Raw genomic sequence first — 288,358 nt, forward strand, 5'->3', positions numbered from 1 at the left:
AGTAAAACTAATGATTACGTGGATACATCAGTTTCAGGTTTGTTTCTCCCCATTTGGAAAAGAAAAAGTTACAGAAGAATTCAACTTCCCCTCTCAAAGCTACCACCAGGCAAAGACCCGTTGAATAGAAGGTTCCTTCTTACCTCTGCTGACCTCTAGTGGTGTCAGCAGGAGCGCTTAAAGGAGCCAACAGAAGGGGAAATGCAAGGGGGGAAAAAGTACATGGTGTTTGTGGAACGCATGGAATGTCTAATAGCCCAAACATGTTTTCCTTAGACATGCAGTGGAAACCACCCAAATGAAAACTCATCCACTGGTGATTGTTAAACATGTTTCCTTCCAAACAAAAAAAGTTGCTACAGGTACAACATAACCACCATATAATTACCACATTTTGCTTGGAAGCACCTTGAGGCAAGGATCTCATGCTAAATTTGCAACCCAGGAATTGCTCCAGTCAGAGCTGAATTCATGGCAGACCAGTGACGGACGTCATGGGAGGATGGCACCTGTCTGCGTCGTCGTGCTGTTCACATCCAGTTCTCTGGAGTTGATACCGGACAAGGGTACAGACTCAAGGACAACTGGGCCTCGCCTGCCTGAGTTTGGATGAGAGCCTGCCAGGGACCTGGTTATCAAGAGATAACTAAAGGCAGCCAAGGACGTTGGATAAGCAGATGTGTTCTGTCCTGGGCACTCTCTGGCAAGGAGACAGGCTCAGAGACAAAAGTTGCTGAGTCAAGGTTGCCAAAGTCTGTGCCTTGATGCCAAGTGTGCTATTTTTACCACCTGTGTCTCACCCACCATGGGAGGAAGAAATCATACCATGATCTGGGGCTTGAAACATGAACCAAAGCTGCCACCACTGGAAGCAAGTAAGGGTCTGAAACCTGAAGCAGGCAGAGGTGAAGGTGGGAGGGGGTCAGGGCAACCCAGGACTTTGACACCTGAGTAGGGCTGCCAGTAAAATCCAGGACATATGCAACATTTGGGACATACTGGTACCAAAAAACTCTCCATTGCTTCTCTGAAACGCAAATGTAACTGGGCGTCTTGTATTTTTACTTGCTAAATTAGCAACCCTACATCTGAATGCCTTTTGTATCTGGTTTGTTTGAATTGGAGGCAAGGGCCTTGAAGTTATTCTTATTAAGTAAATGTCTGATGGCTCCTGTGGTGTAGACAACAAGTAGGGGATGAAAGGCAATAGAACATTCTCACACCTGGGGAGGATAGCATTCTTCGTGGGGAGCCAAGAGTGTGTTTGTTTGGAAAGACAAGTAATAATACAAGGCCACGTCAAAAACTTCGGTGGGCACCCAGATCACCTGGGATCTGGTTAAAATGCAGAGTCTCATTCAGTGGGTCTGGGGGAGGGCCTGAGACTTTGCATTTCTAACACGCTTCCAGGTGCTGTCCATACTGCTGGTCTGGGGCCACACTCTGAGTGTGTATGTGTAAACCATGTAAGCTGAATGGGTAGTTCAGACACAAGTGCCCTCTACAGATGGAGCCTTCCACCCTGGGATGGGGGACAGAGGCACCGGGGGACAGCCACTGAGGTGCCAGGATTCTGTGCTTCAGATAACCACAGTCTTGGGCATGGCTGTTATTTTTCTGCTGCTGTCCCAGTCCAACTGTGGGTCTTGATTGTTTACTTTTAGCAAGAGACATACAAACACTATTGGTCTGGGGGTGCTATCTCTTTCCTGCCAGTGGCCAGATTTCTGCATTTCTACAGCAGTTGGGCTGGCCATGGAAGCATTTACTACCTGCAGACATTTGCGTTCAAAGATGAGGATGATCTCATCTCATCTTTCCATCTCCAGATCAAAGGAACGCCTTCCCCACAATCTCACTTTTCAGAGCTTGATTGTTTTTGAATTACAGGGGGCAGGATCGAATTGTGGGGCCAGACCCAGAGAGGCTCGTAAGAAGCCGGCTGCACCGGGCCTGAGCCAGCCTTGGGGAGCAGAGAGGTTTCCCTGCCCCAGATCAGCAATGTGGATGCTACAGAATGAAACTGTTCTAGATATCAAGGCCTGGCACCTCATATTTGGCAAACTTGAAGGCAGATAGTGGCTTCAGGGTCATCAGCAAAAATCTCTACTTCTCTTCTCTAGGGTTGGAAAGAAAGAGGACAACTGCAATGTATCTAGGGTCTGCTATGTGCCAGGCATTGTGCCTAAATCCGTCATTGGATTCACACACACACACACAGACACACACACACACATCCATGTTGAAGAGGAAGAAAGCAGCTGGTTTTTAATTTTTGTTCAATGCAATTGTGAGAATAAATGTCTATCTTTAGAGTACTGATAGACACACACACTTCAAATCTTTTTGCTTTTGTTGATACGGATGCCCTGATTAAACAGAAAATTTGATTTTGGAAATTGTTCAGATAGGGTATAATCTTACCCAAGAAAAAGCCTTTGTAATTCCGTTCCCTAGAAGAGATTGGGACTGCCCCGCCCGTTCAGTGGACGTGTCTCTGGAGGTATCATCTGATTCAATTAACTCTGGCATCTCTTCCGATCCCAAGATTCCTTTGTCTGCTTGTTTTGCACTTGACCGGATGCTTTATCACTACATAAAGCTATTCTCTTTGATGCCTTCTGGGAATAATAAAGGCAACTAAGTTATAGCTTTTCATTCGGCCACAAAGTCCGGAAAGGAAAAATAACCAAATTAAGTGGATTATTGAACTCTTTTGCAAATGTCAAGGGACAACAGAGGCCTTCAGACTACGGGGAAATACTGGTTCCTTGCAGGTACGCACTCCAGCCCTGTGAAGAGGTGATCCAGCTTAAAGTAGACCTTGAGACTTCTCCACACCCTCCTCTCCCCTGTATTGGTGTCATTGGTCTGCGCAGTCTAATAACATTGCAGGCCCTTCCCGCCCCTGACCCTCCTCCGGAGCGAGATTCACAACAGGCACTCCTGGGCCAGGCAGAGGAAACTCCGTTCAATCACTTAACTTACTCCATTAACTTCTCAGAGACCTACCTCACAGTCATAGGTAAAACCTGCCTAGCACAAAGCTAGACACAAGGAAGGCACTCAAAGACAGTAGCAAGAGGCTATGCAAAGAGAATTCAAAAGCACCGAGGAGTGCTAATAGAAAGTGGGGATGAGAGAGGTAAGTCAGTTGCCTCTGGGAATGGTTGCTATCTCACATGGTTAGAAATCTAGCCAGGAAGCCAACCTCAGTCTGCCAGGCAGGTCTTGGGGGATGCCGCCAGGGAGAATGGGGCCACATAGACTTACCAACCAGGATGCCCATAGTGATCTACCACCACTACCTCTTATGAGAGGCTCATAAGAAGCCGGCTGCACCGGAAAGCAAAAGAGAATTGCCTCTCTGGCCCCTTCTGGGGCCACTGGCGTGGTGGACCTGGCTTATTAGAACGGTCTTACCTGGAGCCTGGGCTGAGCAAGGATGTCTCCACAGGACTGGACTTCTTAATGCTATCAGAGGCCATGCCGGGAAACAAGATGGAATAATCTCTCCCCAACAAGTGTCTGGATCTTTTTAAAGCCTTGTATTTTACAGTTATTTGCTCTTAACTCTGGAAAAGGAAGGCACCTTGGGCCTGGCATGAGTAGCCCTGGCTTTTCCCCCTCGTCCTGGTTCTATCTCTGGGAATCTTCGTCCTCTGGGTTCTCAGGGCCTCGAGTTCCTCTGTACCATCTCAAATGATGGTATGGCTCTTGGAACATTATTGAAAGGATTAAATATTATAATGGGTGTACAGCACCTGGAAGAGAGCCTGGTCCATAGAAAATTTCCAATAAACATTACTTTTCACTCACGACGTATGTCTGAAGCAATCTCTATGTTGTATAGTTTCAGCATGAAGAACCTTTGGTCCCTGATATATCCATACCTATCTTCTGATATCTGAGATTCCTCTTAGAAGGGACAAAGGTTTTTACAATTAAATATGAGGTAGAACGTACAAATTGTGCAGAGAGGTTACATAAATCTGAGAACTAACTGTGGAGGGGAAGAGTGTTGTGAACAGAGAAGCCAGAAGGAACAGGACCCCAGCTGGCTTCTCAGACAAAGATGGTGGTGTCTTGAAGGGTCAACAGCCCCGCATCTGTGTGTCAGCTCTGCAGGTCTTAAGATACAATAGAGTAAGTGCCTTCAGAGGTAACACAACAGGAGAAAACTTCCTTTCATAAAAAATACAGGAGACAGCTTTAAGAAGAAGGAAATTCTGACACATGCTACAACATGGGTGAGCCTTGAAACCAAACACAAAAGGACAAATATTGTATGAGTTCACTTATATGAGGTACCTAGAGTGAGAAAATTCATGGAGACAGAAAATAGAACAGTATTTACTAGGGGCTGGGGGAGAATAGGAAGTTATTATTTATTGGGTATACAGTTTTAGTTTGGGATGATGAAAAATTTCTACAGATGGAGAATGGCGGTGGTCACACGACAATGTAAACACACCTGAAATGTACACTTAAAAATGGTTAAAATGGTAAATTTTACATTATGCATATTTTACCACGATAAAACACAAAGAGGGGGGGCACCTGGGGGGGCGCAGTTGGTTAAGCGCTGGACTCTTGATTTTGGCTCCGGTCATGATCTCAGGGTTGTGAGATTGAGTCCCACGTTGGGCTCCACGCTCAGCACAGAGTCTGCTGGAGATTCTCTCTCTCCCTCTCCCCACACTCATGCTTGCACTCTTTCTCTCTCAAATAAATAAATAAATCTTTAAAAAAATAAGAAATAAAACACACAGAGGAGACACATATACAAACCAGAGACACCTGTTACTTTTCAAGAAGAAAATAATTGCCTGGAGCATCAGAATGTTCCTGGTAGCTGGCCAACACACCCACAATCCTGGACATAAAAAAAAAAAAAAAAGTCTGGGGGCGCCTGGGTGGCTCAGTCGTTAAGCGTCTGCCTTCAGCTCAGGTCATGATCTCAGGGCCCTGGGATCAAGCCCCTCATTGGGCTCTCTGCTCAGTGGGGAGCCTGCTTCTCCCTCTCCCACTCCGCCTGCTTGTGTTCCCTCTCTCACTGTCTCTCTCTGTCAAATAAATAAATAAAATCTTTAAAAAAAAAAAAAAGTCTGTACGAGAAGCCGTGATGAACGCAGAATCCAAGGTAAGGAAGTGGGGTGATGTTAAGAGCTGGCTCGACTCATGAAGTTATAAACTCAGGGTCCACCATCAGCACTTCCCAGGGCAACTTCACAAACTAGTAGAGAGAAGAAATGGTCATATTTGGGGGCGCCTGGGTGGCTCAGTTGGTTAAGCGACTGCCTTCGGCTCAGGTCATGATCCTGGAGTCCCTGGATCGAGTCCCGCATCGGGCTCCCTGCTCGGCAAGGAGTCTGCTTCTCCCTCTGACCCTCCTCCCTCTCATGCTCTCTGTCTCTCATTCTCTCTGTCTCAAATAAATAAATAAAATCTTAAAAAAAAAAAAAAGAAATGGTCATATTTGTAAGCCCTGGAGGTAAATCACGACACTGCTCTAACTGCCTCAAGGGGTTGGCTGAATAATTCCTGGCTTCTGCAACCCATCCAGGACACACAGATTGGGAAGCTCTGTGTCAGGGGGCCCAGAATACTCATGTTCAAGTGCTGAACAGTCTCCAAATTCCCGTCCTTTGCACCCTGTCTTATAAAACTGCTAAGTGAATTCTAACTCCCTTTTGCATTAAATCCTATTTTCTTGAGGTTAGACCTCAACATCCTTAACAGACTTAGGAGCTTCTGAGGTTTCCTCACAGAACCTTGACATTCTTTCTTTGCTTAGCGGAGTCTGTAATACCTTATTTCATTCACTGTTGAGAGAATGAGCTACCAGCTCAGGTAGGACACCCTCTCACCTACGAGGGCAAGTCTTACTGGACCTTTCCGCAGGAAGCAAAAGCCGTAGGAAGATGACCCAGGGTTATTACCTTGGCATTGTGGGTTCATGCTAGTTTTATCTTGGAGAAGTGAATGGTCTGTGACAGAAAGCAGATCAGAGATGGCCTGGGGCTGGGGGTGGGAGCAGCCTTTGACTGGGACAAAGAAGCTTTTGTGGAATGGGAGCATTCTAAAACTAAAGAAGAATTTATAATTCTATTTTCTAATTTAACCAACTGAACCATCTGGTTAAGCATCCGACTCTGGATTTCCACTCAGGTCATGATCTCAGGGTTGTGGGATCGAGCCCAGCAACAGGCTCCACACACAGTGGGGAGTCTGCTGGTCCCTCTCCCTCTACCACCCGCCCCACCTCTCCCTCTCTCTTGCTCTCTCTCTCTCAAATAAATATATCTTTAAAAAAAAAAAAAAAGAAATGTGACATTTGTAAGAACAGAAACAGAAAACATTGAGCTGCAAATGTAAGATTTGCCCCCTTTACTGAGTGTTTGCTTTACTTAGTTAAAAAGCTTTATCAAAAAAAAAAAAGGCATAAAGTTCCGATAGTATTACAATCTGAAAGAAAGAAGTGTTAGTCTTGCAAGGTTTGGGGGAGGATACAATAGATATTGGATGGAAAGGGCCATGGGAAAAAAATAAAAACCAAAAAGTACAATATGCTTGCTGCAGAGGGCAGGGCATGGAAATACGCAATCCAAATCTGCCTATTCTTAAGCAACCAGGAAAGACTATCTCCCAGCTATCTTCAGTCTCGCAAACTGAACACCAGGCTACTGCCAAATCTATTTAAAAGACCATGGATCCTGACTGCTGGGTCTGGGTTCAGTTCAGCCACTCATTAGCTTAGACCAATTTGCCTCCCCTCCGTGGGTCTAGTTTTTCCCATCCCTAAAGCCAGAATATAATTCCTGCTGGCAGCACACAGGATGGGAGCTTGGTGTATGGGGTAACAGACTTGCCGAGCCTCACTTTCCCTATCTGTAAACTGGGGAGATAGTAAACCTTTGTGGCCAGCATGTCTCCCCTCTCCTCCTGGCGATGCCAGCCCACTCCTTTGAGGAACCTCAACTCCCAGTGGCTGCAGCGTTACCTCAGTGTTAGCCCCTGGGTCACCTGGGATGAGGGTGAGCCAACCACAGAACCTTGGAAGAACCTGAGGCCAACACAGAATGAAATCTGGGCAATCCTGATGGGTCGGAAAGGTCTCTGGATTCATGCTTGTTCTTTCAAACGTATGAGCTAATAAACCTCCTTCTTTGCTTAAAAGCAACAACCAACACCGTGCCCCAAATCAAAAATCAAAAACAAAAACAAATCCTTTTCTCCCAATTTTGCTCAAGGCTGGCAATCCGGCGGGGGGGGGGGGGGGGGGGGGCGGGGGCGGGGGCGGGTCGCGGGGCTTTGTCTTTTGTCTTGAGTTTTTCACTCTAGCCCTGTGCAGAGAAACTCACGCAGCAATCCCACATTTTAAAATCCAAGCTGGAGTCCAAAAGGAGGATTAATTATCAACACCAAGTTAGGAAAGGTCATCATGGGGCCACTGCACAGGTTTTAATTCTTTGTATGCTGAGGTTTCAACAAACAAAAGAAATGGGCTTTAACTGAAATGGGAGATTCACAGTTGCCAAGAAAAGACATTCTCACCTTCTAGAGTGCTAAACTCTTGAAATGGGAGAACAAAGCTGGTAACAGGATCTCGATCCCAGTATCTTCTGGAAGAGAGGACCAAGGACCAACAAGGCCCCCACTCTCTGTTCCTACAGGTATATTGAGCTGACCGTCTTCACTTGTCCTTCTTCTTTCGATCCAAAGCTATGACTCTCTGGTGGTGGGGGAGAAGTTGAATGTTGCTGGGTGCTCTTGGGCTCTGTGAGGCTCACTTCCTTGGGTACCCAGAGTTACCTCTACTAGTTTGGGTAACTAGGCAATGGGCCCAAAGAGAACCCTGTAGGGAAGAATGAAGGTGTAAAAACTATTACAATAAAGACAGCAAGTTGTACATATGGGGTTATTGGATGATGAACCATGCTTTGACCCTGGCTGGCCGTCCCTCTGTCAGGTGCTTTTAGGGTGTACTCGGAAGATGTGCCAGGTTGGGGTCAGACCTAGGGCTTGTTTTCAAAAGCCAGGAAGTAGAGCCCTAGGCAAAACAGGCTTAGAGCTTTGGGAACTCAACCACGCTGTGCTTGGATTCTCAAGGGAGGCACCGGAGCAACGAGGGAGGACCCAGGAAGCGCTTGTGTTTAAGAACAATCCAGGGAGGGGAGGATTTTATTCTTTCACTGTGAAAGTCTTCTAAACCACTGAATTATTTACCAAGACCATGTGATTATAACAAATAGAGACTGGCTTGCGATTATGAATCATAAAAAATAAGTTCTTTTCCTTTTCTCACCTAATTTCTGCCAGGTCAGACTCTTAGCTTTGGTGGAGGTCAGAGGAAAAAGTCATCTCACACAGAGAGGGGCAGAGTTTTCCTGTGAGAAGCCTTTTCTCCTCCTTTGTCTTACGCATCATCTGGTAGTTGGCCGTGGCCTTGCCAGAGTGGCGAATGAGATCAGGCGATGGATTGGGATTTGACCACGGTGGGAGTGAGAGCTCAGGCCCTACACAGGCTGGGCTGGGGGACGCTGAATGGCCCAGGTGGTCCTAACTCTGTTGATCAACCTGTCACCTGAGTTGGGGAGGAAAAATGGATGGGACCGGATATCATGTAGGAATGGTCCTGGCCTGTGGTGGTCCTGAGGAAAGGGCATGACGTCTGGTGAGCCATTAGGTCATTTCACAAGTAAGGACATGCACGTGGGTACTCACTCAGAAGCTGAGCAAGTGTGTGGTCCGGGCAGGATGGCCCAGCAGCAGTTGAGAGCTGGTAGAGTTGTATACCTCTAAGGACTGGCAGGAGCCCTGCTCCGGACCACAGACCCCTCCACTGGAAACCACAGCTGTGCCTGTAACATCACCTGCACGACTCCTCCATCCCCCACCACACAGGACCCTGATGTGGGGCTGAGTTCCAGATTACCCAACTTGGGAACACCAGAGTTACTCTTAAAGGACAGGGAATCTTTGGGTCAATTCGTATAAATATTGGTTATATCTTAATCTCAGTGTTACTTGTTTCAGCAAAGCCAAACCCAGTCTCAGGTGGCTCTCTTAGGTGGAAGAGAGTTGTCTAGTTGTCCAAGTTTTTTTTTCATGGTCTCAGAATGATGTTCTGTGGAAATCCTCTGTTTCCCTATCCTTTCTCACAGGATTTTCTGGCATCAGCCATCATCTTACTCCTGATTTGTCATTTGTCACTTTTTTTTCCTATGCCAAGTACTCAGGGTCATTGTGGGTGTTGGGGAGATCCTGGGCCCCCAATCTCTGCTCCTTCTTCCAACAGTGGTCCTGATCTCGGTACAGACAGTAAGAACAGTGCCTTACGTGGGCCCCCCCTTGCCCTAAATAAATCAGCCTCTGATTTATTGACACAGAACACTGATTTCATCAAAGTTGGAACTATCACCCACAACCGACAAGTTTACAAAAATTTCACACACCAGAATGGCTTTGTATTGCATTTAATTGGTGTCTGCCGTTTTCCTGGCTGTATGGTTTTGTTCTGTTCAGACACTTGGCTCCCAGAATGTACAATTCGCTTCGCTGGGTGGCCCGTACCGATGCTGTGACCAGACCATCACTGTTTGCCACGGTAAGGCCTGCTGCCATTAGAAGTGCAGGATGCTTCTGACCACCTTCACGTAGTGGCTATCCGGGGGGGCTTCCTCTGACTCCCAGGCTGCAGGAACCTTTTAATTGTAGGGATGTTACTGACTCTTGTTTTATTTATTTATTTATTTTTTAAAAGATTTTATTTATTTATTTGAGAGAGAATGAGAGAGAGCACATGAGAGAGGGGAGGGTCAGAGGGAGAAGGAGACCCCCCGCCGAGCAGGAAGCCCGATGCGGGACTCGATCCAGGGACTCCAGGATCATGACCTGAGCCGAAGGCAGTCGCTTAACCAACTGAGCCACCCAGGCGCCCTGACTCTTGTTTTAAATGCCTGAGATGAGAACCAGTCAAGTCAGAGCCTCGATAGCAGTCGTGACCTTTAACAGAACTTTGCCACGGGAGGAGGGTGCTTAGACTGTCAGCTTAGGGAGTCCAGTGGGTTGAACCTGAGTTAACCCCTCAACACCTGTTTGCTGGGGGTTCCTGAAAAGCTAATACAATGGCTAGTGTGTTTAGTGTGAATGAAATTATCTTCTTAAAAACTCATTGTCCCAAGTAGATGGCACATATTAAAAACTCTAAAAAATTCATATTCGGGCGCCTGGGTGGCTCAGTCGGTTAAGCGACTGCCTTCGGCTCAGGTCATGATCCCAGGGTCCTGGGATCGAGTCCCACATCGGGCTCCCTGCTCTGCGTGGAGCCTGCTTCTCCCTCTCCCACTCCCCCTGCTTGTGTTCCCTCTCTCGCTGTGTCTCTGTCAAATAAATAAATACAATCTTTTAAATAAATAAATAAATAAATAAAAAATTAAAAATTCATATTCTTTGACCTATCGATTCCTGTTCTAGGAATTTATTATAAGGGTGAGCAAAGAAATCGCGTAAGGCGCGAGCAAAGAAATCATGTTAAGAATGTTAGCAGGGTGGGGGTGCCTGGGTGGCTCAGTCAGTTAAGTGTCTGCCTTCGGCTCACGTTATGATCCCAGGGTCCTGGAATCGAGCCCCACGTCGGGCTCCCTGCTCAGCGGAACCCTGCTTCTCCCTCTCCCTCTGCTGATCCTCCTACTTGTGGGCTCTCTCTCTGTCTGTCAAATAAATAAATAAAATCTTAAAAAAAAAAAAGAATGTTAGTAGGGTGAAAATGTGGAAATAACCTATGTTTCCAAGAAAAGAAAACTGGTCATATAAACTATGGTATGTCCTTACAAGGTATATAAGCCAGTAATTTAAAATGACTTATATATAAAAAGAAAGAGGAAGGTCCCTGTATTGACAGGGAAAGAGCTCTAGAATGCACGGTTTAGTTTAAAGAAAGGGAAAAGAAAAAAAAAAAAAGTCCAGGGCAGAACAGAATATATTTGCTGTTTTGTGTAAGAAAGCCAGGGATGGGGATGAGAGAGAAATAGCTATTCATATTTGCTTGTATCTGCATAAATAGGAACACTGGGAAGTTACACAGGAAACCAATAAAAGTGATTATAGGAGCAGAAAGGTGGGAGGGCGGTGGTGGGAAATAAGCTTTCTCAGTTTATGTCCTTTTTATATAGTTCTGATTATTCAAAAAGATGTGACTCTATTGCCTAATGAAAATAAAATGATATTGTAGAAGAATATTTGCTGACCTGTCAAAACATTCATGATAATTTTTTTAAATGTTAAAAGGGGGCCACAAAACAATATTTAGTATGATCTTATTTTGAGGAAAAATGTAAAATAATAGATCAGAGTCTAATCCAGTAGTAGCATTTGGCTAGTTAGGTCTTTTCTTCTTTTGTTTCATACAAATGCCTAACGTAAAGACCTGAACTTTCATTTCTTTGGTAGTAAGAAAAAAATACTATTCTTAAACCACAAAACCTATGGTCACCTCTTAGATAAAATGTTTCTAAGGAATTGGAAGAGAGGCCAGCTCTGGTCTGGCAGTGGCAAGATTGAGAGAGGGAGGTCTAAGGACCAGCAACAGCAGGAGACAGGCAGGGACACCCAGGCAGAATCTCTGAGCAATGGAGGGAAATGGTGGGGTGTCCTCGGCATCAGGGTCACTAAAGGGGGGCAGAGTTGTCCAGTAGGCACTGGGGAGGGAAACGACAAAGACAGACTTGTCAGTGTTGCTTCATCAGGAAAAAAACGCTTAAAGCACTAAAAAAAAAAAAAAAAAAAAAAGAAAAGCACTAAATGTTTATGTTAGAAACCAAAATAACCTATCTCTCTCCCATCATAAGGGTTTATTTCCTAATGATCCTGTAGTATGGAGCAGGAGAAAATTGCCAAGATGCATGAAATGATTTTTTAACAAGTCTTCTTTTAAGATTGACCTGGAGATACATTTCATTTTAGTCTTTGTTTCTATTCACTTTGTGTGGATGTGAATACTCTACCTTTAGCAAAGGGAAGTCAGAAAGAACAGAAGCATCGAGTTCTTCCACCATTAAAATCGCTTCTAACAGTTGTATGTCTGCCCAACTGAATTTGTTGCCAACGAGCAAATCCTCTCCATGGTCTTTCAAAATCTACAGAACGAGAAATGACAAAGAATATCAAATAAAAGTAAAGACTATTTTGCCTGGCTAAACACTTATAAAAGCAGGGAGTCTTCTGTCCAGATCAAATTTACTAAAGAATCTTTTTCTTGGGGCGCCTGGGTGGCTCAGTTGGTTAAGCGACTGCCTTCGGCTCAGGTCATGATCCTGGAGTCCCTGGATCGAGTCCCGCATCGGGCTCCCTGCTCGGCAGGGAGTCTGCTTCTCCCTCTCCCACTCCCCCTGCTTGTGTTCCCTCTCTCGCTGTGTCTTTCTCTGTCAAATAAATAAATAAAATCTTTAAAAAAAAATAAAAAAGAATCTTTTTCTTGATTATCTCCTAGACTGCTGGAAAGGATCAGATGAAACCAACTCTTACGCACTCTTAAACATTTCTATAAATTGGCACAGTCTTGTTGGAAGTTTGTCAGTGATTATCAAGACATTTTGGGTAGTGAAGGGCTGGAACGGAGCTCTCTCTTATAAGCCTACAGCTGATTAAGTAAAACTATACCCACCAGTATAGGGAGACACGAAGGTCATGATTAGTTAGAATCGGGCTACTATACCACAAGTAGAAAATAGTATCAGAAAGCCCATTTAACATTACAACTCAAATAATCATACAAGTTTTTTTAAATGGAAGGCATTTCAACAACACTGTACATTGCTCCCAAACAAAGAGGAACTGGATCGTCTAGGACCTGAGGTACTGGCAAGACTCTTCATTATAGCTTAATCAGTAGTAAATCATTCTTTCCCGAGGCTAAGACTGAGGAGAAATCCCACAGAATTCTTCTGTCTGGCAAGCCTTTATTTATGGAGCCCTCTGCTAACAAGTCTTTCTTACCATGTCCCATGCTGTCCTCTATGTTTGGAAACTTACCAGATGTACTTCAAGGACATTCGTAATTAGTATTCACTCCAAAATGACTTCGGGAAAGTTGTAAATTTAAAAGACCTTGTTCTTTTGATTGAGGCATGATTAGCCTCCAGTATTAAAGAAACATCTGACACGGTGAATTTAAGGTGCCGATGCCCTGGGCTGCTGATGGCTTATTTTAAAAATCAGAACAGAAAGGCTGTATCCTTTCGTTGCATTTGGTTTATTGCCATTCTGTTTTGTTAGAGGTTCCACATAATTCCGTCATGTCATTTGTTTGGGAACCCTTATTAAAGTTTTGGTCCGAGGGCAAGAAAGCACTACCATAGCTGATATTCAGCTTTTCAGATATTCACTCGGGAACTATTCTTCTCAGCAACAGGAAATCAGTCCTGGATCCCCGCATCCCGGGAAGCGTCAGTGCGAACTTGCTGCGCGCGAAACCCGCCTCTCAGTTCTCGCCCCTCTCTGGAATGGGAGGGGGAACTGGGGGCCGCTCGAGGACGTCACAGCCCCGCCCCCTGCTTGCCCCGCCCCCTGCTTGCCCCGCCCCCTCGCGGGATCTGCGCGCGCAGCGGTCGCCGACCCAGACCCAGGCTCTCGCGAGAGCACGCAGACGCCCCTCCCCGGCGCGGGGTGAGATCTTGCCGCCGCGAGGCAAACTGGGTTCCCGCCGCCTGTTTTCAAAGGCGGGGAAGTAACGAGTTTTCGCTCTCTTCCCGGCTAAAGCAAGATCCTCCTCTTTTTCCGCGGAGGGTTTGAACGCAGCCAGCGCGATCGTTATCATGAGGTCCAGGGTGCCATCAGTGTACGTGTTGATCCTGACGAAAGAGCGCGTGACTCGCGTTCCCACGGTAACCTTTGAGTATGGGGGTGTCCTACTTCGCCACCGCGATGGCGTAGATGGATATTGGGCCAGATGACGTTTCACACCCTTTCCCTTAGGAGTCCATGCTCAGGAATGAGTTCTGGAACCAGAGCCCTCCAAGGGACCCGAGGATACTAGGGTCTCTGGAGATGTTCATTGGATGAAGGGATGTGTGAAAAAATTAAGAGCCTCCAAGTTGAAATCTGCCATAAATAAATAATTATTATGGCTTTAAAAACCCAACCGAATGAAGTTTACCAGAAGTGCAAAACTGTTAGTACCAGAACCTTTTCACTTCTTTAGGGAAGATACATAATTTAGCAGGTCTTCCCCTGACCTGGCAACTGAGAAAGAAAAGTTTGCTTTCCTAGTCAGGTCAGACAGATACCTGGATTTCATTCTCTAAAATTTTCCTTTCATTGACGTACACAAAAAGCTAAAAACAACAACAACAATAACCAAGAATGGTAGATCTGTTATCATTGATTATTTGCCTGTTGGTGCAGTTATGCTGTGCAAGTTATCTCTACGACCAGTGCGCAAACCTTAGGGGTTGTGTGTCTGTGTATCCCCCACTATATGCTAATTGCTCATAAATTTGGTTCAATGGTCATCTTTGTGTTTTGCATTTTAACATATATAAAAGCATAATTTACATTATTGTCCTATCTGAATTACAAATCATTTTTCTTACAGGTTAGATTGTTACCTAGCTGGTCACCTTTAATTGTAAAAAAACAACACATGCATCAAAACTATGACAAACAGATTGCTTTTGCATACTACTACTTGTTTACATTATTATAAAAGGATTCTTTTCACACAGTTTGAAATTGCTTCTCTTGCCATATACCTTTGGGACTGCAAGTTAGGATGACTAAGTTCATTTTAAAGTTGGAGCAGTGGAAAAGTTGGGGCATGCTGCTTCTTGTTATGGACTTTGCTCATTCCTGTGACATACTCTCTCTCTCCTTCTTCTGAACAATTGAATTTGGATCTTTCTCCCACCATGTCTTCTATATATATGTACGGACCATCCCATAGTGTCATGCTTATGGGGATGAGATTTCAAGGACCATTAAAATGGCCCTTTGACCCCAAATCCAGATAAAACTTTAATAGTTGTAAGTCTTTGCTTTGTCTTTAGTTTACTTGTCTTCTATAACTCTGAACCATTCCTGGGAGTAATAATCCAGCCATCCTCAGTCAGGCCTAGCATAGTGTCCAGCACATAGTAGATGCTTGTATATATGTGCAAAACCATGGACACCAATTTTCACCCCTGAGTAATTGTGATAAAACTCAACAGCTCCTTCCATCAATAGATGGGGTCTCTTTTCTGGGTTGATCTCATGACTTGCTTTGACTAATGGAGTGAAGTGGAATTGACCAGTTCTGAGCCTAGAACTTAAGAGGCCTTGTGTGCTTTCAGTCTCTCTCTTAGAACCCTCCCTAGCTACCCCAAGAACAAGCTCGGCATGAGAGGATGAGAGACACATGGCTCATTTGCCCCTCGGTTGATACTCAACACCCAAAACCAGAGCCTCCTGGCTGACTGTTGGTTGACCACAGACCATATGAGTGAGTCCAGCCAAGAGGAGTCAAGCCTGGCCCAGATAATGCCAAAGCCCACATGACCCAGTAATAAATGCATGCTGACTTAAGTCGCTGTGTTTCAAGGTGATAAGTTACACAGCATTATTTGTGGTAATAGATTATTGATATAATGCTCAATGTTTGTTTGCTGAGTCAGTCATTGTAGAATAGTTTACCAGGTCATTTTATGAGAACGTATTTTGTTAGGAGTGGAGAGAGAATATGAGAATGTTGAATGCCCACCACTATGAGTAGTAAAAGGGAAGAACTGGAGTATTTATACAGTTATGCATCAAAATGATGAGAAATAGATTGCTTTTGCATATGGGCGTAGCAAGAGCATCTCCCCTTTGTTCCCCCTTGCCTTCTCCCCCCAGTCTAGGCAGAAAGGCTACACCTTAACTGGGTCCCAGCAGGTGCAGGACTACAGAGCTTAGATAAGAATCAAGTACAGATGTGAACACTATGCTACCTGACTGTCTCCTTCATGTCCTTCCCATACAAGTCGTACTTGGCAGCAAGGTAGCTGAGGATGGCTCTAGTCTGCGTGAGCACCATTCCATCAATTTCAATCATAGACACTTGGCCGAAAAGCAAGTGTCCATCTGTGGGTTGAGCAAAGTGAGGTTAGGATACTGTCCTTCCATGGTCCAGGTAAGCCTGTAGGAGGGTCTCTTCTAATTTTGTTGAGTGATTTTGTTTTCATCCAGAGTAGTGAGTTAAAGACCCCAGTTGTTGAGGAAATGCCTACCATTTGCTTTATGGAAAATCTGAGATTTGTTTGATGGTTTCACACATTTTTGTGTCTTGGTTAATCATGATTGTTTAAGACGCTATACATTTACTATGACTGTGTTGTAGTATAAGTGCTTCTGGTTCTCAAAGTTCATCTCAGGGTGGTGGGTTGTTAAAAATACTCACCCCACTCCCCAGATTCTCTGATTCAGGGGTGGAGGCTGGGAGCCTGAATTCTTTGAAAAGCACAGCAGGTATCACTCCAGGTCTGTGTGGCAGCAGGACGGATGTACAGCAAGAACCCCGGCAGACGAGGTCCAAACGCCAGCTTTAGCCCTCCCCAGCCATGTGACTTTAAGCAAATCTGAGCTTTAGCTTCCTTTGCTCTAAAACAATAATAATATCTATCTAGCAGGATTTTTGAAAAGATGAAATGAGATAAATAAAACACTGAATACTGTCAATAACTAGTGTTTAGTAAAGTTAAATTTTCTTCTTTGTGAGTGACTGCCTATATAAGTAATGCATTTAAAGATGTACTATTAATAGTGCTCTTTTCATAGGGTCTTGAAGAAATAAATGGCCTTTAAATTTCTTTTACCACCTGTACATTGCTGAGAATCAGGAACTTTTTATCCAGAATAGGAACCAGATTTCACTAGTGTATTGGCAAAGGCCAGAATTAATTTCCCCAACTTCCAATACTGTTGCTACTTGACTTAATGAGAGGCAGTAGAGGATGGTGGAGAGGAAACCACCATAGGAACTTTCCAGGGAGCCAGTGTCCCTGTCTAGTTGATGATGTCAGGCTTCCCTGAGCCTATTTTCTGATCTGCCCATTGTAGAATTTCCTTGAGCAGGGATAAGATCACCTTGTGACCATGCTTTGGAAATTTTAGTACTATTATTAATGGAGAGACTGCAAAATCTCCATTTCCTAAAAGCAGTTATACATTTGTCCAAAACTGAATGAGCATCTAAACTGGGCTCTGTGCTACTGCTTGTTAGTGATGCAGAAGATACTAGATTATTAGATATGATCCTTGCTTCTAGGAGCTGATGATCTTCTTCAGAAGGATTTTTAAAACTCTCAGATCAAGAGTATAGGAAAGGATCTTGGAGATCATTTAGCTCACTCATATCATAGACTATGGCACTGTGAAGGCCAACGGGGCAAACATGACTTGCTCGAACTCACAACAGAAGTGGGCCTCCTGACTCTTCAGCCCACAGCCCTCTCTGCTGCCCCTCTCTGTCTCCTATTTACAAATAATGGTAATGCCCAGGAGAGTGTCTCAAGCACAAGAGTAGCATCACAGACTCAGGGAGGGCTGGAGGATTTCATAGGGTATTAGGGAGGAGTTCTTGCCGGAATGATCATGGAAAAGTTTCTGGAGATGCATTTCATTTACTTATTCAATACATATGTACTTAATCCCTACCACGTACCAGTGACTGGCCTCATTTGGGGTGGAGTAGGGCAGAAACAAAGAGAATGGGGAGCTTCAGGGATATTCCAGACAATAAAGTTCCTGGACAAGAATTGGGTAAGGGGCTAGCCAACCTTCCCCATTTAGTGAGATCTACTGGTATACTGCATCTGTGACCACAGAGATTATTTTTATTTTACGGTAAAGAGATAAGATGCAGAGAAGTTAAAGGCCTTCTGCAAAGTCATACGGTTTGTAAACGGCAGGTCTGCTGATTACTAGTTGAACGGCAGGTCTGATTACTAGTTGAAGGTTTCTCAAAAAAATAATATGTGTCAATTTCATGACTGTTTATCAGCAATGGTGGGGACATCCATGTTTCCTTAGGTAAGGAAAGTAATGTGGCTATTAGAAGGTTAAGAAGTGCTATGAAAGCACTAGTCTTTTCTCTTGGTTTGAGAAACTTTTCTAGGAAATTGTAAGGGTGAAAGACTTCCGAATTTAATCAAATTTCGGTCTTTTCGATAGTCTTGGTTCTACAATTGTGACCTGATAAAATGGTGTCTGTTAATCTGTTGAAACCACTAAGAAGAACGGATATGAGCCATGAGAACTAGAGAATATTTTAGCCCAAATTCCCCTTCCCTTCCAGCCCACTGGATCATTATTTAAGAATTCTTCAAGCATTCTTTTTTTTTTTTTATGTAGTGTTCCATGGTTCATTGTTTGCGTATAACACCCAGTGCTCCATTCAGTGGGATGGGGAGTATTGAACCAATTAGCTGAGTCAAACCCAGGCTACCATCTCTCACTGAGGTCCGGGCCAGAGTCTACTTGATAAGCTTTTATGACGGCTAAAGACACAATGCAAATGATAAATTTAGCCCCGTGACAGGGACATAGTGGGCACTCAATCAATGTGAGCAGTCCTTTTTCTAATAGTTGTCACTCCAGAGTTCTGTGTTCTATATTGAAATGAATATTTCCAGAAACAAATGTTTACTTTTTCCAGTAAGAAAACATTGAATAAATCTCAGGCTCACCCTTCAGCAACTTCTCATATTGTTCTGTTGTTTCAATAAATTCTTCATCAAACTAGATAAAGGATAGAAACTTTGTTATAACTTTAATGTCCTCAGAGGAGGAGGGGGGAGAGAGAGAGAGATTCACAGTATAAAATGCCCAATAGCTTTCAGAATGAAAATTTTAAAAGGAACCACAAAGTTGTCAGTTTCCACACAGCTGAAAAGTCTGCCAATGTGTGTGTAGATTAGCTTCTACAGTCATGGGACTGGCACCCCTTTGGGGCTTTTGCCTACTTATAGGATATCCTCAGCCCCATTCATATTTTCCCTTTTCTTCACCTTAGCTCTTTTTTCTCTCCCAAGTTCTTGTCCTTTTCACCAACTTCCCCCAGTGATTTCCCTTTTTCCATTCCTGTCTTTCCTTTCTTGAGGTTTTCTGAAGGGCAAAATAAGAAAAATAAGAAAAGCAAGAGAACAATGATCACAGAAGCAGGATGGTGGTTACCTCCAGTGAGGAGAACGAGGGTTGTGATAGGGGAGGGATATGGGGAAGGAGACTGGAGTGCTATTAATAGTCTGTTTCTTAAACAGAATTAATAATCAGTCTTTATAACTAGTCTTTAAACTGCAGGTAAATGCACTCTCCTGTATGTGTGCTCTCTCACAATTTAAGAAAAAAAAAAAAAAAAAGAACAAACGATACATATCAAGGTATCAAGGTATTCCATAGATTTGAGAGATTGTCTCTGGTATTTTGAGACAAGAACCCAGAGTTAATATGATGGTTTCATGAATGACCTTGCAAAAGAAAATATTATCTAACAGTGTCAAGGAGTTGGGCTGGTTTGGACTGAAATGATCCGTGGGAGTTGGGCATGCATTCGTTTCTGTCACAAGACTTTTCTGAGTGCTGGGAGAGGCACAGACAAAGGCAGGCCTAGTCAGGACCAGGATTCTAGTCTTGACCCAGCCACCAGGGAGCCAAGCAAACCTAGGCCCAGTTCAGTACCTCTGTCTGCCTGCATGTCTTTGTCTGCAACTGGGAAGGAGAAGGATGTCCCTGGGTGACCCACAACCTTTTAAAGAAGAGGAGAGAGCTAATGTGAGTGCACCTGATCGCACTTTCCACCTCACCGTGGCAAGGGCCACAGTGGTCATTATGTTAGTGACCCCTGCCTGTCTCACAGGATTACCGAATGTGCTCTGAGAATACTAAAAGCTCTACACCAACTTAGAGGACTGCTGGGTCTCCTTTTCTCAAATTTGCTGCTCCAACCCCATAGGCAACAATGCATGCTTCAAGGAAACGGCAAAAAAGCCAAGCTTCTGGTGCAGGCGGTGCACATGGGTGCTGTGGCTGGGAGGGTGCTCAGGTGCACCCGCGGGGTGACACATGGCTCTCGGAGAGGCTGACCTCAGCTTCCCAACGCAGCACTCACCATGGTCCTTCACCCACTAAGCCCCAAACTGCCAAGTATCCTGTCCTAGCTGGGATTCCACTTGAGGATGCTGCCTGTGCTAACAAAATTCACAAGAAAGTTAAAAATCAGAAGATCAGTAGTTCGGCTGATGATGAAAACTTTGACTGTGAATACCCACAATCATATGACAACGAAGTCACTCAGGTTCACAAAATCTTACAGGTGTTTTGAAGCAATGTTGCCCACAACCACCCTATTTTCTTTTCTTTTTTTTTTTTTTTTTTTTGAAGATTTTATTTATTTATCTGACAGAGAGATAGCAAGAGCAGGAACACAAGCAGGGGGAGTGGGAGAGGGAGAAGCAGGCCTCCCGCTGAGCAGAGAGCCCAATGTGGGGCTCAATCCCAGGACCCTGGGATCATGACCTGAGCCGAAGGCAGATGCCCATCCAGGCGCCCCAACCCTATTTTCTTATATGTTGGATTTACAGTTTAACTCTTGGAAAAGTTGAATTCCTTTCCTCCTCTGTTTTTTTTCATATGGAACGCGTCACAAATGTGTGCGTCATCCTTGCATGGAGCCATGCTAATCTCTGTATTGTTCCAACTGTAGTGTATGTGCGGCCAAAGCCACACTAATTCCTTTCTTGCTGTGGTCTTGTCATGCCCTGGGCACTGCCTCTGTTGGGTTGCTGTCAAGATTCATTCCTTTTAAGTTGCCTCTTTAGCTACTGAGTGTTGAAAGTTTCTGGAGCTTCCTAAAACCCCACTACTTTATTGTCTTAGAAGACACAATGATTAAAAAGGAACCCAAATTCCCTGATTAGAGAAATATGTTTGAGTGTAGTAACTCACTACCCACACACCTTAGAATGAACCTTACAATAAAATCAGTGTGGAGAAAATATGACAAGAGGGAGAAGAGAAATGGTGGCTTCGTGTTAACCTTTCCCCAGTGAGAAAACTCCTAAATTTTCTGGTCGCCTACAGGGTCCCAAGTAGGATGTTTAAGGAGCAAATGTAAGCACTATTAGAAGTCAGAAGGAGGAAGCATAGCAGTTCCCCAACATGCCAACGCACAGCAGGATGCGCATGCCCAGTGGGTCCCAGTGCTAGAGAAACTCACATCCACGTGGGCCATATTCCAGGTACTGACCAAGTGTCACCAAGGCTGCAAGGCAAACAGACAACTACACACATCCAACAGCAGCAAACTCTGGGCGACCGACAAATGATTCAAGCCCTCACTCCGAGAACCCCTTCTGGGTCTCTGTCCGTCCTGCTGCCTTCAGACAAAAATAAAGCAATACTGGTGAAGTTAAGTATCACCGTCCATCTTGAGGAGCTCCATCTCTCCACTCTCTGCTTAGCACACAGAGCTCCAGTTTGACCCCTCTCCACTTGCTCTGAGGGACGGGGATGAGGCTGTGAATCTGGCTGGGGCTGGTCTCAGGTTAATTCCTGTCGTTCTGTGTCCCTGAAACCTTCAACCAGTCCAAATTCTGTTTGAAATAAATCTTATGGTGAAAGAATGTGGGACATAGAAACACCTGTGAACACCCTTTTTATAGTAATTCTATCCTGCTCCCCCAGTTAGCCAGAGCTGAACGTTATCCTTTGGTTTAGACCATGAATCCAGAAAAGGTCATGTCTGGTAGCCTCCAGAAAGCTGTTTCTAAGCAACCAATGGTCACTTAAAATGCAGGCTGAATGGTCTTTCTTCTGACTATTCTCTTAGTTATTTGAAACCTATGAGATTAAAATCCTAGCCCCAGATTGCCCACGAGAGACAGATACCTAACACGACTACTGAGTGTCATAATGTGGAGGCTCCAGACATCGTATTTGTTCCAGAGACCCAGTGAAAGGAGAGACATGTAGTCCTAAAATGATCAGGAGAGGGCAAGCTTCTTGCCGGCATGGCAGAAGCAACACTCAGAGGGATGCAGAGATAGGAGCTCTTGGAGGTGCTGGAATAAAACAATGGGGAGCTGGCAACATCAGGTAGACGGGAGTCTGAGTGCCAGGGATGGAAGGTGGTGTGTTCCATTGGGAGGGGCGTTGTCACCGGGTGAGAAGGGAAAGCTGTGTGCTCCTTAAGGTCTATAACCAAGAATGTGGATCAACACCCCCCCCACCCCCCCGGCTTCCCTGAGAGAATGAACACTGAGAAAACTGAGGGCACGGATGTGGATCTGGTCCCATTCATTTACAGCCCCTCTGCCAGGCACGATACCCAACCATGTCCGGTCCTCAAATGGAAATAAACACTTATTATGTTACTATCCCCATCTTTTAAAGGCAGGGGGCTCCGGGCTTTAGAGTCATGAGTCCTCACTAATGTGCAACCTTTTTCCACCTCTGTAAGCCGCAGTTTCCTAATCCTTAGAATGGGTGTGATGGTGACACTGCTGACCTCAGGGGGCTATTGTGAGGACTAAGGACTGAGTAAAGTAATGGATAAAGTACATCCCGCAATGGAAATTTTCATTCCTTTCGTGAGAAATAAAGGGAACAAAGGAGAGTGTTTTCTGGATTTCACCCAAAATGCAGACACTCTGCGAACACAGCTGCTGGAAGATCCAGAACCCGAGGTGTTGCGCTCACCAGAAACAAGTCTGTTTTTTGTGCTGCTAATGTTGACCAATAGATATGTCCTGAATTAAACCTGGTTCACCAACTAGGCTTCCCACACAGGGCTTATTACATTGGGAATCGAAAGCCACCTCTTGGGACTCGTAAACATCCCCCCTGTGCAGCTTCACCTGAGGTGAGCCATGGGATGCACCCTACCCCCCAACCGAGAGCCCCGGGGACCCATGCCTAAGGCAGGGGCAGCAGAAAGCAGTGCCAATGTCATCACAACCTTTGGATAGTCAGAGTGTGGGCCTTGGTAAAAAACATGCCCAAAATCTTTTAGAAAATGTGGGGGGTGCCTGGGTGGCTCAGTCGGTTAAGCAATCCACTCTTGGTTTTGGCTCAGGTCATGATCTCAGGGTCGTGAGACCAGAGCCTCTGTCGGGCTCCATGCTCAGCGTGGAGTCTACCTGAGGATTCTCTCCTCTGCCCTCCCCCACTAAAATAAATAACATAAAAAAAAAAAAAAGAAAAGAAAATGTGGAAGAACTCAGATATATCTGAGTTTGCCCCGGGTACCAATAAAAGCAAAGAACTAAGTTGAAATTTTAGCTCTATTTCTCACTTGAGCAAGTTTTTTAAACTCTGAGCCTCAGTTTCCTCATTTGTGCAATAAGACTAATAGTTCCTAATTCATGTGGGTAGTTATGAGGTGGAAATAAGATAATGTGTGCAAATCACTAAACACAGTAAGGACTCAAATAATGACACACACCCATGAACACACGCACGCCTGCATGCACACATAGGCACACACACATCCACATCTCCAGATTGCAGCAACATTCACGTGCGACAGAGAAGAAATGAAACTTGCTTCTGAAAGGAAGGGGAGGCATTCTCTAGGAGTGTGATTTTGGACCATTAGCATTGGCTTCACCTGGAGGCTTGTTAGAAATGCAGACTCTTAAGTCCCTGGGTCAGAGCGACTGAATCAGAGCCTACATTTTTCACAAGACCCCAGATGATTCACTTGTATATTAAAATGAAGTTTAAGAAGCCAGGTCTGGAGTGAAAACCCAACAAAACTGTATCTGGGGCTTGGTGTGTGGCCCTAGGTCATTCTTCTCAGGGACTGTTGTGCAGGTGTAAATTGCAGAAAATGATGCTTGAAAAACAGGGTGAGCAAATGGTGAAGTGCCGGAGTTGTGTGTGGCTAAGAAGACAATGAGGGGCAGAGAGGAAATTGGGGGTAAGTATAAGTGAATTTCCCATGGTAAATCATTTTTGTTGACCCCCTTTGAGGAGATGTAAGGCTTTCTTCAATCCCCAAGTTTAACCAAGTAGCAGGTGTGTAGCTTCCTTCCACTCCTGGGGCAGGTCTGGAAGAAATGTCAGGTGCCTGAACTATAAAAATGCAAGTTGGTTCAGAATTTGGTAATTTCCTTCATTTCTTCCAGTTTTAACAGTCTTTCTGATCTAATGTCTCTTCCCTTGTCTTCATTCTTTGCCCTATGCTCCTAAATGCGGAACACACACATCGGGAGAGTTCTGCCCTCAATCTTTTTGGGGTGAAAATTGAATATTGAATTTTCTGGATAATGAAAAATTTTTAAGGGGTTAATTTAAGAGGCTGTCAGTTTTAGCAGATGTTTTGGGCCAGAATATAAGATGTCAATTTTAAATCTATTATTAATAGAAATAGCTATAACATTTACTTTAGCTTCTCCAGTGGATCAGAATGGCCTATCTTCATTACAACCAGCAGATCAAAATGTGTCACTGAGCAAAAAAAAAAAAAAGGAACCTCTCCCAGATAACCCTGTATTCCCCACAGAACTTAAAGTTGCTAGACTGGGGGTGCCTGGGTGGCTCAGGCAGTTAAGTGTCTGCCTTGGGCTCAGGTCGTGATCCCAGGGTCCTGGGATCGAGCCCCGCATCAGGCTCTCTACTCAGCAAGAAGCCTGCTTCTCCCTCTCCCTCTGTGCTCCCCCTGCTCGTGCTCTCTCTCTGTCAAATAAATAAATAAGTAAAATCTTAAAAAAAAAAAAAATTTGCTAGACTAGACAGATGTAGCATCAATTTAGTCCTAAGTACATAATGTTTCAGACAAAGAATATGTTCCAAGTTGGAAAATAGCAATATTAACAGCATAACCAAGACTTTCAGTAGAGCTTCAAAGTCTGGCTAAATATAGCCTTAAAGTTACATTCCATTTATAACTGACTAGGTATTATTTTTCTTCTATTTTCCTAACCTGACCTATTAGCAAAATATTTAATTAGTTGATTTGATATGTTGATTAGTTGAATTGGACATGTTATGAAAAGGTAAGCCTCCTACATGGAACTAGTTCTTCCGAAAAACAGCTCAAGTACTTATCTGGCATTTTTAATACACAGACAGCCAAAGGATACTCCTGGGTGGGGTGAGGGTGTGAGTCACTTCTGTACAAGCTGGGTAGGGAGGTAGCTCTAGTCCGGCCTCACATGCCAAGCAGTTTCTCCAAAAAGCCCACTATTTCAGTTTTAGAAACTATATTTCCTTTCCATTAGGGTCTAATGGATTGAGTCACGTTTCCAAAACTAACGAGAGGTCGACTTCTACACCCAGGCTTATAAACTGAAATGAAAAATGTACCTGAGCCATGAAAAGAGATGCTCACCTGCCCAGGTGATTGAGGCTGCTGGGAGCATAAACAGAGTGGACCATCACCTGCCCCACTACTGTTTAATGATCAGGACAAGTCCTAGAAAAGTTGTTTCAGGGCTTGACTAGAGACTCCTCTGTTTTTCAACTTAGCACAAACCCCCCCCTCCCCCAGGGATGCAGGACCTCAGAAGAAGACCCCCATGTCAGATAATTTGGATTATATCCTCCAAGCATATGTAGACACCTAGAGAAGGAGATTTAGCCTCTCTGTTAGGCACCATGACCTAGAGTGGGCACTGCCTATGTTCTTCCCTTCAACTGCATACAAAAATATGAGATTTGGGGGTGCCTGGGTGGCTCAGGCGGTTAAGTGTCTGCCTTCAGCTCAGGTCATGATCCTGGGGTCCTGGGATCGAGCCCAGCATCGGGCTCCCTGCTCAGTGGAGAGCCGGCTCCTCCCTTTCCCTCTGCCCCTTCGCCCCGATTCTTCTCTCTCTCTCTCATATATTAAAAAAAATATATGAGATTTGCCTGAGGAAGAAAAAATGTAAGGGCTCAAAAGCTTCAATTCTGCTAAGTGTGTTATTTCCACCAATCCACTGAAACACCACTTGACTCTTACACATTTTTTAAATTACATTTCATGTGTGGTATGGGGGTAGGAGGGCATTTTAATGTCTAATATGTGTCATGCATAGGCAATGAAAGCCTTTAAAAGGCCTTGTCTAAATGTACATTTGCTATCTTGTTTTCATGTACACATCTACTCCGTATAAAAATATGTTCCTTTTATTTGATATAGACAAGTTTAAAATAGGCATTAAATTAGCCACAAAGTTAAAACAATGGCTGACTGCAAGGTGCAAAATTGGCCACAAAATATAACTGTCCCCCCACACCCAAGAACAGTGTGTAAGAAATTCACCACTAACCATCTTTCTTCCTGGCTTTCCTCTTGGGGTGCTGTGGGGAGGTCCAATGAGGGTTTATAACTCTTTCCTTTCCCATTGAACACTCCACCCAACTCAAGGGATTAGCCAACCAATGAGCATTCCTTTGCAGCTTCACTTTACATCTGTTGTTTGTGTATTTGAGAGCATATCAAGTTGCCCAAGTAAGAAGAAGGATTTCGGGCGCCTGGGTGGCTCAGTTGGTTAAGCAACTGCCTTTGGCTCAGGTCATGATCCCGGAGTCCTGGGATTGAGTCCCACATCGGGTTCCCGGCTCAGTGGGGAGCCTGCTTCTCCCTCTGACCCTCTCCCCTCTCATGCTGTTTCTCTGTCTTTCTCTCAAATAAATAAATAAATAAAATCTTTAAAAAAGAAAAAAGAAGAAGGATTTCACCAGCTCCTTGAACAAATTATTTACTGAGTACCACTCCATACCAGGCACTATTTTATTTTAGGCCCTGGGTCTAAAACGGCGGGCATACAGCCCCAATTCCTGCACCTGTGGTGCTTACATTCTAGTTGGGGAAGACAGGCAGTGTCAATATATGAACAAATCAATGTAATGTGTTAAAAATAAGAGTAGCAACAGATGATTATAGCTGATGGATATGACATCTATAACAGAAATGTTATAAGGGACCAGGAGGAATCGGAATACTCTAAGATACCTGCACTACCCATCTTATTCGAAAGTGGTCTTAGCATAGTTGTAAATCTGTACGGCAAACTTTCTGAATGGCTGGTGCTAGGTCCCAGACTCATTGAGTGCTGCCCATCCCCCTCTGTCCGGACCACAGCCCCCTGACACGTTGTTCTGCACTTTTACCCCTTGGTTTACCTGTTGGGTCTTTAGTCGGTGAGCCTCCTGGTTCCTGTGCTTGGGTTCAGCCCTGAACCCTCTGGCGCACTGTTGTTTTTGAGGATCAATGATTTCTTGTGCCTGTCCTCTTACTCTATGACCAGAGAGTCTCGTGGCTCAGGAGAATGGGGGTGGTGTGCCGAGGGCTGAGACTAAAGGGTAGGACTCTGGACCAAAAGGGGACTGGGACAAAACTGGGGTAATGCTACTCAAGGCAAGATGGGGGAGGACGGAGACTTGTTTTCAGTATGGGAATGGCACTGCACCATTTAAGGTCATGTACCTATAGGCAGGAAAGACAGGGGCACCTGTCTTCTTTTGAGACAGCGTGGCCTCTTGGATTTATTGCCTCTAATCCTCTAACTCAGTGCAGAAGCCAGCCTTTCTCTCTGGTTGTTTCCTCAGAGCCAGCCCCCTGGTGTTTAAGAGAAGTACAACCCAATGATTACAAAAAGGCTTAGCGTCCACATATTACCAGGCAATGGCACTGCATAGTAAAATCACGCCAAAATCATAGTATAAAATAGCGCAAATTTGCTGCCATCCCACACAACTGCATAATACAGACCCCTGGGTGTTATCAAGTCAATGTCTGGTTCCTATGCATAAATTAATCGACACATAAATATGAAACGTTTCTATTCCCTGAGAGGTTAGAAGGAGCGGTCCAAAAGACCACCCTCACTTCTGACACCAGCTCCAAGTTGAGGAGTGCCTAAACACCAGCCTTAGGTTCCACAATCCACTAGAACTCCCAGAACATGTTGAAAGCTGTTCTATTCACAGCTATGGTTTACTACAGGGAGAGGATACAGATGAAAATCAGCCAAGGTGGGACACCTGGGTGGCTCAGTCGGTTGAGCGTCTGCCTTCGGCTCAGGTCATGATCTCAGGGTCCTGGGATCGAGCCCCGCATTGGGCTCCCTGCTCAGCGGGAAGCCTGCTTCTCTCTCTCCCACTCCCCCTGCTTGTGTTCCCTCTCTTGCTGTCTCTGTCAAATAAATAAATAAAATCTTAAAAAAAAAAAAAAGAAAATCAGCCAAGGGGAGAGAGGCCCAGGGCAGAATCCAGGAGAGTTGCACACATGGAGCTTCCAGATGTGCTCTCTCCCGTGTAGTTGTGGACAGCTTTCACTCATCCTGGCAACCCTGTGTGACAATCAATGCAAGTACCTCAGTGTTCGATTAGAGGAAAACCAAGTGCAGGTGTCCAGGTGGTTATTTGTGTTCCCACGTCCACCATGTGGGCCTCTGTCGTCACCACGATACTTAGAATTACCGGACCGTGGTTTGGTGGCGGGTGCAGTGCCAGGCAAGCCTGAGGAGCAGTGATGGCCCAGGCTGCTGCCTCTGAGGGAGAGGCCCAGGATCCCGCCAGGCCCCGAGAGTACAAGCCAATAAGAAGAAAATGGGGGCGTGTATCGTACAGTACTACCTTGCCCAAAGACAGGTCTGGCCATTGCTTCTGGGAGTTGATCTCTAAGCCCTTGGACTGTCGTGTCTGATGGGAACACCTCTTTGCCTGGAGACCCTGAGTCAGCCAGGTAATAACTGGATGATTTAGGGCGAGAACTTTGAGCCACACCAACACTGCAGGGTAGGGTGGGCGCTTTGGGTCACGTGCTGTCAGCTCCACTCTGGAGGGCTGGAGACAGACCAGCCAGATGGGCCGTCAGTCATGCCCACATGATGGAGTGCCCCCCAAAGTCTGGACTCAAGGCTCCAGTGAGCTTCCCTGGTTGACAATACTCCATTGCTTTTCCTCAGTTTTTTAACTCCCGAAATATCAGATACGCTAAAGGCAGCAATTCTTCCTTTTCCAAAATAACTTCAGCTGTTTACACATCTCTCCCCTACTATGTGCTGAATTGTTCTAGAGCAGGGGCTCTGTTCTAGGGTTCCGCCTCCTGGCACCCTGCCTGGCACATAATAAGTGCTCAATTAATATTTGAGACCCAAATCAACACAGGTTAAAAGCCGTATTAATAAACCATACTTTCAGTTCTGAAATGCAAAAAATTAGCAGCTGACAAATAACAGAGTTGGGTAGTAAGAAGATAAAAGTAATATATATATTACTTTTTTTATTATATATATAATTTTCTTATACATGCATCAAATACAACTGGAGGGATATATAATTTTAGTATATGTGCTGCCGAAGTGAGCACCTGGAGGGATATACAAATGATAACTACGTTTGCCTGTGGAAACCGAGTAGCTGGGGGCCAAAGCCGAAAAGACCACTTCCAACTCTACACCCTCTTACGCTCTTTTGATTTCTGAACCATGGGAATATGTTATAGATACCAAGAAATGTAATCCAAAAGAATTCTGGCAACAGGGCAATGATTTGTAAATTCTTTATTTTGGCTAATATTGACTGCCTTCATTACCACCACAGATTTATTATAGCTGAGAGGAATTATTCACTAGATATTCTGTTGTTATTAAACACCAAAAATTAGGAAGAGACCAGAGGGCTTTTAGAAAGGGATAACGAGAGGGGGGGAAGAAGCTCAAGGGAGAACACAAGGTCCTGCCTAGCCTGGTTGTCAGGAAATGAGTCACCACATCAGATCTAACTGAAATGCCAGTCTCTCTGAAAGGGCTTTCAGGAAAAAGTTGCATTAACAATTATTCACTGGACAAACCAAAAGGTCAATGAATGTTTCTAGAAAAGATCTTGGCATGAAAGACCCACCTAAGGAACAGTTCTACATAGCACCATGACAGAGCTGGGATCAGGGCATCAATTAAGATGGACTGTGGACACAGCAAGCTCTAGAGGCTAACTCTCACTCACAGATGGATGTGATGCTTTATGGCATAAAGATGTTGTAGACGGTTCTCACGTAGATGTCATCCGGAGGAGGCTTCTTCTTGCTGCCAGGTTCCAGGAATTTCTTAATTGTTGGGATATTACTTATTTTCACTGTGAACTCCTGCAAAAGGAAAACACAACAGTCTGAGGTTAACAGCAAAGGTAATGGTAACTACGAAAATACGGTTGTGTAAAATGGCCCATGAAAATTTGTTCAAGAAGTATTTGTTACAGGAACCCAGCCAGAAATGTAATCCAGCATCTGCTTGGGGTCTGATCTCTTGGTGTGACTATTTATGATCTCTGTCCACAATGGCTGGGATCTAGACCAGGGTTTTTTTTTTTTTTTTCATGTTTTTTTTTTTATTCTTATGTTAATCCCCATACATTACATCGTTAGTTTTAGATGAAGTGTTCCATGATTCATTGTTTGTGCATAACACCCAGTGCTCCATGCAGAATGTGCCCTCCTCAATACCCACCTCCAGGCTAACCCATCCTCCCACCCCCCCTCCCCTCTAGAACCCTGTTTGTTTTTTTTTTTTTAAGATTTTATTATTTATTTATTTATTTATTTGAGAGAGAGAATGAGATAGAGAGAGCATGAGAGGGGGGAGGGTCAGAGGGAGAAGCAGACTCCCTGCTGAGCAGGGAGCCCGATGCGGGACTCGATCCCGGGACTCCAGGATCATGACCTGAGCCGAAGGCAGTCGCTTAACCAACTGAGCCACCCAGGCGCCCAGAACCCTGTTTGTTTTTCAGAGTCCATCGTCTCTCATGGTTCTAGACCAGGTTTTATGCACACAAACCTCATGATTCAGACCAACATGTGAATTTTTTTCAGAGATAGAAAAATAAAAAATATGCTTAGATTAGGATTATGATGCTTAAGAGAAAAAAGGAAGGAAAGATCAGTACCTTAAATATACTTATCTACTCAGAGAAAATGCATGAGCCATTTAAATAAAAGTACTTTAAAAGGTCATCATATGGTACAATTTCCTTTTTAAAATTCAGCTTCCTTGGACTTTTTTACTCCTATTAGCAAATGAATCCTCTTTCTGGCTATGTGTGGGAGATGGCCAGTTATATTTTTTAATGGCCTAGGGCTCAGACACCAGATACCAGATATTTATGTAAACCATATTTATGGAAATCATATTTTCCATTCACAGAGTCAAATCTTACATTTCTCAGTAATTGAGAAGAAAAGTCTATTTGAGCTAGTAAAAAATTTCAACCATATGAAGAAGTGTATATCCATCAAATATAGTTGTTCTAATAAAATTTTTCAAAGAGGTCATTTATTAAAAAAACTACTATTAAATGTCTATAATGTACAAAGACCAGCCTTAAGCATGCACACAAAGATACACAAACATACATACATGTACCATTAATACTGACAAAAGCTAATAGTTATGTCAAAGCTATGTAAGTGACAAGTTTCTCTTTTTATCACTTATTCAAACTCTTTGTATCATCTAATTTCAAATACTATACCAATATTTAGAAGCTATTTCTATTGGATTTATTATTTCAAGATTTACCTGAGGTGATGTATAATAAAACTTTTGTGACTTCTGACTTGTTTTTTATACTCTTTAATCAGTGTAGGAATGACCCTTTAATTCAACTCAGATCTGGTGTTAGATTCTGAAGTCCTGGGGCGCCTGAAGGCTCAGTTGGTTACGCAACTGCCTTCAGTTCAGGTCATGATCCTGGAGTCCCTGGATTGAGTCCCGCATCGGGCTCCCTGCTCAGCGGGGAGTCTGCTTCTCCCTCTGACTCTCCCCTCTCTCATGCTCTCTCTTTCTTTCTCTCTCTCATTCTCAAATAAATAAATAAAATCTTAAAAAAAAAAAAGATTCTGGAGTCCTTTAATTAAAATTGTATTTAGGTGCAGCCACTATGGAAAACAGTATGGAAGTTCCTCAAAAAATTAAAAATAGAAATACCATACAATCCAGTAATCCCACCACTGGGTATTTACCCCCCCAAAATGAAAACACTAATTTGAAAAGACATATGCACCTCTATGTTTACTGTAGTCTAATTTACAATAGCCAAATTATGGAAGCAACCTAGGCGTCCAACCACAGATGAATGGATAAGGAAGATGTGGTATATATATAAGGGAACATTACTCAGCCATAAAAAAGAATGAAATTTTGCCATTTGTGACAACATGGATGCACCTAGAGGCTATTATACTCAGTGAAATAAGTCAGAGAAAGACAAGTATATGATTTTACTTATATATGGAATCTAAAAAGCAAACAGAAACAGACAGACACATAAATACAGAGAACTGATGGTTGTCAGAGGGGAGGAGAGTGGGGGGGATGGGCAAAAAGGGTGGAGTGGGAGGTACAGGCTTCTAGTTGTGGAATGAGTAACTCACAGGAATAAAAGGTACAGCATAGGGAATATAGTCAATTACATTGGAACAGTGTTGAATGGTGACAAGTAGTAGCTATACTTGTGGGCACAGCATGATGTGTGGAGCTGTTGGGTCACTGTGTTGAAACTGGCATGGTGGGGCACCTGGGTGGCTCAGTCGTTAAGCATCTGCCTTCGGCTCAGGTCATGATCCCAGGGTCTTGGGATCGAGCCCCGCATCGGGCGCCCTGCTCAGCAGAGAGTCTGCTTCTCCCTCTCCCACTCCCCCTGCTTGTGTTCCCTCTCTCGCGGTGTCTGTCAAATAAATAAATAAAATCTTAAAAAAAAAAAAGAAACTGGTATGGGGTGTTGTGTGTCAACTATACTTCAATAGGAAAAAAAAAACTGCACCCATGTTAAAAAAAAAAAAATATATATATATATTTACACAGATGTGCCTGGGGTATAAGCTTTTTTTTTTAAATTTTTTTTATTTATTTGACAGAGAGAGAGGGCACAAGCAGGGGGAGCTGCTGCAGAGGGAGAGGGAGAAGTAGGCTCTCCACTGAGCAGGCAGCCCGACAAGGGGCTCGATCCCAGGACTCTGAGATCACAACCTGAGCCGAAGGCAGATGTTTAACCAACTGAGCTACCCAGGCACCCCTATGTCTGGGGTATAAAAACAAGTTGTTAGCATCATGGATAGAAAACACCAACAGGTCCCTGGGCTATTTCAGGGGCCTACTGGTATTAAAGTCAAATTAAAGAACGTGTGCTTTGTCTGCAAGAGGAAATGAACAGATAGCTAAACAACATAATGATGGCTATTGCCTTGTTGAAGACGTCGATTCTTATTTCTGGAGGCATGTATTTAAATAGTGGTGGTTGTCCTCATTAGTGTATCAAAATGTATTTGCTAGACTTGGAAAAATTATTTTTTTCTAAAAAAAGCATATGTACTTGGAGACTTTGGAGATCTGATATATTTCTCTTTGATAACTTAGTCATTTGAGCTATATAGGGGATTGGTAACCTTTTCCTATAAAGGACCAGTGAGTAAATATTTTAGGTTTTGCAAGTCGTATGGTCCCTATCAGAACTACTCAATTCAGCTGTGGCAGCACAGAAGCAGCCATAGACAATGCACACATGAATGAGCATGGCTTTGTGAAATTCAAACTTCATAGAATTTCATGTGTCATGAAGTTATTATTCTTTTGATATTTTTTTCAAACACTTAAAAATGTAAAAACCATTCTTAGCTCAAGAGCTGTACACAAACAGGTGGCGGGCCCGATCTGACCCTGGAGGCTGTAGTTTCCCAATCCCCCATATAGGAGAAAGCCCACTGGCCTGGGAGAAAGGCTATGGTTCTAGACAGAACTGAGGCCCCCACTAACTAGGCCATCTCAGCTGCTGACTTCTTTACCCTCAGCTCTATTTCCTCATATCTACACTGAAGGAGCTGGATGAGATTGGTTGTTTAAAGCCCCTTTCTGGGACACCTGGCCAGTCAGTTAAGCGTCTGCCTTTGGCTCAAGTCATGATCCCAGGGTCCTGGGATGGAGTCCCAAATCGGGCTCCCTGCTCAGCAGGGAGTCTGCTTCCCCCTCTGCCTGCCGCTCCCCCTGCTTGTGTGTGTACATGCTCACTATCTCTCTCTCTCTGACAAATAAATAAAATCTCTAAAAACATAAAAAAAAATAAAGCCCTTTTCTGCTTTGAAGTTCTATGATCAATTTTGGCAGAATAATACCGAGGAATAAGTGGCCACACGCAAGTCTCTCCTTGGAATTTCTGGGAAAGGGAATGGTGGGAACTCTTTGGGTGCCACTTATTAGCTCTCAGAACTCAGGCTGGGATGTTTCCAATTTGAGAGCACGTTATTTCTAAGACTGGGACTTGCTAGTCCTTACTGGCAAACTGTATGGAGTTTGTTTCAAGAGCATAGTTACAGAACAAAACTAAGCTAAAACTCCTTGCACAGGTACATGATCTTTCAGCTCTAAAGATTTGGGGACCAGAAAAACCTTTTTTTAAAAAATATTTTATTTGACAAGAAAGAGACAAAGCGAGAGAGGGAACACAAGCAGGGGGAGGGGCAGAGGGGGAAGCAGGCTTCCTGCTGAGCAGGGAGCCCGATGCAGGGCTCGATCCCAGGACCCTGGGATCATGACCTGAGCCAAAGGCAGACACTTAACTGACTGAGCCACCCTGGCGCCACTCAGAAAAATCATTTCAAGTCTGCACCTTCATTTCATGAACTAGAATCTAAAAATGTACATACACACCCCCCCAGCCAACCAATCAACAGACACTGAAGGAAGGTGTAGGAGTTCTGGGCCAATGTTCTAAAATGTGGTTTTATTTACCTGGAGATGAGGAAATGCAGACAGGATATTGGGGATTTTCTCTTCTAGAGCCAAAATGGTTTGGAGTAGAATCACGTCCGCAAGGCTCAGCTGGTTACCAACGAGAAACCTTTGCCCATGATCCCTTAAAACCTACAGGATACAAATGTTTTGCATTGCTTACAATAATTTATATGGAAAGACTGATGAAACTGTTGAATCAGTGCAGTATCTGAGTATTTTAAAAATAATACCAAGTAAGAGGAGATTCCCTGTATCAGAGAGAGAACGCACAAAGGGTGTAGAAATGGAACTACCGTAAAATATCTGCTTTATATCAGAATGAAACACTGAAAAGGGGAAGAAAATATTAATTCTGGATTTAGCATCCAGTGCTTTAAAAGGATACTCCCATTCCATAAATGTATCTATAGAAATGAGTTAGGGGCAACAAATTCAGGAGGCTGGGGGATGTGATGTAAGTAAGCAACAGGTCCCCTTCAAGGAATCTCATCTCATTTGCCAGCTCTGTGTTTCTACAAACATCAAGACTTGTAGTCATTAACTAGACATGACTATTAAAAAAGTAGGCTTCCTTTCATATCTTCCAAGACAGAGAAAACTAAAAGCATCAGGGCTCATCTTGAACCCCATTTTGAGAGCATGTAGGTTCAGAGATTCATAGGGATAGATAATGATGGGGAGGAGGCAAGGAACAGTGGAAGAAGCGGGGGGCGGGGGGGAGACTCCTTTGCAGCGAACTCTTGGATGCCCACAAGCGAGTGTGTGTGTGTGTGTGTGTGTCTGTGTGTGCGTGTGGTGTCTGACAGGGGATCTACATACAACATCAAATAGCTACTGAAGCCGGAGCAGGAGAGCACAATGAATCCAGAATTGTAGTCAGAGGCCTGTCTAATCCTGGCTCCCCACCTTAGGCGTGTCACTCAATCTGTCTATGATTCCATTCCATTATGTGTCCAAGGGATACCAGTTCGTAGCTGATGTGTTGGGAGGAGCCCTGACTTAGTCTGGGCCACAGGAACATAGGGACCGGCAGTGACCCTTCACTAAGGCACCTGTTTCTCCCTCATCACACCCACATTTCTACACTATCATATTTTACATTCACCAAGTGCCTGTGGGCAAGAGACTGTGACATCAAGTGACAGAAAAGCCCAGAAAATACCTCTCCTTCTTAAATCTCATTCCACAAAGATGGCCAGAGGAGATCTGCCAATTCCCTATTTTTACACTCTCTTCTTTTTTTAACTGAAACATTTAAAACCATTCCTCTCAGCTAAGAAAAAGAGTTTGAAGCTCAGAAAGGCAGATATATTAAGATGAGGAAAATAACAAAACAGGAAACAAAAAGAGCAAAGGGAAGAGAAATAAAACAACAATGGTCTTCTCATCATATCAAACTATCAGGTAGGATGTCTGATACACAACGGCCATTCCACAAATGTTTGTGGGATGAAAGAAGGAAGGAATTAGGTAGTTTCTGCCTTGCTGTATCTCACACAGGGTGGGCTCGTGGTGAATGTAAGGACAGTAACACGCCCATGTGGTACACCCATTATTTTTTCCAGCCTTCTGAATAACATGGCCCAAGGAGCATCTGAGGAACTTCAAGACATCCTGGCTTTGTGCTGACAGCTACCATCAGCGCTCAGGAATCCAGCAAGGTTAGTCCAATGGCGCTCGGTGTTACATTGCCCTGAGCAGAGAGGGGCATTAGGGGCAGCTCCCTTGTAGTCCGGTTAGGCTATGCTCATGGGCTTCTCTGCCACCTACCTTTTCAAACACAGGAAAGTATCTAATTATAGCCTTCTGGGCCATGTTAACCACTTCCTTTTGTTGATCATCTGGTTTTAGAAAAGGATGCATGATAATCAGTTCCAGCAGATCTAGCGTCCCCTCCACGTACATGTCAATCCTTAAAACAAAAAAAGAAGTTTCCTCAGTTTCCCCGAACTCATCGGCTTCCACAACTAAGAATTCAGAGTGCTTTTCTCTTAAGGCTCTGGCTACCGAAGTGCCCAGAAGCATTTATCTATACCTGTCTCCAAGAGCAAAGATGCAAAGTCAATTCTAATTGTAATTCAGAAAAATCCGTCACAGATCAGAAAGCACAAGAGTCATGACGTCCCCCTCTCCCGGGCCCCTAATCCTCTACCCTTACTCCAGTACCCACGCTTGGTGTGGGTGGATTTCACATTTATAAAAAGAGCGGAGATCATTTATGGAATGCTTGGTGTGTACGAGGGCCATGGTGCTAAAAAGCTCTACACCCAATATTTCATTGACTCCAATGACACTATCAGGTATGTGCTCTCCATATACTGTACAGGACCCTCAGTGGGACTGTGGAACCCAGCACCTCGCCCTATATCATGCATTTTAGGAGGTACAAGGACCAGGCTTTGAGTTCAAAAATATAATTGAATTTATAATCAAGGCACAGTATCCCTGACCTTGACTGGTGTAGCAGCTTCCTGTTCTTCATACTTCATGATAATAAATTTGCGAGAAAGGTAAAAAGCAGTATCAAAGCATTTAAAGATGCTGAAACCTGAAACAATCACGCCCCAGAGAGAAGATCCAGCATCTGAACTCAATTATTCTCTATCCTCTTACCAAGACTCTGTACGGATTATTCCCTGTTTACACTAAGGATACGAGACACAAAGGAGACGGGGCGTGCTGTGGAGACTGCTAATCAGCTAAGGTATCAGTGAGTGACAAGCGAGAACACTTGAAAGGGCCACAGTACAGGGTTCTCTCCTTGAGGTCCTTGCCAAAGAGGTGGTGCTTATCCGCTATGTAGTGGAGGATGCTTCGGGTCTGCACCAACTTCATTCCATCAATTTCAACCATTGGCACTTGTTGGAACAGCAGGTGATTTCCTGAGAATGAAGGCCCAGAGTTAGAACTGATCTCTTCCCTGTCCCCGTGCCCCTAAACATGCCCAATCGAATGAAAAGGGACCGTGGGGTCAGAGCCTTGGGAACACTGCGATGCTCCCTGATGACAGATACCCTCAACTTCATTCAGGGGAGCAGACTGAACCATCAAAGAAGCCTGAAAACCAGCACTGTTCTAAACCTTCCTTTTTCATTTTCACCCCAGGGGGAAATACCTACCCACCATGGCAAGGGGCGGGAGAGAATGCAGTGAAGATATTTCTGCAGGGCTGCCCTAGCCAACATAGCAATCAGCTGCTGCATGTAACTAGTGAAACCTAAATTTAATCAAAATTCTGAAAAATGTAGAATTCCATTCTTTAAGCACGCTCGACACATTTCAAGTGCTAAGTAGGCACACGTGGCTAGCAGCTATGACATCGGGCTGAGAACAGAAGGTTTCCACCACTGTAGAATGTTCTACAGATTGCACTGCTTTAGAAAATCTGAGCATAAAACCCAAGTCACCAACTGACACTCGTGTATGCACTGGCCCTTCCACAGCCACAGACCACATACGACCAAGTTCAAGGTCAGTGATCGAAAAGTAACCCACTGCTTTCTTCAACAAAGATAAGTATTGAGGTTTGTTGTTTATACATGCAGAGATGCAAATATAGGCTCGCCCAGGCCTCAAGGGACTCAAGGATGGGGGTTACCTGAGGTCCTGGGGGAGATGAGTACTCCGCACAAGCCTAGTGACATCAGGCCAGTGTCATGCATGAAGGCTGACACTGCAGCTGGTCCCTCTCTGGGGAGCCTTCAGTTGGGCCGAGAGACGCTGCTGATGGGTGGGAGGGAGGCTACTTAGAGTCGCTGGGTAAGGGAGCCTGGGAATGGAGGGAGAGGGGCTGACCAGGAGTTAAAGGGGGGGCCTTTCACTGAATTCATTTCTGTCTGGTGTTCACCCCAGTGTAAATGGGGACCTCTGTCTGCATACTTCAAGCAGACACCGGTGGGTGCCTCAGACAATTTGGAAGGAGCGAGGTGGGGAAGATGAAGAAGAGGGAAGGGATGAAGGAGAGGACAAAAGAAGGGAGGGAGAAGTCAGAGTCGGGCAGGAGGAGGAGAAAGGGATGGAGAAGGGCTGTTCACCTGAGGGTTCACTCCCTTTAGCTCTCAGGAAATTACTGACTAAAAGTGATTTCCTTGCAATTTCAGTCATTTCTCCCCCTGGGTTTTAGGATACTGTCCTGAATGTTCAGTGTCAGCATCTTTGCCCTTCCACATAAAGACCAATTCTTAAACAAAATCATTCTTGGGGCGCCTGGGGGGGCTCAGTCGGTTGGGCGTCCGACTCTGGATTTTGGCTCAGATCCTGATCTCAGGGTCGTGAGGTAAAGCCCTGCATTGGGCTCTGTCCTTAGAGGGGAGTCTGCTTGAGATTCTCTCTCTCCCTCTGCCCCTCCCTTCTGCTTTGCTGTATCTCACAAAGCGTGCTGTATCTCACTTGCACGCACACACACGCTCTCTAAAAATAAAAATAAATCTTTAAAAAACAAAACCTGGGGAAACAATCAATATTACCAACAGTTATTTCATTTCCATACTCACCATCCTGCAACTTCTGTAACTGTTCTTTTGTTTCTAAGAATTCTTCATCAAACTAAATTAAAAGAAAAAAAGATACCCCCCCCCCCAAGAAGGCATAAGTCATTATAGGATCAGGACTGAAAATACCAAGTCAAACTGTCTCAGAAACAGAGAGAAAGACCAACACTTAGCACCCACATCTTGGTTTCCCACTATAAGAAACCAGGGCTGGGGCACCTGGGTGGCTCAGTTGGTTAAGCGTCTGCCTTCGGCTCAGGTCATGATCTCAGGGTCCTGGGATGGAGCCCCGTATCAGGCTCCCTGCTCAGCAGGAAGCCTGCTTCTCCCTCTGCCCCTCCCCCTGCTTGTGCTCTCTCTAGCACGTGCATTCTCTCTCTCTCTCAAATAAATAAATAAAATTAAAAAAAGAAAGAAGTTTAAAAAGAAACCAGGGCTCCTGGGAGAAAAGGTTGATGGTAGTAGATTCGAAAGCAAAGAAGAGCTCAAAGACCAATGAGATATGGCCAAGGCAAAGGCATGGAGGACCCTACTTGAGGCGAGTCCCTAGCCAAATTTGGGACAATTCAAGCATCAAAGAGTAATGTCACTTACGGATCATCACACACACCAACAAAAAAAAAATCCCTGTGTCCTTAAGTGATGATACTCAAAAAGGTAGAAGAAAAAGTTCTTTTTTACAGAAGAATTAGTGCTAACTAATGATAAAATTAGGATATTACCATTTTGTAACCTATAAGTGATTCTGATAAGGATCAAAATGGATGCTGAAATCACTGAGTTATAAGGCACAGAATATTCAAACAACCTTGAAGTCTCAGCCCACAAGTTAATTATGACAAAGGAAAAATATAGCTTTGTGGTGAAAAGGTCTGGAGATCTCACCATCTATCTAACCAAGTGATCAAACTTAGCTCCCCACTGGGGGACATGGAGATGTCGTGTGCTTCCTGCTGTGACCAATAAGAAGGGCACAGTAACACTGTAACCCAGATCCAACTGCAAGGTGAAAATCAGGCATAGCCAGAATGTGGGGCACTCTGCAACAGAGATGGCCGGGACTCTCTCAAACCTACAGAAAACTTGTTTTGGGAGCACCTGGGTGGCTCAGTCGGTTAAGCGCCTGCCTTCGGCTCAGGTCATGATCTCAGGGTCCTGGGATCGAGTCCCACATCGGGCTCCCTGCTCAGCGGGGAGTCTGCTTCTCCCTCTTCCTCTGCCTCTCCCTCTGAGTCTCCCCTCTTCTCGTGCTCTCTCTCAAATAAATAAATAAAATCTTTAAAAAACAATTTGTTTTGTTTGTGTTTAAGCTTCTTCCGGGTGTGCAAGGTTTGAGAACAGGTTTGAGGGATTTGCCTCTGGCATTCCCACTCTACGCTCTTCACCACTTATCTGGCTCTCCTTTTCTAGACCTCCATTCACTTCCCACCTGAAAACTTGAGGCCCATTGTCCAAGGACAAATCTTTATTTAAAAGAGATTTGACTTTAGCCAGGTAGCCCTCCTCTGATGATTCTTCTTTATGGAATTTGGTTTCCAAGTTCATGCAAAAGAGTCAGTTTCTCCTTTCCACATTTCTTTTCAGTTAAGTCAAGGAAGGGCATGGGAGGGAAAAAGGAATAAAAAGCAGGTACTATTCTAGATGAAAACAGACTAAAGAGACAAAATAACCAAACACCTGAATCCTGATTAGATCCTGGATATTGGGGGCAGGGGAGGGGGGGGTGGGCAGTTATAATTGCTAAATAGGTAACAGGTATATAGACATTTGGGGGACAGTATGGAACTTTTGAATATGGATCATATATTGCTATTGTAAAATTAGTATCAATTTATTAGTTGTGACAATGATACTACAGTTATTAGAACAATTACTTTTTCTTTCATAGGAGGAAAATACATGTTGATGTCTGCAACTTCCTTTCAAATGGTTGACCAAAAAAAAAAAAAAAAAAGTAGAGAGAGGAGGGGAGAAAGCAAATGTAGCAAAATGTTAACAATTAGTGAATTTAGTTGAAAGGTGTCCATTATCCTAGCTTTTCTGTAGGTTTGAAAGTTTTCAAATTAAAAAGTTGGGGTGGGGGAGAAACAGTGGAAGCACGTTCCTCTTCTTGCACATTAAAAAAAATGTGTTCTAATGCACTAACGTGATTCATGTCAAGAAGGGGAGACCTCCTCTCACCAAGTCCCCCGATGACTCCCCACCCATGTCTGTCCCTGTGCTGCTTCCCCAAATCGTCTGAGGGAGCGGCAGAGCTGACCAGCACAGAAATCAGCAATCCTCCCCTCTTCTGGCTCCACTACCTGACTTGGGGGTTGAATCAAAATAATGGGGTGTAGGTACAGCTTCTGCTACTTGCCAGGATCCTCACGGAGCAAGAGGGGTCTGGCAGGAACTCCATCTGGTGCCTGCTAAGCAGCAACCTCAGGGCAAGAATGTTCAGGGCAGGGCACCTGGGGAGCTCAGTTGGTTAAGCGTCTGCCTTCAGTTCAGGTCATGATCCCAGGGTCCTGGGATTGAGCCCTTCATCAGGCTCCTGGCTCAGCGAGGAGTCTGCTCCTCCCTCTCCCTCTCCCTTTCTCTCTCAAATAAATAAATAAAATCTTAAAAAAAGAAAGAAAGAAAGAAAGAGAAAATTTCGTTCAGGGCATTTGTCCAAACAAACAGATGTAGTGCAGATGGTGCTCCCTCCGTACTACGGCTCGCAAACTTTTATAACCATGATCATTTAGAGCAAATAGTAAGGTGTGTGTGTGTGTGTGTGTGTGTGTGTGTGTGTGTGAATCCAGGCCCACTCTTCAGAGATTCACATTCAGTAGTTGAGAGAGACTAGAAATGTACATTTTTAAAAGCAAATCTTTCTGGGGCGCCTGGGTGGCTCAGTCGTTAAGTGTCTGCCTTCGGCTCTGGTCACGATCCCAGGGTCCTGGGATCGAGCCCCACATCGGGCTCCCTGCTCTGCGGGGAGCCTGCTTCTCCCTCTCCCACTCCCCCTGCTTGTGTTCCCTCTCTCACTGTGTCTCTCTCTGTCAAATAAAAAAAAAAAAAAAAAAAAAATCTTTAAAAGCAAATCTTTCTAAAGGGTTCTGATTCTGGCTTTTGACTTCCTGGGAACATTATGCAAGATGTGTGTGATCTCTCACCAGGGACACTCTTGTGTCCAGCTTTACAAAATGTGGTCAGTAAGAAGCACCTGGCACGGGAACTGCAGATGAGAAGGTGGGAGAGGAAAGAAAAAAATCCCAAGGCAGAGCTTGGAGGGAGCTTGGTGTTGTGCAAGGCTGCAAGGACAGACACAGTGCGTCGACCTTTGCTCCCTAACCAGGGCCCTGTTCCCAGTGGGATACGCTGGAGACCTGCCCTCTTGCTCACCACACCTCTCCCTTTTCAGCACTCTGTCAAGTTTATGGGAATTGCCCAGAAACCCTGAGTTAGGAGTTTGTGGGACTGGAGTCTTCTTCTACATGTGTTACTCTCCCTCTTAACACAGGGGATCGGACCAGGCTTCTGGGGGGTCTTCAGGCAAATAAAGCCCCAAGCAGCAACGAAGCAACACTTGGCAAACAGCAACAGCAATGCCTACGGACCCAAACCAAGTGACTGAGAGCGAGGATGCTGACTCTCCGAATCAGGCAGGCTGCCTTTCAGCAGGTTTTGGTTACCGAGTGACTCACATGTGTGTGCTTTACACATCAGGCTCAACCCAGCACTGTGACACTGGGAATCATGGACTTGCCCAGTGGGCTGCCAGCCCCTCCTCCACAACTGTTTCTGTGCTTAACTAAACATGTGCTTTGGAAAAGAGAAGTGGAGGCCCCCTCACCAATACTACCTTTGGGGAATGGCTCCTATAAACCATGTGGCTGGCCCCAAGTAAGGGAGGCTAATCTAGGACCCTCCACACGGGTCGGAAGGGTGGGCTTGGGACCCGCTGGGCCAATAGTCTGCCTCACCTGTGTGTCTACTGGGACTGGTCTAGGGGAGGTGGGTCATGTGACCCATGTTCTTTTTTTGTTTAACTTACTTAGGGTTGGTTTTTCTACTGCTGTCACCAAGAATCTTGACTCATACACAGGGGAGCAGGAGGAATAGGGGAGAATGAAGGTTGGAAAGAAAGGATTTGACAAAGGATTGTATTAAATGCACAAGTAAGACACCCATTGCAAACCTATTAAATAAGCCACATCTGCAAACTCAGAAGCACACAGACAAAAGACAGGTGACATGAATAAGCCAAGCAGGTTCAGGTCACGGGACCAAAAATTTTTTCACTCAAGGGGCGCCTGGGTGGCTTAGTCATTAAGTGTCTGCCTTTGGCTCAGGTCATGATCCCGGGGTCCTGGGATGGAGCCCTGCATTGGGCTCCCGCTCGGCGGGAAGCCTGCTTCTCCCTCTCCCACTCCCCCTGCTTGTGTTCCCTCTCTCGCTGTCTCTCTCTGTCAAATAAATAAATAAAAAGTCTTAAAAAAAATTTTTTTTTTCACTCTCAACACAATTAGAAAAATCTATCCTGAGACAACAGGGAATGATGGGGAGTGTAATGAGCTAGAAAGGTCCATCTATAGTGGCAGTCCTTCCTTACTCAGATTTAGCAATTACAGCCCTCTGAAAATGAGGACCTAGTATCATCAGATCTTCAAATATATCAAGAGAAGTCAGAAATCAGAATTTGTATATAAAAATGATATCAACTGATTTAGCTAATTTTAAAACACTGTACAGTGAGTTAGAATGATATGCAAAGAAATCATAACCAAAACCAACCAAACAAAACACAAAGCCTCAAACCCAACAACCCTCATTTGCCATCTTTGGAGGTTGCTAGGGTAACGACCGAGTAGTCTAAAAATTGATAAAGAGACTATATCAAGCATTTACCTGACCGTTCCCAAATGCACTGTACTTCAAGGGAATTAAATAGTTAAGTTAAAAATTACTCTTTATAAGAGAAACACAGTTAATAAATTCAGATGCAATGACAGAAAGAAACAGAAAAATCACCATTTTATAATCCCTAACGATGGTGATGATAAATAGATGCTAAAATGGCTAGTTGAGAAGGTAACGGAGGAAATTTTGTAATGCATGGATCAGGCCAACATCACCAGAACATGCTGATCAAGCCCAGCATTGCTGAAAAGGAGACAGTCAGACATCATGCATCCTTTGATGTCGTATAATAAAAACATGTTCACAGTATCCCTATGATGGAGTCTGGCAGGCAAAAAAAAAAAAAAAAAGTTTAGAGATAGAAAAAAATGAGCCTGGATTTGATCACAGCTCTCGGTCCAACTAGCAGTTCACAGGAAATATAGGAATAGAAGAATATGTTAAAATGAGGGTAAAGCAGCCAAATCTGTAATGGGGTAAATTCTACAGGGCAGTTTCTTCTACAAATAAATGGCACTAAAAACAAATACAGACACTTAGCACTCAGCTCTTGGTTGCTAAAACCATTTGGTGGTAAAAGGGACCATGATTCCTTGGAGAAATACCAGACTCTAGGGCGAGGGCAAGGAAAATACAAGATGAGCCTGGAGCATCTTGAAGTGTCAGAAAGTAAGAGAGAGCTGAAGGGAAAGAAAAGAAAAGGGAGTGTGGAGCCATGTACACAGGTGTGATGCAGGAGCCAATGACCAAAGTGGGACAATTTGGGCAAGAAAACATTATTATTGGATTATAACACAAAGCATAAAATAAATACTATAAACTTACGTCCATACTGATATAAAGAAATGCTTGAATAGATAAATGGCGGAGGAAAAAAAACCCCAAATCTCTCTTACGTAAGAATTCTAAATGCAGATACCTCCCCCTCCAGCAGGTGTGGTTTACTTCCCACCCTTTTGAGTGCGGGCTGAGCTTAATGACTAGTTTTGAAATAATAAAGAGGAAAATAATCCCTTTACAAGGAAGAAACCTGGCAGACACCACCTTAGCCAAGTGACCAAAGTTAACAGCACCAGGGATAACTCATGTTAATATCACCCCTAGTATGATGCAAGGAGAAGGGCACTTGACCTCTGTGCTGGTCTTCCCCCAAACCCCAAACCCTACTCCAATCAACATCAAACAAACCCAAACTAGGGAGTTCTACAAAAATTCTGATCAACAGTTTTCAAAACTGTCAACATCATGAAATAAAAGAAAGACTGAGGAACTGTGACAGATTGAGAGAGACTTAAGGAAACACAGTGACTAAGTATAAGGTTGGATCCAACAACAGTAAAGGACCTGATTGGCAAAACTCATTAAATTTGAATAGTCTGCGGTTTAGTTGTGCACCAATGTTAATTTCTTAGTTTTGACACGATTACGTAAGATGATATCATTAGGGGAGACTGAGTGGTCTTTATATGGACTGTCTTTACAACTTCGCTATAAATTTAAAATTATTCCCAAATATAAAGTTAATTTATATTATGCAGAGGAAACTGTTACAGATTTTAAAAACACTGAAAGAAACATAACCAAATGCAATGTGTGGGCGTGATTTAGATCCAGACTGGAATAAACTTACTATAAAAAGACCTGTTTGAGACAATCAGGCTGTTCAGATATTAATAAGGAATTGTTCATTTTGTCAGGTGCAATTGTGGTACTGTGGTTATGTTTTAAAATCCTCATCTTTTAGAAATAAAAACTGAAATACTCATCACAGATGAAAGGATATGATGCTTGGATTATTGCTTTAAAATATTCCCACAAAAGAAATGGAGGAGATGGATGAGACAAGAGCAGCATTTTAAAGCAAGTGACTTTTGAAACTGGGTGAGGGGAAATGCATGGCCATGTTTTCTCAGTCTCTGTATCAACTCAACATTTCCATAAATAAGAAGCTAAGAGAACAAAAAGAAAGATAAAAACACTGTGATCAAAGCCTACACTATACTAGACAGACAAGAAGGCTCCAGGTTAGAAGCCACTGAAGTGAAGTGGAAATTTACCTACAGATTGTGTTAATTCACAAAAGTCGTCCCTGGCAAATTTCAGGTCCATGCCTTTTCTCCTTATTAATAAATACTTACTGGTGGCAGATCAGAAGCTAATGATTAAGTAAAAAGTCTAAAGTAAAATAGAATTCCATCAACCACATTTCATTTATAAAGAAAAAAACCCTGGCAAAGAAGGCATCTTCTGACTCAACCAAGCCTGTCTGTGTTAGGGGGGAGAAAGCTAGAACAGGACTCCGCCATTGATGTTTTCCTCAAACGCCTCAAAGTTGTACGACAAATCTGTGAAGAAACAGCATATAGGGTACCTCGACTCCAGCGGCAGCTAAAACCCATCTTACGGATTCCATCCGGCCTCTTCCGTTAGGATAGTGGAGTTTGGGCTTCGCTGCCATGATGGCCTTTCAGGCTTTCTGGAGAAAAAAAAAAAAAACCACACACACACACACACAAAAACCAAGTGCGCAGCTCCTCGTAGACGAGCAGTCTTACTTCGTGTCTTCAATTCTGTGCTCACGGCCTAAATGAATATTCAGGATTTTGGCACAGGAAATCGGTTTTGTTGTTTGTTTGTTTGTTTGCTTTTTTTTTTTTTTTTTATGACTGCGTTTTCCCTCACTCAATAAAAACCTAACACCATTTCCAAATATTAAAAGAAACAACCACCTTGGTTTTCACACCGTTTCTACTTATGACTTCTTATTCTGAATCGGGAAGCTGTCATATACTTTGACCTTGAAAATTTTAAATTTTCCAAATTCGGCCTGGAGAGGCAAGACGCGGAGGGCCGTGGGGAATTATGCACCCTTTGGAACCCTTGCTCTCACAAGCATCATTATCGGTTATCACAGCAACTGGGAGGTGGACGGGCCGAGCAACACTATTGTCTGCAAAATGTGCGTCCGTCGTCCTGCCTGCGGTAGCTTCCCCCTGGGCCCCGCGCGTCCCCCACCCCAACTGGGAGTTGAGCCTCCCACCTTCGGAATGCGCCCAGGCCACGGACTCGGCCACCCGAGACTAGACTCCTGGGCTACCCGGGTCCCCGCTCAGCCCCCGCTACACCGGGGCTTTGGGAGGATCCGAGCTAGTCTCGCACTGAAACCGGCGGATTCAGATCCGCAGAGCGGGTTAATAAAAATACGCACACGCAGCCAAGAATGACCCCAGCCCAGCAAAGGAGCCCACGTCTGCCCAGATGGGGGCGGAGGCGCCAAAAGGACCGGAGGGAGGGAGACGAGAAGGGCTGAATGGGGGCTGGGGAGAGTTGCGACTGACGATGGAGTAAGAGGCTTGGGGCCGAGGAGTGGAGGGAAGGAGAAACGCGGCGAGGGGAGAGGGCGGGTGGGGGCGGCAGGAGGGAGACAGACCTGCAGTCCGCTCGGAGCTCCCGGAGCCGTACAAAGCGCTCGGCGAGCTGTCTTCAGCGAGGCGGGGCCAGCTGGCCGCCAGAAGGCGCTCCGGTGGGCGAGGCTCCGCGAAGTTTCACCAATAGAGACGGCAATGTTTAGCATGCCCCACCCATGTGCAAGGCATTCTGGATACTATGAAAATAGCCCAAATTCAAGGCAATTTCAACAAAAATTTTAGTCTTGTGCGAAAGAAATGGCCATTCTTAGGTTGGTTAGATTACAACTTTAGTTAAAAGAGACGTGGTAGAGATCCGGTATGGTTAAGGCAACTCGACCTATGCGAAAAGAAAAATTCTTTTTAGGGTTTATATATCTCGTGCGCAGCACTGTTTCTCGGATGTGAGGGCGATCTGGCTGCGACATCTGTCACCCCATTGATCGCCAGGGTTGATTCGGCTGATCTGGCTGGCTAGGCGGGTGTCCCCTTCCTCCCTCACCGCTCCATGTGCGTCCCTCCCGAAGCTGCGCGCTCGGTCGAAGAGGACGACCTTCCCCGATAGAGGAGGACCGTTCTTCGGTCAAGGGTATACGAGTAGCTGCGCTCCCCTGCTAGAACCTCCAAACAAGCTCTCTCAAGGTCCATTTGTAGGAGAACGTAGGGTAGTCAAGCTTCCAAGACTCCAGACACATCCAAATGAGGCGCTGCACGTGGCAGTCTGCCTTTCTTTTCCCAATAAAATCTTAAATATTTTTTAAAAAGCACAAACACCACCACAACACTTTGCAAATTCACAACAGCTATAACTAATTCGTACAGCTATAACTAATTCTGAAGCCTCTTAAAGCAGGTAAAGTACCTACAAGAGGACAAAGTACTTCTATAACATACTATTAAACAGAACCCATATATTTATTATTAAACAGAACTTAAATTGTCTCATTCTGTATATAGATCATACACATATTTTTTTTTCCCGTTTCTTTCTTGACCCCATGATCATCTTGAGCTTTCCCTTCATTTCATACACTTTAAAGACAACCACTCCAAGTCACAGGCTAAACAGAGCACCTTCCTGGAGGGGAGGAAGGGGGGCATTGGGGTGGAGGTATCAGTGGGGCTAAAAAAGTAATTTGGTTGGTAAATAAGTTAAAACTTTAAAAAATAAAGTAAAGCCATCAAGGCTATATTACAGAGTAGAAGGCAGAATTCACATGGATCTCAAAGTTTAAAACATATGCCTTCAAAAGGACTGAGAAACTATTTCTTGTTATTAGAGGCAGCTTCTGCTATTTCTCAAACTATAGATGTTGATTACTGTTTCCTCCATGAGGGGCTCTTGAGAGTACCTGCCTTGAGAAACCTGCAGCGCTGAACAATGGCAGCAAAGAACAAGAGATTTTAATTTCAGTAGATTCCTGTAGCAGGAGTGTGGAGAATGAATTGGGGCGGTGGGAAGGGGAGAGAGAGACCTATTAAATACCCGTGTGTATTAAAGTAGCACCATGAATTTGAAGATGATGGCTATGAAAAGGTAAGATATTAAGGAGGTGGAAGGTAACAGATTTACTAATCATATCACAGGGAGCAGAGGAAAGGAAGAGAAAAAGTCTCCCCCCAAACACATACATTTCCTTTTCCACCCTCCTTCTGTATTTTTCATAACATTTATTGTCATCAAACATATCAGGTATTTTATTTACATATTTTGTTATCTGTTGGGAGATTTAATAGAATGCAAATACCACGAAGTTAGGAATTTTCATAGTTTTTAAAAATATGATTTTTGTATACCCTGCTCCTAGAATAATGCTTAGCCCAGAGTAGGTATTCAGAGAATATGTGTTGGAAAAATGATTACATGAATGAACATTGGTTGGGTGGAGGAGGACAAGGTTTGGGGAAAATAATGAGTTTATTTCTTTCATTCTTACAAGCCATTCATCTGGAAATGTCCACTAGACAGTTAAATAAATGCCAGTGAGGACTCAGAAAACATGACTGAGATGGATCCAACTGGCAGCAAAAGGATGAGCTTATCCAGAAAAGTATGTAAAGTAAGAGAAGCAAGTCAAGAACAGCGGGGCACCACAAGAATCAGAGAAGTCACTTACAAATAAGACTAACAGTATATGTTCAATTTCACCTTTCTAATTCTGACTTAACACAGACAATACTCAGTTTAATGTGGGTAGGCAGTCATATTTTCCAAACCTGCTGAAAGTGATTATTCTTTATTTTTTCTAACCCATCTTTCTGCAAGAATCCACTTTAAGCAAACTAGATAGGACAAGTATTATTCAATTTTGTTTATGAACCAAATATTTATCTCCATTTCCTTATTTCTAATGAGTTGAACCATATCAAATTGCTGATATTTTACTGTATTTCTCCAACCTATAAAAATGTCAACTTCATAAGTCCAACCTAATTAATACAATAGTGGTAATATTATCCCTAGCAGTCTTGTTTACCTGAATGAGAAACTAAAGCAGTATCATAAGACTCTATGATTACATAGGCTTGTGGAGAAATAAATTTCTGTGCCATTTTATAACAGGTACATTTAGGTCATTTTATTCCTTGTAAGGAAAGAGGGAAGCAATTGGCTTACTTTCAGCCTTGGCTATAAATGACTGGTATCAGAGACCGTATTCTTTTTTTTTTTTTTTAGATTTTATTTATCTGACAAAGAGAGAGACAGCTAGAGAGGGAACACAAGCAGGGGGAATGGGAGAGGGAGAAGCAGGCTTCCCGCGGAGCAGGGAGCCCGATGCGGGGCTCGATTCCAGGACCCTGAGATCATGACCTGAGCCCAAGGCAGACGCTTAACGACTGAGCCACCCAGGCACCCGAGACTGTATTCTAACAGCAAGTAGTTTGTCAATTTTGGGGAGCTAAGTTTGATCACATTGTTCTATTCTTGGAGACCCTTGCGGTCACTCTCAATCTGGGATAGTCTTAATCATAGTGGATAGTATGGTAGTAGATAGTAGATAGATTCTACCTACTTGATTTGTTTTCAGTGCCCAGGTAAGTCCTTTCTTTGACTTTTGACAATTTAATTATAATAAAGCATATTATAATTTAATTATAATATAATAGCATGTCACAGCCCTATTTGGGTTCAACCTATTTGGAGTCTTTTGGGCCCCATTCATGGATCTGGATGCCCATTTCCCTCCCCAGGTCTGGGAAGTTTCCAGCCATTGTTGCTTTAATATACTTTCTGTCCGTTTCTCTTTCTCTTCTCTTTCTGGAATTCTTATGATATGAATATTGTTTCATATTGTGTCCCATAATTCATTGTGTTCCATAATTCCCATAGGCTTTTTTCACTCTTTTTCATTCTTTTTTCTTTTTCTCCTCTGATGGGGTAATTTCCAGTGTCTCATTCAGGTTGCTGATTCTTCGGCATGGTTGAGTCTCCTTTTGAAACTCTCTATTGAATTCTTCAGTTCACTTATTGTATTTTTCAACCCTAGAATTTCTAGGGTTTGATGGGGTTTTGGGTGGGTTTCTGTTTTGTTTGTTTGTTTGTTTTTGATGGTTGCTATTTCCTTGTTAAACTTGTCATTTTTTTCGTTGTTTTCCTAATTTCATTTAGTTGTCTGTTTTCTTGCAGTTCACTAAGCTTTTTCTTAAGAGGATTGTTCTGAATTCTTCATCTGACAGTTCATTGATTTCCATTTCTTTAGGGTAAGTTCTTAAAGCTTTATTAGTTTCCTTTGGTGGTGTCATATTTACTTGATTTTTTGTGATCCTTGATTCTTTACATTGGAATCTGTGTATTTGAGTAATGGGGCTCCTCTTTCAGACTTTACAGATTTACTTTGGGAAAGACAGTTCTTCACCAGTCAGCTCAGTTGGGGTTTTTGGGTGGGTCTGCTGGTAATGTCTTTGAATAGAAGAGGCCTACTATTATGGTCTATTTTTGGGTGAGGCAACTGTTCAAGCTCTGAGGATGGGGATGGGAGAGTGTGTCACTGGGTGAGAACAGCTGGACGGGATTGCTGGCATGGTTCTCTATACAAGTGAGGCTGTTGGAGGGCCCCACAGTACCTGGTGAGGCTTGCTAGATGGTCAGGACTGGGGACTATCTTCAGTAATGGATGGGGCTATGAATTAACTTCCTTGCCTTAGCAGAGTAGCAGGACAGAACCCAAGTCTTATATAGCTCATTGTTTGGGGACCCAAATCAGGCCAGAGTGTGCACTGAATTTTGTGCTCAGGTGAAGCCATTGTTTTTGCTCTGTAGATGGGAAAGCCATGGCTGTGCTCTGCTCCAATGTCACTGAACGGGCTACACAGCTTCCCGTGTGCTCTGGTTAGGTTCCCTGGCTAGATAAGCTGAAGTCTGTATCCAGCGATGAGCAGGGCTATGAATCAGATTCCCTGCCTGGATGCAGCAGGAGAAGCAGCTCTAAAGCTGGTACAGCTCTTCATTTATTTTCTTAATTCAAGCTCACCCACACCCCAGTTCCCTGTCCAAACAGGGCCACTGGCTTTGCTCTGCAAACTGTAGACTCTGCCTGCTTCTAGGCTTGAGTCCTGCTGGGTTACATGGCTTCCAGGTGTTTTAGCCAGCCCTTCTGATCAGATGGGGCCAGAAGACACTCTACAGCAAGTAGGGCCCTGTCTCAGCTCCCTTGCCTGGTGGGAAGGGGATGGGCTGCTCCAGGCTACTCTCAATTTCCCAAACAGGCTCTCAGGTTGGGAGAAGCCAGAAGCTACCTTCAGCCTTGGCTGTGAATCAATTCCCCTGCCTATGCACAGCATGGGAACATTCTGCACCCCATACCGGCTTTGCTCTGCGGGTGGTCAGCTCTGCTCAGCCACCTCTTAGCTTGAGTGCTGCTGGGCCACACAGCTTCCAGGAGTTGTCACCAGCCCTTCTGGTCAGATGGGGCTGGGAGACACTCCACAGCAGATAGGGTTGTGATTCAGCTGCTTGCCCGGGCATGGACAAACTGAGTTCTAGGGCCAATAAAACTCTGTCTTTGAGGATCTGACTCAGGTGGATTTGCACCCCACCAAGTTCCCTGGTCAGAGTGCACTCCCGCCTTGGTTCTGCAGATGAGCAAAACTGCTGGTTGGGATTACTACTTGGGCACTGCAAGTATGAATTCGGTCTTCTGAGATCTGTGTGCTGGTTGTTGCAAGTTTCTCCCCCCTTTTCCATCACAGATTCCCAGTAGCTGCAGATTCCCCTGATGTGAGATCAGGGAGGGGCTCCTCCAAAATGGCCCACGATGGTGGGGGGAGACCAGTTGTCCCCCTAGGATTCTCTTTTCCCACTGGAGGAAGGAGAGGCTCAGGGGAGACCTGTCTGTGTGGCACTAGGCTGTCTTGGGGGAGGGGCAATGCAGTCAACATGTAATCACTTCTTACCCTTCTAAAGCAGACGCTCTTGGTCTCCTTGGGGCAGGGGGCGCTTCAGCCTCAACTGCATTTTCTAGGATTCTCAGTGGTGTCTTGTTTTTGAATAGTTGCTGGTTGTTCTGGTGGGAGGTCATAATGTCAGGAACAACCTATGCTGCCATCTTGGTGATGTCACTCCCCAACATCAGGGTTTTATTTTTGTCGATTTGTTTTTGGCTGAACCAACTGAGGCTTGGTTTATTTATTTGTTTGTTTGTTTAGATTTTAAGTAATCTCTACACCCACCGTGGGGCTCCAATTTACAACCCTGAGATCAAGAGTTGCATGCTGTACTTGATGTAGGAAAGACGTTAGGGTTTGAAGCCGATGGCCAAGAAAGAATTCTTGAGATGGATGTCTTTGGTGCGGAAAGGTGATTTTATTAAAGCACGAGGACAGGACCCGTGGGCTGGAAGAGCTACACTGGGGTCATGAGGAGTGGCCCATTATATACTTTCAAGTTGGGAGGGGGTTAGGGATAGCGTAAGTCTCTAAGGAATTTTGGAAGCAAGGTTTCTAGGACCTTGAGGGGGCTAGCTATTGTTGGGAAAAGGTCATTTATTACCGTCTAATAAAACCTCCAGTCATGAGACCCTTCAGATGTGTATCGGTGGACCATATGCTTGGGGGATGATTGCCAACATGTATCTTGGGGGGTTTAGAGATAAAGGAAGTTTCCAAAGGAATTTTTATACATTAAAGTAGATTTACAGCATCCTGGTGTGTGTGGGGGGGGGGGGGGGTGTTCAGGCTAGGATTGCCTTTTGCCCTTAACAAAGTATTAACATTGAGGCAGTTGAGTCCCTAGAGGAATGTCACTCTGCCTATTTCAAGGACTTGTCAGTGGGCTCTAGGTAGTAAGGAAATTTAATAATTTTTCTTCTGCCTTTGTTTCCCACATCATACTAACTTGAACCAACTGAAGCATTTTATTTTATTTTATTTTTTATTTTATTTTGATTTTATCTTTAAGTAATCTCTACACCCAACCTGGGGCTCCAACTTACAACCCAGAAGTCAAGAGTCAAACTCTCTGCTGACTTGAGCTAGCCAGTGCCCTGAGGCTTTTTTTTTTTTTTAGAAAAGACACTTTAATGGGCTTTTAGTTGGAAGCATGGGCAAGAGGGGGTACCCAGGGCGGTAGACTCCCCCCAAGGGTAAGCTGAGAACTGGGGCTGAGTCTTAGGTGGGTCTCCTGTTCCCAGTGCTCCCCTGCACAGCTCATTCCCCCAAAGGCTCTATGGCAGGCACAGGATGGGGGAGACTGGGAGGGACCACAGAGGCTGCTTGCTTGGACAGGACATCCGATGACTCGGACACCAGCCTCTCATGACGGGTCTTGACCTTCTTCACCAAGCATGGCCTTGGAGGAATTGGCACTGCCGAAGGAGCTGGAGCGCCCACCAGAGCCAAAGCTGGACTAGAAGGAGCTCAGTCGGTAGCAGAGGCCAAGGCCCCTGAAGCCCCTGGAGGCAAGCTCGGCCCACCTGAGTAGCTGCTGGTGGGCTTGGTATGAACATTCACCTTCTGCATCCCACACTCCAGCCGGCTCTCGCCGTCCTCCAGCAGCGTGCGCGGGTGGCGATCTCGGGGACCAGGGCCAGCCTGACGTCCCTGAGCCCTCTGTTCTCGGGCAGCTGCTGCACCAGCTCCTGCTCAGCTAGCTGCGGGGCGTTGGCGTCTTTAATGGTCCCCTCCCCCGCGCCGCTCAGCATCAGCTCTGGTGGCCTCCAGGGAAGCCCTCTGGCCTTGGAGGCCCTCGATCTCAGTCTGGAGTCGGCTGATACTGCGGTTCATCTCGGAAATCTCCGTCTTCGCGCTTTGGGGGGCATCAGTGTGATTCCCAGCCAGTGTCTGCAGCCCCTTGTACTGGATCAGGTACGCGTTCTCAGTCTCGGCCTGGCTGTAGCTGCAGCTGCCGCTGGCGATCCCCTGGTGCGGGCTGGGCCTTGACCTTGGCGGTGATGCCGTCCTGTCCAGGGAGCTCCTGTCGTCCACCGAGGGGACCGCAGAGGTGTCGGAGATCAGCGGCCTGAGGAAGCCCATCTCTCAGGCTGAACCCTCCAGGCGGGACTCCAGCTCTGCCTTATTCATGTAAACTTCATCCAGAGCTTTCCTGCTGAGAGCAGATGCATTCTCCATCTCTGCACGCTCTCTGATCTCTTCCTCCTGCTTATTCCTGTAGTCCTCCGCCAGCCCCTGCATGTCACCACGCTCCACCTCCAGCTTCAGCTTCTCCCCGGGCTACTGTGTCCAGCAGCGGCCCAAGGTTGCCGACGAAGCACTCCGCGTGTTGTCCATGTCACTCTGAACCATCTCCTGCTGCTGCAGGACGCTCCACTTGGTCTCCAGGGTCTTGTTCTGCTGCCCCAGTTTCTGCACCTTGTCCATAAAGGAGGCAAACCTGTTGGGGAGGGTTTTGATGATCTTCTCCTGAGTGCCCACGGCCTGGGTGTTGGGGTTCACCTCCAGCTTAAGAGGGCTCATCAGGCTCTCGTTTGGGGACAGCTGTGGTGCCCTCCATAGCCGCGCTGTAGCCTCCAACCACACTCATGCTGGTGCCCAGGCCACCTCGGAACCTGCTGCCCACCCAGGAGAAGAGCCAGGAATCTGCTTCTACGTGGGAGACCCCAACAGCAGATTTTATTTTATTTTAATTTTTTATTTGACAGAGAGACACAGCGAGAGAGGGAACACGAGCAGGGGGAGTGGGAGAGGGAGAAGCAGGCCTCCCGCAGAGCAGGGAGCCCGATGCGGGGCTCGATTCCAGGACCCTGGGACCATGACCTGAGCCGAAGGCAGACGCTTAACGACTGAGCCACCCAGGCGCCCCAACAGCAGATTTTATTAGCAGGAAGGATGGCGGGAGCTCAGATCTGTAGGGCCTCTGAAGGGGCAGGGTGGGCAGATGATTCCAGGAAGTTAGACAAATGCTGTCGAGTTCATAGTCAGGGCAGCTGTGTTCTGATGGGAGGGCACACTTAGGGATTCAGCAGTACCCCTTGGGTAAATTGTGTTCCTAAAAAATTCTTTCGAGGATCCAAAGAATGTTTGGGAAGTGACTTTCCTGTGGAATCCTGTATGTAATTCATGACGTGATGAGTTTCGTTTGAAGGTTTATATTGTGCATGAGTATGCTGTGAAGAGGTGAAAACATACAAGGTAGGTATTAATTATGAAGCAAGATGAAATCGGCAACAAGAAATCGTCTCCACCTACTTTTTTCTTTTTCTTTTTCTTTTTTTAAAGATTTTATTTATTTATTTGAGAGAGAGAGAATGAGAGAGAGCACATGAGAGGGGGGAGGGTCAGAGGGAGAAGCAGGCTCCCTGCCGAGCAGGGAGCCCGATGTGGGACTCGATCCAGGGACTCGATCCAGGACTCCAGGATCATGACCTGAGCCGAAGGCAGTCGCTTAACCAACTGAGCCACCCAGGCGCCCCTCCACCTACTTTTTTCTTTTTTTAAATATTCCTAGTCACCTAACTTGCTAAATGCTAAATTTAAAAAAAGCCTCAGGGCGCCTGGGTGGCGAGTCCCGTGTCGGGCTCCCTGCTCGGCGGGGAGTCTGCTTCTCCCTCTCCCACTCCCCGTTTGTGTTCCCTCTCTCGCTGTGTCTTTCTCTGTCAAATAAATAAATAAAATCTTTAAAAAAACAAAAAAAGCCTCAAAAATAAAATAAAATAAAATAAAGTCTCCAGATTACAGGATAACTCTTTACATTGCTGCTCTAAGCTCATTCTTCTAATTTCATGGCAGTAACACTGTATGAACTAAGCATTAAGAAGTTATAAAATACCAAATTCCCACATTAGGAAATACGAATGTTATCTTGTTGTTTAAAGATTTTATTTTTAAGTAATCTCTACATCCAGCACAGGGCTTGAACTCACAACCCTGAGATCAGGAGTTGCATGCTCTACCAACTGAGCCAGCCAGGAGCCCCACTGTTATCTTTTGATGGAAGAACACTGAAAATAAAAAGGGAACACTCCAATCATTTTTCTTTCTTTAACTGTTAACTTTATTTGGAGCAGAATTTTCCTTACATAAAGTTAATGTTTTTAAACACCTTCGGACAAACTATTCAAAACACAGTGTTTTATTTCAGAAGGGGCTTGTGTCAGTGGTTTTCTGTCCTCCTCTATTCTCATCATTATGAATATTTGCTTTTTAAATAAATATATTCTCAGCTATTTCCTTGGATTCAAATCCGGTGACTAAACTGCTATCAGTACTAAGACATCTGAGATCAGAAGACTGTTTGGGTCATTTCAAATTCACATTAGCACAGTGTCTCTAAGAAACTGATAATACAGATTGATGTGATGCTTGCCTCCAGTTTGTCTTCTTAATAGTTTCCATGAGAGGGTCCTCACAATAAGTTATATAAAATACAGTACTTTGGTTGGAACTTGTAAAAATAATTCTAAAAATTAAGCACATATATTGAACAAACGAGTTGCTATAGTATGCTTTAAATGATATAAAATAATTAGCATGTCAAACATTTTCTTATAAACGTATTGCTTTTGGTCATACACTGAGCTGGAACATACAGCCTGTGTTCCTTTTCTCCTAAATGGCACAAGACGATGGCTCGATGGCAGGGAAACACCACTTCACGAGAAAAGGTGGTGCCCATGAGCCCCAGCAGTACTGGTATTTGTACTTAGGCGTTACCTTGATTGTATTCGATTTTTGATAACGTCAGAAGATGACACAATGTCAATTAGTTATATGTATACAGTCCTTTAGGCTATCTAAGAGAGGTGTCCAAAAAAAACTGTTTGAAAATCCATTTTCTTCCTACTTAAACCCTATCATGCACGAGCTGGGTGAGTGCTTAGTAATTAATGGAATTTTATTGTAAGATGAACAATCACACCAAGAGTAGCTCTTCTGCCCACGCAGCTTGCCTTGCAGTTCACACATGTACCCCCGGCACAGCACTATCACTGGACCTTTGGGTGTGCAGTGAGAGCCATCCCTGTGCCATTTCCCGACGTCCCAAAAAGCTCTCTGACCGGAAATGAGGTATAGTCATGGATAAGGTACAGTGAAACGCTTTCATTCCTCTTGGTGTCTTATGGTACATCGTATAATTCTCTACTAACTAAAAGATATACACTCCAGGTAGCATTTGATTTTCACTTAACAAAAAATGGTCACGATTCCCTTCTATAGTAAACAGCATGTATACACATTCGTCCTTTACCCATTACGGGGGGCAAAAAAAAAAAAAGAGAACTTTCTAGGATTTTGCTGGTTCTTTAGAATTTACATTGTTTTTTCAGTCTTCTGGTTTTCTCAACTGCACATCAGCTTCTCGACTTTCACATGGATAAGCATGTTTGGCTTTCTAAGAGAAGTTGTTTACTCATAAATAAAGGAAAAAGTAAGAGGACGAAAACGGAAATATTTTCTGAATTTGGGCCCACAAAAGTATTACAAAAACAATTTTATAATGTGTAATAACCAGGTGACTAGGTTTTTTCAATTTAAAAAATGTCATGACCTTAACATAAGCTAGAGTGCCAAGAATATGGTATTCACAATCCATTCGCTTCTCTAAGAGGTATTTACAATTTAAAACCAGCTTTCCAGCAAGCTGGGTAAGGTTACAGATTAACTTACTTTTTATATATAATACAGAAAGGGAAAATAAATATTAATTGCAGTAAAGGACTCATCTCTGAAAACACATTTTCTGTTGCTTTAGATAATGAGTTGAGAATATAATACAGAAGTGAACTCAGCTTCAAGTTGTGCTTACATATACATATTTGTTTTCTGAAGCTTTGCTGCCAGTTTGTTAACAGAAAATATTACCTATCAAATCCACATCCATTATGTGCTTTTCTCATGCCCCTAGGGATCATAGTGCTTGGTCAAGTACATTGTTGTGCCAGATTCTCCAAAGCAGAAATTACTCCCTGATTTAGATTAGGGCCCCTTGGGAGCCATGGCAATTTGTTCAGGCTGCAACTTACTACCAATACATCAAAGCAATAATTTACCCACATATTGGGTTGAATCATACCAAAGTGCCAATATTCACTTTAATCTATCATTTTACCCTACAGAAATGACAGACAATTTCATATGGCTCAACCTGCTAGATCCTGGAACCTGGAACCAAATGAGAGTAGCTTGGGGCCAGGGAGAATGTGAGTCAACACACTGTTGAGTTCGTATCGTGTTCCCTGGCGGAGACCTTCCCTCCTGCCTTTCAGGTAACCACTGCTGGAGGCAGACGTACCCTACAGAGATGGACGAAGAGCGGACCTTTTGTCTTTTTCTGTCTCCAAACTAGCTTTGTCATTTTCAAAATTGCTGTAAACATTCCTCTCAATGGAACAGCCTCTGTCCAACAAATAGAGTTCCCACTGTGTGAAGAAACTACACAAGGGTTAAGAGTTCAAATGTGGCACGCTACCGACATGACCCTCGTGGTAGCCGGGACTTCCCAGGTCAGTGGAACCTCTCCCATAAATCTTTCCTGCTCCCCAAAGTGCCCTGAGAATGTGGTTAGGACAGAAGGTTCTTTGTCGTCTGTTCCTAGCCAGGCCTGGAGAACTGAGCTGTATGCAAAAGTTGATCAGTTATTATAATAACAAAATCTTCTGCTGCTTTGAAACTTAGCTTTTTGGTCGTGCATCTTGATAGGGATACAAGTTTAACGGACTGTGTTGACCTTTATGTTAAAGACCTGTTGGCTTCAAAGGCTTCCCTTTTGGGGGTACTTATACAACTGGATTTCAAAAATGGAGGAAACATAAAAAAAGCGGGAGAAAATAGAATGTGATGGTCCAGCGTAATAAAACCTGGTTCATATCTCCAACCACCTTGCATATCTCCAACCACCAAAAAGGGTTGTTGTAAAAATTTCAAAAACTATTTAGAGTTCTTCCAGCTGGGAAATTCATTGCATAATAGTATTTTTAGAACAGCACAGTGGTGTCACAAAATCAAACCAATAACCTGATATCGAGAAAAGCAGAAGATCATTTATCTAGCGCTGAGGTTGGTCCAAGAAAGCCTGAAGTACCAGCGTGCCACATTTAAAATTTAACCGCTTCACAAATATCTGCCCGCGTTGAGTAAATAACCCTCTATCGGGTGGCCTTCAATTGCACCCCTGCTGCAATACTGCATCAGTATTATTACATTTTTAAAAATCTGTATAAAATATTATCTGGAACCCCAAAGGAAAATCAATTAATTCTTAAAAAGTTCATTACAAAGTTGACTGTATAAAATGCTAAAACATAATCCATATATACAAAATGCGCTGTTTAAGAAAATAATGGGACCCAGTTTTAGAATAAAATAATTTTGTACAAAAAAAGGGTATTGCATTCAAATCAATATTTAAAAAAAATCTTAAAAAGAATATTGAAATGTCTTAGTTCAGAAGAGTAACTATAAAGTGTTTGCTTTCACACCATCTGCCGGTTTCTTGCCGGCAGAACACCAGTTGGCCGAGGGACCGTGTCTTGCTTTCCCCTGAGCCCAGAAGCTTCATGCTGGTCATCGCCGAGACGCGTACTTAGAAACCCAGTCGGTCCGGCCATGCACTGGCTGGGCAGCTGGAGGTCGGGGCATCAGCCCGGGAGTGCTTCTAGGCTGGGTGTGGAAGAAAGGTCGTCCGGGATGAGGTCTCACAGCCTTCAGGGAAGAATAGCCTGCAATTAAAGAGGAAGGTGGGTCGGACTGATATGGGACTCCCGCAAACAAAGGAAATAAATGCAGCTTGGCGACAAAAATATCAGAAAATGGGAGTTCAAGAGAAGCACTGGTGGGCGACTCACAGTCTTCCCTCTCTCGCTGAAGGATAACTCTATTCTAGTGTTGTCCGGCCAAGAATAGTGGTGTCATTCCTGACCCCTCTTTTTTCACAGCCCACGTGTCATGGGTCAGCAAATGCCACTGGCTCTCCCTTCCAGATACACTCAGAACCCGGCCCAGCTCAGCTCTCAGCAGCCTGGCCCATCACTCCCTGCCTGGATAATTCTGGCAGCCAGTTGGTTTCCCTGCTTCCAACCTTGTTCCCGGCCCCCAGCCTAATGACAACCTGCATGTGAGTGAGGCTGCAAGATGCAAGTCAGATGGCCTCTCGCCTCTTCTCCAGACCCTCCGCTGGCTCCCATGTCCCACGCAGTCAGTGACAGCAAGCTTACGGTGGCCTGCAGGGCCTCATACCACCCCACCTTCGGTTACCCCTCTCTCCTGCTTCCAGGCCCATGCACTAGGAACCCAGTGCTGGGGGCAGTCTCACCCACACCGCAGGGCTACCCGCTCACCTCCTTCACACCTTCACTCAACAGTTCCTTTGCGGTGCGGTCTTCTTTGGCCACGCTCTTTATTTTATTTATTTTTAATTATTATTATTATTTTTTAACATATAATGTATTATTTGTTTCAGGGGTACCGGTCTGTGATTGATCAGTCTTACACAATTCACAATTACACAAAAACAGCTCACCATAGTACATACCCTCCCCAATGTCCATCACCCAGCCACCCCATCCCTCTCACCCCGCACCACTCCAGCAACCCTCAGTTTGTTTCCTGAGATTAAGATTCTCTTATGGTTTGGCCTCCCTCTTTAAAAACGCACACTCCAACTTCCACCTTCCTTATATCCCGCCTACTTCATTTTTCTCCTCAGCACTGGTGAGCATCTGCTTCGGTTTACTTATTGTGTGTGGGGTGTAAGTTCGTGGGACAGGGAGTCTTGTCGGTCTCCTTCGTTGGTGGGTCCTCGGCCTACAACATGCCTGGCACAAAGCCATTATTCGAGGACCGTTTGATGAGCCGCTTCATGAATAGCCCAAAACAGAACTCACCAGGAGAAGGGTCTGGAATAGGTGCCAAGTGTACCCTCTGCACAGCAGAACCAACTTCTTTTTTCAGAAAGGATGGGATATAGTTTCCAGTCAGTCCACTAGAACTTGTTGAACTGGAACCAACTGATTCACAAAAGCAAAAGCTCATTACTACAAAGACCCCACGTGCACATAACACCAACAGGGTTACACGGGTGCGGAACAATAAAGAATTGGGCATTTACTTTTAGGGGGAAATACGATAAAAACAGTGAACTGCGAGCAGAGCATTCCTCCACACCACACTGTCGGAAAGACGGGGAAGGGGGGCAGCAAAGACAGGGCCACTCCTATACCCTGCGCCTGAACGGAGCCTGGATGCTTGGTTCGTTCAAGAAAAAGGACATGTGCGGGGCGCCTGGGTGGCTCAGTCGTTAAGCGCCTGCCTTCAGCTCAGGTCATGATCCCAGGGTTCTGGGATCGAGCCCCACATCGGGCTCCCTGCTCCATGGGAAGCCTGCTTCTCCCTCTCCCACTCCCCCTGCTTGTGTTCCCTCTCTCGCTGTGTCTCTCTCTGTCAAATAAATAAATAGAAAATCTTTAAAAGAAAAGAAAAGGGACATATGCATTTTTCTTTCTTTTTTGGAATAACGGGTTTAGCCTGTTCCAAAATTTGCTTTTTCCACGCTGTAACAGAGAATAGTTATCCTTCCATGTCAGTATATACAAATTCTAGAATCTGGCTAAACCATAATTCAGCGAACTGTTCTCTTACTGAGCAGTACACAGGTGATCTTAATTATTTAGCTATGGGGGCACTTGGGTGGCTCAGTCGGTTAAGCGTCTGCCTTCGGCTTAGGTCATGATCCCAGGGTCCTGGGATCGAGTCCCGCATCGGGCTCCCTGCTCCGTGGGAAGCCTGCTTCTCCCTCTCCCACTCCCCCTGCTTGTGTTCCCTCTCTTGCTGTGTCTCTCTCTGTCAAATATAAATCAAATCTTTAAAAACATTATTTAGTTATGACAAATAATTCTACGCTAAATACTCTGGCCTGTAATCAGAAAAAGTAATGATTTATATTAAATATATTCATTTTTTATGACATTTTCATAATGAGAGTGTTTTAAGGGCTGGAACTGTATGCGACTCATCTTACTATTCCAGGAGGTTAATGAGATGCCTTATATGTAGCAGTAATCAATACATATTGGATGGATGAACAGAGATCGATAAGCCTCATTAAGACTTCAGGTACACACAGAATGAGGAACAACGTTATTACAGGCCGTTATACAAATGGAAGTTATATCGGGGGGAAAAGAGAGAATGTGTGGCAGAGTGGCAATGCCTGGGTAAGGGGCTGTGTTGTGCTAGGGCACATTCTGCATTTTTGGTGAAGAGATACGAAAAAAAAAATGGGAAGAGAATTTGAACAGGTTAAGTCACAAACGGGGAAAAACGTATAGTCCGTGAACACACGAGAAGATGCTCCACCTCATTAGTACACAGGACATGCAAGTTGAAGTCACAACAAGATGACGTCTCACACCCATCAGACCAGCACACAGTTTGCAATCTCGACAGTACCAAGTGCCATCAAGGATGCAGCACCACTCCCAGACCCTGCCGGAGAGCAATTTGGCAACATCTGTAAAGTCAAAGATGAGCACACCCTTTAACCTGTTTACATTATCCCCAGAGAAACCTTCACGCAGGTGCGCGGCAAGAGGGTACACCGAGGTTCATTTCCACACTCCTCCTCACAGCAAAGATGGTTCCCAACTTACACGCTCATCAAGAAGAGAAGGATAAATACATTATGGTCCAGTAAAAGTAATAAATTATGGGATGATACAGTGATATATGTTATATATGTTTTATAATATATACTATGATATGTCTTACATGTATGTGTAATTGCTATATCATAATTACTAAAAGGAGTGGAGATCCAGAATTATGTTTGTACTAATTTTTGAACATGTAAGAACATACTGTGTGGTTCATGAATCTTTTAAAAATGCATAGAAATAATAAACACTCAAATCAGGTGGGGGTCGGAGGAAGGAGAGGGGGAAGGAGGGAAAGGGTAGGAAGGCCTAGACGGTGGGCTTCATGAGTATTCGCAAAGTTTGACTCCTTGAGCTGGTGGTGGTGGGTACATGGCTGTTGATACCTCATTTCCTTCTTTTTTGTATTTCTCAAAATAAATGAACGTGTAATGGATAAAGCCGGGAGAAGGGACGCCCAGATGTTTTTCCCTGGCAGTGTGGAAAGAGAAGCAATGCATGGCAGGGGCTGCCTGTGTGAGGGAAAATGAGGCGGGAAAGGGGCCTGCTGGGAATGGGGTTAGCCCGTCTGGAAGGCTTATGAAACTCATTTCTCATTTTAAAAAAAGGTGGGGATGAGAAAAAAAAAAAAGTGGGGATGGCCCTCTGAGCTGTCCACCTTCCAACCAGAAGAGGTTTTTCGATGCTCTGGACTAAGGCTGGGTCATCAGAGGGAGGGGATGAGATGTACAAGGCAGATGGAGCTAAGTTGGATGGCCAGCAGCACAGGGCCTCGGAAGCCAGAGGTGCCTGGCTCCCCAGCTACGCTGAGGGCAGACCCCGCGGCAGCTGGCTGGGTCCCCAGAGCCTGCTGCCAAGAAAGAGACAGGAGCATGGCCTTGAAAAAGGGGCCCTGGGTTTCCACCCCAGAAAATCCTCTCATTTCCGTTAGCTTGTCTCTCCGGACCCACCCTGCCGCATCCAGAGAATTTGCCTCTTGTCATTTAGGAGTTAATAATCACTACTCACCGGAATTTATTTTGCTGATTACTGATACTGTTCCTGAAGATTTTCCAGACAAACCAGAACTAGACCACGGATTAGATGGAATAAAATCCTTGCCTGGATTTGGAAGTATGCCGTTTCTCATATTTATTCCTAATAGGGAAGAAATGATTTTCAAATGCAAAATACATTATTTCGTCTTGCACCAGATTTCAGTGGCAAACTCATCCCAGAATTCACTTTGTCTAAACTTCCTATGGTTCAATCGTCAGAGCAAAAACTGACCATGAGGTTGTCCGATAGAACGCAGAGGAAAGGAGGAAAGATGGCGACCTGGGGTTTAGTACGCCCAGAGGATGGGCAGCCTGAGAGAGGTCTCCTAAACTTCTCCCAACAGATCTGTCTCACGTCTTCTCTCTTGGCCCCTCTGGTGCTATCCTGGGCGTCAGTGCTTCTGGTCTTTCCCACAGGTACCCCTGCATGGGCCACTGCCTGTCTGTCACCTTCCCAAGTTCCTCTCTGCCCCCCTTCCGCCCGGCCACCTCTGCAGCCCTCTGCTCTCCTCTTTCTGCATTCTGTCCCCCAGACCCCTCTTCATACCTGACCTGGACCATGAGCACCATCAAGTGCTGGTGACCCTCACGGACTCCCTCACGCCCAAGGCTGCCTTGACCTTAATCAATCATCTCAACCTCAAGCCAACCCACCCACTAGACCGCCCACTTGCCCATTTATGTCAAGCACTGCAGCTATTTTTCAGAACTGAAAAGACTGAATTCATCTTTTATCCTCCTTCCTCTCCTAGAGCCAAAAAGAAATAACTAATTCCCTCCCAGCTGGCTCCCTTTGGCCTGTGGCCCCTGGAGTTGGGGGTTTCTGCCCCTGACACCTGGACCACTGTTGTACCCTGTTACCTGCTCTCTCTTCTTCCAGGTCATCCTGGGAGGCCAACCAAGGGTGAGGAGCCAATCCACCAGTGGGGCCTTCTTCCCACCTCATGTCCCGTGGGTCCTGCAGCCCCAGCCTGAGCCACCACTCCCCTCACCTGCACGAGAGCTATAGCCTGCCCTCATCCACTCAGCACGAAGATGGGCATGAACCCAGCATGCTCTCCAATTAAAACCCTTCAACAGCTTCCTGCTGCTTGTGAAATAAATCTCAAATGTCTTACAAGACTCCCAAAGATGCCTCGTGCTACGTATATCTCCTCTTACCACGCTCGGGCCACGCCGGCCCCTCTGCCCTTCCCCTCACAAGCCAAGCCCTTTCCTGCCTCCCAGGCTCCCCACTTGCTGCTTCCCCTGCCTGCTTTGTTCTGCCCATTTGTCCCTCCCCATTCTGTGGGGGCCCAGCCAGGAGTCACGTGCTCAGACAGGCCCTTCCTGAGCATTCTGTCTACAGCGGTGCTTCCTCCCTGCCTCCAATCACCGCCGGAACTACTGGTTGTCTATTTGTTTAGGGTCTGGCTCCCACCACTAGAATATAAGCTGCACGGGGGCGAGAGTATTGTCTACAGGGCTGTGGTACAAAGTCACCGCATAGACGGTGGTCCCACTTGGCCACTGTGCTCACCATGATTTCCCCAGTGCCTCGGACACATTCGATGCTCAGTACGTATGTACTGATTGAATGAATCTGTGAATGAATGGTTGGCTGGTGCTGTAAGCTTGGAATCGGGAGAATCTGGAGAGAGGCTTGTGCACCCATCAAACTAGAGCATGTACACTTACCCCCTGTAATACTGCCAGGTGGTGTGACTGAGCACCTACCCCGGTCTCCTGAGAGTACATAGGACTGGTCATTGTTCCTAACCCTGGTCTGGTGCAGGGGCCTCAGGAGTGCCCCTTGGCTCTCACCATCAGTTCCTCCCTCCTGGGCGGCCAGACCCAGTTTCCACTACAACATTTCTTCTTACGCAACTATATATATATATAAAATGTGAGGCCTGGGCTTCAGCAAATATTTTTGTAATGTTCCTGCCAGTTCTGAAGATCTAGAAGGCCCTGGGCACTTGCCTTTCAAAACAGAATCTCTGTGAATACGTGATTCCGGGGAAATGGTTTCTGAGGATGAAAGTAAAGGCAAGCATTTCTATTACCAGGCAAGTATCGTGAGTGCTTCAGGTAGTGTTGCTTGGCCGCAGACCTCAGGGTTGGTGTGTCTCGCCTCTGATAGGAGGTCTGGGTGGGGGCGCTGCTGCCTGTACTGATGGGCTCAGAGGGCTTCAGGTCCAGAACACTCTCAAATCTGAAGCAAGGGAACATGGCTTAGATCAGCATGAGACGGAAAGCATCATGAGAGAGGTACAGATCATTTCACAAACCCCAGACTCGATCTGTGTACAGAGCCCAGGTGCACACTTGCCTGCAAAGAGTCTCCTCACTCTGTCTATTCTTGTTTTTCAGGTCAATCTTGGTGAGGGACGGACTGAAATCCAAGTCATCCAAGTCAGCCCAGTCATCGGAATCCTTTGTCGACCGGGACACAAGCCCCCACCTTCTCCGACTCTTGGGCTTGATCTCCCCATTTTTGTGTTCCAGGCCAGCTAGCATTTTCTGTGCATCCAAGGAGTGGGGGATAAAGTCATACTTGGTATTAATGGAGCTCACCCATGAGTAATCCCCATTCCAAATTTCCTCAGTGATGAAAAGGAGGATCCGGGGACATATCATTCTCAACATGCAACCATGGGAAGTACGTTCCTGGGCCTCTGTCTCTCACCTCTCCTGCACACATCACACCCATTGGCAGCCTATAGGGACACTCAGGTGTACAAGATAAGGATTTTTAAAAAGAAATTTTTTAAAAAATAGATTTATTTTTGAGAGAGAGAGTGAAAGAGAGAGAGGGAAGGGACAGAGAGCATTAGAAGACTCCACGCTGAGCGCAAATATGCAGTGCTCAATCTCACGACCACAAGATCATGACCTGAGCCAAAATCAAGAGTCCGGCACTTAACCACTGACTGCATCACCCAGGTGCCCCTAAAAAGAAATTTAAGGTGCTTCTCACACATGGGGAGGATATCTAGGTTGTCATCTGGGCCTCATCCCTGAAAGCATTGACATGCTTTATTCTGTCATAAACAGAGATGCAGGAGAATACAGCTCAGATATCAGTCATCCTGCCATTCACTGAAAACACTGCAGATATGCTTTCTTTGCCTTCTTAGTAGATCTGGATACTATTTAATTACAGAATTAGCTACAATAGGAAATTTCCAAATACACATTGTTTCCAAAGTTGTGGGCTGGGGTACAGCGAACAGTCTAAAGATACCACTCTGGTAACCTCATGCGGTATCTCAGTGTTGGTTGGGAGCTGGGACTCAGTGAATGAATACGAGTTGACAGAAAAAATACTGCCTTTGCATAAAGCTGTCAGAAAAATCAGACAGACAGTATTACAAAGCTACTGGTAACTAGATACCCTCTTCAGGTTATTATTGAATCTAACACTCATTCTTTTTTCTTGAGCACCAGTCCAAGAGAAGGAGAAAGATCTGGGCTCAATTAACAGCCTAGCATTAACAGCATTCATAGGAATAACAATCTATAAATTTTATTATGGCACTTTGTGATTTTTCAAAACATCTTCACAATTAGCGGGACCTTTTATTGTCATGCACAGCCTGGTCTGGGGGGCAAGACAGGCATTAGGATCTTCCTTTTACAGATGAGGAAACTCATTAATCCACAGGGATTAATAATAACAATGACTAACATTTATCAAGTTCTGATGAAGTGTCAGCTACTATTTTAAATTCTTTCAAGTATTAACTCATTTAGTCCCCCAAAAGAACTGTTATTAGGTAGATACAATTATTACCCCGATCTTAGAGATGAGGAAGGAGGAGCAGGGAGGCCAGGGAACTTGCCCAGGGGCATGAAGCCAGGAAGTGGCAGAGCTGAGACTGGAGAGCCTGGCCCCGTGAGCGCTCCAGGCAGCTCTCAACCACCATACTGCAGGTGCCTGCCACCAGCACTGATATGAACAGACACAGCCAGAACCTGAATTTAGACCTTCAACTCCAAGGCCAAAGCGCTTTTCACTATTCCACGATATTGCAAAGATACATTTACTGTAATTAACGGTCACTGTAATTAGACTTTATATGCTGAAAAAAGAAAATCTTGCACACAATCAGTGGGGTCAGAAGAGGAACAGGCCAGACAAGTCTCGCTAGCAAATCTTCACTGCTTACCGACGGAGGATTCTTGGTATGGAGGGATGGGAAGAGCAACGGGCTTGGCTTGTCCTCCGGGAGATGGTTCAGGTGATCTGTCCTGGAAGCCTCTGCTTTGAAGGGGTACATGAGATGCTGAGGGGGCTGGCTGGCTTGATGTTGTCTCGAAGAAATCCGCGGGTGTGGCTTGGTTGGGGGCTGGGTGGGGGGGACCGGCTTGATGTGAGGAGGTGGGCCAGCCTTTTCCAGGACATCCTTCTGTGCTTTTCCTGAATCTTGAAGGCTCTGTGTGGTGCTGCCCAGTGGATGCCCAATCTGGAAGTAAGGATATCGAAGAGCCTGGAATAATACATAGGGCTGCTTTAGGAGAAAAGTCTATCCAGGAAGGTTAATAGCATCAGGCTCACTGAGCTACACTTCACGGGACCAGTTTACTGTAGCTTCTTAGCCTAAACCAACTAGAAAACAGCATTGAATGTGTGATACTCTGTATGAGCTTCCTTATCTAAAATGTAAAATGTATACATTTAAAATTATTTGGATAAAGCAGCCAGTAATAGTACTATTACCTTTGCTACTTCTGAAAAGTATCTGGCTCAACAGATGCTGGCTTTTTTCTTTTTTTTTTTTCTTTGAAACTTCCATTTAATATAAGTAGACCTCATTAAAAGATTTAAAGGATATTTAAATAATTTCCATATGCATTGTATCATGGAGCCATAGAAATACTGGTCTGTGCTGGCAAATCCTAATTTTTGGTATATAGTTTGTTTGTTTGTTTGTTTAAATTTAATTAATTAACATATAATGTATTATTGGTTTCAGAGGTACAGGTCTGTGATTCATCAGTCTTACACAATACCCAGTCAGATGCTGGCTTTGTAATTTACTTGCTATATATCTTTTTTTTTTTTTAGAGAGGGAGAGAGAGGGGGGTGGGCAGAGGGAGAGGGAGAGAGAGGGAATCTCAAGCAGACTCCCTGCTGAGCGTGAGCCAATGTGGGGCTTGAGCTCACAACCCTGAGATCACGACCTGAGCTGAAATCAAGAGTTGGACACTTAACTGACTGAGCCACCCAGGTGCCCCTGCTATATGTCTTAAATGTAATATATTTCACCTTTCTGAGCCAATTTCCTCAGCCCGTAAAAAGAAAAAAAAATAATATAAAACTGAGAAAAAAAAAAAATGAGAGCCAAACACAATAATCTTGGAAGACTCTGAAGAATTAAGTGTAAAATGAGCCAGTATTTTACCCCAGGAATGCCAAGAATGTAATACGTGATAAAGTTAAACCCTGGCTATCAACAACAACTAACAAACCTTGTTGGTTGTTCTGAACAATCCAGTTTTCCGGATAGTCAGGGGATAAATCTTAAAGGGCTGGGTTCACAATTCTTTCTGAAATATTCCCTGTATTCCCTAGTCTTTTTGAATGGAAATCACCAAACAGAACATAACCTTTCTTAATAACTCTGGGTTATAAACATCTGTAATAATTATATGTAAGTGTAGACACAGAGGGCGATACCATGGAGAGTCTGGTAGCGGTTCTGGACCCTGGCATCTAACTTGAAAAGTCTCTGTAGTTCCAGGCATTTTTGCAAACTGATCTGGGGCTGTTTTTAGCTTTTCTGATGCTATTCTTAAAAGTACACATTGTTCTCTTGGTTCCTTGCTACAGATTTTTTTCTTTTCATCTCTTGGGTACAACCTTTAAAAAACTGGGTTCGTCAGAAAGCTTCTCTCCTGCCTTCAGGATATTTGTGAATTTCATCCCCCGGAGTGCACTTCTGAGAGTTTTCCAACCCCGGCCACCCAGAGTCTCATGGTACCAAATTATGGCTCTTTCTTCTCTGAGCCTTTGGAGCTGCTTTTCCATAATTCCTTAACCCCCAACTATTGTCTCTCTGGTTCTCGCAAATTCTAACATCACATCAGCCCTATCTTCAAACATCCCCGTCACTTTTGTTTAGCCAAATCATGTCTCTGATTAGAACTGGTCACCTTTGTCATTCTGAGCCATGTAACCGCCAACCGGGGCCACAGAGAAGGAGCCAGACATGCTAATGCAGAGGGAGGCTTGCAAGAGGCATGGGAGTGGCTGAGGCCATAGCTCTACCACGTCTCTGGGTGCATTTTATCATCCAGGTCAAAGTGACCTAGGGGAAGGCAGGTTGAGAAAACAGGAGGTATGAAGCAGGAGACCCACCATCTGTGTCATCGAACTGCAGCCTGGTTGCACTGTCTGTACTAGTTGCTGGATGAATGATTAGGAGAAATCGCTTCAGCTTTCCGAGATTCAGTTTTCTCACTTACAGAGTGAAAATAGTACCACTGATTTCACAGAATCTTCATAGGTTCAAATCACGTAAAAACATACTAAAGCATCTACAAACTATTAAGTGCTATAAAGTATTAACGATACTTATCATCCTAGCTCTATCTCGTCTGTCGCTCTCTGTGTCAGCTGTGAAACAAGGGAGCTGGATTTCACAAGATATTTTCAAATTCCCTTTTGGCAACCAGTATTGCCTTACAAGCAAACTGCTCCGTAATCTTAACTTAGAGAATATCTTTGAAAACACTCTCCAAAGATGGGTAGATATATCTGCTTATTTTCATTTCCTCCTCTGTGGCGATGGGAAACTGTATGCCAATTTTCAAAGAAACTGTATTGTTTAAACCTTTAACTATATACAGTAAGTTTCAAACTATTTTATGTTTTTATATATAATATTACCATTAGTGGCATTTCATACTATTTTTCACCCATCATACCAAATGAAATACTTCCTATGAAACTTATAGGAATTATTCAGAGTCAGATATGAACTTCCTAAGAAATGCATCGAACAGAAGGAAATGGAAGACAACCTGACTAGCTGTTGGCCGTTTCTTGGGATCCCACTGGAGCATGTCTCTCAGGAGCTGAATGGCTTCGCTGCTCGCATTGGGAATCAGGGTCTTTAAGTTATTGGGTACACACTGGGGCCAGCGGAAATTCATCGCACTAGAGAGTTGGTAGCCTTCAGGCCAGTCGGTCTGAAAGAAGGAAGACACAGAAGATCTTGCTTAGCCGACTTGTGATAGTTTCTATTGTGGCCCATGTACCCCTAACGGAAAAGCAATCATGTCATTACCGTGCTCATACTCACAGCGGCACTGTGTGCGATGAAACACAGAGGATGCTAATGGAGGAACTACAAAGAACATGAAGTCAGAGGAACAGTGGGAAACACACTGAATTTGCCACCAACTGGTTTTATAACTCCCTTTTTTTTTTTAAAGATTTATTTATTTATTTATTTGACAGAGAGAGACACAGCAAGAGAGGGAACACAAGCAGGGGGAGCGGGAGAGGGAGAAGCAGGCTTCCCGTGGAGCAGGGAGCCCGATGCGGGGCTCGATCCCAGGACCCTGGGATCATGACCTGAGCTGAAGGCAGACGCTTAACGACTGAACCACCCAGGTGCAGGACAATATCCCCATCTTGATCATTCAAAATAACCATGTGGAGAAGTCCTGCAGTAAAGAAAGCTGTTCCACTCAGTCTCAAGCTCTCCACTGTTCCATGCATTATTCCCACTAAATTCTGGAGGTAATACAGAAAAAGATGAGCAAATAATCTTTAAGGCCCCTTCTAGTTCCAACACTACTATTTTACAAAACACATTCTGGTATAATTGCTTTTATCTTTTTTTAAGGTCAAGTGGCACTACGTATCGCTAATGTCATTTATTCAGTTAGATGGTTATTGAGTGCTTACTATATGTTTAGTGTTGTTGGGTATCCGAAAATAATCCAGTATAGATCCTGCCCTTAAGGATGTTACTGTCCAAAAAGAGAAAATAAGACATTTATTTAAAAACACAATAATACAGAGGAAAAAAAGTGATGAGGGTCACAAGAGAGGTACAGGCATCCAGAGGAGGTAAAGATTCCAGCAAAAGACTCTGGAAATCTTGAAAAGGTGGCACTCATGATTTATTCAAATGATCTAAAATGTTTTGAGGGTCTAGTCTGTACGAGCAATGGTGCTAGGACCTGGAAAATTAATACCAATAAACACAAGCCTATGGTCCAGGGCACAGAGATGTATAGGGATAAAGATATTAGTAACGCAGAACACAGCTGAAATGGAGATGAGAGCAGAGCAGCAGAGAGGAGGTAAATTACTGAGCGGCCTTGGAAAAAGGGTGGACTTCGGTCACATGGGACATTCACGCAGGGGTGCAAAGCGCACATGGGCAGAGCAGGGACGCAGGGCGCCACCAGGGCTGCGCCAGCAGGGTGCGGGGACCACATGAGAGATTCGTTGCGAGAGTGAAGAAGGCTGGGGCGTGGGGCCTCAACGGGTATTTTCAGCAGGGAGGGCCGTACCAGGGCTGCTGTTTGGCTGGGGGGATCTGGTTGCAGAGCGAAAGATAAGCGGGGGGCAGGACTTGAGGGCAGGCGGACTGGGAAGACGCCCCGACACAGCCGGAGGCTCACCGCTGGCCTGCGCTGGCGGCAGCGGGGCTCCCGGGCCAGAGCCGTGCAGCCAAGGTCAACAGGATTTGTGGCCGGGGAAGGAGGGTACGGGAGAGAGAGGGTGACACTGAAACCCAGCCTCAAGGCTGGGGCGCTGGGATTCTGGGTGAGAGCGCGGCCAGGAACGGGGAACGGGGCAAGGAGGCTAGCTGGGGGTCAGCCAAACACAATCTGTGTCAGATGTTGAGTCCACGGTGACGGTGAGGGTGTCGGGAGGAAATCTCACAGGTAGTCTAGGTATGTGACTGCAGTTCCAAGGAGGGATTTCACTTAGGAGACTTCCGAATGGATGCAGGAGTCGTAGCCATGAGGATAGCGAAGCCCGGCAAGGGAGGTGAGGTGGCCGAGAGAAGAGCAGAGGGAGCTATAACACGTGTACTTAAGATTAAGAGCAGGAGGGCCAGAGGCAGCCACGACTGCGGAAAGGGCAGGGAAGGACCACTGAGGTCGAGAGAAAGACTGCAGGTCCGGCAGGTGATCCAAAGGGGCAAGGCTCACGGGGTGCAGGAGAGGAGGGGGGGTTGGGGGGAGTAGGGTGGTGGGGGAGGGAAGGGAAGCTGATGGCTTCAGCCCCCAGGCTTTTGTTGCGGATCATTACCTTTTTGGGTGTCCCCAGCAGCTGGCAAATTTTGAAGATGGTGTCAATTTCACTAGCCCCGGGGAAGAGTGGCCTGAGGGTGTACACTTCGGCCATGATGCAGCCCACCGCCCAGATGTCAATGGGGGAGCTGTAGTTGGTAGACCTCAGGAGCACTTCTGGAGCCCGGTACCTGGAGGGGCAGAGATGAACTGCCGGTTAGTGCTGCTACAGGTCAGAAGTTAAATGAAATACTATCATCAATTCTCAGGGAGAGACCTGTATTTCTAATTTCTATCTAGTTCCGTGTGATAGGTGGACTCAGGATGGCTTGGCATGCCGTCATAAAGTAGTGCTTCTCTATTTCATGGTATTTTCTATTGAGCATTTCTCTGCAGCACTCTGCTGTACAGCATCGTTGAGAAACACAGAGCGAGAGTGAGGAGAAAGAAGAGAGAACAGGAGAAAGAGAGAACATAAAACTTGTCTGCAGGCTACTTCTTGGTCATGGCCAACTGCTTAAATGCTTCGGGTCTGAAAGTTTCGGCATAGTCGTTAGCTGGTTTTTTTAGGCAGGTCTTTGGAGAATCTTCTACACAACTCTTTTAGGAAACGGTCTTCAGTTAGGGCTGAATATAAAATATTATTTATATCATGGAAAAGCACCACGGGCCTCCTTTTAAAAGGATGTACAGCCCAAGCTTTTAAACCTTTAGTGAAAAGTTACTTATATGTGACATTAATGTTATCCTCAGTATGATGGTATATTTTAAAAGGTGCAATTAAATAATTTTAAGGAAAGAGGATTTACCATCTGGTAGATACATAGTCTGTGTATGGGGGTCTTGATCGGATTTCTCGGGCCAACCCGAAGTCTGCAATTTTCACAAGTTCCGGGCCCATGCAGAGGAGGTTCTCAGGCTTTAAGTCCCGGTGGAAGAAGCCTGTAGAGAGCGTGGAGAAGGAATTCCAGTTCATATTTGCTTCTGCATTACTCTTTGCAGCTATATTTCTCTTTCCATAAATATCTATAACTTGAAAGGTAGCCTGGAATGACACTGAAGGCTCTGCCCAGGACTTCTTTCATTTCCCACTGATGAATTCAAAATGTAAAACAATTCAGAAACTGATCTTCGTAATTTTTTTCCAAGATAGCAAACAGCCTTTAAAATATCAAAACTCAGTTATGGGCTGAGATAACTTTGCAAAAAGAAACTGTCACCCAAGGGGGTGGAAATTATATATATATATATATATAATGCCTACACTGCCCAAGGCAGCTAGAAAGAGTCTGAGATTAAAACCATTTCAAAAGACAAAAGTCTTAGGAGTTGAGAGTCTTTATCACAAGAAAAACACAATTATAATTTTTGTTTAAGGAACAAGGGATTTAAGAATATGACCTACTCGTATCTGAGATTCTGGTTGTTGCAACAAATATTTTATATGTTAAATGCTTATTACTTCGCCTAATGAAGAAGTAGAGGTATACCTGCAGCACGCATTGTGGAAGGCAAGACAACTCACCAAATGGGAAGCCTGTCTCAGCTACAGCAGAGCTCGGGGGGTGGGGGGGTGGGGTGCAGGATGTTCAACACGCGAACTTTCCAGGTGCGCTCAGACACCCACTGATCAGTGATAAATGCCTCTGAAAACCTAAAACCTTCCACTTGTAGAGAGCATCACTGATATAGACATCATTCTGCATGACTCTAAATCGCAATGGAACACCGAAATTGGAAATACAACTCTGAATGCCACTGACGGTGTTGTTATATGTTGTCTTTATCAATGTTGTGACAGTTGGATCCCAACCAGCACATCATGGGGGGAATGAATAGCCATTACAGGAGAGCTACACTATTCCTTGACAACCTCTATGCTGAAGATGCTCAGATCTACATCTCTGACACACCTTTCCCACCCTTCTCTGGACCCGCGTCTCCAATGGGGTAGCAGATGGATATCACTGTCTCTCCCCATCAACCTGTCCCAAACCACTCTTCTCCTCTCCCAAATCATCTCTCCTTCCCAAACCTTTGATAAGGTATCCCGGTTCCTTGTAGTTATATTGGATCCTTCCCAAACAGTCATGGAATTATGTTCTATTTCTCACCCAAATATCTCCTATCTGATCCTTCCTGCCCCCTTTCACTCCTCCTTCCCAAATCTTTGTTCTCCTCACCTATCCCTCCACTGCCCCTTGCTGTCAGGCCTTCTTCAATCAGCTTCTCTGGATTTCCACACTTCCCGATAATTTAAACACTGTCTTTCCCTTGTCACTGTCACGCACACGCACACGCGCGCACACACACACACACAGCCTTCCATGGCTCCTTTAAAGTTATTTAAAAGTTCGAACTCCTTTCAGTCTACCTAAAGGGATAGACTTATTTTCTAATATCACCAGGATATATAAAGTATGTTCCAGTCAGGTAAAATTCCTCATTTCCTACAGGTTCATTGTATCTATTCCCATTACCAATGTTGCACCCTTGTTCCTTTTTATCTATGTCAATCCCAATTTTTGTCATCCTTCAAGACCTACATCGAGTTTCCCCTCCTCCAGGAAGCCATTTTAATCATCCTAGCCTTCTTCCCTCACTCACCCTATCAGTAAATGTTCACTGAGGGCCCACTCCAGGCCAGGCACTGGGCGAGGCTCCGTGGATTCAGAAGCAACCCAAATGGACACAGTTCTTTCCCTGGTAGACATGATAGGCTCTTCCCTCTGAACTTGAGCAGAGCTCTGCCATTTTCAGGTATATTGACCATCTCTCTATGATTAGATGGAGCATTTTAAGGGTAGAAGCCACAATTCTACTTTTTCTAAATGCCTAGCACCATGGCAGGAGCATGGTGGTCTCATAACATGAGTCTTACTGACTGAACAAAGGACTTGAATAGGTTTGTAGGGAACATGAAAGAGCTCAATGGCGACAAATTTACTTTGGCCAAGTAGGCAGGGGCAACCGAGAGAAGACCAGGAGGCAGGAAGGCTCACCAGACAGCAACTGAGAAGTGAGAAGAGCAGTGACCCTGAAGTAGTGGGGGAGGCACTGAGGGCTCAGGGCAGGAAGTCCTCAGCACGGGGGGAGTTCCAGGACTAAATACCCCAAACCCTCTCTGCTCTAGAGGAAGGGGCAGGTGACTGTGATGTGGCTGTACCTGAACATGCAGTGGATGTCATGTATCATGGAAAGCAACAGTGTTTTAAAAGAAAAGACACTCCCTTCTGTTCACTGCCAGAGCTTGGTACTAGGTCACACTCCAAATGGATAGTTTTATGGCATAATGATGGGTCTGCAGGCAAATGGCTGGCTAAGATGCACAAAATAAATATAATTACAGAGCACATAGAAGGGGCCGAAGGCGCAGTCTGTTGGGTGTCCGACTCTTGGTTTCGGCTCAGATTGGGATCTCAGGGTTGTGAGATCGAGGCCTGTGTTGGGCTCTGTGCTGAGTGTGGAGTCTGCTTAAGACTCTCCCTCTCCCTGTGCCCCTCCCACTCGTGCTCTCTTTAAGATAAATAAACACATCTTAAAAAAAATAAAAATTAAAAAATAATTTTAAAAAAAGAAGGGGCTGAAGGTACAGAAGGGATCATACATATTCAAGGGGGCCGCAAATGAGAAGAGGAAGTACTTCCTTCCCACCAAAGGCTGCTTCTGTTTTCCATAATCCAAGGCATTGAGAAGATCAAAGGAGTCCTGCCTGGGTTAGACCAGAGACGGGTAGAGAGTTTGCTATTGGTACATCATATGAATGTGTGTGTGCGTATAGCCTTTGTATCTCATTTGTATGGAAATGTATATGGAAAGAAAAAAAAATATATATATATCTATATTCCATTGCTTCATTCTTTAGTCTGCCATCATACCAATATATACCCTATGGTCTTCTTCTTACCACTTCCTTAAGTATCCTAACCAAATTAATAATAAATTAAACCTAAATTATAGTAAGCACCAAACTTGAGGCTGTCAGCAAATTCAAATGGTAATTCAGTATTAGTCAAGGATGGCCTTTAAAACAAAAGAATTTTCTGGGGCACCTGGGTGGCTCAGTCGGTTAAGTGTCTGCCTTCGGCTCAGGTCATGATCCCAGGGTCCTGGGATCGAGTCCCCCATCGGGCTCCTTGCTCAACAGGGAGCCTGCTTCTCCCTCTGCCTGCCACTCCCCCTGCTTGTGCTCTCTCTCTCAAATAAATAAATAAAATCTTTAAAAAAAATAAAAAAATAAAAGACTTTTCTGATGTGGACAAGTTTGGATGGCTTATTATCAGATGAATTAAATAAAGATGATCAATGCACACCAGAGTGGGTGGTTTCTAAGACTCAGTATAACTGAGTCATCATGTTTGGACCCTCCGTTCTTCAGAGCACCCTCCAGCTCCCAGAAGGCCTGGTTGTACGTGCCCATCTTGGAATTGGCTTATGAATGTGCAAAGACAGAAGCAGTTACCAGAGAGTGACCTTTTGTCAGTGCATGCAGGAAAACTCCTGTGACCCTGAAAAGCCATGAACTGTGGGACCATGGGCTCTCTTCCGAAAAACTCAGGACATTAAAAACACACCAGTGAAAAAAAGAAATGGCAAACACCATTTTCCAACTGAACAGATGGAAAAAGTGAGTCATTGGTTGGTGATGGTGGGGGGTGGTTAATTATTCACAATCCTACCAGAAATGTGCTAGAGCCATTGTACTTTTGGGCTTGACTCTGTCCCTCTCAATCCGCATAGTTAAATCTTGATTTGTGGTTCTAGTCCTCTCAAGCACACATTGACGCTGTTTCTCCTCTTAGACACCTTTTCTCCTCTACTTGGGCTAAATAATGATTTCCAAACTCATGTGGCCTTTCCCTTATCGTGAGTCATTTGTCCTCCAGCGTCCAAGCCATGGCGAGCTCCCTCTGCCACCATCTGTAACACCCACCTCGACGAACTTGCACCTTATCCTTGCTCAGTTCATCCCATCACACTGACTTATACTATGATACAAGAATCACTCTTACACCCCGGACTTTGCACCTTGCTTCCACCATAGGTTATGCTCCCATGGGCACTGACCACCTCCTCACATTAGTCAAGCTCTATCCTTTCCCTCGCTGCTAGTTCCTCTTTAATCCTACCAGAACAGATGCACTCATAAAATGAGGAGAATGAGGATTCTGGTCCCCCATGTGTCTGTGTAAGCAGTTTCACATTCTACAGATCATATTTCAGGCCCAAAACAATCAGGAACAATGGCTAGGAAAAAACTTGATTGCAAACAGACCCTCACAAATGACTAATGAAAACTATTTGTCAGGTGACATATGCTGTTTGTTATACTGTATTTGAGTATAAGCCTTTATAACTAGGAAGCATTCATGAACATGTCTGTAGAAGATCTAGCCCTCTGTTCTTTTCATTACCACGTTAGCTACTATTAGTCTTACACCCATGAGTTCTATTCCTTGGTAATTAAAACTGTAAGACCCTCACGTCGTGTACATGTATTTTTCATCTCTATTTTAACAAAATATTGTAACTTCCACACGAGAGGCAATGCAGCGTAGTGGTTAGGTGTGCAGACCAATCAGGTGGCCCACTTTCAAATCTCACTTCTGTTCCCTGTCTGGAAAATCACTTAACCTCTCTGTGCCTCACTTTCCTAACCTGGAAAATGGGAAGAAAACCTTGAGGGCTTGTTTTGCAGGATGCAATGTGTTAATTTTGTAAAGGTTTGAGAGCCCTGCTTGGCACCCTGGCCCCTTGCGAGACCTTGTCATTAGTAGTAGTATGAATCCTCTTACCCTCCCAGTAAGGGGGCAGGCATACACAGCTCCATTTTTTGCATGTGAGAATTAAGGCAATGAAGCTAGTCATGCGCTTCACCTGTGAGGAGGTGGTACTAAGCTTTGATCCAGTTCTTAGCTAGGTACGTGTTCTGCTGATGTGTGTGCTGAGCTTGTAACAGTGAGCCCACTTCTTCCTCTCAGCTTCTGATTCACAATGGGAACCTATACAGACGGGTCATTCAGACATCACGCAACAGCAAAGTGCGGTCAAGATAAGAATCTTTCTGTTCAAACTGTTTGGCTTCCAGAAGACCAGAACAGACCTTCAATTAAATTTCAGGGTACCCCACTGAGGGATTTTCTCTTTCATCCTGGCAGAAACTGTGCGGTGCTTACTTTTCATTAATAACCCTTGGGCGAGGAAAACATCAAGCCACAAAGAAGGCTTCCTCCCCTCTGCCACATTCTGTTAATGATGAACCTGATATGAATATATGGAAATAACCAGGGAATACCGAAACACGAGGAATTTACGTGCTATGCTATGCTTCCATAGCTTCCTGCTATGGAAGTTGTTAGTTCCACAGATATTACTGAATTTAAACCTACAGTGTTTTTATGATCAAGAAGACCACCAGGACAGCAATGCATAGAAAGGCCAAGGGCTGACTCAAGGTCAGGCACGCACTGCAAGACAGAGGTGAAACACAGAAGCAGAGAACCACTTCTTGGGGCAAAACATTGTCCTCCAAGCCACCTAAGGCATTTCTGATTGGGTAACAGTGAGTAAGTGTGAGCTGGACATTTCTAAGGGCAGGTCAAGGACGAAACGCGGTTTGCATTGATTATTTAATTCCAGCAAAGTACATATGCTTTGGCATTGCTCACTCAGCACCAGGTGGAGTCATGTTTTCATTCCCTGAGCGGGGAAAGTACTCAGTGACATGAACTATGACCATAGCAACTACCCCTGCAGTGCTGTTCTCCCCTCTCGAAGGAGTCTACTCCCCGGGGGCAGAATGCACCTTCTCACAGTGAGAACAAGCTAACAAGACAAATCTGTGAAGTGCTTGAGATGATTTTTTTTTTTCTATTACCGGAGGAAAGGGATAGTTTGGAGTTACATGTGCACTTCAACAAAGGCAAGTCAATCACCATATAAAAACCTACCGTTATAGTTTCCGAAAATCACTTAGCAATGACAATGAGATGGGGCCTGTAAAATTAATATCCCTCCCACCTACAATTATTACCACTATTTGGTTCACCTCTGATTCTCTGGTTCTCTTTGAAAAAACACAGGTTTTTCTAGTAAAGCATGGCAAATAGGCACAGAGCCCCGAGCTAATCTCCACCCTACTTTGCTGCAGTGGGGGCTCTGGCAGGTCTTTCAACCTCTCTGAACGTCAGTTTCTTCTTCTTTGGAAGGAACAGATACCATCTGTCCTTGCTCACTGAGAAAGTGGCCAGGAAATAAGTCGGGTGACAGATGAAATGTTATGAAGCTCAAACTAGAACTGGGCACCTTAACAGCTGGGGAAAAGCGTCCACAGGAATCTTTGGTAATAGCAATGGCCCTGGGGTTGTAAAAACAGAGGCGGTCTGACTTCCTCCATGACCTGAGCCTTCCCTTGCACTGTCTTCCCTTGGATCTGAGCATCCAAGGGGTGTGAGGGAAACTGACAGTGCAGAGTTTCCAAGAGCTGTGGTGTCACAACAGTATCTGGATGCTACATTACTGGATACAAATATGCACTGTGTGCGCATACACGTGCATTTGTGGGTGTGGGTGTGTGCAGGTGTTGGGGGAGCAGTGTACATGCAGGTATGTGGGCTTGTGTATGTGTGGATGCATATGCACATGCATGAGGCACATGGGTGAGTGTGTGTGTTCATTTGATGGGATTAGGTAGAGACCCAGGTAAAAAGACTACAAGTCCTTTCTGGCAACAGATACCTGAGTCTCATGAAATGCAACCAAAGGAAAAGAAGAGAAAGCCAATGAATATTCACTTTCTTTTAGGTCCACTACTCAGTTTCCAGGACTGAGTAAACAGCCCGAGTAACTGAGACATTATGTGACTGTCCCTGTGTGAAAACATTCTGGTCGATCTTTCTCTTTTGAGAATCTCTTTGATTTCTCATCACTTCCTTTTGCTATGCTCTTAAATCTAGTAAGTTACCCTTCTCCCCCTATTTGTCCCTAAGACACCATACCAGTTTTTCATGTTTTGCAAATTCCATCCCTTGTGAATCCTGGTGACTGAAGGCTCTATCGATGCCAACAGAATTGGGCTGACTTTTTACTGAAAACTTTTTACTGGAATTGGTTCACAAGTGGACTCAGTCTTGCACATTACCCACTGATTATTCAGCATGTGCCTGAGGCCGACATGGATTTGCACAGATAGCCTCTGTCTATCTGTGCTTCATTTAGCCTCTAACTGAAGAGCTACCCAGAGGTTAAAGAGCAGACTGGAAAGATCCCAGGATGAACCGTGCCACTGGCTGAGGCGCGGTGTCTTTTCTACTCACTGCTGATTTGTGTCAAATCTGCGCCGACCGTATTATCAAAGGGCTTCCGCCCAGGTTCCTTATTGGGTAATGAAACTCATCTGTTGGTGCAATATTTGCAGGGCAACAACATCTTTAGGCTGGGGGGTGAATGGCTTTCTGCCTGTGCAAGATCAACTGCTTCGTCCATCTGTCTTTAAAGTTAAAGTGACTTCTTGGGGCGCCTGGGTGGCTCAGTCGTTAAGCGTCTGCCTTCGGTTCAGGTCATGATCCCAGGGTACTGGGATCGAGCCCCGCATCGGGCTCTCTGCTCAGCGGCAAGCCTGCTTCTCCCTCTCCCACTCCCCCTGCTTGTGTTCCCTCCTTCGCTGTGTCTCTCTCTGTCAAATAAATAAAATCTTTAAAAAAAAAAAAAAAAGTTAAAGTGACTTCAAATGACCCCCTATGGGACTCTTGGCTCCACTGGTGGACATGTCCATCCCATGGCTCTAGGTTCACAAGAAGATGGGTCTGCGTCTAGTTAGTAGCAGAGACTTCGTAACATCCCAGGTGTTTGCTGGAAAATACAGCCTCGGTCATTGCTACTCAACACCTTTCAAAACTCAGCTAAGGACAACAGTATTGGAGGATTTCCCGAAGGGTATGTGGCCATCCATTCCTCTAGATATTCTAAATCTCTCCTTGGACTACTGAGACCAGCCCTACGGTGAATCATACTGGGCCCCAGTAGGACTGTTTTCTCTGATCAAGTGATATAACTGGCCTAAAATGAGGGATATGACATGAAACTGCCCTGTGCAATCTGTTACTGTTTACCGTGAAGTCACGTTACATACTGTCCCCTCTAGAAGGATCCATAAGAGAAACCTCTTTGGTCTTAGTTCCAAGAATAGTTCTGCTTCTCTTGGGCAACTGGACTATTTTTATTGGGGTGGGGGAACCATGTTGGATGCAGTTGGTCATGTTTCACATTTTGCATCATCAGAAAGCAAGTTCAGGGGGCGCCTGGGTGGCTCAGTCTTTAAGCATCTGCCTTCGGCTCAGGTCATGATCCCAGGGTCCTGGGATTGAGCCCCACATCGGGCTCCCTGCTCGGTGGGAAGCCTGCTTCTCCCTCTCCCACACCCCCTGCTTGTGTTCCCTCTCTCGCTGTGTCTCTCTCTGTCAAATAAATAAATAAAATCTTAAAAAAAAAAAAAGTAAGTTCAGAAAAAAATCTGTAGCCTATTTCTTTTACTTAAGTAGAACTTGCGGACATGCCTTTTGCAGATTAACTTCCCCCTCTAGCTATATCCATATCTTGTTTTGTCTTTGTCTTTCTCTTTCTTTGTTAATTTTTAACTGATTTTATTTTCCTGTGTTGAATAAATTTTGTTAGGCCATTTTTGAACGCTTTTGGACTGAAATATAATGCATCAGGAAAATGAGAGGCCACAGTGAAGCAGTAGTAGTAGATTAAACATAATACGTGAAATGTCTCTGAATTCTAATCTTAGGCATCTTATTAATACACCAGGTAATGGGCAGGAATAACTTTTAGACCTATAACCAACGAGCTTAATGTTAAAGCCTAAAGAATTAGAACACACGGACATGATAAATAATGAGAAAAATTCAGAAATCAAGTGACAAAAGAGAACATATCCCAAACCCCACTGTCAGCCTCCCAACCTGTCAACCTCTTCTGGGAGGCAGTCACCAAAGACCCTGATGCTTCCTGTACCTTCTACCTGATGACAACATTTCACTGTTGTTAAAAAGCTCAAGACTCCAAACCACCTACCGTGTTTGTGAATAAATGCAAGTCCTTGTAATATCTGGTACATTATATTCCTTATAGCAGATTCAGGAAACAACTTATTTCTGGATGGGAGAGAGGAGGACAAAGGTTATAAATCTAGATTTACACATGAAAACAAATACTCTGTTCCTGTTCTTTTGGTTATACAGTAAGAATGTAAGAAAACATTTGCTCACACACTTATGTGACCAGATCCTTGATAATAAAGACCAAAGAAAAACAACCATTTGTCCGTACAAGACAGCTACCTTGTAAACACTGGTGTATTGGTATATTGGCAATTGGTATGTTCAGTTATGTTACAAAGAAGAAAAGATTAAACTTTATAGTAACCACCCCCCCGCAAACCCTCCGATCTATCCTATAAAGATCTTCTCTCTCCAGAATATGAAACTTAGAAAAATTGTAATGGGGAAAATCCGAGGTCTTCCAGATGAAGTCCTCATGAAATGTAGTGGATAGTAGGGGATAGTGTTGTATTCCCCCCGGGAGGGCAAACCATACAGCTTCTCTGTTGTCAGTGACAATGAAGACCCTATTTGTTGACTGAATTCACTCAGAGAGAAGCTGGGAATGAAGCGCTCACTTGCCACTGAGAAAATATGCCCTAGAACTTCCACGTGGTTCACTTTCAAAGTTCAAAATTCCCATAGCAGGTAAGTTTGTTATTAGTTTCCTCTTCCCAGCACACAAGCCCCTGAGCACTGTACAAGAAAGCGAGGGCAAGAAACCTCCAAGTTCTCCATGGAGGTCTCAGAAAGAACGAAGCCGTTACACCTTGACCTGTAATCGCTCTGCCCGTATGTCCTTGTGGGAATGGAGAGCTGTGGAGTATCTGTTCAACCTCTGAGCTTCTCTGGGGGAATAACCCATTAAAACCGGAAAACGGCTACACTGAACGTGGCTTCTATGAAGGCCTCGGGAGGCCTCCAGAGTAGGAGTGTGGCCTGGGCCCCGCATCTACTGGGCAGCTTTCAACAGGGCAGCCTAAGCAGCGTTAACTGCGAAAGACAAAAGCAAAAAAAGAAAACACATCCTCTTTGCGAGATTTACTTCTAAGGTCACGATGATCAAACTGTACCTTTCTTTAATGAGCTGGTAAAGATTTTCCTTCATGTACTCGAAGATAAAATAAAGATGATCATTTTCCCTGATAACTTCTTTTAATTTTACCACATTGGCATGGTTGAGCTTCTTTAAAGACTGAAAGGCGAGGGGGAGAAACAGAAAAAAATGAGAGAAAATCTGTTGTTGGAAAAGAAAAGCAACTGCACATATACTTCGGAAGAAACATCTAATTCTAGAACCACAGAAGTGCCACAATCCCTATTTTATTGACAATACATGGTATTTCGCTGAAGTCAATAATCACTTTAACGTAGAAAAACCATTTCGATTAGCTGACTAGCAAGTAAGTACTTGACCATTACGGTATTTCTGGCTGCTGGCTGCACCAGCCAATGGGCCAGGGCTATTTTAGGTGCACTCCTTCCAGATGATGGGATTCAATCCATGAAAACGGCCAGAAGGGAACCAATGGGGAGCTGAAGCTTTGTTTGTTCTAGTATTGGAAAAGGTAGCTGCTCTGGGCCGAGATGACCAGCTAACAGTCTGTAGACCCTGTGAACAGGAAGTTGTTCACATAGACAGAGGCTGATAGCCCGAGGCTCTCAATTTCCGTCGGACTCATGTGCGTCCACAAGGCCCACACCAGTCCTCACGATGGGAGTTTTATTTTTTTTTAATATTTTATTTAATTCAAGTTAGTTAACATATGGTGTAGTATTGGGTTTCAGGAGAGGTATTTAGTGATTCATCACTCACATACAACACCCAGTGCTCCACCCAAGTGCCCTCTTTAATCCCCATCCCCCCCCAAGACCCCCCACTGATGTGAGTTTTAAAGGAGAAAGGATGAAGAGGAGAAATCTCACTGCAAAGCCCTCCTGGCCCCCCCACCCCACCCCCGACCCAAGGTGAGATGGGAGAAAGAGCTCTGATTCCAAGAACAGCAAAGGCAAAAAAGTCAGGCGGGTGATGAGAAACTGTAACAGAGTGGCTCAGAAAATGGGGCGTGACCTGATTCCTCATCCTTGCACACGTGCAGTTTTCCTGTTCCTGCCACAACCCCGTGAGCAGAGCCACATGTCAACTTTTTTCTGTTTGCATCATTAGTTCTGTTCACGGTGAGCGAGTACACTTTTGTATTTGTAAGCAGCGATGCTGTTCATATACGACAGCCAGAGAAACTGTGGCTTTGCTCACCAGATGGTCAGAATTTTATTAACAGTCTCCTGCAAGGGAGCCTCAAAGGACCACCGGCCAGTGGGATGAGCCCTTTAATTCCAAAAGCCTTTTCCTCACAGAGAAGTGACTCTGATAATAATACATTGTCAAGCCCTCCTTATCTTTGAATTTCCTTAAAAAGAACACTCCTTTTATAAACTAAACACAGTGGCAGAAGACAAAAAGGTGAACACGAATATCCAAATCTAGGACACCCAGTAATAATGCCTCCACGGAATCAGAGCTTGGGAATGCTGTAATATGATCGAGTTATTTCAAGCGGCTGGGAAGAGGGAGGAAATATGGCCAGTGAATGAGAACAAAATAAAACTCTTCTGGAGCCTCTTTCCTGAAAGAAAAACTCCTGCCAAGGAGCCTCTCTGGCAGGAAATCCTCAACCTAAGGCCGGATCCTTCTAGAATGACCCAACCAGGCTGATCAGTTGTTTTAGTTAGGTTGGTTTCCAGGTTCTCCATGAGTAACAAACACAAACATTGCTTAACTCGTAAGTTTTCACCTCTGCAGCCTTCTTTTCTATTCGCTTAAAATGCATCACAGCAATGGCTGACATGTCCAGTGGATGAGCTGCAGGATGAACGCGGCAAATTCAGTCAGAGGAAAAATGAAGTAGGTTTTTTAAGCTTTTCAAGAGGAACATCCTAGGCAAGGAACAGAGTACCTTCCACGCTTGGCCTGACATTTGTTTTGTGCATGAATTACTGGTTCAAATCTAAGGGCTCACAGTTCCTGTTCCTGAGTGAGTCTCATGGACAAGTAAAAACTATATTAGTTTAATATAAAAGGGATGAATTTTGTGTGGGAGATTTCATGTGACTCATTTTACAGAGAGAGGGCATCTTATTTAGGCTCAGGAAAGGTTTACAAGGAGAGGAAGAGGCAGGACACTTAGAGCCGAGAAGCACAAATAGCAAATTAAAACCAGGTCAGCGGTCCAAATGGAGACTGTTTATCCCCATTTGGATGAAGGTTCTTAACAATTTAACAAAACTACAACATACTGCTCCTCAAGGGTACCCAGGGGCATGAGACAATGTCCTTGCCTGTAAGAGGCAAATGGCCTAATTACGAAGAGAGGGCATGAATACAAAATCCACAGAACAGAATGAGGGAGATTTTATTAGGGTCAAGAGAATGACAGAGACAAGGAACGTCAGAAATGTTTCAAGAAGGAGTAATCAGCAAAACCCAATGGTCAATGAGTGTACCATCCAGTGTGACTTGAAGGAAGAATAGCACCTAGACAAGTCAGTGGGAGGGAAAGGGTGTGTCAGGAGAGAAGCCCTTCTTAGGTATGGGTGTGGGAGTGGAATGGTGTGGTCTACGCCTGAGGGGTGAGAACTGCCCCAGTCTGGTTCTGAAGGAAGCTCATCCAGAAGACTCTGACAGGGGAAGTGGGCAAGGGAATACACTGGTTGGATGCTAGATGCATATGCTATCGAAGCCTGACAAACGTGGGTCTGAAACCAAGCTTTGTGGCTTAGACTTGCATTTACCTCGAGCAAGTGACTGAGTCTCTGAGAACCCTGTTCTCAGCAGCAAACCCAAGGTACTAGCACTTTCCTCACGATGTAGTTGTGAGGATGAAGCAAGACAATGCAGATGCTGTCTGGCTTATAGTAGTGTATCAGGAAACGGTAGGTAGTGTGTGATCGGCTGAATGTCCCCGAGATCATTCTGGGGACAGCACATGGGGTGCATGAGATGTGGAGGAAGAGAGGTCACACAGACCACCTGCAGTGAGCTGCAGTTTCTGGGTGAATGGGTAAATGATCGTTAACAGAGGAGGGAGAAAATAGGAGCACTGGGGGAGGCAGACATTCTAGAAAATTCAGGTGCTGATATCCACGAAGCAGTTGGATATGTGGGCCTGAAGCAGACATCAGCAAACTCTTCTTAAAGGGACAGAGGATAAATATTTTAGGCTTTCTAGGTCATACGGTCCCTGCCCCAACTACTCAACTTTGCCATCAAAATGTGAAATCTGCCAATAGAAAATATGTAATCAAGTGGGCAAGTGTTCCAATAAAATTGCATTTAAACAGGACATGGCCGTTCATCAACCCCTGGTCTAGTGCTTACAAAGGATAAAAGATTTGATGAGACCACTGAAGTGAGGGAAGTAAATGAAATTACACGGGAGGAGATTCAGAGCAAAGAAAATTGCTAAGGACGGAATGTGAGAAATCATCGCTATTTAAAGGGTGAACTACAGAGCACTTGAAGAAAGGCAAGAAAGAGGTAGGACAGCGAGGCCAAAACAGAGTCACACAGCCCTGGGAGAGGACAGTACCCAACACCGCAGGCAAGAAAATGCCTGAGAAAACGAACTGGAGGGGCGCCTGGGTGACTCAATCGGTTAAGCGTCTGCCTTCGGCTCAGGTCATGATCCCAGGGTCCTGGGATCGAGCCCCACATCAGGCTCCCTGATCAGCTGATCAGGGAGGATGGAGGGTACATATATTTATTTAGAGATGGAAGAGAAGGAGCCAGTGGAAAGGAAGAGCTTAAAGAAATGGGAAGGTTCACAAAAGCCAAAAGGTGGGAGCAGCCCAAGTGTCCGTCAACGGGTGAACGGATCAACAAAATGTGGCATCTACCTAAAACTGAATAGGATTTCGCCTTAAAAAGAAGGAAACTCTGACGCAGGCTATGATATGAACCTTGAAGACACGATGCCAAGTGAAATAAGCCAGGCACAAAAAAGAAATACTGCATGATTCCACTTATCTGAGGCACCTGGAGTAGTCAAATTCACAGAGACAGAAATTAAAAGGGTGTTTGCCAAGGGCTGGGGGCAGAGGGGTCACGGGCATTGTTGTTTAACAGGTTCAGAGTTTCAAGTGTGCAAGATGAAGAGTTCTGGAGGTGGATGGAGGTTCTGACCATACAACAATACCACTTAATACCACTGAACGGTGCTCTTACAAATTCGTAATATGGTAAATTTCATGTATGTCTATTTCATCACACTTGGGAAGGGAAAGGACATTAGTGGGAAATGTGCGAGATTGGAATAAATCTGTGGTTTAGTTAATAGTACTATACCAAAGTTTAAAGAAGTATTATTTACTAATATAATAGCAATCTTCTACCTTGAGCTCTTAGCTGTATAATGTTGTCATTTGCCCCCTTTTGTTAGCATCAGTGGAACAATTCAAACAGAATGACTAACTCTATCAACCATAAATCTAAGCAAGTATAAAGCTATTTTAATCAACCATACATAAATTTTTCCCTGGTATATTAATAAATACCTTAACCTCCCGAAGGTTCATGCATTCCTCCCAGGAATAAAACTTTCTTTTCATTCTAAAAGAGAACAAAGAAACAAATAGCATGCTTATTCACAGTAACAGGCTAAACTTTCTTGTTTAAAAATGTTCTCATTCTGGGCGGGTTGTGGGGGGGGAGGTGGAAAAACAAAAAACCCAAAACACTAAAAAACCCAAAAACCCCAAACCCAAAACAAACAAAAAAATATGTTTCATTCTGAATCTAATGAACAGTGCTGAAAGCTGGTTTCAATTTCTACCAAATATTATACTATCCAAAACATTCATTTTAAAATCTGGCAGTGCGATCAATCCTACATCACAAAATTTCCCAGCAGAGACGGTGCAAGGCAGTGCAAGGAGACTTCTCCAGCTGTCTTGCTCCATCTCTAATTGGCTAACCTTGTCCTGCAGGCTAATCCCTCAGGCTTATTTGATCTAGACTAGAGCTCTCCAACAGAATTTTCTGTATTGATGGGAACGCTCCGTGCTGTCCAGTATGGTAGCCATAAGACTACACAAATCTGGGTAGTGAATACTTGGAATATGGCTAGCATAACATAGGAACTCAATTTTTAAGAAAATTCACATTTAAATGCCCTACGGTTACTTGCCACTCTGTTCGACAACACAGTTCTAGACCCTCTGGTGCAGGGGTTGGCAAACTATGGCCCACGGGCCAACTCTACCCCACCATCTCTTTCTGCGCAGCCCATAAGCTAAGAACGACATTTGTATTTTTAAATAGTTGGGGAAAACACATCAAAAGAAGCGTGAGATCTCATGACGTGTAATAATTTTATGAAACTCAAATTTCAGTTCCTGTAAAGAGTTTTATTGGAATACAACCACACTCATTCATTTATACATGGCCTATAGCTGCCTTTACACAATCGCAGAACTGCGTTGGGGCAGGACCATGTGGCCTGCACAGCCTGAAATATTTACTGTGTGGCTCTGTACAGAAGAAGTTTGCCAACCCTGGCCTACAGCCTGAGGGGAGAGAAAGACAACCCTATGGGCTAACCAGAGACCAAGTTTCAAGATTCTATCTTACATCACACTGCAATCACATGGTCTCATTGGGCTCTTCCAGTGGCCCCGGGTTAATAGATGGGACAAGGGAGGAAATGAAGACACAGAGAAGTCATGTGATTTCCCCCAAGGTCTCCCTGCTGGCTAATAAGAGGCCAGCTTCCATCTCTCCACCTCACTCTCACACTCTGTTGCCAATGTCACACTGTCTGCTGGTGGAGTTCATGCCCCAAATATTCTTTAGCCCCTCCTGTGTGTGGCAGGGGCTTTGTCAGGCACTAGGGATACAACGGTGAGAGGGGCACCCCTCGTGGACCTGACATCGCAGCAGGAAGGCAGGCAATTCATCATCACTTTTTGTGCTGAGTGCTGGGAAGGAAAGGCACAGGACACGGTGAGAGCAGACCCCAAAGTGACCTAATTTAGTCTGGGGTATCAGGAAGCACTTCTGGAATGAGGTGATAGTTCAATTAAGACTAAGGTAGGAGGGGAGCCTGGGTGGCTCAGTTGGTTAAGCGACTGCCTTCGGCTCAGGTCAGGATCCTGGAGTCCCTGGATCGAGTCCCTGGATCGAGTCCCGCATCGGGCTCCCTGCTCGGCAGGGAGTCTGCTTCTCCCTCTGACCCTCCCCCCTCTCATGTGCTCTCTCTCATTCTCAAATAAATAAATAAAATCTTAAAAAAAAAAAAAAAAGACTAAGGTAGGAGGTAGGAGGCAGGGAATATCAATGTGAAGACTAGGGGCAGAAAGGGATTTAGTGAGTTCAAGAAGCTGAAAGGCCAGAGTGGCGGGAATGACGTCGGCAGGGGGGTAGTGGCAGGAGATCAGACTGAAGAAAACAGGGAGCGGCCAAGTGATGCAGCAAGTTGTAGGTCACATTAATAATTGGAGGCTTGATCCTAAAACTGATAGGACGATATTACAAAATGCTATAGTTTGGGTTCCTCTGAAAGCAGAGCCTGAGGCAAGGACCCAGGTGCAGGCAGTTTATTTGGGAGGTGATTCCAGGAAGCCAGGGCAAGGAGCAGGGAAAATGGGAAGAGAGACATGGGAAACCCATTAAAGTGTATGTTACTGAGCTGATACCCAGGTGTGCAACTGGGGCTCAGTCCTGCTGGGGGCCTTCTATTGGCCCGTGTGGAGAGTGCCCTGGTTGAGAGTCTCCCATGTGCTTTTTTTTGGGGGGGGCGTGCTGGTAGTGGGCATAGAACTATACACCACAGCACACTGAAGTCAGGTGGGACAAGGTGATGAGATAGGGCAGCAGGGACACAGTGTTTGGTGCAAATGATTTTAGACAATTAGATTCATGTGTTTAAAGTAATCCCTTCATACTGGAATGGAGAGGGGTAGAATGGAAGCCAGGAACCCTACAGAGGAGATTATTCTAGTGGTAAAGGTGGTAAATGATAATGGGTTGAATGGGAGGTTAGCAGGGAGAATCCAGAGAAGTAGGTGGATCAGATAAATATACAAGTTGGAATCTATGGGTCTAGGTGGCCAATGCTGGGCATACAGAGGGAGGTCAGGAGGATGTGCAGGTTTTGAAGGGATGGTAGTGTCATTCATAAGATAGGGAACACTGAAGGAAAAACAGGTTTGGGGCAAGAGAGGGAAAATGTTGGATAAAAGCTCAGTTTGGGATATAATGAGTCTGAAGTGTCTACAAGCATCCAAATAGAGATGTTGAGAAAGTGACTGGATATAGATGGGTATAGCAGGCAGGCCCTAAAATGGTCCCTGAAGACTCCCACCTCCTGGTATTCAGAGCCTGGGATAACACCTCTCCTTCAATGACTTGCTTCTAAGCAATGGAATACAGCAGTGTGAAAGGAGGTCACTTCTGGGATTAGTTTACAAAAGCAAAAAGATGTGACTTCCACCTTGGTAGAAGACTCTCTCATGGCCTTCATGGTCCCCACATCTTGAAGCAAGGTGCCATGTTGTGAGCTGCTCTTTGGAGAGGCCCACATGGCAAAGGACTGAGGACAGCTTCTAGCCAACAGCCAGGAGGGACCTGAGGCCCTCAGTGCAACCACGAGGGAGGTATGGAATGCTGCCCGCAATCACGTGAGTAAGCCTGGAAGTGGATCCTTTCCCAGTCCAGCCTTGAGCGAAGACCCCAGCACTGGCCAACACCTTGACTGCAGCCTCATGAGAGACCCTAAAGTAAAGAATTCACCTAAACCATGCCCAGACTCCTGACTCACAGAGATAATAAGAGATAATAAATGTGTGTAGTTTTAAACCACAAATTCTTGGGGTAAATGGTTACACAGCAACAGATAACTAACATAGTGGACTCAGACTGCAAAGGGCAAGTGGAGTGGGGCGATGAAGATAGTGGTCCCCAGACCACCACATGTGTAAATGATCCAAATTAAGTCACTTAACTTCTCAGAGTTTCAGTTTCCTTTCCAATAAAATGTTTCTAAACCTGCTCGTTACTATGTCACAATAGGATAAGACACCTTGAAAAGGTACTAGTGCAATAAACAAATCTAAAGTAGAAATGTGTTTAAGACCTCTGCCATGAACATTCCAGAGCCAACAGTCACCTAGCCCACAGAAATCATTGTCTAAGTCTTTCCTCCATGCCTCCCATCCACCCCCCTTTAGAAATTTTTCAATGACGAGACATGCAGAGGGTAGAGTTAAAACAATGTTGACAATGTGTTGTTGAGGATGAACTGATGTGAGTGAAGAATAAAACTTACTTTTTAATGGCAATCAGTTCCCCAGATTCAATGCTTCGTCCCAGTAGGACGGAACCATAGGTTCCATCCCCGAGTTGCTTGATCGTTGTGTATCTATTCATGGTGTGCCCGCTCAGGCCGGACACTCATCTCAGGGCCGAGGCGGTGCAGTCCTGCAGAGGCGGCAGGCCTCCCCGGAGTGTAACCAGATTTTTCGATGGCAGCACCAGCACAAGGTATTCAATAGAACGTGACTATCTCCCAAATACATATTTTCAAAGATCAGTCTTCTGCCTGTAGAGAAAAATGACAGACAAGGGTAACTGCTAATGTGCATTTTAAGTTTGTGTATTTTTATTGTCTAAATCAGGGGTCAGCAAACGAAAACCAACCTCCCCCCTCCCACCCGCCACCTGTTGTTATAAATAAAGTTTTATTGGAACACGGTCATGGCCACTCATTTGCATATTGTCTACAGATGTTTTCACACACAAGAGCAGAATTCAGTAGTTTTGACAGACTATATGGCTTATAAAATGTAAAATATTTATGATCTGGGTCTTTATGGAAGAAGTTTGCCAACCTCTGGCCTAAATAATGCTCTTTTAAATTTTTATAAGATGAGAGATACCATTCTTGGAAAGTGAATTTGTCACTGACTCAGAAATGAATCAGTTGCAATCCAATGCTTTCTGCTGACCAGCCACTGAGGGCAAACATTGCATGAAAACTAAGGTCGACAAAACTGCTGAGCTACAAAAATCTGTACTAAATATACTGTGTTCTGTGTAATTCTGCTACGATTTACAATGTAACAAAACCAAGAAATGTTAAAATTAAAGTTCTCCTGATACAGAATTTACATGTGCCAAACGAACTATTTGTGGGTAGGCATCAACAGTATTATTTTTACTACTAGACATACAGAAGCTAAACAAAGAACAACTAATTTCTTTTTTTACTTACTTTTTATTTATTTTTTAAGATTTTATTTATTTTTCGACAGAGAGACACAGCGAGAGAGGGAACACAAGCAGGGGGAGTGGGGGAGGGAGAAGCAGGCTTCCTGCTGGGCAGGGAGCCTGACGCAGGGCTCAATCCCAGGACCCTGGGATCATGACCTGAGCTGAAGGCAGATGCTTAACAACTGAGCCACCCAGGTGCCCAGAACAACTAATTTCTTAAGGTCTGTATGTAGGGTGTGCCCTTTTAAAAGTCATTCAGTTGTGTTTTCTTTAATAACAAATCATTGGGTTTGTAATTTATAAAATTAAGTCATTCAATCTACCTATAATAAAGAAAATGTAGTAATAACTTAAGTGATTGCAATGCTTTTATGTAAACATTAATAAAATATAAATGCTAAATTAAAAATAAAAGTTGTTTGTTTGTTTTAAATGTAAGCTCTACGCCCAACATGGAGCTTGAACTCACGACCCTGACACCAAGAGTTCTCACATGCTCTACCAAATGAGCCAGCCAGGCACCCTGAGGGAAATATGGCTGTCAAACTAATTATGTGAAAAATCAAAAGACCAGAAAATACTGATTAGAAGTATGTGACATTCTGCAACTAAATCCAGTCCACACAGCTTCTCCTTCCAAAAGAATTCCAATCAATAAATGTAGAAGGAAAGAGGGAAATAAAAAATTCACTGTTAGACAAATACCACAGTAAGATTTGTTGCAGACAATAGTCACTGATGGATGCACATATGAGTGGATGAAAGGTTGAGGAGAAACAGGATATTTACATAGTTTCAAAGTATCTCTGAGATGGATGTGAGGGCAATCTGGCTGCGACATCTATCACCCCATTGATCACCAGGGTTGATTCGGCTGATCTGGCTGGCTAGGCGGGTGTCCCCTTCCTCCCTCACCGCTCTATGTGCGTCCCTCCCGAAGCTGCGCGCTCGGTCGAAGAGGACGACCTTCCCCGATAGAGGAGGACCGTTCTTCGGTCAAGGGTATACGAGTAGCTGCGCTCCCCTGCTAGAACCTCCAAACAAGCTCTCAAAGTATCTCTAAGATACTTATTAACTTCAAAGGGAAAGATGGTAACTCCATAGGGAAAAATCCAGCAGAAACTTCCTTACCCAAGTGATCAAATTCAATGTCACCATTAATAAAACTTACGACATCATGAACTTGGATATGATGCTCTGAGAAGGGCACATCCCTTCCGTGGTATTATCAAAAATGCAGATTTTTGATTAATCATAAGAAAACCTCAGACTAACCCAAAATGAGGGACATTCTACAAACAACAAATAGTCTCCAATAGTGTCAAGATCATAATAGGCAAGGACAGGCTTAGGAACTGTCACCGATTGGAGGCAATTAAAGACACAGCTAAGTGCAATGTGGGATCCTGAATAGGACCCTGGAACAGAAAAAAGACATTAGTGGAAAAGTTGGTGAAATCTGAATCAGGTCTATAGTTTAGTTAATAGCACTGTACCAATGCAAATTTCCCAGTTTTGATCATTGTTCTATGGTTATAGAATTTGTTAATATTAGGGGAAGCTGGGTGAAGGATTTCTAGGAATTCTCTGTATGGTTTTCTGTAACTCTTCTGGAAGTCTAAAATTAGTTTGGAATTAAAAAATAAATCCAGGGGCACCTGGCTGGCTTACTCAATAGAGCATGTGACTTTTTTTTTTTTAAGATTTATTTATTTATTTGACAGAGAGAGCACAAGCAGAGGGAACAGCAGAGGGAGAGGGAGAAGCAGGCTGAGCAGGGAGCCTGATGTGGGGCTCGATCCCAAGACCCTGGGATCATGACCTGAGCCGAAGGCAGCCGCTTAACCAACTGAGCCACCCAGGTGCCCCGAACATGTGACTCTTGATCTCAGAGTTCTAAGTTCGAGCCCTACCTTGGGGTAGAGATTACTTAAAAATTTTTTTTTAAATAAAATCTTAAAAAAATAAATCCAGTCATAATCTACTAAATGGGAGAAGATATTTGCAAATGATGTATCTGATAAGGGGTTACTATCCAATACATATATGAACTTATACAACTCAATACTAAAGAAACTAAAAATGGGCAGAGGACCTGAATAGACATTCTTCCAAAGAAGACATACAGATGGCCAACAGACACATGAAAAGATGCTCAACATCTCTCATCATCAGGGAAATGCAAATCAAAACCACCACCAAGATATCACCTCACACCTTTCAGAATGGCTAACATAAAAAACGCAAGAAACAACAAGTGTTGGTGAAGATTTGGAGAAAAAGGAATACTCATGCACTGTTGGTGGGAATGCAAACTGGTGCAGCCACTGTGGAAAACAGCATGGAGATTCCTCAAAAAATTAAAAATAGAATTACTATCTGATTCAGTAATTGAACTACTGGGTATTTCTCCAAAGAAAACAAAAACACGAATTCAAAAACATATGCACCCTTATGTTTATTGCAGCATTATTTAAAATAGCCAATATATGGAAGCAGCCAAGGGTCTGTTGATAGAAGGATGGATAAAGACGTGCTATATATACACAATGGAATATTACTCAGCCATCAAAAAGAATGAAATCTTGCCATTTGCAACAACATGGATGGACCCAGAGAGTATAGTGCTAAGTGAAAGAAGTCAGTCAGAGAAAGACAAATACCATATGATTTCACTCATATGTGGAATTTAAGAAACAAAACAAAACAAAAAGAGACCAAAAACCAGACTCTTAAATATAAAGAACTGTGGTTGCCAGAGGGGAGGTGGGTGGGGGGATGGGTGAAAAAAATCCAGTCTATGTTCTTGCGAAGGTTGTGTGGGTCTTTGGGAAACTTTAAATGTAAAGGTTATGTCTGCTTTCATCACACTCTATCATATAACTGGAGAGCTTTCAGAGATCAAATTTCCCCCGCCCCAAACTCATTCCCCTCCCCCAGAGCTATTTTAAGGCCTCTGATTAAAGGAGCATTTTCCTTCCTCTTGAAGGATGACAGGATCAAACATCCGGCAACTTCCTACAGCAGCTCTTTACAGTGATATATCCCACTGCTGGTTAATAAATACTTAAAAAGCAACTCCTATGCAACAGACCCTATGTTCAACCCTGGGGATACAAAGAATATAAAATATTGTTCCTTTTTTCAGAGATCTTAGGGTCTCATGGCAGGGGGATGAGGGTGGTGGGTGGACCCAGATATGTACTCATGAACATGCACTAAGATATATCAAGTATGCTTAGGTTTCAGGTACAGGACATGGGAGAGGTTAAAGAGAAAGCCCCCTGGCTTCCAGCTGGGTCAACTCCATCTGGGCTAAGGATGGGCATAAGCAAAGTCTTCACAAAAGATGGAGCTTGAGAGAACAAGAAAAGTAGGTGTTTTGTAAGGGAAGATGTTCTAGCAGTCCAAGGAGCAGAAACAAAGGCACAGGGGCTTCAACATGGGAGGGAGGAAAGGTGGGGAGCTTGGAACTGGAGAGAGAGAACCCCAGAGTTCTGTTTGTGGAGGGCCTCACAAGGATTTTGAAAAACGTAGGCTTCGACTGAATCCTGTACCAAAGGAGACAAAAGTGCTGCAAAGGACATCACTGGGCCAACGGAAAGGATTGGAATATAGATGGTAGATTAGGTAAGAGTATCGCATCTGTATTACATTTACTGAAGCTGGTATCTGTCTTGTGGTCTATAAGAGCACAGTCTTATTTTTAGAAAATACACCCTGAAGGATTTATAAGAAAAGGACCATGATGCATGCAATTTATTCTCAACTGGGTAGAACAAAAATATTGTGTGTGTGTGTGTGCACGCGGTGGGGGGGGAATGGTGTGAGTGTAGACAGAGAGGGAACAAATGGGGTAAAATATTAACAATAGGTAAATTTGGATAAAGGTATATGGGTGTTCTTTGTACTATTCTTGCAAGTTTTCTGTATGTTTGAAATTATTCTACATTAGAAGTTTAAGAAGTTCTCCCCCAAAATGGTAGAGGAAGGGAACCTTTAAAAAGATACATGTCGCAAACATTTTATTTCAGCTTAAGACATACAAGTGTAGGTTTATTCAATAAAACCTAATATTAGAACATTATCATATATCATGGCTGTGTCTCAATATGACACAGAAAGAGTACTTGAACCACAGCATAAGCAATTTTTGACTCTGTGTTTGTGTTCCCTTTTTTCTTCTTTTTCCTATTTACCTCCATCTATTTTTTTATTTTAAAAGATTTTATTTATTTATTTGACAGAGAGAGAGAGCACAAGCAGGGGGAGGGACAGAGGATGAGGGAGAAGCAAGCTTCCTACTGAGCAGGGAGCCCGACATAGGGCTCAATCCCAGGACCTCAAGACCTCAGGATCCCAGGACCCCAGGACCACAACCTGAGCAAAAGGCAGATCCTTAACCAACTGAACCACCCTGGTGTCCCAAGGTTTTTTTTTTAACTTAAGAATAACATGATCAGATTTGCATTTTGTAATCCAGTTAATCAGAATATTTTTCTTAATATCCAACTAAAACTTGCCTGTTCTAATTTAAGCTAATTTCTTCATGCTTTGTTTTGATGCAAATATAAACTATCCCACAAAAATGTGTGTACATGAAATTAGTAATCAAAAGTGTGTCTCTCAGCCTTCTGCTTTAGTTACACAACCTTTCCTCATAGGAGGAAAGGATTTTTGTGGTGGCCCAAATATGATGACTTTTTCCACTCCTTTAATTATCTTTGGCATTCATCTATGAATCCTCACACATTTCTCCATCCTCTTGATGAGCTGTGGTGACCAACCTTAATAATGATGTACATTTCAGTAGCATGTGGGCTCTCCCCCACTTTTTTTTTTTTGCAACAGCATTATACTCCTGATTCATATCTATAAATTATTAATCGTAGAAGCCTTTCTTTGGTAGTTAATGTCCCACTACTTCCTCATCCAATTAAATTGTATAATTGGGACAATGCTTCTAGATTATCATCAAGAAAGCCATTTGTGAAAGAATTAAGAACTTCAGTGAAGTCAAGATAGAGTGAGTCATTCATTTAACACACAGTCGCCCTCACAACTTCTCCTTGTTACAGTTTGTCATACTATCATAGAACAAAATTCCATTACTCTAGCAACATCTGACTCTTACCATGCCATGATAGCTGCTTTTTAATCTTAACGTTATTTCAGGTAATTTCATAGTGATTGTACAATGGATCAAACTAGTGTCTCTTTGGGCACTGATGTCAGGTTGACAGTGTACAATTTTACTGAACCTTTGCTAAGATGCTAAGCATTATGCAAGTCTTTGGGGGCACACTATGAGTAAGGTAAGGATCCTTCCTTAAATAACTCACAACTGACACGATCATGAAAAATATAGAAAGTACTATGAGAACATGGTAGAGAGAACAACCAACTCTTGGGTGGAGGCAGGGATCTGACAACCCTTCAGAGAAGAGGCAGTACTGAGGTTCTGAAGAATGAGCAAGGTTTTATTGTACAGAAAAGGGAGAGAAAGGAATTATAGATGGAGGAAATTATGTGCCAAAGGTTGGTGGTACAGGACCCTGGCACATGCCCAGTGGTTCCATCCCTGGCTGAACATTAGAATCACCTTTTAACAAATACTGATGCCCAGGCCCCACCTCTAAGGGTCAGGTCAGGGGTAGGGAATGAGTTTCAGTAGTTAAGAAAGCTCTTCAGGGGGTACGTGCACCCCGATGTTTATAGCAGCAATGTCCACAATAGCCAAACTGTGGAAAGAGCCAAGATGTCCATCGACAGATGAATGGATAAAGAAGATGTGGTATACACACACACACACACACACACACACACACACACTGGAATATTATGCAGCCATCAAAAGGAATGAGATCTTGCCATTTGCAACGACGTGGATGGAACTGGAGGGTATTATGTTGAGTGAAATAAGTCAAACAGAGAAAGATATGTATCATATGATCTCACTGATATGAGGAATTCTTAGTCGCAGGAAACAAACTGAGTGTTGTTGGAGTGGGGGGTGGGGTGGGAGGGATGGGGTGACTGGGTGATAGACACTGGGGAGGGTATGTGCTCTGGTAAGCGCTGTGAATTGTGCAAGACTGTTGAATCTCAGATCTGTACCTCTGAAACAAATAATGCAATATATGTTAAGAAAAAAAAAAAGAAGAAGAAGAAGGTAGCGGGAGGGGAAGAATGAAGCAGGGGAAATCGGAGGGGTAGACGAACCATGAGAGACGATGGACTCTGAAAAACAAACAGGGTTCTAGAGGGGAGGGGGGTGGGAGGATGGGTTAGCCTGGTGGTGGGTATTGAGGAGGGCACATTCTGCATGGAGCACTGGGTGTTATGCACAAACAATGAATCATGGAACACTTCATCTAAAACTAATGATGTAATGTATGGGGATTAACATAAGAATAAAAAAAAAAAAGAAAGTTAAAAAAAAAAGAAAGCTCTTCCGGTGACTCTAATTGCAAACCACGCTGTGAAGAAGGGGACTAAGGCATAAAGACCACTAGGGCAGTAAGGAAATGGCAGGAAATGCCTAGAAAGTCAGGATGGGGCCCAGCTGTGAAGGGGTTCTATTTGTCATGGAGGAGTTTGGTCTTACCGTACAGAGAGGAGCTCTCCAGGGCTTTTAAGCAGGGAAATGTCACAAGGAAGGTCCCTTTGGAGACCACCCAAATGTTAGGATAGAGAGACTAGAGGCAGAGAGACTAGTTTGGAGGGTTTGCAGTAGTCCACGTGATACATGTTGAAGGCCTGAACAAAGGGCCTGGACTGCATGACTCTCAGATACGGGAGACACAGATTTGGAATATGGAATGTGTGTGCCTATGTTACTTGGACAAGGTGTGGAGATGATGGGTTCTGTTTTCAAAGGTGTAGGATTTGAGGTATGTACAAAACCCCTCATTGGAGATGCTCAGATGCTCAGTAGACAGCTACGAGTAGTTCTAAGGTTGTTTATTTTATTTTTTCCAAAGATAATGCCTGATTGGAGCTCTTATTAGGAACACAGCATTCAGACAAGGTTGATACATTGCACGACTCTGGTCATTTCAACTTTGGGTGACAAATTTCAAGAGAGACACTAGAGAACATAACGAAGGGCCTAAATAAAAGCACAAGAACAGTAGTTGAAGAAAGAATACTTGAAGTAAAAGAGACTTGGGGAGCCACGATCTTTGTTTCAAGTGTACAAAGGGGCGTAAGAGAGAAGTAGTTGCACTATGTCTAGATCCAGAGAACAGGACCGTGACCACTGTCTGAGCTTGCTAGTCTGTACTCTAGTGAATTATTTCCCATACTAAAAAATGCAGTGGTATTATTCAAATTAGCATTACACAAGAAGCATCAGTCCACCCACAGTCAGTTCTGAGTACATCCCAGCAGGAAGTGGTTAAATACATTTGAGTTCAGTATTTTCAGTTGTTCACCATTTTTGCGGTGGCCCAAATATGATGACTCATGTCATAATCTGAAACTGAACAAAACCTCACTGCTGCTCTGGGAAAACAACAGGGCAATGGACAATGCACTAGAAAAAAGAAGGGTGAGGCAGCGGATGCCTTTGCTGATCTACCCAATAGCAGTGCTGCCCTTCCTGCTTAATTTTCAAAACCCTGATTTTATTCAGGATCCAACATAATCAGGGAAGGCAGCCACCTACCACAGCCCCAGGGCATGAACTCTGGTCAGTCTAAGCCAAGCAAAGCATTTCCACTTGCCACTGAAATTTGTGTAGGAATGGGACTATGGCTCTCACTCATAAGATGGAAAGGAAAGTGAGCTGGTAAGGGAAAGAGAAAGGCTTCTGAGAAGAAATCTCCTCCCTGATAAAGACAGCTGACAAAGAGGTTGCCCTATGTTTCTGCCTTAAACATGGTTGCCTAAAACTGTAATATTTAGGGCTGAGACAGCCTTCTAGTGACTATGAGAAATCAACTCGAAACATCAGAAGCCTGTCTGCTGAGAATGGATAAAAAGAAAGAAAGAGGCTGAGTCTGTGATGACAGCATTGCACTTGCTGCATGATCTCTGAAAATATCAGCTGTAGATTTCTCGTTATATGACCTAAATAAAGGTCTTTGTTGCTGAAGCCAGTGTTAGATATTCCATTGAGTACAGCTGAAAGCTTCTGATGGCCGTTGGCATTCCTTGGCCCTGGCCACATGGCTCCAGTCTCCGCCTCTGTGGTCCCATGGTCTTCTCTTCTGGGTGGTCTCAAATCTCCCTCTGCTTCTCTCTTGTAAGAACCTGTATTTGCATTTAGGGCCCACCCAGATAATCGAGGGGACCCTCCTCACCTCAAATCCCTTAATTTAATCACATCTGCAGTCTATTTTGCCATACAAGGTAACATTCACAGGTTCTGGGGACCTGCTATCTTTGGGGGATATTATGTAGCCTACTACTCTCCTACGTAAGTCCCAAAGCCTTTCAGACAATCATCTGAATCATGGAGCAATGCTTTTCATTCACTCAGTTGAGTGTTTTAGGAATGGAATCAGAAGTCTGTGCTTACATACCCAATGAACAAGGGCATTCCTCTCTGAAATACAGAGAGGATTTCTCTCTAATTTTGCACAGTGGACAAGACTTCACAATTCTGGCTGAAATCCCTGAATATATGACATTAGCATATGGAGATTCCACATGGTGTGGACCAGGGGTTGCAAACCAGCAGCCTGAGAACTGAATTCAGAGGTATGCTTTCGGTCTATATTTAAAAATAGGAACTCTCCTATAAAAATGACATTTGGGGCTTCTCTGGAAAAACTGAAGAGCTAATAACAAGAGCTCCTTAGCCTTCCACGGTAATAAAAAGCCAGAGAAACGTCACCATCTTTTAAGACTGGGCAAGGGTCCCCAGGCTCATCACAGTCCCCATCCTGCCTGTTGTCCCTAAAATGGATACCACGTGGGTTGCCAATATTTTTAGTTGTCATTTATTTTTGTACCTTCACACCACTTGTTTTACTGGAAGAAAAATATTTCTCGGGGCGCCCGGGTGGCTCAGTCGTTGGACGTCTGCCTTCGGCTCAAGGTCATGATCCCAGGGTCCTGAGATCGAGCCCCACATCAGGCTCCCTGCTCAGTGAGTCTGCTTCAACCTCTCCCTCTGCCTGCCGCTCCCCTTGCTTGTGTTCTCTCTCTCATTCTCTCTCTGTATCAAATAAATACATAAAATCTTAAAAAAAAAAAAAAAAGAATGAAAAAGAAAAATATTTCTCTGTTCCTGGACCTCCATCAAAAGTGACAAAGTAAAAGACAGCCTGAAAAACTCCTCCTGTTTGGAGAAAAACTGAAGAAAAAGGGTGCTTTTTAAAAAAAAGAGAGAGAGAAGAGCAATTCCTTTGCTGTTTCACAAGCACATACCCAGCTTCTCTGAATCTTCTACATTTCTTCCTCTGCCTTTGATAGCACTTGAATTCGCAGCTCATGGTACAGACTGCCTGAGAAGGGAATGGGATGCAGCAGCCCATCCCTTCTTGGGAATTAGCTAACCAGCCAATGGGCAGTACTCTAAATACCGCTCTGACTCCAAGAATTAACTTGGATAAAGCACTCACCAGAATTAATCCACACTTAGCCTCCTAATACATCAAATAAGCCAAAAGGGTAGTAATGATAATAATTTAAATACTTGGTATGTGTACAGTATACTACTACAAGTGCTTTGCATATATTAACCCGTTCAATTCTCAACACTCCACCTGGAGGCACTATTTTTATTATCCCTATTTTACAGATAAGGAAACGGAGGCACAAGCAACTTGTCCACAGTACTGTGATCACCAACCCGCCTCCCCCCAATTTTCTAGATAAGGAAACTGAGACACAAGTGACTTGCCCAAGGTTATATAACTAATAGGTGATAGAACTGAGATAGAAACCCAGGCTGACTGCACCAAACTCAAAAGAAAGGTTGCAAAAGATCCAAAGATCATGAAATCTTTTGAGGATTTGAGAATGAGAGGAACTGGAAGTACTTTGTAGCTCAAAGTCCAAATATGGAAACCAGTGAGGTGGCCATGCTCTAGCTGGCCCCATTCTGCAATCAAACATCAGGGAACCCAGCAGGGACCTCCCCAGCACTGACTGTCTACAATGGAGGCAAACTGAATACAGACAAAGAGGGACTGGGTTCCAGTTTGAACTCAAATGCATCGTCACATAGACTGAACTCACAGGCTTGTTGACTGCTTTTAAATAGCAAATGATGTAGTGATGTTTGAATGCCTTCACCTGTCCTGCAGAATGATCACCAGCTCCTTGATTTTTGGTGGGTTTTTTTTCCAAAGGTAAAGTTTTTATATTATTATTTTTTTGAACTTATTTTTTTTTTTAAGTAATTTGTACACTAAACCTGGGACTTGAACTCAAGACCCCAAGATCAAGAGTTAGATGCTCCACTAACTGAGCCAGCCAGGCGCCCCCTCATTGGGTTTTTAACACTGGGTATGGGGAGTCGGCCTTTGCTTTTATCATGGGACCCACCCAGGATGGAAACCCTGACCACCCACGCCCCCACCACTCTTGGGCAAAGACTGTTGTTGGGATCACTTAGTGCTCTTTTTAAAGATGCTCTTTTTAACTCAAACAGAATATTTTTCTGTGACTCTGTCACATATTGTAGATTGCCCCAAACCATTATTCTGGCAAAAACTGAGATGCTCTTGACACACCCATTTTTTGCAACACATCCAGTCTTTTGATGAACACTAAACAGAAGTTTTTTTTTCCCATAATGCTACTTGATGCGGACCCAATATGTTCTGGGTCCAATTTCTTGGCTTTCCTTTACAGAATACATAGCAGAGTATATAGAGAGAATGGGATATAAAATATACATCATTTGTAAAACAGCAGTTTGATCACTTCAATCAGTCCTCTCAGGATTTGCTTGCTCTCATCCAGATCACATGGGTAGGGCCACAGGCACCGACCCCTGTGACTCGGAGTACCTCTTGGTCCTTGGGTTTACTTTCTGTGCCGTCGGGACATTGGGCTTGATGAAGTGAGGTGGTTTCCCACTCTAGTGGTCCCTGATTCTGTGACTATGTGTCAGGAATCAAGTTAGTTTTATCTAAGAAAAAAAATGGACCAGGGTTTCCACTTTTCCCGTCACACGCACAAAAGCTAGCAAAGGGAAGGTAGTGGCCCAGAGCGACCCTGTACGCTACATGACATCTCTCTGTTAGAGGGGGGGACAGTGCCCCACTGACTCAGCCAGGCCCCCAGGTCAGGATCAACTCCTGCCCTTCCCTTAGTCCAGCTCAAACATCACCTCGAGAGCCTCTCGTCCCACAAGAGGCGCAGCTAACAGCTCTCTCCCTGAGCCACCACAACACCCTGTCCCCACCTCACTGCCAGCCCTTCTCTGGGGTCAGGGACACGCAGGCCTGCCCTCGGCATTGGCGGGGACACTCACCGCGCTTCCTTCATCTCTGTGCCCTCACACCTTACATTCCACTTGCAAATAGTAGGTACTCCTTGTTCGAATGGTCAAAATTTGAACTTTAGTCTTTTGCTATTTACATCCTGTACCACCCTTGGTAAGTATCTCCCAACACAGTGCTATTTCCTCGCGTGCGAAGTAATGATCATCAAATTGTTTGACCTGACCAGAAATGCTCTGAAATTCTAAAATGGAAGAATAGTAAATCCCATAGAAAGGCTGATGCAGGCAGGCCGCCGGGGCCCTCCTACCCCAACACTAGAATTACTGTGTCTCAGGGAATCAGAGAAAGGCACCCTCAATGTCATCAGCTCAGGACTTTGGACTTTGGACAAGGCTCTACTCAACCAACAAAGACATACAGCTTTCTTTCGCTTGCAGAGTTCCGGCAAATCTTTGAAACAAATGTCATGGTTTCTCCGGCTACGTGGCATTGGGGAAACCTTCCTACGATCCGCCCCAATTCCCTCCCTTCGGCTTCAATCCTCAGCGGAGGCAAAGAACATCTGCTCCTGGCCGGCAGCTCATACCAGCTACCCTGCTCATTCACAGCCTGCAAAACAGGCTGGGAACCATAGTCCATTCTTCAGTCTGAAACTTGGACCGTCATTGAATAAATGTGACAATTACTAATTTTTTAAAGAGAGAACACAAAACTGTACACAAACTTGGTCTTGTCTGGGAATTGCGGTTCACTGGCCCTGCTAAAATCGGACCCTTCTGAGCAGCTTTTCTCCTTCAGCCTTAATCGTGTTATACTGAAACTTATCTGTCCTCCTAAGAAAGCTGAATTATGTGCAAAATCATTAAATGGCCCTTCTCATGGCACTTCAGAGTTCCATTTTACTTTATCCTGCAGGTAACTACGCGTCATATTCTGGGTCCAAATGTGTCATAACTTTACAAGAGTTAATACTGTTAATTTACTTTAAAAGGGTACTAAAAATAGTACCATCTCTGTTTATATTTTCCTCTCTGGGGCCTAATCTTTCTGCCCATATTCATTTCAGCAAAAATGTCTTCTAAGTATTTTACCTCTTGGATTAGCGCTTTTTTCTGCATTGGGGACGGCAGCTCGAAGCTAGAAGGCCAAAGGAACCTTCTTTATGTGGAATCTGCTTTGCTTTTACCTCGGCAAAGGCACGCATTAAAGATGCTTTTGGCTATTGCATCAGCTGGAGTGAGGGGAGAAGAAAATTAGCTAGCTGTTCCCCAGAACGTGTTCCACGCCTCTCTCTCTCCCTCTCCTCCTTCAACCCCACTTCTGAGCAAAGAACTCCTCGTGCACCAGGGTCCTTAATACCACGACTTCCCACTGCTTCTCCTACAGTACCGAAGGGCGCTCCGGCCCTGAACCAAAAAAATCTTAAGTCACTTGTAGATTATTTCTAAACGAGGGCATGTCACTATAGGTGGCTCCCAGGGACTGTGAGGAGCTGAAGTTAGTGTGAAAGGCTGAAGAGCGAGAGGAAGAATAACTTACCCTGACTTGTGTGAAACCGTGGATGAGCTCAGGGACAGTCCGTCCCCAAGCTTCACAAAGAAGGCTGTCGAGGATGGCAAGTCAGGCCCAGCGGCCTGCCTGAGTACCACCTCATGACTGAAGGGTGGGCAGGGCGGGGTGAGGTGAAGATGAGGGGAGTGAATGAGAACATACCATCTATCTCAAGGGCTGTGCAAATCTTGTAACTCTGGAGCTGATCTCACTCAATGGAAGGTGTTTCACTATCATACACAACGAACAAGTCAATAAAACATATCAAAGAGGGAAAGGCTTAATATAAAAATGAAATAGGGCAGGGGTCAGCAAGCATCTTCTGTGAAGAGCTAGTAAATATTTTCGGCTTTGAGGGCTATGCCTCCTATCACAACTACTCAATTCCACCAACGCAGCACCAAACCACTCATAGACAGTAGGTAAACGAATGGGCTGTGTTCCTATACAGTCTATTTAAAAAAACAGGCAGCAGGCAGAATATGCCTACAAAGCACAACTTGTCTACGCCTGAAACAGAGGAAATCTGCACAGAAATAAACATTTTAGCCCTCTCCATATAAGCCTTGTGTACCGTGGGGTTATAGAGGTTATGGGATTATACAAACTAGGTTTCTCCTGAGAATATAAATGCCTTGAGGGCAGAATTTTTATTAAGTTCATAACTCTATTCCCAGCACCTAGACGTGGATGTGGCATGCAGTTGGCACAAAATAGCTGCTCACAATAAACATTCGTTGAATGAATAAATTAATGAATGAGCACATTATGGGTCTGTAAAGGGTAATTTTCACTACTGGTGACTTTCCTGTACCACCAACCGCATTCCCACTGCCATCCCATCCCCTTGTGCCTCCCTTCTTTGCAAGACTGAATGATTATATGGGGGCCAGAACACAAAAATTATGAAGCCTTCTACGAATTTTTACACAAATGTACAAAAACATTTGTGTGGTTTTTAAAAATTTTTTTTAAAGATTTTATTTATTTATTCATGAGAGACAGAGAGAGAGGCAGAGGGAGAAGCAGGCTCCCCAAGGAGCAGGGAGTCCGATATGGGGCTTGATCCCAGGACCCCCGGGATCATGACCTGAGCTGAAGGCAGATGCTTAACCATCTGAGTCACGCAGGCGCCCCAAACATTTGTTTTTTTAACAGCTAAGATAACATGAAGGAACACGTAACTTTTTTCTCACTCAGTTTTGCCCAAGTTAAATCACTCTTTAATAAATTTACTTTCAGAGCAAAGGCAACATCCAAGAGGCCAAAACCATTGTTATCTTCTGACAACTACAAGTTCATGCAGATAGTACTTTCGTGATATTGTCCAATATGTGGTTGGACATTACACCATAATACTTTACCTTTGGCTCTGGGACATTATCTTCCATAGTAACTACGAGGGCAGTCACTTGTTATCAGCACTTTATCACAGGTCATATTACACCTACAGGAAGGTAAAATACGACTCACATTGATCTTTCTTTCCTCACAAATATGGGGCTCCCACAAGTTCTTGGCCGTCACTGTCCATTTATCAAGTGGCTACAGCCCTGGGCAAGGTAGAAAAAGTACCAAAGGAAATGTGAGGCACTACTGTGGCCCTTCCATTTTATTTATTTATTTTATTTTTTTAAAGATTTTATTTATTTACTTGACAGAGAGAGACAGCGAGAGCAGGAACACAAGCAGAGGGAGTGGGAGAGGGAGAAGCAGGCTTCCCGCGGAGCAGGGAGACCAAAGCGGGGCTCGATCCCAGGACCCTGGGATCGTGACCTGAGCCGAAGGCAGATGCTTAATGGCTGAGCCATCCAGGTGCCCCGTGGCCCTTCCATTTTAAAAAATTGAGTTAAGATGACAAACTTAAAATTCCAGAAAAATTTAAAGTAATATAGAGCGCAATATTAATCAGTATAGATTGAATGCTAACTAAGTTCAATGGGACCTAAATTCAACATACAGCATATACAGCAGATGTAGCATAAGGCTGAGGAAACTTTAGACTACAGAATTAGATTTTGTTTTTCCTATAAGGGACTTTAATGATGATCTGATACCTTCACTTTACGGATGAGACCAGAGACCCAGTTAATATGAATAGAATCTTTGTTATCTTCAGAGTAGCATATTTCTTTTTAAAGATTTTATTTATTTATTTGACAGACAGAGACACTGCGAGAGAGGGGACACAAGCAGGGGGAGAGGGAGAAGCAGGCTGCTGAGCAGGGAGCCCGATGCGGAGCTCGATCCCAGGACCCTGGGATCATGACCTGAGGGCAGATGCTTAACGACTGAGCCACGCAGGCGCCCCAGGAATGGAAGCTCTCCACTTGGATTAAGTATTTCCCTAGGACCGGCTGAATAGTAGTATGTTCCAAACATCACACAGCCCCTCACTAGGAGCAGACGGTGAGTGTGAATGTCCACATCAACTTTCCTTACCATCTTGGGAAGACCTGTGCTGCTTCTTTTACTTCTTTGGCTGCGAGTAAAGACATCTCTGATTTCTTCCTGCCATAACACTCAGCACTGTAATGCAATTTGCCCCACAAAATGACTTGCTTTACCAAGTTGCTTTTATGAGGTAATTTTCCAGAACACATGTGTATGGATAACAACATCAGAGCTGTTTTGGGGTAAGCAAAGTCACAACCTAGGATATGGTTGCATCCTAACCCCCAAAGAACATGTGTGTATGTGTGTAAATCATCAAGCATATACCTCTGCGCATTCTCCCAGCCACACGCACTGAGGTCGGCAGAGAGGAGATTTCTAGTCCTCCAGTTGTACACCCCCCTCAGGACGTTGTGGTTTGGCAAAGACTGCCAATGAGAGAATGAGTTAAGTGGGACGCTCCTCACAGGCTGACCGATCAGCATACACAGAAAGGTCACTGTACCCAGAATTTTTCCAAGAAAGCACCAGGCAAGGAGTCCTGCCATAAATACAGACACTCACACATACCCCACAAGTAGAAAAACAGAAGGGCTAGGTACAACTCCAACTCAGCAAGATCCTGCAAAACAAAAAGGAGGAACTTTCTGCAAGTTTCACACACACCCCACACACAACTAGAAGGCAGTAGCATTCCTGGCAAGGTTCAGATGGAAAAACAGCAACAGATCCCAGAAGCAGAGCTGTAGCCAGGAATAACCTCAGCTCAATTCATGTTAAGTAAGGGCAGGATAACACTCACGGAGGATTCGCTGCACGGTTGCCCTGTCCTCTGGGCCTCCAGGCTGAGCCATGACTTGTAGTAGACTACCAGTCAGTCAACAAATACCTACCAAATATGTCCTAAATGTTCAGGCCTCTGAGTCACTGAGTCACTGCGGAGGGATGAGCAGATTTTAGTCAGGCGTACGTCAGGCCCTGTGGAGGCACTGTCGACCACCTTCACACCACCACCTGCTGGGGGAGGCATTTCCCCTCTTTCCAAATGCTAGGGGAAGGCCACAGGAGTAATAAGTGGAGTCAGGCCCTGACCACAATTCTGCCTGACTCCAAAGCCCAAGACACCACATTACCAGCCTAAACTATGGCTTCTGCCCTGAAGAGGCTTAAAATAACCTAAACCAATTAGAGATCAATACAGCCAATATAATGAAGGATTAACAAACAAGTACCTTAAGACTTTAAAGACAGAGAGGGCGCCTGGGTGGCTCAGTTGGTTAAGCGACTGCCTTCGGCTCAGGTCATGATCCTGGAGTCCCGGGATCGAGTCCCGCATCGGGCTCCCTGCTCGGCAGGGAGTCTGCTTCTCCCTCTGACCCTCCCCCTCTCATGCTCTCTCTCAAATAAATAAATAAAATCTTAAAAAAAAAAATAAAGAGAAGAGAGGGGCACCTGGCTGGCTCAGTCTGGAGTGTGGGAATCTTGATCTCAGGGTCATGAAAAAAGATACCACCTTTGGCGTAGAGATAACTCTAAAAAAAAAGAGCTTAAAAAAATAAAGAAAGAGAAGAGAAATGAGTAGCTAGAGAAGACATTAGGGAAGAAGGAGCGTGTGGGCTCCTTCTCAAGAGGATGGGTAAGATCTGCCCGGGAGAGTGGGGAGAAGGAGGGAGTTTCTAGGGGAGCAATGCGGGCAGTGACACTGCAGTGGGAATGAGCCTGGCCCCTTAGCAGGACAGCAAGACCAAACCGCATAGAGCACGGGGATGTACGCTGAGCTGAAAATAGGATTTAGATAGGAGGGGTGAGGCCTGATTATGAACGCCTTGAAAAACCAGGCAAATTATTTTAGACCTGAGATAGCGAATGGAGAGGAACCAGGTTGAAAGGCAAGGAGAGAGTCGAGGAAGTGATAGTTTAGAAAAATTAGATGGACAACAAATGCTGAAGAGAACAGAAAGGGGAGCGTCTCGTTCATTCATCCATTCATTCATTCAGCAAACAGATACTGAGGACTTAATTAAGAGCCAGGCTTGCACCTCCAGTCTGCAGGAGAGGCAGGGTGAGGTTCTGGATTAGAATATGGAGGGAGGGATCTGGATAAATCACATTTCAAAGGTCTTGGTGACTCACTGATACAGAGGATGAAGGAAATGAAGGAAAAGATGTTTAAAGATAATTCCAAAGGTTCAAGATTCACATGACTTTCCACCTTTATTGGGAACCTCAAAAGGCACTGAGAAGAAAACAATGAAAGTATAAAAAGAGCTTTGATGGTGTTGCACAGTCAACAAAACCCCCAAAGACCTGTTCTTTATCCTGGAGCTCATTTACATGTAGTCTGTAGGTAAGAAACTTCAGTAAGAAAAACCACTTCTGTGTGGCTAAATGCTGAGTTCCCTTGGCAAGGAGCACAGACCTCTGTCTACTCAGACAGGCTCCATCAATCCTCCAACACATCCTTCCATCATCTAAAACTAAACCGATCTCACTAAGAAACGGGGCTGCCCACTCCTGCCCAGCCAACAGCTTTGACTTTGGAGAAGGGGCAAGGCAAAGTGGACAGGGGGGAAACAGAAAGTAGGCAGGGTCACATAGGGGGCTGGACCTTAGGGAGGGGGCAGTGGTACAGGATATCATTTTAAATAGAGGATTCCAGCACTGCTCTCATTTCTACACCCACTTCCTAGTGTATTACAATTACTGGTCCTCAGATAGATAGGAAGGCCTTAAAGAGTCTTTACCAAAAAAAAAAAAAAAAAAAGGATTCTTTACCAAATTGCAGCGCTTTGTCCAGAAACGATTTCAAATGTGCATATCTATGCATACATTAACTTCCAGTACAGCTAGCATAGGGCTGAGACACAAGTTTTTCTTAATAATTTATATGTTGACTACACAAATTTTAAGCTCGTTTTAATTTTACATTCAGCAACAGTACAATTCACTATTGGGGCACATCCTGAAAGCCTACTCACTGGAAAAATGCAAGAAATGAAGAGTGTAGCTATCAAACTTCTATTGCTACAAAGAGTGCTCTGGGCCAAAAAAAACCACACAAGTCCCAATACCTTCGGGAAATCTAGACTTGCATGCAAAATTCAAGGCAGTATTCTCTCAGCATAGCCCAGCTTTAGCAAAAGCAGATCTTTACTTAATTATAAGTAGAAATGAATACTCTTTTCTGCAGAATGATGCCTTCAACTACTTTTATATTTAAAAGTAAAAGTAAAAGCCCTCAATGTCAGTGTCCAAGTCAGACTTGAAAAGGCACATTACGAAAGAAACGGCTGCTCTGGAAAAATCCTTCAACATCCCTCTCATAACATCTACTCAGATTAGTAAGAAGAAATCAGAGCAGAAAGAAACCCAGTGAAAAATGGTTGCACATAAATGTGGGAGGATTCCTGCTAAGACCCCATGTGGGACAGCCACAGGCCTAGTCAGGAAAATTCCAAGAACAAGTCCTCCACATCCTACTAAAGGGGCTTCAAACCCGGCAAGGGTCTTTCCCCTCTCTAACACCGAAAGGTAAACACCCATTAAAATCTTCCAGACTCGGAGCAACCCGGAGTTTCCATGCCAAGAGGGAGAGAGAGCCCCATGACCGTGGAGAGAAACTACAGCCCATTAGCCTCTCCCTCTCCTTGCAGCCCCTCGCGGGGGCCCCGGGAGGGATCCCTCCGCAGCTCCAGTCCTTCACCCCCCGTGACAGGTCGCTCAGCAGAAGCCCCTAAATCCCTGGCCCCACTTACTGGCGTCGCGAACCCAGGCGGGGGCCCGCCCCTGCGGTGAGCGCAGCTCCTCGGCGACTGGGGCGCAGCGGCCCGCAGGGGAACTGGGGATGGGGGCGATCCCTGCTAGGACAGACCGAGCGGTCCGTGCAGGGACGCCCGGGAGGTCCGGCGAGTCGCACGGGCCGCGCGGCGCATGGTGGAGCAGCAGGAACCCGGCCGCTCTCCAGCCTCCGGCAGAAAAACAAACAAAAGGCAGGGAGGCTTCTAGCGGGGACGACCGGCCGCTTTCCCTGGGAAAAGTTACCCTGCAGCTCCCCTCGCTGGCCCAGCGCGTCCCTGCACCGCGTCCAGGCCGCCCGGGGGCGCCGAGCCGCGGCGCTGCGCTCCCCGCCGGGGCGGACCGAGCCCAGGGATCCCTGCGGCCCGCTGACCGCCCGTGCGCCCCCCAGCTCCACACGCGCGTCTTTTTTGCAGGTCGGCTGCATCAGGTATCAAGATTTAGAAATGGAGGCGGTGCACCCACGTTCTGAGTGTATTTCATTTCAGGTAATCGTGGTGAAAACCTTTTCCCGGCTTTAAAAAGACGTAACCGGGGATGCACGACATTGTGAATGAAGTCAATGCCACTGAAATGTACACTCCAACATGGTTAAGATGGCAGATTCTGTTTTACCGCAATAATATTTTAAAATAAAAACGCAACGGATTGCCCGATAGCATTCATTTGAACTTGAAGAGTTCTATGGTTAGCAACTTTAGCTGTTAGACTGGATTGTTATCCAGGTGGGAAACGGACTAGATACGATCTAGGCAACAATTGTCCTCTGTGTGTAACTAGTTATATGTAATCTAACACTTACACTTGCATGTTAAACACTCGTGTCATAAATTATATTGTAGACATTACCTTAAATCATCCACATAAGGACTGGTTATGAAGTGACTTGAAAAAAGAAACTGCTTCAAGGCCCCCGATTTAACTTACAGAGGGGCACCTGGGTGGCTTAGTCGGTTAAGCATCTGCCTTCGGCTCAGGTCATGATCCCAGCGTCCTGGTATCGAGCCCCGCATCCAGCTCCCTGTTCCGCGGTGGGCCTGCTTCTCTCTCTCCCATCCCCTCTGCTGTGTTCCCTCTCTCTCTGTCAAAATAAAAATAAATAAATAAAATACTTAAATTTACATAATTGCCCCAGGACTTTATATTTTTCAGAACTAGTTTAATGCCCATAGCAGAGGGGGCAACTTTAGTTGGAGGCATCAGAATCATCTGAGGGCTTGGGAAAACAGATTGCTGGTCCTGATTCCCAGAATTCTGGTGCTGATACTTCTGGTCCAGGGAACCACACTGCCCGAAGCAACACAATTTTAATCCATAAAGGAATAGTCCATTTACACACTGTGGATCTTTCTCTGAGTTTAAATTCTCCAGCTCATCACGATATCGATTTTCTCTCCTTTTATTTTTGAATTCTAAGAACTCAAGGCATTGTTTTTTCCTAATAGAATCTATGACAAAGACCTGAATCCCTCTCTCTTCTTGCTCCTATAGAAGAAACCCACAAGATACATGTCCCAGATGGGAAAGGATCATCTGGCCCCTTGGCAGTCTTTGTGTTCATCCATATTAACACCCCCCAAACCATATGGCAAATGAAAATTGAAAGTCTTTATCAATGAAAAGATAGGGAGACAAGAGGGGTAACCTAACAAATTATATAACTACTCCCATGAAAAGTGATTTTTAAAGTATTCTAAAATTACCAGTTTTAGTCAAATCCAGTTGTCCAACCAAGTCTACCCAGCAAATACAGGGACTCTTTTGGTCTACCTTTAACAAGGGTCCACCGAGCTAGTAAGTGATTTAGGTCAGGAAAATTACAATCCTGTAAACATAATATGACAGGATAATACAAACCTGAAGTCTAGTGGATACAGCAGATACTTGCCTAAATTAGAACATTAGTAACTGAAACAAAACAGCATTTTATTTATCTATTTATTTATTTATGATTCATTAATTTCACAGAGACAGAGAGAAAGAGCACAAGCAGGGGGAGCAGCAGAGGGAGAGGGAGAAGCAGGCTCTCCATTGAGCAGGGAGCCCGATGAGGGATAGATCTCAGGACCCCAGGATCATGACCTGAGCTGAAGGCAGATGCTTCACTGACTGAGTCACCTAGGTGCCCCCATAATGGCATTTTAATAAAATAGGTGCTTAATTTATCATTATGAATGCTAATTATTATTTTATTAAGCTTTATTATTAGCAAGAATAGAAATCATCTGTATTAATTAACCAAGCTATCTTAAATTAGCATTGAACACGTTTAATGAAATTGAGTAGTTCTGAAAACATTTCAATACCTCATTGTTCATTTGCGAAACTGATTTTGTGTTGAGTTACATATATCATTTTCTTCAATTATAAAACCTAACATCTGACCTTCCCCCCCCCATTTAACTTGAAAAATCCAATTTTAAATAGGTCATTGGGAGGAAAGTCATCTTTAAAAGGCTTTTTAAGTTTCCTTTAAAAATTAAAAACTTAAATTTTTTGGCCTTCGTTAAACATGAAGTTACTTTTTCTAGGTAGCTGATTTAGGGAGCAAATAAAAACACCTATCCGAAGGGTGGATCCTAATATTAAAAGAAAGCAGCTCACCATTTTGCCACCCCCCCTTTATTACTCTATTTTTCTGCCGAAGATGTATTGCATTTCTAATATCTCCAGAATAAAATAATGGATAAGAGACTTAAATTCTGTGGGCTCGATGAACTAGAGTCTTGGAAACCTGATCACTGCTATAGTACCTGACGCCTGGTAGAAATCAAAGAAACTCAGTAAATGTTCGCCGAAAGAAGGTAAGAAGCTGTAAGACTGTAGGTTTTCACAGAGCATGCAAACTTCCGTAATGAAAATAATGTAAAGTGTGGAAAAATAATAAATTGCCTGATAAATAAGAGGGTCTTCTTAAGAAACAAAGTCAGGTGTTGGACTTTAACAGGCGGGGCTAGTATCGCGGGTAAGTTCCGGCACTTTATGAGAAACAGCGGACTACAAATCCCAGAGTACATCTCGAGCGCCGTCTCCGCAGGACTCGGGTTTCAGGGCCTTAGGAGTCGCCTCAACGTCTTTCTCCCGTTGCATGATGGGATCTGTAGTAAGACATGCCTTGCGGTGGCTCTATTTTCCTCTTGCTTCTCTCTTAAGCCTATATTTTCCTCGGCCTCCAGATCCGTGCTTTCAAAAAGTTTAGTCATTGTAACAGCCTGTGACTATAGTGGAGTTTCACTATTTCCCTGCATTCCTGGCGTGGGACTCTAGACAACCCCCGAAAAGCGTGTAGCGACCCCTCGGAGCACCAAGTTCAGTGCTCTTTAAGGAATGTTTGCCTTAGGGTCTCAACCCTAAATTTGAGTTATACACATTATTTAGATAATGGTGGTTCAAATTTGCATAAGGAGTCACTGAGACAAATACGTGGGTTGAATTTGGGGTCAGCAAATTGGTGACCTGACTGCCAATTCGGCCTCGCGCACACAGTAGGCCCGCACCACCGACCCCTCCACTAGGCAGCGCACGCGAGGCAGGGGAGCCGTGAGGCGCACGCAGGCAGTGCGATACTGCGCATGCTCAGTGCGTCGTCCCAGGTTTCCGCAGTAGAGGGGGCAGCTCCGCCGCGGCGTCCGGGGTTTCCAGCAGCGCCGACGTCCTGGTGTTCGCACGGTCCTCGGCCTCCGCTGGCAGCGGGCGTCCCTCCGCTCGGCGACTTCCCGGCCGTCGCTCTAGCGCGCCCGGATCTGGCCCCCTGCCCCGCGAAGATGGCTGCCGTACGCCGGGCCCGCAGTTACTGCCGCTGCCTGGTGCGCTTCTCCGACCGAGAACTCTGCTAAGCCCTGTTGCAGCAGACGGGCAGGAGTAGACACCCGGACACCCAGCACACCTCCTCGGGGGAGCGGTGCAGAGGGGGCGCGGAGAGCCCCCGACCGCGGCCGGCTGCCCCGCCAGCATGGTAACCCGGGAGGGGGCCCGGAGGGACACTTCGAGGCGGGAGTGCGGTGTGCAGAAGGGGCTAGGCCTGGGGGGAGCCCCTAGAGAGCGGGAAGTGGAGACTGGGAGGAGTGGGAGCTGCTCGGCCGCCACCCACTGTAGGGCCCTTGGCCTGAGCGGGAGTGGAGCGGGTGCCAGCCCTGACCGCTCCCCGGAGTTCCTTCCTGCTGAACTCCCCAGTAGCCGGGACCCGATGTGAGGAAGCGCGGGTGTGCAGGACAGCAGAGAAGAATGCCTCTTCTTGGTTCGCTGAGGACACTGAGCCAATCTTACCCTCCTCGAGGGATTTTATCAAAAGCAGTGAGCATAGGTTGAGGTGAGCCATTGCAGCGTCTCAAACTGGCGGGGGGGGGGGCGCGGAGGGGAGCCTTGGCAAACGGGGACACTTGTTGATTGCTACCCCTCCGGAAAGCAGTACCCACGGAGAAGCCGTTCAGGTCCTTTAAGGAGTCCTGGGATTAGGACGCACCTGCCCCATGACACGTCAGTGCGGAGGGTAGGATGTTGGCAGGCGGTACTGGCGGTGTGGGATCAGAGGGATTATGTCTCACTTCGTAGCGGTGAGGGCCTGAGCAGCGTCAGTGCGGTCCAAATGGAGAGACACTGAGTTAAGCTCCAGAAATTGACAACGCAAATTCCATGGGACTATTGCATGCTGGAATATGTAGTCTCTGCTCTATGCTACCTTTCTTTGGTTTTGAATAAATTTCCCATTTAAGAAACTAATCTCTGGCTAGGATTAAATGAATCAAGTGTGAAATGATACTAAACTAATGAGTTCATCGTAGACAGTCAAATATTTATTGAATAAATGGATGGCTGAAAGAATTTATTTTATTAAGTTAACCTGGAGGATAGAAAAAGCAGTAATTGACAATGCCCTTCAGCTTTCAGAAGTGGTTCTCTAACCAGGATTAATCACTTAACTTTTTATATTTCATTAATCCTGTGTGTAAAACAGGAGTAAAATGATGGAGACATAAACTATTCAAGCGAAAGGTGCTGTGTAGGTCAGATTCAATTATGAAAAATAAAGTGAAAATCTCTGGGTGACAGCTGGGGACCTACTTCTTTCAAGTGGTATTTGAGTTGGCAAAATGTAGTAAAACTCCCAATTTGATAGTTTAATAGTTATCGGACTGCCAGAATCAAAGTAATAAAGGATTAGAATTCAAGAATAACACAGGAATTCAGGGGAGAAGGTGCTTTGTGTATTATGGATTTCTCATTGCTTTTCCTCATCCTTGAGATATGCACTATACGTCCGCATGACTCTATTAATTCAGGCAATTTTTTTGAGTACTTATTAGTAGCCTGGCATAATGCTAGGCCCCCAGCACAATATTAGATCTTCAGTATAACCAGATCAAATCACCAAAGGTGATTCATGGTAAACTTTTAATCATAGAATGTCATATATGAAAAGGGACCTCGGAGGTTACCACATCCAACACCCTCTCTTTACAGATGTGAAAGCTGAGGCCTGGACAGGCTTTTACTATGATTCAAGCAATGTGTTTTGCTCTCTGAGATGACAAACATGACTGATCCTTGTTCCCAGTGCACTGACTCTAGGGAAGAGACAAAATGTCAATACAAGTGTTAGGTGCTGTGATACAAGCCCAGGTTTTGTAGGAAAACAAAGGCAATTCACAGGAGCAGAAAATGCTTCTTACCGGGATAATCCCTGAGCTGAACCTTAAAGGGTGAGAAATAGCCAAGTGAGGAAGAAATTATTCCGGATGGAGAGAACAAGCAGCATATGCAAGAGCTTGGACCTGGAGAGAGCAGGGAAAGCTCTTGAAATAAGTCACTTTGGGCGCCTGGGTGGCTCAGTCGTTAAGCATCTGCCTTCGGCTCAGGTCAAGATCCCAGCGTCCTGGGATTGAGCCCTGCATCGGGCTCCCTGCTCGGGAAGCCTGCTTCTCCCTCTCCCACTCCCCCTGCTTGTGTTCCCTCTCTCTCTGTGTCTCTCTCTGTCAAATAAATAAATAAAATCTTTAAAAAAAAGTCACTTTAGCATTGACTGCTCGGATAGAGTTAGAAGGTTGAGTTACTAAGGGGATGCCCTAGGGAGCTCAGGTCCCTTCCCTGTACTTAGCGTTTACAGTAATAAATCAGCCTCTTACTGGAGAATGGAAAGAGCCTTTTCAATGGGATCTATAAATTCAGAGTCCTTCATTATGTATTTTCCTATTAGTAGGAAAGCTCCCAGCTTAAAGAGATGAAAAAATATATTTGATGATACATTAATGCTTCCATTTTCCAGTTTTCTGGAAATTAATTCAGAATCTTGGCCTCTTTCATTTATTTTTTCATTAATTTATCCTTTACAGTGAGCCTAGCACTTTATTTTATACCAACTAGTTCAAGACTTAATGGCACCTCTGCTTTGAGCCTGGTTGTCAGAGATAAGATGTGGGGCTTATTTATGTTGCTCTGTAAAGTACTGCATGTATGTCTGGTGGCCGAGTTCAGAAATATGTGTTAATATAAATGGTTTTGTCCTAGAAACAAATCACAATGAAAATCTACAATTATTAAGCTTACATCTTTGGAGCAAGTGAAATTGGTTTCATTATTTCTTATTTCTGACCCTCAGGTCATTTCCCCTATTGTTACATTATAGGACTGAACACATGAAGTGTTGAGCAAGTCCCATTTGCTAATAAGTCTGTTAGCCAACAGACTGACCTGAGGCAACATGTCATTTTCCCTGGTAGGTAGGATTGGGTTTAATTTAGCAAACATATATTGAGAATACAAGGATAGAATGTAAGGAAACTGACCTGAGACCTGTACTAAGCCGCAGGCCATTGCACAGTAATTCCAGTCCAGTTTTATTCCACTTTAAATCAATCCAGTGTATAAGAATCTGGGTTTGTGAAACAGAACAGGCTTCTTTACAAAAACATTCACTATTACATGTTTTTGATTAATGAGCTTTCCTAGGACATTTAAAATAATAAAGTTATATTCACGTATTGGGAACATGCCAGTCGTGTAAAAGGAAGAACATCCAAATATGGACTAAAAACAGTCAAATTTTAAGTGATCCATGAAACAAAAACTATTTGCTCAACTCTGTGCTGCCACTACGTTATTTTTTGAAGCAAAGTTGTTTTAAATCACCTACCAAAACATTTTAACTGAAGCACAGTGAAGTTGTTTATTCTACAATGTTACTAAAGTATCAAATAATTAAACTTAGCTGTGAAGGGGATACTAGAGAGAAGCAACTAAATATTTCACTGGACAGGTAGCTCAAGGAGATGTGGATTACAGAGGGAAACTGATGTTCGCATATTCCTGATGAATTCTTTTGGTTTTTCTCCCCTCAGGCAGAAGCTGAGGAAGATTGTCATTCTGATGTCAGAGCAGAAGATGATGAAAATGAAAGCCCTGCTGAAACAGATCTGCAGGCATGTTTCTTCAATGTATATTTAATTCTTATTCCATTGCTTTCCATGCATAAGCAAAAATTGGCCGTACTTATGAAGATTTATCAGTTCTCTCTCTCTTTTTTTTTTTGATTACTTATGTATTTAAGTAATCTCTATCCCCAGTGTGGGGTTCAAACTCACAACCCCCAAGATCAAGAGTCCCATGCTCTTCTGACTGAGCCAGCTAGGTGCTCCAAGATTTATCGGTTCTTATTTGCGTTGAACTTAACTGTATTTTCATACTGGTTTACAGAATGTGCAAATTAAAGCTGTGTTACAGATTTTTTTTTTTAACCATTTGTCACCATATGTCATTATAGTATCATCGGCTATATTCCCTATGGTATACTTTTCATCTGGTGACTTATTTATTTTATATTAGTCCCCTTCACCTTTTTGCCCATTGCCCCATTGTCCCCTCTTCCAGCCACCAAGTTTCTTCTCTGTATTTATGAATCTGTTTCTGTTTTCTTGTCTTTTCATTTGTTTTGTTTTTTAGATTCTATGTATAAGTGAAATCGTATGGCATTTGTCTTTCTCTTACTTGACTTAGCATTGTATCCCCTAGGTCCATCCATATTGTCAAAAATAGTAAGATCTCACTCCTTTTTGTGGCTGAGTAATATTCTGTTGTGTGTGTGTACACACATATATGTTGACACATACAACATCTTTATCCATTTATCTATTGATGGATACTTTAGGTTGCTTCCATATGCTTCCATATCTTGGCTATTTTAAATAATGCTGCAATAAACAAAGGTACATATAACTTCTTTTTGTTTGTTTTGAGGTACATGTATCTTTTCAAATTAGTGTTTTAGTTTCCTTTGGATAAATACCCAGTAGTGGACTTACTGGATTATATGTTATTTCAATTTTTATTTTTTTGAGGAACTTCCATGCTGTTTTCCACAGTGGTTGGAACAATTCACAAGGGTGCTTTTTTCTCTCCACATCCTTGACAAAACTTGTTATTTCTTATCTTTTTGATTCTAGCCATTCTGACAGGTGTGAGGTGATAATTCCTTGTGGTTTTGATTTGCATTTCCCTGATAATTAGTGATGTTGAACATCTTTTCATGTACCTGTTGGCCATTGTCTGGCTTAGAAAAATGTCTATTCAAGTTCTCTACCCATTTTTTAATAGGATTATTTGTTTTATTAGTATTGAGTTGTATAAATTCTTTATATTGGATTATTTGCAAATCTCTTCTCCCATCAGTAGGTTGCCTTTTTGTTCTGTTGATTGTTTCCTTTGCTGTGCAGAAGCTTTTTATTTTGGTGTAGTCCCAATAATTTATTTTTGCTTTTGTTTCCCTTACCTAAGGAGACATATCTATAAAGATGTTGCTAAGGCCAGTGTCCAAGAGATAACTGCCTGTGTTTTCTTCTAGGAGTTTATGGTTTCAGGTCTCACATTTAGGTCTTTGAGTTTATGTTTGTGTGTGGTATGAGAAACTGGTTCAGTTTTATTCTTTGGCATGTAGCTCTCCAGCTTTCCCAGCACCATTTTGCAGAGACTGTCTTTTCCCCCTTGCATATTCTTGCCTCCTCTGTTGTAGATTAATTGACCATTTAAGTGTGGGCTTATTTCTGGGCTCTCTATTCTGTTCCATTGATCTTTGTATCTGTTTTTGTCCCAGTACCATACTGTTTTGATTACCGTAGCTTTGTAGTATATCTTAAAATCCAGAGTTGTGATATTTCAAATTTTGTTCTTTCTCAAGATTGCTTTGGCTCTTCAGGGTCTTTGTGGTTCCATATGAATCAGGATTATTTGTTCTAGTTCTGTGAAAAATACTATTGGTATTTTAACAGGGATTGCGTTGAATCTATAGATTGATTTGGGTAGTGTGGACATTGTAACAATATTAATTCTTCCAATCTGCGAGCATGGGCTATCTTTCCATTTATTTGTATTGTCTTCCATTTCTTTCATCAGTGTCTTATAGTTTTTATTTATTTATTTTTTATTTTATTTTATTTTTAAAGATTTTATTTATTTATTTGACAGAGACAGAGATAGCGAGAGCAGGAACACAAGTAGCGGGAGTGGGAGAGGGAGAAGCAGGCTGCCCCCCAAGGAGGGAGCCCGATGTGGGACTTGATCCCAGGACCCTGGGACCATGACCCGAGCTGAAGACAGACGCTTAATGACTGAGCCACCCAGGCGCCCACGTCTTATAGTTTTTAAAGTATAGCTCTTTCACCTTCTTGATTAAGTTTATTCCTAGATAATTTCTTTCAGGTGCAATTGCAGATGGGATTGTCTTCTTAATTTCTCTTTTTGCTACTTTGTTCTTAGTGTATAGAAATGTAGCAGATTTCTGCAACATTTTGTATCCTGCAACTTTACTAAATTCATTTATTCAAATAGTTTCTTGGTGGAGTCTTTAGGATTTCCTATATAGGGAAATATATATATGTCACTGGAAATAGTGACAGTTTTACTTCTTCCTTACCAATCTGGATACTTTTTATTTCTTTTTTTCTTTTAGAGAGAGAGAATGCACAGGAGTTAGGGGGTGTGGGGGAAAGGGAGAGAATCCCAAGCAGGCTCCATGGGCACTTGTGGGCTCGATCCCACGGCCCTGAGATCATGACCTGAGCCAAAATCAAGAGTCAGACCGACTTGGGCGCCTGGGTGGCTCAGTTGGTTAAGCGACTGCCTTCGGCTCAGGTCATGATCCTGGAGTCCCGAGATCGAGTCCCGCATTGGGCTCCCTGCTCAGCAGGGAGTCTGCTTCTCCCTCTGACCCTCCTCCCTCTCATGCTCTCTGTCTCTCATTCTCTCTCTCGCAAATAAATAAAATCTTAAAAAAAAAAAAAATTAAAATTAAAAAGAGTCAGACCAACTTAACCAGCTGAGCCACCCAAGCACCCCATGGATACCTTTTATTTCTTGTTTGATTGCTGTTGCTAGCACTTCCAGTACTATGTTGAATGAAAGTGGTGAGTGGGCATACTTGTCCTGTTCCTGATCTTAGGGGAAAAACTATGGATTTTTCACCATTGAGTATGGTATTAGCTTGGGTTTGTCATATATGCCCTTTATTATGTTGAAGTATGTTCCCTCTAAACCCATTTTGTTGGGAGAGTTTTTATCCTGAATGGATGCTGAATTTTGTCAAATACTTTTTCTGCATCTGTTGAGATGATCATATGGTTTTTATACTTCCTTTTATTAGAGTGAAGTTTCACATTGATTTGCAAATATTAAATCACCTTTGCATCCTGGAATAAATTCCACTGATTGTGGTGCATGATCCTTTTAATGTGTCACTGAATTCAGTTTGCTAATATTTTGTTGAGGATTTGTACGTTTGTGGTCATCAGAGATACTGGCCTGTAGTTTTCTTTTTTTGTAGTGTCTTTGTTGGTGTCAGGGTAATGCTGACCTTGTAGAGTAAATTTGGAAGATTTCCTTCCTCTTCTGTTTTTGAAATGGTTTGAGAAGAATAGGTATTAACTCTTCTTTAAATGCTTGATAGGGAAAAAAAAATGCTTGATAGAATTCACCTGTAAAGTCATCTGGTCTTGGACTTTTGTTTGTTGGGAGTGTTTTGATTACCAGTTTAATTGTGTTAAGGTAATTGATCTGTTCAAATTTTCTATTTATTCTTGATTCAGTTTTGGAAGACTGTATTTTTCTAGGAATTTATCCATTTCTTCTAGGTTGTCCAATTTGTTGGCATATACTTTTTCATAATATTATCTTGCAATTCTTTGTATTTCCGTGGTGTCAGTTGTTATTTCTCCTTCTTCATTTCTGAAGCTACTTGAGTTCTCTTTTTGTCTTGATGAGTCTGGCTAAATATATATTTTTTCCCCCCAAAAAACCAGCTCTTAGTTTCACTGATTCTTTCTATTCGTTTTTCAGTCTGTTTCATTTATGTCTGCTCTAATCTTTACTATTTCCTTCTTTGTACTAGCTTTGGGCTTTGTTCTTTTAGTTCCTTTAGGTGTCAGGTTAGATTGTTTATTTGAGATTTGTTTCTTGAAGTAGAAACTTGTATCACTATGAATTTCCCTCTTAGAACTACTTTCACTGCATCCCAAAGATTTTGGACCATTGTATTTCCATTTTCATTTGTCTCCCATGTATTTTTTTATTTTCTCTTTGATTTCTTTGTTGATTTATTGGTTGTTTAGTCATGTTATTTAGCTCCTTCGTGTGGTTATGGTTTTCCCACTTTTTTTCTTGTAATTGATTTCTAGTTTCATAGTGTTGTGGTCAGAGAAGATGCTTGATATAATTTCAAACATTTTATTTATTTTTTATTTTAATCCCAACATAGTTAATGTACAGTATTAGTTTCAGATGTACAGTATAGTGATTCAACAACTCCATACATCACCCAGTGCTCATTATAGCAAGTACACTCCTTAATCCCCATCACCTATTTCACCATCCTCCCATCCACCTCCCCTCTGGTAACCATCTCAGACTTTTCAAACTTATTGAGACATATTTTGTGGCCTAACATGTGATCTGTCTTGGAGAACGTTTCATTTACACTTGAAAAATATGTGTATTCTGTTGCTTTTGTTTGGAATGTTCTGTATATATCTGTTAAGTCCAGCTGGTCTACTGTGTTGATTGATTTTTGTGTGTGTTGATTAATTTTTGTTTGTTTCCTTATTGATTTTCTGTCTAGATGATCTGTCTGTTGATGTAAATGAGGTGTTCATGTCCCCTACTGTTATTGTGTTACTGTCCATTTTTCCTATGTTAGTGTTTGTTTTATATATTTAAGTTCTCCTATATTGGGTGCATAGGTATTTGTAATTGTTTTATTCTTCTTTTGGATTGATCTTTTTATCTGTTTTACATTATTAAGTGGTGCCTTTCTTTGCATCTTGCTACAGTCTTTATTTTAAAGTCTGTTTTTTCTGATACAGATATTGCTTCTTTTTTTTTTGCTTCCATTTGCATGGTATATATTTTTCTCTCCCTTCACTTTCAGTTTGTATATGTCTCTAGATATGAAGTCTTTTTTTTTTTCTGACTAAAACGTACAGTAAGTAAATAAAGGTACACTTTATTGGCTTTTCTCTAAATATTTCTGTCACTTTTTTAGTCTTACAAATTATTTTAAAAAAGAGAAGATATACTGTGAAATATTTACGTGGAAGTTTTTATCATGAATCGATGTTGCACTTTGTCAAATGCTTTTCCTGCATCTATTGAAATGATTATATGGTTCTTATCCTTTCCCTTATTGATGTGATGTATCACATTGATTAATTTGCAAATACTGAACCACCGTGCAACCCAGGAATAACTCCTACTTGACTGTGGTGAATGATTTTTTTTAATGTATTTTTGGATTCAATTTGCTGGTTTCTGTTGAGCATTTTTGCATCTATGTTCATCAGGGATATTTACCTGTAGTTCTCTTTTTTAGTAGTGCCTTTATCTGGTTTTGTTATCAGGATAATGCTGGCCTCATAGAATGAATTTGGAAGTTTTCCTTCCTCTTCTACTTTTTTGAATAGTTTGAAAAGAATAGGTATTAACTCTTCTTTAAATGTTTGGTAGAGCTTTGCACAGTGGCAATATTATAGCTAATGAAGTTTATCCGAGGCACAGTTATTGCTAATTAAATGTTTGGTAGAATTCCCTCTGAAGCCATCTGGTCCTGGACTTTTGTTTGTTAGGAGGGGGTTTTTTTGTTTGTTTTTTATTATTACTGATTCACTTTCTTTGCTAATTATCAGTCTGTTCAATTTTCTTTCTCTTCCTTTTTGAGTTTTAGTAGTTTATGTGTTTCTAGGAATTTATCCATTTCTTCTAGATGTCTGTTTGTTGGCATATAGTTTTTCATAATATTCCCATAATTGTACTTCTGTGATATTGGTTGTTATTTCTCCTCTCTTATTTGTGGTTTTATTTGATCTTTTCTCTTTTTCTTGGTAAGTCTGGCTAGAGATTTATCAATTTTATTGATTGCTTTTTTTTCCCAAAGACCCTGCTCCTGGTTTCATTGATATGTTCTCTTGTTTTTGTTTTTTTTTTTAGTTTCTTTATCATTTATTTCTGCTCTAATATTTACTATAACCTTCCTTCTGGTTTTAGATTTTGTTTGTTCTTTTTCTAGCTCCTTTAGGTGTAAGGTTAGGTTGTTTATTTGAGATTTGTCTTGTTTCTTGAGGTGACCAGCATTGCTATAAACTTCCTTTTTAGAACCAATTTTGCTGCATCCCAAAGGTTTTGGACTGTTGTGTTTTCATTTTCATTTGTTTCTGTGTACTTTTTAAATTTCTTCTTTTATTTCCTGGTTGACTCATTCATTGTTTAGTATCATGCTATTTAACCTCCATATGTTTGTGGTCTTTCCAAATCTTTTCTTGTGGTTGACTTCTAGTGTCATAGTGTTAATGGTCAGAAAAGATGCATGGTATGACTACACTCTTCTTGGCATTTGTTGAGGTTTGTTTTGTAGGCTAATGTGTGATCTATTCTGGAGAATGTTCCTTGTGCACTTGGAAAGAATGTGCATTCTTTCTCATTTTGCATAATTCTTTTTTCTCTTTTGTTCAGCTTGATTACTTTCCATTACTCTGTCTTCTAGGTCATTGATTCGTTCTTCTGCTTTTCCAGCCTGCTGCTTGTTCCATCAAATGTGTTTCTCATTTTGTTTATTGAATCCTTCATATCTATGTTATTCCTTATCTCTGTGTTAATGATCTCACTGATGTCTTTCACTCTTCTCAAGTCCAGTGAGTATCTTTATGATCATTACTTTAAATTCTCTGTCAGGCAAGTTACTCATATCTGTTTCACCTAAATCTCTGGCCATGGCCTTGTCCTGTTCTTTCATTTGGGACAAATCCTTCTGTCTTCTCATTTTGTCTAAGTCTCTGTGCCTACTTCTGTGTGTTAGGAAAGTCAGCTATGTCTCCTGTTCTTGAGGGTACTGGCCTTATGAAGAAGAAGTCTTGTAGTGCCCTGTAGTCTAGTGTCTCCTATTCCCCAGGGCCTGGTGCTTCAGGGAGTGTCTCCAGTGTGTGCTATGTGCACTCTGCTGTTATGTCCTGGCTGCTATATCCTTCAGGCCAGTCTGAAGAGGCTCTCTTTGCCTATTATGGGCAGTATTTGGTCCCTGGCCTGAAAGTGTTGAGTTTTAACCAGGTGTGCTCTGGTCTGCTTATGATATGACACCTGTCACCACTGCCACCAGAACTGAGGCCCTGCAAAACTCCTGCGTTGGGAAACATGTGGGCAGGGGTTTGGGTTGGGCTTCTAGGGGAGAAGGGGCCTGCCACAATGGGACTGAGGCAGTTGTGACTGGAAGGGTGGTACCTCTGGAGCATGGGGTGGTGGGGTTTGGTATAAGCAAGTGTCCACTCTTTGCTCTCTCCTGTGTGCTAGTCTGTCTCTAGCCCTTCTCTGCAACTGCGACTCCCTCCCCACTAGAGTGTCCATGATCTATTTCTCTCCCAGGCTGTGTCTCCACACTTCTATCTTCTTTGATGTCACCTCTTCTCTACCTTTAGTTGTGGAATTTGTTCTGCCAGTCTTCAGGTCAATTTCTGAAGTATTTAGGATGATTTGATAGTTATCTAGTTGTATTTGTGGGATGAAGCGATCCTAGGGTCCTCCTACTCTGCCACCATCCTACTCTGCCACCATCTTTCAGACTCTGAAGTGAGTCTCTTGTGGGCAGCATATAGGTGGGTCTTATTTTTTAATCCATTCACCACACTGTCTTTTCATTGGAGCATTTAGTCCAATTACATTTAAAGTACTTGTTGATAGGTGTATTCTTATTGCCATTTTGTTCATTGTTTTTTGGGTTTTGTAGCTTTCCTCTGTTCCTTTTTTCTTCTCTTCCTCTCTTCCCTTGTGATTGATGGCTTTCTTTAGTGTTATGTTTGGATTCCTTCTTCTTTATCTTTTGTGTATCTATTATGGTTTTTTCATGTGTGGCTACCATGGGGTTCATTTATCACATCCTGTGCATACAACAGTCTATGTTAAGTTGATGGTCACTTAAGTTCAAATGCATTCTAAAGCTCTAACTTTTCAATACCCATTCCCTGTTCTTTGTATGTGATGTCTTATTTTACATCTTTTTAGTTTGTGTATCCCTTGACTAATTTTTATAGATATAATTGATTTTATTACATTAGTTCAACTTTTATACTGGCTTCCTAAGAATTACTCTACTACCTTTACTGTATGTTCGCTTTTACCAGTGAATTTTTTTTCTATCAACACCTTCTTTTAGTTATAGCCTTTACTTTCCATTTAAAGGATTCTTTTTAACATTTCTTATAAGGCTGGTTTAGTGGTGATGAATTTTTTTAACTTTTTTCTGTCTGGAAAACCCTGTCTCTCCTACTCTGAGTAATAGCCTTGCTGAGTAGAGTATTCTTGGTTGTAGGTTTTTTTCCTTTCAGCACTTTGATTATAGCATGCCACTCCCTTCTGGCCTGCAAAGTCTCTGCTGAAAAATCAGCTAATAGCCTCATGGGGTTTCCCTCATATGGAACTCTTTTCTTTTGCTGCTTTTAAGATTCTTTATCATTACTTTTTGCCATTTTAATTATGGGTCTTGGTGTGGACTTCCTTGGGTTCATCTTGTTGGGGCTCTCTGCGCTTCCTGGACCTGGATGTCTGTTTCCCTCTCTAGATTAGGGAAGTTTTCAGGTATTCTTGAAATAAGTTTTCTGCCCCCCTCCCCCCCTTCTGGAACCCCTATAATACAAATTACTACACTCGATGATGTTGCAGAGGTCCCTTAACCTATTATTTTTTATTATTCTTTTTCCATTTTGCTATTGAGCTTGGTTGCTTTACATTATCCTGTCTTCTGCATCACTGATCCATTCTTCTGTGTCCTCTGATCTGCTGTTGATTCCCTCTCGTGTATTTTGCATTTTAGTTACTGAGTTCTTCAGCTCTGATTGGTTCTTTTTTATATTTTCTATCTCTTGGTTGAAGTTCCCACTGAGTTCATCCACTTGTAACTCTGTTGAGTATCTTTATGACCATTACTTTGAACTCTTTATTAGGCACATTGCTTGTCTTGGTTTCATTTAGCTTTTTTTTTTTTGGCGATTTTTGTCTTGTTTTTTCATTTGAGACATTTTCTTCTGTCTCCTCATTTTGTCTGACTCTCTGTGTTTCTTTATATTAGATAGGTCAGCTACATGTCTTGATCTTGAAAGTAGTGGCCTTGTGTGGAAGAAGTCCTGAGGTGCCCTGTAGCTCAGTTCCCTGCTCACCAGAACCAGGCATGCCATAAGTGTCCACTGTGTAGTCTGTGTTTGCCCTCCTGTTGTGGATGAGCTGTGATTGATACAGGCATGCTGGTGGGTGGCATGCTGGTCTGCCCTCGTTCCAGCTGGTTTCAGTGATCTGCTTCTTCCTGCAGGCGCACAGGGCAGGTTTTGCTCCTGGTGCTGTTAGATGCCCAGCTGTAGCTGCCATGGGCTTTATAGTTGTTGGAGTCAGTCTTCATGTTGGCTGTCTACAGTTAACTGCTACTGACAGCTGCAGGCACAGTGAAGGGCAGGGCTTGCTTCCTGCACAGCCAGCAAAGAGGCTGGCTATAGGAATTGACATGCTGTTGTGTGGGGTTATCACCTTTCCGATGATAGGAGTCACTAGGAAGTTTGCTGGTCCTGGCCAGGCCTGCCTGCTGGCTGTAGCGGGCATAGAGCTGTTTTGGATGGGTGTCTATTAAGGTGGGAAGTCTACAGGTAAATACAGCAGCCGGACATACAGTGCTACCAAGGGAGAGGGATACTGTTAGAATTAGCTCCTGCATGCATCCAACTATTCAGGCTACGGGAGGGAAGCAAAATGGCACCCACCAGTACTTTTGTTCCTAGAGAACTCTCCTGCAGATACACGCCCCTTTGGCACATGTCCTACAATTAATAAATGCCCTATATGTATACCCCAGCATTTTCAAAGTGCTACTTCTGTGCTATTTCCTGGTGGAGTTTTTAGTGTGTTGACCCTTTAAGGATGGAGACTCCTTTTCCAGTAGCTATCTGGATCTCCTGGAATTCAGCCTTACTGATTTTCAAAGCCAGATGTAATGGGGACTCCTCTTCCCAGGCCTGGTGTGGGATTTGATCCCCTCGCTCCTCTATGCTTGTGATGTCCCTCCTGTTAGTGGTTAGTCACCCTGGGGAATTGGTTCCCAGCTGTGAACCTGCCCCTCCTACCCTTTTCAAAGAGGTCTTCTCTCTACAACTCGCTGTGGGAGATCTGTTCTGCCTCTTCAGGTTATTTACAGAATTAGTGGTGGTGGATGTTGTCTTTGTATGTCCATCAGAGAAGGTGAGCTCAGGATCCTCCCATTCACCAGTTTCCACAAGCAGCAGAACCAGTTGATCTATCCCTCACTACTACTTCTAGGTACTTTGGATGAAACCAAAGTATCATGGGCTCCTCATGGGCTTCTTTCCTACAGGTACACTACCTTCATGGAATTCTTGTTGGTAATTTATGGACCCCTGAGATTCACTTGGTCTCTAAAAGGTCAATGCCTCTGAATTTATTAGCAGAAGCCCAAAAGGAGAAAAAACTTGTTCAAATGTTAACATCTTTGCAAAGGTCTTAATGCAGTATTTTGTTATATTTTGCATTGAACAAATGTATAATGATGCACTAATTATTTTCTTATTCTGGAAAATTTTGAAAGTGCTCACACTGAAGATAACAATAATTGGCATTATGAGGTTTGATATATGTTCCAAACAAGGCATAACTGAAAACCCATCACCTTAAAAAGATTGACAGATTTGACCACCTAAAAGTTAAAACCTATATGTAGAAGAGGCATCATAAATCAAGAGAAATGATTAGCTAGAAAAGCTATTTACTATATATTGGCAGAGGATTGATACCCACCCTCAGTATATGGAACATCCTTATAAATTAGTATGAGTGACACAAGATGGAAAGATATGAATGGACAACTAATGGAAAAAATAATATAAATGGCTATTAAATATTTGAAGAGATAATTAGTCTCATGATTTTTGAAATACAGATTAAATCTGCATTGAGATTTTTCTTAATCAGATTGGTGAACAGTGCCCATTGTTGTCCAGGCTTTGAGAACACTCAAGTAATGTACATGAAGTGTAAATTGCTACAACTTTTTTGGAGGGCAGAGTAGCAATATGGGACAAAATGAAAACCATTCCCTTTGATCAAGCAACTTTTTTTTTTTAAAGATTTTATTTATTTATTTGACAGAGACACAGCGAGAGAGGGAACACAAGCAGAGGGAGTGGGAGAGGGAGAAGCAGGCTTCCCACTGAGCAGGAGCCCGATGCGGGGCTCGATCCCAGGAACCTGGGATCAGGACCTCAGGCGGAGGCAGACGCTTAACGACTGAGCCACCCAGGCGCCCCTCAAGCAATTATTTTTTAAAGATTTATTTATTTTGAGGGGCGCCTGGGTGGCTCAGATGGTTAAGCGTCTGCCTTCTGCTTGGATCCTGATCCCAGGGTCCTGGGATCAAGCCCCACATCAGGCTCCTGGCTTAATGGGAAACCTGCTTCTCCCTCTCCCTCTGGCTCTCCCCCTGCTCATGCTCTCTCTCTCTGTATCTGTGTCTCAAATGAATAAATAAAATCTTAAAAAAAAGGATTTATTTATTTTGAATAAGAGAGTGTATGTGCATGAATTGGGGGGAGGGGCAGAGAGGGAGAGAGAGAATTTCAAGCGGACTAAGCACTGAGCATGGAGCCCAGTGAGGGGCTGGATCTCACAACCCTGAGATATGACCTGATCCGAAATCAAGAGTCAGACACTTAACTGACTGAGCGAACCAGGTGCCCCGATGAAGCAATCTTATTTCTAGAAAATTAATCTTAAGGAAATGATGGGGAACTGAGTAAATATAAATGTACAAAAATGTTTATTATAGCATTGTTATATGAAAAAATAGACTACAGGGGGGCGCCTGGGTGGCTCAGATGGTTAAGCGTCTGCCTTCGGCTCAGGTCATGATCCCGGGGTCCTGGGATCGAGCCCCACATCGGGCTCCTAGCTCAGCCGGGAGTCTGCTTCTCCCTCTCCCTCTGCCTCTCCCACTGCTCATGCTCTCTGTCTCTCTCTCTCTCTGTATCTCTGTGTCTCAAATGAATAAATAAAATCTTAAAAAAAAAAAAGAAAAGAAAAAATAGACTACAACCTAAATATCCATCACTTGTATTGAGTAATGGTCTATTCATACAGTGAAATACACTGCAGTCATTTGAAAGGATGGGGCAAATCCTTGTGCATTGAAATAGAAAAATATTCGTTGTAATTACATTAATGAATCTTACTGAATTTATAAGCTTTATAATACTTATTTGGAATGTATCATCTAGCAGACATTCAGTGTTACCAAAGATTCCACAGGGCAGAGGTATGTTTTGTGTTAAAAGTAGGAGGGTGGGAACCAGAACTGTTCAGAATGGCAAGAAAAATTATTTTAAAAACTTACATATTTTATATATGCCTCTTCAAAAAGATCTAGGAATAATATACACAGTTGTATTGATAATGGCCTTCTTTGGGAGGAGGGGTATTTCAGGTTGGGTTCCCAGAGAACAGATTTTAAGGTAGAGACTATGATGAGGGAGGTGTACTAGGGAGTGCTTTTGGGATCCACACCTATGGAAGGCGGGCGGGGGAGAGGGAGGGAGCCGGAGTGGGCAAAGGCAGAAGTCCAGCTGCGGTACCGTCTTTTTTTTTTAAAAAAGATTTTATTTATTTATTTGACACACAGAGAGTGAGAGAGAGAGAGAGAGCATAAGCAGGGGGAGTGGCAGGCAGGCAGAGGGAGAAGCAGGCTCTCTGCTGAGCAAGGAGCCCGATGCGGGACTCGATCCCAGGACCCTGGGATCATGACCTGAGCTGAAGGCAGCCACTTAGCCGACTGAGCCACGCAGGCGCCTCGTGTTGTACCGTCTTAATGGACCGCCTTAGCCACTTCAGGAGTTCTGAGTATGGAGGAACCAGAGCCTTTCAGACTCTTATCAGCTGTTGATCAGTCATTGGGTAGGGATCGCCTGGGAAGGGGCATGATCCTGCCTAGGCAATGCTCTGGACGGGCTGACAGCTGAGGGCTGTTAATTGTAGCGGTCCCAGCAGGTGGGCTAATCAGTGCCTTCCTTCCTGAAGGGATCTGGGCAGCAAGGAAGAATCCATCACACAGGGGAACTTCACTTTTTCTATATTTAAAAATTTTTATTACATATATAAGAGGAAGTATTTCCTTTTTTAAAAAAAGAATGCTTTTGAAAGAAAGATTTAGGGTTCAACTACAGAATTTTTAACAGTCCTTTTCACGTCTAGTAGATGATGTATTCCAGGTAAACAAATGTTTGAAAGCTTCTGAGTTCAGCCCCTAGGTGATGGCTCATATTTCCAGTTCTAACCAGAACTTGGTTTTCTGATACCGTTAGATTTTTCCCATGTACCTTTCCCATATAGACAAACCTAGGCAACTCTTCATGATTTCTTTAAAGATTTAAACAGAACATAATTTTAGAAGATAACGCATTGAATGGATGTTAGTTTAGTAATTTAAAAAAACATGTTTTCTAGTCTTAGAATATGTATTTATATGGAAATTGATGTTGGACCTGTTGATAAATTGTCCAGGGTTAAGCTGCTCTTCCTTGATGAGCCCTAAAGTCCTTTTCTTTCCTTAGGCACAGCTCCAGATGTTCCGAGCTCAGTGGATGTTTGAACTTGCTCCAGGTGTAGGCTCTAGCAATTTAGAAACTCGGCCTTGCAGAGCAACAAAAGGCTCTTTACTGAAAGCAGCAGACACCAAAGGAAAGCAAGAACTGGCAAAAGAAGAAAAGTTAAGTATTATGGACATTGTGGCAAAGTAACTTTTTTTTCTTAATTGCACATGAGAGTTTTCGGAGTCGTAAGTAGGTGATCATTAGAGTTGTATTCTGGTGACATAAGCACATAACTTACAAGATTTTTCCTCGTGTGCAAAAATATACTGGTATGTCCATCCTTCACTACTACTTCTAGGTACTTTGGAGGATACCACCACTCCTTATGGGCTTTCTAGAGGTACGGTGTCTTCATGGAACTGTCTTTGGCAATTTATAGATCCCTAAGATTCATTTGGTCTCTAAAATAGCGATGCCTCTGAATTTATTAGCAGAAGCCCAAAAGGAGAAAAACTTGTTCAAATGTTAACACCTTTGCAAAGGTCTTAATGCAGTATTTTGTTACATTTTGAGTTGAACAAATGTATAATGATGCATTAATTATTTCCTTCTTCTGGAAAGTTTTGAAAGTGCTTGCACTGAAAAAATTTGGAATGCTATCTAATTGTTCACCTCTTTTTAGTACTTGCATGAAGTAGGCACAGCACACTTTCCATTTTTCCTGTTCCATAGAGGCTGTCATCTTTATGCAGATTTTTACAAGCAATTTGCCATTAAGTAGTTGAAATTACCATGATAACCAAAAACTTCCATATCCGTTTTGTTTTAATTTTTATTTTGAAAATAATTACAGAAACATAGGTACAGGGAAGTCACGTGTACCTTTCACCCTTTCTCCTTCAGTGATGACATTTTGCATAGCTGTAGTACCGTATCAAAAAGTAGGAAATAGACATTGGTACCATGCACAGAGCTTATTCGGACCTCCCAGATTTATAAGCACTTTTTTGTGTGCATGCATATAAATAGTTCTATGCAGTTTTAGTACATGTATATCTTCCTGTAACCACTACTATGATCAAGATCCAGACTGTGGTAGCACCGCAGTGCTCCCTCTTTCTACACCTTTATAGTTCTCTCCCGTCCCCCACTCCCTGACCATTCCTGACCACTGGCAATCACTAATCTCTTCTCCAGTTCTCTAACTTTGATATTCAAAAATGTTGCATAAGTGGAATCATCCAGTATATAACCTTCTGAGATGGGCGTTTTTCACTCAGCGGAATTCCCCTGGGATCCATCCAAGCTTGTGTATAACAGTAGTTCTTTTTTATTGTCCAGTGGTATTGCATGGTATGGGTGCACCCCAGTTTGTTTAACTCTTCACCAGTTGAAGGACATTTGGGCTGTTCCCAGTGTTTGGCGATTAATAGAGCTGCTGTGAATATTCATGTGCAGATTTCTGCATGAGTGTAAGTTTTCATTTCTCTGGCCTAGGAGTGCAATTGCTTGGTTGTATGTTAAGTGCCTATTTGGTTAAAAGAAACTGCCCAGGGGTTTTCCAGGGTGGCTGCACCATTTTATGTTTCCAGCAGCAGGGTATGAGTGAGTGGTCCAGCGTCTCCACAGCCTCGTCGGCCCTTCGGGTTGTCATTCCTTTTTAGCTCTTCTGATAGGCATGTAGTGATACCTCATTGTGATCTTAATTTGTATTTCCCTAATGCTTAAGGATGTTAAGTATCTTTTCATGTGCTGTTTGCCACCTTTATCTCTTCTCTGTGTAATATGTTGTCTTTTCTAATTGCGTTGCTTATGTTTGTTGAGTTTTGAGTGTTCTTTATTCTAAATACAGTCCTCTGTTGAGTAAGTGGCTTGTACATTCTTTCTCTCAGCCTGTAGCTTATATTTTCATCCTCAGGGTATTTTATCAAGCAAAAGCTTTTAATTTTGATGAGATCCAGTTTATCAACCTTTCCTTTTATGGATTGTGCTTTTTGGGATCAAGTATAAGAACTCTTTGCCCAGCTGTAGGTCTCCAAGATTTTTTAAATGTTTTTTTCCTAAAAGTTTTGTATTTTACATTTAAGTCCATGATCCATTTTTGAGTTAATTTTTATGTAAGATGTGAGGTTTAGGTCATGGTTAATTACTTTGCCTATGGGTGTCCAATTGTTCCACTTTTGTTGGAAAGGCTGTCCTGCCACGCATACTCATTTTTAATACAGACTTTCAAAAATTGCATTTCACTATTTTTATAGGCTCGAGAACTCTTCCTAAAAGCAGTAGAAGAAGAACAGAATGGAGCTCTCTATGAAGGTAAAAAAACTAAGGGCCCAGGATCATGTGGTCATGATATTTCTGAATAACAACTCTTAGTTACTAAACAATTTTTTCTTAACTAGAATAAATTTGATATATAGACATCAGTCTCCCTTTATTTGAAATTTTCTACCAAATCAAAACTAAACATTGTATTTCTATATAATGTCTTTTCAAAAAATATTGCTGTGAAACATCATATTGGTCTACATTTAGGTTTTAGTATTTATTCTTCATTATTAAAGTCTTAAAAATAATTGTTTCTCATTTTAAAATAGTGTATTCTATTATGGGTGAAAACTACTTCAAAGGAGGGAAATATAAAAGATAGTTTCAGGAACATACACATTTTCTAATTTACATTTTACACAAAGGAATAATCTTCAGCTTTGTCTCTTTTATTAACCCATTAGAAATGCATAAACAGAGCGATGGGGCATTTTACTGTATTAGATGTGTAAGTAGGCTTCCATTTTGTAATAATAAAGCTAAAAATTGGAGCATGGGAAAAATGCTTGTGCTTGAATCACTTGAAAATATCCCCAAAATAACATTTTCAGGATTACTGCATTTTATTGGCAAGTTTCTTCTAGTGATATTTTTACTCAGATTTTAAAAGAGCCCAAATGGTGAACTCCTTCCACAGTCTTCATTAGTTTGTGAGAGTCTCATCTCCATTTAGTACACAGTAATTCACCCAGAGTAATAGAACACAGCAGAATATATTGAATTGAATAGAGCCCATCTAAGGGAAGAAGAGCTAGTTGGCTTCTGCAGTCTCAAGTTCTGTTGTATAGCTTTGTGGGAGAGATTACCAAATAATATAGCTGTAAACCACCTGGCCAGGAACTTTATAAGAAAATAGGTTTTAAAGGTTATTTAGCTAAATAATGGGCAGCTGGACTAAAGGAAATTGGATTTGAAGGTTAAATTCAAAAAAACTCTTTATTCTACCTAGTAAGAAGCATTTGATTATCCTCAACTCTGCACCCTAGAAAGAAAAGGTTGCTTAAAAGTGTTTTTCTTGGGGCTACAGCAATTGCATTTCCAAAGACTGAAGAAAAGCAACCAAGTAAGATCACTTCTAACAGTACAAGGCTGAGGGAGAAGGTGGGAAGGGCAAACAGCAGAGAGTGAAATACGACGTGCTTAAGCTGCTATAATGTGTTAGCTTTAGAAAAAAGAAAGGTTACTTCTGAGTAGTAAGACTTGGAAATAAGTTTGTTCACTGAACTCCTATTGCATATAGAAAAAAGGAATTTGGCTGTTTGTAAAGAAAGTTACCAAATTAAACCAGTTATGGGTAATCAAAGGAAATGACAAAAATGTGTGGTCATAGCTAATTTAGCTTTATTTCTTCTTTTAGCCATCAAGTTTTATCGTAGGGCTATGCAACTTGTACCTGATATAGAGTTCAAGATTACTTATACCCGGTCTCCAGATGGTGATGGCGTTGGAAACAGCTAGTGCGTATATAATTTGATAGACAGTAATACATAGAGTTTGTTAAAACTAAGCATCTTTGCCCTGTTGACTCTTAACCGTGATAAGAAGATGGTGGTAATTCTGTTAAATTACATAGTCTTTAGTATAAAGACTTATTTATAAAGTTGTAGAAATTTTTTTTAGTTAGGGAAATTTTAAGATTAAAATATAGAAATGCACGTTTTAAACAGATATAATGAAGATAAGGTGATGAGTTTTTTTAAATAAAAGCAGTGATTATTGAAAGTAAATTAAAAGACACATTTCAGCTTTCTGAAACCTTTTTTAAAAAAGTCAAACCTATTAAGATATAATTAGGCCAAAGTTGACAAAATGTTAATAATGGTTGAAATTGGGTGATGGGTACATGGGGTTTCATCAGACTAGTCTTTCTGCTTTTTGATATATTTGAAGCTATACATTTTTAAAAGTTTTTTCATTTTATTAAGAAAATGCTGAATTATAATGACTTTATTATTCTCTTAAGGTATCTGTGAGGACGTTGTTAAGACTGTAACTTTTTTTTTTTTTAAGATTTTATTTATTTATTTGTCAGTGAGCAAGCGAGCACAAGCAGGGGGAGTGGCAGGCTGAGGGAGAAGCAGGCTTCCTGCTGAGCAAGGAGCCCGATGTGGGACTCTATCCCAGGACCCTGGGATCATGACCTGAGCTGAAGGCAGATGCTTAACCGACTGAGCCACCCAGACGTCCCAAGACTGTAACGTTTGTTTAAAAGCCCAGGTGCAGGATAGAAGCCATGTTTCTTTGGGTGGATGCCACTTGAATCAAAGTCATAAAGTGGCATTGATAGTTTTACATGGACAAAGATCAAGAGAACATATTTTGAAGCCAATACTTTTGAAGTTATTTGCAAGCCAATTATATAAAATTGTTTTGGCTTAATCTGTATCCAAAAGCTCAATTTGCTCATATTAGAAGGGAGGAGAGTCTCTACCTATAAGAGAATGTCAGGTTAGAAATGAGCAATACATAGGAATATAGTGTTTTTAGTAATAAAATATTACCATCATGTTATGGTGTTACCTCTGTCATGAAATAATTAAGTTACCTTTATGGATAACATGTGCTCATTGCCAGTGTTTTTTTAAATCACTTACAGTATTAACACTCAAGCTCTGGATAGTAAAGACATGCCAATGAAATCAGTCTTTTTTTTTTTTTTTAAAGATTTTATTTATTTATTTGAGTGAAATCAGTCTTAATTGTGTTTTTGAACTTGGAGGCTAATGGTGTTGTTCACCAAATGAAATTTAACAGTGTGAGGTAGTTCAAACTCAAAACGAATCAAGTGGGCTTTTTCTAAGCCTTCTTTATACTCAGGCAGGCTTTTAGACTCAGCTCTTAGCCAGTTTTGTGAATAGATGCAGGTGCTATTGAGAAAGGCTATATTAAAACGTGGATGAAGCATTTCTTTTCCTTCCCATCCCTTTGTACAAACCCAGATGTAGTGAAAGTTCTTGAAGGATACAGTTGAAGGATACAGTTGTTTTTTTTCTTATCAGGTCTAATGATCCCTGAAAATCTCTCTCCTGGTTTTGTTCTTGTTTTCTGCCTTCTGTGAAATGCTGGTAGAGCAGCCCTTGTGCCCGCCTAGCCTCTGCCACACGTGCTTTTGTTGTATAATTAGGGTATAATTAGCCCTTCTGGGTCTTCGGACCTCATCCTCATCTAGGCCTTTTGTAGGTCTGATCGCTTTTAAGGTTAATTTCAGCAAAAATTAAAGGCAGGTTTTTTTTAAACTCTAAAGTACTCTTGTTTAGATGATTGGTCGATTTGTGGGCCGTGCTAAGATTCTTTAAATTACATATTTTCCTCTCTTAAGGTAGGGTGATAAGGCACATCTGTTAGAAAACCCTTGGTAAGTAAGAACCACAGATGACATCTGTATATTTGATTTTTATCCAATTAGAATGGATTGTAGTCACATTGTATGGAATATATTTACAAATTTTTCACTAACTCAAGAATCTCTACAGTAAAATGGACTAATTAAATCTCAACACGTGTATCCAAAATTCTAGTTTTTTCTGGGTGAGAATGAAAATTGCTGAAGCTTTTTTTGTCAGAAGACTTGGTATGGCCCTCCTGTGTGAGGCAGAATAAACTTTTATCAAATCAAGGAAGTAGTTAAGACAGTTTGCTTTTAGATGACTTTTTCTGAAGCAGATTTGCAAGTACAATGAAAAATCAGTTTCTAAGCTCTACTTTTGTGGAACAGAGCACTTAATTTATTCACCTCCCTCCTTTTTCAGCATGGAAGATAATGACGATGACAGCAAGATGGCAGACCTCTTGTCGTGCTTCCAGCAGCAGCTCACGTTTCAGGAGTCTGTGCTCAAACTGTGTCAGCCTGAGCTGGAGAGCAGTCAGACTCACATATCAGGTATGAGTTCATGGTGGTTAGAACTCAGGGAGGCACACTTTCACTTTAGATTTACGTTTTCCAAACTTACAGGGCCAGATAACTTGCCAGATAATTGCTCTAGTTCAAAGTACGTTGGGAGAGCTGGTTATAATTACTGTTTGCATATACTAATAAGCTTTTCAAAACTGAAGTAGAAAGGAGTTTGTAGTGCAGTTCAAGGATGCCCTGCTTTATTCAGTGAAGATCTAAAAGGGTATCTGAGTGGTTGAAGCAGCCAAGAAAATTAGAGGAAGGCTGGTGTCATCAGGCAGTTCAGCCTGAGGGAGGCTGCCTGTTTAAAAATGAGTGTTTGGGGGCACCTGGGTGGCTCAGTCAAATGTCCCGACTCTTGGTTTCAGCTCAGGTTGTGAGATCGAACCCCAGGGCTCTGCGCTCAGCACGGAGTCTACTTGAGAGTCTCTCTCTCCGTCTGCCCCTCTGGCTTGTGCTTACACATTCTCTCTCTCTCTCAAATGAAAAGATCTTAATAAAAGTGAGTGTTTTTTAATTTTTATATGTTAAATGTTCAATTGGGGATTTTCCAGAGGAGGACACTTGAAAATATTCAAGGAGATGAAAATAAGTTTTTAGCGTTAGCAAATGCAAATGGATTATGTATATATATACACAGATATACATATCAGACTATTTTAATAACACTTATTTTAATATCTCTTGGTGCTAAAATGATCTTTTGAAGGAAAGGGTGCTTTATAAAAGTAGCTTCTGATCTGTTCTGTACTGAAAAAAACATTTGTGTCTTGACGTTAGAAACCATTATGACTTTCGGATAATCAAATACAGTCGTGCACAGCTCTGCGCCATACTGAGGGTGTGATTCACACATGTCTGGGAGTACTGAGGCTGCCTGCACCGAGAATGAGATGGTAGAATAACCGAGGAGAGTCGCTGAAGGGATGATTTTCTTTTGCAGAGCTGCCAATGGAGGTCCTGATGTACATATTCCGATGGGTGGTGTCTAGTGACTTGGACCTCCGGTCATTAGAGCAGTTGTCGCAGGTGTGCAGAGGATTCTATATCTGTGCCAGGTACTTCATCTTTCTAAAACAACTCAGGCAGTGGTGAAAAAAGAATTCTGGTCTTTTGCCAGTTTTGATTAAAAAAAAAAAAACTTGATCGATATTCTGAGTAAAAACGTAGAATGAACGGTTTTGCCTAAGCTGTATGTATGTGATTTCCCCAAACCGCTTAGCCCCTAAAGGCTAGAATGCACTAGGTTTCCAGGGTACAGCGTTTAGGTACAGCAGAGGTAGGCACACGTATCACGTCCATAGGGTGGTCTGCATGCTAGCCTAGCTGAGTTGGAAAAAGAATTGTGCTAGGAAAATAAACTCAAGTCATCTTTAAATAACTCTAAACCCATTAAGTGGTAATGATTTAAATTTAGATTGCACTAGAATTTTTTTTTGGCCCATTAGAAGTTATCCTGTACTTTTAAATTATTGCTATGTGAAGAATAATCATAGTTTAGTATAAAATGATTTGAGGCTGGTAATCTTTCATGGATATTTTACATAAAAATACGTGCTTTGTGGGGCGCCTGGGTGGCTCAGACGGTTAAGCAGCTGCCTTCAGCTCGGGTCATGATTCCAGGGTCCTGGCATGGAGCCCCATGTTGGGCTCCCTGCTCAGCAGGGGAGTCTGCTTCTCCCTCTCCCTCTCCCCCTGCTTCTGTGCTCTCTCTCTCTCGCTCACTCTGTCTCTCAAATAAATAAAATCTTTAAAAAAAAAATTCAGTTTTGTACACTAATCCCATAACAGATTCTTGTTGGTGCTACCTTAAAAACAGATCTCTAGTCTGACCATTTCGCCCTTGTCCAGGGACCCTTCTTGCTCTGCCCCTGTTACAGCCAGTCTGGGTTACGGCAGTGGCCTGCTTCCCCTCCTATATCCCTAGAGCACCCCGAGAGCAGACCACCAGAGTGCTCTTTTGAAAGCATAAATCACACTCAGCTCTCAGTGGCACCCATGTCACCTAAACAGCCTGTACGCCCCTCGCTCCCCTGCCCTTCGCTGCCTCTCCAGTCGTGTAGCCTGTGAACCTGGCTTAGTCTGCCACCACCGTGTGATCCTCGTCGAGCGCACCGGTCACACCCCCCGAGAGCCTTGCACTTGCTGTGGCTTCTGCATAGGTACTTTCCGGCTGCTGTACCTGAAATAGTCTCTCTTTCCCGATCGCAGTTGTCCTGCTCTGTGTACCCTGCTTCATTTGCTTTTGCACTGAGCACACTATCTGAAACTTTTCTCTTTATTTTCTTCATTTTCGTTTGCTTTCCCACAAGGAAAACAGCAGGGCCTTTGCCTCGTCTGTCTGTCTGTCTCCAGAGCCCTGGTCAGTGCCTTGCAGGTGCTCATCAAATGCTTGCAGAAGTATTTCTGCATTTAGGGACTTAGCCATTTTTATAAATTGGTATTATGCTTTTATTACCTAGAGACCCTGAGATATGGCGTTTGGCCTGCTTGAAAGTTTGGGGCAGAAGCTGTATTAAACTTGTTCCATACACATCCTGGAGAGAGATGTTTTTAGAAAGGCCCCGTGTTCGGTTTGATGGTAAGTTGAACTCTTTAGAACTCAGGAGAAATAGTGGTCTAGCATGCTCATTTTTGATAAGTACACAGTCTTAATTTCCTGAATTAAGAATACAGACCTGAATACTCTGATCATACTTAAAGGAAACCACAATAAAAATAAAGCTGTTATATGCAACAATGAGTCATGGAACACTACATCAAAAACTGATGATGTACTGTATGGTGATTAACATAATAAATTAAAAAAAACAAAGCTGGAAACATGTTAGGTGATTGTAAAAGTTTCATTTATGTTCCTACTTAAAAAAAAACCCAAAACTTTTTTTTTTTTTTAAATAGGAGTGTATATCAGTAAAACGACATACATTCGTCAAGGGGAACAGTCTCTTGATGGTTTCTATAGAGCCTGGCACCAAGTGGAATATTACAGGTACAACTGTAGTAAACTGAGTGAGTGAAAAATTCTCTCTCTCCAAGTATTAGTTCATTGGTTACTGGGCAACTGTTCTTTGTGGCTTTTGCATTTATCCACATGATGACCTCAGTATTTTTATCCAGTTTTGTAACAGGAACTGCACTCAGAGAACCAGGAGGTTAATACAAATTATTTAATTCCTCCTAGCCTTTAAATCTAAGAATCACTTTACATTTTAGAGCTCCTCCTTGTTTTTTTGCTTTTGGTGGGACTCATTTGCCTTTTCAATTAGCTCGTGCTCTACATTTCAGCCTTAATGGCCATCAGATGTTACTGGCCTTGAGAAATGAGACATGTGAACTGTGTATGATCATTAGATCTCACTCTTGACCTTAATTAGTGCTTTAGGAAAAAACACACAGCTTTAACGGAGGTATATTTATTTTTATTCAGGAGTAAAACTGAAAGTTTGACAAGCTCCCTCTAGGAAACGTAAGACTGTCTTCACTTCTTTTTCGCTGGCCTCACAGGTTGCCAGTCGTGTTTGTTTTAATGATGCTTTGCCGATTTTTTGGCCCGTGGTATTTCTGATTTGATTTCACAGCAATGAACAGGTTTAGGTCCCAGGAAATAAGGACATGTTTTATACTTTGTGTGTGTGTGGTGTTTTTTGGTGTTCTTTTCTTTTTACACAGGTACATAAGATTCTTCCCTGATGGCCATGTGATGGTGTTGACAACCCCTGAGGAGCCTCAGTCCATTGTTCCTCGTTTAAGAACTAGGAATACCAGGTAGTATTTTTCTATAGTTTTCTATCCAGGTCACATTTCATATGGTTACTTGCAGGTTAATGTAATCCAGTGCTTCCTTAACTTAGTACTGGCTGATAAAAACAGCACTCAACAGCGGCCCTTGTGAAAAATACCAGTGCCTGGGCCTCTCTGCCTGGGGAGTATGTTTCAGTAGGTCTTGGGAGCCTTAGCAAATTAGGTTTACTCACATCCTAGCTGATTGTTCTCAGGCAAGTTGAGTAACCACTATTAGAACCCATTACTTCCTAGGTTATTTAAATACATGTAACAACTGGTTAATAGACTTGGACTTAAATTGTATTTTTTAATTTTTAGAACTGATGCAATTCTGTTGGGTCATTATCGCTTGTCACAAGATACAGACAATCAGACCAAAGTATTTGCTGTGATAACTAAGAAAAAAGAAGAGGTGAGTGAGTGGAATTAAAGGTTCTCTGTTTATTTCAGTACCCTACTCATTTAAGCATTCTTGATTAGAAAGGGTAAGAAAATACTGTTTCATAAAATATACTGTTACACAAAATGTATATTGACTTATAGCATCTCCCTGAAGAGAGCTAGAGGGTTTTCTAAAATGTGGAGTTTTTTTTAATTGGATCAGCTTGTTTTTCTCTAAATGATTTCCTTTTCTGGTCCAGGTCTTTCACATTGGAAAATGTAAAGCCAAAATGTGCTATGAAATAACTAGTGAAATTATACCTGAATATGTTTTTTTAGCTATTCTTGTTTTGAATCATAAGGGATTTCCTTCCTAAGTTAGCTCATATAGATAATTTTTTTATCAAGGGTGTTCTTACAGAGAATTTCAGTTTCTACTGGAAATAAGCTAAAAAGTAAGATAATTTCCTTCTTCCTGTTCTTACAAAAGGGAAAAAAATGCCAAGCAAATATTGTTGAATTATTGCATTCCAGTATTTTTAACTCTTAACACATTGAGGGCCTAATTTTTTTCATAACTTTCCTTTGTATGCGTTTTTCAATCCTGGTTTTAAAAATGGATACCCAAAGAGTCAGTTGTGATGTAGTTGGAATAAATACTTGCCTAATGCTTTTATAATTGTTTTTAGAAGTTTTCCTTCTATCAGATCCTCCTGTCTTCCCTGGCATCATGTGTTAGTTAGGGCAGGGTTTCATCGGCGTCCCTTCACCTTGTGGCCACCAGTTGCCGGCTTCTCTGCCTGCCTCAGGTAGGCTCCAGGGTTCTGGGGCAGCCGTCTGAAGGGCAGAGGTAGCTGCGATGGCTGTGGCCTTGGCCATGAGTTTCCTGAGGTCAGAATTAGGGAGTTATGGGCCCTTGTTTAGGTCTTACCTTATAAAAGAGTATAGGAACTCCTGTGTTGAGTACCAGTTTTCTCTTCAGAATATGATACAGTGAAACCATGCATAGTGTTGACATTCTTGTGTTGTTAGCAACAGTATTTGCAGAAGTGTGATTCTAATGAACCTTGTCCACATCTGTTTCTTCATTGACTCTTTTTACTGTTACCGCAAAAGATAAATTCTACTCCATGCTTCTTCTGCATCTTTCACCAATTTATCACTTTGCCTCTGTAAAAATTCCCATATTTTCAGTGGAAGGAAATACTAGGCTTACATGGAGAAGACAGAAGTTTTCATTTCCAACTCTGCAGCTGCTGTGTAATTTTGGTTAACTCGTTTGACCTCCTGGGGTCTTCATTCTTTCAGCCGTTAAACAGCAATGTACAATCATATTTAACACTGGGGGTGATTGTGTTGATTAACTGAGCCGATGATGGAGAGAAAACAGTTTTGGAATGCTTAACATTTTTCAGGGCACTTATCCACCTTCTCATTTGATACCCAAGACCCCTCTACTGTGTGCAGAGATTGTTACTTTTTGTGTCACTCTTGCATAATAGATTCCTGTAATATTTATATGTATCAGTGAGGGGAGGTTTCATGATAGCTCACACACCTTTTCTTTTACAGAAGCCACTTGACTACAAATACAGATATTTCCGTCGCGTCCCTGTGCAAGAAGCAGATCAGAGTTTTCATGTGGGGCTCCAGCTGTGTTCCAGTGGCCACCAGAGGTTCAACAAACTCATCTGGATACATCATTCTTGTCACATTACTTACAAGTAGGTGAATGTAATACAGATGCCAAAGTTGCAGAATAAATGTGTACTTCATATCAGGCTTAGGAAACTCTCTGATAGATTTTAAAGTCCTCAGAGTTAATGTTACATTATAAAACCACCTTATGTTCCAGGATGTTACATTACAAAGTATCACACGTCTCCTGCAAATGCCTCCAGAGTTTGCTGTGCTCAGAGAGCTGTGGCCAGGGAGAGGTCCCTGGCCAATGACCATCTTTTCTTTTCTTTTTTTTTTTTAATGACCATCTTTTCAGTATGATTCTGTCAGGTATGCAAAGGAGTGGACCAGGAGGTGGTGCTCTCCCCAGTGCCCGTGGGAATAGGCATGGGAATGGGGGCCACCACTTTGGAATTAGAATGGTACTCAGTCACCTCTAAGCTGTCTGTGCATTATCTACTCATTGACTTAAGTCACTTTTATTTTATTTTTTTTTTAAAGATTTTTTATTTATTTATCTGAGAGAGAGAATGGGAGACAGAGAGCCTGAGAGGGGGAGGATCAGAGGGAGAAGCAGACTCCCTCCCAAGCAGGGAGTCTGATGCGGGACTCGATCCCGGGACTCCAGGATCATGACCTGAGACGAAGGCAGTCGCTTAACCAACTGAGCCACCCAGGCGCCCCGACTTAAGTCACTTTTAAAACATCAAATCTTTTTTCTTCTCCTGTGTTTCACCTCTTACCATTTTTTTTTTTTTTTTTTTTTTTTTTTACTTCTGGTTGGTTTATCCTCCAGGATTATACACCGATTTTAATACATCTATTAGGTGGTTCCTATTTAAAGCTGTTTGTGTTAGGATTTACCTGTAAGGAGTAATTAAGGAACAGAAGAATGCGTGTGAGAAAGGAACAGTACAGAAGTAGGTGAAACATCAATGTGTGTGGATAGTGAGGTTTGCTGTTTTTAGGTTTGAAAGAATATTGGTGTGTGGTCGATGCCTCTTGGTTCCAAAATAAAATCCAAAATTCTGAGAGACCGATTTTTTTTTTTAAGATTTTATTTATTTATTTGACAGAGAGAGACACAGCAAGAGAGGGAACACAAGCAGGGGGAGGGGGAGAGGGAGAAGCAGGCTCCCCGCAGAGCAGGGAGCCTGATGTGGGACTCGATCCCGGGACTCCAGGATCATGACCTGAGCCAAAGGCAGTCGCTTAACTGACTGAGCCACCCAGGCGCCCTTGAGATCACCTTCTATTAACCTATTTCACAGCCTTGACCACAGGGTTGAAAACCATCTGTGGCCTGTTTCCATGCTTTCCCCACTCGTGTGAAAGGTCCTGAGAACTGAGATTCTCAGCATTTTTCTTTCTTTTCATTCTTACCTAGCAGTCCTGTATCTCCTTTTTGATTCTCTCAGTAAACTGTGCAGTGGAATGTTCTATTTTCTTCTCATAGAAAAAAACCAAACTCAGTGTAGTACCAAATAAATAGAAAGCATCATATTTTAGGAGGAGGAAGGACATTATTATAGGTGTCATTTGTAACTGCTAATGGTCACATTGACTTCCTTACTGTATGTATAAAGTCGCTTGATTTATCCCTTTATTTATCCCTTTGGGGGACAAAACTAAAAGACTGTAGTAGTATTACTTTTCATCAGCTTCCCTTCCCTCCCCACTGGGATGATGCTGTTGATCATGCAAATATTAAGTCACTAAATTCTATTCTAGGATTATAATTTCTCTTAAATTACATTTTAACAAGATCCTTAAAATATCTGTAGCCTTGGGCGCCTGGGTGGCTCAGTCATTAAGCGTCTGCCTTTGGCTTAGGTCATGATCCCAGGGTCCTGGGATCGAGTCCCACATCGGGCTCCCTGCTCCGCGGGAAGCCTGCTTCTCCCTCTCCCACTCCCCCTGCTTGTGTTCCTGCTCTCACTATCTCTCTCTCTGTCAAATAAATAAAATCTTAAAAAAAAAAATCTGTAGCCTTTTACTTAGAATTTCTAAGGAATCTGTTCAAAGGACATAATCAAAAATACCACTTTTTTTTTTTTAAAGATTTTATATATTTGAGAGAGACAGGGAGAGAGAGAGCAAGAGGTGGGCAGAGGGAGAGGGACAAGCAGAATCCTCTCTGAGCAGCTTATCACATTTTTAATTACCAAACAAAGAAAACAACGTAAATCTCCAACAGAAAGGGAATTATTGGGGCACCTGGGTGGCTCAGTCGGTTAAGTATCTGCCTTTAGCTCAGGTCATGATCCCAGTGTCCTGGATTGAGCCCCGCATCAGGCTCCTCGTTCAGTGGGGAGTCTGCTTCTCTCTCTCCCTCTGCCCCTCCTCCCACTTGTGCTCTCTCTCTCTCTCAAATAAATAAAATCTTTAAAAAAGGGGGAGATTATTAAGGAAATTGTGGTACAGGCAGACAGTGAAATATGTAATGGCTTCTGAAGAGTATTTAATAATGTGAGGAAATGCATATGTCAGAATGCTAAATGAAAAGCAGGATTACTGATAGTATTATAATCTCAATAGAAAAGCTCGATAGACAGGTTGAGGTGCTTGGAAGAAGGTGTAGTTGACCCTTGAACAGCACAGGTTTGAGCTGCATGCATCCACTTATAATGTGGATTTTTTTTTATAAATACAGTACTGTAAATGTATTTTTCTTGTACTTTTCTTAATAACTTTGTTTCTCCTCTAGCTTACTTTACTGTAAGAATACAGTACAACATACATGTAACATACAAAATATGTGTTAATTGGTTTTGTAATTGGTAAGACTTCCGGTCAACAGGTTAGTAGTAGTTATGTTTCTGGGGACTCAAAAGTTATATGTGGATTTTTGACACCCCAACCCCTATGTTGTTCAAGGGTCAACTGTACCTCATATTGTTATATTAGATGATGGAATGATGAGTGATTTTTTTCTTTGTACTTTTCTCAGTTTTTCAAATTTTTTACAATATGCCTGTTAGATAAAAATTTTACCAAGGAAATTTTTAAAGATCTAATTGGCTCTATTAAATGATTTGTGAATGGGGAGCCTTGAGGAGTTGTATAAAATGGAAGGTTTTTATAGAAGGAGAGCAGGGCAGGAAGGTTATTAGCAAAAGAAAAAGATTGCTTCAGGCAAGGACATTTTCTCTTAAAGGGAAAAGCAGAGGGTCTTATGCAAACTCCTCATTTTCCTTTGGGGAATGGAGAGGGTCCATGTGGCAGACTCATGGGCTCCCATCAATAAATTTCTGAGCAGTTTATTTATTTGACAGAGAGCACAAGTAGGCAGAGAGGCAGGCTCTCCACTGAGCAGGGAGTCCGATGCGGGACTCGATCCCAGGATCCTGGGATCATGACCTGAGCTGAAGGCAGCCGCTTAACCAACTGAGCCACCCAGGCGCCCCTGACTGACCAGTTTAGACTGCATTTCTGGGGGAGGCTGAAACTGCAATTAAATTATATATTAAGCCCCGCTTTGGGAACCCATCCTGAGTGATGCCATTTTGGGGCCTGTGGTTTTCTTTTTAACAGTTCCCCCTTTTGATCAGATTGTCAGCTTAACTGAGAGATGTGATCAAAATTTAAGGCATGAGCACCAACTCTCAATTACCCTTTTGTAGTTCTCACAGCTTATGTTGATCCTTTGTGTGGTACCCATAGGTCACGATGCTTTTCCTTCATCTGTGATATTGGTAGGTCACAGCTTCAGGTTCATGTTCCAGTCTTAGATCATTTGCTTGGTGATGAGTGGCTGTAAACATACATTTAAAGCTTTTGAGAGAATATAATGCACCAAAGAGATTACTATTACTATAGGTTATTATTATTCTTAGTATTATTCTTACTGTTAGGACAATTTCCAATAGTTGGAGTGTACTTAGAGCCATGGTCCCCAAGACCCAACCAAACCATAGAAAGGCCCTACTGCAGGAGTCATCTTTTTAAGCCCAGTGCCTTGCTCAGTGATCTTACACAATTTTTAACTTCCCCATCAGTGTTAGTCCAGGCACAGTAGGTGGTATTGGCCGCAACACAGATACCCACCCCCTTGCTCAGCTAAAAGATAATCAAGGACAACTTTGGCTAGAGAGTCCAAGGATCTTTGTGGTGCTGCTTTTGCTTTAGCAGCAGATTTTGCAATAATTTTGAGAATTGATCATAGCCTCATTTATATGTATCCCTAACCAAGGAAATCGGGACCTCTGTAAAGGAGTGAATCTGAATCGTGAATGTCTCTTTTTAAATTCAACAATGTAAATTTAGGAGATTCAGCCAATGAGATCTTCTATTTTGCTTGTGAAAAGTTAGAGGCACAGTTAGATTTTCTCCTAGCCTGAAATAAAAGATTGTTTTAAATTCCAGAGGTTATACCCCTCCCACACCCACCCCCTTCACGGTGGCCTGGGAGATACAGATGACGGTGTTATCTTTCCAGGCCAACGCCAGAGTGAAGTAAAGGAAAAGAGGAGAAAAGGGTTTACGTTTAGTGTATGGAGTCTCCATCCGTCATCTGGGGTGGAAGCAGACTACCTCGATGTCTGCTACTCGTCTTCCTCATCACTTTGATGTGGAGGTCTCCAGCATCTGTACAGGACCGGGTGGTGGGTGGAGCCTTATCTCTGTGATGTGTACCCAAGGCTTAATACTTCATAGTTCTGCAGCAGTGTCCGTGGTCAGGAGCGCCTGGGAAGGTCCTTTTCCAGTGCGGCTGGAGAGTGGTTTTCCTCTGGCAACGCTCATATAGTCACCAAACTCTAGGCTGTGATGAACAGGTTTCTTTGAATTGGGATCCAGGAAAGCTTCGTGAATCGATGGGTGACAGGCTTGAGCATAAGACAGTGGAGACTTACAGTAGCTGGTCATACGAGCGGGAGACAACAAGGGACCAGAAGGTTGTGTCCTGATAGAATTCCAAGAAGTTCGTAAGGTTTTCGTCAAGGCACATGTGATTTGTCCAGTGAAATGGATGCCTTGATCACTGGAGAGAGTGGAAAGTATACCCCAAGTGGGGAACACATTTTTAAGTTGGTTTGTTTTGGTTGGTTTTTCCTGTGAAGGCATCAGTCTTACAGCAGGGGAAATCTCGACCCATCTAGAAATCACACATACAAGAACAAGAACCTGTTGATCACTCATAATAGCTTAGGATAATGGCTGACTGTCTAATGTTTAATAAAGTGTTTGTAGGTAAACGTAATTCAGGACAAATAAAGCTAAGCAAGACAAAAGCTTATAAATGAGCTTTTCAGCAATATTTATGAGTATGAGCTATACTCATACTCAGTGGCAGTTGAATGAAGTCCAGCTACAAGTGTTTGAAGGATCCAGAGGGCAGAGGTTTGAGGTCTCTTGGAACAAAAATAAGTTATGGGGGTGGGGGTGCAGTATGGGGAGTGGTAGTGACCAAACAGGTCAGGCATTGCTGGTAGACTGTTTTTGTAATTTTATAGAAGTCTATCAATGTCTGTTTATAATTTGAGTCTTCGTCATTGTGCTGTGGTGGGTGAAGGAATGCAAAAATTAAAATGTGGGATTTGCCAGGGAGCCAGGAAGAACCGGGCCATCTAGGTTTCTATAAGTGTGTGTTCAATTTGCAGTCAGTGCTCACTCATTTCAGTGTCTTCAGTTTGGAAGCAGGCTGTTGCCATGTTACAGGGACGTCAGGGTGGCAAGTCTGGTGATGAGGGGCCATGTTTGTGGACCCATTTTGCTACACAGAGGGTTAGGTATTCACTTACAGCAAAGAAGCCTCATTAGTTTAACAGGTCCTTTGGAAGTTTGTCACAATTGTTTAAAAAAGGTTTTAAAGCACTTGCCTTGTAAGTAGGATTACAGATTGAAAGCAGACCAAAGTCCAAGAAAACTGTTTTTTGACAGAAAACTAAATAATTTTGCACCATCTTACTTTGATATTAAAACTCATTTTTTAAAATATATTTTAATCTTAACCTGCTTGACCACACATTAAAATTCCTTTGCAAATATTTGTTTTCTACAAACCTTTTACAACCTCTTTACATCCCGATTTTGTCTTTTTTTTTTTTTTTTTTTTTCTTTAAACAACCAGCTTCGTTTTAGGACAAACTTACTCTCTATTTCTCATACCTTATTTTATGAAAAACACATCCTGCTTTCCTGGCATACAAAGATATTAATTAGAATTCTTAACCCTTAAAAACCTTAATTTCTAGTGAAAACTAATAAGTGAGCAATTTTGAACTGTTACACTAGCATTTTTTTTAAATTGGCATATTTATGAATACATTTTAAAATTTCTAGAGCATGTGCTGTTTTACGTGTTTCAGTGTATCATTAGCATGTTTAAATATTAGTTTCTCTGTAATATGAAGACAAAAGTAGATAAATCTGTGTTTACTAATTAATGCTTTAGTACTTTATCTTATTTGGAAATGATCTAGGTATTTAATGAGTTTAACTTAATTCATCATTTAACTTAGTTTAAGGTTTTAGGTTATCAAAAAAAAAAAGCTTGGGAAAACTAAGTAGACAAATATTGCTGAAAAGCTCATTTATAAACTTTTGTCCTGCTTAGCTTTATTTGTCCTGAATTATGTTTACCTACAAACACTTTGTTTTGTGTGGCCACATCTTAGAAGAGAGAATATGAATTTACCTAGTAAACTCAGGTAGAATAAGTTTAATATTTAATATTGATAACTAAAAACATGTCTTTTAATTAAACCATTAACCGTTATCTAGCTTTTATATCAATATTTTCCTGGGTCACATGCACTTAAACATTTGGGTTAGTCTCTGACTATATGATTTTCAGAATGCCCATCCTTATAGGCACTTGCCTTCAAACCCACTAAATAGAGCTCTTCTACAAATTCATTTTGGCGATACCATCAGAGGTGGGAAGTACCACATAACTATAACACACATGTATAGACACATGCGAACAGACTGACTCAGAGACCTTATAGCTGATTTTGAAAATCCTGCCCTAAAATAAATACAGGATTTATCAAAGTCAGATGTGAGTTTGTTTTTCTGGTAGATTGAATATGTTGAGGTTACCTGGCTACATGGGTAAAGCTTTTCTTTATAAACATCTTTAGAGAAGACACTTAAGGTTTGTATTTGCCCTTGGCAAGTCAAGTTTCAAATGACTTTGCCCATTTTGTTTTTTCTTGGTAAGAATCATCTCCTTAAGTTTGCATTTTAAAGAGATGAACTGAGGAATTCCTGGAGAAGACCAGGTAGAACATTGAACATTTAGATTTAAAAAGCACAGGGAAAAATGCAAGCTCCTTCTAGAAGAAACTTGGTTTCCTAAGGCCAATAATGTACAAGCTGTCGGAGATAAACGGGACATTAGGGGATTGGTAAAGGAATAGGGGAACTTTGTTGCCTATAGAGCTGCGTTTGTGGTTTTGCAAAGATGTGTAACATAAGGACCATTGCTTTCAGTTCAATCCAAAGAATTGGACTGTAACTTAAATGGCATCAGAGGTTCTCCCCCTATCCAACTCTCGTATCCTCAGTTTGCTTCTTTCCCCCTCTGAGTACATCATTCTAACTTTACGTATTTGTGGCAGTATTGAATTGCTTCTGTTGGGTGAAAGATGGATCAGCAAGGATGGTATGGAGGATATCAACTTCCCCAAATCTAGAATCACTCACAATGATGGCCAAAAGAAAGAACCAACAACCTGCATGTCCCAAGCAGGCAGAAAGCCAAGCCCAGCAATGCCAAACCAGAGGAGCAGGAAGGCAGTAGGTGTCCCTGGGAGAGAAGGGATCAGTAACCAGTGGGTCTGGATTTAGAAGGGAAGGACAGTGTGATTTTATTTTCTGTGTGACTGGGCAGGCAGGGATTTGGAAGCGCGGACTCTGGTAAGAATTTTCACCTTTTGCTGGCTTCTGCCAGTTTTTCCAGGATCCCCTGGGCACAATCTGGTATCTGCCAGTTTCCCCTTGACTGTCTAAGGAATGATGTAGCAGTTTATCAGAAAATCCCTCAGCTTCGTTGACTCTGGGAGGGGCTCATGGGAGGGCCCTGCTTAGAAGGTAGAGAACAGGGTGTCTGTACGGCCATTAACTTGGCAGAATTTGGCTGATGTTTAGGTAGTCTTTTAAAATTCAGATGAGAAGGAGTACCCAGTCTTACAGTCTTGTTTTAGGCACCTACCTTTTTCTCTTTTTAATTTTTCCTATTGCAATAAAATCTTTCAATGAAACGGTTTTGGAACTTTGAAACCTTTTGGAGGCATCTGCATGCCAAATGAAATGGGTATCCCATTCTGTTTAATTTGGGAACTCGTGCTTTCAGGTCTACTTCTTAAATGATCTTATCTAACTGGAACGTTCCCCATAATGGCCACTGTATTTCTAGGTCGTGATTCCTCTGAGGGCTGGCAGCACGTCGGTAGGTCCCTAGTCACAGAGTTAACCCACATCAGCCTTCTTTTGGGGCACCCAGCCTGGTGGTTACCAAGCTAAGTGCCTCAGGACACAAAACAAGCTTAGGAAGATTTTGTCGTTTTTGCTAGATACCTAAAACTTCTGGGACTGTAGTAGTTCTTAGACATGAAATAAGCAGGTGTGCCAGAAGGTGGCATGCTTGACCCTTCAGAATTTAGGGATCTTCTGAGCTGAATGAATACCTGAAAGGGATGTGCCATGGGGCTGGGGATTGAGTGTGTTTTACAGTGTACCTCGGTGCCTGGAAAGTTTCTTGAGATTGGTGGGTGACCTAGTGCCAGGCTAACCTATTTCACAACTAACTTATCCCATCCCAGGAGTCTTCCTGAGGTGGTGAGCACTTCTAACAGCCTTTAAATGCTCGACCCATCCCCACCAATTCTTGCAGCTTTTTGGTCTCCAAGATCCCCACTAGCGACAGGCTTTACACAAAACCAGACAGACAGACCTGTGCCCTTGGGTGTTTTGGCAGCATTGCATCTTGGCCATAGGAGGGCCCTGTGCACACCATCACCAATTCCCGCAGCGCATGGCTCAAGCCGTCCTGCCCTGTACGGGAACGCCATTTAGATGGGGAGCTTGAACGTCAGCGACGACAAAAAACTCATAACTGAGAGGAACTTACCCACGGCCCTCGAGATGGTGAGAAAGACAGTGAGCTCAGAAGGTTCACAGGGACCACGCCTATGTTCTCATCGCCCCAGATGCTGCCGGAAGTTCCCTTTGGATCCTTTTGCTGCCACCAAATCTGTTAAATGACAAAAATTCAACCAAGTAAATTTTAATTGTCTAACTGGCTTTAGTAAACAAGTCCTGAATTGGGCAGCATCCCATCTAACGGGTAGAGGGGAGCTCAGAGGAGTTGAACAAAATGGAAGGTTTTTATAGCAGGAGGGTAGGGGCAGGAAGGGTTGTTCCAGGAAGTGCTGCTTTCCCTGAGAGGGAAGAGCAGGAGTCATACCATGCAGGCTACCTCATCTTCCTTTGGGGGGTGGAGAGGGCCCATCAGAAGATTTCTGACTTGAAACTGCATTTAGATTAGGTCTTAGGCCCTGGTTTGGGAATTCGGTGTAAGTGACACTATTCTGGGCCTGTGGTTTTCTCTTATCATGCCTCTATCATTTTGAATTTACGGAGATGAATTCAAAAATAAAAAAGACTAAAGTGTAAGATAAACCCTCCCCTCTAAATATGTAAGGATTTTAAATGAGTTGAAATGTCCTTGTAACCGGTAATTTTGTGCTTTCTTTCCAGATCAACTGGTGAGACTGCAGTTACTGCTTTTGAGATTGACAAGATGTACACCCCTTTGTTCTTCGCCAGAGTGAGAAGCTACACTGCTTTCTCAGAGAGGCCTCTGTAGGGCCTCACATCCAGTCGTCTGTCACTGTTGCATGAGTAAAAGTATATAGAGCAAAAGAGCACCTAAGTTATAAATGTACATATATATATATATGGAATTGGAACTTATTTTACATTGTTAGAGTTCTTTTAAGAAGAGTATAAATTGATTATTTTTTTTATTTAAAAGGGATAGTTGATACTTGGGGTATTGTTTTGAAATTAAGAAGTTGAGATTACAAGTTGTTTAAGCACATTTATGTTGTGAAAAACCTTCAAATGAGCTTTAAATCATGTCCTTTTTCAAGAGGATTTCTGAGCAGATTTCTGTCACATAAGTCTCCTTCCACCTGATCATCCCAATATTTACTTGCTTCAGGGGAGGGCGCCACTGGATCAGCATTTCTTTCACGCATGACATAGCGTCTTTGCACTAAAGGCTCAAAATGTGAAAACTTGTTCTGAATTTGTTTGAAACTGTTTGACCGATAAAAATAATAAACATTTCTTTCAAGAAGATATCTTTGGGTGGCCTTTCTTAAATATCAGAGTCATAAACAGCCCTAGGGTAGCCAGCAAAGGCTTGGGAGGCTGCCTCCTTCCACCTGTGGTCTCTGCAGCCACAGACTGTAGGTCTCCACAGCCCAGCAGAGAGCCCTTCAGCCAACTCAGCTGGGCATCTCTGTTCCTGAAAGAACACTGCAGGTGATCGTGTCAACCCAGGCCCAACTCTGTCCAGAATTAAAACGGGGAGAGTGTCTCCCTGGGGACGCTGCCATTGCTTTGTGGTCCCAGAGTTGGTGTCTGGCAGACCTCTACCAGAGTCAGCTCTGTTCTCGGCGGTTCAGACCCAGCTAGGGTTGAAGGCGCACACACTTTCAGAAATCAACGTCCGCGGCCCAGCCCCAGCAGCCTCTCCAGATCTGCACCTGGCTCTCAGCCCTGCTCTGCAGCTGTACCATGAAGACAGTGACCCGAGGCTTTCTCCTCACACTGGCAGGCCTACCTTGGAAGCCAATGACCTGGTTGATAAAGACAGTCCCTTCTACCACGACTGGGAAAGCCTGCAGCTGGGCGGGATGATTTTCGGAGGGCTCCTGTGCATCGCTGGAATCTTGATAGCCCTGAGTGGAAGATGCAACTGCAAGTCCAATCAAGCACAGCCCCATGCCTGAGAAGGCCATTCCGCTCATCACTCCAGGCTCTGCCAGTACCTGCTGAGCACAGGACCAGTGTCGTGGCACTCGTGGTACCAGCTCCCATGCTGGTCTCCCTCCACCTGGGGGCCTTACCCTCCACGATGGCCTCTCTCCCCCAGGGTGGGCCCTTAGGCTCCCTTCTGATCAGGAGGCTATCCGAAGCTTATTTCTAAATTAAACTGTCCCATCCCTCAAAAAAAAAAAAAAGAAATCAGCATCTGCAGCCACAGATGCTTTCAAATTCATGTCGACATTAAAAGATGCTTCCCAAGTTCTTGCAATTCGATGTGGGACAGGTCTTTTAAAAAGCTAATGCATGTGGGCGCCTAGATGGCTCAGTCATTAAGCGTCTGCCTTCAGCTTGGGTCATGATCCCAGGGTCCTAGGATCGGGTCCCACGTTGGGCTCCCTGCTCGGGGGGAAGCCTGCTTGTGTTCCTAGCCTCGTGATCTCTCTCTCTCTCTGTCAAATAAATAAATAAATAAATCTTAAAAAAAAAAAAACTAATGCATATTATGTTAAAGGTGAAAACCAAACATCCAGAGTGTGCGTGAAAAGAAGAGACTACTACTTAGGTTGGCTTTTTGTAGTAATCTGAGAAACGGTGTTTCCCTCAAGTTAGAAAAGAGGGAGAAAAGCAAAATGCCTAAGATAAGGCAGCTCTTCATGATGTGACCAATAGTTTTGGTATGCAAGTTAAAAGGACATCTGATTAGGACCTCGTCAAATATAGCTTGGAAAGTATATTCCTAAGGAGAGTGGGAGTCAAAGATTCTCTGTTGTTTTGCCACCATGCCTGGATTAGTCCAGAGCTGCCGCAGCCAGCCAGTGGATACCAAGTTCAAAGCTTTCCTTGTGCCCACTAAAGCAACTCTTACGTATTTAGCTTGAAGCTGAAAATAGTATTTTCTCAAATTATATTTTCTGTACATTCAGATTATTTTAAATATTTATTTTAGAGAGACAGTGCGGGGAGGGGAGGGGCAGAGGGAGAGAGTGAGTCTCAGGCAGACTCAGAGCTGAGTGCAGAGCCCGATGCGGAGCTCCATCTCATGACCCTGGTCATGGCCTGAGCCGAAACCAAGTCAGACGCTTAACCGACTGCACCACGTAGGAGCCTGCCCCAGTACACTCAGATTGTTAATACAAAAGCAACATACATTTATTGTGAGAATATTAGAGTATACAGAGAATCAAAAAACATCTGAAGATACACCCAAAGATAACTAACCAGAAGGAATTTTTGCCATGTAGCCTTTTTCGCCTATTCTCTGCAAATCCTGCCGCAGAAGTCTTTTAACTTCAGTAATGTTCTTCCTTTGCCCTATCTGGACATTACAGAAACCTGCAAATACTAGGGGAAGCTGACAATCAATAGGTCAATCACTCCTAAAAAAATCAAACATTTTTCAGAAGTTGCATTTTAGCTCCTGCTTGAGGTGCTCAGATGTCCTCACGGGGAATCTGGCCTAAGCACTAACTGTGGAGTCGGCTCTTCCTGTGGTGTTTCCTCCACAGCCCCCTTCTCACACCTTAGTGGAGGGCAAGGTAGGAGGGCTTGGGGCTGTTGGGGGCTCTCCCTCCCTGAGACTACACAGCTGGATACGGTGAGAACCAGCACTAACACTCCACCTACTTTGCCAGCACCCCCATGTGCCACCCCCAAATTCCCCTGCAAACCTGCATCATCTAACACTCTTGCCGCAGCAGGTGTCCCCCGCCGAAAGCAGCTTCTGCCCCAGCACACCCTGTAAGCAGCTCTGGCAGGGGCTGGCACCATGCCAAAGTGACTCCTGCTCCCCATACCCCGACACCCCCCCGCCCAGTTCCAGAGGCAGAGCCTTTTAGCTGGCTGTGCAGGGAAAAAGCCCCGCTGCTTGGTGCACCCAAAACTGTGACAGAAAGATTAATTTAGTCTGACTGCCAGCCCTGCCCATCAGCGAAAGCCTCTGTGGACCACAGGGAGAAAGCCCTGCCCTTCGGAGGGCCCACAACTACAGCAGAAAGGCTGAATTAGACACCTAGTCTGACTGCTGATCCCATCCACCTACAAGCCCCAAACTGGTATCAGGCCCCTCAACAGCCCAGGGACCAAACCCTGTGCCATGTGCCTGCAGCAGGCGAAGTGGGTCACTGCTGCTGACTAGGGGAAGGCAAACACAGCTCAGCCACACAGCAGAGCACATGTAGTGCATCCATGGGGACACTCCTGGAGCACCTGGTTCTCATGCCCAGGGGGCACTGCATTCCAGGACACCACAGGACACAAGGCTACAACTTTCAAGACCAGGAGATGTAGCTGACCTCCTTAATCCATAGAAACAAACTCAGAGACTAAGACAAAATGAGGACACAGAAGAATATGTCCCAAATGAAAGAGAAGAAAAATCACAGCAAAAGAGCTAAATGAAACAGAGAAGTGCTATGCCTAATAAAAATTCAAAGTAATGGGGGCACCTGGGTGGCTCAGTCAGCTAAGTGTCTGCCTTTGGCTCAGGTCATGATCTCTGGGTCCTGGGATCGAGCCCTGCATTGGGCTTCCTGCTCAGCAGGGAGTCTGCTTCTCTTTCTCTCTCTCTCTCTCTCTCCCTCTGCCCCTCCCCACTGCTTGTTCTCGCTCTCTCTCTCAAAACAAAAACAACAAAAAAATTCAAAGTAATGACAAAGATACTCACCAGACTTGAGAAAAGAGTGGATAGGGGTGCCTACGTGGCTCAGTTGGCTAAGCGTCCAACTCTTGATCTCAGCTCAGTTCTTGATCTCAGGGTCATGAGTTGGGCTCCATGCCAGGCCTGGAGTCTACTTAAAAAAGAAAGAGTAGATAAACTCACTAAGAACTTAAAGAGGAAATACAAAAAAGAACCAGAGATGAAGCATTCAATAACTGAAATAAAAATTACTCTAGAGGAAAAGGGCAGCAGATTAGAGGATGCAGAAGAACAAACAGATCAGTGATCCAGAAGACGGTGAGGAAAGCAACCAAGCTGAATAGAAAAAAAATAAAAAATAAAAAATGAGTATAGGTTAAGGGAACTCACCAACATCATCAACCCTAATAACATTTGCATTATAGGGATCCCAGAAGGAGAAGAATGAGAGAAGGGGGCAGAAAATTTACTTGAAGAGAGGCACCTGGGTGGCTCAGTTGGTTAAACGTCTGCCTTCAGCTCAAGTCATGATCCTGGAGTCCTGGGATCAAGCCCTGTGTTGAGCTCACTGCTCAGCAGGGAGCCTCCTTCACCCCCTCTGCCCCTCCCCACCACTTGTGCTCTCTCTCTCTCTCAAAAAAAAAAAAAAAAAAAAAAAAATCTTTAGATAATTTACTCAAAGAAATAATAGCTGAAAACCTCCCTAAATGTGGGGAAGGAGACAGACATCCAGGTCCAGGAATCAGAGAGCCCCATACAAGATGAACCCAGGAGGTCCACACCAACACACATAATAATTTAAATGGCAAAAAGTAATGATAAAGAGAGAATTTCAAAAGCAGCAAGGAAAAAAAAATGTTATATACAAGAGAAACCCCATAAAGCTATCAGCTGGGTTTTTTTTGTTGTTGTTTTTTTTTAGCCGAAACTTTTAATATGTCATGCTGATCCCTCAGGCCTACAAAGCCCTGAAAGGAAAAAAAAACCTATAACCAAGAATACTCTATCCAGCAGGTCATCACTTAGAATAGGAGAGATAAAGAACTTCCCAGACAAACAAAAGCTAAAGGAATACATCATCACTAAAACATCCTGATAAGAAACATTAAAGGGAATTCTTTGACTGGAAAAAAAAGGCCATAACTAGAAGAAAATTTGAAAGGAAAACATTTCACTGGTAAAAACAAGCATATAGTTGCAGATAAATCACTTATAAAGCCAGTATGGATGTTAAAACAAAAAGTAGTAAAATCAATTATTTCTACAAAATTCATTCAAGGGATACACAAAATAAAAATGCAGAATATGATATCATAAGCATAAAAAGTGGAGGGGGGGATAAAAATTTAGTACTTTTAGAATGTGCTTGAACTTAAGTGACCATCAACTTAATATATAATTGCTGGACACATGAGACATTATATGAATGAAATGATAACCACAAAGCAAACCATGTAATAATGGATACACACACACAAAAGAGAAAGGAATGCAAGCATAACATTAAAGAAAGCCATCAAACTACAAGGAAAGAGAGCAAGAGAAGAAGAAAGGAACAGAAAATACCTACAAAAATAACCAACACAATGAACAAAACAGCAATAAGTACATACTTATCAATAATTACATGTAAAAGGACTAAGTGCTCCAATGAAAAGGCATAGGGTGACTGAATGGATTAAAAAAAAAAAAAAAAAAAAAAAGACCAGGGATGCCTGGGTGGCTCAGTCGGTTAAGCATCTGCCTTTGGCTCAGGTCATGATCCCAGGATCCTGAGATAGAGTTCCACGTCGGGCTCCTTGCTCAGCGGGGAGCCTGCTTCTCCCTCTGCCTGCTGATCCCCCTGCTTGTGTGCTCTCTCTCCCACTCTGTCAAATAAATAAATAAAATCTTAAAAAAAAAAAAGACCCATATATATGTTGCCTATAAGGATTCACTTCAGAACTAAAAACACATAGAGACAAAGAGAATGCATGGAAAGAGATATAGCATGCAATTGGAAGTGGATGGGTGGCAGGAGTCAATGTAGCAATACTTAAATCAGACAAAATTACTTTGAAACAAAAACTGTAACAAGAGACAAATAAGGGCATTATTACATAATGATAAAGAGATCAGTTCAGGGGTGCCTGGGTGGCTCAGTAGTTGGGCATCTGCCTTTGGCTCGGGTCATGATCCCAGGGTCCTGGGATTGAGCCCCACATCAGGCTCCCTGCTCCATGGGAAGCCTGCTTCTCCCTCTCCCACTCCCCTTGCTTGTATTCCCTCTCTCGCTGTGTCTCTGTCAAAAAAATAAATAAAATCTTAAAAAAAAAAAAAGAGAGATCAGTTCAACAAGAAGGTATAACAATTGTAAATCTCTATGCCCCCAACATTGGAGCACCTAAGTACCTAAAAGAAATGTTAACAGACATAAAAGGGAGAAACTGACAGTAATACAATAATAGTAGGGGACTATAACACTCCACTCACTTCAATGGATAGATCATCCAGACAGAAAATCAGTGAGGAAACAGTGTCTTTGAAAGACACATGAGACCAGAAGGCCTTAACAGAGATATATACAGAACATTCCATCTAAACCCAGTAGAATACACATTCTTTTCAAGTGCACATGAAACGTTCTCCAGGGTAGGTCACATGTTGGGCCACAAAGCAAGTCTAAATAAACTTAAGAAGATTAAAATCCTATGCATCTTTTCAGACAGCATAATGAATCACAAGGAAAAAAACAAGCACAAATACATGGAGGCTAAACAATATGCTACTAAACAGCCAATGAAGAAATCAAAGAGGAAATTTAAAAATAGCTGGTGAAAAAGGAAAATGAAAACACAACAGTCCAAAATCGTTGGGACACAGTGAAATCAGTTCTAAGAGGAAAATTTATACTGATACAGGCCTACCTCAGGAAACAAGAAAAATCTCAAACAATCTAACCTCACACCTAAAGGAATGAGAAAAGGGAGAACAAACAAAACCCAAAGTTAGTAGAAGGAAAGAAATAATAAAGATCACAGCTGAAACACAGGAAATAGAGACAAGCAAATAAACACAAAACCGAAAGAAATGATCAACGAAACCAAGAGCCACTTCTTTGAAAAGATAAACAAAATTGATAAACCTTTAGCCAAATTCATCAAAAAAAAAAAAAAAAAAGGGAGAGGACACAAATAAAATCAGAAATGAAAGGGGAGGTAACAACTGACACCACAGAAATACAAAGAATTAAGAGACTACTCTGAAAAATTATATGCTAACAAACTGGACATCCTAGAAGAAATGGATAAATTCCCAGAAACATACAATCTCCCAAAACCAAATTAGGAAGAAACAGAAAATCTGAACAGACTGGTTACTAGTAATGAAATTGAATTAGTTATCAAAAACTCCCAACAACAACAAAAATCCAGGACCAAATGGATCCACAGGTGAATTCTACTAAACATTTAAAGGAGAGTTAATATATATTCTCCTCAAACTATTACACACACACACACACACACACACACAATAGAAGGAAAGCTTCCAAATACATTCTATGAAGCCAGCATTACTCTGATACCAAAGCCAAAGACACTAAAAAAATAGAAAACTACAAGCCAATATCCCTGATGAACATAGATGCAAAAATCCTCAGCAAAATATTATTAACAAACCACATTCAACAATATATTAAAAGGGTATCTTTCACCACGATCAAGTGGAATTTATTCTGGGGATGCAAAGATAGTTCAATTTTCAAATCAATCAACATGATACAACACACCAAGAGAACCAAGGATGAAAATCCTATGATCATCTCAATAGATACAGAAAAAGCACTTGACAAAATTCAACATCTGTTCATGATAAAAGCTCTCAACAAAGTAAGTTTAGAAGGAACACACCTCAACATAATAAAGGCCACATATAACAAACCCACAGCTAACATCACACTCAATAGTGAAAACTTAGAGCTTTTCCTCTAAGATCAGGAACAAGACAAGGATGTTCACCCTCACTAATTTTATCTGATATAGTACTCAAAGTCCAAGCTGTGGCAATCAGACAAGAAAAAGAAATAAGAGGCATTCAAATTGGCAAGGAAGAAGTATAACTGTCACTATTTGCATATGACATGATACTAATATACAGAAAACCTAGACTCCACCAGAAAACTATTAGAATAAATGAATTCAGGGGTGCCTGGGTGGCTCATTCGTTAAGTGTCTGCCTTCAGTTCAGGTCATGATCTCAGGGTCCTGGGATTGAGCTCCGCATTGGGCTCCCTGCTTGGCGGGAGGCCTGCTTCTCCCTCTCCCATTCCCCCTCCTTGTGTTCCCTCTCTCTGTCTCTCTCTCTATCAAATAAATAAATAAAATCTTTTTTTTTAAAGATTTTATTTATTTATTTGAGAGAGAATGAGATAGAGAGAGCATGAGAGGGGGGAGGGTCAGAGGGAGAAGCAGACTCCCTGCTGAGCAAGGAGTCCGATGCGGGACTCGATCCTGGGACTCCAGGATCATGACCTGAGCCGAAGGCAGTCGCTTAACCAACTGAGCCACCCAGGCGCCCAGTAAATAAAATCTTAAAAAAAAAAAAAAAGAATAAATGAATTCAATAAACCTGCAGGATACAAAATTAAAACACAGAAATTGGTTGTGTTTTCATACACTCATAATGAAGTAGCAGAAGTAGAAATTATGAAAACAATTTCATTTACATTTGTACCCCAAACAAGAAAATATCTAGGAATAAACTTAACCAAGAAGGTAAAAGACCTGTACTCTGAAAACCATAAAGCCCTGATGAAAGAAACTGAAGATGATATAAACAAATGGAAAGATATCCCATGCTAATGGATTGGAAGAATTAATATTGTCAAAATGCCAGTACCACCCAATGCAATCTACAGATTCAATGCAATCCTGATCAAAATACCAACAGCATTTTTCACAGAACCAAAGCAAATAGTCCTAAAATTCATATGGAACCACAAAAAAACCCAAATAGCAAAAGCGATCTTGAGAAAAGAGAACAAAGCTGAAAGTTTCACAGCTCCAGATTTCAAGATATACTACAAAGCTGTAGTGACCACAACAATATTGTACCAGCACGAAAGCAGACACATAGACCAGTGAAACAGAATAGAGAGCCCACACACAAAAAAAATGCTTTTATGGTCAATGAATCTCAAGAAAGGAGGCAAGAATACACAATGGGGAAAAGACGGTCTTTTGAATAAATGGTGCTGGGAAACCTGTACAGCTACATGCAAAAGAATGAACCTGGACCACTTTTTCACAGCACACACAAAAATAAACTCAAATGCATTAAAGACCTCAATGTGAGACATGAAGCCATAAAAATCCTAGAAGAAAACAGGCAGTAATTTCTTTGACATCTGCCTTAGCAATGTTTTTCTAGATATGTCTCTTCAGGCAAGGGGACCAAAATCAAAAATAAACTATTGAAACTACATCAAACTAAAAAGCTTTTGCATAGCAAAGGAATCCATCAACAAAACAAAAAGGCAACCCACTGAGTGGGAGAAGTGATATGCAAATGATATATCCGATAAGAGGTTCATATCCAAGATATATAAAGAAATTCTACAACTCAAAACCAAAAAAGCAAATAATCCTATTAGACAATGGGCAGAGGACCTGAATAGACATTTTTCCGAAGAAGACATATGGATGGCCAACAGACATAGAAAAGACACTCAACATCACTCATCATCAGGGAAATGGAAATCAAAACTACCATGAGATACCACCTCATATCTGTCAGAATGGCTAGAATCAAAAAGACAAAAAACAACAAGTGTTGGCGAGGATGTGGAAAAAAAGGAACCCTTGTGCACTGTTGGTGGGAATATAAATTGATGCAGTCGCTGTGGAAAACAGCATGGAGGTTTCTCAAAAAATTAAAAACAGAAATACCATATGACCCAATGATTTCACCCCTGGGTATTTACCCCAAGAAAACAAAGACACTAATTAGAAAAGATATATGCACCTCTAGGTTTATTGCAGCATTATTTTCGATAGATAAGATATGGAAGCAACCCATGTCTGTCAATAGATGAATGGATAAGGAAGAAATGGTATATACCTATGATGGAATATTACTCAGCCACAAAAAAGAATGGGTCTTGTCATTTGGAACAACATGGATAAACATGAGGGTATTATGCTAAGTGAAATAAGTCAGACTGAGAAAGAAAAATACCAGGTGATTTCACTCATATTTGGAATCTAAAAAACAAATGAACAACAAAAAACCAACCAACCAACCAATCAACCAACCAAGCGACTCTTAAATACAGAAAACAGGGGCACCCGAGGGGCTCAGTCGGTTAAGCGTCTGCCTTCAGCTCAGGTCATGATCCTGGGGTCCTGGGATCGAGCCCTGCATTGGGCTCCCTGCTCAGTGGGGAGCCTGCTTTCTCCCTCTGCTGCTTCCCCTGCTTGTGATCTCTCTTGCTCTCTCTCCCGCTCTCTGTCAAATGAATAAATAAAATCTTAAAAAAAAAAAAAATAGAACAAACTGATGATTGCCAGTGGGGAGGTGGATGGGGGGAATGGGAAAAATACACGAAGGGGGTTAAGAGGTATAAACTTCCAGTTATAAATAACTCATGGAGATGAAAAGTACAGCATAGGGAATATAGTCAGTAATATAATAACATCATATGGTGACAGATGGTGACTACACTTACCATGATGAGCACTGAGTATAGAACTGTTGAATCAATATGTTGTACTCCTGAAACTAATATATCATTGTATATTAATTATACTTCAATAAAAAGCTGGAATTATATTACACAATGCTTTGTAGGCTTGTTTCTTTACATAATAATACCACATACATCACTTCAATATATATTTTATTTTTTTTAAGTAGGCTCCACACCCAGCATGGAGCCCAATGTGTGGCTTGAACTCATGACCCTGAGATCAAGACCTGAGCTAAGAGTCGGACACTTAACCAGTGTTAAGCGGCACCCAGGCGTCGCTCAATATATATTCTTACTGGCAATATAGTCCAACCTTAATCTCCTCTTTAGACATTTCTGTTTTTTAACTTAGTGCTGGTATAAATGTCTCTGGAATGAACATTCCTGTGGCTAAATCTTAACACACATCCTTAACCATTTCCTTAGGATGTTTCTAAGAAGTAGAAATGTTGAATCAAAGGGTGAATGTTTTTAAATATCTTAACCATTTCTTGTTAAATAACACATGCAGTATAAAAAAATCTGGAAAACATGAGCACAAAGAAAAAATGTGAATTACCTGTAGTCACCTCACTCAACAAAATCCACAATTTACCTTTTGATGTTAATTGTTCTGGTCTCAAATATTTTTGTGAGATTTTTTCACTCCTACAGTGAAATGCTTCTAGTTCTGTCTCCTTTAGCTGATGGTCTTATGCTCTGAATCTTACAACCTAACCAGTCATTTCCCCAGTAGTGGATGCTATTGGCTACAGCTCTAGGTAACTTGACCATGATGCCAATAAATATATGAACTAGGGCTCTCTGGGGTTTCTGTGGCTACAAAGTCTAATTGGGATCAGAAGCAGAAGCTGGGACAGTGGGATTGGCCGTAGTCTCACGGGGGCCATCCATCAGTCACTGTAACCAGTTGTGATAGCCACCTATATCCAAAAAGGGATGTCCATCTCTGGTTATATACGGTGAATGAAACCTTCACATTTGTCTCCACTCTTTCCTGAAACCCTGCTAAAATGGCAGTAAATAAAGTGCAAATCCTCAAAGACAAGAACAGGAGAGGTACCATTAATGGACAAGAGAGGGTAGTATTTGGGAAGTAGAAAGCAGAGGGACAAGTGATCTAGTGGTTTTGAGCCTGGGTTCTGGGTGGATGTGCTAGATCCATGGCTTTGTGACCTTGAGCAAGTCACTCTCCATGTCCCAACAAGAAATTGGAGGAAATAATAGTACCTACCCACAGAGTGGAGAGAAAGAAATGACACATTCCTTGTTAATCACTTAGGACAATGCCTGATGGAATTGGTGTTTAATCAGCAACAGCCATTGTAGGTACTCTCGTTACGGCCGCTGCTCTGGAGAGACTTGAGACCTCAGCTGGAAGTAGGGGAGGCTCAAAAGAGCAAATCAACTCAACTGAACTCCAACTGGAGGCAAAGCACCACACTGCAATGGTGAGACCTGGCAAGAAGGATTCCCAGTTAGCCTCCAGAACTGGGATTGCCAGGCTGATACCCATCAGGCAGGAATGTGGAGACTTCCTCTCCAGGAAAACAGCCTCTCCAAATAAAGACCTCTAGATACTGACGCTGAGGTACCTCAACAAAATAGGCTCATCCCTCACTGCTCAGTCAACAACCCCCCTCACAGCCCCCCCGCCGCCGCCGCCGCCCCGAAAGAGGTTCCAGTCAGCATTTAGTGTCTCGTTCTTGACTATCAATGGGCAAGCTAGGAAGACCAGACATGGGAAGGGAAAAGTCTCTAACACAAAAGATAGAGAAGCAAACTTACTGAACAGAGAAAAGGAACAAGGAACACAGAGGAAACAGGAAAGGACAGGTAGTAGGAGAAAAATTTAAGAACAAACCAACATTATACAGGGGCGCCTGGGTGGCTCAGTCGTTAAGCGTCTGCCTTCGGCTCAGGTCATGATCCCAGGGTCCTGGGATCGAGTCCCACATCGGGCTCCCTGCTCGGCGGGAGGCCTGCTTCTCCCTCTCCCACTCCCCCTGCTTGTGTTCCTGCTCTCGCTATCTCTCTCTCTGTCAAATAAATAAATAAAATCTTTAAAAAAAAAAAGAACAAACCAACATTATACATCTCCAGAGAGATTAAAGAAGAAATACAACCAGGGAGAAACAAGAACAAGAGACTACAAAAAGAAAAGAAAAGAAAAGAAACCATTGGAAGATATATCTTCGGGATATTACAAATATGAGAGCTAATATATATATTTTTTTAATTCAGAGGAAACATCGAACGTCAAAGCTGGAATTTATCTTAGAAATCATTTATTGATCAACCATCCCAGTGCGGAGGTGAGGAAATGGGGATCTGGAAAGGTGAACTGGTTTGCGGAAGGTGGTAAAACTAGAACCCCACAAATTACAGGAGGGAATTCATACAGAGGGCTTCGCAGTAGGATGCACTTAATAAATTTGAGTCTTAATAATGTTAAGGGGCGCCTGGGTGGCTCAGTCGTTAAGCGTCTGCCTTCGGCTCAGGTCATGATCCCAGGGTCCTGGGATCGAGCCCCACATCGGGCTCCCTGCTCCGCGGGAAGCCTGCTTCTCCCTCTCCCACTCCTTCTGCTTGTGTTCCCTCTCTCGCTGTCTCTCTATCTGTCAGATAAATAAATAAAATCTTTAAAAAAAAAATGTTCATTAAGAGTTTATTATTTGTAAATGACACCTCAATAAAGCTGTTTAAACATTTTAAGAGCTTAAATGTATTATATATGGAGCAAAAACCTTTGGTTTATAGGGATTATTGTGTTTATGCTCACAATTCATAAGCATTAATGTCCTGGCATTAAGAGAGCTTACTTACACTTGCTCTAGCTTACCCTCGTTACTGAGTGGTGGAGCAAGGCTGCCTCCAGAACACCTGTTTGTAGCAGAGCCAAGAGTCCACCTCTAAAGAAGTCACATCAAAACTCCAACATGCTAGAATTCCCACTGGAGGTGAACCAGTGACTTAGACCAGCGTCGGCTAATTTAAATATAATTTAAACTTAAGTTTTCTAGAGCAATACTAACAAAAAAATAAGAGGTGAAATTAATTTCAACAACAGACTTTTTAATTCAATGGATCCCAAATTGTATCATTTCAACCTGTAATATAAAAACATTAATGGGATTTTTTTACACTCTTTTTTATTCTTAATTTCTGAAATCCGCAATATAATTTACATTTACCACACATCTCAGTTCAGATTAGCTGTATTTCAAATGCTGACGAGCCCCATGAGGCAGGTGGCTACAGTGATGGACAGGCACATCCCAAACCAGTGAGAGCAAGAGAGTGATCTGAGCGAAGCTCAACCCTCACAGCTTCTCAACTGACTGGCTGCAGGGATCACTGGGCCAATCATGGAGCTAATGAATTCGCTCTTAACCTGAGGCTCAGCACCTCTGTAATACATTCCCTGACTCCACTAGAATGTACCCCTGGTCTGTGGTTCCTAAATATCCCTTATTACCTCCCTCCTAGCAGTTACTGATGTGGGGCCGTGGAGCGCAATGGTTAAGAAAGAATTCTTGAGACATTTTATGGTACAAGAAGGTGCTTTTATTATAGCACAGGTATAGGACCCCCGTGGGCAGTGAGTTGCACTTATGATTGTGAGGAGCAACTAATTACATGCCCCCCCCCCCGGAAAAAATTAAAAGTATATAGAGATAACATAAGTCTCTAAAGGGATTTCCACATGTTAAAGAAGACTTCTAGGATCCTGGAGATCTGGCTATTATTGTCAAGACGAGGTTGCTTTTAGTCTCTAGCAAAACATTAACATTAAAGCAGTCATGAGGTTCCTTGAGGAATGTCATGCTCTGCAGGTCTCAGGTATTTATCAGTGGGCTGAGAACTATAAGGTAATTTAATTTTAGCTGCATTTCTCTTGCCTTTGTTCTCCTCATCGTTTTCCCTCCTGAACAATTTTGACCCTTCAATATTTCAGGTTGCTGAGGTTGGAAGGTTTTATCTTCTGTAACTTCTTCCTGCTGAACAGGGGCGTAGAGATGTCCCTACGAGTCAACATTGGTCAGTTGGGGAATTTATATATAGGCGTTACCAAAGGCACAGGCAGCTGAATCCAAGGTAGGCAACATACGCGAATCTCCTCAAGTAGAAAGGATCATCTGTCGGCTTGAAGTAATGGCAGTCAGAGAGTCTCAGCACCAGCCGGGGAGACGCTAGAAAAAAACAACAAAAGAAGATTAATATTATTATGAGAAAAGCCCACTAAAAAGACTTTGATAATTGACCAAAATCCTCCTCCAGTCCAGGAGTTTAACCAATCATTAAAGGAGAGGGAGGGATCATGTAAAGTGCCAATTTTAGTATTCATATCTTTTAGCAATCCTGTTACATTTTTGTGATTATCTGGAATATATACACAGCAGTCCACTTTAATAAGAGGGTTGGTATCACCTTGTGCAGCTGTTAAATATCTAAGGCCATTTGATTTTGTAGAACTGCTTTGAGCATCTGTGTAACTTCAGCATTAAGTAAGGAAATACTGTTTTGTGAGTCATTTAGTGCTTTTATAGTGCATTTGTTAAAGGAATTCCATATGCCAAATGACATCTTCCAATTTCATCAAGGGAACAAAGTTGGACGTTAAATGATCATGCCAGTGAAATATGATCGTGTCTATCATTTTAAATTTGGGCGATTAGCCAGAGTAGTGATGGTTTTGATAATGAGCCCAGGAATCTAAGCAAAACCCAAGGTGCAACAACCTGTCCATCCTGGAGGAAGCTAGGGCCATAGGTTAGATCCATGTAACCACTGGGGGCCATTTGGAGCTAGCCATCTAATTCTGGGTTGCCTTGCCCAGCCAGAAGCAAACCAATCAGTAATCCGGAATATAATGGTTTGAGATCATACTTCTAGCATAGCCATCCCAAATGTCGTGTGCTGTTTGTCCAGGTATCATATGTATGATTTCTTTGTTCTCAGCATAAAACTGCCTTTTGATTGAGTTGTCCAGCAGTTGGTGTAAACCATAAATATACCATCCTGGGTATATTGAGAAGTAGGGTTTTGTAATCTAGGCACTCATGGACAGGCTTGTGAATTCAGTTAAAACCTTTATAGTTTGAGGGTATGAAAAAGTCTGGCTATGACCTAGAAAGTTCCAAGTCATACTGATCATGGGCCAAGAAGAAACATTTTTTTTTCTAGTGATAGAATTATCACAATATATGCTAGTGTTAGGATTATCTATCATATCTAAAATATAAGTGTTTAAGGAGTGCCAGTCAGTCCCTTGTAAAGGAGAAACATACCAGGGTAACTCAGATGTACTTGACATGGCACAATTCCACATATCCAACAAGCTGTTCGATTTTGAAGTTCAGCATAATGTTGTGCCCATTGTAGAAAGGCATTGTCTGTTAAAACTGGTGAACAAAGAACAAAGAAATATACAACCTTCATAGTCGTTTGAAGAGGAGTTTCAGATCTTCTAAAGGTTCGCAGGAGTAGGAAGGCATGTTAGTTTGTTCACTGGTTTCCTGTGAAGGAAGTACAGGTTTTATTTTAGATCTAGGAGTCCAAGAAGAGTGTCTCCCTAATTTTACTGCAATAGAAGGACATAATATGACCCAATACGGACCTTTCCATTTTGGATTGAAGTCCCCTGCTGTATTTGACTTCTAATTCTCTAAATAAGCCATGTCTCCAGTGCTGACATGGGCTGGACTTTCAGTTATAATTAAATCAGGTTTTGGGAGCATGTGATCAGCATATTCATTAAGTAACTTATGAATTAAACCAGCCTTGAATGAATAATTAAAGTGTTATGATCTTTATCTAATTACAGGTCCACTGTAAGAAATGGTTTTCCATATAATATCTCATAACCTATAGGTTCTTCTGGAGCAGTTATTCTGAGAAGTCTTATTGGTAAGAGAGTAACCCAGTCTTCCTGGGTCTCTAGACTTAGTAGGGTGTTGTTTTAAAGTAGGATTAGCTTTCTCTACCTTTCCAGAGGGCTGTGGATGTAGACAATACTTAATTTTCAAAGCTCGTGCTATTTGTCATTTGGGCAGTAAAAGAAGGTCTGTTGCCACTTTGAAGGGACCGTGGAAGGTCAGATCTAGGAATAACGTCTCACAACAAAACTTTGGTTACTTCCATGGCTCTTTTAGTTTTGCATGGAAAGGCCTTGATCCATCATCCTGTGAAAGTATCAACAAACACTAGTAGGAACTTCTAGCCTTTGCAAGGAGGCTTTTGCTTGAAATCAAGCTGCCAGTCATCTCCTGGGTATGTTCCACGTCTTTGGAGTGGTTTCAGAGGGGAGGGGGGATGGCATGGACAGCGCTTTCCGATTTACTCGCACACAAACGATACAGGATCAACAGACCTGTTTTACAGTTGTTAAATTGATTCCATCAAATATATTTTTTATTAAATGTTCTAAAGCTTTTTTTTTTTTTTCCCAAATGAGTAGCCTGGTGTAGATCTGTATTACCTTCCATCAGTTATTTTGGGGTATGAAGATTTTCCGGTCATTATTAACAAGGCAGTCCTTGTGCATTTTTTAAAATATACTTGTTCCTGGGCTACGTAAATCTCTTGGTCTAAATAGACTGGAGATATGGGGGCACCTGGGTGGCTCAGTCTGTTAAGTGCTCTTAATTTCACTTCAGGTCATGATCTCAGGGTCGTGAGATCAAGCCCCCAAGTTTAAGATTCTCTCTTGCCCTCTTCCTCTGCACCCCCACCACTTGCACGCTTAAATAAATAAATAAATAATAAACTGGAGATATGGACTTAATTGGAGTTAAAAGTGGTGTATGACTTAGTATTTGTTTATTTTGTGCTGCCTGTGTGCCTGCGTGGTTGGCCAAATTGTTTCCTTTAGATTCCAAGGTCATAGCCTTTTGATGTCCTTTGAGATGAATTACAGCCACCTCTGTAGGTAGATTTACGGCCTCATGAAGGGTAATTATTTCAGGCCCCTATCTGGGGAGTTACGACTTGATAGTAATCCCCTTTCTTTCTGAACTGCTCCATGGGCATGTAGTACCAGGAAAGATAATTGACATCAGTATAAATACTAATTTTTAGGCCTTCTGCCAATTGAAGAGCATGGGTAAGTGCTATTAATTTAGACTTTTGGGCAGAAGTATTTACTGGAAGGGTTTTTGCCTCAGTGGTCTTAATTAAGCTAACTACAGCATATCTGGCTTTTCTTTCTCCCTTATCCATGAAGTTACCGCCATCATTAAGCCTACTATCATCTGCATTTTCAGTAGGGGAATCTTTTAAGTCTGGTCAGCTAGAATAATCAAGATCAATAATTTCTGAGCAGTCATGTCCTAGCATAGAAGTATGATGGTCAGATCCAGGCATAAGGGTAGTTGGGTTTAAAGTTTGACAGGTTTTAAGTATTACTTCAGACATATCTAAAAACATAGGCTGGGATTTAGTAAGTCAGTCTCTTGTCATCCATTGGTGGCCTTTGGTCTCTAGTTCTCTATGAACCTGATGTGGAGTCAGCACTGTTAAGGATTGTCCCGTAGGAAGTTCTGAGTGGTTCTGTTCCAGCCACCACTCGAAGACAAGCTTGCCACCCTTATGCTACACTATCAAGTGCCCTTGAAAAATAGCCCACCTGTCTTGTTTCGTTCCCTAATTTTTGGGTAAGAAGCCCCAAAGCTTGTCCCTGTTTTTCTGCTATAAACAAAGTAAAAGATTTTTCTAAATTTGGTAAAGCCAAAGCTGGGACTGACGAAAGCTTAGCTTTTAATGTTTGAAAGCCTGTCTGCTGGGCGTTAGTCCAGAGTAAACGTTCTTTATCAGGGCCTTTAACTGAATCATACAATGATCTGAAGAACCCAAATCCAGGAATCCACAGGTGGCAAAATCCTGCCATAGCTAGGAAAGCATGGAGTTGTTTCTTTGTAGTTGAGGGTCAAAGATCTAATATACCTTTTTCCTGTCAGTAGACAGGGTATGGTGACCTGGTGTTAATTCATATCCCAGATATCATACCTTTTGTTTAGATATTTGTGCTTCTTAAGGGAGACATGCTATCCTGTTTGCCAAGAAATAAAAAGTTATAGAATTACTCTCAGACATTTCTTTTGTGGGACTACAGATTAAAAATACCTACATATCGAATTATTGTCCCCCGAAGCAAGGATATATCACCGAAGTCTTTACTAAGTGCAGCCCTAAATAGGTGAGGACGGTCTTTAAATCCTTGTGGCAAGACTGTCCAAGTTAACTGAGCATCCTCTGGGCTTGAAGGTGAGGCCTAGTCAAAAGCAAGTAATGGCGGTGTTTCTTCACTTATAGGGATGCAAAAGAAAGTGTCTTTTAAGTCAAGTACTGTAAGCCAGTTAGCATCACCAGGGACCTGGGTGAGAATAGTATATGGATTTGGCACTATGGGATGAATAGGTACAACTGCTATTTATTGCTCTTCAATCTTATGCCATTCAGTAGTCTCCATTTGCCTTTTAACTGGTAAACTTGAGTATTATAAGGAGATTGACAAGGCCTTAAAATACCATGTTTGAGAAATTTAACAATAAGTGGTTATAACCCAGCTTTTGCCTCAGGTTTTAAGGGATATATATATATATATATATATATATATATATATATTTTTTATGAGGTATAGTGGTTGGATCCTTTAAGGTCATTTTAACTAGTTGGTCTTTAAGAGCTTGTCCTGGGACATTGCAATCCCAGACCCGTGGCTTTACTTCCTTCCAAATATTAGAAGGGATAACGGTAAGGTTTTAATTCTCCAAGTGTTAAAGAGAATAAGCCATTCTCCTCTTTAGTAGGAGCAAACCTGCTTCCTAGTTTATGCATTAAGTCTCATCCAAGTAATGGAGTGGGACAAGATGGAGGGACTAGAGAAACATGAGTCACCAACTGACTTTTGTATTTATAAGTTAAAGGAATTGTCTGACGGCACATTTTAGTTTCCCCTTCTATGCCAACAATGTTACGGTTAGAAAGACAAGTAGGGCTGGGGCGCCTGGGTGGCTCTGGTGGTTAGGCATCCAACTCTTGGTTTCAGCTCCGGTCATGATCTTGGGATCATGAGATCAAGCCCTCCGTTGGGTTCTGCACTGAACGTAGAGCCTACTTGGGATTCTCTCTCCCTCTCCCCCTCCCCCCCACCACTCTCTCTCTCTAAAATAAAAAAAGAAAAAGAAAAAGACAGAAAGAAAGGTAAGTAGGGCCTGAGTGCTGAATAAGAACAGAGTAAATGGCTCCTGTATCAATAAGGAAATTGATAAACTTACCTTCCACATCCAGGGTAACCTGGGGCTCAGTCATCTTGATGTCAAAGGGAGCCGGACCAGCCTCAGGGCCCCGTCATGCCAGATCCTCAGGTTCCTGCTCTCAGGCGAGGAAGTGAGTTCCTGTCTTTCTCTCTCTCTGGAGATGAGGACAGTCTCTCTTCCAATGTCCTTCTTCCTTACAGAAAGGACATGGCCCTGATGGAGAGCTTTTGTTTGGACATTCCTTGCTCCAATGTCCGATCTGGCCACACCCATAGCATGGGTCTTACCTGGTCCTTGGTCTGATGCCGGCTTTTTCTGTGGCCCCTGGTTAGTCTGGTGTTGTGGGGGATCCGCGAGAGCGGCAGCCAATATTTGAGCCTGTATTTTACCCTGCAATTTAGCTCTCTGGTCCTTTTCCTGTCTTAAAACTTTCTATTATTAAAAACTCCAGTAGCGACCTTTAGGTGCTAGGTGGAGGTTTGAGGACCTAAAGTCACTTTAGTCAATTTTCAGTGGATGTCAGGCTCCAACTGACTTATAAAATGCATGCACAATCTAATTGTTCCCTCAGGCGATGTGGGGTCCAGATTTGTATATTTACAGATGGCTTCTATCAAATGACCTTGAAATAGAGCTAGATTTTCATCAGCTCCTTGAGTAATTGCCTGAATTTTAACAAAGCTTACAAGTTTAGAAAATACTTTTTTTTTCCATTCCTGCTATTAAACAAGTGATCATATGGTCTTATCTTTCCCTTCCTTGCCTACCCTCCTGATAATTCCAATGTAGTTGGGTATTTGAGATAGCAACACCTCCTACCTGATAACGATCTCTATCTCTGGCTGCTAGTTCATCAACAAATCTTGAGCCCCCACCTAGATATGGTTCTTCTCCTCAGGGATACAACAATGAGTTCAAGCATAACAGATAATTGCTGAAAACCCTCAATAAATTGAGAAGGGTTTTCAGAATATCGTCCTAATTGTTTTATCTGAGCCAAGTCTGCCATGGAGAATGGGATATGGATTCTAATAGCACCCACTGTCTCCATTAGCAATCTCCCTAAGGGGATATAGTCCCGATTTAGAAGGAGGAAGACAGGGAATTCCACTCCTGGTATGTCCAGCTGGAGCAGAAGGGTCTTAGGGCTTGTAAGGAGGAGGGATAGTAACAGATCCAATGTCCTCTTTGTTTGAACTGGCTGGTGATTCCTCCCCAGATTTGTTGGGAGGAGGGGGCCTATTTAGAACAATCATCCTCCAATATTTTGAGAGGGGGTTTATTAGCTTGGTTAGTGGCTAAACAAATTTTGCAAAAAGTCCTTAGGTCAGGATCTTGATTTAAGGCCATGAAGGCCTGGACAGAGGGCACTTCAATCCTTTTGCCTTGTTTCCTGCAGAAGAGATCTAACGGGTATAAAAGTACTGAATTTTGTTGTCCCATTAACGGGCTATTTTTTCCTCATCTCCTATGGAGTACTGAGGCCATGTGTTATTGCAGAAGATGAGTCTTTTCTTCTTTAAATCTTGTAATCCAAATTGGTTCCAATGGGTTAAGAGACACCCCAAGGGAGAAAAACACCCCCAAGAGGAAGATCCCATTCCCATAAAAGAAGAAAAGTCCATTATCATAATCTCCCCTGGATTGCTTGGTGGCATCCCATTCAGGATTATGTCAAGGGTTCCTAGTGTTCAAAGAGACCAGAGGCATCCCTCAAAAAGCTGTTAAGAACACTGACTTGTTTACTGAAGGGATGTCAACTTCCCTTTGCTTCCCTATTGTTTTTCCCAGGACACAGTAGGTGCCGGTAGGTGGACCAAGAGAGCCTGTCATCTTAACCCATGGAGATGCTAAGAATCTGCAGGAGGAAATACTTAATGTTACAATTTAAGTTGTCAGCAGAGGACACTGATGAAGAATACTAAAGATGGAAATCCATCATGGTCTAAGTGACATTCCAACACATGCGGTCTTGATAGCTGACTTCCCCAGGAAATGGCCTCTGGCTGGGTTTTAATTCAATCAGGTACCTGTTTTAGCCAGCTCCAGGCAGAGGTCTCCTGGCCAGAAGCAGCTAAACCAGAAATGTGGAGGGTCTAATGATCACATTAGACCAATGAGGAGGAAACCTCCCATGGCAGTCTAAGGATCAGTAACTCACCAAGTTTGCACCAAGGCTCGAAGTCCAGATGAAGGAAGATGCAGAATCCCTGTATGTATGGGCCACCAAAAATGATGTGGGGCCATCAAGCACAACAGTCAAGAAGGAATTCTTGAGACATTTTATGGTGCCAAAAAATTATTATAGCATAGGCCCAGGACCCGGGGGCAGACAGCTGCCCTTGTGATTGTGAGGAATGACTGATTATATACTTTAAGTTTGGGGGAGGGGGCTCACAAAGATACTGTAAGTCTCTAAAGGGATTTCCACATGTTAAAGAAGAATGATAGGATCCTGGAGATTTAACTATTGTCAAGATAAGGTTGCTTTTAGTCTCTAGCAAAACATTAACATTGGGGCAGCTGGGTGGCTCAGTCGGCCTTCAGCTCAGGTCATGATCCCAGGGTCCTGGGATGGAGTCCCACATCAGGCTCCCTGCTCCTCGTGGAGCCTGCTTCTCCCTCTGTCCCTCCCCCGACTTGTGCGCTCTCTCTCTCAAATAAATAAAATCTTTTTTAAAAAGTTAACATTAAGGAAACCATGAGTTCCTTGAGGAATGTCATGCTCTGTAGGTCTCAGGTATTTATCAGTGAGCTCAAAATTGTAAGGAAATTTAATTTTAGCTGCATTTCTCTTGCCTTTGTTGTCCTCATTAATTATCACAGACAATTCTAAAGGTTTTATATATCAAGTTCCCTCTATTAAAGTCTGGGTTCCTTGAGGTCTGGGACCATTCCTTTTAAATTCCTGATTCCGAAGCATCTCTGTGCAGTGTACATTAAATAAACCCTATGTTCTGATCCAAGATGGTAACGCAGGAAGACCCTGAACTCACCTCCTCCATGGACACACCAAATCTACACCTGTTTATAAAGCAATTCCTCCTAAAGAAGAACTGATGGCTGACCGAACAAGTTCTGCACACACAAAAAAGAATAGAACACATTGAGAACAGCATGGGAGATGGAGACATGCTTATGAAAGGAGCCATTACCCCCAATGCTGCAAATGTCAATGAGGAAGGACAGTACTGAGAGATCATAAGCAGATTTATTTTCCTTATGGCACAGGGGGAAAAAAAAGCTGTGTGGGTTTTTTGTTGTTGTTTTTTTTTTTTTTTTTAAGATTTTTAAAATTTATTTGACAGAGAAGAGAGAGAGAACACAGGCAGGGGGAGCGGCAAGTAGAGGGAGAGGGAGAAGCAGGCTCCCTGCTGAGCAGGGAGTCCGATGCGGGGCTCGATCCAAGGATCCTGGGATCATGACCTGAGCCAAAAGCAGACGCTTAACCGGCTGAGCCACCCAGGCACCCGAAAAAAAAAAAAAAAAAAAAAAAAAAAAAAAAGCTATGTTTTAAAAAGACAACTAGAATATGTAGGAACCAATCCTAGAACTCTGTCAAATGGCAAGGGAGCTGCTGGAACTCTGCCTGGGGCTCATGAGTGCCGGGGTTTATGCTCCCCCTTCACCTTGATGATGCACATGGGAGCAGGGTCCATGCACCATAACCAGCGAGCTGCCTCAGTGGGCTCTGGGCCTTAGCCCACACCAGCCCCTAATGCCCTGGGGCACAGGAAAAAAGCTGCATTTAAAAGACCAACTGGGTGGAGGTTAAGCCCTCTCCCTCTGCCCACCCCCCACCCTCAAGTGCTGTCTCTCTCTCTCTCAATTTATTTGAGAGAGAGAGATACAGTGAGAGAAGGAACACAAGCAGGGGGAGTGGGAGAGGGAGAAGCAGGCTTCCCGCCGAGCAGAGAGCCCGATGCGGGGCTTGATCCCAGGACCCTGGGACCATGACTGGAGCCAAAGGCAGACGCTTAGCGACGGAGCCACCCAGGCACCCCAATAAATAAAATCTTTTTTAAAAATTGAAATAAAATAAAAAAATAGAAGAGCAACTAGAATGTAAAAGAGCCAGTCATAAAACTCCACCAAAAGGTGGGGCAGCTGCTGGAACGCTCCGTGGATCTGAAGGGCTGGTGAGCACCACAGGTTACATTCCCACTCCACAAATGGACAGCAACAAGGTCTGGGTGCCATCGCTGGCTTACCACCTCGGTGAGCCCTAGGCCCCTAAATCACACCGGCCCCAACCGCCCCACCACGGCAGCCCCAGTGCAGCCCACACTGGGAAATCCCTGGTTGGTGCTCACTACAGCTCTAGCTGTCACACCAAGGTGACACAGGGGCAAAGCACCGCAGAACACTCTAGGCCCACACCACTTTGGCTCCAGACAGCTTGCTAGGGCACCTCTGGCACACAGAGGTCCAGGACCTTCTGGCTCATGCCTGCTTTGGCTCTAGCTGCCCCACCAAGACACCCCCTGTGCAGAGCACCCCAGAAAGCCCCTGGCCAGTGCCTGCCTCAGTTCTAGCTGCCCCACCGGGGTTCCCCTTGTGTAGAGAACCCCACAACCCCTGGACTGCTCCCCATCTTAGTTTCAGCCACCCCACCAGGGTGTCTGCCCTCAGTGTTGGAGGACCTCAGGATACCCTGGCCCATGCTGGCCTTGACTCTAGTCACCCCACCAGGACACCCCATGCACTGAGAACCCTGGAATACCTCAGCTTGCACCCACTTTAGCTATAGCTGTTCTGCTATGAGATATAGGACACAGTAATAAAGGGGACAATCCAACAAGAAGATATAACAATTCTAAATATTTATGCACTCAACATGGGAGCACCCAAATACATAAAACAGTAAATAACATAAAGGAATGAATCGATAGTAATACGATAATAGAAGACTAACACCCCACTTACCTCAATGAACAGATCATCTAAACAGAAAATCAACAAAGAAACAATGGCTTTGAAGGATACCCTGGACTAGAAAGATTTAACAGCAATATTCAGAACATTCCATCCTAAAGCAGCAGAATACACATTCTTTACAAGTACACATGGAACATTCTCTAGAACAGATTACATATTAGCCCACAAAACAAGCCTCAACAAATTCCAAAAGATCAAAATCATCCCATGCATCTTTTCTAACACAAGGCAACGAAACTAGAAGTCAACCACAAGAAAAAACCTGAAAAGACCACAAATAGATGGAGATTAAATAACATGCTACTAAACAATGAATGAGTCAACCAGGAAATAAAAGAAGAAGTAAAGTCCATGGAAATAAATGAAAACACAAGGGTACAAAACCTTTGGAATGCAGCATGATTCTAAGAGGAGGTTGTAGCAATACAAGCCTACCTCAAGGAGCAAGAAAAATCTCAAATAAACAACCTAGCCTTATATAAAGGAGCTAGACAAAGAAGAACAAACAAAACACAAAACCATCAGAAGTAAGGAAGTAATAAAGATTAGAGCAGAAATAAATGATATAGAAGCTAAAAAAAAATCAATAGAACAGATCAATGAAGCCAGGAGCTGGTTCTTTGAAAAATAGCAATGAGACTGACAAACCTCTAGCCAAATATATCAAGAAAAAAAGGAGAAAGGCTCAAATAAATAAAATCATAAATGAGAGAGGAGAAATAACAGCCAACACACAGAAAAACAAACAATTATAAGAGAATATTATGAAAAATTATATGCAAACAATTGGACAACCTAGAAAAAAAAAGGATAAATTCCTAGAAACATATAAACTACCAGAACTAAAACAGGAAGAAATAGAACATTTGAACAGACTGATAATCAGCAAAGAAATTGAATCAGTAACCAAAAAACTCCCAACATCAACAACACAAAAACAACAGGTGTTGACAAGGATATGGAGAAAAAGCAACACTTATGCACTGGGAATGCACATTGGTGCAGCCACTCTGGAAAACAGTATGGAGTTTCCTCGAAAAGTTAAAAATAGAACTATGATCCAGCAATTGCTCTACTAGGTATTTACCCAAAGAATACAAAAATATTAATTCAAAGAGATGCATGCACCCTAGTGTGTATAGTAGCATTATCTACAATAGCCAAATCATGGAGACAGCCCATATGTCCATAGACTAATGAATGGATAAAGAAGATGAGGTGCGCGTGTGCACACACACACACACACACACATTACTCAACCATAAAAAAAGAATGAAATCTTGCCATTTGGAACAAAATGGATGGAGCTAGAGAGTATTATGCTAAGCAAAATAAGTCAGAGAAAGACAAATTCTATATGATTTCACTCATATGTGGAATTTAACAGAGCAAACAAGCAAAGGGGAAAAAGAGAGACAAACCAATAAACAGACTCTTAACTATAGAGAACAAACTAATGGTTACCAGAGGGAGGTGAGTGGGGGGATGCGTTAAATAGGTGACAGGATTAAAGATTACACTTGTGATGAGCACTGGGTGATATATGGAATTGCCGAATCACTATATTGTGCACATGAAACTAATAGAACACTGTGTGTTAACTAATGAGAACATACAAAATATTTTAAAATAAAAAAAGTTTCCCAAACAAAATATACAGTAGTTTATTAGCACTAAACCAGCCTTACAAGAAATGTGAAATAAACTTCTTTAAGTGGAAAAGAAATGTCCATAAGGCATAAAAAAATATGAACAAAAAGATGTAAAATATGATAGCATATACATAAAATGTGGAGAAGAGAGTGAAAAAGGAAAGAGAAAGGGAAAAAGATTTTTTTTTCCAATTAAAAATTTTTTTTTGAATGTGTTTGAACTTAAATAACCTACAAATTAATATGGACTGTTATTTACTTAGGATGGTATATATGAACCTCACAGTAACCACAGACCCAAAACCTATGATGGATACACAAAAATTAAAGACAAAGAAAGCCAAACAAAACACTATAAATACTCATTAATCACAAAGAGCAAGAGAAGCAGCAACAAAGAAGAAATACAAAAACAACCAGAAAACAAATGTTAAAAATGGCACATATCAATAATTACTTTAAATGTAAATGGCATAATGCTACAATGAAAAGACAGAGTGGTGGAATGAACAAAAAAAACAATATCCATCTATACCTGCCTTTGAAAGACTTGTCTGAGACCTAAAGACACATACGGACTGAAAGGGAAAGGATGGAGAAACATTCACCATACAAATGGAAGTGACAAAAAAACCAGGGTAGCTTTCTTATATCACACAAAGTAGACTTAAAAATAAAGACTGTAACAAGAGACAAAGGAGGACATTATATAAAGGGATCAATCCAACAAGAGGATATAACAATTGTAAATATCTATGCACCCAACATTGGAACACTTAAATACATAAAGCAAATATTAATGGACATTAAGAGAGAAAGTGACAGTAATACAATAATAGTAGGGGACTTTAACACTCTACTTACATCAATGAATAGATCATCCCGACAGCAAATTAATAAGGAAAGAGTGTCTTTGAATGGCACATTGGACCAGATGAACAGATATATACAGAACACTCCATCCAAAACTAACAGAATACACATTCTTTTCAAGTACACATGGAACATTCTCTAGAATAGATCACATAGTAGGCCATAAAACAAGCCTCAATAAATTTAAGAAGATTGAAATCATATGCATCTTTTCTGACCACAACAGTATGAAACTAGAAAACAATCACAAGAAAAAAAACTGGAAAAACACAAACACATGGAGACTAAACAACATGATACTAAAAATCCAAGGAGTCAATGAAGCAATCAAAGAAGAAATTTTAAAAAAGATATACGGAGACAAATGAAAATACAACAGTGCAAAGAAAGCAGTTCTAAGAGAGAAGTATACAGTAATACAGGCCTATCTCAAGAAACAAGACAAATCTTTTTTTTTTTTAAGATTTTATTTATTGGGGCGCCTGGGTGACTCAGTTGTTAAGCGTCTGCCTTCGGCTCAGGTCATGATCCCAGGGTCCTGGGATCGAGCCCTGCATCCGGCTCCCTGCTCGGCAGGAAGCCTGCTTCTCCCTCTCCCTCTCCCCCCTGCTTGTGTTCCCTCTCTCGCTGTGTCTCTCTCTGTCAAATAAAATCTTAAGATTTTATTTATTTATTTGACAGAGAGAGACACAGCGAGAGAGGGAACACAAGCAGGGGGAGTGGGAGAGGGAGAAGCAGACCCCCTGCCGAGCAGGGAGCCCAATGTAGGGCTCGATCCCAGGACTCCGGGATCATGACCTGAGCTGAAGGCAGACGCTTAAGAACTGAGTCACCCAGGTGCCCCCAAACAAGACAAATCTTAAACAATCTAACCTTATGCCCAAGGGTTCTAGGAAAAGAAGAACAAAGCTCAAGATCAGTAGAAGAAAGGAAATAATAAAGATCAGAGCTGAAATAAATGACATAGAAATTAAAAAAAAAAAATCAATGAAACCAAGAGCTGTTTCTTTGAAAAGATAAACAAAATTGACAAATCCTTAGCCAGACTGAACAAGAGAAAAAGAGAAAGGACCCAAATAAAATAAAAAATGAGAGAGGAAAAGTAACAATTGATTCCACAGAGATACAAAGGATTACAAGAGAATACTATGAAAATTATATGCCAACAAATTGGACAACCTAGAAGAAATGGATAAATTCCTAGAAACATACAATCTTCCAAAACTAAACCAAGAATAAAAACTCTGAGTAGACCAATTACAAGTAACAAAACTGAATCAGTAATAAAAAAAAACTACCAAAAAATAAAAGTCCAGGAATAGACAGATTCACAAGTGAATTATACCAGATATTTACAAAAGAGTTAATACCTATTCTTCTCAAACTATTCAGAGGAGAAAAAAATAGAAGAGAAAGGAAAGCTTCCAAATACCTTCTACAAGGATAGTATTACCCTGATACCAAAACCAAAGACACAATATGCGCCCCTCCCCACTCACTACAGACCAATATCCTTGATGAACACAGATGCAAAAGTCCTCAACAAAATATTAGGAAACCACATATAGCAACACATTAAAAAGATGATTCACCACAATCAGATGGGATTTATTCCTAGGATGCAATGATGGTACAATATTTGCAAATCAATCAATGACATATGTCATATCAACAAAATCAAGAAAAAAAACCATATGATCATCTCAATAGATCCAGAAAAAGTATCTGACAAGATTCAAAATCCATTCATGATAAAAATTCTCAACAATGTGGGATTAGAGGGAACATATCTCAAGATAATAAAGGCCATACATGAAATACCCACAGCTAACATCATCCTCAATGGTGAAAAACTGAGAGCTTTCTCTCTAAGGTCAGGAACAAGATAAGGGATGCCCACTCTCACCACTTCTTTCACTATAGTACTAGAAGTCCTAGCCACAGCAATCAGACAAGAAAAAGAAATAAGAGCCATCCATCCATATTGGGAAACTGTCATTATTCACAGATGACAGGATACTATACAGAAAATCCTAAAGATTCTAGTAAAAAATCCTACTAGAAGTAATACAAAAAATTTAGTAAAGTGGCAGGATACAAAACTAATGCAGTGAAATTGCTAGCATTTGTATACATTAACAAAATCACAGAAAGAGAAACTTAAAAAACAACACCATTTATAATTGCACCAAAAAGAATAAAATACCTAGGAATAAATTTACCCAAAGAGGTGAAAGATCTGTATTCTGAAAACTGTAAAACACTAATGAGAAAAATTGAAGACAAACAAATGGAAAGATATTCCATGCTCCTGGGTTGGAAAAATTATTTAATATTGCCAAAGTGTCTACATTACCCAAAGCAATTTATAGATTCAATGCAATCTCTATCAAAATACCAACATTTTTTGGAAAACTAAAACAAATAATCTGAAAATTTGTATGGAACCATAGAAGACCCTATATAGCCAAAGCAATCCTGAGAAAGAAGAACAAAGCTAGAGGTAGCACAACTCCTGATTTCAAGGTATACTACAAAGCTGTAGTAATCAAAACAATATGGTATGGCACAAAAATAGACACAAAGATCAACAGAACAAGATAAAGACCCCAGAAATAAACCTACAGATATATGGTCAATTAATTTATGACAAAGAAATCAAGAATATATAATGGGAAAAAGATAGTCTTTTCAATAAATAGTGCTTGGAAAACTGGACAGTTACCTATAAAAAAATGAAACTGGACAACTTTCACACCATATACAAAAATAAACTCAAAATGGAGTAGAGACCTAAACATGAGACCTGAAACAATAAAAATCCTAGAAGAGAACACAGACAGTAATTTCTCTGACATTAGCCATAGCAACATTTTTCTTGATACATCTCCTAAGGCAAGGGAAACAAAAGCAAAAATAAACAAATGAAACTACATCAAGCTAAAAAGCTTTTGCACAGCAAAGGAATCCATCAACAAAACAACAACCCACTGAAGGGGAGAAGATATTTATAAAAGATCTATGCAATAAGGGGCTAACATCCAAAATATATAAAGAACTCTTACAACACACACACACACACAAAATCTGATCTAAAAATGGGCAGAGGCCCTGAGTAGACATTTTTCCAAAGGAGATATATAAATGGCCAACAGACACATGAAAAGATGCTCAACATCACTAATCCTCAGGGAGATGGAAACCAAAACCACAATGAGACATCACCTCACACCTATTAGAATGCCTAAAATCAAGACAAGAAACAACAAGTGTTGATGAAGATGTGGAAGAAAAGGAACGCTTGTGCACTGTTGGTGGGAACGTAAAACAGTGCTACCACTGTGAAAACAGTATGGAGTTTCCTCAAAAAATTAAAAATAGAAATACCATATGATCCAATAATTCCACTATTGGATATTTGCCCAGGGAAAATGAAAACACTAACTTGAAAAGATATATGCACCCTATGTTTATTGCAGCATTATTTACAACAGGCAAGACATGGAAGCAACCTGGGGCACCTGGGTGGCTCAGTTGGTTAAGTGTCTGCCTTTCACTTAGGTCATGATCCTGGAGTCCTGGGATTGAGCCCCATGTCGGGCTCCCTGCTCAGTGGGGAGTCTGCTTCTCCCTCTCCCTCTACCCCTCCCCCTGCTCCTTCTATGGAAGCAACCTGTGTCCACCAATTGAGTAGAAGGGAAAATGTGGTATATATACCCAAAGGAATATTATAAAGCCATAAAAAAGGATGAGATGGTGTCATTTGAGTCAACCTGGGTGGTCCTAGAGGCCATGATGCTAAATGAAGTAAGTTGGACTGAGAAAGACAATACCATGATTCCACCCATATGTGGAATCTAAAAACCAGCATCTACAAAAAGCTGAATCAGAATATAAATACAGGGAAGCCTAGGTGGCTGAGTCAGTTAATCGTCTGATTTCGGAGCAGGTCATGATCCCAGGATCCTGGAATTGAGCCCCACGTATGGCTCCCTGCTCAGCCGGGAGCCTGCTTCTCCCTCTCCCCGCTCCCCACTTGTGCTCTATCTCTCTAATAAATAAATAAATAATCTAAAAAAAAAAAAAAGAACTATAAATACAGAAAGCAAACAGATGTTAGCCAGGGCAGGGGGGAGGTGGGGCTGTGGGCAAAATGGGTGAAGTGAGAGGGAGATTCAGACCTCCAGTTATGGAATGAGTAAGTCATGGGAATAAAAAGCAGAGCATAAGGAATAAGGTTAATTATATTATAATAGTGATGTAATGGAACAGATGGTAGCTATACTTGCAGTGAACACAGCGTATCATAAATTCGTGAAATCACTAAGCTGTACACCTGAAACTAATGCAACATTTTGTTTCAACTTTCCAAAAAAAAAAAAAAATCAAATTAAAAACAAGCTGATGTACCAATACTGAGATCAGACAAAATGACTTTAAGACAAAGACCGTAACAAGAGACAAAGAAGGACATCACATTACGATAAAGGAATTAATCTGACAAGAGAACGTAATTTCTATGTACCTAGCATTGGAGCATCTAAATACATAAATCAAATATTAACAGACATAAAGAGAGAAATTGACAGTAATACAATAATAGGGCACTTTAACACTCCACTTACTTCAATGGATAGACCATCCAGGCAGAAAATCAATAAGGAAATGGTGTCTTTGAATGACACAGTAGACCAGATGGACTTAACAGTTACATACACAACATTCCATCCAAAACCAATAGAATACACATTCTTTGTAAGTATACATGGAACATTCACTGGGAGAGGTCAAATTTTAGGCCACAAAACAAGTCTCAATAAATTTAAAAAGATTGAAATCATGTCATACATCTTTTCTAGCCACAGCTGTATGAATCAAAATGATTTACAAGGGAAAAAAAAAGCACAAACATGTGGAGGCCAGAAACATGCTACTGAAGAGCCAATGGGCAATAAATCAAAGAGGAAATTTAAAAATACCTGATGAAAAATGAAAATGAAAATACAACAGTCCACAATCTTTGGGACACAGTGAAAGAAGTTTTAAGAGGAAAATTTATAGCAATAAATTTTCTACCTCAAGAAACAAGAAAAATCTCAAATAAACAATTTAACCTCACACCTAAAGGAACTAGGAAAGGGAGAACAAACAGAGCCCAAGGTTAGTAGAAGGAAGGAAATGAAAAGGTTAGAGCAGAAATAAATAAAGACTAAAAACAAAGAAACAAAACCTGAAAAACATAGAAAAGATCAATGAAACCAAGAACTGGTTCTTTGAAAATTAAACACAATTGATAATCCTTTAGCCAGACTCCAGGGGATAAAAAGGGAGAGGACACACAAAAAATCTGAAATGAAAGAGGGGAGATAACAACCAACACAAATAGAAATACAAAGGATTATAGAGACTTCTCTGAAAAAATATATGCCAACAAATTGGACAACCTAGAAGAAATGGATAAATTCCTAGAAACATATAATCTTCTATAGATTCTAAGTCAGGAAGAAATAAAAATTCTGAACGGACTGATTCCTCATAACGAGATATTGAATCGGTTATCAAAAGCTCCCAACAAACAAAAGTCCAGGACCAGATGTACCCATAGGTGAATTTTACCAAACATTTAAAGGAGAGTCAATACCTATTCTCCTCAAACTACTGTGGGGAAGGATGGAAGAAAAACAGAAGAAGAAAAGCTCCTAAATGCATTCTATGAGGCCAACATTACCCTGATACCAAATCCAGACTAAGACACTAAAACAAGTAAAACCACAGGCCAATATCCCTGATGAACATAGATAAAAAATCCTTAGCAAAATACTAACAAACCACATTCAACAATACATTAAAAGGATCCATCACCATTGATCAAGTGAGATTTATTCTGGGCATGCAAAGATGGCTAAATATTCACAAAATCAATCGTGATACACCACATCAACAAACCAAGGATGAAAATCCTATGATCATCTCAATAGATACAGAAAAAGCACTTGACGAAATTCAACATCTGTTCATGATAAAAGCTCTCAACAAAGTGGGTTTAGATGGAGCACATCTCAACATAATAAAGGCCACATATAACAAACCCACAGCTAACAACATACTCAATGGTGAAAACTGAGAGCTTTTCCTCTAAGATCAGGAACAAGACAAGGATGTTCACCCTCACTAATTTTATCCAACATGGTACTGAAAGTCCTAGCCATGGCAATCAGACAAGAAAAAGAAATGAGGCATTCAAACTGGCAAGGAAGAAGTATAACTGTCACTATTTGCAGATGACATGATACTAATATACAAAAAACCTAGACTCCACCACAAAACTATTAGAATAAATGAATTCAGTAAACTTGCAGGATACAAAATTAATACACAAAAATTGGTTGCGTTTTCATGCACTAATAATGAAGTAGAAATTGTGAAAACAATTTCATTTACATTTGTACCCAAAAGAATAAAATATCTAGGAATAAACTTAACCAAGGAGGTGAACGACTTGTACTCTGAAAATTGAAACACTGATGAAAGAAACTGAAGATGATATAAACAAATGGAAAGATATCCCATGCTAATGGATTGGAAGAATTAATATTGTCAAAATGTCCATGCCACCCAAAGCAATCTACAGATTCAATGCGATCCTGATCAAAATACCAACAGCATTTTTCACAGAACCAAAGCAAATAGTCCTAAAATTCACATGGAACCACAAAAAAACCCAAATAGCAAAAGCGATCTTGAGAAAAGAGAACAAAGCTGAAAGTTTCACAGCTCCAGATTTCAAGATATACTACAAAGCTGTAGTGACCACAATAATATTGTACCAGCACAAAAGCAGACACATAGACCAGTGAAACAGAATAGAGAGCCCCCCCACACAAAAAATGCTTTTATGGTCAATGAATCTCGAGAAAGGAGGCAAGAATACACAATGGGGAAAAGACGGTCTTTTGAATAAATGGTGCTGGGAAACCTGGACAGCTACATGCAAAAGAATGAACCTGGACCACTTTTTCACAGCACACTCAAAAATAAACTCAAATGCATTAAAGACCTCAATGTGAGACATGAAGCTATAAAAATCCTAGAAGAAAACAGGCAGTAATTTCTTTGACATCTGCCTTAGCAATGTTTTTCTAGATATGTCTCTTCAGGCAAGGGGACCAAAATCAAAAATAAACTATTGAAACTACATCAAACTAAAAAGCTTTTGCATAGCAAAGGAATCCATCAACAAAACAAAAAGGCAACCCACTGGGGCGCCTGGGTGGCTCAGTCGTTAAGCGTCTGCCTTCGGCTCAGGTCATGATCCCAGGGTCCTGGGATCGAGCCCCGCATCGGGCTCCCTGCTCCGCGGGAAGCCTGCTTCTCCCTCTCCCACTCCCCCTGCTTGTGTTCCCTCTCTCTCGCTGTGCCTCTGTCAAATAAATAAAATCTTTAAAAAAAAAGGCAACCCACTGAGTGGGAGAAGAGATATGTAAATGATATATCTGATAAGAGGTTCATATCCAAGATATATATAGAACTTCTACAACTCAATGCCAAAAAAAAAAAAAGGCAAATAATCCTATTAGACAAAGGGGAGAGGACCTGAATAGACATTTTTCCAAAGAAGACATATAAATGGGCAACAGACATATGAAAAGATGCTCAACATCACTCATCATCAAGGAAATGGAAATCAAAACTACCATGAGAGATCACCTCACACCATTCAGAATGGATAGAATTAAAAAGACAAGAAATAACAAGTGTTGAGGATGTGGAGAAAAAGGAACCCTTGTGCACTGTTGGTGGGAATGTAAATTGGTGCAGCCACCGTGGAAAACAGAATAGAGCTTTCTCAAAACATTAAAACTAGAAATATATGATCCAGTAATTCACCACCCAAGGAAAACAAAAACACAAATTCAAAGATACATGCACCTCTGTGTTTACTGTAACATTATTTACAATAGCCAAGATATGGAAGCAACCCAAGTGTCCATTGATTTATGAATGAATAAAGAAATGGTATATATATATATAATGGAATATTACTCAGCCATGAAAAAGAATGGGATCTTGCCATGTGCAAAAACATGGATGAATGGGAGGTTATTATGCTAAGTGAAGTCAAACAGAGAAAAACAAACACCCTGTGATTTCACTTATATGTGGAATCTAAAAAACAAAACAAATATATAAACAAACAAAAAGCAGGCACAAACTCCTATATATAGAGAATAAACTGATGGTTGCCAGAGGAGAAGAGGTAGGGGGATGATCAAAAAAGGGTGAAAGGGAGTGTGAGATACAGGTTTCCAGCTATGGAATGTCATGGAGATAAAACATACAGCAGGGGAAAGATATACAATGGTATTCCAATAAGTATGGTGACAGCTATTTTTTTTTTTAAAGATTTTATTTATTTATTTGAGAGACAGAGAGTGAGAGAAAGCATGAGAGGGGAGAGGGTCAGAGGGAGAAGCAGACTCCCCACTGAGCGGGGAGCCCGATGCGGGACTCGATCCTGGGACTCCAGGATCATGACCTGAGCTGAAGGCAGTTGCTTAACCAACTGAGCCACCCAGGCGCCCGACAGTAGCTATTCTTGTGGTGGGCGTAGCATAACATATAGACTTGCAGAAATCATCTATGTTGCACACTTGAAACTAATGTGACCTTGTGTACCAACTATATTCAATTAAAATAATAACAATAAACCCTGGAAGCACTGGGGTCATTCTATGGGCTTTTGATATTACCTTTATTGAAAGAAATAAATGAAAGCACGCCTTTGCCACTAGGTGACACTCTTGTCCCACCATTATTTTTGCTTCTATTTATAGTCCGTGCTACCGGGAGCTGTTTTTCACATTCACAAGAAAAACAGGAGCACTCCCAAATCCTTCTGATCGGCTTTCAAAGCTGCAAATGATAGGATCCAAGAATTAAGGCATGTATCCAAAATGAAATGCCATCTTGAGGACAGAGCTCGGACTCCTGCCACGCTGAAGTCCTCAGTACTCAGCCAAGGAATCCCAGTTGTCTTGGCCCGTTTTTATCGGCCAGTTTATCTTGGCTGTTTGAGGAAATCGAATAGCCTGTTTTGGAAGAATAGGAGATGGATCCTGGGAGTAGTCATCTGGGGGCAGCCGTGGGGGTAAGAAAGATGCGAAGGGGCAGAAGAGGAGCCAAGCTGTCCCCATTTCACAGGCAAACGGTTCAATTTGTGACTACTTTGTATCTGGAGGCCCCCAGCCCTGCCTCCCATAGTCTCCCGTAGGATGCGCATCCGTATGAAATCCACTCAAGGCTTCCTTATCTATACCTTCTTCTTGTGACTCCAATAGGCATTTGGCCGTGGAACGGAGATTCACAAAAGCGTGTGGGACTGTTCAAAGAATGGCGACTGACCCCAGACACCGTGGGCGTGGGTACGCGTGCACGCGCAGCAGACTGAAGATGGATGGGGTGGAAACGTCATTGGTGGCGTGGGCTTCTTTCTCACAAAATGCAAGTCTGTGCGAATTAACCTTTCCTCAAACATTGAAAACCCATCCAGGCCATTTTATGGTGTAGAGGAGTAGTAAGGCGCAGTCAGCTAAACCCGCTAGATCAGCAGGTGAGCATATAGTGCATTTATTGACAAAATCAGTATATTTTTTAGTGGAAAGAGGAGGGTGTTTTCTCATTACACTGAGACAACAAGCATACACTAGCACTGCTAAACTGGGCGAACTGGGATGAATGGTCGCTCTGGATACAAGGCCATGCCACCAGCCTACAAACAGCTTTCAATCAGATTTAACTTGGAATGTAAGTTATTTGTCCTGGTCTGGCTATTTCCCTTGCTCCTGACAGCAAAGAAGAAAATGGCCTTGGGGTTTCTTTAGTGGGTGAAGAGTGACTCCCGGTGGACACTGCGCATTGCCCTGGGAAGGCTCACCAACGTCTGCTGTCGGTGGCAGAGCCTGGGGCCGGCAATCACCAACAGCATCAACGTCTGCATCGATATGCCAGTTCCTACGGCCCTCAAATCTGTGCTTGAGTGCGGTCTGATTTCTCTAATATATGGCTAGTTGCTTGCAGGGCTGAGCCCACAGTCCCAGGTTAATGTGGACACTTGCTGAGAGATACCTTCCCCTTGCCTTATGACTCACATTGCCTTGAGATGGTAGAAACCACCCCGCTCCTGCCTTGACCCTTCTTCATTCCCATCCGTGAGGCACCTCCTCTGCATGATCACCCTAACTGGAGCACTGCAATGTCAAGTGATTTGCGAGGAGCTAGCTGCGAAATGTGGTGCAAAGACCACAAATTGGATCAAAGGACATGAGCTCAGAGCCTGACACATAGTAAATGCTCAATAAATGCAAGCTGATTCAAGTCTGACCATCATAGGAACCCTTGCAGCGGAGGGGAGGCCTGTGATCTTCTCTACTATCAGGGCGTTAGAGGAGGAGTCCCTTGCCTGCGTGCCCCCCAATTCAAGCCTATTGTAATAGAGGCGAGTACCGTTCAAAGCAAGAGATTAACACTGGGGCTTCTATGGATCTAGGGGCTCTCATCTATACATCTTTCAAAACTTAAACATGATTCCTTTGAATCCCTGGGAACTGAACAGGAAAGAAAGGATCTTACTCCCCCAGACAGGAAGGAGTAATGCCTTCCCCTAACTCAGAACATGAAGGGAGAAGAAAGTAGCAGAAAACAGGAAGATGACCCTGGACCCAGAGTTAGACAGCCTTGGCTGTGAACTCCCACTCTTATTAGCACTACTTATCTCGCTTAGCCCCTGGACCCTTACTTGTAAACTAGGGATGATGACGACCACCTACCTGGGTTGCTGTGACAACAAAAGACTCCAGATGTTAAGCCCCAGCATGTGATCAGCCCTCTATCTATGTGAACTATTATTGCATGGGATTGTCTAAAAGAACAGTAACACCCAGCTGGCTGGGGAATATAGCTCTGTAAGTAGGAGCCCCTAGATTCTAAAATCATAAATCTTGGTCGCCTGGGTGGCTCAGGTCATGATCTCAGGGTCCCTGGATCGAACCCCACATTGGGCTTCCTGCTGGGCCGGAGAGTCTGCTCCTCCCCCTCCCTACTCTGCTCCACTCCCCCCACTTGTTCTCGCTCTCTCACTCTCAAATAAATAAAATCTTAAAAAAAAAGAAGAACAGGCTTCTTTTCTACTGAGACTGCCATTAAGCAGATTTCTCTGTGCGTGAGGAGAGTTGCCCGTGTGGCCACCATGTTGCTTGGACCCTTAAGGTCAGCCACCATGGAGGAAGCATGCCACAGTCCTCTCCCTAATCTTTCTGGGACAGGCAATAATACCTTGCCCTTTCATCCTACATTTTCCAAGGATACAGCACTCTGGGAAGCACCTGTGAATTTTCCAAACTTTTTGGCAAATGTTACTGAAAGGTAAAGATGACAGAGCCTGGCTCAGTTTGAAAAGATGTAGGTTCTAGACTCACATCTTTCCTGTATCATTTCTTAGGAAATGTAGGTTTCAGAACTTTTTTTTTTTCTGATTATAGAATGAATATACCCATTTTGGAAAACACAGAGAGGCATTAAGAAGAAATTAACCTGCCCCCTGAGAGAACCACTGTTTACATGTGCCAGCCTCGTCCACCATTCACCAATGCGTACCCCGTTACCCTTGTGCTGTGGGACCCCAGTATGTTGGGAAGATGTTCTTACTGTCTCCTTGCCAGTTTTTCACCTGGCAGGGTTTGGCATGGGGAAAGTGAGGGGCACTAATAGTGGTTACCACAACGGTGAGAAATGGGGTGATGGAAAGTGTGAGCAAAGTGTGCATTTAATGCATTTTGACTGTAGATGTGGTAAGACTAACTGTTGGCCTGGGGAAAAATTTGGTGGTAGCTAGGGGCTTCACCACCTAGAACGACAGTCCCTCACATTTGACAAACATCGTCTTTCAAAGCCTTGTTTCCTCATTTGTACAGTGGGGAGACCTCTGTTTATACCAGATAAATTGTGTCAAGTTTCCTGCAAACTAGAAATGAAACAATTGGGGCGCCTGGGTGGCTCAGTCATTAAGCATCTGCCTTCAGCTCAGGTCATGATCCCAGGGTCCTGGGATCGAGTCCCGCATCGGGCTCCCTGCTCCGCGGGAAGCCTGCTTCTCCCTCTCCCACTCCCCCTGCTTGTGTTCCCTCTCTCGCTGTGTCTCTCTCTGTCAAATAAATAAATAAAACCTTTAAAAAAAATGAAACAATTATTTCAAAGCCTACTTATTGCAGCTTCCGCGGCCAGGGCCTTTACACCTTAACCATGGGTTCTACCCCTCTGCCTGACCAAGGTAGGCAGTGACCACCTGGTTTACCTTGATGGGCAGGGATGATGGGGATATAGAGAGGGAGAAGAGCTCAGGGTGAATCAGAGGCTATCCTGAGATTAGCTCTATCTCCTGATCACTGAAATAGTCCCTGAATTCTCTGCTCAGTCCTGGAAAGACATGGTCAAGGGGATAAATTGCTGGAATGGGACAGGCACCTCCAAGAAACAGTAGATATATTGACCAGGAGATGAGGGGATATTTTACGGAGCGACTACCCCTGTGCCGTTGGGAGGAGGGAATTGAATTGAAACTACCTTTGTGGGGAGTCTTGGTGGCTCAGGGGGCCCAGCGCCTGCCTTCAGCTCAGGTCATGATCCCAGGGTCCTGGGATCGAGCCCCACATCCGGCTCTCTGCTCAGTGGGGAATCTTCTTTTCCCTCTCCCTCTGCCCCTCCCCCTGCTCAAGCTCTCACTCTCTTGCTCTCCAAATAAACAAACTCTTTGAAAAAGAAAAAAAAGAAACTACCTTCATTTAGTCATCCCAGTTACTGCCTGTCATAAATGCCTGAGTTGGGGTTGGTCCTATGTGTGGGCCGAGGAACCGACCAGACTTGCAGCACTCAGGGGACTGGTTGAGGGGTGGCTGCATTTCAGTGAGACAGAGAAGCAGGGTTGTTCTCACTCAATAGCTATGTGGATTTGAACCCATTCCTCCCAGTTTGTCTACCTCTAGGGTTTTCAGACTTCCTACTGTTGACATTTATGGCCGAATCATTCTTAGTTTTGTGTGTGGGGGGGGTACGTTCCTGCCCACTGTAGGATGTTTAGCAATACCTGGGGGTTCTACTCACTAGGTGCTAGGAGCAATCCTCCCTCCCAGTTGTGACAGCCAAAAATTTCTTCAGACATTGCTATCCTGAGGGAAAAATTACCCCTGTCCTTGCCTTGTTGAGAAAAACGGAGTTATCCTGAAGGAGAACGAACTAACCAGAAGTCTTGAGCAGTAGTTGAGAGATGGCTTTAGGGACAGACAGTCTCTTTCAGGGGGTTGGGGGGCCAAACTCACTCCACATCAAGGCCTAGCTAAAACTCGGCTCACATTTCCTTAAATGTATTACCTTAGGTTTGACCTTTGACTCCAGTTACAGTTCTTTCACCATTGATCTGGCCCAAACACTTAGACTCTCTGAAACCTCTCTGTGTGCCCCTTCCTGTCTTCCTTGGTTCCAGGCGAGTTTCCTGCATCTCTGGAGGGTAGAAATGGGATGTGGGTCTCTCTGAGCTAAAATCAGGGTGTCTGGAGGGTGGTATTCCTTTTTGGAAGTTCTAGGGGAGAATCCATTCCCTTGCTCTTCCCAGTTTCTAGGGGCTGCCCACACTTCTTGGTTCACGGCCCCCTTCCTCCTTTTTCAAAGCCGGTGGCAAGCATATTCCCTAGCCATGCCTCCCTCTCTCGAGCCACAGCTAGCCAAGTTTCTCTGCTTTTAAGGAGCACCGTGATTAGATTGGGCCCATCTGGATAATCCAGGCTAGTCTCCCCATCTTGAAGTCCTTACTTTAATCACATCAGCACAGCTGATTGGCCGTGTAACGTTTTGTCACAGGTCCTAGGTATCAGGGCCCTCGTTCCGCCCACCACAGCTGGGCCACCTGCCTGGCCTCTAGCAACATCACTCCAGCTCGGTGTCCCCATTCTGAGGGGTGCAGGTCGTGAGCTCAGGGGTTTCAGAAGGTAATGTCACTAGGCCCAATACCAGCCGTTTAGCACCCATGATTATTACCAGGCAGCATGGAGTCTACCTCGAGGCTTCAGGCGCCTAGAGCTGAGTGTTGTCGCTTCCATCAGCCTCCTCCAGTCCCTTTCCTCTGGCTGTCCCAGAAACATAAGCCTCCGGGCCTGACTCCCTAGGAGGAGGGCGTAAAGCTAGGGCAAGTCCCCTCTTTCTCTCTCTCTCCACCACCCATCATGGCCCAGAGGGCTCTGCACCAACCCATATAGCCTCCTGTTGGCAAACACCGTGCAGAGAGGGGGCACCAGTGCTCAGGCCACATTCACGCAAGTGGCCTGATGCCCCTGCTGTTTCTGCTCAGCACAAGACACCCAGGGCTGGGCACAGGCTTCTGAAAAATGTGGATAACCGGGAGAGAGCGCACAATGGCTCACTGAATCCTCACAACAACCCTGCGAAGTACGTGCTGCCACCACTTCTTACCGGCAAGGAAACTGAGGCGGCAGTATTTCGTGACTTGCCAGTAAGTGGGAGCAATGGGATTCACGGCCAGGCAGGCTGGCTCCGAGCCTGTGCCTGGCCCCCGAGGCTACGCGCCTCCTCTGTCAGGAGACCGGCAGGCTCTGCTGGCAATGGGAGTGCTTTCTCCTACCTAGATGTGCACTTTTAAAAAGCACAATGAGGGACGCCTGGGTGGCTCCGCAGGCTAAGCGTCTGCCTTCAGCTCAGGTCATGATCCTGGGGTCCCGGGATCGAGCCCCACATCGGGCTCCCTGCTCAGCAGGGAATCTGCTTCTCCCTCTGCCCCTCACCCCGCTCATGCTCACTCTCTCTCTCTCTCTAATATTAAGTTAAAAAAAAAATAAAAAGCACAGAGAGATGCACTCACTCTGGCAGCACATATTCTCAAACTGGAATGATACAGAGAAGAATAGCATGGCCCCTGCACAAGGATGACACTCAAATTCGTGAAGCATTCCTAATTTTTTTAAAAAGATAAAACCCGAGAGGAGTACCTTGTGCAACATAAGGAGGCATGCACCCGACCAACGGAGGTGGATTTGGGTTGGAAGCCCGAATAAGGTAAAGGTATGCTCAGGTTCTTCTGTTTACTGGCTGAGGGGCTTTAAGCAAATAACCCACCACCTCTGAGCCTCAACCTCTTCACCCACGGAACAGGGGTGACAGTAACCATACCGTGCTCACAGGGGTGTGGCGGATCAAATGAGATAAGGAAGGTGAAATGATCTGGTGTAAGTTATTATTACGGTTCGAGCGTGGGCTTCACACTTGTTGGGAGTGAATTTGGGACCGAGACCTTACCGGTCCCCACATCACACAACCAGGCAGCACCTATTCCTTCGGCACAGAATGCCAGCTCTCTTTTTTCATGCCCTGCCACCCCCGAGGCTCTTGCTGGAACCTCTGCAACTGTCTTCAGCGGGCACACTGCCTCCATTCCTGCCCCTTCCACCCCTCCCCCATTAGCCTTACTGAGACCCACCCCTGCTGTGAACCCCAAGTTGCAACCTTCTATGGCCTGGGTCTGGAGGGTGCCACAGATGAGCCAAGCCAGGTGGGGCAGGTATGCAGACACGTGAGCTGCACCCTACGGGGCTCTTGTCAAAAAGGGACTCAGCTACTCCATTCCTGCAGATTGTCTCCATGAGGCCACATCCTCCTATGTTTAAGGAGAAGCTGGAAATCTGGGTAGTATGTGAAATGTAGGTCCTTATTTTTAAAAGTTGGCTCAAATTAAACACACACACTATACAGGCCAAACAAAAGCCATCTGCAAGCTAAACGTAATCAGCCAGTTTTTTACTTTGGTGTACAGGCTAAATCCCAAATCATGAACATGGCATTCTAGGCTCAGATTCAGCAATGACCTACCTTTCCAATTGTCTCTTCCTCTCACTTGGGCCTTCGGCTAGCCAAGAGGAGTTGTGGCTCCTGGGACGCCCGAGGCACCTCTCTGCCCCATGCACCTCCGCTCTGCTGGCTCTGGAATGCCTTTCTCCCAGTTCCTCCAGCTCTACCTCGAGAGTTCTACTCCTCCTCCTGGAGGCCTTCCCTGAATTCTCCCCAGCCAAAGAATAATTCAGTAATTATATACAATCTACTCCCCCTGGGCCTCTGGGGCACTCTTAGAGGTTGCGTTTCACCTCTGCTGTACTTTCTCCCATATCCCGGCATGCACCGCCCATCACAAGGCTTCAGAGAAAAGGTGTGCTATTATATTGTAAGCAACTTGTGTGCAGAGTCCCCTCCCCAGCCGCCAACCTGCCCCCCCACTAAGCCCCAGGATACCACTTGTAGGTCCTGGATGCATGTCTGGGCTTCTCGAAATCTCCAGCTTCAAGGAACTAAGCTGAGTTTTGCCTGGCCTAGCTAAACTCACACCTGGAAGACTGCGCCTGATGGACTCACCAGTTTTCTACTGAATCCTTAGAACTGCTGCACCGGGAGCAAAACTCCCCCTTCTCCTTGCAGCCCCTCCCCAGGGCTCCACTCTTCCCCTGCATTGCCCGCATCTCCTAGCTGCGTCCTTGGGCACTTGGGATCTCAGGCCAGGGACTCTTAATGAGCCAAGCAGCCTCACCCACCCTGGGGGAGTGGATCCAGGTGCTAGCGGGCTGACTTGGTTTGGAGGATGACAGCATCACCTGGGAATGGGAAGAGATGGCTTGAGGGAGCAGCACCTGGATTTGGCTAATCCAAATCAGTACTGATATTACCTTCCTAGAAACATTACAGCCCAGGGGCACCTGGGTGGCTCAGTTGGTTGGGCGTCTGCCTTGGGCTAGGGTCATGATCCCGGGGTTCTAGGATCGAGCCCCACATGGGGTTCCCTGTTCAACGGGGAGCCCCTTCTTCCTCTGCTCCCCGCTCATGCTCTTTCTTGCTCTCTATTTCTAAACTAAATAAAATCTTAAAAACAAAACAAACAAAAAAACGTTAAGAGCCCAGAGGGGCCTTATAGACGTTAAGATCAAAGGAGCCCCAGAGAAGTGCAGCTTGCCCAAGGACAAGGCAGTATGTGTCCTGGATAGGATCCGAGATACCCAATTCCAACCTGAAGGACTTTTTCCCACTAAGCCATAGATTTGCTGCTATCATTCTTCTGCCAAAACCACAGGGGAGATAGCGCAGGGCCACCTTTTTAAAAAACTCAATTTTGCAGCTAAGCAAAGATGGGCTTCTGATTTCTTATCCTTCCTGCCTTTGTGAATGTAGCACTTGGGAAATCAACACTTGCTGCCCCTCCAGCCATCCCCACCTTGGTGCAATTTCCTTAGCAGAAGGAGTAAGAGTGGGTGCATCCACACATTTCAAACTCTTAGCAAAATGTGTCACAGGAGGGGACAAAATGAGAAAACTCTCACGGGTAGTTTGCTGCGATGTGTCTTGATCTGCTTTCCATCAGAGCTTGCCATATTTCCCTGGGAACATTCAAATAAGGAAGAGCTACCATTTAAATGACGAAAAAAAAATTTTTACACTTAACATTACTTTTTCCAAAATAAGAGATTATACTGTCTTCTTCTCATGCCCACCCTGGGAACCTCTGTGTCAGTGTAGGAAGAGATTTAGTGTTGGTAAGACGAGATTATTATCTTTGCTTCACAGACAAGGAAACTGAGGCCCAGAGCAGCTCAAAATCAGTTGTCCATGAATTTGTAGTCAAGTAAGTGGACCAGGTGCTGCGCCAGGTTCTGGAAATACAATGGTGGGCAAGATGGACACAGTTCTCACCCTCAGAGTGCTTCCAGCCTAGCAGGAGAGAGACTGTCGATAACTTATACGAAATTGAACATTCATAGAATATGTCACCCCAAAATATGCCACTTTGGCATAAGGATTGTTTTGAGCTGAATGCAACTGAAACAGACCACAGAGAAAGCTCTCAACCCTCCCCATTTGTCTAAAAGCAGGGCACAGACTTCCCATTGTGAAGGGATCCCCCTTCCCTCTCTTGTATCTGGAAAGGCAGGAGGACGGAATCATGGGAGAGGACTGTAGACTCATCAGTCCCAAGATGGCACTGAGAGGAAGTGCTATAACAAAACTTCCTGAACATCCGTCATTACATTTACCTTCCCACAATGTACCAGCCCCAGAAGCTCAAAAGCCCTTTTAAAATGTGTTTCACTTCTCTACACATTCATTGTCCTCTGTAGAAGCCTTTGGGTCTGACCATGTCTTTGGGGGGGGGGGGTGTCTCATTTCATGTCTCTGAGGCTTTCCATATGCATGTGAAATCAACCTTTTTCTCCTGTTCATCTGTCCTTCGGCATTTTAATTTCCAGCGCCTCAGTCACAGAACCTGAGAGGCGAAAGGAGACAGTGTCCCTCCCCTACAACATCTTCTGGCATTTAGTCCGGTGTCCTTTCCCCTTCATGATGCTGACACCACACTCCCAAATCAGCAGTGAAGGAGAGTTCCCAGGTGAGCTCAACTCGTCGGTCTTTAGCTGCTCCTTTCACCTGACCTTGTCACCACCCTGGCTGCCTCCCTAAAGCATGCTTTATTTTGAGGCGAGTCTGGAGATCTTAATCTTCGTGGTCCACATTTCGTGAGTTCCTCAGCGGTATCTTTCAGGCTTGGTAGCCCAGAGCAAGCTGCCCATTGTTCATCTCTGTTGTAATGATGTGGCTTATCCCAAGCCAGAAGCCAGAGAGAGCATCAAAGAGTTTTTTTGCTTAATAATACACTTAGTCATGCAAACCGTGGCAGGCTTTGATGGTTTCTGAGAAATGTCCAGAATTTCTAAGGAAGCTATCATTTAAAGTCAGCCTTGTGACCTCTGATCATCCAAGCCTGTTTCCACACCCAAAGCCCGGAATTCTTTGCGTCAACCCACAGTGCGGGGTCTGTCTCACAGTTGAACCCTGGCAGCTTTTGCTACCACGGAACCAGCAAAACCCAGCAGGAGAAACCAAAACCATTCTGAGGAAACAGGCCGATGGAGGCAGAATGACAACGGATATGCAAAGGTGTGTGCGTGCTGTGCATTGCATCTTTGGGGACACCATGGAATTTTAAAAATTCTTATTTTGAGGTACTGCACAGGGGGCTTTGCCAGGCCCTAATGGTGGAGCTTCAGTGTCACTGGTTGTTGTTGAGTGCCTACCCTCAGCCCCTGAGTCCCCAGGCACTGCGTGACAGGTATAAACCAGGGATGCCTTAAGCTCACCTGCTTGGGTGTCAGAGGTGGTCAGTCCCTTTAGCAGTCTGTCCTGAAGTCTGCCCCACCTGCTATGTGGCAGTCCATCTTCCTTCTGTCCCCGAGCCAAGGAACTCCTAGGGTGGATCAGGAGCTCAATGGGAGTGAACTTGGATCCTTCCACGGCCAGGACACAGGCATGTTCAGAAATGGCTGAGAGACTTGAGGGGGGCTGGGAGGCTTATTGTAGGCGAGGCTGCAGGGAAGAACAGCGGGGATCCTAGGGGATCAATCACAACTGCTAAGGAGCAGGGCGGGAAAGCCAGACTCAGCACCAAGTCCTGCGTCCTGGGAGAAACTACGGTCCGAGGGCAGCACCCACCTACCCACCACCCCGCCAATGACCGGCCTTCCATCCCAGAATGCGCGTCCGCAGTGGGATCCCCCTGGGAGAAGCTGTGTGCGAGGAAAGGGACTCCCCTATGGGAGGAGAGGAGGCAGAAACCCAGAGCAGGTGTGAAGGTCACTAAGAGCCCATCCATGCGCCATACCCTAAAGGCGTCGGAGGTGGAGGGCCCTGCGGCCAGGCACTGCTGGGCCGGTGGAGAATGGCAGAGATATGGACAGAGGCCCCGAGTGGCAGAGCAGCCCAGGGAACCAGGTCCGTGGGAGTGGGCGGGGCAGCAGGGAGCCGAGAGGCAGCCAGAGGAAGGGGCCAGGAGCCGTGGCCTGCCTGTCCTACAGCTGTCCCCTCCCACCCACTGCAGGAAGAGGGACTGCCACACAGTGGGCAGGGCCCACGGCAGGACAAAGGGACCCCCAAGAAGGTGAGCCTAAGGCCTCCCCGGGGGATGCCTGCCACGTAGCGCTTAGAGACCCCCAGGACATGGGGGAAAAGGAACGGCACTCTGGATTGCACTTCCAGTGGGGACCCATATGGACCGGGAGCTCTTGAGGACTGAGTTTGCCCAGGTTCTTAGGACCTAGGTGCTATTTATTGCAAAATGAGACACTGCTTTAATGATAGGCTTTAGGGAGATTAAAAAAACAGAATAAAAAACACTATTACATTAGATATATATATATTTCAGAAATATTAGAATATGGTAAAAAATACAACTTTGTATAGAATTGAGGTGACTCTGTCATATTAACATGGTGACATTTATCCTCGCAGGGCATGTGTTTCGGTTACACCAGGGTGTCAAGGGAGCTGAAGCCCTGCCATGTGGGTTTCAGAACGGCCTTCACAATCTGGGGAGCCCGTGGGTCGTTCGGGGGCCTTGTGACCGCCTCTCAGGGCCCTTCCGCAGAGCTCCTTGCCATTTTGACCCTGACCTTTGCAGTTCAGGGATATTAGGAAGCTCTAGGAATGGTATCCACATGTCTCTCTTTTCTTGGCAAAGTTTCACGGAAGCTGCATTTATTATAGCGGATCTTAGCTTATTTTTTAAAGGAATCGTGTGGCATGTCCTTTGTGGACTTAAAAAAGTCTTCAAGGAAGTCAACATTCATTCCCATCATTTGTACTTCACTGAAAACATTTTTGGGGGAGGGGCGGTGGTCAGAATTAAGTTGGTTTATCTTTTTCTATTTCAAATGAGTTACGTGGGGCTTGGGGAGCACCAGACTTTTCCTGGTGTGGTATTTCTCGACCGATGGGGAATGAATTTTCCCTTGCTGGGCCTTCCCCTGCAAGCCCTGTTCTCAGCAGCAACTGCTGGGAGGGCCCGGTCTCCTTACTCCATTAGCCGGTCGCCCTTCGTCCCCGGGTTTTGGGGCTCACTGAGCTTTGAGAGACCAAGGCAAATACTGTAAGTGGCTGAGAAGCACAGGCTGGGGAACAGAACTGCCTGCGTCCAAATCCTGGCTCCTCCAAGTGATCAACCAAATGCCCCTGGGAAAGTTACCTCTGTCTGAGCCACGGCTTGTCGCTTAGGAAAGTCATGATAATAGGACTCACTTCGTAGTCCTGCTGTGTACCTTAAATGGGTCAGTGAAGATACAGCCCTTAAAACAGAACCTGGCACAGAGTAAGTGCTCAGTAAACGGGAACTACCAACTCTAAAACAAGCAAGGCCAAAACGATGGACTCCGGTTTGAGGTGGACTCAGAGAGCACACACCAGTCCCAGAATATTCCCCCACCATCCTGCCAAACTATACCTCCTACGATTCAAGTCAGTCCTGGGCCAAATTGTTGTCTCACAATGGCCCCTGCTAGAATGCAGACATGAAATCGTACGAGGATAACTGATTCAGACCTGTTGGCAGAGTGGTTTCTCACAAGTGAAGTCTTGTGAGGTTCTTGACCACTACAGGACATACCCAGACTGGATCCAAGGGACTGGATGAAAGTATGGCGCTTATGAAAAGGGGAACTGGGAATGAATTTTATAGGAAACACATTCACACGGCTCAAAAAACCCAGAGGAATAAAGACACATGGTAAAAAGGCCACCTTTCATCAATGTGTTGATTTCATACTTACATATTGCAACCCAGTTACCACTAAGACCTCCATCATGTCCCATACTTCTTTTTTGTGGTGCGAACATTTAAGATCTAATCTCTTAGTGACTTTGAAGTATATGATGCAGTGTTGAAACTATAATGACAATGCAGTGTATGAGATCCCCAGAACTACTTCTTCTAATTCCAAATTTGTACTCTTTGATCAACCTCTTCCCAACCCACTGCCCCACCCCTGCCACCCACCACCCCCACGGCTCATGCTCTTAATTAACCCTTACTCTGTACTCTATCTGGGTAGCCTTGTAAATTACTTAATGCCTTGGAGTTCAGTTTTCTTCTTTGTGAAATGAAGACAGTGAAAATGGTCTACATCATCGTTTTGAGGATTAAATAAGGTAATGTACAGAAAGCATTTGGCACAATGTCTGGCAGGTTCTAACCCTCTCAATAAAAAGAATCGGAGTATTGGACATTCTTTTCCAGGCTTCATGAAAAACTTTCTGCATCTCAGAATGGAGTTTCAACAGCTTGTGCACTTCAGTTCCTCCAAGGGATGTTCTCCATCTCCCTTATAACCAGAGCAAAACCAAATGGGTCCGAAGAGGTGGGAAAAGGACAGTCCCTGGAAGATCTGCCCAGCTGATAGGAAACTAGATACAAGCTATTTGCTCTGTCCCTGCTGTGTGCAAAAGAAGGCAACCACTGGCATGAAGTTACACAGGAGCTTGACAGAGCAAGAGCTCCCAGAAATTTATACCTCACCGTGCATCAGCTCAATGAACCCTGGGTCTCCAGGTTACTGTCCAATTATTGGATTTTATTTTATAACAAAAGAAACATAAGTTCTCTGTGTCACATTAAAAAAGAAAAGACTCCCCACCCCAGGCATAGCCAAGGATGATTAGATTTCCAAAATATTTTTTTCTTAACAGGGCACAAAATAGGGAAAGAAACATGTAGGATAGGTTTCTTCTCTCTGGTCAAGGAAAAACTGTTCTGGACATCGCCTCTATGTAAATATTTGCAGGAGAGAATAAACCACTGAAAACCACTGAAATCACCCAGAGCCAGGAGCCTTCTCCTCCCCTTCTAGGACAATACTCCACTCTTGAGGGAAGGATTCTGGTTAGAAGCCGGACAATTATTCTATTTTGAATGTCAGAATGAAAGTTTGGGCATTGGTTCTGCTTTTAAAATGCATCCCATCCTGGGCGCCTGGGTGGCTCAGTTGGTTACGTGACTGCCTTCGGCTCAGGTCATGATCCTGGAGTCCCGGGATCGAGTCCCACATTGGGCTCCCTGCTCAGCAGGGAGTCTGCTTCTCCTTCTGACCCTTCCCCCTCTCATGCTCTCTCTCTATCTCATTCTCTCTCTCAAATAAATAAATAAAATCTTTAAAAAAAATGCATTCCATCCTTTTTTCCTCAATCACCGTTATTATCTTCCATCTCCCCCAACTTTCCCCTCACCCCACTTTTGAATGGTCTTCCTCTTGCACTCATCCCATGAGCTTAGAAGGACCCAGTTGGCCACCAAGTCTTGTGGCCAAGTATTGTCTTACTGATAGGGGCTGGTTGACAAAAGAAAAGCAATGGCTGTTAAGGTACCATTTGAAGTCAAAGCCACATACCAGGCTGGCAACACCCAAACTGACTGCCCTCACTCCCATTCACTCACTCACCTGGCCAGGGATATTGCCTCACCTGCGTCTCTGAGCTCACGCCTCTCCAGGTACCCAGTTCCTGATTACATCTTATCTATGAATGAACAGGAAAGCACTCCCCAAATGGAGGGCCACTTCGTACCTTCAGAACCAGCTAACAGATCAGCAGTAGGCAGGCACAGAGGAGAAGCACAGCTGTTAGCACTCATGTCATAAACACGAAGATTACTCATCTTATGATGAACAACAGAAGCCAATCAAAAGCACTTGTGATGAACTTCTATTAAGTTCGTGTAGTACTTCTTGTTTTTTTAAAGATTTTATTTATTTATTTGGGTGAGAGGGAGAAGCAGACTCCCCACTGAGCAGACAGTTCAATCCCAGCACCCTGAGATCATGACCCTCAACCAACTGAGTCACCCTGGCGACACTCATGTAGTGATTTTTGATTTGTTATTCTTCATTTTTCAATCAAGATGACATTTGTACATGGAAAATACATATATATTAAACATAACATATGTATTATATACATATTATATATTACATATATATTATATACATATATATACACATACACATATATATGTATGTATATAATAGTACAAGCAAAGAATTTATAAGAAAATTCCTGCCCCTCCTCCAAGTTTCCCTAAGAGGCAACTACTTTAAATCACGTTTCGGTTTTTCTAAGGTTACCCTCAGAATTCTAAAACCTATTTTTATCCAGTCTGGCGATCTATGGATTCCCCAGAATGACTTTAGCTCAGGGGCATGGCCACCCCTCTCCCTTCCTCTTCATGATCTTTCTGTCATATGTTGTTGTAGGATTATTCTTCAATGCTTCTAGGAAATATCTTGGAAGCTTGAAATAACATGTTAAACCACCATGTATTTATTACTGCATCAATGTTAGTTAGCATCTGGTGACTCCCTTCCACACAAGGATATAAGGGACCCTACCCAAATTCTCTACTTTTTCCCCCTTCACCATCTGTCCACTACACCTTTACCTTTGCAAAAGTTATGTCCTGTGCTGTAACTTTTATGAGGCCTTCCGTATTTTGTCTGTCATTAATTTTAAAAGCTGGAACTCAAGGACTACTACTTACGGTACTGGGTCTATGTAAAGAGCTCATTGCAGGATCACTCAGCAGGTAGGGTTATCTTTCCTTATCTGTGCAAAGCTTTCCTTATCCTTAAGTTACTAGCATCAAGATCAAATAATGCCAGTTTTTACTTTAGATGTTGGCCCCCCCAAAAGGCAAGCATGAGAGGGGTTTTTTTCTGGGGAACAAGGACCCTAGTAAAAGCCTTAGTACTTCCTAGAACACTTAATTGAATTTCTTTTGAGACAAGTCTTAATTTAATGCTTATTTTTACTTTTTATTCCCTAGGATACATGTTTGGATGAAAGCCTGCTGGGAGAGGGCCTGACTGGTAGCAGCTGATCTGTAGAAAGACCTTCAAGTGTTGGCCCTGTTTTCGGAGCCACCGCCCTTCCCATTCCTACTCTTCGGCTTGGTGACAACAAACAAGCCCACAGCCTTTCCGGAGCCCCACCTCTATGCCACCAACACACCTCCTCACTACAGGTCTATATACCCTCCATCTACTTCCCACCTCTCAGAAATGTGTTGACCTTTCTTATGGACTTACGATCTCCCTTAAATTCTCTTGGCTTAGGAGTTCATTCTTTTTGTGCACTTCATTATTGACGTTGAGGAAGATCTCAAGAAGAGGTGGCAAAGGCATAAATTTGGTCTGCCACCCTGAACTAGATGATAAATGAGTTTGTCTTTATACAAAACAAAGGCAGGAGAACTAGTTCCTACTCTGGACACTTTGTTCTTATATGTTTATCCAAGTCAGCATAATAGTCTTGATCGCTGATTTTGATTAGCCTTTGACATTTCTTTACATTTGAGCCATTCTAAATCATTTCCAGGAGCTTGGCATTAAGCCAGGTGATAGGAGGTTTACTGATTACATATATGAAGCATGACAATATTAAAAGTAAAATTTGTGGGGCGCCTGGGTGGCTCAGTTGGTTAAGCGACTGCCTTCAGCTCAGGTCATGATCCCAGGGTCCTGGGATCGAGTCCCGCATCGGGCTCCCTGCTATGCAGGGAGCCTGCTTCTCCCTCTCCCACTCCCCCTGCTTGTGTTCCCTCTCTCGCTGTGTCTCTGTCAAATAAATAAATAAAATCTTCGGAAAAAAAAAAAAAAGTAAAATTTGTGCTATAGTAACCGTTAATATCTATGTTTCCACTTTACTTGCCTTTTATATTTTTCTATTTGTATTTTCTCTTGACCTTGATAGTTTTGGATTCCTTTGATCAAGTATTATGTCTTGTAACTTTCTCTAGGTCCAAGTATGGTTCTTGTAATCAGTCAATGCTCAGTAAACATAGTTGATGCAATTTTGCCTAGCACCACAACCAGGGCAAATACACTAGTAGGTGCTCATTGAGAAACTCTTGAACACAACACCCAACTAAAAGAAGTTTTCAAAAAGAGAATGAGAAAAAGAAAATTATTATTCTTTTTTTTTTTTTTTAAACTAGGCTCCATGCCCAATGTGGGGCTTAAATTTACAACCTAAGATCAGGAGTCACATGCTCTATGGACTAAGCCAGCAGGTGGTCCCCGAATTATTATCTTTTTAAATACAAGAAAATGCCCCAGAATAGAACTCAATAAGTGCCTGCTACAACAAATAAAAAATAAAAAGATGCACATCAAAGCTCATTATCATGAAATCTCAGATAATCAGAAAAAACAAAAAATATCTTAAAAGTTTCTAAAAAGAAAAAGTAGGCCTCATTCAAAGGGCCAGAAATCAAAACATCCCACTGTTCTCAATAGCAACATTGAAAGCTAGAAGACGGTGGAGGAGTAACTTCAAATTTCTGAGTGAAAATCACTTCCAACCTAGACTTCTACTCTCAGATAAAGCCTCAGTCAAATATGCAAATAGAATTAAGACATTTTCAAGTGTACAAGAGTTCAAAAGTTATCTCCAATCTGTCTTTTCATAGGAAACTAGTGGAGTGTGTGCTCCACCAAATGAGGAACTATACTAAGAATGAGAAAGATGTGGAATCCCACAGAAAGGAGAAGAAAGAGGGTCCAAAGATGATGGCGAAGAGAAACAATATGACAGCAGAGCACCAGGATTACTGTGCAATCTGTCCACAGCTGAGGAGAGATGGCAGGTTCTAGGAGGATTGTCTTTAAGAAAACTATGAGTTACGGGGCCCCTGGGTGGCTCAGTCGGTTAAGCGTCTGCCTTCGGCTCAGGTCATGATCCCAGGGTCCTGGGATCGAGCCCCACATTGGGCTCCCTGCTCAGGGGGGAGTCTGCTTCTCTCTCCCCCTCTGCCTGCCACTCCCCCTGCTTGTGCTCTCTCTCTCTCAAATAAATAAAAACTTAAAAAAAAAAAAAAGGAAAAGAAAACTGTGAGTTACTATAAAGGACTTGTGTAGCTTGGACAGCGGTTAAGGATAAACTATCGTTAGTAATATAGCAAACTAAGTGATGTGATGAGACAATTATTAACTCCAGAATAAACAATCTGTTGTCTAAAAAGGGTAATGTAAGTATAGTACACCAAATGGTCTACCTGTAACATAGTCATAAAAGCAGAAATTCTGGATATTCATTTAACCAAAGATCATAATTACATTTGATTCAACAAATGGTGCTGGAACAACTTCATATCCATGTGTGAAAGAAAATGAAGCTCAACGCTTACCTCATGCCATATAACTAGAAACAGAACACTGACCTAAATGTAAGAGTTGAAAAATAAAATTTCTAGAAAACACAGGAGAAAATTTTTGTGATCTCGGATCAGAAAAGACACATTAGCTGGGAAAAAAATGCATAAAATGTATATCCGATTATAGACTTTTATCCAAAAGATTTAAGAAAAAATCTGTAGAACATATATCTGGTAAGAGACTTATAACCAGAATATATAATTCTTACAACGTTTTTTTTGGGAAATCAACCACATAAAAAGCGGACAAAAGTTTCGAATAGGGGCGTCTGGGTGGCTCAATCCGTCAAACATCTTCCTTAGGCTCAAGTCATGATCCCAGAGTCCTGGGATCAAGCCCTGCATCAGGACCCAGCAGGGCCTGATTCTCCCTCTCCTGCTCCCCCTGCTTATGTGTGTGTGCTCTCTCTTTATCAAATAAATAAATAAAATCTTAAAAATAAAAAGTTTTGAATAGACACTTCACCAAAAATACACAAATGGCAAATAAGCACACAAAAAGAAGTTCAACATCATTAGTCATTAGGGGAAATGCAAATTAAGACCACACGGAGGGGCGCCTGGGTGGCGCAGTCAGTTAAGTGGCCAACGCTTGGTTATGCTTGGTTTTGGCTGGGGTCCTGGTCTCTGGGTCATGAGTCGAGACCTGGAGCCCTGTGTCAGGCTCCACATTCAGCACAGTCTGCTTAGAGTTTCTCCCTCATTCTCCCTCTACCCCACCTCCCTCTCTCTAAAATAAATAAATTGGGGCGCCTGGGTGGCTCAGTGGGTTAAGCAACTGCCTTCGGCTCAGGTCATGATCCCCGGGTCCTGGGATCAAGACCCGCATCAGGCTCCCTGCTCAGGGGGGATCCTGTTTCTCCCTCTCCCTCTGCCTGCTGCTCCCCCTGCTCCCCTGCATGCGCTTTCTCTCGCTCTGTCATATAAATAAATAAAATCTTTGAAAAAATCAATAAATCTTTTTTTTCTTAAGACCACACTGAAATAGCACTACATACCTACTAGAAAGGCTAAAATTTAAAAGATTGGGTCAAGAAGCAACTGGAACTCTTGTACGTTACTGGTAAGAATACAAAATAGGGCGCCTGGGTGGCTCAGTCATTAAACATCTGCCTTCGGCTCAGGTCGTGATCCCGGGGTCCTGGGATCGAGCCCCGCATTGGGGTCCCTTATCTGCGGGGAGCCTGCTTCTCCCTCTCCTCCCCACTTGTGCTCTTTCACTATCTGTCTCTCTCTCTCTCAAATAAATAAATAAAATCTAAAAAGAAAATTTAAAAAAAGCAACAACAAAAAAACCAAAATAATATAGCCATTTTGTAAAACCAGTTTGGCAGTTTCAGCTAAAGTTAAACGTGCACACAAGACAAAACAATACCATATATATTTGCAAGGTACCGAGAGAAGAGATCTTAATCCTTCTCATCACAAGAAAAAATGCTTGTAATTATGTGCGGTGATGGGTGTTGACTAACCTTATTGTGGTGATCATTTCACAATATACACAAATATCAAATCATTATGTTGGATGGATAGCTAAAGCTAATACAATGTTATAGGGCAATTTTATCTCAAAAAGAAGTTGAACACACACACACTAATCTACCCCATCCCTGCTCTCAGAGGTGGAACAGGAAGAATGATAAGAATTATCCCTTTGAAAAACAAGGAAAAAATCACAATATTCAAATTAACGTGCATTTTAAGTCTACTGTATAGTTTTTATTTGGTGATTATGCGCTGAAGAAAAGAATTTCTCTTCTCTGCAAAGCAATAAAAACATGCTGGATAAACTTTTATTTGGGAAACAGTAAGAGATATTCATGTCTGTTCAGATATTTGCACAAGTGACCTTTAAACTTAGTTCAAACTCTCAGATCAGTGGTTGTATAGACACAAGGACCACGCAGATGTGGGGATGCAAAATCCTGGAAATCTCACAGTAGAGCTGAATTTCATGACACACTACTTTCCAGAATTTTGAGCCAAAATTTTTAGCCAACAGAGACTGCTTGTTTTAGAGCATGGGAAAAGGCATTTTGGGTGAAAAAAAATTTAGGGGCACGTGGCTGGCTCAGTTGGTAGAGCATACAGCTCTTGATCTCAGGGTTGTGAGTTTGAGCCCCACGTTGGATGTAGAGATTACTTAAATAAATAAACTTGAAAAAATAATTTAATGCAACAGGGAAAATAACAAAATACAACTACACACAACAATCTGATCGATTCTTATGGACACAGAGTTGAGCAGACTATATGATGCTAGGTGATGGCTAGATTGATGTGTGCTTGTGACAATTTATTGAGCTGTAGACTACGATTTGTGCCTTCTTCTGTATGTAAATTATATTTTAATACTTTTTTACAGTATCCTATATGATTCTATTTGTTAAGTTTCCCCCAAAACGCAAAACCAAACTATTGCTTAGTAGTACATGCAAAGGTAGTAAAAATATAAAAAGCCAGTCAATTACCTTCGAATGCAGGAAAGGGTTTAAGATCAGGAGTGGGTGAGATTAGGGGCTCCTATCAGGGGACCTTGATTTACTGAACTGCCAGGAAGTTCTATTTCTTGGCCTGAAAGGTGCTTGCATAAGCCTTTGCTTTAGAACTCTGCCAAAATCAACATTTAAGTTCTATGCACTTAGAAAAAAAATTAAGTAGATTCAACCCAATCTAAAAGTCTATCAATAGGGACTATTTAAATTAATTATAATACAGTCATGGAATGTATTCTGTACCATCAAAAATGAGGCAACTAGGGGTGCCTGGGTGGCTCAGTTGGTTAAGCATCTGCCTTTGGCTCAAGTCACCATCTCCAGATCCTGGGATTGAGCCCTTCGTTGGGCTCCCTACTCAGCAGGGAGTCTGCTTCTGCATCTCCCTCTGCTCACCCCCCCGCTTGTGCTCTTTCTCTCGAATAAATAAAATCTGTAAAACAAAAATGAGGCAACTATATGCTTATAAGATCCTATATGCTTAAAAGGACCTGATGCCCAGATTGTGTCCTAAAATGACAAAAGCCATGCTATAAATGAATCTGGTATGATTACACACACACACACACAGAGAATACCTCTACCTCTAGAAGAATAGACAAGAAATGAGTCAATATTGCCTTGAGGAGACCGGGAACCAAATTTTGTATTATGTGCATTTGTTATCCTTCAAATAGAAAGGAAAATAATTAATTTTGGAAAATTAATTTGTTTATTGCACAGTTCTTTCCAGATTTTATGTCTAGGCTCACCTTTTATTGTCAAGTACTTTAGCAAAGAACTGGCATTCAAATATGGCTGGCCAGTTACAGCCACGTTAATTACACAAGGACTTTTCTGAGCTAATTTTTCTCAAGCACCTATTAGGAACTTGCACTGAGTTAGGCACTATAAAAACAAAGGTAAATGGGACAAAATCTAAACCTTCGTGGAAGGGGAAGGCAGTGAGGAAAAGGAAGAGTGAGAAGGAAGAAGAGCAGGACGCCATTTGGCACCATGGGGATTTTTCTTCCTGCAGCCATTTAGTCTTGGTCTTTGTCTTAGACAGAATCAGGTCATAGTCCTCGTCTTGACAAGTCTTAGAAATCAACCAGAAAACACATAGTGCACGAACGAATCCCACAGGCTTAATACTAGGCAACGCATTAAATACCTCAGTGGTAGAATCTTCATCTTTCTACACCTCTGAAGCTCTTTTACCCGTTATCCCTGTTGCTTCAGCTTCAGCTTCCCAGAAGGCAGAGGTGAGATCCTAGGTAGGTGGGCTTTTCACATCTCTGCTGTTTGATAGGATTCAAGGACAATGTAACAGACACTGCAGCGGAGGCGCTGAGAGCCCCAAGTAATGTGGGGGGAGAAAAAACAGAGGACATTTCCTGCCACAGACCAGACAAGTTTCCATTCCTCACTAGGGATGGGAGGACTGGAATGGAGGAGGACCCAAATTACTTGTGTGAGGAAGTCTTGCCTTTTGCTTGTCGCCATGGTTCTGATTTACCCGTGGTTATGTTTTGAAAACTCTTTCCCAAAGAAATTCTTTCAGCCATTTCCTAAAGACAGTTTTTTTTTTTTTGAATGGTTGTAAAAAATCTGGGTCATCTTTTTTTTTCTTCCAGTTTTATTGATATAATTAACATATAACATTGTATAAGTTTAAGATGTACAACGTAATGACCCGATATATGTATATACTGCCAAATTTTTACCACAATAAGCTAATGTCCATTGTTTCACATAGTTACAAACTTTTTCCCTTGTCATAAGAACATTTAAGATCTACTCTCTCAGCAACTTTCAAATATATAACACAATATTGTTAACCAGAGTCATCATGTTGTACATTACATCTCCAGAACTTAATTTATCTTAAAACTGGAAGTTTGTATCTTTTGACTGCCTTCACCAAATTCCCCCCCACCCCTCCCCACCTCCCACCTCTGGCAACCCCAATCTGATCTGTTTCTATGAGTTTGGGTTTTTTTAGATTCCACATGTGAGATCACATGGTATTTGTCTTTTTCTGTCTGACTTATTTCACTTAGTATAATGCCCTCAAGGTGCAGCCATGTTGTAGCAAAGGTTAAGATATCCTCGCTTTGTGAGGCTGAGTGATAGTCCATTGTCTATGTGTGTGTGTGTATATATGTGTGTGTGTGTGTATACACACACACACACACACCATATTTTCTTTATCCATTCCTCTGTTGATGGACACTTAGGTAGTTTCCATTCTTTGGCTATTGTGAAAGCTGCTGCAGTTCCAATTTTCTAAGGAACCTCCATACTATTTTCCAGAGTGTCTGCACTAAATTCCATCTCTGTTAATAGTGTACAAGGTTTTAGATTTGGATCATCTTAAAGGACAGAGGTTTAGAAGCATTTCATTGTTGTAGTGATCCAAACCCACGCCCCTCATTTCTTCATCAAAATCCCACTTGCGGCTCTTGCCTGCCAATGAGTATTGATGGTGGGGATGGGAGGTGTAGGTAAGGAGAAAGGGGTCTTCCTGAGGTGAGTGGCATGTGGTAGAAGGGTAGCAGCTGTTAAAATCCACATGCATCTTCTCTTCATAAAGATCACCCCCTGGGTTTGGCCATAAGGGGCGACAGCTACTTTCGGCCGCAGGTGGCTCCACTGGAATCTGCTGGGGAAAGGGTTCTGCAGAGTTCTGGGAAGGGGAGAAGTCGTAAGGCCAGCTGGTCAGAGGGAAAGGATAACTGGGACAACAGTTGTCATTAAGAGAATGTCTCCCCAAAGCAGTGTTTTTATTCCATGTTTGCTGATCATCGTAGTCAGAGAAGACTCCAGAAACAGGATGAAGCAGGTCCCCACTATTATAGATCCAACTACTGGACAGTTTGCATTTCTCATAGAGCTTAGTGGGGCCCAAGGTGGAAGTGGGGTCTGCCAGACCAGTGGTTCCCCCCAAGCAATAGCTCTTGGAGAAGAACAAGCAATCATTCAGTGACTTCTGCTGGGGAGTGTTAGCTATTAAACGTCCACTGTAACTACCGGGCAATTGAACGCCTTCCTGGAAAGACCAAGTTAAAGGTAAACTTCCCCAACTTTGGGTTTCACCTGGAAGAGACTAGAAAGGAAAGCGAAAAGCTCACATTAATAAGTTAAGCAAAGTGACACCAACTACCACAGGCACCCAGAGTTACTCTGTACAAATAAGCGCTCTGATTTCCCTCATTCCTTACATACTTGAAACACAAATGCACAGCACGGTTTCACCACAAGCACTCAAAGCCTGAAAGAATCAAAGGTTGAGTCCATTGCCACTGTAAAGCCTACTAACCAGTAAGAGCTGAGTTACTCTTACTCCTTTGACTCTGAGCAGAGTGCGTGTGTTTAAAAGGTTTCATCTTCAAACACAAATCTGATATGGTAACTGCCTTTGTAAGAGACTATTTAAGAAAAATCAAACTACAGCTTCAAAGATTTCTATTATACTCAGTATAACTCTCAGTGGATCTCTGTCTTGCTCGCTCACTCAGCCTCTCATACACACACACACACACGCATGCACAAACACACACACACACACGCATGCACAAACACACACACATCATTTTCTTTCTTGACTTTTCTATTTTTTAGCATTGTTTTCAGTCTGAGAGAACTAGGGTTGTTGTTGTTTTTCTCCGAGCTCATGGGGATTTTGTTGAATCATAAATAGGACCTCTAGGATATGAAGTAGTAAATTTATTTCTATAAATAAAGGAAGCGTATTACTTTCCAGTTATTCACAGGGAAAGAAGCTGGTTGAGAATTAAGTGATCTGCTTGTTTATGTAACGAGGGTGGGGGTAGAGAGACTATGACCAGGTAGAGTGAGTGGGAGGAAATGCCCTTCAATTTGTCCCAGGGCTGTGAGAAGGGATGAGGAACCAGCCATTTGGTTTCAGGGGCTCACATGTCCCTATTAACAGACCCAAATGACATTTTTTTTTCTACGTAAGACACATTTAGAACCTCTAGGGATGAAAACTGGCTCCATCTCTGTCCTCATGAAATGCGGAGCACTGAGCAGTAGTAAAATACAGGAATTAGCATTACTATTAAGCAGACAAACCCACAAACCTATGGTTTGATGCCCATAAAGCCATAAATTTCACATCACAGTTTGGCCTCTCCAACCCCCAACACTGCAGGTGTCCAATGTTTTCAGAAACTTCCTGGTTATTTCATCTTGGTAGAGTGTGCTTTATCTATTTAGGGGAAGAATGGAAATTTTGGAAAAAACATTTTAAAACACAAGGCTAATATTCTGCGGAGACCATTTTAGGTTCATTTCTGAACCAAAATATAAAGTGCCAAATAGAGGTTAAGTACTAATCCAAGTCTCTCCTTGTAATTGTAGTAGGGAAGATGTTTCTAAAATTATATGGAGTTTAAGAGCATTTGAGAGCATGCTACAATGATGGTAGAAATTAAGAGGAAAACACCAGATTCCATTTATTTTCTCTGGGGGATGCTGCCTTGTAGACGAGCCAGATGGGATGATTTTGACCTCCTTTGTTGGTGGGGAAGGGACCAGGGACGTTTATTGCCCCCACCACAGGGGTGGTGAGTCGCCATATGTTTTGAACACACAGGACGACAGGTTACCTTTGTCTCTGGGCTCTCCTTCAGCTTTAAGGGGACAGAGGCAGATGCTGTGTGTACTTTCTTCATTGTTCTTCTTGCCTCGGCTTCCAGTTTGGTTTCTGGTTTTGGATGATCGTGCTCTCCCTTTGACTTACAGGAGACAAGGAGGTAAAATAAATAGCAAGATTGTACCTCACAGTGTGCTAAGTTTTACCCTGTGCCCTGCCCTGGGTGTTGCTATTGATGACTGGCACAAGACTGCATAAACCTCTTCAGCCCGTCATGTGCTTTCCTGCCTGTCTTTGTCCATGGTGCCCCTCGCCCACTCGGCGAAGTCATACTCACAACCATAAGAAGTGACACGAGGTGCTTCCTATGGTATGTGGAGGAGGCTGCAACGAACACATGACCTCACTGACTCTTCGGTAACGCCATCAGTCATGCCACCATTATTACTGCTCCAGCTTCCAGAGTAGGAAAACGAAGCATGGGGAGACTCCACCAGCCAGGCAACCTCCTCCCCCTGCCCCCCTTGAGTGAGTGGGGAGCCAGGATTCAAAGGATGCTGGAGCTAGCTGGCCAAGCTGAGAGCCAACTATAGGACATTTGGGGATTCTGGGAGCTGGCTGGTAGCTGGAGGGGAGCCATGGCGGGAACTGTTGTTATCACAGATGCTGGCCCACCCTAGCAATCGGGACATTTTCTTTTTGGAGGGCTGGTTGACCAGCACGCCACGGATCCAGACCCAGGCAGTCTGCCATCAGAGGCCACGCTTTATCCCGTTTATACCACCGCCCCCTCAAGTACTTCTTCATATCCACGTCTCATGTAAAACTGGGGCTCAGGGGAGTCCAGTCACGTGCTGAGGTTTACAGAACTGGTGAGAGGTCAGAGCCGGTATTCAGCCTCGGGTCTGCCGAAGCCAACCACATGCCGCAGCACTGCACTAGCCTGAGTGTGATCAGATTCCTGACAGCTGCCTCCCCCAGGGAGCCCGTCCCCTCCTGGGGCTCCAGTGCTTGGCGCCTCCGCGGAGGCGCGGGTGCAGACATTTGCTTGCCCAGAGCGCGGCTCAGGGTTGGTATGTTCCCCTGCCCATCTCCTGTACGAAACGTCCCCCTGTGCCCTGTACACACTTCTTGAATTAAAGAGAAGTGGCGTCTCAGAACTCTAACCAAATCCAACCTGGAAGAATATGAAGCGTCCGTCGTGCCTCCAGAAGTTGGTGACCGGGAAGCCCCCATGGCCTCGGCAAGGAATTAGCTTCAGAGGCCCGTCACAGTTGGGACAGCGTTTCCCTGTAAGAGAGCACAGGCAGGTGACCATGCCAACTGAGTCCTGGCAGTTTGCACCTGACTCCAGGATGGCAGAGAATGGACCTGGGCACAGTGCTACAGGCTCCCTTCCACTGGGCATTGCCTTTGACCCGAGGAGGCCTGGCCATCAACGCATCCCAGACCAGTCTCACACAGGGGTGACAGGGGTAGATGAAGTGGTCTCCTACAGAGTGGGCGATTTCACAGGTCAAGGGAGAGCTCTCCTGAGCAGAAAATCCCTCCCTCCGTATTAGTTACTGAGACTTGAAATTCTTTGTAGAGAAGAGGACAGAATTCTTTCACTTCACAATTAGAATTAAGGGTCAAGGAGCCAAGTCACAGGAGAGAAAGCACACAGCCCCTAAATTCTCATTAAGTTGTAAATGACCGAGATCAGAGCCTCTCCTGAGAGCAAGTTTTCAAGACGGCTTACAAGGAAAGAACATGAAGTAACTTGAGGTCTGAAGTGAGCAAGGCATGGGGAATGCTGGATGTAGCTGTTTCACAATGCGATGAACGTGATAAAGAGAAACAAAATGAACATGATTATGGTATGGACCTAAATGGCACGGAATGGAGTCTAATCTCAAACTTCGTCCCAATGCTCCCACTCCAGACCAAAGCATTCACTGAGCTCCTGGGAGGAGGGGGGGCGTTCCCCAAGATGTCAAGTGGCAAGTGTGATCAACAACGTTCTCCTAGGGGCACCTGGGTGGCTCAGTCGGTTAAGCGTCTGCCTTCTCCTCAGGTCATGATCTCAGGGTCCTGGGATCGAGCCTCCCCGCTCGGCAGAGAGCCTGCTTCTCCCTCTCCCTCTGCCCATGGCTCTGCCTACTTATGCTCTCTGTCAAATAAATAAATAAAATCTTTAAAAAAAAAACAACGTTCTCCTAGACTTTATGTGGGTGCACTGAGGACCTAATGTGAGTCCCCTAAGTGACGCATCTGCTTTTGAACAGAGGCCTTGAGTCAGGTGCCTTAACCCAAGGGAGCAGCTTTGTTGGCGGGTGCCCTGGGCACGGAGGAACCACAGGGCAGATACTGGGGGGTGAGGAGGCTGACCCTACTCACTCTGCTGCTTCTGCCGGGCTTTGTCACAGATGGCAGGTCGCAGGTAGATCTTCCGCCCCTCCTCGGCGGAGCAGTCTCGGCCGCACACCACCACGCCCAGACAGGACTTCTTGAGGATGCGGGAGTTGTGGTTGTTGGTGTTGCGCATGGCCCAGCTGCTCAGGTGTCGCTGCGCATTCCTGTCCTCTGAGCTGTAGATGTGCTTCTCATAGGAATCTGGCCATTCCTGGAACCAGTCGGTCTTTTTCACATTCTGATAGAAACACAAAGAATATCGCTATAATTTAAGCGAGAAAACACAACTGTGGGGCGCCTGGGCGGCTCAGTGGGTTAAGCATCTGCCTTCAGCCCTTCGGCTCAGGTCATGATCGCAGGGTCCTGGGCTTGAGCCCCGCATTGGGCTCCCTGTTCAGTGGGGAGCCTGCTCCTCCCTCTCCCTCTCCCCCCTCTCACGCTCTCTCGCTCTCTCTCTCTCAAATAAATAAATACTATCTTAAAAAATAAAAACAACGCAACTGTTCACAGATGTGAAGCTTGCTTTGGCACCCAAGAGCTGTAGAGACCTTTGGCAAAGACCAACCAGGGTTTCATTCCAGCAGCGGGATCTGAGCGCTAAGCAAGAAGACTGCTGAGTCTGTGGGACATTTGCTCCCCGGACCAAGCTGAGTTGTCATTCAGTGCCCCCCTTCCCCTGAGTTCTACCCCACTGATGTTTCTCTAGCCCTTGGTGAGAAGACTTACTGACCATTTCTCACAAGGAATTTTTGAGGGTGAAGTAATATGATTACTTACACAATCACAGTGGAAAACACTGTGGCAGGGTAGTGAGATAATGTCTCATACCACACTGTAGTTACCCTATTGGGAAGGCGAAGGGTTTATGCAGTCACCGGAGCTGAGCAGTGGGAAAACTGGAGAGCCCAGGTTTGGGAGGGTTCTGACAGCCACTTTCTCCCCTGGGGAGATCTTCTTCCTTTTTCTCTACTTCTAGATCCACGGGCCTCCAATAAGGCAGGGGGAAGAGTTTACTTTGGCTGGAAAGTTCTATGTTCTTGCCTAGCACTGGCACTCTTCCCTGTGCGTGAACATCTAAGCTCTCCTTAAAAAGATCACCAGTACAATCAATCCTTTGTTGTTGGGCTTTCTGTGCTTCTGTTTCTTCATCTGTAGAATAGGGATAATCAGAACCAAGTGTGGTTCTGAGAATATGATAATATATAAAAAATACTTAGCACAGCACCTAGCATGGAATAAGCTCTCAATAAATGTTAGTCATTGATGTTGAGGCTCATGTTCCTTAGGCCCTTTGGTGTATAGATCCTGCATTTGACAGTTCCTGCTTCATTCTCAAGAACGACAATCATTAAGCAGTCTCCATACTCAAACTTAGGTTGTGTCCATCCCCATAGCCTCTAGAGACCAGGCATCATAAAAGAACATTTTTCATCAAGAAGATTCTAGAAGGTCGGAGAGAAGATTCTAGAAGGTCCAGAAGGAGAGATCAGGGTGCCTTCCTTTTGATTCCCCAACAAGAAAGCCAGGCATAGAATATTGGGGGAGGGAGACAATTTAGAAGGAAAAGAGAAAACATCAATATGAGGATGGAAGGGCAGCACGGGGAAGTTGGTGTTTATTGAGTTAGATTTCAAGTTTAAAACGTGCCAAAGAACTTTGTAACATGAGACTCTGGGCAAGTGAGAGAAGCCTCATTTCTATCTCTGAATAGAGAGGCTCTGAAGCCTCAGCCTATCTCTGAAGCCTCATTTTGCTCTTCTCCAAAACGGACATAGTGATAAAATATTCTTCAAAAAAGTACCATGAAGAGCAGATGTGTTGTAAATTCTAAGTCTGATACAATGATAGTTGCCATTTGAATGGCATGTCGTGGGAACTGAGGTGGATCTGAGGAACCATAAGTGAGGTAGAGGAGTGCTAGTTAACAGTTAAGAGCTGGGGTCTGCAACGTAGGGCCCATGGGTCAAATCCAGCCCACTGCCTTTTTTTTTTTTTTTTGGTAAGTAAAGTTTTATTAGAACACAGCCATGCTCATTCAGAGCAGAGCCGAGTCATTGTAGCAGAGACTGGATGGCCCAAAACACTGAAAATATTGACTATCTGGTAAGATTCATCTCAGGCAGCCCCCTTCCTGCTCCCCCCCCCCCGCCTTCTCTTCTCTTCTTTTCCTTCTGAACTAAGGCTCTAAACAATGCCCTCTTGTTTTCTGTGGTCACAGAAAGGCCATGGGAAGCATGATATTTTATCTTCTGAAAAAAGAAAAATGCAGGTTAAAACGCTAAAACGTGGACCTTTAACAATTTGGATTGTAAAAACCGCCTGGTGCATTTCAAGAACTCAAACACAAAGCACAGCTGCCAGGGTAGCAGAGACAAGGGCAACAGACTCGAAGAAAAGCGGAGGTTTTCGTTTTCAAGGTGAGGGGGCCCTGCAGGCTGGTCAGTGCCATTAATCCCACGAACCAGGAGGAGGGGAAGGTGTATGTGAGTGTCTCAGATGTTCAGAGGAAGAAATGATCTCCACCGTCTTTTTTCCCCCCAGGTTTCTCTCAGTTTCATGTATTATTTTGATCTCCCTTTGAAGCTTCCTCTTTGACTTATGAATTATAGTTCCCATGTATTTGCAGATTTTCCTATTGCCTTTCACCATTAATTTCTAGTTTGGTTCCACTATAGTTGGAGAACACTGTATTTTCAATTATTTTAACATTGTTGAGGTTTGTTTTAGGGCTTACAGTATTTTCTTTTCTATTAAGAAATATTTTATTTATTTATTTTTTAAGTAGGTGCCACACTCAATGTGGGGCTTGAACTCATGCCCCTGAGATTAAGAGTCACATTCTCAATCTACTAAACCAGCCAGGTGCCCCAGGGCTTATAATATTTTCTACATTTGACTGTCTTTTTTTTCTTCTTTAAGTTTGTTTGTTTTGTTTTGTTTTGTTTTGTTTTAGTAGCCTCTATACCAGTGTGGGGCTTGAACCCGAGATCCCCAGATCGAGAGTTGCATGCTCTTCTGACTGAGCCAGACAGGTGTCCCTACGTTTGACCATCTTTTAAGCTTTTTTTTTTCTCCCCCAGCAGCCTCTTCACTGGCAGGCTACATTTCCAGTCCCATCAGTAATAATTTTGACAAAGTATTAACTTGAGAAAATTCCTAGGCATAAATGTGTTCTTATCAAGCTCTTCTCTATGCCCAATCTTTTTTTTTTTTAATTAATTTATTTATTTGAGAGAGAGAGTGAGAGACAGAGAGCATGAGAGGGGGGAGGGTCAGAGGGAGAAGCAGACTCCCCGCCAAGCAGGGAGCCCGATGTGGGACTCGATCCCGGGACTCCAGGATCATGACCTGAGCCGAAGGCAGTCGCTTAACCAACTGAGCCACCCAGGCGCCCACTATGCCCAATCTTTTGAGATTTGGATGCTTAGTGGACTCTTCGACAACGTTTGACATTGAAAGTAAGACAAAACCCAGATTCCCATAATGCAAAGGAACCCAGGTGTCAAATGAATGATAGTGATTTCTGAGAGCCTTGTAAATTCAAGGCACCAGAGAGGTAACATTTAAAAAGAAAGAATAATCATTTCTTAATCTTGTTTAGCAGATCTCCATAAAATATTTTCTTCTTTTCTGGTCTTGTGTTTATTTTAATTTCTAACTTTTCATGAGTAACTTTGTTTTTCCTCTCAGTTAAGAAGTTTATAATTTAAAGGGAATATTCTTCAGGTTTCCAACAGGTAAATCTAACGAATTTATATTTTATAATCTCATGGGTAACATCACTGGGGTTTTAATTAACATTTCTATGATTTCTGTAATTTTTTTACTAAGAGACTTAATCCTCTCACTCACTCAAAATCTTTACAACTCCATGGAATCCCAGAGCACCCAACCTTCCTTATTCTGCTTTACTTAACTACTTAAAGTTCTAATAGGGTCCCTTAAAAATTAAATATATATTATTACATAAAACTAATAAAATGAAAATTTTAAAATAAGGTATCAAAAACACCTACATTACCATGTTATTATATTAAAATTGATTTCATGTAGAATACAATCCACTCTCATATAAAGCAATTATCTGCAGGTTTTCTTTAATGCTAGGAATAGCTTAATTCTTTATAAATAAATGTTTCCAAACAAAACAGGGAGAGCAAACAGATACACCTTTAAGCAAATCAGATAGAGGGAGAAAATGAGATGTTACTTATGGAACACAGAAAAAACAATTCAACCAGCATTTTGGTATCTATACACATTTTCAGGAACTTATCTCTTCTGGGCCAACTAGAAACAAACTCCAAGTGTTATCAAAGGAAGAAATTCAACTCAACAAAATGCTTTTGAGTTAACTCAAGAGTGACTCCTTAGGCTAATACTGGAATTTCGTACCTTTGTTAAAGCGTCAAAATTCAAAACAAAAATGTCCTTATTTGCTCAGACAACACTAAGGTGGGCCGGGGTACTCCAGTTTTCCAAACTCTCCATCGCTTGCCTCTCTCTACTCTTCTTCCTTCCCTTTTCCACTCTACCCAGCTAAGCAAGGGACCTTCCGGCAGGCACCCAGAAGAGAGTTTCTCCTACCACAGATGCAGTAATGTCCCCACCCCATCACACCAGGAGCTCGGGGTGGCAGAATAATTCTGGCTCCAGTAGTGGGGATTCAATGACCAAGGGAGCCCAATATAGGTGGAGCTGTCCCAGGAAGTTCAAATGACCTTGAGATCAAGGGGAACACCGCCAAGGAGGACAAAATCATAGATGTACCTGTCAGATCAACAACAATGTGACCTGATCATGCAGGCAGATAATAATTGCAAGAAATCCAGAATCTGGTTTACCTCTTAGCTCTTTAGCACCAAGACACATCTACTTACTCCTTCTGGCTCATTGTGATTTACATTTACCCACATGAACTCACTGAAAGAGCTCAAAGATTCACCTTCACTTATAACTTTGAGGCCAAGTCAACCTTGCTGGCTAAAATCATGGTCCAGGAATTAACTAATTGGAGACATGGCTTCTTTGTGGTTGACTCAGCAGGTTTTAGGTTGACCTGCATTTATGTTTAGCCTGTGTATTTTTTTTTTTTAATCTTTTCTCTATAAAAGAATGTACTTAAACCTTGGAATTTTGGGAGTTAATATCTTGGTGTGGCTTTGGCCATGGATTTTTTTTTTTTTTTTTAAGTAAGCTCTATGCCCAACATGGGGCTTGAATTTATAAACCTGAGATCAAGAGTTGCATGTTCTACTGACTGAGCCAGCCAGGCACCCCTGGCCACAGGTTTAATCTGAAAACTACTCATGCTTAGGAACAAAATGATTCAGGGTTTGTCTGCTGTGGTGCTTTTGGAACACTCTGTACTTGTACTCAGAGAAACTGGCTGGTGTTAGGAACAGAGCAGGTGCTCTTTGTGCCCTGCTGAAGTGGGTACTACTTAGGAAGGAAAAGGAGTGATTCTCTCCCCAATTTTCCAACAAGAAAAAGAAAAAAAGCACTTTCTTAGGTATTCAAGGCTGTCAAGAGTTACAGTATTAATGAAGATTGTGACCCTTTCCAGGAACTTGTAATAAACATTTTTAATGTAGGGAAGACTAAACCAACACCAGACATTTGCTGCTTGGGCCAAGCAAACCCTAAAGCAATTATATTTGCATCTTTAAGATGAAAATGTAATTTAAGGGGAATAAAAAGGGAAAGCAAACTGGTGTACGTTGGCCTGGAATAGAGATTTTTATCAGTGGTTGTTTTGAGTAAGTTGAGTGCCTGTGGATCAGGGCTGGCTCCCTGGGGGCTGGATTACGGGGAAAGGGTGTCAAAATAACCACACGTTAGAGGAGGGACCAGAAACAAGTGAAAGGAAGATTTATAGAGATATAACATGCAGCTGAAAGGAGGAGGAAGCCCACATGAAACAAATAGAGGGGAGGGATGGCTTAGTCAGGGCAAGTGGACTCTGAGCCCCAGATCCAATGATGACGCTGTCCCGCCCCAAAAGCCTAATGGCTGCCAGCTTCCTAGAAAATAAATCCTCTTGGGATACGCCGCTTCCAAAGCACCTTTCCAGCCAGTTGCCTCTCCCATCTCCCTGCTGTCCCTGCTGAATGCCTGTGCCCAAGCTCCGTCAAACGTAGAGGCTGAATAGCCTTTGGACTCTGGTGCCCTGCTCTGCTTTGATGGTCTTGTTTGCTCCCTTTCCCTGCCCTAATCCTTTTACATTTTACAAGGCCCTGCTCCGAGAAAGCCCTTTGCCAGAAGCTCTGCCTTGCTTCCCATGTCCAAGGCATGCTGAATTACATACTTCCTCTTGCAAGGACCTCCAGCATTTTTCTGCATGACACAGGTTCTCCATGCAGGCATGGACCTTGCTCCATTTGCCCAGAAGATCATGAGCCCTTCCACTGAAGTCATCATAGCTTAATGGTCCCTGTATCCCCAGAGCTTGCTGTCGTGTCTGGCACATTCTAGTCACTCGGAAATGTTTGGTGTCCTTTTTTTTTTTTTTTTAATTTAATTTATTTATTTGAGAGAAAGAGAGCACACAAGCAGGGGAGGGGCAGAGGGAGAGGGAGAGGGAGAGAGAGAATCCCAAGCATGTTCTGTGCTCAGCGCGGGACTCGACCTCCCAACCCTGAGGTCATGACATGGGCTGAAATCAAGAGTCGGACGCTTAACCGACTGAGCCGCCCAGGCGCCCCATGAAATGCTTGATGTCTTAATGAGGATCTCAGCATTCACTGTTGCCAAAAATTAGCCCATAAATCGTGACATGTCTGAGATGTATAAGGGGCTATGGAATTTTAGGGAATGGGACATGCAATCAGCATTCAGGGGCCCATCTTGAAACTTGAAGCATGTGAGTGGATTAGCAGGAAAGAAATGGGTCTACAAGTTGCCAGAATTTGCCTACACATTGCGGAAGTAGTCATCCTGGCAAGAACACAGAATTATGAAAAACAAACTCTAAATTCCTTGTGTGACATTTACAACAATAACAAGCAATTGCATTTGATCCTTCAAACCACATTTTTTCTGGCGCCCAAGCAGGTAGTCTGAGGAACATTAATCGCCTGAGGGCCTCCAAAGAGAGAGCTCCAGGGTCAAAAACAAGTCAGAGCCGCAGTGCCTGACAAGCCTCCTCTTGGGAGCACGGCCAACACACACACGGATGGAAGTGTCCAAGGCTGCAGCGGAGAACTCTGTTTAACTTTGTTGAACCTAGTGTTTCTGTTTTTCTTCCTCTACGGTACCGACAAAAAGACCACGTCCCTTGTACTCTGCAGAACATACTTTGGGAAACACTGTTCTAAGCAGCTTGCGTAAGGAATCACTATTTTCCTTTTACCGAGGAGGTAACGGAGACTTAAAATCCTTTTGGGGGCGCCTGGGTGGCTCAGTCGGTTAAGCGACTGCCTTCGGCTCAGGTCATGATCCTGGAGTACCAGGATCAAGTCCCGCATCGGGCTCCCTGCTCGGCAGGGAGTCTGCTTCTCCCTCTGACCCTCCTCCCTCTCATGCTCTCTGTCTCTCATTCTCTCTCTCAAATAAATAAATAAATTAAAAAAAAAAAAAATCCTTTTGTTTAGAGCCAAACAGATTCTAAGCAGTGGAGCCACCGGCTAATGAATTCCACATTGATCCACTGCTGTTAATATATGCCAGGTATTGTGTTAGCATGGGGCGGACAGTTCCAGAAGGCAGGCTGCCTTCCTAATCTCAGGTCACAGAACCCTAGGCCGGTGAGGGCAACCACCTCATCTCCAGAAGAGGAAAGGGAGTCTCAGTAAAGGTAAACAACTCCCTAAGGCTTTACAGTTTAAAAAGAGGCAGAACTGGAATTCCAAGCCAGGCTTTTGTCCCCATACAGTGCAACGTCTCGGCCTCATAATACTCATAACCAGATATACTCCCAAAATACACAACCTAATTAGCTTGGAAATCTTTTCAAGACCCTTTTATTTTTCACCTCAACTGGTTCTTGATACGATTCCAGAGCCAGCATAAACCCAGATCAGGATGGTGATGTCTCTGCTTAGAAAATATTAAAGGGATACGGCACCTTTTTTTCTTGAGAGACAGTGAGAGAAGAGTACACATGAGCGGGGGCAGGGAGGGAGGGCGCAGACAGAGAATCTTAAGCAGGCTCCACACCCAGTGCAGTCCGACGCGGGGCTCGACGTGGGGCTCGATCTCACAACTCTGAGATCATGACCCCAGCCAAAACCAAGAATCAGAGGCCTAAATGACTGAGACACCCAGGTGCCCCAAGGGACACTGCACTTCTAATCATTTCCCTGGGCTATTTACAAGGGCACCTGAGTTATTTCCATGAGCAATTAAACTTTTTGATTAACTATAAATGATACATTTTCAAAATTGCATTGTGTATTTTTGTTGTAAATTTCTGAATTTAATGTCTTGGGTAGCTGTGAATGCTTTTGTTTTTGGAAATTCATGTTGGAAAATGAACTTTTATGAGCCCTGAGTTTTCCTCCAGAGAAGTGGTGCTTCCTTTCTTTTGTCTACAGATCTGATGAATGATATGGATCCTCTGTCCCGGAAAAAAAATGCATGTTAGTACACGGTGTTACCCACCATTTCAGAAGGTTCTCAAACTCCATTAAAACCCCTGCTCTAGGATGCGAAACTGCGAATGTTCCTTGTACTTGTTTATTTCTACTCTTGATGTTTAGGTTATCCAGCAGCTACTTGTGAGCTACAATCATGAAATTAGGAATAGGCAGCAATATAGGCCCCTGAGCCAGGTATAACTAAAATGTACCTTAAAGTTTCCCCTAAAACAGCTACAACAATCATAAACCAATTAACAGCAACCATAAAGGGGCACCTGGGTGGCTCAGGTCATGATCCCGGGGATCCAGGGATAGAGCCCTGCATGGGTCTCCCTGCTCAGCAGGGAGCCTGTTTCTCCCTCTCCCTCTGCCCCTCCCTACTGCTCATGCTCTCTCTCTCTCTCAAATGAATAAAATCTAAAAAAAAAAAAAAGCAACTATAAGGACAAATCCCTACAATAGATATTTATATGATTCAGCTCTGGTTTATTTAACCACCTTCACTGAGTGGAAAGCAGGGTATGCTTTGTGTCTTCCAGCTCTTCCAAGATCTACTGAGAGGTAACGTAGGCAGGAATTTAAGAGAAACAAAAGAAAATCTTCGGGATGCCTGGGTGGCTCAGTCATTAAGCGTCTGCCTTCGGCTCAGGTCGCAATCCCAGGGTCCTGGGATTGAGCCCCAAGTCCGGTTCCCTGCTCCACAGGGAGCCTGCTTCTTCCTCTCCCTTTGCCTCTCCCCCTGCTTGTGCTCTTTCTCGCTATCTCTGTCACTATCTGTCTCTATCAAATAAATAAAATCTTTGAAAAAAAAAGAAAGAAAATCTTCACTAGAGTGCAATTTGGAATGATCTGGAAGTCTTCATTAGAATGAAATCTGGAGTGGTTATAAATCAAGACTGTGGAAATCTCATTTCTTCTGCCCTGCCTTGGAAAATCCAAATTTCTTGTTCCCCAGAATCAGGCCGACTAGCTTGACCTTTTCATTACACAGTACTGGTGATCTCCAGTCAGCCTTCCCAACATCCTTTCCAACAACTTCCAAAGAAAACATATCCTTTGAATGCCAAAAAGGGAGCCAGGGGAGGTCAGTTTTAAACAACTACTATTTCCACCAAATTAAGAGTTAAAAAGTCAAATGCCAAAAAAGAAGGTAAAGAAAATATGAAATGCATTACTTATAAAAGTTCTAGAAGAGCTGCTCTATCCCATAAGAGCACTATCATTTGCACATTCCAGTTACAGATTTAATTTAAAACCATTATTATATTGGGGCACCTGGGTGGCTCAGTTGTTTAAGCGACTGCCTTTGGCTCAGGTCATGCATGATCCTGGAGTCCCAGGATTGAGTCCTGTATCGGGCTCCCTGCTTCTCCCTCTGACTTGCCCCCACCATGCTCTCTCTCTCTCATTCTCTCTCTCTCAGATAAATAAATAAAATCTTCAAAAAATAAAAATAAAAAAATAAAACCATTACTATATAGCAAATAAGATGTATGGGAATTTGTGCACTGTGCAGAGTCAATCTATTGGCAAATACCTTATCATGGACTTTATTCTACCGGCTAGCTAGGGTGGGTACAACAGAAGCCAAGTCAAATTTTGAAAGAGAAGGGAAGTAGCATTTCCTTTGTTTCAGTCTGTAACTGTTGTGGGGCGGAGGGTGTGGTGTCTGATAGGTAAAAACCCGCTGGAATTCTAGGTCATGGCATCTCCTCTTAAAATTCCTCAGTTGGGGGCGCCTGGGTGGCTCACTTGGTTAAAAACGACTGCCTTCGGCTCAGGTCATGATCCTGGAGTCCCGGGATCGAGTCTCGCATTGGGCTCCCTGCTCGGCAGGGGGTCTGCTTCTCCCTCTGACCCTCTTCCCTCTTGTGCTGTCTCACTCTCGCAAATAAATAAATAAAATCTTTAAAAAAAAAAAAAAATTCCTCAGTTGGATGCCCAGCTGAAGCTCTGCAGGAGAGGAATTTACCCAGCTTGGACCTTCACCAATTTCCTTCCAGATTTTAGCAAGTTAAGGCTTCACAGTCAAATGCTGAAGGCAGATTCTTATGTAAGTGCATACCTGAGGCAGTTTCATATCATTAATATCCCAGCTTAACATCTCCTTGTCCTCAGAATCAAAGTCTTCAGGTTCCATGACAGTCAGGTCACCCATAGGTTTCTGCCTGTCCAATGTCCTGCAGAAGTGGTGGAGAATTTTCCTTTCAAAGGCGTTTCCTACCGTTGGATCAATCCACTCTTGACTCAAGCAGCTTAGACCTGGAGACTGTTTTCTGACACTAAAAAATAAGTGATAGTAATACTGACAGTTAAAGAGATAAAAATCAGTACTTGCCTGCCAGAAAAACCTGTTTCATTGACATTTTTGCAAGCACCAACAGACAAAATAAAAACACAAGGTATAAGTCATTAGTGATCTTGTGGCAATAAAGCTTGACCACGGGGAATCAGAAGCACCATGATCCTTGGGTTGGGGCTGCCTTTCTCCCTTCTAGGCCCAGGCTGGGAAAGCCGGAGTAGGGACCATGGTCCCCTGCAGCCAATGGCTAGAACATTGTCCTCCATATACCTTGGGGCAAGAGGGAGAGCTAGCTTGGAGTTGTTTGCATGGATATACCTTTGTACATTAGCTAATATGTGGTTCAAGTTACAAGTGGGAAACATCACAACCAAATGTATCTACAAGTATTTTTTAAATCTAAATTGCCACAGACATTAATTTGTATCTCCTCAATAAATCCAGTGTGTACTCTGTATCTTCAAATATTATCAATGGATAGCCTCAAATCAGATTCCCTCTAAAACCTTGGCATTATTGACATTATGGACGTGGTAATTTTTTGCCATGGGAGGTTATCTTGTGCACTGTAGAACGGTTAGCAGCATCTTTGGTCCCTGACCATTAAGTGTCAGTAGCAAAGCATCCTTTTGTTGTGAGAACCAAAAATGTCTCCAGACATGGCCAAATGTCCCCTGGCGGGGGCAAAACTCCTTAAGAACTACTACTTTAAAATAGTATTTCTTCAAGGCAGAGGGTCATAGGGGAAGAGGGGAAAAAATGAAACAAGACGAAACCAGAGAGGGAGACAAACCATAAGAGACTCTCAATGTCAGGAAACAAACTGAGGGTTGCTGGAGGGGAGGGGGTGGGGGGATGGGGTGGCTGGGTGATAGACATTGGGGAGGGTATGTGCTAGGGTGAGCGCTGTGAATTGTGTAAGACTGATGAATCACAGACCTGTACTCATGAAACAAATAATACATTATATGTTAATAATAAAATAAAATAATATAAAATAAAAAGAATGTTATAAAATAAAAAAATAAAACAAAAATAGTGTTTCTTGACTTTAACTCAACGCACCCTTCAAGGCTTTCTAATAGAAATCTCCCTCTTCCCTGCCCCCTGCCCCCCACTGAAGATTCTTCTATCTCACTTTACTTTGATTAGATTGTATTATGTAAATGATAGAGATTCAAAAATGTTTGTACAGACTGCATTTCTTCCCCCATGAGAAATACCACTCTGGTTTCTAATCATAATTGGTTAAAGGAGATTTACCCAAAAAAAGAAAAGGAAGGGAAAAAGAAAAAGAAAGAAAGAAAGGAAGGAAGGAAGGAAGGAAGAAAAAGAGAGGAAGGAAGGAAATGTTCTACTCTGAGGAAAAAAACTAATCATTTTGCAGATGAAATGTGCTTATTAGTAGAACACAAAGTGACACATGTTTACATGTGTGACATCTCCATTTGCTGGTGGTTCTTGTAAAAACAAGGGATATACTGATGTTACATAAAACAACTTAATAGTAAACTTGAACTATGAGTTTAATAGTCTCCAGCTGAGGAAGTGCCATGGGCCCCATTCCTTAGTTATTTGACTTCATATGAACCCTAATACTTGTCAGTCTCTGAGATCTGAGGGCAAGTATATGAATATAGAAGACGGCTGACCTGAACCGATGACCATTAGATAACAAGCTAATTAGGGGTCCCTCTGCGCCTTATCCCCCCACCACACTCACCTACAACCTAGTGGTTAAAGATTCAAAGAGCATGAAGTCCATCACCCATGTTTCAAACACTGCCATGCAAGGTTAAATCCCCAGGAGTTTTAAACAAAAAATTGCTTGGGAAATAGACATTAAGTCGCTCAAGAAAGGCTGTTACAGACTGACCCGAATTCAGATTTCAATTACAAGTCTATGAGACACAAAGATCGCGTGTCAACCTGATGGTAGCAACTGGATGCACTTACCTCTTTGAGCGTTAACACAGTAACTCAGATGGTCTAAAACTTGTTACAGCTAATTGGGACAGATTGATCTTTTTTTTAAAAAAACAAAACAAGGGGCGCCTGGGTGGCTCAGATGGTTAAGCATCTGCCTTCGGCTCAGGTCATGATCCCAGAGTCCTAGGATCGAGCCCCACATCGGGCTCCTGGCTCAGCGGGGAGCCTGCTTCTCCTTCTCCCTCTGCCTCTCTCCCTGCTCATGCTGTCTCTCTCTCTCTGTATCTCTGTGTCTCAAATGAATAAATAAAATCTTTAAAAAAAAAAGAAAACAAAAACAAAACAAAAACCCAAAAACCTTGAATAACAAGATTCACATCTCAAAAATTCCCAAGCGTTATTTTAAGTGACATAGACATAATTCTTTTGTTTTTAAATTAAGGGGAGGGGAATAAAAAAATCTTGCTGCACAAAAGCTACATTGCCCTTTTGGTTTTCTTGGCTATAAATTGTTGCCAAATGAACAAACGTTAATTTAGTATTTCCTGAAAGTTAAGAACAAAACATAGGAAGGACTGTATGCAGCCCTTTGAAAATAAACAACTCAGTTTTCCTCCAGAATCAAAAAACTTAATTTGTAAAGACTTCCCCTTTTTTTTTTTTAAGCAACTTGGGCCAAAATGTATTCAAATTTCATCATTTCTATAGAGAACCCAGTAGAACTGAAACCCTGTAGGAATGGGGTGACTATTAGCATATTCCTTACACTGGCCTCTCCTGGGGATTTCTGGCTTCCTTACCTTCTGACTTCTTATGGAGATGCAGACAATACTGTGTCATAAAAATCTCATCTCTGGTTCAGGTCCCAGCAGGTTCTGGTCATTTTCTACACAGAAGCTGCATTTCCCTAATCCAGGTCAAGGTACACTATGCTAATGAGCTCTGGCAAAAGTCCAATCAAAATCTAGATGCTCTCAGCTTGGGATAGGCGAGAGAGTTATCCAAGGAGTCACTTAACCAGCACAGAATGCCAGCAATGTGAGGGATATTCTATTGTTCACCTCTGAACTTTCCCCTCCTTTATGTTAAGAGGGGATTTTAGGGGCGTCTGGATGGCTCAGTCGGTTAAGCGTCTGCCTTCAGCTCAGGTCATGATCCCAGGGTCCTGGGATGGAGCCCCGCATCGGACTCCCTGCTCAGTGGGGAGTCTGTTTCTCCCTCTCCCTCTGCCCCTCCCCCTGCTCATGCTTGCTTTCTCTCTCTCTCTCTCTCTCTCTCTCTCTCTCGCAAATAAATAAATAAATAAAATCTTAAAAAAAAAAAGAGGGGATTTTAACTGAAATGGACATTGAAAAAAGAACTTCATGAGGAAGTACAGGTGTTTTCTTGCTCAGAATTTCATAGGTTTAGCCCAAAGCAGATTGATTTAATAGTAGATTCTAATTCTCCTACCACATACCCCTTCCTGTGTATGAGAGAATAGAGAGGCAGACAGAGGTAGAGAAATACCATGCTGATGGAACCTACTGGAATAGATATTGGATGGCCAACATTCCTAAACCAGAAATACTATAAAATGCTATTCTACACCTACCAATGATGCCCCCACTAATTCTAAGTGTTCCAATCCCCTCAAATAATACCATCCTCACAAGTCAGTTCAGTCCACATGCTATATTCCAGGCTGTCTGATAGGCTCTGGAGATCTAAGGGAGAAATGAAGCATTAAGTTTCGTAGCGGAAAAGATGAACAAAGACACTAAATAAGCCAAAGATAACTTAATGCATGGAACTGAAGCAGTCTAGAAGGAGTGTGGAAGGTAAGGTATGAAGCTGGAGGGAAGATACTCTAGGGAAACATCTTTCACCATCATGATGTGCATCGTGATGCCCCATCAGCCTCTTGACGGACAAATGGGTATTTGTCAAGGCATCAAAGAATGGAAGAGGGTGTTCCAGATAGTGGCAATATTGCGGGCAAAGGCAAAGTAGTGTGAAAAGTGTGGTGCGCTCATCATTGGGAGAAGTAGGCGCCCGTCAGGAAGGCCCTGGCCATGGAAGACAGGCTGCAGAGGAAGGGATGAGCAGCAGGTCAGAGGGCAAAGCCTTGGGAAGACTCATGGCTCTGTCAGGCAGTTGCTGAACCATCTTTGGCAATGTTGAGAAGATTTCTTACTAGTCTTTCAGTTCATGACTGAATTTCTCTTTTGCCTAGAGGTTGAGACCCTGAAAAAAATTTTCTGGTGCTTTATCTGACTAATCTTGATCTGCTCCTTGTAGTTCCTCCTTGGCAGGGAGTTCTTTCAACATCCCCAGACATGCTGTGGCAGGACAGAGCCAAGCACTGTGCCAACTGGCAAGAGAGAAAGGTCTATATGGTCCAGCTCCAGAATCACAAAGCAGGGCCAAGAATGAGAGGAATTAAGTTGGTAACTGGCACGGCACACCCGTCATGATTATCCACTCACTTAGGCCTCCTCTCTAGCGTGTCTTCTTCCATCTATGTCTAAATCCTATCCCTCCCTCAGGAATCCCCCAAATGCCACCTCCTTATGGATCTTCCCACACTAGTCCAGAACCTGTGATTTCTCATTTCTGTGGTATTCCAGAACTCTTAACTGAATTATAGGCTGTCTTAGGTCACTCAGGACTAACATTTTTTTCTAATCACAAAATGAATTCATAATCTTTTTAAAAAATTCGTGTTCTTGGGACACCTGGGTGGCTCAATTGGTTAGGTGTCTGCCTTCGGCTCAGGTCATGATGCCAGGGTCCTGGGATTGAGTCCCGCATTGGGCTCCTTGCTCAGCAGGGAGCCTGCTTCTCCCTCTCCCTCTGCTCCTCCCTCTCTCTCTGAAAAATAAATAAATAAAATCTTTATTTAAAAAAAAATTTTGTATTCTCATCTCCTAGAGATTCCCACCGTGAACATTTTGGTCACGTCCTTTCAGACTTTTGTTTTCCCCTACATACATCACCAAACATAGATACTACTTTGCATAATTATAAGAGTACATGTACATGCTATTCCTTTAACTATTCGTGAGTGTTAGTCCCAGTTCCCCAGCTAAACTGCTGGTTCCTTCCTGAAGGAGTTGCCATCTTCCACTTCCCTTCTCCTCACACAATGATCTGCTGGGGCCCGGCTGCAACATCACATCCCTCTTCATCCCAACCACCAACCCTACTCTGACACAGGAAGGAACTGAGGAGCTATCTCCACACTCTGAGCTGTGACCTTATGTCCCAGACTGGTAACAGCACTTCTGCTTTCATAAGGCCAGCATCCTACCTTCTTACCCAAATTCTCCTCATTGGATCTCTGTCATTGTTACTGATGACAACAATAATCAGGGCCACTTCCCTTAGCCGAACACTTACAGTGTGTCAGGTGCCATGCTGAAAACTCCAACCTTACAGCAGCCTTATGGGGTGGATGCTGTCCTTAGTATACTCTCTTACTGAGGAGTTAATCAAGGCTTACAGAAAGAGTAACTCACCAAAAAAAAAAAAAAAAAAAAAAAAAAAAAAGACATAGTACCTCACAAGCATGTAGGTGGCAGAGCTGGGGCAGAACTCAGACGAGCCTACTGGCCGTGGTCCTGCATGACCTGCCCAGGGCTGTTCAGTGTCTGGAGTCTTTGTCTCTGCTCCTATTTACTCAGAACTCTGCATTGCTCTTTTCCATCTCTGTCTCCTTCCTGAAGACAGGAATCCCGCCCTAAAAGCCAGGTGCCCAGGGGCACCTGGGTGGCTCAGTCAGTTAAGTGTCCGACTCTTCATTTGGGTTCAGGTCATGATCTCAGGGGAATCAGGCTCCCTGCTCAGTGGGGAGGAGTCTGCTTGTCCCTCTCCTTCTGCCTCTCCCCATCCCCAACCCTGCTTGCACATACACACATACACACTCACACACAATCTCTGTTTTCCTCAAATAAATAAAATCTTAAAAAAAAAAAAAAAGCCAGGAGCCCAGAGGCTCTATTGCTTGCTGACTGACCTCAATGACCAAAGCTTGGATTTCTCAGTCCCTCTGCTCTTGCACTCCCTGTCACTCCGGGGCCTGCCTACTGAGGTCATTCTAGTTTCTTATATCAGTGGTGGTGCTTTAGGCATTTTAGGAAGGGGAGTTCTTCCTGTGTAGGACTGTCCCATGAACATATTGTTTCCCCAGACACTAAAGGCCAGAAACACATCCAAGTCACAGTGTCAACCATAACCTCCTACCCCTGTATTTCCAAATGTCTAGAGAGCTCCAGGGAGCGTGGCATCATACTGCTCTGCTTCAGAACAAGTATGCCAGACCTTCAATGCTGAGGTGCTTGCCTGGAGTGACTGCCACCTGTGGTTTCTAATTCATGCACTTCAGACACCTCTCTACACTAGATGGATGAACTTTCCAGTGTCTATAAGTCTTGTCTATTCTCCCGGTGCCTCCCTCAGCTCAAGAGATGTTCCAGGCCCCAGATCCACCCATTGTCTGGTCCCCCTCCCGTGAACTAAGCCATGTATTTAACCCTTATTGTGAGTCAGGGTTAATCCTCACAACCACCTCATGAAATACAGCATTATTAAGTTATATTAGTATGAGAAACTGAGGTACAGAGGGGTTAAGTAACTCAATCTTTATAAGATCATGAAGTAACCAATCTCTCAACTAGAGAACAGTGATGTTAAAAGGCATTCCCTTCGGGGCGCCTGGGTGGCTCAGTTGGTTGAGCGACTGCCTTCGGCTCAGGTCATGATCCTGGAGTCCCGGGATTGAGTCCCGCATCGGGCTCCCTGCTCAGCGGGGAGTCTGCTTCTCCCTCTGACCCTCCCCCTCTCATGTGCTTGCTCTCTCTCTTTCTCTCTCTCTCAAATAAATAAACAAATAAATCTTTAAAAAATAAATAAATAAATAAAACAAAAACAAAAGAATAGGGTGCCTGGGTGGCTCAGTTGGTTGAGCGACTGCCTTCAGCTCAGGTCGTGATCCTGGAGTCCCGGGATCGAGTCCCGCATCGGGCTCCCTGCTCGGCAGGGAGTCTGCTTCTCCCTCTGACCCTCCTCCCTCTCGTGCTCTCTGTCTCTCATTCTCTCTCTCTCAAATAAATAAATAAATAAAAATCTTTTTAAAAAATAAATAAATAAAAAATAAAAGGCATTCCCTTCGTGATAGAGTAAATCATTGGACACATCAGCTCTTTCTGGTGTCAACTTCCTCCTGCCTCCTAACTTCACCATTTTTAAGGAAACTGCTGTCCTTCCGCCCCTCCCCCACAAGGCCATCCATCAGAACTTTCTGTCCCGTCTGGCATGGGACGCAGTCTGACCTACACAGTCCTTCCCTGGAATTTCCCAAGTCAGAGGTGTTTCTTTCAGCTGCCAAATTGTAAGCCTGGCCTCAGAGCTGCTATGGCCATATCGCTGCTGTCATGGGATAGAATCTGAGCCAGGAAACCAACAAGGGAGCAAAAAGCAGAGAGAGATGGACAAAGGGAGAGCAAGGAGACCCAGTTCAGGCAAGCCTGTGGCCAGCTCCAGTCTCTCCTCTGGAATTATGCAATCCACAAATACCATTTACACTTTCACTCCTTTGAATTGAGTCCTTCAACTTGCACCTGTTAAAGACTTACTGACACGGGGCGCCTGGGTGGCTCAGTCGGTCAGGCATCTGCTTTTGGCTCAGGTCATGATCTCCGAGTCCTGGGATCGAGACCCGCATTGGGCTCTGCTCAGCGGGGAGCCTGCTCCTCCCTCTCATTCTCCCTCTGTGCTCTCTCTCTCTCAAATAAATAAAATCTTAAAAAAAAAAAGATCTACTAACACATCTTCCATCTAGGTAAGCCTAAATTTTGCCCAGATTTCAAAATAAACCACCCTCCTTTTCATTTGTCCTTCTAAAGACGGGCACCCAAAGGAACTTGTCTGACACTCCTTAAAATCAGAAAATGCTTCATCATACCTCTCTTGAGTCAATGCACAGGACACAGAGAATCAGCAGCAGCAGCCCAATTAGACCCTTAACCGATGCATGCAGTTCTTAAAGCAAGTAATCTAGGGACTTCTCAAAGCTCTATTTCTGTGCTTTGTAAAACTGAACTTTGGGTTTTTCCTTTAGGGTTTCTCAAATATTAAGCCATTTGTGGTTCTCATGTGGAGAACTATCCACGTTCTGTGTAATATATTTCAGTTCTAAAGACCACCCTATATCATCTTAAACTGGATTCTGAGCTGCATCTGAGAAGTAAAAGGCTAACTTAGTGTTCTCTTTATAAATCTCTGGGCAGACAAGACAGACAGGGTTGACTGTTCCCTAATTGGTGGTTCAGGTGGGGAAACCCCCAGATGTCATGGTGTTCTCTGGAAAATACTGTGAAATTTAGAAATATTTACGTTAAGGGGCGCCTGGATGGCTCAGTCAGTAGAGAACGCAACTCGATCTCAGGGTGGTGTGTTCGAGCCCCACGTTGGGCACAAAGCTTACTTTAAAAAAATATTTATACTTTAAGTCTTGAGAATTGTTTTACTTATAGAAACTATGACTGACAGATGTATATGTAATATCAAAGTCACAACCATGAACCCAGTGTCAACCCCCCAAAAAGAAAAAAACAAAAAACAAATAAGCTCTCAAATTCATAATAGTGGATTGTTTCCAGTTTCCTATACATATTTTGCTCTTCTTTTGTTTTGTACTAAAAGGCAAGAAATGGGATGTCCTGCAGTTTGATAACAATGTGAGTAAAGTCAGAACTGAGAAAACTATTGTTTCTTAAAAAATTTTGCAAATTGGGGTGCTTGGGTGGCTCAGTCATTAGGTGTCTGCCTTCGGTTCGGGTCGTGGTCCCGGGGTCCTGAGATTGAGTCCCACATCGGGCTCCCTGCTCCGCGGGAGGCCTGCTTCTCCCTCTCCCACTCCCCCTGCTTGTGTTCCCTCTCTCGCTGTGTCTCTCTCTGTCAAATAAATAAATAAAATCTTAAAAAAAAAAAAAATTTGCAAATAAGAAAATCAACTCCAACTTTTTAAAATTTAAGAATCACAGAATAGGGGTGCCTGGGTGGCTTAGTCGGTTAAGCATCTGCCTTTGGTTCAGGTCATGATCCCAGGGTCCTGGGATCAAGTTCCGCATCGGGCTCCCTGCTGAGCAGGGAGCCTGTTTCTCCCTCTCCCCACCTGCTGCTCTCCCTGCTTGTGCTCGCTCGCTCTCTCTGTCAAATAAATAAATAAAATCTTAACAAGAAAAGAATCACAGATTAAAAAAAAAGTCACAGAACAATCAAGGCAGGACTATGATCTATGTTAAAATGGAACAAGTTGTTACTGCTATTTTAGATGGATTTATAAATATTTCAAACTATTTTCAGTTCTGATTCCTAACACAGTAAATATTGGTAGGTATAACCACATAATCAAAAGCTGTTGGAGGCTCTTATTGATTTTGAAGAGAGAAAACAGACCCAAAAGTTTGAAAGCTGCTGCTGTAAGTACTAAGACCTAAAGTACTGAACCTTGGTCACGGGGTGGGGGAGCTGTTGCTGGTGATATTCCGCACTCAGAGTGTGAACTGCCCCATCCTTAGCCCTTCATGGGCTCCTATCTCAGGACTAGAAAGGTGGCAGGAATGGAGGTGGTAACATGATAAGGACAAAGAGATACTTTCAGTAGAACTGTACACCACCAATGTCCACAGGTCGAAATGCCGCTGGAGGAGGGAGGTCCCGACCATAGCGAGACTCTCGGGCACCCAGGACTGCAAGCTGACCCAGCACCCACCACCTCTGCCTCCTGAGAGCTCTTGCTCACAGGCAGTGGGAGGGCCCAGCTGTGCCCATTCGGAGATGCAGGCCTGGGCAACTGGGGTAGCCCTCTGCAGCAGGCTGTGGACGCTCCAGCAGCTCATCCCCAAAGAGGGCAGAGGAGGAGAGGGAGAACGTGGTGGACGAATGTAGTAACTAGAAGACTCAGTGATGAGCACACACAAGATATCCGTTGAAGAAAACACACCCAGAGAGAACTGTGAGGAGCTGGGAGTCTGCAGGCAGGGCTGCAGGCCACACGTGACAGCCTCAGCTCTTGCCACCAAAACTCTGAAGCCTAGCAGACTCACAGGTTAGGTATTTGTAATGAAAGAATACTGATTGTACACCTGAAACTAATGGAACATGTGTTAACAATACCTCAATTAATCAAATTTAAAAATAAAATACTGGGGCGCCTGGGTGGCTCAGTTGGTTAAGCAACTGCCTTCGGCTCGGGTCATGATCCTGGAGTCCCGGGATCGAGTCCCACATCGGGCTCCCTGCTCTGCAGGGAGTCTGCTTCTCCCTCTGATCCTCCCCCTCTCATGCTCTCTGTCTCCCACTCTCTTTCAGATAAATAAATAAAAAAAAAAATCTTTAAAAATAAAATACTGAGAAAAATGCAACAAAAATGGTAACCATTGTTCTTTGTATTATGGGACTACTGATAATGTTTATTTCCTTTTTTATATTTATTTGTAATTTTCTACATTTCCCATAAGAAACGTGCAAACTTTTTATCATGGTATTTCTTTTTTAAGTCAGTGATACAAAGTAAAAATATCTACTATTTGTACAGTGCTTTATAGCAGCAGTTCTCAAATATTTTTATATTTTAAAGATTTTGTTTATTTGTCAGAGAGCGCGCACAAGCAGGGGGAACGGCAGGCAGAGGGAGAAGCAGGCTCCCTGCTGAGTAAGGAGCCCAATGTGGGACTTGATCCCAGGACCCTGGGAGCCAAAGGCAGTCACTTAACTGACTGAGCCACTCAGGCATCCATATTTTTACACTGTTAAGAAATAATGAGTATGGGGGCACCTGGGTGGCTCAGTCGGTTAAGCGGCTGCCTTCGGCTCAGGTCATGATCCTGGGGTCGTGGCATCGAGCCCCACGTCCAGCTCCCTGCTCAGCGAAGAGCCTGCTTCTCCCTCTCCCTCTCCCTACTTGTGCTCTCTATCTCTCAAATAAATAAAAAAAAAAAAAAAAGAAGAAAGAAATAATGAGTATCTTGGGGCCCTGGCTGGCTCAGTCAGAAGAGCATGTGAGTCTTGATCTCAGGGTCATGAGTTTGAGCGCCATATGGGGTGTAGAGATTACTAAAAAAATAAATTAAAAAAAGAAATAATGAAAATCTCACAAAAAGCTTTTGTTTATGTAGTTATCTGTCAATGTTTACCATATTAGAAATTAGAACTGAAAATTTTTGGAAATATTTATTAATTGATGTAAAATAATAGTAATAAGCCTATCCTTTTTTTAAGGATCAATATTTAATTTATATATTTTATATATAGTATTTTATTATGTTCCATTAGCCACTGTATAATAACCCATTTCATTTTAACATAAATGCCATTTTTATAAAAAAATAACTATCTTCAAAACAAAATGAGTCATAGTAACATTTTTTGCAAATCTCTAATATCTAACCTAACAGGGACACCTGGGTGGCTCAGTCGGTTAAGCGTCTGCCTTCAGCTCAGGTCATGATCCTGGGGTCCTGGGATCGAGCCCCGCATCGGGCTCCCTGCTCCACGGGAAGCCTGCTTCTCCCTCTCCCACTCCCCCTGCTTGTACACTCTTTCTCTCTTTCTCTCGCATGTGCTCTCTCTGGCAAATAAATAAGTAAACTCTTAAAAAAAAAAAAGCAAGACAGCCTTATTGCTTATATGGAGAAAGCTTTCATCGTCTATATAGAAGATCAAACTAGTCAAAACTTCCCCTTAATGGGACGCCTGGGTGGCTGAGTCGGTTGAGCGTCTGCTTTTGGCTCAGGTCATGATCCCAGAGTCCCGGGATCGAGTCCCACATCAGGCTCCCTGCTCGGCAGGAAGCCTGCTTCTCCCTCTCCCACTCCCCCTGCTTGTGTTCCTGCTCTCACTATCTCTCTCTCTGTCAAATAAATAAACAAAATCTAAAAAAAAAAAAAAAAAAATCTAACCTAACAGAAAGCAGTGGGACATCTCATATCTGCTTCTGCATTCAATCTGTTACAGTACACACAGATGTCAGGTAACCTCACTGCATACTTGTGAGAGATTTACAGTAAAGAAAGGTAAATAACATCTTAGTATATTCATGAAAATAGTTTTAATTTTTGTAAACCTCCTGTAAGGGTCTGGGGTACCCCCAAGACTCACTGGATCACACTTTAAAAACCATGTTCTTTTTTTTTTTTTTTTAAGATTTATTTATTTATTTGAGAGAGAGAGAGAGAGCTGGGCAGGGGTGAGGGAGGGGGAGGGGCAGAGAGAGAGAGAGAGAGAATCTCAAGCAGACTCCCCAGTGAGCACGGAGCCCTAGTGGGGCTCAATCGCATGACCCCAAGATCATGACCTCAGCTGAAATCAAGAGTCAGACGTTCAACCGACTGAGCCACCCAGGCGCCCCTAAAAACCATTTGCTTTATACCATACAAAATACCTTCACAAACAAATCTCATTGACTCACAAAAATACACTGAATCAGGCATGTTTTTAAACAGATGAGGAATCTGAGAGTCACAGAGGTCAACCAATTCATCCACCATCACACGGATTCCTGTCTTTAGAGTCTGAATCTGGGACTCAATTCCAGATATCTATCATATCAACTCTGAAAAGCTTTTAAACCACCCGCCTTTTCCCAGAGCCACAGCCTGGGACACTCAAAGACTTTCTACACAATAATTAGGATGGCTAATATAGTAAGTCTAGAATGTGGAAGGAAAAACAGAGATCCAGAGGAGTTAGGGAAGACAGAGTGTGACAGCACAGAAATAAGCACAGATCCTGGCAGGCGGGAGCCCTGAGCTCTGGACGCCATTCCTTCCCTTCTTGTGTGACTTAAGTTTCTTCACCTCTCTGGTCACCAGGATTGCCTCATCTGCGAAACGGGATGATGATATCTTACCTGCCTGAAGGCATGGTCTGGACCAGATGATTGCCCAAGGTCCTGCTAGTGGAAGGCCTGCCATTTACCAAAAATTCCAGTCATTTGGAAGGAATACAACACAGCTGAAATGGACTCTCCTTTTGAGAGAGAGTGCCTGTGATTCTTCCATTTTCTCTAGAGTAATATTTGGAACTTGGTATTTCTTGAAATCTATTTTAGTCACCTGTCTTGAAATTTCTTCAAACTTTATTCAGAAGACCTAACCTTGAGAACAATTCATTGAAATCACTTGAGGGGCACCTGGGAGGCTCAGTCGGTTGAGTGTCCGACTCCTGATTTCAGCTCCGGTCATGATCTCAAGGTTGTGAGGTCCAGTCCCCGAGTGGGGCTCTTTGCTCAGTGGGGAGTCGGTTTGAGGTTCTCTCTCCCTCTGCTCCTCCCCACCTCCCCGTGCTCCCTCTCTCAAATAAATAAATCTTAAAAAAAAAAAATCACTTGAAAACTTGGTACAGAGAAATCCAGGGCAATTTCACAAGCCCCACAAGTGTACTGAACACCTACTATTGTGCTGCAGACATGTAAGAGCCTAGAGAACTGGGGCACCAGGTCAGTTGGTTGGGCATCTGTCTTCAGCTCAAGTCATGATCCTAGGGTCCCGGGATCAAGCCCCGAGTTGGGCTCCCTGCTCAGCGGGGAGCCTGCTTCTCCCTCTCCCTTTGCCTGCCACTCCCCCTGCTTGTTCTCTCTCTCTCTGTGTCAAATAAATAAGTAAAATTAAATTTGAAAAAAGATTCTAGAGAACCATGCACACCTGATTTTATTTCTGGACATGCTACTGGATTTACACATCTATCATGCACTTAAGCTGCTTTATTTTTCCTATTTTTTAATCGTGGCTAAATATACATAACATAAAATTTACTATTTTAACCATTTAAGTACAGTTCAGTGGCACTAAATATACTGACATTGTTGTGCAACCATCACCACCATCCATCTCCAAAACTCTTTATATCTTGCAAACCTGAAAATACACCCATTAAGTAATAACTCCCCTTCCCTTCCTATCCTGGCAAGCACCCTTCTACTTTCTATCTCTATGAATTTGACTACTCTCATTACCTATATACGTGGAATCATGCAGCATTCGTCTTTTTGTGACTGGCTAATTTCACTTAGCCTGATGTCCCCTGGATTCATCCATGTTGTCGCATGTGTCAGAATGTCCTTCCTTTTTAAGGCTGAATCCTATTCTATTGTGTGCATATACCACATTGTATTTATACATTTATCTGCCAGTGGAGATTTGGGTCATTTCCACCACACTGAAGCTTTCCCAGCCTTGCTTTAAAGGCTGGAGAAACTCAACACAAAGGAGAAAGCAGAATAGAGCCAATGGTAGTGGGCATGGATCAGAAAAATATGCACGGAATTATTTCAGATTTGAGATGTAAATTCCAGCACTAAAAGAAAAAAAAAAGCCAGATTTTTGTCTTTGTTGTTTTTCCCTCTTCTCTAAAGAACTGTTACTAAATTCTAAGTGTCATAGGATCATGGAATGTACTGCATTGAATTTCACATTCCACAGAAAAGGTAGCAAAGTTTCTGGCCAATTCCATGAACTTATCTTTGAATATATCAATGTAGTATACAATTAGAGAAACATTTTGATCTGAATGATCACATTTGATTTTACAACAATCTTATTATAAGATACTCAGGGTGAGTATTTGTGTAATTTCATAGATGAAGAAGCTGAGAATCTCAACCATTAGCTCCTCACCAGACAACACGGAACAGGGACACCCCTAGAGGTCTTACAACAACTCCAGCCCTGTCCCTCTGCCCTCTGCCACTTTGTCAGGAGTTGTGAATGAGCATTTAGTCACTTCCTAGGGCGCCTGGGTGGCTCAGTCGGTTAAGCGTCTGCCTTCGGCTCAGGTCATGGTCCCAGGGTCCTGGGATCGAGCCCCGCGTCGGGCTCTCTGCTCGGCGGGAAGCCTGCTTCTCCCTCTCCCACTCCCCCTGCTTGTGTTCCCTCTCTTGCTGTGTGTCTCTCTCTGTCAAATAAATAAATAAAATCTTAAAAAAAATAAAGTCACTTCCTAAGTACAGTATCACTTCACCCTGAAGCACAGAAATATAAGCTGGGTGACATCTTAAGATCCTTCTAATCTTATGAATTAACATGACAGTTTTCCATCAGGGTGAGTTCTTTTTCTTTTTTTTTTTTAAATATGATGTGTCTGTGTGACAGCAGGCCTACTAACATATATATTTAGTTAACAATGAAATGATCCCGAGTTCTGTTAAGGACCCTGCAACAGTGAGAGGAAATCAGCAGAAAGCGGCGGGGGAGGGTAAGGTTGTACAGGTCGGATAGGAAGAACATTACTCTCTGATCCTCATGCTTAGTTTAGAAAAAGAGGTATAAAGTTCATTCAAAGTATTATGGCTGGTTAAAAAAAAGTGTGATGGTTGGCACAAGTAGGAACACCTAGAGCAAAGCTATGAAGTAGTCAGATTTACTGCCCCTTGAGTGCTCCCGTTTCCTTGCAAACCCTTGGGTTGTATCTTTCTCAGCTCTACCCAGGGACTCAGTGCCTTCAGGCTGCCTGTATACCCAGCCCTACCATGCACACTCTGAGCCCCTTTTCTGGATACGCCCCATCCTCTGCACTTTCTCCTGTCTCCTCATCAAAACTTGCCTATTTAAAACTTCTAGCTAACACTGGTAGATTGTCCACAGGTACTTATTCACTCCCCTTCCCCAATCCCACTGCTAGAGTACCTGTAAAGAAATTTTAAATGATACTAGGGCAAAAATTAACAACACCACCAACAACAATAACAATAAAAAGAGGCAAGGAAGACACAGTATAAGAGAGATTTTGATGATTTTTTGAAAGACAAAGTAGACATCAGGGGAAGCAACTTAGGAAGGGGAGAACATTCCAACTTAAATGGAGGTGGTTGTGGGAGAAAAAAGAAAGCCAACTGACTCACTCACAGGCTTAGTGCCCGGACACCCCAGGAATTAAGGAAGGCCAGGCTTGAGTGAGGCAAAAACATTGGTGGAATGTCCGAGTACCAAGTAGTGGGTTGCTTTCCTTAATCCACTGGTGAGATAATAATGCCTCCCCAGCCAACAGAAGAGCTGAGATTTGTTCTCTTGGGAAACTGAATAACCAAGGCTTTGGATTTGGAGACATTCGCCATTTGGGGACATAAAGAATAAGGGAAGGTTGAAGTGAGCATCGGGCTGAAATTAGCTTGATTAAATAAAAGTCAGCTCATTAACTGTGGGGACCTTAGCCTTTTTTCCCCACCCTGCCCTTAGAAGATCAGCAACAAGGCCTATGCCTGGGGACATCACTCTGGCTGTAGGAAATGGATGACCCTTCTTTCCTGCAGAAACTGAATAGCCTTAGAAAAATGAAGTGCAAACAGTTTAGCATTCCATAATAAAAAGGACAGCTCAAGGACTAGTCCCCTAAAAGAGAATCCACCAGTCCACAAATTTAACCTACATGCATAGAGCTACAAATCAGCTTTAAAAAAAGTGATCTCCCCTTAAATATGAAGAGTCAAGGATGACTACACATTTGGGAAAAGCCTCCAACACGAAAGAGATTTAAAACCAACCAACTAACCAAGACGTGGAGGAAGGAGAGCTCAGGAAGATGTTGCTACTATGCCACTGAAGTCCCTGAGGATAGAACAACCAAGATGTTACAGGAAAAAGAGAAGAAAAAAATATCAAAAAGCAAGAAAGGGCTCTGGGAAATTATAAATATAACAGTCAAAATGAAAAAATCATAAAAAGTTAGGAAACTTGGGGCATCCGGGTGGCTCAGTAGGTTGAGCGTCTGCCTTCGGCTCAGGTCATGATCCCAGGGTCCTGGGATCGAGCCCCGCATCGGGCTCCCTGCTCAGCTGGGAGCCTGCTTCTCCCTCTCCCACTCCCCCTGCTTATGTTCCCTCTCTCGCTGTGTCTCTCTCTGTCAAATAAATAAAATCTTTAAAAAAAAAAAAAGTGAAAGAGAACAAAAGTAGGAAAAAAGCTTACAGGGTCAGATTAGAAAGTCTCCCCAACTAAAATCAGACCCTACCAGAAAAATAAATAAATAATTGAAAGTAGGAAAGAGGAAAAAAAAACACAAAGTGACATAAGAAATTTTTCCAGCCAGCATTGGTAGGCACGAGACTCCAGTCTGAAAGTTGTGCTGAATGCTCAACAAGGTGAGTGAAAAAGCCCTACCCTGCCACATCACTGTAAAAGCTCAGGACCCTGGTCCTGAGCTTTTACAGTGGAATTTTTACACTTCCAGAGAGAAAAAGCAGGTAAATCAGAATTTTACTGGATTGTTCAAAGGTACCAACTCTGCAAAATCAGCAGATGATGGAGTAATGCCTCCAAAATTCCAAGAGAAAAGCATCTCCAACCCAGAATTTTAGAGTGAGTCACATCAATCAAATGTGAGGGAAGAATAAAAATGTTTTAAACATTCAAAGACTTTAAAATTTTATTTCTTGTGCACCAGAAGCTACTGAAGGATATGCTCCCCCCAAATAGGGGTAATTGGATGAGAAAGGGTTCCAGGAGAACAATGAAGAAAAAAGTCCATTGGGGCAGATATGCAGAAGGCCGTAATTATGAGCAGAGATTATATTCATGAACAGAGGATTCTGGGAAAGAAATTGTGAGGGTTAAATTTTATTTATGTGTTTGGTTTTCTTTTCTTTTTTCGGGGGGAGCTAGTTAATTTTAATGTGTCAACTTGGCTAGTCAAAGATCCCGGATATTTGGTTAAAAACCAGACTGGATGTTGCTGAGGAGATAGTTTTCAGATGAGATTAATGTTCAAATCAGTAGACTTTGAGTCAAGCAGATTACCCTATACAATATAGGTGGGTCTCATCCAATCAGTTGTAGGCCTTAAGAGAAAAAGGAATGATGTCCTCTGAGCAAGAGGGAATTCTATATGCAGACTGCGTTCAGACTTGAGCTGCAATATCAACCCTTCTCTGAGTCTGGCCCACCAGCCTACCTACAGATCTTGGATTTGCCAGTCTCCACAATCATATGAGCCAATTGCTAAAAATGAAATCTCTCTCTCTCCCCCTACACACACACACACACACAAACTCTCTCTCTCTCTCTCTCTTTCTTCTGTTTCCCTGGGGAATGCTAATACAGAGGACTACAAGAAAAAATGAGACGTAGTGCCTTTGCAATATTATCAATTAGTGTGTGGCAAAGATTCAGTAAAGTAATTAGGGGTACACAGAAAACCAGGCAAATACAAAAACTAAGGCAATTATTAATTCCAGGAAAAATAAAGGATTGTACCTCAGCAATAAACAATGTTTTGCCAAAGAAATGTAAATGCCTACGACTGACTAGCCAAAAATCTTTGTATAATTATCTGAGGAGAGGGAAATGAATCAGTAATACCTAAAATTGATAAATGGAGAAACACAATATAAACATACTATTCAGAAACATGGAGATGAATGTTAAGAAAAATTGCCAAAAATAGATAAGGGTAATTTTCCATGAGTACAAGGATAGGAGGTAAGAAAAGGCAGATCAGATATTTGCCATTTTTCATCATAAGCTTTTTTACTATTTGAACCTATATTCAGGTATTATTTTGATAAAGATTAAAATTAACTGATAAATGCTTGCCCACTTGCAGCTCCATTCCTTCTGGGCCCAGTTGCCAGGTAACTAATCAGATACAGTAATAAAATAAAGCCTGACATGTTGTCTAATCCTATCAGATAACTTACTTAATTTTTAAAGGGTTTCAGTGCTATTATACTAAAAGGAGTAATTGTAAAAATTCTAATTAGGACAGGAAATATGTGTGAAAAGTGGGGAATATTCAAGGTTTTTTTAAGCCAGGGGCGCCTGGGTGGCTCAATCGTTAAGTGTTTGCCTTCGGCTGAGGTCATGATCCCGGGGTCCTGGGATCGAGCCCTGGGTCGTGCTCCCTGCTCTGTGGGAAGCCTGCTTCTCCCTCTCCCACTCCCCCTGCTTGTGTTCCCTCTCTCGCTGTCTCTGTCTGTGTCAAATAAATAAATAAAATCTTTAGGAAAAAAAAAAGTGTTGTTTTTTTTTTTAAAACCAAACCACTGGGTGATGAGTACATTATTTGGGGCCTAGGTCATCATGGTGTCTCAGTAAACATCTAATATGAATTCTGATTGAAGAACTAAAACTCACGCCTGGGATTACTCTGAGCATAGTGCCCCATCTGCAAGGGAGTATGTATGTGACTGTGGGGGTGGGGATGGTCACAGTGCAAACCCTTGCATTTCAAATATTTCCTGCATTGGTTTTCCATAGACACTTGAAATTCAATGACTGTTTCATTTTCTTGGTTCGAGGGCTTTTTTTTTTTTTTTTTTTAAACTATGTTATGTTAATCACCATGGGAGGGCTTTTTGATATTCACAGTTGCCTGCTAAAATGGAAACCTTTCCCAGGAAAAGAGCATCCCTTCGTAGGCATTACCTTGCTTGCTACTGAGAATGAGAACGGAAAATTGAGGGGTGGGGGGAAAGGCAGATGTGGTGGCCTCCCAGGGCTAGCTTTTGGCCAGGTCATTGTTTTTAGCCCAGGCCAGCGAGAAGCCAGCCGTAGAGCTGGGCCTGGCCTGTCTGCAGTAGCAGCAACCGGCCAGGAGGTGGCAGCCCTGTCTTATCCGGTGCCCCAGCCGTGGTTCCTGCCGGACCCCCGCGGGAGCAGTGCGGGTGCAGACTGGGTCCTCCCAGAGGCAGCGCTGAGCCGCAAGCGCAGATTTAGTCCCTTGCTGCTGGGGCAACCGTGGGCATTCCGCAAATAGCCGTTTGAACGAGCGAACTCAAGGAGCAATCATTAAGACCGCTCTCTTGAACAAAGCCTCGACACGTTTGCAGGCCAGCACAGCCCTGGGTCAGTCCACTCTCCGCTGACCCTAGTCCTGGCCCATTGCAGCAAAAAGTGGCCGAAGGAAACATACCCCCGTGCTCACTGCTCTGGCTTCAAACCCAGGTCCATAATACCACGAGGACCCTTCATCATCCTGTATGTCCCCAGTGCGGTCACTCTCACACCCTCTCCGGGACAGCTATGTTACACTTCCAGCTCACTCCACACACCTCCAACGCCTCACTCCGCCAAGGGGCATGCTTCCCGCTTCACTGAGGAAATGAAGCAGCGGGAAGTGAGTGTCCACGACACCCACCCCCGTCCCCCAGCAGCCGCACCCTGAGAGCTGGCTTTCCTGCTCGCTACTGTAGAACTGTCTGGGCTCCTGGGCTCCTTAAGGGCAACCCTGCCTGTGCCCTCGATGGAATCCCCTCCCACCTCTATGGCAACATGACTCCGGAGATTTTTCCACCCTTTTTTTTTTTCCCCACATCACCAACTTTCCTTTCTCTCCTGGGTTATTCTCATTAACACATGAACCTGCTCTTATCTGTCCCATCATTATTTATCATCTCTCTTGAGCCCCAGTTATCTATGAACTTCTGGCCTCATCTCTCTCCTTGCTTTTCCAGTAAAATTTTTGGTGTTTTCCATGCTCTCTGATGCTGTCTCCAAAGCCCTTCCCCGCCCTTCTCCATTAAACCCACTGCTATCAGGTTTTTTTGTTCAGACCATTCCAAAGAAACTCCTCCTGACTTGCACACCACCTACATCCAACCATCAACTCTTTTCCCTCATCTTAACTCTACCTATAGAGAGCACTTGACACAGTCGATTACTTGCCTCTCCTGGAAATACGTTCTTCATTGGCTCCCGAGGTCACCATAATCTGACTCTTCCTCTGCCTTTCTTAGTTCTTTGCTGATTTCCACCTTTTCTCCCCAGTCTTATTCTTAAACTGAGTCCTTGGACTTTTTTTTTTTAAGAGAGAGAGTGCACACGCGCAAGCGGGGGTGGGAGGGGCGAGCAGAGGGAAAGAGAGAGAGAATTAAGCAGGCTCACGCTCATCACAGACCTGGACGCTGGGCTCCATCTGATGACCCCTGAGATCATGACCTGAGCCAAAATCAAGAGTCCACTGCTGGGCGCCTGGGTGGCTCAGTTGCTTAAGCGACTGCCTTCGGCTCAGGTCATGATCCCAGAGTCCTGGGATCGAGTCCCACATCGGGCTCCTGGCTCGGCAGGGAGCCTGCTTCTCCCTCTGATCCTATCCCCTCTCATGCTGTTTCTCTCTCTCTCTCTCTCTCAAATAAATAAATAAAATCTTAAAAAAAAAAAAAAGAGTCCACTGCTTAACCTACTGAGCCACCCAGTCGCCCGGTCTTCTTTTCTAAACATAATCTCACTTCCTTGGCAAACTCCTCTAGTCTCATGACTTTAAATACCACTTAGATATTACAGTTCCCAAATAGACACCTCTGGCTCAGACTTCTCCCCTGAGTGCCATACTTTACACATCCAGTGGCCTACTCAACATCTCCATGACCATTAAATTGACACCCCAATTGATATCCTGATATTCCACTGCTCTGTCCGTGGTCTTCCTATCTCAGTTAATGGCAGCCTCGTTCTTCCAGCTTCTCAGGCCAAAATATTCAGACATCTCTGACTCCTTCCTTTCTCCCATATCCCACGTCTATTCCTGCAGGAAATCCTACAGTCTCAACCTTCAAAATATATCCAGATCCCAGCCGCATCTCACCACCTCCATCACTAGCACCCTGGGCTAAGGCACGCTCACCCCTCCCCCGAGTTACTGCCAGTACCTCCTGACTGGTCTCCCTGCTTCCATGCATGAGCTTCTACAATTTAATCGCAATATAGCAGCCAGACCGATCCTTTCACAAAAAGCCAGGCCACGTCATTCCTCTGCTCTAAACTCCCCAAGTGCTCCCCATTTTAATCAAAATAAAAACAAAGTCCTTAGAAAGGTATAGATGACCAGCACTATCTAACAGAAATAGGAGCCACGTGTGACATTTAAAATTTTCTGTAGCCATAATAAAAAAGTAAAAAGAAACAGGTGAAATGAATTTTAACAGTGTATTTTTAAATACGGTATCTCTAAGATATTATTATTTCAACATGGGCTCCATATAAAAATTGGGAAATTTTACCTTCTTGTTTTCATTCCAAGTCTTTGAAATGTGGCAGGTCATGTAGTCATCCGGCACGTCTCAGTTTGGACTAGGCACCTTTCAAGAGCGCGAGAGCCACGCGTGGCTAGAGCAGACAATGCAGCTCGAGCCCACGTCTCTCTGAGGGGCCTCTGGCTCCCCTTCACCTGGCTGACTCAGCTCCTGCCCATTGGGCAGGCTTGCACCTCAGGACCTTTGCACAGCCTTGTTCCCTCTGCCGTCCCTGCTCTTTCCCCCTGATAATCTCACAGATGCCTTTTCACCTCCTTGCCTTCACTTACATGGCCATCCCACTTAAACTGAAACCAGCACACTTCCCATTCTGACACTCCCAATTCCTCTTACCTGCTTCACTTTCTTTCCCCTAGCACTTATCACCTTCTAAAAGATCACATATTCACTAAGTATTCTCTATTTTCTCACACAAGCAAAGCTCCACAAGGGCAGGTGCCTATTTTGTTGAGTGACATGTTCCCAGTGCCTGGTATGTAGTAGGCACTCAGTAAAAGCTTCTTGACTGAATGAATTAAGGAGAGCATAACTTCATCCTGTGAGGGTTCTCGGGTCAGGGCCTGGAGACAGCATCTCACACTGCACACCAGCAGCTTTCATCTTGGGAGTGACGGAAATGGGAGCTATTTCCTCGGTTAGCAGTCGTTGCGAGAAAAGGCAAGGATAGGTTCAATGCAGCAAGCATTTTCTGTGTGCCCACTGTGTGCACGGCTGTGGGGAGTGGTAACACCATGATCATAAGGATGTGAGCCCATGTCCTTCAGGAAGGCCTGGATTTCCTCTGGGCAGCTCTGGAGGCCAGAGCCAGTGCCAAAGTGGGGCAAATGGATAGAGACTCATTTCAATTTGTTGGAAAGAACCTTTGAATAATCAGCACCATTCAAAATGAATGGGACTGTCTTAGATCTCATTATGGCCCCAAATCTAGAAGTCACTCTTGCTGATATGTGGGCTCTGTACTGGGGGTTGAACTAAACCTCTAAAGTCACCTTGAACATTCTAAGATACTTGAGCCTAAATTTTTGGTGTAGTAGAAATAATATGGGTTTGTTTGTTTTTAGATTTTTTTTTTTTAAAGATTTTATTTATTTATTTGAGAGAGAGAGAATGAGAGACAGAGAGCATGAGAGGGAGGAGGGTCAGAGGGAGAAGCAGACTCCCCGCCGAGCAGGGGCTCCAGGATCATGACCCAAGCCGAAGGCAGTCGCTTAACCAACTGAGCCACCCAGGCGCCCCTGTTTTTAGATTTTTAAAGTAAAGTCTACACCCAGTATGGGGCTCGAACTCACAACCCTGAGATCGAGAGTTGCATGCTCTACTGACTTGAGCCAGTCAGGTGCTCCAGTAATAGGGGTTTTGATATCTGACAGTCTGGTTGAAGTTTTATTCCCTGGTTTACCTGCTGCTACTTGCATGCTTGTTTTATTTTTTCAGGATGTTATCTATCTCCAGGGATTTGCTTCCAGATAATACACGTACCATTGTCTTCCATACAAGTTGACATATAATAGAAAGCAAATACTTTTACCTTGGAAAATTTTCTCCTAGGTTCCAGAATTCCCCAAAATGGTAAAGGCCCACCCTCCTTTAATTCTCAAGTTATTTCTAAAAACTTGCTCCCACCTCACAATGACTACTCCCTCTGTCTTTTCCTGTAGGCAACGGTACCCATCACTCCTTTTAACTGTTAAGTGCTATCTCATTTCATCTTTGCAAAAGGTGTGGAGGTGTTGACCAGCATTAGTCTCATTATTCAGATGAGGAAATGGAAGCTCAGGGATGTTAATTAACTTGCCCAAGGCCACATATCTGGTTAAGGGGTCCAATATAACCTAGGAAATTCCAAAGAATTTCTTTCGCTGTTCTGTACTCACTCATTCACTCACTCAACAAATATTTACTGATCTGTGTGTGCCAGGAGCTCTGCTAGGAACGGAGGACACGCTCTACACAAACCCCTTCTCTCTGCTTTTTGTGACTGAGCCTCGGGAGTTGGGTTAGAGGGCTTTTTATTTTTTATTTCTTTAAAGCTTTTCTTTTATTTGAGAGAGAGAGTAGAGGGGGGAAGGTCAGAAGGAGAAGCAGAGTCCCTGTTGAGCAGGGAGCCCGATGTGGGACTCGATCCCGATCCCAGGACTCCATCCCGATCCCGATCCCGGGACTCCGGGTTCATGACCTGAGCAGAAGGCAGACACTTAACTGACTGAGCCACCCAGGCGCCCCTGGTTAGAGGGCTTTAGCCGTCACCTGACCTGTTTCCTTTCACTGAAGGCTTTGGCATCCCCTCCAGGCCCCTTATCCTGAAGGCTTTGGCATCCCCTCCAGGCCCCGATAAGGGTCTTCATAGATGTGGTTGGGTTGCGGCTTCGGCTTCTCTACAGATACCGCAGTCTTCCCCTGAACTTACTCTATCCTAGTTGTGCAAATAAGCCAGTCATTTTCCATTTCTGATTGGATAACGAGATGGAGCTTACTTTTCCTTAAGCAGTGGCGGAACATCTTAGCCAGCATCTTACGGAGGGCGGACTATAGCTTGAGAACCCGGCACCTCGGAAGGCCTGTCTGTCTCCTCTGACTTCCAGTTAGTTTCCAGATCCCAGTTACAGCTTGTACATACTATGGGGCGGGGGGGGGGGGGGGGGGGGGGAGTGTGTGCTTACTGAAGCAGTACAGAGACATTAATTAGCAAAAAAATGCTTGCTCGCTCCTTCCCTTTCTCAAAGGTCTGACCTGACACCTCCGTTCAGATCACGACCCAGCCCATGCTGGCCCCTCCCTAAGCCCTCCTTAGGACAACCTCCAGGCACCAACCGCAGGTCCAATGCATATTTTAAGGGCTCAACTTTCCTCTTTCTATTCAGTCTGATTTTACACACTTGCTGGGGGTGGGGTGGGGGCGGGGGAGTCCTTAAAGTATTTTCTAAATTACTTTCATTTTTGAAGTAAACAGAAGATTATGAAAACTTAAAAAGAACCAACTGCAGTTGACCCAATCCCAGTTTATATAATATTGTGACATAATATGTTTCAAGTCCATATTTAAAACCTCCATATTCAGGTATGCCAAATGGATGAGTTGTATTGATTTCACTATTTCTCAACATAGGGAGGGATCTTAAACCCGTGTTCCTAAATTTCTTAGCATAACATTCAAGGGCCTCCCTGACCCAGTTCTAAATGACCTTCATATGTCACTCTGGACTGGAACACTGATTAATCTTTATTTCATGTCCCAGCACGGTGCTGGATACATGGGAAGAGTACAATGATTTCAGCCCTCTTAGGGCATCATCAATATGCTACCCCCACTGGACTTGTCCTCCACCCAATACTACTGGCTTATCCCAATAGCTGAACCCTGAACCTTGTCAGGTCCAGTAGCTGCAACTGCTCCTAATCTCAAGGTCAAGCATTTGATTCTACCTCCCCCTTCCCAGTAGCCCTCTCCAACATTCTTCCCCACATTAGAACCTCCAATCCACTGATGACGCCCCCTCATAACACTCCCTCATCTGCTTTATGTTCTCCCTCCCTCCTAACAGTGTGACATTATTCTACTAAAACATTATTTGTTGTTTACCTGAAATTCAAATGTAACTGGGCGTCCTGTTGTTTTATTTGCTAGACCTCACAACCCAACAACCATAATAATCACTCTCCTATATAAATGCAGCTTCTTTGGCCTCCTCCTACTTGAAATTCCCTTGGCAAAATCACAGCTTGGGAAGGCTCAACTTTCTGACAACTCTGTGTCCCATTCATGCAGCTCATTGTGGCTGCAGAAAAACTCAACCCCACTGAACAGATCTCACTTCCGATTCAGGACTGCAAACCTCAAAAGGGGCCTTCGTGCTGCTTCATCCTTCTACTTAATAGGCTCCTGGTCAAGTCACCCTCTGTATTTTTGGCCTTTGTTTCTCTCCTCAAACCTACTGTACTTTCTCTCTCCTCATTCTCAGGGTCCAACCGAACAGAAAATCGAAGCCCTTGGGAGAATTCCTGGATTCCCCTCACTTTATCTCCACTGTATTCGGACGTATTCATCCGTCTTTTTTTTTTTTTTAAGAGTTTATTTATTTATTTGACAGAAAGAGAGACAGCGAGAGAGAACACAAGCAGGGGGAGTGGGAGAGGAAGAAGCAGGCTTCCCGCCAAGCAGGGAGCCCCATGCGGGACTCGATCCCAGGACCCTGAGATCATGACCTGAGCCAAAGGCAAACGCTTAACAACTGAGCCACCCAGGTGCCCTGTATTCATCCATGTTAACCTCCCTTCTGTCACCTAGGTTGGGGGTCGGCAAACCATGGCCTGTGGGCCATCCAGCCCACTACCCATGTCTGTACGGCATGCTGGCTAAGGATGGTTTTTACTTTTTATTTTATTTATTTTTCTTGGAGAATTTTTTTATTTTTATTTTTAGATATTTATTTGAGAAAGACAGAGACTCTGGGATGATGACCTGAGCCGAAGGCAAATGCTTAAAGACTGAGCCACCCAGGCGCCCGTTTTTCAGTTTTTAAATAATTAGGGCGGGGGGCAGGGAATCACAAGAGTATGTTCTGTAACATGTGAAAAGCATATGAAATTAACATTTCAGCAAACCTACATCAAGTTTTATTGGAACACGCCACGCCCACTCATTTATGTGCTATGTGTCGGCTCTGGAGACAAGCAGAATAGTTGCAACAGAAACTGTATGTCCGCAACTACTAAAATATTTACTGTCTGGTCCTTTGTAAAAAAGTTTGCTGACCCCTTATCCAGCTGCGCTCCAATCCAAAACCACTTAATCCCATCCCTCTTTCCGACTCAGGAATATGGCCTTGCTAATTCCACCCAACCCTGCCATCAGTTTTTCCGTCTGCTAAAATCAGGCCTATGAGCATACCAAAAGGCTGTTGTTTCTCCGTTCTTAAAACAACAACAACAACAACAACAACAAAACCAACCAACCAAACAAAAAACCCCACAAAACCTCTTCTGGCCGCCTTCTGCCCCTACTGGTTACTGCTCTCATTTACAGCAAAAATCCCCAAAGAATTATCTGCATGTGAAGACCACACTCCTTTTTCCCCAAATCTCACTTAAACCTTCGCCCTTCACTCCACCAAGATCGCTCTGCGTGCACCTTGGTCCGCGCACCTTGGTCCCACGGCCACTGCGAAGGTGCACCTGCGGCAGATCCCCAGAGCCTCCTACCTGGTGGGTGGGCAGCAGGACGCAGTGATTGCTCTCTCGGCCCCAAAGCTCCTTTTCACTTTACTTCTGAGACACCGTACCCTCTAGATTTTTCTCCCACCTCCTGGGCACTTCCTCATCTCTTTTCCTGGTTCCTCTTATCACCGGCAGCCCCAGGACCTCTGTTCCTACCCCTGCTCTCTCCTGCGCAGGCTCCTGCAAGCTCTTATGCTAATGCTCCCAAAGGCATACCCCCAGCCCAGACCTCCGTCCTAAGAACTGAGCTTCAGTATCTACCTGCCCACTGGCATGGCCAGGCCAGCATCTAACGGACATAGCGACGTCAACACGCCAGTCCGCAGGTCAGACGGGGGCTGAGACCCAGGTTCCTCTCCATCCCCAGCCCTTCTTCCTGCCCCCAGGGACTGGCAACCCTGCCCTTCCTTTCAGGCCTCAATCCTTGCCATCACTTTAACCACTCGTCTCTCACACTCCGCCTAGAATCTGTCGGAACGTCTGTTGGCTCTGCCTTCACAACTTGTCTGGCAACTGCCCATTTCTCACCTGACCCCACTTTGTCTCATCATCTCTCACCTAGATTAAGGCAAACTCTCCTGGGAGCTCTCCCTGCTTCCAACCTTGTCTGATACTCTCCCTCTCCACTCAGTGGCCAGGAAACTTTCTTTTTTTTTTTTTTAGATTTTATTTATTTATTTGAGAGAGAGAGTGTGTGAGCGAGAGAGAAAGAGCACAAGTCAGGGGGAGAGGCAGAGGGAGAAGCAGACTCCCTGCCGAGCAGGGAGCCCGATGTGGGGCTCGACATGGGGCTCGATCCCAGGACCCTGGGATCATGACCTGCGCCGAAGGCAGACACGCTTAACCCACTGAGCCACCCATGTGCCCCGGCCAGGAAATATTTTTCAAAGGAAGTCCACTCAAACCCTCCAGTGGCTCCCCATATCACTCAGAGCAAAAGCCAAAGCCCCTTAATGGCCTACAAAACTCTACTTGATCTAGCTCGCTGTCGCCCCCACGCCTCACCTCTCTGACCCCATCTCCTGTCGTCTCTTCCTGACTCAGTACAATACACCAACCTGCTTGCTGCTCCTGGGACAAGACAGGGCTGCTCCCACTTGGGACTTTTGTGCTGGCTCTTTCTGCAATGCTTTTCCTAGCATGGCAAACCTCTGTCACCTTCCAATCTGCTCAAATGTCGCCTCTTCAGTGTGACCTGCCTTGATCTTCTGATCCTTCAGGCCCTGCTCTACTATAGGACATCACTCTATTAACTTCTGACATATTTTCCTAGGTACTTACTTATTATGCAATTTACTAGAATGTTAACTGCATGAGGCAACATATTTTTGTCTGTTTTGCTCAATTATTTAGTTCCAAGTGCTTGAAACTAACACATACTCAGTAAATATTTGTCGAATGAATTGAATGTCTCCTTACTAGATGATTTCATCTTTGTTTTTTTAACTTAATTTTTCAATAACCTTGAGAGGCAGGTGTTCTCTCCATTTTACCTTGTTAAATTAATTAGACAAGGAGGCCATTGGACCAAAATGGCCCTAATGGTTTGGTGGCCTGTAGAAGCAGACAAAAATCTAAGCCCGTAACGCCTGGAGGTTCAGAAATCAAAACCTAAAGATAATCAATCACAGCCAACTAGGCTTTAAGCGATAGCCAATCAAATAATTTCCTTTCTATGCTTCAGCCCCTTTTCCTGCATATGCCATTACCCTGGCTCTGGTCAGCAGAGCACTTCTAAACGCTTCCGGTATGGGGCTGCCCGAATCAGTCGATTTTTGCTCAAATAAATTATCTTTTGATAACCTGTAAGGATACCAATGTTTGAAAAGTTTAAGTAACTTGCACGAATCACAAGTTATTGTTCGAAAGTGAAATTGAGAACCTCAATCTTTTTTTTCACCCCACAGACAGTGTTTTCAGCTTTCCGTGTGGCTGGCCACAGTGTTCCCATTTGTGAGGGTCCGAAGAATGACAAGTTCACTCACACCCAAGATGCACTCTTGGAGTCTACAAGGAAAGCAAATTTCTGTAAACCAAAGCAGGACTTCCCAAAATAAGAGCAAAGGAAAAGTCAGGAGTGGACCCTTGCTCATAATTCCACTTGTTCCTAAAATAATTCACATCTTTACATAACATTAACTTAAACTTATTTTTTAAAAATCAAATTATTTAAATAGGCAGGAATCTTTTTAAAAATTCACTTGGTGAACATATAACAAATCACTTACTTTTGTCAGGTTTCAAGGTTTCCTTGATGAAGTTGTAGTTGAAGAGACTGGAGATGAACTTGATGAGGCCTGACTGGAGATTTGGGGCAAAGGAAAGTGCTCGAGAATAAAAAACAGGGGAAAGGAGACGGAAAAAATAGAGAAAAAAATGTTACCTAAATAATTTGGACAGATCACATTCCCTAGACCTCAAGAGGCTGATGATCTCAGAGAACCTTTCTTTGTTTTAGCAAATCTAAAAACTGTTTAGAGCATGCACTGCCTTTCGCCTTCAGGAGAACCTAATGCCACAGTCCAGGTCAAGATGATCTTACCTGGAAGAGAAGTTCAGGACAGAACCAGTAGAAAAGCTACTATTAACCCCAAAGTGAAGGTCCTCCCACTTCCGCCCTGGAGCCCTCAAATTTGCATCAGGAGCTCTGGAGGAGGGAGTCTGGGGAACCTGATAACCCGACAGTCAGCTGGGCCCGAAGGTACACTCCCCTCCAATAGGCGAATATGGCTGGAATTGGCCCTAAGATTTGTAGGGAGAGAGGAGGACAGTTTCCTATGTTACCATTAGTTCTCATTAAAACTGCAGAATCTCTACTAGTTAATAATTAAATACAAGAAGCATCAATCCAGCGGTATTAGTATTATGCATTTTTAAAAATCATATGCCGCAGATAACTAAGTAAGCATTGTTATTGTATTAATAATGCAATGTGGGAAAGGATAGATAGGACACTTTAGTGGGCCTGGAGAGCCCCTAGCTGTCTTTCTTCCTCATTCCTCCCAAGCTTACTTGTTTTAGACAGCAAAAACAAATAGGCGGTCACATAACCAAATGGAATGGAGGTGGGGGGGCAGGTCAGGGCCATTTAGGCTGAACTGCCCCACCTGCCTAAGATAATTGCATTTAAAGGGCTCCTTGAAATTGTTAAATACGGACCTTTTTGAAAAAGAATTGAAGTGATTCTCAAGGGAATGAACCTGGGTCTATTACTGACCCTATGGAACTCAAAACCAGTGCCCTGTTCCAGGAGCCGGCTGTGGATGAGATGCCTGCCCGACTCCTTCAGCCAAGGTGAAGCTCCACGGAAGCCCCAGGACCCAGGATCCTGGCGTGTCTGCTCTGTTTTTTTAAATAAAAGTCAACAGAAGCTAAAGCCGCTCAATCTCGTAAACACAATTAAGTACAGTTAAGTATTTATTTAGCAAAATAAATGGATAGTTATCTAAGAATTAAGTTCTGGCCCACTCTATACTTGATGTGGAAAATATTAATTGAATCAGAACCTTAACACATATCTTTATTTTGAACCTCGATGGATCGATAGAATATTTTTGCTTCAAGTCTGTTCGAAGTTTGCTAACCTAATCTAAGTTACGAAGACAGTTGCATCTAAAATAGAACTTTCCCGAGAGTCATTATTATATTTAATAAATTAAGTCATGATTATATTTAATAAATTAGTTAAAGCTTGGCTTTAGTTTTGAGCAGTTAATCTAAAAAATTATGTCACGGAGTTTGCAATATGGAGTGAGCTCTAATGTGTTATATAGCCAAATAATATCATTGCTTGGTTGCCTTTATGCTAGACATCAAGTCAGGCAACTGGAAATTCAAATCCTGGCTGCCCCATCTCACTTACTACTTATAGACCTTAGGCAAGTCACTCAACCTCTTTGCACTTCATCTGTAAAATGAAATTGATAATAAATACATCCCTGCCTCGTTGGGGAGACTCATGGATGTAGAATGACTGTTAAATAACTCTGTGACCCTAAAGCTCTGTATAGATGTTAGTTATGATGTGGGAAACAAAGGCAAAAGAGAAAACTTAGATTTCCTTGCTTCTTACAGCCCACTGACAAGTCCTTGAAACAGGCAGAGTGACCTTCCTCTAGAAACTCAACTGCCTCCAAGTTGACACTCCCCTAAGGGCAAAAGGCAGTCTTAACCCGACCCCCCAGGATCCTGTAAGTCTTCTGTAACATATAAAAATCCCTTTGGAAACTTCCTTTATCTCTACCCCCTAAGATATATGTTGGCAATCATCCCCCAAGCCTATGGCCCACTATTGTACATCTGGAGGGTCTCATGACTAGGGTTTTACTAGACAGTAATAACTGACCTTTTCCCAACAATAGCTAGGCAACCCCCCGCCAAGGTCCTGGAAACCTTGCTTCCAAAATTCCTTAGAGACTTACCCTATCCTTAATCCCCTCCCAACTTGAAAGATTATCATCCGCCACGCTCCATGACCGCAGTGCAGCTCTGTCTGCCCACAGGTCCTGTCCCTGTGCTTTAATAAAACTATCTTTTTGCACGAAGATGTCTCAAGAATTATTTCTTGGGGGCGCCTGGGTGGCTCAGTTGGTTAAGCGACTGCCTTCAGCTCAGGTCATGATCCTGGAGTCCCTGGATCGAGTCCCGCATCGGGCTCCCTGCTCGGCAGGGAGTCTGCTTCTCCCTCTGACCCTCCCCCCTTCATGTGCGCTCTCTCTCATTCTCTCTTTCTCAAATAAATAAATAAAAAATCTTAAAAAAAAAAAAAAAAGAATTATTTCTTGGCCATTGGCTCTGAACCCCAACATATTTCCTACATCAAGTGTTTTTTTGTTTTTTGTTCTTTTTAGAGAGAGACATGGTGGTGGGGGGTTGGCAGAGAGAGAATCTTAAGGAGGCTCCACACCCAGCACGGGTCCGATGAGGGGCTCCATCTCACAACCCTGGGAGACCCTCATGACCTGAGCCGAAATCAAGAGTTGGACGCTTAACCAACTGATCCACCCAGGTGCCCCTACATCAAGTTATTTTTAACATCAACTACTATACTTGCCAAAATGGCAAATATTGGCCAAAAGCCATATAGGATTCTTCCTAATCCCTAGAAGGGACTTTCTAATCATATCCTGTATTTTTTTTTTAAGATTTTATTTATTTATTTAGACAGACAGAGACACAGCGAGAGAGGGAACACAAACAGGGGGAGTGGGAGAGGGAGAAGCAGGCTCCTGGCTGAGCAGGAAGCCTGATGCAGGCTCCATCCCAGGATCCTGGGACTGTGACCTGAGCCGAAGGCAGACGCTTAACGACTGAGCCACCCAGGTGCCCCATATCCTGTATGGTTATATTTTATTATTTCCAGTAGATGGACAATAAGAAAAATTTACTAATATCTTTGAACTTACGTTTATGACCACCAAAGAAAACAATTTACATAAAGTCTAAATGTCTTCATTGGAGGTATGAATGAGAGCAAAAGATTGGAATCAACCTAATTGTCTCTCAACAGGGGTTGATAGAATAAATTATGTCTCATCCATCCTACAGAATACTATTACGCTGTCAAAAAAAAAATAGGGAAGCTTGTTAGGTAGTTATATAAACACCTCTGACATATCATAAGTGGAAAAAACCCCAAATGCAGACCTATATATTTGTTCTGCTACGATTCAGGTTAAAAAGGGATCAGGGATCAGGGAAAGGGACAAACTGCTTCTAAAATGTATGTGAAAATGCAAAGGGCCAAGTAGAGCCATGGCAACCCTGAAGCAGGACAAAGATAAAGGATTTAAACTATCAGATATCCAGACTTACTATGGAAAAAAGTCCAACTCACGGAATCAGAGAGTAGAAAAGGGGTTGCCAGGGGCTGGGAGGCGGGGCGAAGTAGGAAAAGGCTGGTAAAAGCGTACAGACTTTCAGTGTAAGATGGATACAGTCTGAGGATCAAATGTGTAACATGGCAACTCTAGTGGATAACATGCTCTGTTGTATGATTGAAATTTGCTAAGAGAGTAGCACTTAAATTTTCTCACCAAATAAATAAATAAATAAAGGTGAATATGTGAGGATGGATGGGCTAATTGATACAATGTATGTCAAATCATCACATTGCATACTTTAAATATCTTACAATTTTATTTATCAATTATACCTCAGTAAAGCTGGGGAAGGGCGCCTGGGTGGCTCAGTCGTTAAGCGTCTGCCTTCGGCTCAGGTCATGATCCCAGGGTCCTGGGATCGAGTCCCACATCGGGCTCCCTGCTCCGCGGGAAGCCTGCTTCTCCCTCTCCCACTCCCCTGCTTGTGTTCCCTCTCTCACTGTGTCTCTCTCTGTCAAATAAATAAATAAAATCTTTAAAAAAATAAATAAATAAAGCTGGGGAAAAGAGACTTACTGTGAAACTCCAGTAGTGAAATCCTTGTGTTATCGGTGCAACAAAAGGCAAATAGACTAATAAAACCGAGTAGAGTCCAGAAATGCACAAATACAGGCAACTGATTTATAACAAAGGTGTTCTGAGAGTGGTAGAAAAAAGACAACTCTTTCAAAAAATGATGCTAAGTTAACTGGATGGAAAGAAAAATGAATCTTGACGCCTAGTTTAGAACATACATAAGAATTAACTTGGGAAAAACCCCCCTCAACTTGGAAAGATTAGAGAATTGAAAAAACAATTGAGCTAATAGAAGAAACACAGATAAATATCTTCATAAGCTTGGGGAAGGCAAAGTTGTTTTTTTTTAAGATTTTATTTATTTATTTGACAGAGAGAGAGAGAGCACAAGCAGGGGGAGGAGCAGAGGGAGAAGCAGGCTTCCCACTGAGCAGGGAGCCTGATGCGGGGCTCGATCCCAGGACCCTGGGATCATGACCTGAGCCGAAGGCAGACGCTTAATGACTGAGCCACCCGAGCGCTCCATGGCTATTGTTCTTTAAGAATAGGTATGGAAACCACTCAGAAGCATGACTAAAATGCAAAAACTAGTCAACATCAAGTATTGCTGAGCAGATAGAGCAATTAGAACGCATATAGCCCTAATGGGACTATAAGCAGCAGGTCCAGTTTGCCAACATATATGGAAGCCAAACACACGCATCCTGTGATCCAGCGAGTCCATTCCTAGGGATGCAACCGAAATGCTTGCATAGTATTCACCAAAAGACAAGAACATGGGTCACCCGGCTGGCTCAGTCGGTGGAGCCAGCCTGCAACTCTCGATCTCGGGGTGGTGAGTTAAACCCCAGATTGGGTGGAGAAATTACTTAAAAAATAAAATCTTTAATAAAAAAAAAAAAAAAAAGAGGGAGGCCTGGGTGGTTCAGTCAGTTAAGCATCTGACTTCAGCTCAGGTCATGATCCCAGGGTCCTGGGATAGAGTTCCCAACAGGCCTCCTTGCTCAGCAGAGAGCCTGCTTCTCCTTCTGCCCCTCCCCCCCTTGTGCTCACGCTCTCTCTCTCTCTCTCTGACAAATAAATAAATAAAATCTTAAAAAAATAAAAGAAAGACAGGATCAATTATAGCAACACTATTCATTATAGCCCTATATCCAGATGTCCACACACAGTAGAATGGATGAAGTGTGGTATATTATTTATAAGATGGAACACTATTTAGTAACAAAAATAAATCAACTACTACTACGTATAACAACATGGATGAGTGTCACAGATATACTGTTGAAGGAAAGAACCAGATACATTGGAATACACACTGTAGTCAATCTACGGTGGTAGAAATTAGGATAGCGTGTGGGAGGGTATGAGCTGTAGTCTGGTTAATGACTGGATACGGCTTTGAGATTCTGGTAAAGTATTCTTTGTTGATCCAGGGTTACATGAGTATGTCCGCTTTGAGAAAAAACATTGAGCTGATCACTTATGATTTGTGCACTTTTTTCTCCAAGGATAGAAAGTTTAATAGCAAGTTTACACTTTAAATGGGGTAAGCAAATATTCATATGCATATGCATTAAAATCCCTGGAAGACTACAAAAGAAACTTGTTTTTAGGGAGTGGGAGCTAGGTAGATGGGGAGATAAACCTTTCATTCTAATTTTTTCCTACTTTTATTTATTTATTTATTTATTTATTTATTTATTTATTTATTTATTTAAGTAATCTCTACACCAAATGTGGGGCTCAAACTCAGAACCCTGGGGGCTCAAACTCAGAACCCTGAGGTCAAGAGTCACATGCTCTAACCACTGAGCCAGCCAGGCACCCCTCCTACTTTTTGACCCATTGGAATAGATCACCCATTCTGACATTTAAAAAATAAACTTTAAAATAAAATAAAAATTTAAGATATGAAATGAAAACAACACTTCCAAAATCCAAATAGTTCGATTACTTAAGTCCCAAAAACTCTTGTTATAAGAAATGAGCAACTAACTGTGAAAATTGAAGGTGTATATAGGAAGACAAGATAGTTGATTATTTTACTACTAATCAATCAACTTTCAGTCTTAAATCTTTTTTTTTTTTAAGATTTTATTTACTCGAGAGAGCGAGAGAGAACATAAGTTGGGGGACATAGAGGGAGAAGCAGACTCCCCACCAAGCAAGGAGACCAAGGATGTGGGGCTCAATCCCAGGACGCCGGGATCACAACCCGAGCCGAAGGCAGATGCTCAACCAACTGAGCCACCCAGGCACCCCTCAACTTTCATTCTTTAACAAATGTACTTTCTCAAGAAAAAGACAGCTCCGCAAAGGATTTAATACTGTAATTTAGGATGAAATAAGCACGTTGTGATTAGGTAACTCTCCCCGTCTGGGAGGTGTCCCGAGGGGGTCTGGGGCACCGCCCCCCCCAGTGAGATATGAGACCCATTTGCCAAAATAAAAATCAGGAAGAAGTCTCCACCAGCTGGGAAGGATGCTGGAAAGGGGACCCCACTGTTTTCCACTTAAGTCTTCCGGAATATTTTCTCATCAATTCTTAGCCAGACTACTGGCAGCAACAGTCTTACCCATTCTTTCATTTATTTGGATCAATACAGTCAAATTCTTTAACAAAAATCTCTGGGTCACTACTAGCCGTGTCTCCCCAGGACAGGCTATTCTAGTTATATCAAGGTGATATCAAGTATTTCAGCCCCTGCTTTCAGCAGCCATCACTGAAACTAGGAGAAGAAATGAGACTCTCTTCCAAAAAGGCGAGGAGAAGGGGAGACAGCAGAGAGCACTCAGAAGCACAGCAGAACGAACCTGGGAGAAAAGGGAAGCAGAATTTATCTTTTTGGCTTTTCTCCCTGAGGCTGTGGAAACAGACACAGGGAGGTAGTGGTTCTCAAGAGGACTTATGACCTTCCACAGGTCAGTGTTCGTAAGGAGTTTTTCTTGGTCTCTAGGTTCCAAGCCTGCTCTGCAGAGTATCCTTCTTTCCCCTCTCCTCCCACCCTCCGTCCCTCGCTCTCTTCTTTAGCTCTGGGTCTCATCCTGTTTTATTTGTTTTTAAAGACAGGCTTATTAAGGTATAATTTACATGGAATAAAATTCACCTTTTTTTTGTTGCATAGATCTATGAATTTTGACAAAGGTAAACAGTTATGTAATCACTAAAAAGAACATTTTTTTTAAAGATTTTATTTATTTATTTGAGAGATAGAACAAGAGAGAGAGAGCATAAGTGGGGGGTGGGAGAAGGGCGGAGGGAGAGGGAGAAGCCAACTCCCCACTGAGCAGGGAGCCAGACACAGGGCTCGAACCCAAGACCCTGAGATCACGATCTGAGCCGAAGGCAGACACTTAACCAACTGAGCCACCCAGGTGCCCCTGATATAGACTATTTCTATCACCCCCCCCAAATTCCCCTTACCTCTGTAGTCACCCTCCTTCCAGGCCCTGTGAACCACTGATCAATTTCCCATCCCTTTAATCTTTTCCAGAATGTCATATAAATATATAGCCTGCTCCTTCCGCTCAGAATGCTTTTATAATTCTTCTATGCGGTTGCATATATCAGTACTTTATTCCTTTTTATTGCTGAGTAGTATTCCACCATATGGTTGTTGGTTTATCCATTCACCTGCTGATGAACATTTGGGTTGTTTGCAGTTTGGAGCAGTTATGAATAAGGCTGTCATAAATATTTGCAAACAGATTTCTGTGTATTCCTGTTTGTTATGAATATTCAAACATACGTAAAGGTTGAAAGAGACTAGTAGAGTAACCCTGCCCATACTCATTGCCAAAATTAAGTAGTATCAAAATTGTGCTGTGTCCTCTGTATCTATCTCTTTTTTTGCTCAAATATTTATTTTTTATTTTTTATTTATTTATTTATATTATTTTTTTTTAAAGATTTTATTTATTTATTTGACAGAGAGAGAGAGGCAGGGAGAGAGGGAACACAAGCAGGGGGAGCAGCAGAGGGAGAAGCAGGCCTCCCGCGGAGCAGGAAGCCCGATGCAGGCTCGATCCCAGGATCCTGGGATCATGACCTGAGCCGAAGACAGACGCTTAACGACTGAGCCACCCAGGAGCCACCTATTTTTTATTTTTTTCAAGACTTTATTTATTTATTTATTTATTTATTTATTTATTTATTTATTTATTTATTTATTTATTTATTTATTTATTTGACAGAGAGAGAGAGCATAAGCAGGGGGAGCGGCAGGCAGAGGGAGAGGGAGAAGCAGACTTCCCACTGAGCAGGGAGCCGGATGCCAGGCTTGATCCTGAGACTCCAGGACCATGCCCTGAGCCAAAGGCAGAGGCTTAACTCACTGAGCCATCCAGGCGCCCCTTGCTCAAGTATTTTAAAGAAGGTACTTGAAGTCGTATCAAATCTAAAAGCATGATAGATCTCTCCAGCATCACATTTTCTCATACAACCACAGTGCCATTATCATTCCCGACTAAATGACTTTTTCTTGGTGTTATCTACTGAATCACCCATCATCAGACTTCCCTGATTCTCTCAACAGTGTCTTTCTACAGTTTCTTTGAACTAGAATCTACCTTACATGAGGTTCTGTCTGTCTAGTGTTTGCATCTAGAGCAATCTTCTCTCCTTTGACCCCCATGTCATCGACTTAGAGAAAACAGGTCTGTTTTCCTATAAAGCATTTCCTTATTTTGGGTTTGTCTCTACCTCCTTTGTGGGAGTCACTTAACTTTCTCCTCTGTTTCTTGCATTTCATGTAAGTTAGTTCTGAGGACATGATTAGATTCTTGGGGTATTAAAAGATAAAAGGAGGGGCGCCTGGGTGGCTCAGTCGGTTGGGCGACTGCCTTCGGCTCAGGTCATGATCCTGGAGTCCCGGGATCGAGTCCCGCATCCGGCTCCCTGCTCGGCAGGGAGTCTGCTTCTCCCTCTTACCCTCCTCCTTCTCATGCTGTCTCTCATTCTCTCTCTCTCAAATAAATAAATAAAATCTTTAAAAAAAATAAAAATAAAAAATAAAAGATAAAAGGAAGCATAAAGAGTTTATTTCCAAACTGGGCAGTGCCAAACCAAAAGTGGCCAGGATTGTTGCACTAATGGGGTGGGGAGAGACTTGTATAGAGAAAAGGCAAACGAAAGCAAGGAAATTATTGATTGGCTAGAGCTTAAAGTCCAGTTGACCGCTTGTGATTGGCTATCCTCAGGTTTCTATTTTGTAACCCGGGGGCACTTTCAGGCTTAGATTTTGGTTTGCTAATGGAGACCACTGCTGCCTAATGACCTTCCTGTTTAATTAATTTGGCAGGGGCAAGACTCCTCCATAGGAGGGCGATGGGCTTCCTGTTCCATCACATCAGGAGCTCCATGTCCACTGTCCCCTATTAGGGATGTTAAATGTGATCAATGTCAGAACATACATGGCAGGGGCGCCTGGGTGGCTCAGTCGTTAAGCGTCTGCCTTCGGCTCAGGTCATGATCCCAAGGTCCTGGGATCGAGCCCCACATCGGGCTCCCTGCTCCGCGGGAAGCCTGCTTCTCCCTCTCCCTCTGCCTGCCGCTCCCCCTGCTTGTGCGCTCTCTCTCTGTCAAATAAATAAATAAATAAATAAATAAATAAAGTCTTTAAAAAAATAAAAAATAGGTGGCTCCTGGGTGGCTCAGTCGTTAAGCGTCTGCCTTGGGCTCAGGTCATGATCCCAGGGTCCTGGGATCGAGCCCCACATCGGGCTCCCTGCTCCGCGGGAAGCCTGCTTCTTCCTCTCCCGCTCCCCGTGCTTGTGTTCCCTCTCTCGCTGTGTCTCTCTCTGTCAAATAAATGAATAAAACTTAAAAAAAAAAAAGAACACACACGGCAGATCAGGCATGAAAGGGACCATCAAGCCATCTTCAGAAGCCGTGCTGCTGTGCTTGCCTGACGCTCTCTGTGCCCTCCCGGGGAGTCACTGGTACAGATGTGGATGCCCGGGCCCTCTGGTCCCAGTTCTTGCCCACACATCCCCATGCAGAAGGAACCCTTTCTCCTAATAGCCTTATTGGGCTCTGACTGCATTCTACCTGGTTTAGTGTTCGTGTTTGTGCCCCTTCCTTGGCCCCCACTTTAGGGTGCAAGGTTTCAAGGGCAAGGCAGTGGTTTGTGTATCTTCTTACTCCTGTTTCCCTAGGTGGTGTGTTAGTGCAAGGAGCACAGCTCCTGAGTTGGACTGCCTCTGTTCATAATCTTCTCTACTGCTTACTGATCGTGAGTTAGGAACAAATGACCTAGATTGTCTGTGCCTTCGTTTCTACACCTTTAAGTGGGGGTAGTGATAGACATGAATCCATGGCGCTGTTGTGAGGAGTAAATACAGGCATAACTCTTACTGTGTCTCACTTTATTGCATTTTCCAGACAATTGCATTTTTTACAAATTGCAGGTAGTTCTCCTAGTATTTAAAATTTTTTTAGGGGCGCCTGGGTGGCTCAGTCGTTAAGCGTATGCCTTCGGCTCAGGTCATGACCCCAAGGTCCTGGGATTGAGCCCCGTATCAGGCTCTCTGCTCTGAGGGGAGCCTGCTTCTCCCTCTCCCTCTGCCTGCCGCTCTGCCTACTTGTGTCCGCGCTCTCTCTCTGTCAAATAAATAAATACAGAAATCTTTAAAAAAATAAAATAAAAATTTTTTAAAAGTTTATTTATTTGTTTATTTTTAGTAATCTCTACACCTGAAGTGGGGCTCATGACCCTAAGATCAAGTCACATGCTCTTCTGACTCAGTGAGCCAGGTGCCCCACAAACTTTTTTATTATTATCACATTTGTTATGGCACTCTGTGATCAGTGATGACTCCCTGAGAACTCAGACAATGGTTAACATTTTTAAGCAACACTTCTTAATTATGTTATGGGCTTTTTTTTTTTTTTTTTTTTAGATCTAATGCTATTGCAAACTTAATGGACTACAGAATAGTGTAAACATAACTTTTACATGTACCAGAAAACCAAAACACTCCTTTGGCTCGCTTTATTGAGATATTTACTTTATTGCCGCGTCTGGTACTGAATTTGCAATACTTCTGAGGTGTGACCGTACTTGGTAAAAATGATCTTCAGCATCCTTATCGTGCATAGTGGTTTTCTGTAAATAACCATCCTCTTGGCTGCCACTTGCTCAAACATTGGTATAGCTTGTCATTGCCTCATGCTCAGGAATGAGGCACCAGCTTACAGCTGGTTTTCTCTGATCCGTAAGATTCTATGGTCATCGAACTGATGGGTACAAGAGCTGACCTCGTCCAGACCCTGTCCTTCCACGAGCGGATAGATATTATGGTTTTCATTTTACACAGGAGCTAACTGCGGCCCTCGGAGGCTAATCCATTCAGACAAGGGGGAAGAGACTTGAAGATTTACTGGAAGAAGAGAGATGATCTGTGATGGGATAAATCGCTCATGGTAATCAGACAGCAAAGGAGTGTTGAAAGAGGATCAGATCTCAGGTTCCCTGCTTCCAAATCTAGAGCTCCTTTTACTACATGTTAATGGATTGATGTGCTCTTAAATCTTCAGACGTAATTAGTGACAGTGAGCCAGTAGGGGACCTTGGGCACAAGCCCCTGAGCACGGGAAAAACTCCCTGCAACCCGCCGGCTGTTATCACTTTTCTTGCAAAGGAAAGCACCAGGTAAGGAGCAAACCCGGACCGGTCCCAACCAGTCTGCACCAAGATGAACCCTAGTTCTGAACTTTCACCGACTCTCCCCCTCATTATAATATTAGAAATCACGCCTAGGGGTGGAGATTTAACATGTTAATTGGACACAGTAATTAGACTAAAAAAGGCATGACCTTGAAGTGCAAGGTGCCAATAAATTCCCACCTCTACATGCTTAGACAGCACCCTTTTTTCCCCTTCCTTCCTTCCTTTTTTAAAAGATTATTTTATTTATTTGAGAGAGAGAGAAAGCGCGCGAGTGGGGGAAGGAGCCAAGGGAGAGGGAGAAGCAGGCTTCCCACTGAGCAGGGAGCCCGACACGGGGCTTGACCCCAGGACCCTGGCATCACGACCTGAGCCGAAGGCAGATGCTTAACCGACTAAGCCACCCAGGCGCCCCCCACCCAAGTTTCTTTAAAAAACTCTCCCTGACCTGTCCTCGGAGAGTCAACCTGCTGCCCCTCTTGTACAAGTCGCAATGAAGCCTTGCCTGTGCTTTTAAATTTGGGGTCCAGCCTCGTTTCTAGTTTTGCTGGGTCCAAGGACCTGAGTCCGGTAACACCAGCAACTGCAGCGATGAGCAAAGAATAAAGCAAAAGGGGAAAAAAAGCTGCAACTCCAGTGTTGCAGGGAGTTGACTTCTGTGGAGCTTTGTTTGCTCTCCAGTTTGCTTCCAGTAGAAAGAGAGAGACATGCATGCTTTCCCCTCTGTGAGTATTTGTAGGAATAGCCACGGAGCTGTGGTCAGGCCCTTGCAGAGGACTTGAAAGACGCAGGCCTGGGAATAAGGGCTCTGTCACCTCCGTACCTTGATCCCTGCCTGTGGGGCCTGTGTCCAAGACCAGACGATGTAGTGTGTCGTCATCGAATGCATGACCTTCAGGAAAAGGCCACCTGCTCACTCAATTTAACCCTACTGTGCGCACACGCAGATCTCCTCCACCCCCACCAGTCCTCTCCATCTGAGATACAACTTCGAGAGAATTCTTTCCCCTTCAACCAAGGTATTGTCTCTGAGATTACTTCATTAAAGTGCAAATGGACCCAATAAAAGATACGAGGGCCATTGTATTAATTAACAATGACTTAATGCTCCTTCAGTCATACTGATTAAGTAAAAGAGAAGATCCCTAACACTTGCTAATTACCCTTCTAACAAAGGATCCCAGCCTCCAGCCGCAATAGCATTAAAGCAGACTGGAGAATATTGTTTTATTTCTGCTCTATTTATTTTTAGTGACTTTATATTTGTGGCAGATGCATTTTCCATTTTATGTCACGTGGGATTTTCTTTAAGATGTATTTATTTAACTTCTTAAAAATGTGAATAAATTTAATAGAAGTTATTAAGTATGTAATAACGCAGGTGGTACTCAATAATGGCAAAACCCGGGAAGGCTCTGTATAAAAAAATGAGCATAGAATGATGTCATCCTTGACCTAGTAATGAGTTAGCCTAACTTCAAAAATTTTTTTGATTTTAAATTATAAAACAGTGTAACCAATTCAGAGAAAGTTTGAGAAATAGAGACAGAAAAAAAAAGCATCTATAAACCTTCTGCTCACACATATTGATGTGGGAAATAAAGGCAGAAGGAAATGTAGATAAAATTAAATGTCCTTATAACCTGCAGCCCATTGACAATTACTTGAGGCGGGCAGAATATAATGCTTCTCCAGGAAGATCCTAACTGCCTTAGTGTTAATACCTTGCCTAGAGGGAAAAGCAACTTTGGTTTGACAAACAGCAAGGCCTCTGGTATCCTGTGTCTTTAGCATATGAAGATCCTTTTGGAACTTTCCATATCTTTACTTCCCCCACCCCCAAAGCATATGATCATTTGCTCCTCATAATCCCGGGGCAGGAGGGGGCTGCAGGTAGCTGCCCCTCTTTCTGCCCACGGGTCCTGTCCCCGTACCTTAATAAAACCACCTTTTTGCACCGAAGAATTCTTTCTTGGCCGTCAGCTCTGGACCCCACCAAACCTCACTTATATACAAAAACTACATCATTTGGTGCTCCAACGTGGGCTTCCAGTCTTTTCATCTGGACTCTGAGCTTCGGTGCAAACTTGGTGAGTCCTTTGCTCTCCCTTTATTTCCATTCCGGGGGCTCTTCAAGGAGTATGGTCCTATTGGAACACCTTCATGTCAATTGCTCAGGCTGCGATCCTCAAACCCGTGGCTGCTCTACGGGGAGGAAAAAGCCTGCCTTTTGGCTGGAAGTTAGTCCCCTGCCGGAATGGTAATAAGATCCAGGAACTTGATGCCCTCTCTTTATGCCTGTCCTTATACAAAGTTTTCTGTCTGGGCACGGGACAGCCACCTAAATGACCAGGATGGCTGCCAGGCTTAAGACTCCCGTGTGAGGTTTCCTCTTCATTGATCTAATGTGATCCCCTCCACGTCCCTGGTCTAGCTGCTTCCTGCCGCGGGACCTCCACTTGGAACTGGCCGCAACCAGTACCCGATTAAATTAAAAACCCAACCTGGGGGCGCCTGGGTGGCTCAGTTGGTTAAGCGACTGCCTTCGGCTCAGGTCATGGTCCCAAGGTCCTGGGATCGAGTCCCGCATCGGGCTCCCTGCTCTGCGGGGAGCCTGCTTCTCCCTCTCCCACTCCCCCTGCTTGTGTTCCCTCTCTCGCTGTGTCTCTCTCTGTCAAATAAATAAATAAATAATCTTAAAAAAAAAAAAAAAACCCAACCTGGGACCGTTTCCTAGGGAAGTTGGCTGTAAGGACTACATGTGTTGGAATGTCCCTTAGATCACGATGGATTTCCATCTTTACTGTTTTCTGTCAATGTCCTCTACTTAAGTTATAAAATTGGATACTTTCCTCTTGTAAAACTTCTCTAGTGTATTCCATGGGTTAAAAACAGCCAGTTCTACATGGCCTTCAGTGGGGCAAGCGAAGGCACAGTGTGACCTTCACGGAGGGGCCTTCACACCAAGGCAAACTTGGTCCGTACGCCAGCACCTATCGTAGTCTAGAATGCGATGGGGAAGCGGGGAGAGGGCAGGTCTCCCTCCTATAGGGCCTTTACGGCAGGCGGTGATCATAGTGATTTCATTCAAGGGACACCTCAGGTCGCGTTGACACCAGGAACCTCTGACATAATCCTGCACATGGGATGCCACCCAGGAGTTGGGGGGTGGGGGGTGGGGGGGGGTTGTCTTGGTAATGGACCTTCTCTCTTCAGTCTCCAAGGACTCTCCCTTGGGATGCCTTTTAACCCACTGGAAACAATTAGGATTGCAAAATTTAAGAAAGGTACTGCATGGCCTCGATAGGATCTATCCGTTAATCTCTCCTGCAGGAAACAAGGCCAATAGATGGAGGTGCCCTAGGTCCATCCCAGGCTTTCAGGGCTTTAAATCAGGACGGGGATGTAAGGGCCTCTTGCAGAATGTGCTTGGTTGTAACCAGACCAGTCAACTCCCTCCTGATGTATTGGATAATTATCTAAATAGGCCTCCTCCAAATAAACCCAGGTTGGAGGAAACACAGGCCCTCCCTAGCAATGGGGACTCTCTGTCTCTCTCTCCCTCCCTGTGTTCCTCCTAATAGACCAGGTTACTCTAGTGGTATGTGGGGGCTTCTCCCTCACTCATTTCCCAGGTTAATGGCTGTAATTGGAACCAACGGTCTCTGGTTAGTCTATTTCAGGTCCGGAACTTGAAGGAATATTCCCAAGCAGCTGCCCAAACTCCCTTTGTTTCAGGGAATTTCCCTGTCTTCTCTGGCCCGACGTGGTCTATTTCCTTTTGTTGGTGGGAAAACATGGTGTCTGCCCCTCTGTTGGAGCTGCTGAACTCTAGAACCAGGAACCCTTTCTCTGCCTTCTGGCAGCACTTTGCCTCTTCTGCCTTCCTGTCCCCCTCCTGTTTCTGCACCACCTTGGGTGCGGCCTGCATAACTGGCTTTGCTACCAGCCTGGGTGCCTCTGGTACCAGCCGTTTTGCCCGCGGGTCCTGCCCCCGTGCTTTAATAAAGCCACCCATTTTGCACCAAAGACGTCTCAATTCTTTCTTGGCCGTCGGCTCCGGACCTCCAGAACCTCACATATATTTAAGAACGACATCAATACCATCTGTCACACTTGTGTGTGTTTTGGGAAGGCTCCCTGTGATGTAACAGACATGCGGGCATGCCTGGTAGGCTGAGCAGGGGTCACAGAAAGCGGCTGCCCTGGACTGAGAAGTCCCGGACCTGGCCAGGGTTGGAAGCTGAGAGGGGGGCCAGGGGTGGTGTAAGGGGTTCTTTAACCAGAGGATAAAGAGGTTGAAAGGGAAAATGTCAGGGGCACCAATCTGAAAGTTTGGTAAGTACAGCTCCGTCTGGATGCTCCCAGGAGGAATTATTTGAAGGAAAATCTATCACCTAATTGCCTAATGGCCAGATAGGACCATCCCTTTGCAAGGACCAGCGACACCTTCTGGGGAAGATGCAGAATAACTAAACTGCATAGGAGACTGGAATGTTCACTAGAAGGCTAATGTATGAATGATGATGTAACTTAGAATGAAACCTCACAGGCCAGAAGTATTCGTGTGGTGGGATCAGAGTCCCACACTTGTTACAGTGCCTTGGAAGTCACATCATGAGCAGAATAATTATTTTTTTGATCCACTGAAATAATTCACCCTTTGCAGGGACCAGAAGTCTTCCTACAGGGGGCAAGTGTTCACCAACGAAAAACAAAACTGCAAGCTGCAAAATAAAATATGTGTTTGTGTGTGTGTGTGCTTTAAGATTTTATTTATTTATTTGTCAGAGAGAGAGGGGAGAGAGAGAGCACAAGCTGGGGGGGCAGCAGGCAGAGGGAGAAGCAGGAGCTCTATTCGAAACTCCATCCCAGGACCCTGGGATCATGACCTGAGCTGAAGGCAGATGCTTAATCTACTGAGCCACCCAGGCGCCCCATAAAATATGTGTTTATTTGGGGTCTTAAGGATTACAATCAGGAGACACTGATTCAACTAAAACTGAAAGTGCTCTGAAGAGACAAAGGAGGTTATAGAGTTTTTAAAGAGGAAAGAAGGAATTTATGTAAATTTTGAACGAAATGTAAGTGGTGCCGGCAGAGCTGGAGGTAAACTAACCGGATGTGATGGGCCAGTGTTAGGCGGAAGGTCCATTTATGTCCATTTTAACATATAGTAGATGCCTTGGCTCTTAGCGGAGTTCAGCAAAAATTCCAAAACTGGAGACAGAAGACATGCATAAGCCTCGCTTCTTCAATGTCATCCTGAATCCATTTGATTTTTAAAGAAAAATTTAAAAGATTTTTTTTATTTTTAAGTAATCTCTACACCCAGTGTGGGGCTGGAACCCACGACTCCAAGATCAAGAGTCTCTTTACGCTGACTGAGCCCGCCAGGTGCCCTGGCTCCATTTTAAAGAAACCTCTTAGCAACGCTTACTCCATTTTCTTCTGTTATCACAAATGCTAAATTAACAAGGAGACCATTAGACTGAGGGGGCTTCAGTGCCTTAGTAGCCTACTTCAAAAAACCTAAGCCTAAGGGGTGCCTGGGTGTTTCAGTTGGTTAAGTGTCAGCCTTTGGCTCAGGTCCCGATCTCTGGGTCCTGGGATTGAGCTGCTATCCCCTGGCTGATCAGGGAAGGCCTCAAAGGGAGGTGATAGCTGAGTTAAGACCTGAAGCATGAAGACCCAGGAAAAGGGCTAGGGAAAACCATCAAGCTACAGGGCAGTTGCTGAAGCAAAGGCACACCAAGTGGGCCTTTCAGAGGGACAAGGTGAAGCCTGTGGGCTTGGACAGAAGGAGGGAGAGAGGCACTAAAGTTAAATGTTTAATGGAAGGGGCGCCTGGGTGGCTCAGTTGGTTAAGCGACTGCCTTCAGCTCAGGTCATGATCCTGGAGTCCCTGGATCGAGTCCCGCATCGGGCTTCCTGCTCGGCAGGGAGTCTGCTTCATCCTTTGACCCTATCCCCTCTCAGGTGTTCTCTCTCTCTCATTCTCTCTCTCTCAAATAAATAAACAAAACCTTAAAAAAAAAAAATGTTTAATGGAAGGCAGTTCAGCATGATGGTTTAATGTGCAGACTTCAGAGCCAGGCTACCCAAATTCAAATCCGCACTCAATACAACCTAACTCTGTGACCTCGGACATGCTACTTAACTTCTCCGTGGCTCATTTCTTCATCTATAAGTTCAGGTAACGACTTCATGGGGTTTCTCTGAAGATGACATGAGTCATTCTAAAGAAAGGCCAGTGCGGCCTTGGTACCTGGTTAGTCTTCAATAGATACTAGATATTAAGTTAATTTAATAATTAAGTTAATTAAGTATTAGTGTGTCCATGTCCATGTAGACTAGTCCAGTGGAAAGATTCCCCGTCCTTGGGACCGCACTTGAAAGGACACTGACAAGTTGGGAGTCCATGACTACTTTTTTAAAGTTGATCAGTATTACACTAGAGACCTGCGAACGAGGGCTCCCGGGCCAAACCTCTCCCCATGTCTGTTTTTGTAAATCCCCGAGTAGGAAATAGTGTTTACACTATTAAAAGTTTGGAAAAAATAAAAATAGGAATATTTCATAACACATGAAAAATATATGAAATTCAAATTTCAAATATAAATAAATATATTCACAAAGTTTTATTGGAACACAGCCAGAGTCTGCATTTATATGCTGTATCTGGCTTCTTTCTTGCTCCAACAGCAGAGTTGAGAAATTTCCAGAGACCATAGCCCTAAAATATTTATTATCTGATGCTTTACAGATAACATTTGCCAATCCCTGTAGTACATCATAATTGTTAGGAGTGTGGATTTTGGAGACTGAATTTCCTTCTAAGCAAATGGACATAATGGAAACTCCCTCAACAGATTGTGATAATTAAGATATTTATCCTATAGTCTGAGCTCAACAAGCTTACCCCTTACTTTGGCAATGAAGGTGATGATGATGATGTTTCTCTTGCTGACAGTTCAGTCTCCGATTGACAACTTTCCTTCTTAAATTATGTAAATATTTTCCCTGGAAACCACTTTTCCACCCTGGAAGACAGTTTCTCTCTCTCTTTTTTAGATTTTATTTATTTGGGGCGCCTGGGTGGCTCAGTCGTTAAGCGTCTGCCTTCGGCTCAGGTCGTGATCCCAGGGTCCTGGGATCGAGCCCTGCATCGGGCTCTCTGCTCAGTGGAGAGTCTGCTTCGCTCTCTCCCTCTGCCCCTGCTTGTGTTCCCTCTCTCGCTATGTCTCTGTCAAATAAATAAATAAATAATCTTTAAAAAAAAGATTTTATTTATCTATTTATTTACGTGAAAGAGACAGAGTGAGAGAGAGAGAGATCATGAGCAAGGGGGAGGGGTAGAGGGAGAAGCAGACTCCCCGCTGAGCAGGGAGCCCGATGCGGGGCTCGATCCCAGGACCCTCGGGATCATGACCTGAGCCGAAGGCAGATGCTTAACTGACTGAGCCACCCAGGTGCCCTAGTTTCTCTTTTTTAAAAGCTCATTTTGTATATCTGTGCACACAATAATAGTTTAACTCTACGAGGGCAATCTCTCCCCTTTATTTCTAAGTTTTTTTTTTTTTTTAAAGATTTTATTTATTCATTTGACAGAGAGAGAGACAGCGAGAGCAGGAACACAAGCAGGGGGAGTGGGAGAGGGAGAAGCAGGCTTCACGCTGAGCAGAGAGCCCGATGCAGGGCTCGATCCCAGGACCCTGGGATCATGACCTGAGCCGAAGGCAGACGGACGCTTAACGACTGAGCCACCCAGGTGCCCCCTAGCTCATTTCTTTTTAATGCTGAATAATATTCCATTGTCTGGATGTACCACAGTTTATCCATTCATCTACTAAAGGACATCTTGGTTGCTGCCAAGTTTTGGCAAGTATAAGTTAAGCCTCTGTGAATATTTGTGTGCAGGTTTTTATGTGGATATGTTTTCAACTCACTCAGGGAAATACTAAGGAGCACAATAGCTGGATCATATGGTAAGAATATGTTTAGTTTTGTAGGAAGCCGACAAACTATCTCCCTTTTTAAAATTTATTTAAATTTTTTTTTATTTGAGAAAGAGAGCACAAGCAGAGGGAGTGGCAGAGACAGAGGGAGAAGCAGACTCCCCGCTGAGCAGGGAGCCCGATGTGGGGCTCCATCCCAGGACCCGGGGATCGCGACCCGAGCCGAAGGCAGATGCTCAACTGACTGAGCCACCCAGGTGCCTCTACAAACTGTCTTCCAAAGTGGCTGTACTATGTTCCATTTCCACCAGGATTGACTGAGAGTTCCTGTTATTCCACATCCTACCACCAGTGGGTAGTGTCAGGGTTCTGTACTTTGGCCGTTCCGGTAACTGTTTAGTGGTGTCTCGTTTTAATTTGTATTTCCCTAATGACATGGTGTAAGGCATCTTTTTATATGCTTATTTGCCATCTATATATTCCTTGGTAAGGTGTCTGTTCAGGTGTTTGCTCACTTCTAAATTGAGTTGGTCGTTTTCATTGAGTTTTTAGAGTTCTTTGTATATTGTGGATGTATGTCCTTTATCAGATATGCCTTTTGCAAATATTTTCTTTCATTCACTAACTTTTAAACCAAAACCACTTGTAATTTTTTTGGTTGGAGAAGCAAAGTGAGTTCTACAATAGAATTGACTACAAGATGGTAAAACTAAAATAATTTTTTTCCATTATAGCATGAAAATTTTTTTGTTGGAATGGCAGGGGAATTTTGGGGAGTAAAAATACTGCCAATACTATTTTGGGGAATTTTGGGGAATAAAAATACTGCCAATACCATTCATCTATCCAACAATTATTTATTGAAGACTTACTATACTCCAGGGACTATTCTGATCTACTCCTAGGAAACAGATCAAGGGTAAACAAACCATAAATCTCTTCTCTGGGAGATTTATGAAAAATAGAAGATCACTCCCACCTACATAAACAAATATTATCACAAACTTTCTTATCTCTGTTCTTCTAGAAACCCATTTGAACAGTCTGATCAAATGGGTGTTTACTCCCCAAGACGCTTTGAAATATTCACCTGCAGTCTTTGCTGTGTTTACCAATTCTAAAATATACTATGATCTTTATACCACCGTAATTAAGCCCCCATAATGAGAGACCTGCCTTCAGCCCAGCTTCTCAGGCCTCATAAATATTCCAACATCACCCTCTGAGCTCCAAGACTCTGTCACAGTAGTGTGCCCTCTTTCTCTTTTATTGCAGTAAGAATAACTCAGCTTTGTCTTAGTAAGAGGTTGTTTCCCTGGTATGTTCTGGAAGCCACTGTTGGACAGCAGTAAATTGCAGTTTTTAAACTTTTATTTATTTATTTATAAATATTTTATTTATTTATTTGACAGGGAGAGAGAGACAGCGAGAGAGGGAACACAAGCAGGGGGAGTGGGAGAGGTAGAAACAGGCTTCCTGCCGAACAGGGAGCCTGATGCGGGGCTCGATCCCAGGACCCTGAGATCATGACCTGAGCTGAAGGCAGACGCTTAACTGACTGAGCCACCCAGGCGCCCCTAAATTGCAGTTTTTTAAAAAAATTTTCTTATTTTTAAGTAATCTCTACACCAAACATGGGGTTTGAACTTACAACCCCAAGATCAAGAGTCACATTCTCTACTGACTGAGCCAGGCAAGTGCCCCTTATAGGTGAAGTTCTTTTTTCTTTTAAAGATTTTTTTTTTTTAAGTAATCTCTACACCTAACATGGGGCTTGAACTCACAACCCCAAGATCAAGAGTTGCACGCTCTATAGACTGAGCCACAATTTTAAATACAAATCACTACTTAGGCCTCATTAGGAACATGATATTTGAACAAAGATTCAAAAAAGGGGGTTCACCTTAGGGAATTGTGAGAGGAGAGTGTTTCAGGCAGTGAGGACAGCCAGAACAAAGGTTCCAATGGGGTTCAGGCCTGTTTTCACTATAGCAGGGTGAGCAAGGAAAGAGTAGTGAGAGATAAGGTCAGAGGTTATGTGTGACCATGAGTGAGGTGTGTGTGTATGTTTGTGCATGCACGTGTGTCTAAGGGGTAATAATATAATAAAGAGTCAGCCAGTAAGTCTACAAATATTTATTGAAGTCCTACTATGTGCTGTTCTAGGTACTAGGGTCACTGTGATGAGATAAATCAACTTAATGAACATACATTCCAGTAAACAAACAAAAAGAGAATTTCAGATATTATGGGCTCTGAAGACAAAAACAGAATAGAAAGTGACTTCAAGGAAGAGGCTACTCTACTTGTGTGTTAGGCAAGTTTTCCTGAGAAATTGATGCTCCGCTGCGGTCCCCACAAAGAGGAGGCAGCTGCCTGATGAGTGTGAAAAGAGCATTCCAAGAAGTTACAACAATTCACAAAGCCCCTAGGGAGTGCGAGGGCTAGCAGGAGGTCAGTGTGGCTGGAGCATGGTGGATGAGCAGAAAAGAAGGGCTCCTACTACCTTGATGGTTGGGCAAGGAAGTCAGAGTCAAACCATAGATAATGCTAAGGGTTTGGATATCACCCAACACGTCATTGGAGGCCATCAGATGGATAGTGATGTGATTAAGCAAATGTTTATGAAACATCACTTGGATTGCCATCTGAGGAGGGGACTTTCAGGAGAGGGAAAAGGGAACCAGGGAGAGAGGACTCCAAGAGAGAAGTTTCACTGAAGCCTCAAGAAGAAAGAGTTTCCACTCTCTTTCGCAGCCAGCACCGAGGGAGATGGGCATCTCTCGGGACAACTGGCACAAGCGCCGTAAGACCGGGGGCAAGAGAGAGCCCTACCACAAGAAGCGGAAGTATGAGCTGGGACGCCCCGCTGCCAACACTAAGATTGGCCCCCGCCGCATACACACAGTCCGAGTCCGGGGAGGCAATAAGAAGTACCGTGCCTTGAGGCTAGACGTGGGGAACTTCTCCTGGGGCTCTGAGTGTTGCACGCGAAAAACAAGGATTATTGATGTTGTCTACAACGCATCCAACGACAAACTGGTCCACACCAAGACCCTGGTGAAGAACTGTCTTGTGCTCATTGACAGCATACCGTACCGGCAGTGGTACGAGTCCCACTATGCACTGCCCTTGGGCCGCAAGAAGGGGGCCAAGCTGACGCCCGAGGAGGAAGAGATTTTAAACAAAAAGCGATCAAAGAAAATTCAGAAGAAATATGATGAAAGGAAAAAGAATGCCAAAATCAGCAGTCTTCTGGAGGAGCAATTCCAGCAGGGCAAGCTTCTTGCATGCATCGCTTCAAGACTAGGGCAGTGTGGCCGAGCAGATGGCTACGTGCTAGAGGGCAAGGAGCTAGAGTTCTATCTGAGGAAAATCAAAGCCCGGAAAGGCAAATAAACCCTCCTATCTTCGGTCATGTAATAAAGGTGTTTATTGTCCTGTAAAAAAAAAAAAAAAAGAAAAAAGAAAGAGTTTCCAGAAGGAGGGAGTGGTCTGTCTGGCCAAAGGCTGCTAGCCAGCCCTGTAAGATTAGGACAGAGAACCGGCCACTGACTCTGGCAAGACCGAGGTCATTGGTGGCCTCAGTTAAGAGCCATTGAGTAGAGGGGGGGGTGTGGGAAGCCTGACTGGAGTGGATTGAGAGAAAGTGGGAGTGAAGATGTGGACAAAGCAGCCACAGTCAACTCTTCAGAGATGAGCGGAGCCCAGTTTGGTGCCTAGACTAGAATTCAAGTTCATGACATTTGATTCGTAACTAAGAGTTCTCTTCTATGGAGCACTGATGGAAATTAAACACTCCTCAAATTTAAAAAGATAGTTGCGTTACAATATCACCTGATTCTGAGATTGCCAGTAACTTGATTCAAAACAATAATAGTTAGCACTTGGACTAGAAGATCAGAGCTACTGAGAGAATTGCCCCCAGACTCTGTCTGCTTCTGGGAGGTACCAGGGCCAGAGAAGAAAAGACCAAGTTCTGAGGGTGAGTTTGGGGAAGATATAAGAGGAAGAGGCTGCCCTACCCTTAGACCTCTTACCAGAGCTCCAGGGCAGGCTTGGAGAGTGACATGGCTGGGCCCTGAAGCTGGTGGCAAGGGGGCAATCTTAATCATACTGGGTGACAGCCTCCCATGTGGAGAGAAAAGAGGGTAAAGCTATGCCTTTTTGATCAGAATTGCCTGAGAGAGCTAGAAAGGGACATTGAGAAATGAGAATATTTTTGTTCAGATTGTGGGCTTATGTGTACTTTGGAAAGTTTGAATTAATGAGTGGCGTGGTGGTTAAAAACAATCAGGGTTTCAGACATAGGCAGAAGTTTTTCGGGGGCAGCCCTGCAGTATAGACTGAGCCAGCTTCGTGGGGCTTCGCTCTATGCAGCTGCCCAGGGCTACACACTTGTTTTAATGCATCGCTATCACTATCTTAAAATTCTTTTTTTATTATTTTTAATTTTTATTTTTTTTTAAAGATTTTATTTATTTATTTGAGAGAGAGCGTGAGAGAGAACATGAGAGGAGAGAGGGTCAGAGGGAGAAGCAGACTCCCCGCTGAGCAGGGAGCCCGATGCGGGACTCGATCCTGGGACTCCAGGACCATGACCTGAGCCGAAGGCAGTCGCTTAACCAACTGAGCCACCCAGGTGCCCCACTATCTTAAAATTCTTAATAATTTTTTGGCAGGGTCCCCTGTATTTTCCTTTTGTGCTGAGCTCCACAAATTATTGCCTAGAGTGTAGGTTAGGGTTCATCTCTAAGGCAGGCATTTTTCTATCAAATATGGATTAATTCTTAATAGATTAAAGAAGGCTATACCAGTATGCTGTTGGCTGTGAGCAAGAATAAGACTTCCCAGCATGGATGCATAGATAAGTTTAGCATTTCTAGGCATTATTGTTCTCTTAGGTCTTCTTAGGACAGATGTCCTTAATTTTACAAATAAAAGGAAAAAATGTGTTAAAAATTATAGATATTTCTGAATATTATTCAGCCTTAATAAGAAAGGGAATTCTCACAAATGCTACAAAATGGATGAAGCTTGAGGACCTTGTGCTAACTGAAATAAGCCAGTCACAAAAAAACAGGTACTGTGTGATTCCACTTATATGAAGTATCTAGAGTAGTCAAATTCACAGAGACTGACAATGAAATGGTGCTTTGCAGAGGCTGGGGGGATGGGGAAATGGGGAGTTGTTGAATGGGTATAGAATTTCAGTTTTGCAAGATGAAAGAGTTCTGGAGATTTGTTGCCCAGCAATGTGAACATATTAAACACTACACTTAGAAATGGTTAAGATGGTTATTTTATGCTTGTGTATTTTACCACAGTTAATATATACATCTATATACATATATATGAGAGCCAGAGAGAGCATGTGCACAAGCAGGGGGAGAGGGAGAGAGAATCTTTTTTTTTTTATTCAAGAGAGAGGGGGAGAGAGTGCGTGTGCTGGTGGAGGAAGGAGCAGAGGGAGAGGGACAAGTAGACTCCTTGCTGAGTGAAGAGCCCGATGTGGGGCTCTATGTGGGGCTGGACTCCGGGGCGATCCCAGGTCCCTGAGATCATGACTTGAGTTGAAGTCAGATGCTTAACTGACTGATCCACCCAGGCAGTCCAAGTGAGAGAGAATCTTCAGCAGACTCCACACTCAGCTTGGAGCCCCACGCAGGGCTCCATCTCACAACCCTGAGATCATGACAGGAGCCAAAATCAAGAGTTGGTTGCTTAATTGACTGAGCTACCTAGGTGCCCCCCAATTTTTTTAATTAAAAAAAATTTATAGATAGTCCTGAAAACTCCCACAGAGAGGTGCTTAGGTTGAACATATCAGATGTTTTCTTCCATGGGGGAAGAGATAGGAAATATGAGATTTCTAGGTGGTTTTGATATCAGACAGATTTCAAAGGCTTGGTGCACTATTTCATCCTTTTGTCTCCAAAGAACTGTGTCATATGAACTATATTATGCTGTCTTGACTTTCCCTGTGTTTTTTTTCTATTATCCTGATAATGTTTTATCCAATTCTCTAAAAAGAATTTTTTTAAGAGCCTACAATGTGTGAGGCACTGCCCGAGGCAATGGGTATACAGTGGTGAACCTAAGAGATTCATCTCATTCTCTGTTCACAAGGCTTCTGTGAAGTAGACAGTTCATCCCACAACTAACTTGTAAGTGTCATGAAAAGAAATTCAAGAGGCAAGGAGAGACTGTGACAGGGTCTGAGGTTGGAGGTCTAGAAGGCTACCCTGATTATAGTAGATTCAAGATGGCTGCCAATTCTTTGCCCTTCTCCTCATGGAGAGACCCTTCCTCTGAATCTAGACGGGTCCTGTGACTTGTGTTAACCAATCGGGTGCCGTGGAAGGGAGGCTGTGTATCGCCTGAGGCTGGGCCCTAAGAGGCCCTTAGTTCCTGCCTTTGTTGCTTGAAATGTTTTCCCCTGGAAGCCAGCCATCATATAAGAAGTCTGACTACCCTAAGACCACCTTGTTGTGAGGAAGTTCAAATTAAGCATGTGGACAGAGAGAGGCCACAAGGAGGAGCACCCAAGCACCAGCCTGGGAGTGAAGTCTTCTTGGACCTTCTAGTCCAGCCCTGCCAGCCACCAGATGAAGGCAAGCTGAGTAGATGACCCCAGCTGACCCCACATAAGCAGAAGGACCCAGCTGAACTGTGCCTGACACCTGTCTCATAGAATCACCAGCAAATAACATCATTGTTGTTTTGAGCCACTATGTTTTAGGTAGTTTGTTACACAGCTGTAGCTAACCAAAACATTGGGGGAAACAATCTGTGACTGAAACAAAGGGATGTTTGGACTTGAGCACAAGATTCCCGACAAGGCACCATGGCAGTGGGGCAGGGCCTGACAGCTCACCAGAAGGCAGGGTTGAGAGGCAATAGAAGGAGTAGTAGTTACTAATGAACAGAGTCTTGCTCTCTCTAGGACTCATGGGTGCTGTGGCAGTGGGATGAATTTGTAGCGTCTGAAAGCAGAAAGATGTGAGAATTCTCATAGGGACTAAATAAACCTACCCAATGTACCCTCTGATTTTGTGTCACGAGCCTATCTATACACTTGTCAACTTTTCATCCCTTTGGGTACCTTTCCTGACCTCTGGCATCCATCCCTTCAACCCAAGTTTCCTGGTGCTGCTTTGTGCCTATTACCCCCAGAAGCCTGGCGGCACATCGTTGTACACAAATGGAGGGATTTCGGGATGCCTGGGTGGCTCAGATTGTTGAACATCTGCCTTCGGCTCAGGTCATGATCCCAGGATGCTGGGATCGAGCCCCGCATCGGGCTCCTGGCTCAGCAGAGAGCCTGCTTCTGCCTCTCTCTCTGCTCACGCTCTCTTTCTCTGTATCTCTCTGTCTCAGATGAATAAATAAAATCTTAAGAAAAAAATGGAGGAATTTCTTGGTGATGTTTCTGCACCACCAGCCACAAAACCTGCAGGGCCCCAGAAAGCAGCACTCGCCCGCCAGGCCTTCTCTCCCTGTCTTCCTCAGGAAGAGGGCTTACAATAAGAGGAGAGGCCAGTGACAAGGATGTCCCCTTCCTGCGCACTCCTGGTGTGCCAGGACACCATGCTAAATATCACAACGACCCGTGAAGAGGGAGCAATGATCCCTCCGACGCAGATGTGGGACCTGAGGCTCAGACGATGGGAGAGCAGGTCCGCATTTGCACTGCTGGTGGGACAGGGCTGGGAGTGTGCCCTTTGAAGAGGGAGGGACCTCCCCCACGTGCTCCAAACTGTTCAGTACTCAAGGCCTGAGTTCTTTGGGCAGCTTCTCTGTTGATGGGACACTCATGTTCTTTCAGAGAAGGTCTTTGTTTACAGAGTGGGAGGAAGAAAAGTTAGTACTTGAAATCCTGCTCTCTTGACACAAATGGCCTTTTCTGGAATGATTTATCTATTTATTGATGGGATTCATCAATTTATAAATAGCACACGGTTTTTTTTTTCTACTTGGTTTTTTCTTTTTAAAAAATTTTTTAAATTATGTTATGTTAATCACCATACATTACATCAGTAGTTTTTGATGTCGTGTTCCATGATTCATCGTTTTCGTATAACACCCAG

At 43.4% G+C, this 288,358-nt stretch overlaps 6 protein-coding genes, 3 long non-coding RNA genes, 3 other non-coding genes and 1 pseudogene across 19 annotated transcripts; 6 read left to right on the forward strand and 7 right to left on the reverse strand.

Annotated features, from left to right (window-relative positions):
- Positions 1–10,244: 10,244 nt before the first annotated feature.
- On the reverse strand, positions 10,245–13,519 carry LOC135365567 (uncharacterized). Its single transcript, XR_010413651.1, has 3 exons — positions 13,036–13,519; positions 12,009–12,140; positions 10,245–11,702 (listed from the first exon to the last, which is right to left on the reverse strand). It is a non-coding gene; the product is annotated as an uncharacterized LOC135365567 (long non-coding RNA).
- A 72-nt stretch (positions 13,520–13,591) lies between these two features.
- LOC123837809 (uncharacterized) lies at positions 13,592–45,924 on the forward strand. Its single transcript, XR_006789284.3, has 3 exons — positions 13,592–13,840; positions 36,290–36,385; positions 42,705–45,924. It is a non-coding gene; the product is annotated as an uncharacterized LOC123837809 (long non-coding RNA).
- LOC123838061 (U6 spliceosomal RNA) lies at positions 20,641–20,742 on the reverse strand. The gene has a single exon (XR_006789399.1). It is a non-coding gene; the product is annotated as a U6 spliceosomal RNA (small nuclear RNA).
- On the reverse strand, positions 29,191–47,643 carry LOC123837808 (glutathione S-transferase A4). 2 transcript variants are annotated; one of them, XM_045867011.3, is made up of 7 exons: positions 47,535–47,643; positions 46,476–46,687; positions 39,218–39,269; positions 37,474–37,606; positions 36,495–36,636; positions 34,722–34,853; positions 29,191–30,088 (listed from the first exon to the last, which is right to left on the reverse strand). In XM_045867011.3, exons 2-7 carry the CDS (start codon positions 46,560–46,562, stop codon positions 29,966–29,968), a joined length of 669 nt encoding a protein of 222 aa, XP_045722967.1. In that variant the 5' UTR covers positions 46,563–46,687; positions 47,535–47,643; the 3' UTR covers positions 29,191–29,965. The 2 variants fall into 2 exon arrangements, with proteins under 2 accessions (XP_045722967.1, XP_064453776.1); XM_064597706.1 differs by having other exon boundaries at positions 46,476–46,580; positions 47,535–47,592.
- A 10,738-nt stretch (positions 47,644–58,381) lies between these two features.
- On the reverse strand, positions 58,382–93,399 carry CILK1 (ciliogenesis associated kinase 1). 4 transcript variants are annotated; one of them, XR_008505313.2, is made up of 14 exons: positions 93,261–93,399; positions 89,491–89,545; positions 85,011–85,132; positions 83,912–83,991; positions 74,644–74,776; positions 73,854–74,025; positions 71,600–71,767; positions 68,743–69,063; positions 66,903–67,093; positions 66,637–66,785; positions 64,563–64,691; positions 63,259–63,412; positions 61,788–61,910; positions 60,485–60,623 (listed from the first exon to the last, which is right to left on the reverse strand). XR_008505313.2 is itself a non-coding variant. In XM_045867012.3 (13 exons), exons 1-13 carry the CDS (start codon positions 93,359–93,361, stop codon positions 60,469–60,471), a joined length of 1,899 nt encoding a protein of 632 aa, XP_045722968.1. In that variant the 5' UTR covers positions 93,362–93,399; the 3' UTR covers positions 58,382–60,468. The 4 variants fall into 4 exon arrangements, 3 of the variants coding, with proteins under 3 accessions (XP_045722968.1, XP_064453777.1, XP_045722969.1); XM_045867012.3 differs by lacking the exon at positions 63,259–63,412 and having other exon boundaries at positions 58,382–60,623; XM_064597707.1 differs by lacking the exons at positions 61,788–61,910; positions 63,259–63,412 and having other exon boundaries at positions 58,382–60,623.
- LOC135365568 (uncharacterized) lies at positions 93,274–93,510 on the reverse strand. Its single transcript, XM_064597708.1, has one exon. The coding sequence runs from the start codon at positions 93,508–93,510 to the stop codon at positions 93,391–93,393; it is 120 nt and encodes a 39-aa protein (XP_064453778.1). The 3' UTR covers positions 93,274–93,390.
- A 23,421-nt stretch (positions 93,511–116,931) lies between these two features.
- On the forward strand, positions 116,932–156,822 carry FBXO9 (F-box protein 9). 3 transcript variants are annotated; one of them, XM_054505407.2, is made up of 13 exons: positions 116,933–117,304; positions 120,684–120,764; positions 134,466–134,619; positions 136,701–136,760; positions 138,130–138,229; positions 140,522–140,652; positions 141,608–141,722; positions 143,127–143,245; positions 143,566–143,656; positions 144,337–144,432; positions 144,769–144,862; positions 146,404–146,555; positions 156,217–156,822. In XM_054505407.2, the coding sequence occupies exons 1-13, from the start codon at positions 117,302–117,304 to the stop codon at positions 156,323–156,325; spliced, it is 1,305 nt and encodes a 434-aa protein (XP_054361382.1). In that variant the 5' UTR covers positions 116,933–117,301; the 3' UTR covers positions 156,326–156,822. The 3 variants fall into 3 exon arrangements, with proteins under 3 accessions (XP_064453779.1, XP_054361382.1, XP_054361383.1); XM_054505408.2 differs by lacking the exon at positions 116,933–117,304 and adding an exon at positions 117,442–117,658; XM_064597709.1 differs by lacking the exon at positions 134,466–134,619 and having other exon boundaries at positions 116,932–117,304; positions 136,703–136,760.
- Positions 126,331–126,478, forward strand: LOC123837984 (U4 spliceosomal RNA). Its single transcript, XR_006789336.1, has one exon. It is a non-coding gene; the product is annotated as a U4 spliceosomal RNA (small nuclear RNA).
- On the reverse strand, positions 148,486–160,753 carry LOC135365569 (uncharacterized). Of its 2 annotated transcripts, XR_010413653.1 has the most exons (5): positions 160,635–160,753; positions 160,178–160,301; positions 155,588–155,710; positions 150,996–151,606; positions 148,486–150,265 (listed from the first exon to the last, which is right to left on the reverse strand). It is a non-coding gene; the product is annotated as an uncharacterized LOC135365569 (long non-coding RNA). The 2 variants fall into 2 exon arrangements; XR_010413652.1 differs by lacking the exon at positions 148,486–150,265 and having other exon boundaries at positions 150,954–151,606.
- LOC123837812 (FXYD domain-containing ion transport regulator 4-like) lies at positions 156,963–158,707 on the forward strand (annotated as a pseudogene).
- A 37,762-nt stretch (positions 160,754–198,515) lies between the features above and the next one.
- LOC123838008 (U6 spliceosomal RNA) lies at positions 198,516–198,622 on the forward strand. The gene has a single exon (XR_006789352.1). It is a non-coding gene; the product is annotated as a U6 spliceosomal RNA (small nuclear RNA).
- A 16,947-nt stretch (positions 198,623–215,569) lies between these two features.
- Positions 215,570–231,049, reverse strand: GCM1 (glial cells missing transcription factor 1). Its single transcript, XM_045866019.2, has 5 exons — positions 230,858–231,049; positions 220,199–220,451; positions 218,997–219,109; positions 217,833–217,961; positions 215,570–216,307 (listed from the first exon to the last, which is right to left on the reverse strand). The coding sequence occupies exons 1-5, from the start codon at positions 230,948–230,950 to the stop codon at positions 215,570–215,572; spliced, it is 1,326 nt and encodes a 441-aa protein (XP_045721975.2). The 5' UTR covers positions 230,951–231,049.
- Positions 231,050–283,019: 51,970 nt separating this feature from the next.
- LOC123836987 (small ribosomal subunit protein eS8-like) lies at positions 283,020–283,717 on the forward strand. The gene has a single exon (XM_045866020.3). The coding sequence runs from the start codon at positions 283,041–283,043 to the stop codon at positions 283,665–283,667; it is 627 nt and encodes a 208-aa protein (XP_045721976.1). The 5' UTR covers positions 283,020–283,040; the 3' UTR covers positions 283,668–283,717.
- The last annotated feature ends 4,641 nt before the right edge of the window (positions 283,718–288,358 follow it).

Source organism: Mirounga angustirostris, unplaced genomic scaffold (genome assembly GCF_029215605.1).
Source record: "Mirounga angustirostris isolate CCGP_5_RB_7025 unplaced genomic scaffold, mMirAng1.0.hap1 SCAF_8, whole genome shotgun sequence".
NCBI classification, from domain to species: Eukaryota; Metazoa; Chordata; class Mammalia; order Carnivora; family Phocidae; genus Mirounga; species Mirounga angustirostris.

Bases quoted from the DNA above. Each gene is read 5' to 3' on its own strand.
- CILK1 (XM_045867012.3), bottom strand. From the start codon at position 93,361: ATGAATAGATACACAACGATCAAGCAACTCGGGGATGGAACCTATGGT. The intron at 85,133-89,490 runs GTATTTATTAAT...CTCGCCTTTCAG, and splicing joins TGAACCTTCGGGAGGTTAAG to TCTTTAAAGAAGCTCAACCA. The intron at 74,026-74,643 runs GTAAATCCTCTT...CTGCCCCTCCAG, and splicing joins GACTATGTATCTACCAGATG to GTACCGGGCTCCAGAAGTGC.
- LOC135365568 (XM_064597708.1), bottom strand. From the start codon at position 93,510: ATGTATTTGGGAGATAGTCACGTTCTATTGAATACCTTGTGCTGGTGC.
- LOC123837808 (XM_045867011.3), bottom strand. From the start codon at position 46,562: ATGGCAGCGAAGCCCAAACTCCACTATCCTAACGGAAGAGGCCGGATG. The intron at 39,270-46,475 runs GTACCCTATATG...CTTTTAATTTAG, and splicing joins TAGCTGCCGCTGGAGTCGAG to TTTGATGAAGAATTCTTAGA. The intron at 34,854-36,494 runs GTAGGTGGCAGA...TGTATCCTGTAG, and splicing joins ACTTTCCTGTGTTTGAAAAG to GTTTTAAGGGATCATGGGCA.
- GCM1 (XM_045866019.2), bottom strand. From the start codon at position 230,950: ATGGGTGACCTGACTGTCATGGAACCTGAAGACTTTGATTCTGAGGAC. The intron at 219,110-220,198 runs GTGAGTAGGGTC...GCTCTCTTACAG, and splicing joins AGCCCGGCAGAAGCAGCAGA to GGAAACGCTGTCCCAACTGT. The intron at 217,962-218,996 runs GTTGGATTTGGT...GTCTCCTGTAAG, and splicing joins GACGCTTCATATTCTTCCAG to TCAAAGGGAGAGCACGATCA.
- FBXO9 (XM_054505407.2), top strand. The intron at 134,620-136,700 runs AGTTAAGTATTA...CACTATTTTTAT, and splicing joins AGAACTGGCAAAAGAAGAAA to AGGCTCGAGAACTCTTCCTA. The intron at 140,653-141,607 runs GTATGAGTTCAT...TTTCTTTTGCAG, and splicing joins CAGTCAGACTCACATATCAG to AGCTGCCAATGGAGGTCCTG.
- LOC123836987 (XM_045866020.3), top strand. From the start codon at position 283,041: ATGGGCATCTCTCGGGACAACTGGCACAAGCGCCGTAAGACCGGGGGC.